At 33.9% G+C, this 288,358-nt stretch overlaps 1 pseudogene; it reads left to right on the top strand.

The window, feature by feature from the left end:
- The first annotated feature begins 71,220 nt into the window (after positions 1-71,220).
- LOC122103961 lies at positions 71,221-71,903 on the top strand (annotated as a pseudogene).
- Positions 71,904-288,358: the final 216,455 nt, after the last annotated feature.

Below are 288,358 nucleotides of genomic sequence, written 5' to 3'. Positions count from 1 at the left end.
TCAGGGGAAAGGGGAGGGTATAGAACTGGAGTGAAAAAAGGGGAAAAAGTGCAGCAATGAACACTGATGAAAGTGAAGTATACAACTTGTGGGTGAAGACAAGAGGGAAGGACTGTGAAAGAAAGAGGGACCAAAGACAGGATTCACGCCTGTAATCCTAGCTACTCAGGAGGCTGAGATCTGAGGATCAGGTTTCAAAGCTTCCCAGGTAGAAAATTCCCCCTGAGACTCTTAATTCTAATTAGCCACTAAAAAACTGGTAGTGGCACAATGACTCACAAAAAAAAGAAAAAGACACCATCTGAAAAATATATACATTACCTGACTCATGTGATTGCCATCCCTCATAGACCACCTCTAAAGTAACAATAAAGTAAATTTTAACAAAAATAATATTAAAACTGTTTTTCAGTACACATAATCAACCTGAGCTCATTAAACCAGTTTTGATTTAATAAAAATGTATTTCTATTATGGCATGAATTCTTCCTGTGACTGTATATATGTACATTTGAATATTACAACTTGCTCTTACTAGACAATTAAATTTTATGAGATAGTTGCAAATAAAACAGTGAATGCAATAGATGTACATTTTATTTTTCTTTAAAGTGTATTTCTTTTAAAAATAATTGAAGTGGAGCTGGGAATGTGGCTTAGTGGTGGAGTACTTTCCTAGCACGCATGAAGCCCTGGGTTCAATTCCTCAGTACTACATAAACAGAAAAAGGAGGAAGTGCCTTGTGGCTCAAGTGGTAGAGTACTAGCCTTGAGTAACAGAAGGTCAGAGACTGGGAACAAGCCCCGAGTTCAAGTCCCAAGACTGGCCAAAAAAAAACAGTGTGAAAAATACTGTATTCTTATGAAATAAGTACATACAGTATTTCCATGCCAGAAAAAACTACTAGAAAAGATTGTTCCAAGTAATACTTCCTTGCCAGAATGAATCACTTGCAAAGATTATAGATGATGTTTAGATCGGTAAAGTATTCATAGGAAATAAATCCTAATAAAATAACATACCAGAGTGAACACTTCTGCGAATATATGTGCAAGAAATATCCAGATAAATTTAGAAAATGTCCAAATAACATGTTAGATTATAGTTTGGTAAGTTCTTGCTTATGCTTTTGGCTATTCCTCAGGCTTGAACTTAGGGCCTGGGGCTGGAACTTAGCTATTGTGCTCAAGGCTCAGCATTCTACTATTTGAGCCACAGCTCTAATTTGGGTTTTTTATGGTATTTAATTGGGGATAAAAGTCTTGAAGATATTCTTGCCTGGGTTGGCTTTGAACAATAATCATGAGATTTCAGCCTCCTTTGTAGCTAGGATTTCATGTATGAGCAACTGGTGGATTCCTCCTAGGATTGTTACTAAAACTCACAACTGTCAAAGACAAAGACAAAACATAAATTCTTAAAAAAATTGGTTGTGTATGTATGAGTCAAGCAGAAAAGGTCAGATAGGGTGATGTTAGAAAAATGAACCCTAAGATAAGGATTTAAATGTTTTTTTTTTTTCTTTCATGCATTTGTTTCTAACGCATTTATAAGATTATTTCTTAGTTGCTTTGTATGTCCCTCCCCCACAATATAACCCCTGTTTTCACTGTATTTGATGTCGGTATAATTTGTGGAGGGGAAGGGGAAAAACAAGTCGTTTAAATAAGGATACAGGTGGACCCGTTGCAACAATGAGAAGTATATGTTGTCATGTCGAAAACTTTACAACTTTGGTGGGGGGGGAGGGGAGGATTAGGTGGGAGGGCAGGAGGAGGCTGGGAAGGGATGGGAAGGGGAAACAAAGGAGGAGGCTACAATGCTTGATAAGAAATTTACTCATTATCTTGCCCATGTAATTGTAACCCCTCTGTACAGTATTTTCACAATAAAAAAATTGTTGTGTAATTATTCACATTAGAAATTGTATTTGAGATTAGAGAACCAAATAGATTTGAATAAGACATTTTATTTTTACTTTGCCAATCCTGGGGCTTGAACTCGGGGCCTGGGCGCTGTCCCTGAGCTTCTTTTGCTCAAGGCTATCATTCTACTACTTGAGCCACAGCGCTCCTTCTGGCTTTTTCCTATGTATGTGGTACTAAGGAATTGAACCCAGGGCTTCTTGCATGCTAGGCAAGCACTTTATCACTAGGCCACATTCTCAGTCTCTGAATAAGACGTTTTATGATTGCTATGGATTTCCTTTTCTTATTTGGGTATTGACAATACTAGGTTTGAACTCTGGGCTTTGAACTGACTCAAATTGATGCCTCTGTTGGGGATCTACTATTTGAGCTGTACCTCCAGCTCTGATTTTTGGTAGTTTTTTTTTTTTTTTTTTAAATACTGGCTGACTTTGATACAGAATTTTCTAGATCTCACCCTCTTGAGTAGTTAGGATTATAGGCAGGAGCCACCAGTGGTCATCATGAAAAGAATGATTTTGAATCACTTAGTAAGAAGAGAAGCTATGTAATTTTATATGTTTTAGAAATGAGCAAAACATGTTAAAATATGAACAATGGTACAGGCAATATAGAAGTTAGCCTATCATAATATAGTCTTAGACAAAGCATCACATTATGTGCGTAGTATAGCAAACAAGCCTCTCCGACAAAGTGTATTTGTTAGGAAGTTATTACACACAAGACTGAAAGTGAAGAAAGAGAGATTATTGGGAACTCTCTAAGGTAGGTAGGTGCCTATCACAAAGCTAATTCTCAACAAGTAAAAGCAAGCAAAATAAACTTACTGCTGAGATAATGTTAAACATTTTTACTTTGCCAGTTCTTTTTTCCATTAACCAATTACTGATTCATAATAGAAAATATCAATGTTACTTTGACTTGACTTATATCTTGGGGGTATTTTTATTAAGATTTTCCAAACTACACATATTTTTTTCTCTATTTTGTAGGTTTGTCTGAGTGATTATTTTTTCAGGAGTATGCTAGTACTTAATGATGAACTCAAGAAAAGGTATGAGTTCACTGCCATTTTTCTATTACAAAGTATATGGAAGGCACAGTTTACAAATAATAATAAAAATAAAATACTCGATTGTAATTCCATATAGCCAATTGATTTTTACAGAATGTGCTTATTGATTTTTGCCTAACTCTTGTATCTTTTCTAAGCTTATGTTTGCAATTTAAGAGTGATTTGATAAAAATTGGACCAGAGTAAAGTCTGAATACCTTTTTAATTTGGCAAGAAGTCATTCATATCACTGATAAATGAGTGTTATTTTGACAGGGATACTCATTGATAATTTCATTTATGTAGCATAAAGATGAGAATGAAACATGAGCTATTTTCAAAATTAATTCATTTATAGATTACATGAAATTTTTATTTTTGTTGTTGTTGTTGCTGTTGTTGTTGTTTCCCAGAATCCAAGTTTGCCAATTTCTAGAAGAATATTTTCTTATCAGATAAGAATATTTTCTTATCACACACAGGTGTGTGTGTGTGTGTTGCTCAGAATTAAAATAGGCAGAGCAAACGTGTTATGTTTAGTCTTCATCATTAATACTTACCAATTGACAATGAATTTCTTCTGTTTAAACAATCCACAACATAATATATCAAGCAGATTTTTTCAGAAATTTTCTAATGCTTTGGTAAAAATAATTCTGTGTAACACACAATTCCAATACAACCTAGCATTCTGCATAGTATTACGGGCATGAGTCATCAGCATCTGACCTTTCAGTAATAATTTGTAATGTGGATGAAAATAATGAGTATATGTTGATTACTTTTACAATAGGTTTTATGTATCAAAATACAGTCTTTCAGTACATTTACATGCATGCACTACATACATCTGTGCATAAAAGTCTTTAAGCATGCAAAACTGAATAATAGTTGTAAGTTTCCTGGAGTTCCAGTGGATAGAGATATTTTCACCCATATCTCTTACTCTTTATAGATAACCAAGATCTAGATGTTGATACAAACTTTGTTAAAAAACAAAAACAAAAACAAAATCCCCATTAGCTAGGGTTCATTTTTCCAGGACCTTTGAAGAGAGGCAACTTTTTTTGCAAGTCACATTAGCACATGAATTGACCTTTGAGTACCTTTAGGTAGAGGAAGGGTGGGGTTCACCTGAAGCTAAACTCTTAGTCCAGTAGGTGGCCTTACACTGTCTTTTACCCTATTTTTGAATAGAGCACTTTACATAACAATTCAGATTGCAAAGAATAGTTAGGGGTCCAAACCAGGTCCATGGCCTCTTGCACCCCTCCTCTAACTGACCTCTAGTGCAGAGAAAACACAGTAGTCCCATGTTCCAAGCTGGACGGTCGAACTCTGATTCCCACATAGAGATGTCTAAATGAACAACTGCAAAGAAAACAGGGATCCACATTACAAATAGAATTAGACAAGACCAAGACAGAAACACAAAAAAGCACAGCTGGCGGGGGTAGGGCCTTTCCCACCATGTGTGGTTCTCTCCCACCTCAGCATACCAAAACTCTCTTCATTGTCACAGTCGTGAGGATCCTATGGCAAATCTGGAGCATTTCTTGGAAGAAACATCAAGCCACATCTTGAGAAATCTAATTGGAAGTCTTTATAATGAAATAAGGATACTGGATTTAAGTAACATGACTTGCCTTCACAGCCATCCTAGCACTTAGCTGGGCGATTGGGGGAGAAGGGGACTGTTCACCCAGCTCTGAAAGTCCTAGAGGTGTGACAAGCCATTCGTTGAACTGCAGATATCATGTTGTTTTGCTGAAGAAAAACTTTGCTGTTATTCACTAGATGGTTTGATTTGCTCAATCCTGACTGTTTATCTATATGGAAAGTAGCGAGTATCTCCCTAGATGGCAAGTTTTGCTTGTACCTGAGTATTTCCCTAGATGGTCTGCTTTTGATGAGCTTGGATCTCCACCCTAAACATGTGTTTTTTGTTTTTGAAAGCAAGTTTTGTTCTGGCTGCAGGTCTTTAAGACAGAGATTCAACTGTACTTGCTGGATCTGCAATAAAGACTCCCAGTTTGACCTCTCAAGATGTGGCTTCTCTGTTTCTAGTGACTGAATTCCAGTATAACATTAACAACTGTTATAATAAACCCAGTATTGATATATAAGTAATATACATATATAAATGTACATGAATATTTTTAATATGAAATTCCCTTTACGGTGACTCTGATAGATTGTATTACTCTAGTTAAAAACAATAATAAATAAAATACAACAAAAATAAATAAATAAAAACAATAGCTATTATATTAGTTATATTTGCAAAGTATTTAGGTTTCGCATATAACTTTATACTATGATACTTCATTCCTTCTAATTGGAACTCGGTAACTTTAGTTTTGTATTTGTTTTTTAATATGCTATTATTAGCAAATATTTAAACAAACAAAATTGTACCAATTTTTGTTTAAACTCGTATAAGCACATATTTATTATTGAAAGTGAAGCACTGTGAGCATTTGGCCTATTTAAAATGTAAATGTTAACAAAACCTAAAACTATTTGTAACAACTCTAACAATGTTTATTTTTCATTCGTAGCTTTTATTATTTCAAGCCTCATTTAGTATAAATTATTTAAACACATTCTCATTGCCTCAAGCAATACTTCCTAGTGAAATGTATTCAAGATTATTAACAGAAGAAATAACAACTAATTCATCAACATAAGGATGAAGCAGGTGTAGTTCAATGGTAGGGCATTGAAGATTTTAACCCGATTTTAATCCTCAGCACCACAAATAAGTAAATAGAAATAGGAATAGAAGAAATAGTCACAAAATGTTGTTGACTTTGCAGGGTGCTGGTGGCTCACGCCTGTAATCCTAGCTATTCAGGAGGCTGAGAACTGAGAATCACAGTTCAAAGCCAGCCCGGGCAGGAAAGTCTGTGACACTCTTGTCTCTAATAAACCACTAGAAAACCGGAAGTGGCGTTGTGTCTCAAGTGGTAGAGCGCTGTCCTTGAGCTGAAGCACTGAGTGACAGCACTCAAGCCCAGAGTTCAAGACCCAGAACTCACCCCCCCCCCAAAAAAAAAGATGGTTTACTTTTAGAAACTTCAAAAAGACAAGTTAAAAAAGTTAAGTTGCTAATCCAAAAACAATGTTTCATGACAGATTTTAAGAGAATTTAAAGTTACAGAAGGAAAGAAAATGGTGTCAAACTACAACATTGAATACCTTCACAGGAACAAAAGAAACTAGATGAGTGATCAAAATGTGGGTTCAATAGAGTAATAAGACAAATTGCATTAACAAAGACATAAAAGAGTTGTTTGTGTCATCCTTTCTTCAATTCCATTCTTTACAGCAGCAAAATATGGAAGGAAACATTATTTGCTTGGTCATAGAAGAAGGAGGGATATATAAGCCATTGCTCAGGAATCTAGAACAAGTGCCTATATTTTAAGGAATCATGCAGTCATTCTTGACTGCAGATAGGTGAGTTTTGTTTAGGAATTTGTGTCTCTTTTAGTACTAGATGGAGGTTTAGAGCAATGGACTAATCTTTTCAGATACTTTCCTATCTTTCACTTGGCATAATGCATTCCAAAAACATCAATCTTATAGAAAATGGTAGAATATCTACCCTAGTAATAAGGTTTGGAGAAGTAGAAAAAAATAGAATACATATAGAATAAACATAGAATAAATTCTGTATTTCACAGCCAGGGCTGATAAAAATTTCCAGTGGTCAATTATAAATAGAAATTTCTCTACAAAAACTTAGGTCACATATTCAAATGTTTTATATTGATATAAAAATTAAAATGCCACTGTTAGAATAATTATTGATAGGGCATGTTTAGGTTATTGCATAATATACACATATGTATGTATACATACATGTATATATGTATATACATGTGTGTATATACATGTATGTATACATACATAACTAAAATAATCAATAAGTGACTTGAGTTTGTGCTTCACTCATACATATTGTCACAAAAGAATATTGGAAACCAGGTGCTGGTGGCTTATGCCTATAATCCTAGCAAGACTGCTGAGATCTGAGGATCTTGGTTCAAAGCCCACCACCCTGGCAGGAAAAGATGGTGAGACTCTTATCTCCAATAAACCACCAGAAAACCAGAAGTGGCACTGTAGCTCGAATGGTAGAGTGCTAGCCTTGAGCTGAAATGATGAGGGATAGCGCTCAGGCCCAGAGTTCAAGCCCCATGACCACCACCACCACCACCACCAACGATATACATATACATATATATATACATATATATATATATAAGTATGTATGTATATGTATATATATGTATATATAATATATATATATATATCCTTGATACATTTATAACATATATATTTTATATATATATATAGGATAAGATTCATGTGGACTTAATGAGATGGAACAATTGCTTTGAAATTTCTGGTTCATCATTACTCATAAAATCAATGATTATTTTTCCATAAAAAGGAATAATATTCTATCACTAAACAATGTATCTGAAAAACGAGGCTTTTTTATTTTTTAATTAATTAATTAATTATTGTCAGATGTGAGGCATGAACTCTAGGCCTGAGCACTGTCCCTGACAGGGCTCTTCAGCTCAAGACTAGCAGTCTACAATTTGAGCCACAGAGCCACTTCTGGTTTTCTGGTGGTTAACAGATAAGAATCTCAAGGGGGTTGCTGATGGTCTGCCTTTGAACTGTAATCCTCATATCTTAGCCTTCTGAATAGTTAGGACCACAGGTGTGCACCACCTGGCTAGGCTTTTTAAAACCCACCTTTTGTTTTGGAATTAATTTTTCTAATGAGTTATACTTCATCTTATTTTCTCTTACCCATAAATCACCATTTCTGTGTCATGGAATCTGTGAGAATCTTTCTCTCTTTCTACTATTTAAGTGCTAGCTAATGAATCTCTGCTATATAATAAGCTATAATACTGAATTACTTAAATATTTTGATTTTTTTCATAATTAATTAAACTGATACTTGCAGCTAAAAACATTACAGCATTTTATAAAAAGTAAACTTATTTATGATTGAATGTTTAAACTATGAATAGCCTTACGGTTACTGAAAAGTTTATTAAAAGCTTAATTATATGTTTATAGATTAAATCAGAAGATATTTCTGGACCAACCAATATAGTATTACATTATGACAATTGATGACAACTGCAGATATTTATGGCTAAAAAGAAAATGCAAGTTTATGAAATAAGAACATTATATATTGGCAAGGTAGCATATTAATTTTCACTGACTTTACAGGAAAGAAAAGGAGGGGAAAATAATAATTGAGTGTCATGCATAATATGCCAAAGAAAATACGCATACACAAGATCACAGACAAGATATACTACTCATATACATCTGTGAACACAGGTTATGTAACTAGAGAGATTATTCTTACACTATCCAAGATGGAAACAACACCTAAGGACTGACTACCTAGTCACATTCTCTTGCCCTTTGTTCTTTGAACAAATTTTTTCTTATTGTTTTATTACATTTATACTTACTATGCAATGTTATAACTTATAGGACATTAGCATCTCACTTATTAACGTATTCAGTCTTCATTTCTTTTTATGGGTCTAAATTAAATTGACTGACAATTATGTTTAGTCTGAAGAACTTTTAATTTTTCTTATATGTTTAATCTTCATGTAATAAACTTTCTGATAATTTACTATTTAAGTAGGTAGTACAGTGTATGTGATTATGAAACATGTAAAACATTTTCTATAGCTTTATTACACATTTCCACCTGTGCATGTTGTATTGATACCAAGTTCTTACCAATATTTTAGATATAATGGTCATGCCAATATCTATTGGTGTTATTTTTAAGTGTAGATAAACTATATCTCCAGAAAGAAAATACATAATTGAGCATCTCCAAATATGTATTATGTTTCTTCATTATTCTTTCTTTTAAAAATAATTCTGCTTAGAGTGTTAAAACTCTTAAACAACCCTGCTTCCAGTGTTATAATATTAGAAATAGCAATAATGTAGTTAAAAGACTAACATGATAACCTTTCACTAGTGGCTCATGTCTGAATATCTACTGAGGAAACTACTGAAATTTCTGATATTACCCTGAAATGGCACAGAAAGCTGGGATCTGAGGATAATCATTTGAAGCCAGCTTGGGCAGAAACATCCTTGAGAGTCTTGTTTCCAATTAAACACCCAAAACCGGAAGTGGAGCTGTGGCTCCATGTGGTAGAGTATTAGCTTTGAGCACAAAAGACTCTGGGATAGCAGCCAAGCCCAGAGTTCAAGACCCTTGATCAACAACAACAACAAAAATAATTATTGGAGTAGTTTTTCGCTAACTCAAGGTTGTGATAGATAATTTTCTGGGTAAGTTATTTCTATGTAATCTTGGGACACAAATTGACATGTTAAATCTCTGACTTGGAAAAATTTATTGTAATATGTAGAACAGTAGAAGATATGTAAGTGTTTGGTTCAAGGAGAAGAAAAATTTAAGCATAAAGTTCAAGGTCCTAAGAGACAATAGTTAGAATTATACTGAGAAAGAAGATAGAAAGTTGCACATTTCCTGAAAGAACAGATAAAAGAGGGACTGAGGTTTTACACATGATTAGTGGATGCTTTAATTGCTGTTTAGAATGCTATGAGATTTAAAGTAATTATAGAAGGCTGTATGATAACTATGCTTGTCATCATTATCCCAGAAATTATGGCTTCTGGAAGATGTGAAGTAATATGTATGTAATCAGCACAGAATCTGTGCTTCTGAAAACAGAAACTCTCTCAAGCAGCAATTATTGAAAAGTATGGCTCAAAATCAGACATGTCATTGGGAATTACCAACCAAGAGCATTGTTTTTAATGAAATTATTTTGGTTTCTCTATCATATCAACTGGTAATTAAATAGCCACCAGAGATCTAAACAAGTATTCCTACTTGTGACTTATCTATAAGATCCCATTGTGGGAGTGAACTTCAAGGGTTAGCCTAAAACAAGGCTTCAAGGGAAAAAAAATAAAACACAGGAAGACAGGCTAATATTTTAGCATTGGGTTCTTACATATAAGCTAAGACATAAGTCTTTTGTTTCTCTGGGCCTGACTTAACTTCATTTAATATATATATATATATATATATATATATATATATATATATATATTCTTTCCATTTTGTTACAAAATGTACAATATTCTTTCTAATGGATAAGCAAACTTTCATTTTGCATATATACCATATTTTCTTGACCTATTTAGCTAACTAACTCATATGTACATACGTTGGATGGTATACAGGAATATACAAATGTATTAAAAGAAATACAGTAGATTCAAGGAAGATTTCAAATAGTATAATTTACTTAAAAGTCAAAGTCAAAGTTCAGCAAAATAGAACACCAGGACAAAGTTACTGTAAAGGTATAGGATGGGGTTGTAGAGAAAAGGGGGGAAAATCTGACAAAGTTCGGAAGAGTGAGGGAAGAGGTGGATGGAAAGAGATGGGTAAGAATTGAGACTTTGATCAAGATACCTTGTATTCATAAACTGCTTTGTTAAATGGACAGTCCTCTATACAAGTACTTATAGAAACTGATTAAAAATATAAAAAATGTTATAGTACTGGAAATTCCTAGGAAGAAGTTAGTATAAAACATTCCTGTAAATTACACACTGAGTGTATAAAACTAAGAAAGGGACCATGTGTCAGTTACTTTATTGGATCCAGGATGTTATCCAAACAATAACCCCGTAAAGAGTTTCAACTCCTGGCTTGTAGAAAGTATAAACAAATTCCAGGCGTCCATTCAGTGACTGTGAAGTGATTAGAGGGTGGGAGAGTCAGTGGCTTCAGCAGAGAGCATTCGTCTAGCTATCACATCTGCAAGTGGTGAAGAGAAGGAATTTGTATAAGATGACTGTGGATCAATCACTTTGAAAAATGAGTGAAGGAAGATTTAGAACAGGAAATAGTGTCTTGCATGAGGAAATCCAAGTTGCACTTAAAAGGGATGCTTACATTATGTACAATGACAAGAACTTTTTACAAAGCACATTGTCAAAATCGTGAGATTGTCTATCATGCCTCTCACCTTCTCATCTTAGAAGGAATGGTTTATTATATTGTTATACTCTATTCTACTCCCACTACAACTTTTGAGTCACTATTATTAGTCCCAATTTATTATTATTTTCTTCTTATTATTAACATGCTAATTATAGTAAAATGATACATATATACATTCTGCATTAATTATATCATTCAACATCTCCTGTAGAATTGCCTTTCTCCAGCCTCCTTCAAAGTCTCTTAATGTCCCTCTTAAGTTCTATCTCTCTTACTTGTCACTGTTTCCTGTTTCCAGAGACCATTGCTCAATTATGTACTTATAAGCTAGCATTATTGTTTCCTTAAATGAGTGAGAATCTGTGGTATTTATTCTGGTTCTCATTTGTTTCATTCACGATGATACCTCTAGTTGCATCTATTTACTGAAAATAACACAATGTTATTCATTTTCTGCATAAGTAATATTGTATGGTATAAAATGTTAAATCTTCTTTATATTTTGATCAATTTAAAGGCAAATGAGTTCACTTTTTGCTATTATGAACAGTGTGAGAATAAACATGAGGTTACAATCTGCATTTGGGTATAAATATCTCATCTCTTTGAAGTATGTACACAAGAATGTAGATGTTTGATCAAAAAATTAGTTTCTTGAGAAATTCAATATTACCTAATTAAATTTTTCTGTTATATATACAAATCATGTATTTTGAAGTTTTACTAAGTTCACTTATAAGTACAAATAATTTGATAGAATATTGATATTTTCATGTTTAGAATCATGATCTCTTGGATGATAGATCGATTTTTTTAGACCAAACTAGAGAGTTTTTTTAATTTGTCATATTATTTTGGATAACATTACTACACTATACTAATTCTAACCTTTATGGAAATCATTTGGTTTGACAAAGTTAAAATATACTCATGAGGTTTTAAATACATATTTTTAATTAATTTGATGTTTCTTCTATATATTGTTGATAGTTTGACAAATACTTTACAAATAATTTTGTTCATCTATAGAAATGATTCTATGTTTCATTGTCCTTCACTTTACTAATGAATTACATCATAATTTTGATACACAGGTGTTGAACCATCCTTGCCCCTCTAGAATCAATTCTATCTGATTAAGGTAAATAACTTTTTGTATAGGCTCATAGAGTATTGGCACCTATGTTTATCAAAGTTAATGGTTGGTAGTTGCCTTTTTTGGTCTTTGGATTTGATATTATATTAGCTGCTGGCCTCATAAGAAGTTTTCATAAACTTCCCTAAATTTGATTTTCATAACTTAAATATCATGAATATTGAATTATGTAACATGGTATGCAGGAATTTCTATCACAAGCTGACTTTGATCGTTTTGTTTATATATCCAGATGTGGTAGAGTTGAATCATATGGTATTTATAAAATTCTGAGGAACTTCCAAAATAACTACTAATTAGGAAGTCATTTGATGGGACTTATTTCAATTCCTATCAACATATCATGGAGCTTCATCAGTTTTGTCATTATTTTTTAGATGATAGCTATTCTTGTTCAGTGTGATGTTATCTCAGCATAATCTTGATTTACATTTACTTTATGACTAAAATGTTGAATTTTTTCAAGTTTTAGTGGAAATTTTAGTTTTTTTATTTAAAAGTTTTCCATTCAAACAATATGTATTGACTGGGCTTTTTTTCTATTTTGAGGCTTAATTTTTTCAGTTCGTTATATGAGTATTAACCATCTGTCAGAGTAATAGTTGTCAAAAATTGTTTTCCCATTCTGTAGCTGTATCTTCATTCTTGTCTCTTTTTCAGTGAAGGAGCACTTTAATTTGATCTGAAACTATTTTCAGTCCTTGCTCTCATTTGCTGAGCTACTACAAATTCTATTCAAGAAATCTTTTCGTATGTTTGTAATTGGAAATATTCTCTCTATATTTCCAAGTAGTTGGTCTTACATTCCTTTTGTTTGCTTGTTTTGCTCATCCTGGAGCAGGAACTCAGAGACTGTGTGGTGTATCTGACTTTATTTGCTGAAAGTTAGCACTCTGCGACTTGAGCTACAGCTCTACTTCTGGCTTTTTGGTTTATTGAAGATAGGACTCACAGACTTCTCTATCCATGCTGGCATTGAACCACAATGTTCAGATCTTAGCCTCCTGTGTAGCTAGGATTACAGGCATGAGCTACTGATGTCTGGTTTTATATTCTCTTTTAAACTGATTTTTTTTTTCCTTTCAAAATGAGAGATATGGGACAATTTGGTTTCAAGAATGCCAGTGTATCAATGGGTGTCTGAAATTCTGAAGCAACAGTTGCATATTCTTTAAACATATCTGAGTTTCTGAAATAAGAACAAGAACATAAAAAAAAACAACAACAACAATGCAGGCTGTGAGGAGGGAACTGAAGGGACTGAGTGATACCCTAACCTTTGACACTGGTATCTATCTCAGGTTCCATATGAAAATCACACACAGCTACTATTCCTACTCCTCACAGATATCGGCCACACCTTTTAATTAAACAAAATGGGATTCATTTTATGTGCTCTAGAATACATGAACTTCTGCCTAAGTGAGGGTTAATTTTAGCACACATACTAATTCTTAAGTGAGGTGGCTGGTCACTAAGCCAGTAAAGAGGAAAGGCCATTGTGATTTTGAGAAATCTCTAGATTTGTATTTCCATTGGCAGTAAGGCCTGACAGAAAGACCCTTCTTTATATATCTCCTCATTACAGCCATTTAAGAGTAAACTAGTATGTACAGGAAACACCTTCTTCCTGCCAGCTTTCTGTAGACACATGCTGATCCCCTGTCTTATACTATAGGTCCACAAAGGATTGAAATCTGTCTTTATATACTTCATTGAGACTTTTCTGTTACTGTTTTCACCAGACCATGAAGGAACAGAAAAGTGGCAGGTGTCTTTAATCTGCACTTTTTCTTTCTGGTGTTCATCTCGTAATAAGAGTTTATATCTATATTACAAAGCTAAGTAATAGACACCCCAAAGAAATTTATAGTTAAACTGGAAAAAAGCTACTCTGTACTTTCTCCAGTGCTTATGCAAACGAGTGCAAAGGAAAGGAGATGCTGAGACTTGTAGCTGTTCCTCCACTTACAATTTAAGATTCATCTTTTACAATTTCTGTTTCTCCTGACAATTCAAAAAGAGACATACAGCTAGTTAAAATATTTCCTTATATTATATGTTAGGTACACTCACTTGGTAAGAGCTGCTGAGGAAATTATAAGAGGAATAAAGTATACTTTAATTTTCAATATTAGTGGATAGCAGTAGCAGAGGCCTGCATAAACTTCCAAAATTCTGCTTATTCTAGCATCTTGGAAGTTTCTAGAGGTCTCATAGTTGTATGTTAGACAGGGAAGATGACTGGCATCAGGAGGTCATTTATTGAGCGTCTCTTCCTTTAGTCTTAACCACCACATCATCAAAGTGGGAACTTGTTAGAATCAACAGAAGATTCAGTGAAGCAGAGATTACATTAAGGATATTGGCATCTGAACGTATTAGTGACCCTTTGAGAAAATGTGTGTGGTTTATGGTAAATGGATCCAAATAATATGAATACATCATTAGGAAAGTTGTAAAATTAATTTACAAAAGTTCTTTCATTTGGTAAATGATATTTAGTTAGGCACATACAGGAGTATCTACAAAGCAGAAGCTAAGAAAATAAATAATAGAAATTATGAAACAGAACCACATTTATATTTGATTGATATGTAGAGATAGCTCATGCAAACATGAGTATATTTTCCAATTAATTTATGGCATTATTTTGGCTGGGAAGGTGGCTTAGTGGTAGAGCGCTTGCCTTGCATGCATGAGGCCCTGGGTTTGATTCCTCAGCACCACATAAGCAAAAAAGAAAAAAAGCCGGAAGTGGAGCTGTGGCTCAAGTGGTAGAGTGCTAGCCTTGAGCTGAAGAGCTGAGGGATAGCGCCCAGGCCCAGAGTTCAGGCCCCACAACCGGAACATCCCCCCCAAAAAATATATAAAATTTATGGCATTATTTTAACTATATCTATTTTTCCAAATTCAAGGAATATCTACATTTTTATCTTAACCTCTTTGTTAGCTTTTTCTTGTTATTAAGTTGAAATTCTAAAACAACAGGAATATTTTGATTACATGATTCATTTGTTATTCAGAGGTACTATTTCACATTGAAAATAATCACTCTTTATGGTGCTGGGAAGGTGGCTCAGTGGTAGAGTGCTTGCCTTGCATGCATGAGGCCCTGGGTTCGATTCCTCAGCACCACATAAGCAAAAAGAAAAAAGCCGGAAGTGGCACTGTGGCTCAAGTGGTAGAGCGCTAGCTTTGAGCTGAAGAGTTGAGGGACAGAGTTCAGGCCCCACGACCGGACCCAAAAAAAAAAAAAGGAAAAAGAAAATAATCACTCTTTAAACTATTTGTTTAGTAACTCCATAATTTAGTACTCAGAATTGTTTTCAATCAGCTCAGTTATAATCTGAATTAATTAGATAATTATACAAAATCTTTAAAAAATTTTTCTCCAGGTAATGGTGGACACTATTCATTTTTATGTTTTTGTTTGACTGAATGATCGATTTTGAATGGCTTTTCTTTTTAACTTCAAATATTTTCACATCAATAAAATTTCTCTAGAAGTACTGATCAACTGATTCCCATTTATTCACATACTGATAAATATATCAGTAAAGTACTAATTGCATTGCAAGAGCACCCAAAACAATTTTATGGCATACAGATGAATAGAAGAATAATATTTTTCTGGGTGCCAGTGGCTCAACCTAATAAACTCGCTTCTCAAGAGGCAGAGATCCAAGAATCACAGTTTGAAGCCAGGCAGAAAGTTGCTGAGGCTCTTATCTCCAAAAACCAAAATAGGGTCTTGGGGCTTGAACTCAGCACAAGGGTACTAACTCTGAGCATTTTTGCTCAAGGCCAGCCCAAATCCCTTAAGCCTCAACTCCACTTCTGGCTTTGTTTGTTTTTGGTAGTTAGTTAGAGATGAGTCTCTTGAGTATTCCTGTCCTGGTTGGCTTCAGACTGTGATCCTCAGATTTCAACCTCCTGACTACATAGGATAACAAGCATGAGACACACTAGCTATCTTTAGAAAAAAGAATATCTTATAGTAACCCTTGTCCTTGTTTTGTACTAGATATAAATTTGAAGAAACCAGTTTTATTCTTTTCCTGAAAAGCTTTAATGACCACAGGTCTACTAAAAAATAAATATTGTTATTCTGTTTCAATAAATTAAAAAAAACACCTATATTGGCTGGTAATTCCTTGGAATATAGCTTTTTGTTATTTATTTGTATAGATCATTTGATCTATATTGGTTATTTTGAAAGTCCTGTTCATGTATGTACTTATGTGTCTGTATGTCTGTAGCTCAACTCCTTTTCATATTTGGTCCCGATGTTCTCACCTATGCTCCATGATTCCATCAAAGAAATTATGTGACTTCATTGTGACATCGTTGTTCCTTCTTGGCAACTCTTATTTGGTCGGCTAGCCTGTCTGTCCTTCTATCATACTCAGAATTAGGAGCAGTTTTTATTCAGAGGAATTACAAATATATTTAAATTTAAACCATTCCTTGTTTGGGCATTTTAGAAAACTAACCTTTCTTGCTAATTTTCTTGAGAGACATCTCAAGAAAAGTAACAATCATAACATTTTAGTTTTGCCAAAATATAGATAACTAAATGTTTAACTACATATAAGCTGGGCACTGGTAGCTCATGCTTGTAAGCCTAGCTATTCAGTAAAGTTAGATCTGATGATTGCAGTTAGAAGTAAGCACAAGCAAAAAGGTCCATGAAACTTTTATCTTCAATTAACCACCAAAAAATCAGGGAGTAGAGGAATGGTTTAAGTGGCAGCCAACTTTCAATAGAATACTGACTTAGGTCTTGAGTTCAACCCCAGTATCAGCATAAACACACACAAAAACTGAATATTAAAACTGATAACATATAAAGTACTATAAGTCATATAGTTTTATTCTACATATGAATACTATAAATTCATTGCTATCCTCATTTTACACATAGGAAAAATGACCTACTAAATATTTAAGAAATACTTATAATTTATACAACTAGGAGTGAGCAAAATGATTTAAACTCAATTATTTAAGTACCTACACTCAATTTTTGTTGCATCTCTTTAAGTTTCTAAATCCTATTTTTCTTAGCTATCTAGAAAGTAAAACAACTTGTTCAGCAAGTCATCCAATCAATTAATCATCTAGGAAAATATTTAGGTGCTGCTCTGTTTTTCTTGACACTTGTGCAATTTGCACAAATCTAAGAAGAATTAAAAATAGCTTAATATTGTTAGTAATTGTTTATAATTTGACAATAAAACAAATAAAAATCATATAAATATGCTAATAAAACAATAAGCTATTTGCTATTACCCCTAAATTAAATTGATATATTATAAAACTTTCATGTAATTATTGTCTTTTCCCATGAAATATCAATCTATTAGCATAAATTATACATTTATAACTTAACACTTAACTCTAAGAAATTCAAACTGTTTAAAGTATAACAATATAAAAAAGTAATTGATATGGTAAAACAATACAGATGCATGTGTATACTGTCTATTAAGTAAATCATTAAATAAATTAGGACTGATATGTAGCTTAGTAATAAAATATATTATGTACATATACACTGACAATTCATAATACCTGGTAGGAGTTTTAGATAATTTTTAAAACTCCATTTAAACAGTGGGTATTCCAGCATCAAAAACTCCAGGGTGCCGGGCGCCGGTGGCTCACGCCTGTAATCCTAGTTACTCAGGAGGCTGAGATCTGAGGATCGCAGTTCAAAGCCAGCCCCGGCAGGAAAGACCGTGAGACTCTTATTTCCAATAAACCACTCAGAAAACCGGAAGTGGTAGTGTGGCTCAAATGGTAGAGTGCTCGCTTGAGCTGAAGAGCTCAGGGACAGCACCCAGGCCCAGAGTTCAAGCCCCACGACTGTCAAAAAAAAAAAAAAAACAAAAACTCCAGGGAGATTTTAGCTATTTTAGTTTTGAATTCAGTGTCATGAAGACAAATTTGCATAAAATATTAAGACCTTCATACATAACTTGTATTTCTTTAAGAAACAAAAATGTTCACCCTTGTTGATTATCATGCAATATTTTCAGAAGCAGCATCTAATATTGATGCTCTCTTAAATGTAAGCTATAATTTATATTTAACACATTACACATGTCCTCTGAATCAGTTACCATCTGATCAATGGTTGGAAATTTTCCATATGGAACATATCACTGAGATACTTTCAGAGAGACACATTTAATTGTCTGGGCTCAAGACCTGTAGATTTGTATCTCAGAGATTAATATACAAGCAGTCTTACATATTTAAACAGTACTCAGGGTTGACTACAGTTTCAATATTAGAAAATTCAAGGCAACTATACTGTGACCTGTATAACTGTTTTGCTTTACTGCAATTAATATTATTTTCTCCCACTTGGTTGACTGTTTAACATAAATGTGCTTCTGTTCCTGATTTCCTTTTAGGGACAGACTTTCATTTAACAAAATAAGGCAATTTAACCACAGACAGATTTTGAACTTAATTCTACAGTGCATGCTTCACATCAAATGTCTTTGTATTCACCGTAGGCCATTTCACATGTAGGTGGCAGAGCAAGTTTGAGGGCCATTGAGCACTGCTAATTTTGCTAATGCATCTCAATTACAGAAACACCTGTGCTAAATAACCTTGTCCTGTTCCCATGAAAACAAATAGTGTTCAATAACCCTCAAAATATTTTATGCCGATTCAGATTGTCTATAGCTATCTTTCTGTGACATTGCTTCTACAACCATATAGAGGGTTTTCCAAAAGATAGAGCTACTATTTCTGCATATTTTAACACATTCTTCTTCATTTTGCTCTTAAAGAAAAGCTCTTGGTAATGAGGCTATTATCATAAATATTTTATTTTTCCCAGTTCATCTCTAAAAGATATTATTTATTTTAAAATGTCACTGTATAGCAATTATGTGTTACATGTTGTACATGTTAAATGTCAGATATAGACTTACTGTAAGTAGGAATGATTGAAATACGGCATTTTTTTCTTTTTTCTTTTATTTTGGGGGGGAGGGCTAGTTGAACTAAGGACCTGAGCACTACCATTGAGCTTCCTTGAGCGTTTTCGCTCAGTTAGCACTCTATTACTTTGAACCACAGCATCACTTCAGGTATCTGGTGGCTAATTGGAGATAAGAGTCTCATGGACTTTCCTCCCCAAGCTGGCTTTGAACCACTGTCCTCAGCCTCCTGATTATCTAGGATTATAGACATGAGCTACTAGCTCCTAGGTGATAACATTCATATATATGTGTGTGTGTGTGTGTGTGTGTGTGTGTGTGTGTGTGTGAATGTCACTTTAATATTACTGAAGATGTGATGCACAGAGGTATTATAATTACACGAATCAGATGATGAGCATGTTTCCTTTCATACAGTCTCTCCTTCCTGTCTCCACATCCTCATGTAATATAGTTCACTTTCATCAATGTTCACTAAGTTCCAGTGCTGCATTCTTAACCCCTATTACCTTGAGTTCTGAACCCTCCCCCACCAACACTTTTGAAGATATACACTTGAATACACTATACATAAGGAAAAAAAGACAGAATCATAAAAATAGACTATAAACTAAAACAAAGAAAAAAAAGAGGTCAATAGACCAAACAAACTTGAGTTTGTTTCAGCATGTATATTATTTTTTATAACCATGAAAGAGGTACTTAGGTATTAGACCAAAGAATATCTTTTTTTGGTCTCACTGTGTATAGTGTCTAGAATCCTGTTTAGATAATCATATCCCAGTGTGTTTTAGATCTAATTTCTGCGTATCAGAAAATATGAGCCCTTTGTCTTGCTGAGATGGGCTTAACTCAATATCATTTCTTCTAGTTCCATCCATTTCCATGGAAATGATATAACTTTATTCTTTCTAATGTCGCTATAGGATTTCATTATTTTTTGGGATCCACTCTTCTATTGTGGGGCATCTGGGCTGTTTCTATATCTTTTCTATTGTGACTAGTGTGGCAATGAACATAGATGTCCAGATGTCTTTATCAGACCTTGTTATATATTCAATATGAGGCCTTTGTCTGATACATTGTTGGTAAAGATCTTCTCCCAGGCTTTTTGTTGTCTTTCTAGTCTAGCAATTATGTCTTTAGCTGCACAAACACTTGCAGTTATTTGACATCTGATAGAGGAGCCTGACATACAGTGAAAAAAAGTAATCTCTTCAATAGGTGATGTTTGAAAAACAGCATCAATATGCAGAAAACTAAAAGTGGACACCTGTTTGTCACCAGGACTAATATCAATTCTAAAGGGACTGAAAACCTCAACATTGGACCAGAAACTTCAAAATTACTTCAAGAGAGAGTAGGAGAAGCCTTAGAACTAATAGGTGTTGGTAGAAATTTCTTGAAAAGAGTCCTGGGGGTACAACAGTTAGGAGACAGATTTGAGAAGTTGGACTACATTAAAATAAAAGGTTTCATTGTATTATTTTTAAATGATTCAAAGTAACCCATACCTGAGATTTATTAAACACCAACAACTTGTAAATTGAGAAGTACTAATTATAGTGTCTTTACATTTCCCAGTGGTTGGGATGTTCATGAATGTTTTCTTAATCTTTATTCATTTGACTTCATAGGAAAAGAAAGAAAAAAATACAAATACTGAAACAAAACCCATCTGAGCTCCAGGAAGTTTTTCTTTAGAATCAAAGCTGCTATTTATTATATAATATTCAGCATTTTCTTATAAGCAGTAGAAAAGACTGGCAAATTTAATTGTGTCTGATGTGAATATTTTGTCTTGAGACAATCATAGTGATGAACTATAAAAATATTGAAGAGAAACCTTGACAATTACATGTGAGGATAGAATGATAACATTTAAGAACGAATTTGGAAAAGAAATGCACAAAATTATCTGTACAACTCTTCATAGTGGTTGTGAAAAACTTGAGCAATGCATCCAAGGCTCTCAGAGAAATTTAGACATTATTGCAGGAATAATGAATAAAGGTGTGCTGTAGGCAAACCCCTTTAAACATGAAGAAAATTATTTTCTCTGTGAGTCCCTCAAATCTTCATTTTGCTTGTGAAATATAAACAAACTTTTCAATTTGAGTAACATTATTTTTGATTAATTATGCTAATTATACATTAGCATGCAAATACAAAATTAGCTGAAGCTTTACCATCAGACAGTAAGTATAAAATATCAGTGTGTATAATTTGGAAGTAGAGTAACAAACAAGAAAAGACAAAACCTGCAATAGAATGTGGCATTAAAATACAGTATAACATGCTCATGTTCTTTATTTTTATTGCTATATATATTTATATCATCTACAATTGGTAATTTATGGAAAATTCATTTTAAATAAGTTGAAGTCTTTATGAAATTCTAATCCACCAAGATAAGAAGGTACTCCTTAGCTGTAATGAATAGAATTGCTTGGATTTATATAAAATTTATAACACAAAGATAGAGTTTCAAGTCTTATTCTCTACATCCTTAACTGGAAGAATGAAGCTACTGAAACACTAAGCAATAAAGACAATTATCTTGTTTCTTTATTGATACTTAAAGTTGAATTCATTTATCAATGTTTAAATAGAATTAAGTTTTTCTAGATATTTTACTTCATCATCTTTGTTAAAATAACCTGTGTTCCTTTATTAAAGAATACTATTCCCACAGCAATATTAATAATATGCTTCCCAACATCAAAAATTCATTTACCCTCAATCATGTATATAAAATGTATGGTATTTGTATGTACCCCATCCACAGTCTCATGTGTATTTTAAATGATCTTCAGATTACTTATAGTGCCTAATACAATGTAAGAGCTATGCAAATATTCATTTAGTAATTAAGGACCAGATACTTGTACATGTTAATTGAAGATTTAGGATATTTCACCTTGAGCATGAGAAACCCTCACATATGAATGAATCTTCAGAATTTTAGAAGTAAAACTCTCCCTCATTGCAGATGACATGATCTTGTATTTAAAGGATCCCATAGACTCCACTCCCAAATCACTCAAGCTGATTCAAAACTTTGGCAAAGTAGCAGGGTATAAAATTAACCCCCCAAAATCAATAGCTTTTCTGTATGCCAACAATGAGAAAAGTGTGGCTGAAATTAGGAAAGCAGCTCCATTCATAATAGCCCCACAAAAAATAAAATACCTAGGAATTAACTTAACCAAAGAAGGACCTCTATGATGAAAACTTTAAAAACTTGAAAAAGGAAATCAAAACAGAACTTAGAAAGTGGCAAAAACTCCCATGCTCCTGGATTGGAAAGATCAACATCGTGAAAATGGCAATACTTCCCAAGGCTATCTACAAATTCAATGTGATACCTATCAAAATTCCAACCTCATTTTTCAAGGAAATAGAAGAGGCAATCCAAAAATTCATATGGAACAATAAAAGACCCCGAATAGCAAAGAACCATCCTCAACAGAAAGAACAGTGCTGGAGGAATATCAATGCCAAATTTCAAACTCTACTATAAAGCCATAGTAATCAAAGCAACTTGGTACTGGCACAAGAACAGACCTCAGGACCAATGAAATAGAATTGAAAACCCAGAAGTGAACCTACAGACCTATAGCCATCTAATCTTCGATAAGGGAGCTAAAAAAAAAAAGAATGGAAGAAAGACAGCTTCTTCAGTAAATAGTGCTGGCAAAATTGGGTAACTACTTGTAGAAAACTAAAAATAGATCCTTATATATCACCCTGCACCAGAATCAACTCCAAATGGATCAAAGACCTCGGAGTCAAAGCAGACACTCTGAAAATATACTTATTTTGTTTTGTATGTGTAACATGTAGTCACCATTTCCATAAGTGTCTCTATTTACCTTTTCAAAATTAAGCATTTAAGTGTGATCAAATTGTACTTATCCTTTTCTCCCTGGTTAATTTTTACTTTACATAATGAACCTATATTATCATAATTTACAAGTTTTGTTTGTTTTTTGTTTGTTTTTAAGGTTGAAGCATCCTCTATTGTGCAAATATTCTGTGTTTATTTAAACAAGCAGCCTTTGTTGGATGCTTAAATTGATTCCATATGTTATCTTCACTTATTAATGCTTCAGTAAACATGAGATTGTAGGTAACTTTTTGATATTCAAATATAATTTTCTTTTAATCTATCCTTAATCTTGGGATAGTGGGATCATGTGGTAGTTGTAATTTTTGAGGAAACTTCATACAATTTTCTCCAATGGGTATAATTTACATTTCTACTATTATTTTGCAAGAATTCCATTTCACCACAATTTGGTTAACGTTTTTAATATTTTTGTCTTTTGATAATATTCATGCTTACTGAATGGAGGAATTCCTCAATTTCATTGTGGTCTTGCTTTGCATCTCCTTGTTGACAACTTACGTTGATTTTTTTTTTGTTTGATTTTGTTGTTGTTTTTTATTGCTAATTTTGAGAACTTCTATGCTGAAGTCCTATACTCATTCTTAAAGTCATTTTCTTGTTTTCTAACTGTTGTGTTTCTTTTCCATTATAGATGATGATGTTTATCACATGTGTGATTTTCAAATCTTTTCTACATTCTGTAGGTTATTATTTTTAACTTCTTTCTTGTCAGTAGCATGTTTTGAATTTAGAAAGCCACTCTTGTTCAGTCCTGCCATTGGTGGTTATCCTGGTGATGGAAGTCTCATGGAATTCTTTTTTTTTTTTTGGTCAGCCTTGGGGCTTGAACTCTAGGCCTTGGCACTGTCCCACAGCTCTTAATACTCTACCATTTGAGCTACAGCATCACTTTCGGTTTTCTGAGTGGTTTATTGGAGATAAGAGTCTAACCAATTTTTCCTGCCAGGGCTGGCTTTGAACCACCATCCTCAGATCTCAGCCCCCTGAGTAGGATTACAGGTGGGAGCCACTGCGTGTGCGGCTTCATGGAATTCTTTTACCTAGACTAACCTCAAACTGCAATCTCCCAGATGGTCAGCTTTCCTAAGGGGCTAGGATTTTAGGCATAAGCCACTGGTGCCAGTTTCTTCTTCTTTTTTCTCTTCTTCCTCTTCTTTGTCCTCTTCCTCTTCCTCTTTTTTGTGCTAATATTGGGGCTTGATGTGCCTACGAATGTGGCTTAGGAGTAGAATGCTTGCTTAGCATGCATGAAACTCTGGGTTTGATTCCACAGTACCACATAAACAGAAAAAGCTAGAGTGCTAGCCTTAAGTAAAAGAAGCTCAGGCACAATGCCCAGGCCCTGAGTTCAAGTCCCAGGACTGGACAATTAAAAAAAGAGGCTGAGACCACTATATGGCAATATGAATGGTTAGAAAACTAAGAAAAAATGGGTCTTGAACTCAAGCCCTTGAGTTCTTGCTGTGCTTTTCCCATTCTTTCCTGGTGCTCTACCACTAAAGCCTCACTTCCAGTTCCATCTTTTCTGATGGTTAATTGAAGATAAGATTCTAGTGGATTTGTCCCCTGGATCCATACTATGGGGATCAGATCTCAGCCTTCACAGTAGCTAGGTTGCAGGTGTGAGCTTTAGGCATCTGGATTAATTCTTGACTGTTGATTGTTGGTCTGGAGGAAGGTTTTAAATTTGTTATCATCTCTCTGCATTTGCTGCATATACTTTGGGATCATAACCAAAGCATTGACTGTTCATTCCAATACCTTGGATAATTTTCCTCTGGATTATTCTAGTCGTTGTAGGATTTACATTTAAATTTGTATCCAAATTGGTTGACTTTTGTATAGAGTGTGCGATAAGAATCTAATGATCATTCGTCTGCATATAAATATCCAGTTGCATCAGCACAGTGAGTCTGCAAATATTTTGTTGTTTATTCAGATGGTGATAGTCTCCCCAAGTTTTATAAAGATCGCTTCTAAGAAGATTAAGACATTGGTTCAGAAGCTTGGCTATCTGTGAAGTGTATATATTCTCTGCCAGGATGCCACGTTAGGATTGCAATAGGCCATCCAGGGCTGTCTACATCTGCTCACTGCCACAGAGCAAATAGCGACTTGAAACTTTTTTTAAGTCTTGAGGGAGGTCAAAAAAAGACAGTAAACACATTTGAAATAAAACAAATGGCTAACATGTAAACATCATTGAACTCTACTTTCCTCCTAATTTTCAACAAATAGAGGTGTTGAGTGCCTTTCTTACATATAGCAAAACTACTCTATTTCACTTCCTTAGTGAGAGAAACAGTCTAATCTGCTGCTGTTGGCAAGATTTCAAACAATAAGTAAATGGTGACTGAATATTTTATTGGCACAACTTATGAAAATATCATTGTGTTGTCAGACAATTGTGAACTACCTGCCACTTTCCTTTCTATATCATTATTTCTGAGATGTTATTCTTCAAATGCAGTTTTGTAATTTTACTTTACCTCGTATATGCTGTGAAGTGTGTGTATGTGTGTGCGTGTGTGTGTGTGTGTGTGTGTGTGTGTGTAAACCATCGCAAAAGCTAGGACTTTTTTACTCATTGCAAAAATGTGTAGATAACATTTATCCAAAAGTAAGTAAAACAACAAAAATAAGTGGGTCTGGGGGATTTATTCAAGTGATGGAATCCTTGCCTAGCTAGTGTGATTTCAAAACCCACAGAAAATATAGTTGTAGATTATTGACAGTTTCACATCCTAAATTCTACACACGTCTTCCTACCCTTGAAAAGGGTAAAAGCATAAGTAATTTTATCACATAATAACAAAACATCTATACATTCAGAAAGATGATTTTCAAATTTAAAACTAATCATCTCACAAATTTACTTACTCTTTTTTAAAATATAACTAAAAATACACTACAGTATGATACTTTATAAGGGAATCCATGGGACCTATGTTTCTTTGGGCCTGGCTTACTTCACTTAAATTTATATTTCCTTAATTCTAATTACAAAGTTCATGTGATTTAAATGATATTCAGCTTTTTACCTAAAAAAATAATTTTACCATCTGACATCAGATAACTTTTAAAAGCATTAACCTGATTGCCAGTGAAAATCAATTTAAGAAGTAAATACTTGAAGAATGATCAATAGTTGGCATTTTAACATAAATGCATAAAACTTTAAAGGAAAACCAACTTGCTAGAAATTCTCTAACTTTGTATTTGCTTGTGTTACTCAGTTTCTACATATCATATGTAAAACATTAAAGATAATCAGTTCACATTAAAGAATAATGCAATTGGTCTATAAAAATTATTCCTTATTACATAGATTGGATTGGATGGTAACATTATTTTTCAGAAGTTCAAAACTTACTACAAGTAATTCTTTGTAATTCTTTTTCTACCATCACCATGTGAAAAAACAAGAAACGATTAGCAAGTTAAATTTATATTTTAAGAGGTTACAGGATTTTGTTTTAATTAAACATTTAATAAAATAATAATGGTATGTCTATTGATCTCCCAATATCATGTTGTGTGTGCGTGTGTGTGTTTGTGTATGCATATATATGCATCTGAATTGATCTATTTATCCATCATTTCCTATCTTTTAAATCATCTTTGTACATATTCGTATTTGCCAAAATCCATTGGGTTTATCACAACTGACATGGAATTTAGTAACCTGATGTAAGCACTACCAATTTTAAGGTGTAATTACTAGATTCTTGTTGTAATTCCAAGTATGTATGCTTTTAATTTAGTTAAGGAAATGGAAGTTAAATTTAATTCTCCACATTTGAGATGGCTATATATAATTTAACTTTAGTAATGAAATTATTCTTTTGCATGGAGTCTGTATATATGATTTTCTATTCCAAGATTTCTAAATATTCTTAACATGTTTCTACTTTTAGTTTCTTCTTACCCAAGCATTTAAAAAGCTATAGTTTTTTTTCTGCTATAAATTTGGTACGCTCTATCATTAACTTCAAGGAAACAAAATTAACATGTGGTATAAAAAGAATATATCAGAAATTTCTAACTGATTTAGTTAGATATGATTTTTATTAGACTTAAAAAACACTGGTGGCCTGTATTTACAATTAGATTGTGAAACTATTCTAGGTTTACATCCCAAATATACTACATACAAATGATAATAACATTAAGAAAGCTACATTGCCTACATTGTGACAGTTAGATTTTATTAATAAAATATATGTTCATTCTTTTAATTGATAATTTCCTTAAAATACTTTGTGTATTAGATATTAAATATTAAGAATTTTGTAGATAATCTCTTTGAGTTTTTGCTGCATAGTGATATTCAGTAATGCTGTACTCAGTATTCTTGGCACTGAGATGGAGAAATACATTTGATCTTGGTCAGGACTCTTTCTGTTGAACCTAGAGTCAGGGATAAAGCATTAGAAATGCAGAACACGGACAGGTAGATTTTACATTTGTACCATCATGGGAAATTTTCATTAACATGTAAAGCAGTCAGAAGGCACTTTTCAGAATCTGTTGGAAGGAGACAAGCTTTCTGTAGAAGCTATTGATAAAGATGTACTTCTTAATGCAAACTGTGAGTGATTTCAAAGAAAATACTAATGACTTCCTGGAATTAGCCAAGGCTCTGAATCAAGCTGCAGGTGTTCCAGAAAGGTGTTTTGACACTTGCAGGTGATCAGTTAAACCTGGAATAAAAACTTGAAAAACTAATTTTTTCTTACTAAATGATTAATGTATTACTTAGGAACATGTCTGTATTTAGCTTTAGAAAATGAGTGAAATTATGAGAAAGATTAAATGCCTCAGAATTGTTACACATTTGTCAAAAGGTGGATTCCTACTATCTGTGTTACAGGAAAATGACCCCCCCCCCCCACACACACACACGTGTGTGTGTGTGACCTCTAGCCTGGAATTTAGAGCCTTATCCTTTGTAAATGATTCACCATTTGAACCATTCCCCAAAATGATTTGTTTTGCATTTTTTGAATGGGATGTCATTTCTATATCCAGACAAGCTTGCACAGTAATCATCATATATATTCTTTCCATGTTAGTACAGTGACAGGCACATACCACAAAACCTAGCTATTACTTGTTGAGATGTTGTTTTTAATGACTGGCTGCAAACTATGGTTTGCCAGCTCTCTGAGTAGCTTGGATTACCCCTGCGAGCAGTGATGAGGGAATCATCTCCAAAAGATACAGAGATAAAGCCTTACATTGTATTTACACTTCCTTATATGGCTTCATTTTCTTTCCTGCACAAAATGAAACTGTCAACTACATACTCTTTTGTTTCTGTGTGTAACAAAAATTTTTGGACATATTTCCTATAGAGTAAAAAAAATAGGTATGGTTTCCTTTATTTGTAATAACTAATACATATATAGGACAAACAGAAAAGGTCCAAGGCTGTGTGTATATGACCATATAAGATGATGTTAAGCGAAATGAACCCCAAGAGAGGGACACAATTTTTTTCTTTCTTGCTATTATTTTTAATGTACTTATAATACGCTATGTGATTTTTTTTGTTTCTTTTGTATGTTCTTCCCTCACAATATAACTCCTGTTTTCACTGTATTTGATTCCAGTGTCCTACATCTTGTATATACAGTTTTATAATTTGGGGAGGGGAAGGGAAATAACAAAATGCTGAAACAATGATACAGTTTGACCCATTGTAACAATGAGATGTACAAGACAATATGTTGAAAATGAACTTCACAACTTGGGTGAGGAGGGTGGGAGGAGTTGGGGAGGCAGGGAGGGAAGGGATGGTAGGGGAAAAACAAAGGAGGGGGTAACAATGCTTTATAGGAAATGTACTCATTACCTTACTCATGTAACTGTAACCCCTCTGTACAGTATTTTTATAACATATATATATATATATATATATATATATATATATATAACAAGGGGTTATCATTTTAGTAGTAAAATATTTAAAATGTTAGAATATTATACACACATATGGGGAATATACATTTCAATTCAAGTATATAGTGTATGCTGACCAAATTAGGATAATTACTGTTTCTATTGCTTATTACTACTTTATGCTTACAAAGTTAGAGCTCTTCTGATAACTATCATATATATAATATCTGATACATATAATGTTCTGATGAACTGTATTACCTCAATATAGCATTTTACAATATAAGGACTTGTCATTTCAGTCTAATTTTGTTTGAATACCTGTTCCCAATCTCTTTCTTGCTCCTCCTCTTTCTCTCTTGCAAGTATATAGGGACTTCTAGTATACATTCCCCTTCACCTTTCACATATGAAAAAGAACATATCATTAAAAAAATCCTGTCTCTCACTTGTTTTACTTAACACAATGACCTCCAATTCCACCCATTTTTTTCTGTGAAAGATGGGACTCCTAGATTTATATGGTAAATAATATTGCACTGTGAGGAGAAGGGAGAGGGCAGAAGAGAATCATGGAAAATAAATAAATGTTGAAATACATGGTGTCTATTCATGAAGATAGCATAAGGAAGACTCATAGAAACCAATTGAGGTGTAGGTGGATGGAAAAGGAATGAAAGAACAAATGAGGTTAATATAATGAGGTATATATAATAAAATATATACCTGTGTGAATTATCATCGTGTAACCTCTTTGTAAAATCAATATATTCCAAAACATATGAATCACAGGAAAGTAAAATAGGCTAAGTTTGGAGTTATGTATATATATGAAAGAGGAGATGATAGGAGAAGGGTAAATGAAGGTGAATATACTCAAAGTACTTTAACTGAATATATAATATAGTAAAATATATTTTTAATTGTCTAAAATGGGATAGGGAAGGGGATAAAGGAGACTAATTTAGAGGGATAGTTTGACTGCATAATTGTATGTATGCATGACAATGTCACAATTAGATATCACTTGTAAAACTAACAGATACATACTTAGAAGAAAGAAATGGAATGCACAGGGCTTGTTTCCTTCCTAGTAATCACAGCTACTCAGGAGGCTGAGTATGATAATGATAGTTGGAAACCAGCCCTGGCAGGTGAGTTCATGAGACTGTATATGTGTGTGTGTGTTTATGTGTGTGTGTGTGTGTGTGTGTGTTTGTGTGTGTGTGTGTGTGTGTGTGTGTGTGTGTGTGTGTGTGCAGTACAGCCCTTGTGCTTGAAATCGGCCTGGCTGCTGTCCCTGTACTTTCCCTACACCCCAACCCCCAAGACTAGCACTCTATCACTTTAACCACAACTCCACTTCTAGCTTTATTGTGTTTGATTGGAAATACGAGTCTCAAGGACTTTCCTGAGGAGCTGGCTTTGAACCATGACCCTCAGATCTCAGCCTTCGGTTTTGCTAGTATTATTGCCATAAGCCACTGACACTTGATAAGCATCATCTTTAACTAATCAGCAAAAAGTCAGAAATGAAGGTGTGATTCAAAAGATAGAGTCTCAGCCCGGAGCAAAAAGCTAAGGCCCTGAGTTGAGTTTTGGTAAAAAGCTACATGTACATGTGCATACACACTAACACACACACACACACAAAAGAAGAAGGAGGAGCAAGAGGAGGAGGAGGAAGAGGAAGGAGAAGCAGCAATAGTGGCAACTAAATGCTAAAAACAAAAAAGTACAAAAATCACAATAGTGGATGTGTTTAGAAAACCAAATGAAGGAAGTGGCGCTGTAGCTCAAGTGGTAGAGCGCTCGCCTTGAGCTGAAGAGCTGAGGGACAGCGCCCAGGCCCAGAGTTCAAGCCCCACGACCGACAAAAAAAAAAAAAAAAAAAAAGAAAACCAAATGAATTTGATAACACTTGTAAATATCCAAAAATAAGACATAAATAATTAAACAGGCAGAAATAAATACTTATTAAATCATCCCTTAGATGATGGATATTCATAGGAAAATACCAAACTGAGTCAATAAACACATAAGAAGAAAGAATAACTTGTATTAAAGACATATTTGAGTAGATAAAGATGAATATTTAACAACTAAATTAAACGCAGAAAACCTAAAAAATACCTAAACAAAATAGATCAAAGGGATCAAGGAAGTTAAATAAAAACAGTACACAGCTCAGTACACTATAATAAAAATGTGGAAAAATACATTGCTTTGGTCTATTTTGATACTGCAATAGAAAATCATAGACCAAGTAGTTAGAAATATATTTTTCAAGTTAAAAGATATAAAGAAGTTTAAGACTAAGCCAACAATGGACTTGGTGTCAATAGAGACTCTTTAAATGACACTGTTCTAAGAATGTAATCTATGCTGATCTCCCAAATGCCATCTCCAAAGCCTCATCTCCAATTACAGTCATATTAAAGACTGTACTTAAGCATAATGAATTTAGGATGTGCAGAAATGATCACTCTATATCGTGGGTACAAAGATTCTGCAGACAAGCAAAGAATGAGAAGCAGGTAGAGCATATTTATTTTTATTGCAGGGTATCAAATTGTCACACATTTAGGTGCTTAGAGCAACTGATTTATTAAAACAATGGAGACTGGAATGGCTTTTCAGTGTCAGCCTGAGAAGAATTTTTGACCTGGGATCCTTCTTCCATGCTAAACAATTCAAAACTTATAAATAGATTTGTGGTCTAGAGTAATATTTTGTTCTGTTATCGTTGTATATGCTTGTTAAATGCTTTTCCTAGAGCAGTTCTATAATTTGGTTTTATGCCAAGTTAGTGTTGTTTATCAAGATAAGGAGAAAGACTTTAAACTTCACCAGATCTTAATTATCTAATTTTATAGTGATCATATTTCCAATGAATGATCTTTCTCCATAAATAATGTAAAAAGCATTTGAGGTTTCATTTTTTTGCATACTATTTTTGACATTCCATTTTGGGATTTCAGATACAACAAATTATATCTTTTTGTTTTGTTTTGTTTTGTTTTTTGTCTTTAATTGTCTCTATTTCCCAGCAGTTCTGTTCCTGTTATGTTAGGTAGAGGGCAGTATTGGAGTTTTACCTTTAACAAAGTGGCTGATTTATGGCAACCAGAGGATGATTGACAGAATTGAGATCTAGTCTTACATCATTTTATTTGACATGATTCAGTGCACAGTTCATCTCTGTTCTTTATTGGCCACAGTAAATATTGTTACCCAAAATATTGTCAAGGCAGACATTCAATTTTAATTGAAACATTTCAAGCACATATGAAAGAAATGTCAAACCCTAGAAAACATACCTACATATTTTTGTGCAGCTATGAAAGTATAGGAATTGGTGACTATTTTATTACCAGAGAAGAGACATCAAACCATACACTGTCCACAAGGCTTTCACCAACTGTTCCTCACATCCCATAGAAACAGGAGAAGAAAAGAAAAACTAACTGTCCAATAATATTTTGAGTTGTATGTAGCTACAATTCTGAAGTTTTGTTTTTCAACTAATTTCTATTGTTTTGGGTAAGTTATTTCATTGTGCACAACTACTTTTACACAAATATTTTTGTGCCTATAAAATATACCCAATATTTTATATTTGTGTTTCATTTCTTGATTTGTATTCATATATTTTATTATTATTATTATATAAAAGTGATGTAAATAAGGGTTTCAATTACACAAGTCAAATAAGAGTATTTACCTTTTTTTTTTTTTTGAAGTTTTTTAAATTTTATTTGATTTTGTTATTAAGGTGATGTTGTATAGAGGGTTTACAGTTACATAAGTAAGGTAATGAGTACATTTCTTGTCCAACAGTGTTAACCCTCTCAATTTCTCCCACTTCCTCCTCCCCCCCCTCCGCAAGTTGTAAAGTTCATTTCTAATGTAGTATCTTATGAGGATCACTGTTCCATTGGTTCACAATTTGTCCTTGTCTCACCATTTTGTTATTCTCCTTCCCTTCACCAAATCAGATAAACGTATATACAAGACACAGGGTGCTAAAATTTAAAAAAAAAATGACAACAGGGATAAATCAAAGCAGGGAAAATCAAAAAAGTACATTAAAAACAAATTCTTGTTTCCATATCTTGGAATTCATTTCAATTAACGTCATTTAATATGGTCATACGTACATAGCTATTGTGACCCTCTGCTAGGACTTACCTAGACATATACTAATTATTGAAAATGAGGGAAACCAAGTCGGGCGCTGGTGGCTCACGCCTGTAATCCTAGCTACTCAGGAGGCTGAGATCTGAGGATCGCGGTTCAAAGCCAGCCCGGGCAGGAAAGACCGTGATACTCCTATCTCCAATAAACCACCAGAAAACCGGAAGTGGCGCTGTAGCTCAAGTGGTAGAGCGCTCGCCTTGAGCTGAAGAGCTGAGGGACAGCACCCAGGCCCAGAGTTCAAGCCCCATGACCGACCAAAAAAAAAAAAAAAAAAGAAAATGAGGGAAACCATGGAGACTATGTTTGAAAAGAATGATTTTTTGGGGGGGAGGGGGGTCCGGTCATGGGGCCTGAACTCTGGGCCTGGGTGCTGTCCCTCAGCTCTTCAGCTCAAGGCTAGCGCTCTACCACTTGAGCCACAGCGCCACTTCCGGCTATTTTCTTTTTGCTTATGTGGTGCTGAGGAATCGAACCCAGAGCCTCATGCATGCAAGGAAGAGTATTTACCTTTTGTTGCAGTATTATTAACAGAACAATGTTAAGCAAGTGATATTGAATGCATCTGAATAAAGTTATTTTTACAGTTACATTCATATCATTTTCAATAGCTAAAGATCCTTTCTATTGTCCCTGTAATCCAAGCTCAAAGCTAAAGTCTAAGTGTCTCTCAGATTTGTATTGGTTCCCTTGCAAAGGGATAATTAGACTAACAGAGTCATAATTTAATTCTTCACATACAATCCACCTTGACTTTTACCAAGAGGTCAAAAGTAAGGATGCAGTAAGATACCCATGTTCATTGGTGCAATATTCACCAAAGCCAACTTATGGAAGTATTCCAGATACCCTACAATGTATGATTGGATTAAGAAAATCTGGTATATATCTACAATTGAATTTCACTCATCCATCATAATGTGGTTAGCAGGGAAACAATGCTGTAACTCCTTTGAACAACTAATTAATATTTTAACTAGAAGAATCCAGGAAGTTGAAACATAAGTTGTCAGAATGGGCAATAGCATCAGTGGGGTCGAGCGGGCAAATAGAGAGATAAAGATTGAGTGCATATGGTCATAATATCTGATACACAGATGTGAAAATAGAACCAGATAAATTGAGGGCATGAGTGGGGTTAGAAGAAAGAGGGGAGATTGATGGAAGAGATGACATTCTTCAAGGTAAATTGTACCATAAACTGCCTTGTTGAATTGAATCACCTTTGTAGAAATGTTTACTGATAATAAGCAAAAATGCAAGAAAAATAGAATTAGAAAGTAGGAAAAAGAAAATGGAAAAATCTACCTCATATTTTCTGTTTTAATATTCAATAAAATTATTGTTTATGCCGTCATTAGTGGTCATATTCCCTAGAGCATGCTCTCTCTCTCTCTCTCTCTCTCTCTCTCTATATATATATATATACACACACATATATATGGTACTATACATTTAAATGAATGCATCTGACAAAGTAAAATATAATGTATAAATATAGGCATTTACTTATAACTATACAGCATGTTAAAAAATGTTATTTTCATTCATTTTTAAGAGTTTTGAGTTGGGCTCTTCTTGCTCATGCCTTTTATCCTAGCTATTCAGGAGTCTAAGGTCTATGAGACTCTTATATCCAATTAATCACCAAAATCTGGAAGTGGTTCTGTGGCTGAAAGTGGTACAATGCTAATCTTGAGTAAAAAGAGCTCAGTGACAATCCTCAGGCCCTAAGTTAAAGCCCCAAAGTCAACAAAATGAAAAAGTAAAAAAATAAAATAAAAAAAGAATTTTGGATTTATTAATCTAGGAAACAAAGAGATTTTTTTCTTTTTCTCTGGCCAAAATGATATGCTTATAAATAATATTTTCTTTACATGTTCTAAATTTGGTTTTTATAAGCAATGATGGTACTTATTTTCTTATATTTGGTCACTTGTGTTCTTTTATTAAGCCTCATTGTCCATCCTTTGTGTCTGCTTTATTATTCACTAAGGATTTATTATTTACCATTATTATTATTAGACTGTAGTTTCACAGAATATATCTAAAAGATTAGGAGAGACTGAGCTTAAGTTTTTTTCTCTCTCTTTTTTTTTTTTTATTGTGAAAATACCGTACAGAAGGATTACAATTATATGGGCAAGATAATGAGTACATTTCTTATCAAGCATTGTTGCCTCCTCGTTTGTTCCCCCTTCCTATCCCTTCCCATTTCCGCCCCCCCCCCCCCCCCCCCCCCGCCCCTCACACCCCTCCACGCTCCCCCAATGCCCCTCCCCCAGCCAAAGTTGTGGAGTTCGTTTTTCTACATAACGACTTGTACATCTCATTGTTGAATGGGTCCACCTGCATCCCTATTTAAACGATTGGTTTTTTCCCTTCCCCTCCACAAATTATACCAACAAGTCCAAAGTGCTGGCTGGATATTTTTCTGTAGAATCCCTTTCTCTGTCTTGTAAAACAATGCCTCTTCTTTCTTGTGTCATCACATAAAAGCAAGACAAGGAGGAACAGAATGAGAGAGAAAGGGAGAAGAATAGAGGTTGTAGATAAAGCACTCTCTCTTTTTTTTTCCAACAGGGACCACTAATCATAAGTACCCTCCTCCTTCCTCATGATTCCGATAAATGTAATTACTTCTAAAGACTACCCCCACCTCCAGGTGAAATACAGCTTGTGTAATTGAATTTTTAAATTTTATATCATATAAATTATTTAAATTCAATTAAATGCATTCTTTTTATATAACATGTTGTTTCTATTCTGTATCGATCTCCAGAGTGGTTTATTAAATATTCTTAGGCAGTTTTAATATTTTGGAGACATATACTAAGCACATCTGGCCCTTTATTAATTTTTAATAAAAAACCTGTTTAATAAGCAGCAAAACATGCTTATAAAGTAACTTATTAATTACATTTCAAACTATACATATCCTACATTTTAACATCTATCTTCAAAAAAAGACTTTGCAGATTGTATTACTAAGGCTTGTTTGATAAGCAGGTTAGCAATTAGTATTTTTTTCCATGTTCAACCCAAACAAAAGCTATGTTTCAGTCATACCTCACCAATAAAACAAGTTTGCAGCCAGAGATTGAACTTTCTGTTGCTTAATATTGAGAACATGTAGTCCAGCCTCAATTCTCATGCTATCAGGACAATGATAACATGGGTATTTGTCTAAGAACAAACCTGAGGATTAAATATTGCTATTATCTTCTTCTGGTTCAAACTCTTATGTGCTTAAGTGTCTAGACTAGTGCTTTCCAAGACAAATATTTCTAATGCTGAAAATATTATCTATTAGTGCTATGAAATACTGCATATGGTTTTTGAGGATTGAAAATGTGACTAGTGTAATTTTTTAAAAAACTTATATCATATAATTAATTTAAAATTAAATGATACAACTACGTGTGGCTAGAGTCATGCACATGGACCAGCATCTCTGATACCTAGTTATATCAAGGATTTTAAAGAAGCTCCAGACTATACTATTCTTCTTAATCAGTATCAATGAATAAAACTTGCTTCTTCATTTCTCTAAACTGTTGAGTTATCATGGATATCTTACTCTAACATAAATTGAAGGAAATAACATGTCAAAAAATGCATAAAACTAATGGCAAAATCACAGCAATTTAAGTTTTCGTTAAACCTTTTGACATCTTTCCATAAATAACTTTGCATATTTAGGGTAATCACTGTATATTGCTTTTATCATCGGCAGATAATAACACTAGAATGGCCTACTTCATACAGCTTTGAATTAGCTAAACAGAACAATGCATACATCATACCATATCATGCTTTACAAAGCATGAAGTCAGGATAATGAGGTGGCTCAATGCATGAGCTTGGAGGTCATATGAGTTGTGGTTCACCGAGAGCCCTGACATTTAATAATTGCATTTTACTGAACACACTATTTGACCACTCTGAATTTCCAATTCATCATCTGTAAAATATCAGTAATCATGTTTACCTCTAAGATGTTTGTGCAGATTAAGGAAGACAATGTTGATAAAGCCCTTGGCACAGGGTTACAAAGAGGTTGGCAAGAGGTAATAGCTCAGAGGAGTATTTGTGTTCAAGCTGTTACTGTTGTTGTTGTAACAACATTAAATGTAAGTCTTCTCTCCAAGGATTCTTATAAAGTTCCTATTGCCAAGTTAAAGGACAAATGCCTCTAACATATGAAAGAAAAACTATTTAGTTGAATATGCTTTGTTCTAATTAAAAAACAGCTATAAATCCCCCCAAACAATGGGGTATCAGAACTGAATGACTTCTGGCTGCATTTGGGCAGTGATGCAGTTTATTTGCAATCATCTGCAGGTTTAGTTTCCCATAGGTAGCATAAGGAAGGAATTCATTCTGTTGTTCTTAAAAATGATGATTAGTAGTCTGGCATCACAGTCATTATTGTGGCCTGACTCTTGTCCAAATTTGACTTGGCTAAGTTCCTAAAATAGAACGTTGATTAATTTCTTAATGGAAATTAACTAAGAGTTTGGCTGACACTTGTTTTTGTTTGTGCTTGTTTTTTTTTGTTTTGTTTTTTGTTTTTTGTTTGTCCATTGTAGGGCTTGTACTCTCGATCTGGGTGCTGTCCCTCAGCTCTTCAGCTCAAGGCAAGTGCTCTACCATTTGAGCCACAGTGCCATTTCCGGTTTTTTGGTGGTTAATTAGAGATAAAAGTCTCATGGACTTTGCTGCCTCGGCTGGCTTTGACCTTGATCCTTTTCTGAGTAGCTAGGATTACAGGCAAGAGCCAAAAAACACATATACAAGACTTTGGTTTTCAGATTGTGTAGAAACATACAGGAAAGCTAAAAGGCGGAAGCTTTCTCAATTGAAACTGTTTCAATCATTACTTAGGCACGCATGTTTTCAGGTTTTTGAAGGTTACTGAGAAAAAGAAAACAAGAAATGGGTAGCTGGGTATCACAGCAGAAAGCAGTCTTTGCCTCCTATAATGAAGGCAATTCATTCCCAGACACGTCAACATTTCTTCTATTCTGTTTTCTGGACTTGGGAGGGGTCATAGGTCCAAATACTATTCTTCTTTACACACATACAACCTTGAATCATCTGCTGGGTTTCCTCTAAGTAATTTAAACCCCCTGTGATCATTTTTTAAATAAATATTCTCTATGACAGTATTATAGTTTCCCTTTTTTTTTTTTTTGTGCGTCATGGGGCTTGAACTCTGGGCCTGGGCGCTGTCCCTCAGCTCTTCAGGTCAAGGCTAGCACTCTACCATTTGAGCCACAGAGCCACTTCTGGCTTTTTCTGCTTATGTGGTGCTGAGGAATTGAACCCAGGACCTCATGCATGCACGACAAGCACTCTACCATTGAGCCACCTTCCCAGCCCTACAGTTTCCATTTTAATCAAATCTATGTGATGTAATATAAAGGTTAAGCTGACACTTAGCTATAAATGGGCTGCTTTGGGACAATCATCAAGTCTTTCAGGACTAAGATATGGTTAGACTGGCAGGGTGGCATGATAGAACACTCAATTTATAAATAAATTTAAATATATATAAATATATAGTAAATATTATGTGTAATATGTATGTATATATATTTACACATTGCCAGGACAGTACACTTAGCAAGTATTGTTTTTGATGTTTCAGATTCAATATCTTTTTCATACTTTCAAAAAATGCTAATACATATTTTCTCGTACAGCTTGCTTAGAATGTCTTCAGAATATTTGTTCTTAGTTTCAAACTTTTTATCATATAAGCTTTTTCATATACGCTCCTTCATATGTTCATGACATGTTTATTGTTACCTATGATCCTATTTACTCTACTTTTTAATATTTAATGTTAAAATTTAAGGAAAGTGTGAATAATTTTTTTTAAAAGAAACATTTTAAAAGTAATTACTAGTACCTTTGGAAATACAGAATATTCAATAATGACTTGAATGTTTATTATATTGAGGGAGACATGGCAAGAATGAAAAAGCTATCTGTTTTTCTATAGTAACACTATTTCTCTTTCTGTAACTATATCATTCTCTAATGCTATCACTTACTATTACTACTTGTGACACTTTAATGACCCACACATAGTTAATTGAAGAGAAGTGTTCCTTCATGAAGTCTGGCACAACATAAGTGACTATTTAAAATATGTATTGAGACACAGTATTCCTCACTGGAATTCAATTGCAAATTAATATGCTATCTTTCCCTTATAATGGTCTTTACCATGTATGGTGAAAGGTAAAAGTGAGGATACGTGCTGTCTTCAAAGAACTGTTTTTTCTACATTTTTAAATACTTATCATTTCACTTGTCTATTGTAGCACTTGGGAACCACTTGACACAAAGCATTAAAAATAGACAGCATTCATTAAAATATACCACTATGCAAACATTTTCCCCTTTACTATTGCTTTCCTTAATCAAGGTCTAGACTAATTCAATTTCACTCCAAAGGATTAATAAAAGAAGATGAAGTACTTCTCCCAAGTACAGTTCAGAAAAAAAATAAAACCACATCCTGCTCTTGCTTTATCTATTATACAGCATTCCAAAATTTATAGCTAACTTTCACGAGTTATTACACATTCTCCCACTCATGGAAACTCCCAGCTTTTAAAAGAGCATAGCAATTTATTATAGCAATTTAGCAAAAGTATGTCTGCTTCCTGTCAGAATTTACTGGTATCTCTGCTCAGAAACTGGACATTATCTATGTCAATGTGACCCTTATCTATGTTTCTGTTGCATGACATTGATTGCATATCCTCTTTTTTTTCTAATTTTATGTCTATGTCTGGTAGTTCAGATAAACATTGAACACCTCTTTATTTCTGCAATGGAATTTTTATATTTAAAGAAAATAAATTGCTCTTAGCATAATAAAATTGGTAAACTCAAGAAAATTTAATGGGATAATTTATATAATCTGATAGTAAAGCTAATTATATACTTACTTTTAGTGAATAAACATGAACTGAATTCAATGCTTTAGTGTGACAATAGAAATACAAAACTGTTATTATGGGATGGATTCCTTAGTATGACTGGTGTTCTATTTTTCTATAGTCAACTTCATATTTTCCTGGGTAAATCTGAAATAATAATGAAAGTGCTTTCTATTTTTCACATTCAATGGTGTGATCCAAACAAGAGTTAATAATTAGAACCAACAATATTTTAATAGCTTATTATAACACTATAAATGAAATCTGTTCTTCAAATAACATCTGTGTCTAACACCATGGTACCATGTTTGTGTGATCCTATAAAATTTAGAAGACCCAAGAGCACGCTTTTGAAATTGTTCCTCTGCTCTGTCGGATCAGTTAACATTAGTGTAAAAGGACTTCACTGCTCACATAATGATGCATATTCTGTCAGGAAGTTTATTGCTTAACAGAATGCTGTTGTAGAAAAAAAATACTATGCAAAGAAAATACTTAAAGCTATTAGGAAGTTTTCTTTAATCCTTGATTTAAAATTAAAATCTTTTATACAATTTTATTATCCATTTATCCACTGAGGGGCATCTGGACTGAACCCATATATTGGCTGTGGGGAATAGTGCTAATTAACATGTCTGTGCTTGGTGCTTTAGTCTATTCTGCATTGTAATCTTTTGGGTAAATGCTCAGGAGCAGAATTGGTGGATCATGGGGTAATTTCTGTGTGCAATTTTTAGAGGAAATTCTACAAATATGGCATATATGTATAATGGAATTTTACTCATTCTTTATAAAGTATGATGTGCCATTAATAAAAATAAATAAATAAATAATAAATTGGAAAGGTCTGGGGGAAATATCTTAAGGTGAATAATTTAGGCCCAGACAGATGTAAAAGCTAGATTCAGCTTATAAACATAAAGAAGTGGTATCCAAGTGTATTAAAAAATATTAACTGAAATAAGATATCAAAGGAGAACTTATATAGTATAATTTCTTAGAAAGACAAACTCAAAGTTCAGCAAAGTAAAACACCAGGAAATGGGTACTCAAAATGTGTGAGTGGGGCCAAGGGAAAATAAGTAGGCAAATGAGATGAAAGGGAGAATGCTGTGGAGATTTTGATGTAGATCTTACCAAATTAAGAAGCTGAGGGAAGAATTGGGTAGGGGAAAACACTGACAGTTGCGATATTGTTAAAAATATATCAGCTTTTTTTTAAGTGGCAACTCCTTTGTGTAACCGCATAAAGATGATATTTTAAAGTTAAACTAAATTAATGTCATAATTGTTATTTCATGGTGCTTCAAAAGCAAAATATCTACAATTTTATACAGCAGGGTTAATTACAAAAATAGTTAGACTAGCTTAGCCAGGCACAGTTGGTTCACACCTGTAATCCTAGTTACTTAGAGTCTGAGATCTCAGGATCACACTTTGAAGCCAGCCCAGAAAAGAAAGTTCCCAACAACAAAAGACAGGATAGGGTAGCAATCCTTGACAAAAAAAAAAAAAAAAATGTACTCATTACCTTACTCAAGTAACTGTAACCCCTTTGTACAGTATCTTTACAATAAAATAAAATTATTTTTTCTTTCATGCATTTGTTTCTAATGCATTTATAAGATTAGTACTTTGTTGCTTTCTATGCCCCTCCCCCACAGTATAACCCCTGTTTTCACTATATTTGATGTCGGTATAATCTGTGGAGGAGAAGGGGAAAAACAAGTCGTTTAAGGATACAGGTGGACCCGTTGCAACAATGAAAAGTACAAGTTGTCATATCGAAAACGAACTTTACAACTTTGGTGGGGGTGGGGAGGATTGGGGGGGTGGGGGAGGAGGCTGGGAAGGGATGGGAAGGGTAAACAAAGGAGGAGGCTCCAATGCTTGATAAGAAATGTACTCATTATCTTGCCCATGTAATTGTAACCTCTCTGTACAGTATGTTCACAAAAAATAAATAAAATATAATAAAAAATTATACCATTAAAAAATAAAATAAAATTATATAAAAAGAAAGTTCCTAAGACTCTTATCTCCAATTAACCACCACAAAACTAGAAGTGATGCTGTGGTTCAAGAGATAGAACGTGAGCTTTATTCAAAGAATGCTCAGGGACAATGCCCAGGGTCTGAGTTTAATCCCCATGACCAACAAAAAAGGTTAGAATGCTATCTTTTCGGAGGGAAATATTAGTGAATACATAGATGTGTTTACTTACTGCAGAGACATGTTAGGCATAAAAATGTCTAGATATGTATAGATGTCTTTGCCCACTTGCTTATCATCTATCATCTATCACCTACTATCGTTCATTTATTATATAATTATACATAGGGTAATTTTGAATTTTAGTTTCTAATAAACATATACTACTACTTACAATGGTATATCTTATATTAGGTGCCTTATAAATGATAAATGTATTCCATATAATTTTGGGCACTATGGAATGCAATATGAAGGCATAGGTAGATTTGGTGCCTGGTGAAGATTGATTTAGTGGTTGATAAATGTTCCTTCTCCCTTTATCCTACCATGTAAGAATAGGGAAGGAATCCACTGAGGAATCTGTAAAAAGAGAAGTAATTTCACAAGGAATCCATGAAAGTACCCCCTGGATGCCTAACTAAATATAATGATAAGACATGCTAAGGTATGTCCTTAGCATACACATTTTCAGGACAAAAGTACTCAGTACTTAATAAACTTTTCTCAATAATGCAATTTTGAAGTTACTTTTGAGTCTACGCCTAATTTAACATTAAATCTATGAGCAAATATCTTGTCCCTGTCAATATGTTTTAAGTAAAACAATGGTATCTGCATTTTTAATTATTCTACCACTATATATGTAATTTAATTCAGTAAATTGGTTATAGTGTTTGCATAAAATTTGTTTATATATGTTACTTTTGTGCTTTAAACTTTATAATAATTTTTATCTTTTCATAGTCTGGCTCTGGATGTTCACTGTCTGAACACATGTTTCTCATTCTATCTCCTCCCTCTGTTCTTCCAAATTCTCTTGTCATTCTATTCCAGACCTGTGATTGACTTAACACTCCACTGAACTTATCAAACACACTCCATTCTCAAGACATTTACATTTGCCATCTCCTCTGCCAACAACTTCCTTCCTTCAAATACCATCGCCACCAACTGAAATGTCGCCTTCTAAGAAATGTCTTTCTTAACTATCTATAAAAAGCAATCATACTAGATCCTTAATCATTTTATTAGAAAGTGAGTATGTGATTTTTTAAATATTTTTATTGTAAAGATACTATACGGAAGGGTTACAACTACATGAGTAAGGTAATTAGTGCTTTTCCTATAGAGCATTGTTACCTCCTCCTTTGTTTTTGCCCCTACCATCCCCTCCCTCCCCACTTTTCCCATTCCTCCCTCCTCCCACTAAGTTGTACAGTTTGTTTTCAACATAGTGTCTTAAGTTTTTAAGTGATGTTTTAATTTACCACAATCTGTAAGCAGAAATGATGCTTTCTGTCACTTCTGCATAAAATACATAAATGTTGAGGGACAAATATTTAAAATATGTGTATAATTTTTTTTGAAAAATAAATAACTTAAAAAAGGTTTTAGCATCTATTTATAAACAGAACATCAACACAAAATGCAATGACTATATATATATATATATATATATATATATATGTTTGTTTTTTTTTTTTTTTGTCTGTTGTGGGGCTTTAACTCTGGGCCTGGGTGCTATGCTTGTGGTCTTCAGGTTCAAGGTGAGCACTCTACCACTTGAGCCACAGTTCCACTTCCAGTTTTCTGATAGTAATTGGAGATAAGAGTCTCATGGACTTTCCTACCCAGGCTGGCTTTGAACTGCAATCATCAGATCTCAGCATCCTGAGTAGCTAGGATTACAGGTTTAAGCCACCAGCAACCAGCTAATAATATTTATTACTTAGAAAAATTACTTCAATCTCACTTAGAAATTTTTCTGAATGTATGATTTATTGTCTTATACAATCTTATTTACACAGAAGCTTTACAGCTGATGTATGAATTTTTATGTGTAAATATTTTTGGTCTTCTTGGCATAGATTAACTATATAACCTTCAGATATTGAACACATTTTTTGAATATTGATCAATTATTCTTCTTAAATATTCCATTTGATGATTATTTAATTGGCTTATTTATATTCAATATTTTATTTTACTTATGTTCAGTTAAGCATATATTAATCAGGTTAATCCTTGATAGATAAAAAACTGACAATGATGTTCTCCTTTTCTGTGGGCTGTCTATTTTGCTAATTGATTTCTTTGCTGAAGGAAGACACAATGCCTATTTTCAACTATTGTTCATATTTACTGAGCTATGAAGTAATATACACAAAGTTTTTGCAAGTGATTTTTCTATGCTTTCCTCTAGGAGATTCAAAGTTTCTAGTCTTGCATTAAGATTTTTGGTTCATTTAAAATAATTTGTGTTGAAACTGAAATGACATTATCTAATTTTTATTTTATACATATAGACATTCATTTTTCTAACATCCTTTCTTGAAGAAGCTGTGTTTTCAAAAATATGTGTTTTGGGCCATCTTAAAGTGTTAAATGGGTTTATTTTTGCTCTTTTATTTGATTCCTTTACTCACTGTTGCTGTTGGTATGCCAATATCATGTGGTTTTTGTTATTATGGCTTTGTTGCATAATTTCAAGTCAAAGCTATATTTTCTCCAGCATTGTCCTTTCTGTTCAACGTTTATTTGATTGAGAGTTTTGTATTTCCATAGCATATAAGAACTTGATTTTTTGTGAAAAATGTTATTGGAATTTTGCTGTACATTATATTGGATCTAAACATTACTTTCGGCAATGTATTAATTTTCAAAAAATTAATCCTTCTGATCCATGGAATGGAAGACATTTTCATCTTCTAGTATCTTCATCCATGTCTATCTATAATATGTTGCAATTTTTACTATAGAAGGCCTCCCATTTACACTAGTCTTAAGTGTTTAATTCATTAATTAATTTACTCATTTATTTTATGTTTGTTTTAGTCTATTATGAATAGAATTGCTTTATTGATTTCTTTCTCATTATACTCATTGTTCATGTATAGAAAAGCTATCAAAGTTTCTATATTGATAATGTATTCTGCTATACTGCTGAATTCTTTGGACAGTTTAAATATAGGATTGTATTATCTACAAATAGCTTATTTCTGACTTTGTATTTTCTTAAATTTGTAACTCATTTCTTTTTTTAAAATTTTAGCATGTGTTTATTTATTTTTATGTGAGTTTTAATTTTTGGCAATTTCAAAATAGCTCAACTAGAGAAAAGTCAATATTTAAAAAACCACGGGAGAATGTTTACTAAAATATAACAATATTAAAATACAAGAAAATGCTATATTAAAATTATTGAATCACTGCATGGATCAAGCAGTAGATCACCATCATTGCAAGTGAAACGTTTAAGTAGCATCAAATAAAATTATGAGATATGCAAGATGGGTCCTTTAAGATGTACATTATTGTAAAAGGGTTAGATTTGAACGTTACCAAAGCTTACAGAAAGTATAGAAATTCAGAAACTGAGGGTTAAAGTAACTGTCACCCTTCTTGCTATGATAAACACTGTTGGGTCATTCTGCTCTTTTCTGACCTCTGTGGCCCTGTGGATAACTTGATCTTCACTTTGTGACTATTATACAGAACTGTGCATATACAATAGCATATTATGTTGTTCACCATCAAGTGGTTAAGAAATATATATCACATGAATTTAAAAAAAGAAGAGAGTTTTATATAAGGCATATTTTTCACTTCTCCTTTTATATATGAATGAATAACACCGAGTGAATCTACACAGTTTCCTTCAAGACGGCATCCTGTCCAATGTGATTAGCATTAATGTGATTCTAGGATTAAACTATAAGTGTTTATTGTGAAATGACCCCTCAAGGTGAAAACATACGTTTGATTTCCAAGTCAATTAACATTCATGTGTTCTAATGATAGGAAAACAACAGACATTAAAGAGATGATTATAAAATTATATGAAAGAAAGCATTTGAGTATTACCAATGTTACCATATGGACCACAATAATTATTTAAAGGAGATATTTGACATTTAAAATTTAAAGTTCATCAAATTATTTTAGAATGGATACTTTATATTTACTCATTTTATCAAATTTTAGATATGTATGTATGGATATTACTAATTTATTGAAAATACATTAAACTTCACTAGCTCTTATAGCTGATGAATATTTCATATTTCATAATGTTTTTTTTAAAGTAATAAACAAATGGCCCATTGTGGCTCACACCTGGAATCTTAACTAATCAGGTTTTTGATATCTGAGAATCATGGTTTGAAGACAGCTTTGACAGGAAAATCTATGAAACTTTTATCTTCAATTAACCACCTAAAACAAGTACAACTTATAGCTCAAGGGGTAGAGCACAAGCCTTGAGTAAAAAAAGTTCAGGCAGTTTCTAGGCTCTGAGTTTAATCCCCAGGTCTGGCAATAGTTATAACAATAGTAATAATAATAATAATAGCCATTGCATTTATGTCGAATACCTTTGCTGCTCCTATAAGATAGGTAAGCTAAGGAAAGAACATTAATTTATTAATTGTATGTCATTCAAATAATGTATTCACATTTTATTTGCCTTTAGGTATTACATAGTGAAAATATTATTTGTGACACATACATAAATAGAATACATTATAAAATAAATATTTCCATTAGTAAGGCCAGCTCAGGCAAAGATAACTGAGATTTCATGTAAAAAGAAAACACATAAAGGTTGAGCTTATGGCTCAAATGATAGAGTACTTACCAAAATGCATAGAGGCCTGAATTTTTTCTTCAGCACTGTTAAAGAAAACAAAACAAAATGAAATGAAGTAATGACTATAATTCTAAAAAAATAAATTATTTTATATAAATATTTAGTTTTAGGTATGAGAATGCATGTCTACAATTCTAGCTAGTGAGATGATATAAACTGAAGGACTGTGGTTTAAGGCTAACATAAGCAAAAGTTAAAAGGCTGGAGGCATGCCTCTAGTGGTAGAGTACCCATCTAGAAAAGGAGAGGCCCTGAATTTAAGCACCACTACCACTAATAATAATAATAATAATAACAATAAATTTAAATACCAGAGATTTTTTAGATGATCTTTCTAGAATTAGTAGCACTTTTTCCTTTTTTTGGTAAACCATATTTGAATCTTAAGAATACTAATTTTACAAGCAATACTAATTAACTTATGTAGTTCAATTCAAGTATTCTAATAGATTAAAATACAGATATCAAAAAAATGAAAGGAACAGCTACATAAAGTAGTATATACAAAGGTAAGAAAGCGATTGAGAGGGTTGAAGGACTATATAAACAAAGTATAATGGCTAGCATAAAAATTTTAGCTCTTCTCATTAAAATACAAACTTCACAAAAAAGAAAACACGTCATATTAGAGAATAATAAACATGACTTTTTCTCCTTGAGTTCTTATTTCTTCCTGCAAATGTTCTCCTTTTATATATATTTGGCCTTGCTAACTTCTTTTATAATTTTTTCTTTTGCTAAAATTGTTTACCTAGGGAAGCCCAGGGAGTTTCAATACATATATCATTAAATATCAAGTCAAGTTATGCCCAGTGATAGTTACACAGAAACTTGGTTTTAAGTTTCAAGAAATTAAATGTCAGGAACAAATGGTTCACATGTTTTGATCAATCTAAATCATTATTATTATTATTATTATTAGTCGGTTGTGGGTTCTGAACTCTAGGCCTGGGTGCTGTCCCTCAGTTCTTCAGCTGAAGACTAGCACTCTACCACTTGAGCCACAGTGCCACTTTCAGCTTTTTTCTACCTATGTGGTACTGAGGAATCAAACCTATGGCCTCATGCATGCAAGGCAAGCAATTTATCACTGAGCCACCTTCCCAGCCACCAAATCATTATTTTTTTTAATAATGTTAGTGGACAGGACTTTTCAGCAAAATAAAAGCCATTGTAGGGTAGCTACAAAAATATATTTAAGGAACATATCTGTACTTAAATTGTGGCTAAGAAAATGTACAATAATTTCTTCAGATTTCACTACGGTAAAAATCCTTAAAATTAGTGTTTTGCTAATCAACATAACCTGTGTGATTGTTATGGGCTCGTACACGTGACTATGGATAATAGAACACTGGTGAGAATCATCCTGAAGATTCATCTTCATGTTGAAGGAAAAAAGTAAATGTTTCTCCTCTGGCTCAGAGTAAATTATGAATTATATTAAGTGAAGTAAGCCAGGCCCAAAGAAACATAGGTTCCATGGTTTCGCTTATTTGCAATAACTAGTATATGTATAGGGTAAGCAAAATGGTCAAAATCTATGTACACATGATCATATAAGATTATATTAAGCTAAATGAACCCCAAGACAGGGACACACGTGGTTTTTTTCTTTCTTGCTATTGTTTTTAATGTACTTATAATGCACTACGTGATTCTTTTGTTTCTTTTGTATGTTCTTCCCCATGGTGTAACTCTTGTCTTCACTGTATTTGATTCTGGTGTCCTGCATCTTGTATATACATTTTTCTAATTTGGGGAGGGGAAGGGATATATAAATAAGGATAAATAAATAAGAATAAAATAAATAAGGATACAGGTTGTACCGTTGTAACAACAATGAGATGTACAAAACACTGTTGAAAACAAACTTTACAATTTCGAGATGGGGGAGAGAAGAGTTGGGGAGGGAAGGGATGGTAGGGGAAAAACAAAGGAGGAAGTAACAATGCTCAATAAGAAATGTACTCATCCTACTCATCTAACTATAACCCCTCTGTAAGTCTCTCTCTCTCTCTCTCTCTCTCTCTCTCTCTGTATATATATATATATATATATATGTATATATATATATATATATAAATGAAAACTAAAAATAAAAAAGAGCCTCAGGTGTCAGATGCCCATGATTTATGCCTATAATTCCAGCTAACCAGGAGGCTGAGAGCTAAAGATAGAAGTTGGAATAAAACCTTGACAGACAAAAATGAGAGACGCATCTTCAATTAACAAGAAAAATGAAAGAAGTGGAGCTATAGCTTACATGATACAGAGAACAGCATTAGTGAAAAAACTAAGCAAGAGCAAAAGACTCTGAATCCAAGTCCAAGTACTCATGCCTGCGCACTTATGCATGTGCGCATGTGCAAACACACACACACACACACACACACACACACACACACACACACGACACACGACACAGGCTTAGGCCATTGATCTATCAATAATATCTAGATTTATCAAATCTTTATTAAATGCTTGAAGACAATCTAATATTGACTCTAAAGTCCTAGTATTTTCAGCATGAACATTATAGAAAGTCATACATCAAATGGAACAATGATACTATATGCTAGTTGAAAATAAATTATACAACTTGGGGAAGGAGAGTCAGGAGGGAAAACCTGGGAGAAAATAAAGGAAGATGTGGCACTGTTTGAAAAGAAATGTACTCATTACCTGACTTACATAACTGTAACCCTTCTGTATATCTCCTTTACAATAACAATTTAAAAAATAAAAAGAAATAAAAAGAAACTCATACATGTTCCAGTTTTGTGTGTTAACTACACAGGAAAATTACTTTCAGGATTTTTAGGAGTCTACAAGAATGATTTGTAGAGCATAGTACGAAGAAACATTTAAATAAGAATCAGCACAAAAGGGTTGCCAAGTGTAAGGGCCACATTTTCATCAATTCTCAGTCTTCATTATGATCGATCATGTGTTTGCCTTCCAACATTCCAAAATCAACCTCTTGATTTTGGTTAGATCTTTTATTACACTCTATGCTATAAACTTAATGTTTATTTCATAAGGCTGGTTTTAGATCCTAGCCACTTTGTCTCTTCTTTCCCCAGTAAAAAATTTAATATTTAAATACCTAGTAATGTGTCCTTTTGACAAGGTTTCTGCACTGAAACAAAATCCCAGTTGATAGATTAAAATCTGACAGTATTTTCTACTGAATCTGAAAGTATGGGAATGTAGAAATAGTCACAGTAAGTGTAGACAGATTGATGTTGTTTCCAGATCCTTCAATAAATTGTAGTATCAACCTTATCTTTATAATTTAATCTTGTCAGACTAGAACTTTGAAGCTCTGAGGTTAAATAACAGGTGATTGTTTTTTTTTGTTTTGTTTTTTTTTTTTTTAGGGGGGGTAGGTGGGGAGGTTGTGGTTGTGGGTCCTGAACTCTGGGCCTGGGCGCTGTCCCTCAGCTCTTCAGCTCAAGGCTAGCGCTCTACCACTTGAACCATAGCACCACTTCCAGCTCTTTTTTTTTGCTTATGTGGTGCTGAGGAATTGAACCTAGGGCCTCAGGCATGCAAGGCAAGTGCTCTACCACTGAGCCACCTTCCCAGCCCCATGGTTGTTGGTTTGAAGGTTTAGTTGAGTTGATGTTAAATTCTGGAATCACTTAAATCCTTTTACATGCATTGTCTTGAGAAAGACACCAGAGGTGTTTAACTCTCTTATAAAAGTAGGTTATACAAGAAAAGTTTCTTCTATGTTTAGAGTATTTCTTTTGTAGAGAAAGTGACAATAGACAACAAGAAGCACTCATGAAGCAGTATTGGGTGTTGAGTAAAGAATTAAGAGTTCTATTGCAAAGAACACATAGATCATATTGGATAAGACTAGGGAAACAAGGTCTTAAGTCTTGTTGCCATTGACGAAAAGTCTATGTTCAGGCCTTCTAGTGTTGGTGTCATAATGGTAGAAGGACTTATCTGTACTCTGATTTCTCACTTACTTGGGACTAAAAATGAAATCACCAACAGTAAGTCACAGCAACATGTGCAAGAGAAAGGCCACTACCTCTTTACAGACAGACTTGGCAAAAAATAAATCTCTCAAAGTCAAAAACCTTTGCTTGTAAATCATTCACCAATTAGAATTTCATTTACTTTGTCAATGCTACATTCTTGCTCTCTTTTCAGTAAAATTGTTTCCTGTCAATACTGTTGATGTGTCCTTTTAATCATGATATGCCCCATTACTGTGGCTAACCGGCTTAGTCAATCACTTAACTTACTTAAATGTGTTTGTATGTATCATTTAATTCTGTAGGAGATTAGATCCAAAAGTGAGCAGGAAAGAAAAAGGTTTTTTTTAGCTTCAGGGAGCTTTCCTCCTCCAGGAGACAGGCATTAACAGAGAAGTAGAAAGCAACGAACATATATTTTATGTGGCATACTGTTGAAGTTGAATAAATTCATAAAATGGACAGAAGATTCAGTGGGAATGGAAGTTGTGCATATGGTACTCACAAAAGGCTTTATCAACAGAGGTGGAAAAACTTGACCAAGGACTTGACAAAAGTTAGTGTTTATAATAGAAGTACACACCAATATATTTATAGCAATGCATTCCATGCAGAAACAGAAAAAGAAGAAAAAAAAATGCTGGAGACAGTGTATTTGACTTGGCTGAAAAAAGGTCAGTGAGATGGTATGTAACAGGTAGTTGAGAAGAAATTAAGTCACATAAGTAATGGGGAAAGATTGACAGAACTATATGACTTCTAAGATTATATTTTCATTGAATTTCTCATGGATTTCTTTTCTACTTTGTGACCAGGGATTTCTGCTGTGGCTAGATCTTCACCTCAAAGAACTTTATGTTTTTATGCTTCTAAACCTAAATTCTCAAGTCTCTTCTTCTTTGTATTTAATTTATTTTGGTTTATTTTTACTCATGTATCTTAAAATTGTGCTAGAAAAAAAATGAAAATATTTTTTTGAAAGTGGAGAGAATTTGTTCATATAATGAAACATGGAAAAGTATAAAATAGCTAGTTAGTTGAGCTATTTTATTAATATTTTCATAAAATAGGAAGTGAAATTTCTGAATAAAAATAAATTAGAGCTAAAACAGCAAAATTGAAGAGTAAATTATAAATATTTAAATGATTCCTGTGGAATTATTCACTAAGAAATTATGGAAAAAACATAAATGAGCTATGATTCTTCTATTCTTCTTTTCTTGAAGACATTATCATAAGTGTTGAATATCCTCAAAGGATTTCTTGGCATCAAATGTGATAAGTATATAATTTTTGTCTTTATTTAAGCTTCTATGATTTATTACATTTATTACACCATTTCCACATCCCTGCAATGAAACCAACTTCATTCCAGTGTATGATCTTTATAATGTGTCATTGAATTCAATTTGCAAGTATTCCATTGCAAAGTTTCACATTTATGTTCATCAAAATGATTGGTATATACTCTGTGTGTGTGTGTGTGTGTGTGTGTGTGTGTGTGTGTGTGTGTGTATGTGTGTGTGTGGTGTGTGTTGTGTGTCTTCATCTGTGTTAATAACTTCATAGAATGAGTGTGGTGGTTTTCCTTCCCTGCTTCATGGGAAAGTTTTAGGAATATTGTTAGTTCACCTAATTATCTGAGTGAATCCACAGTGAACATATTGAGATCAGAGCTTTGATGGTTGGGTAATATTTAGGACGGCTTTAACCTCATTGCTTGTTGCATATATTCAAGACATTAATACCATCTTGTTACAATTTTGGCAGTTCAAATAAATCTAGAAATTTAACTATTACTTTTACATATTCTAATTTGTTTGCATATTGATTTTTCAAATTGTTCTCTAAAATCTTCTATATATTATTTCTTGTTCTTTTCTCATTTACATCTTTTGCTTCATTAATTTTTTGCCTCCCTTTTCCTTTCTGGTCAGATTGTTTACGGGTTGTCAATCTTATTTTTCTTTTTAAGGACTAATTTTAATTTTTAGAATTGTAGTTTAGACTCAAGGTTTCCTACTCAGTCAGCTTGCATGATTGGCTGGCATTCTACCACTTGAGTCCTACCTTAAGGACTTTACATCTCCTTCTGGCTTTGAATGGCAATCTTGGATATTAGTATTTAGCTTCAGAGAACCATCTTTTTGTTTCATTAATCCTTTGCACTGAGTAGACTTAATTTCCATGATTTCTGCCCTAATAACTGTTTCTTTCCACTGACATTTGATTTGTTTTGTTCTTGTTTTCCTACGAGCGTGAGAAGCATCATAGGGTATTTAAAATCTCTCTCTTCTTAAATGCAGATATTTATTGTTATAATATTTTTTACCATTTCTTTCAGTTTCTTATGTCTACACTGATAGATGTATATATATATATATATATATATATATATATATATATATATATGTATACATGTGTATGTATACAAATACAGGCAATATAATTCCTATCTCACCTCCTCTCATATTCTCATTGATGTTTCTTTTTTTTTTTTTTTTTTTAAATTTTATTTTATTTTATTTGAGAACATACTGTACAGAGGGGTTACAATTACATGGGCAGGATAATGCATACATTTCTTACCAAGCATTGCAGCCTCCTCCTTTGTTTACCCTTCACCTCCCTTCCCAGCCTCCCCCCTCCCTCCCACCCAATCATACCCCCCCTCCCCCCCCCCCACCTACATTGTAAAGCTGGTTTTGACATGACATTTTGTACTTCTCATTGTTGCAACAGGTCCACCTGAATCCTTAAACGACTTGTTTGTCCCCATCTCCTCCACATGTTATACTGACATCAAATATAGTGAAAGCGGGGGTTACACTGTGGGGGAGGGACATACAAAGCAACAAAGAAATAATCTTATAAATGCGTTAGAAACACATGCATGAAAGAAACAAAAACATTAAAATACATATTTGAGGTTTCGTTTTCCTAACATCACATTATCTGACTTTTTCCGCTTGACTCATACCTATACTAGATATTGCAAATAAGGGAAACCATGGGACCTATGTTTCTTTGGGCCTGGCTTACTTCACTTAATATAATTTTTTCCAAGCCTTTCCATTTCCTAACAAATGGGGAAATGTCATTCTTTCTGATGGAGGCATAGAATTCCATTGTGTATATATACCACATCTTCTTGATCCATTTCATTGATGTTTCTTGAAGGTTTCAAGTAATACACACCTTTTTGTGGGTTGTCTTTATTATTTTCCTTGTTTCTCAGTTCCTACTGAGATATACATACTAATATTCTATTGTGTTCATGAAAATATTCATCAAGACAAATTCACAGGATATCAGGACATATTCATAACAATCTTCCTGTCATCTTTGTGACAGATGAGCATTGTTTTATTTTTATTAAATTTAAAAGGCAAGTGCACTAATAACAATGAAACACAGATGAGAATAAAAAATTTCTCTTTTGTACAAATGTAGCAGGAAGCTCAGGACAAAGTTATGAGCCATAATATTATTTCAGAATTATATTTGAAGAAAAATCATTTCTGTTTTTCTGTCCAATTGTAAAGCTATCAATTTATAAATAAGAATAATATTTGTGGCTATTGGACAAAATGTACTACTCTTTTGGATATTTTGAACTTAAAGTTTATTTTATAACTTAAATAAAATTTCCTTTCACAGAAAACTAAAAAAAACAGTTCATTATGCTAGGTTTTTGTTTTTATATATGAAGTCTTAGATTAAGCCATGCATCCAGAATTAAGACAAATCTTTAAGATTAGAGATGTGAGATGTGGAGGAGTTCAAACAGTAATTCTGGAAATTTGAAGAGCATAATAAATAGAAAAACAAAAACAAAAAAACCAGTTGAGCAGCAGTATAGCGGGCCCTGAGTAAATCTTCCTGGTTACACGATGCTCTCTGGAAATGCTGATCCTCTTGATTCAGTTATGAAAGGCACTATTAGAGGGAACATAGGAACTATAAGGGTCATTTATATTGCTTATAACATAAGGCATAAAGGTAACACTTATGGTCATTTAATTCCTTATCATTGTCCCTAATGCAATTTTGCACTTGAATGATCTTGTAAGAATAGCTTCTCTTTCCACTAGAGTATGATGCTTTCCTAATGAACACCTGTGCATGATATAATGAATGACTCATTGAATTGCGACACTAGAAATCAAATTCTGATCTCTAAGACATATTTTGTGATCAAACAACCTCAACTAAAATATGTGTTGTTGCCTTTCTTGTGGAACAAACAAAAAATAAAAAAAGCAAGCAAACAAACAGAAACAAGACTTTTTTAGTGAATTAACTAAACATGGATATTTAATATAAATAAAATATTTAGCATTTTATTGCTTGTCCTTTACATGATTGTCTTTATGATCTGAGCAAATTTGGGATTCAAGAAAGCATATATATATATGTATATATATATATATATATACATATATATATATACATATATATACATATATATATATACATATATATATATACATGTATGTATTTTATACATACAAGTTATAAAAGGCAAAAAATGCCAAAAATAACAATGTTGGCTTTTACCGTTTTTTTTCACCCTGAAGAATCTTAATTCTCAATCTATGTAATCCTCTCATTCAGTTAAAAATGCAGTTTAAATTGGTTTTCTTGGAGAAGCAGAAACCTGTCCTGCCTTTTTTTGTACTGTGAGTGCCTTAGAAGCTAGACTTTCATAAAGAGCGCCAAGAAGTGACACTCTGGCTCAAGAGGTAGAGTCCTAGCCTTGAGCCGAAGAGCTGAAAGACAACACCAAGGCCCAGAGTTCAAGCCCCACAACCGACCAAAAAAAAAAGATTAAATTTAGGTGTGGGAAGTTAGCTAAGTGGTAGAAGGTTTGCTTCGCATGCATGAGGCCCTTGGCTCGCTTCTTCAGCACTACATATGCAGAAAAAGCCGCGAGTGGTTTTTTGGCTCAGGTGGTAGGGGTCTAGCCTTGAGCTGAAGAGCTAAGGGACAGCTCCCAGGCCCAGAGTTCAGGCCCCATGACCGAAAAAAAAAAGCGATATATGATGTTTTATTGTTTTTTTTTTTTATTGTCAAGATGATGTACAGAGGGGTTACAGTTAATAAGTAAGGTAATAACTACATTTCTTGTCAAACGAGTTAGTGCTTCCCTATTTTTCTCCTACTCCCCTCCCCCTCAGCCCCAAGTTGTAGAGATCATTTCCAACATACTGTCTTGTGAATATCGCTGTTGCGTTGGTTCCCCCTTGTCCTTAGTTTCACCATTCTGTTGTTCCCCTTCCCTAATTCAGATAAACGCATATACAATTCAGAGTACCAAAATCAAATACAGTGACAAGAGGTTATATTTTTAAAAGAAATATTTGGTTTATTTAATAAGATAAAACCTTCAGAAATCTTTATTCTTCCCTACACCGTTTAAAAACTTTGGAGATGTTCTTTAAAAACAAATGTTAATAATATAATTCATGCATTTTGATATTAATATCTCTACATATACATGTCAATTATATTTTGAAAAAAATACTTTCAAAATGAAAAAAAAAATAAGTGAAGTAAACCAGACTCAAGGAAACATAGGTCCCATGGTTTATGTGCAATAGCTAGTATATGTCTAGGACAAACAGAAGAGGTCAAAAGCTATGTACACATGACCATATAACCTGATGCTAAGTGGAATGAATTCCAGGATAGGTACACAAGAGATTTTACCTTTATTATTGTTCTTTTCAATGTACTTATAATGTAGTATGTCTTTTTTGTTTCTTTGTATGTTCTTCCCCTATGGTTAAACCCCTGTTCTCACTGTATTTGATTCTGGTGTCCTGCATCTTGTATATACATTTTTCTAATTTGGGGAGGGGAAGGGAAATAAAAAAAATGTTGAAATAAGGATACAGGATGACCCATTGTAATAATGAGATGTACAAGACCCTAGGTTGAAAACGAACTTTACAACTTTGTAGAGGGAGGAGGGAGGAGTTGGGGAGGTGGGGAGGAAAGGGATGCTAGGGGAAAAACAAAGGAAGGGGTGACAATGCTCAATGGGAAATGAACGCATTACCTTGTTCATGTAAATGTAACCCCTCTGTACAGTATCTTTACAATGAAATATATATTAAAAATGCATAACATAGAAAAAATGTTAGATCATGGGAAAACAAATAAAATATTAAATATTGACATGGATAAGACAAACCATAAACATCTATCAGATGGCTAACATAGAGACAGGTGGAAAGAAACAGAAAAAACAACACATAAATAGAAAACTGATTAGAGACTCAGAAACTTTTTCATTCATGGACATTTGGGAGAGAAGCGCAAAGACTAAAGGAGATCTACAACTACATCTCACCACATAGGGAAATAGAAGAAGCTTGACTGGTTGGAATGTATAATACTCAAAGGCAAATCACCTAAAGGCACAATATTCTGCACTTTCAAACATGAACTTAGTATACTATACAAATTTATTAGTACAGGCACAAAAGGGGAAAGGGTCTGTCTAGAAAAAACGTTTAGAATTAATTTTGGAAGGTAATTGCTGTAAATACAAGACCATAGTTTGAACATACAATAAAAACAGATCAAATTTGTCTAGAAAGAAGAATCTAGGATTATTATCTGAGGATAAATTAATCACTTGATTCTAACAGTGTGTACAAGACACATTGAGTTTTAAGGAGTAGATCATAGTTGAATTTCATATTTTTTATTGTGTAGAAAAAGAAATCATCAGATCTATCCTTAGAGATCAGCTACAGTGCTATGAGCAACAGAGTCAGATGACTAAAGTTCAAAGTCAGCCTGAACAAGTTATCAAAATTCTCTTGATTAAAAAGCCAACATAATTGTCTGCACCTGTAATTTTACATAATCAGGGGACTAAGATGATTATAGTCTGAGGCTGGTCACAAACAAAAACAGGGGACATTGCCTGAAAAATAACTAAAGCAAAAAAGGGAGAAAAGCATGGCTTAAATGTTAGCTCACCTGCCTTAGCATCTGCAAGGCCCCAGGATCACATCAGTAACACCAGGAAAGTTTTTATTTATTTTTTAACTATCCTATGAGTCATTAAATCAAGCCATAAAATGTGCTAGTTCAGAACATAAGAACGCTGTAGCTAATATTTTACACGAAAAATTGTTCTATGAAAAAGGGCATATCAGAAACAGAAAAATATAAAAATGATTAAATAATATGATGGTACAGGGAAAACATTAAGAAGAGGAAAATATTAAAGAGGACAAATATGAGAATAATAGTGAATACCATTACCATGAACTTAAAAAGAATGAAGCAGTGAATATGGAAAAAAATAAGCAAAGGAACACTAGCACTGAGGTAGAAAGCAAGGGAAATAGTATAAAAAAGGCAGATGTACCATATTCATGTGCATATGCTATGTATGTACATAAATGTAGTATAATTGTAATTTTTAAATTATCTGAAATCTTCATTGGTGATTAAATCAATGCTATCTCAAAAAAATGCTTCCTGTGTATGTAAGAAAATGACCTACATAATCAAGAATAAAGCAAAGTCAAGAAAAATTACTAATTAATAAACAGAAAAAAATACTAAAACATCTAAGCAGAAAGGCAACTTCATTTATAAAATAAATAAACCATGAATATTATTCAACACATTTTGTTGTGGTGTCTGCAAGTTTTTTAATATAGAAACCCATTGTCTCCGTTTTTATTTTCTAAATTTAATTTTATTTTGAAGGTGTTGTATAGAAGGTTACATTACATAGGTAAGGTGATGAAAACATTTCTTGTCCAATAGTGTTACCCCCTCTCTGATTTTCTCCCACTTTCCCTCCCCCCTGCCTCCCAAACCTCCCAAGATGTAAAATCATTTCCAAGGTAGTGTCTTGTGAGTATCACTCTTGCATTGGTTCAGCATTTCTCCTTGGCCCATTTTGTTATTCTCCTTCCTTTCTCCAAATCAGTTAAATGTATATACAAAACACAGGGTACCCAAATAAAAAACAGTGACTACAGGGGGTAAACCAAAGGAGAGAAAATGAAAGAAAAATGAAATAATTTCACCCATTAAAAAAAACCTTCTTGTTTCCATATCTTAGAGTTTATTCTGATTAGCATCATTTTACGTGGTCATACATACATAGCTAGTGAGCTACTGTGATCCTCTACTAGGAATAGCCCAGACATATACTAATTATTACAAATGAGGAAAACCATGGAGCTTCTGTTCTTTGGGTATAGCTTACTTCATTTAATATGATTTTTTTTCCAGTTCTTTCAATTTCCTTATGCATGGAGTGATGTCATTCTTTCTGATGGAATTATAGAATTCCATTGTATATATAGACCACTTTTTCTTGGTCCATTCATCTACTGAGGGCATCTGGGTTGGTTCCATATCTTAGCTCTGGTAAATAATACTGCAATGAACATACCTGTGCTGATAGTTTAAGCGTGGCCTAGTTTGTGATCATTTGGGTAAATGCCCAGGAGTGGGATTGTTAGATCATAGAGGAGCTCTATATGTAGTCTTCTGAGGAGCCTCCATACTGCTTTCCAGAGTGGTTGAAGTAGCTTACATTTCCACCAACACTGTAGTAACTTCACTTTTGGCCACATCTCTGCCAGCATCTGTTATTATTTGTTTTCTTGATAATGACTATTCTAACTTGGGGTGTGGTGGAGTCTCAATGTAGTTTTGATTCACATTTCTTTTATGGCCAGAGATGTGAGTAGACAAAGATTCTCTAAAATTGTTGCTAATTTAAAAAAGAAAAGTATTTTTATCTTCTCCCATTAAGTATACAGCTGGCTACTATTCTCCCAAGGATAACATATACTATTTTGAAATATGAGCTTTCTATAACTAGATATTTCAAGACTTTTTTTTTTCGGTTGTGGGGATTGAACTCTTGGCCTGTACGCTGTCCCTGCCCTCTTCAGCTAAAGGCGAGCACTCTACCGCTTGAGCCACAGTGCCACTTCCAGTTTTCTAGTGGTTTATTGGAGATAAGAGTCTCACATAGTTTCTTGCCTGGCCTGGCTTTGAACCGCGATCCTCAGAGCTCAGCCTTCTGAGTAGGATTACAGGCGTGAGCCACCGGTGCCCCACATTTCGAGACTTTTATAGGGAAAGGATATCAGATTTTACTGAGAGCTTCCCCTGAATTTTTGAGACAATAATGTAATTTTTTCTGAGCTTCTGCTTATGTAATGTATAAATTTACATGGGTCAAACCATAATGCATTTCTGAAATGAGGCCAACTTGATTATAGTGAATAATCTAACATGAGAGTGTTTTTATTTTTTAAATCAAAATGTGAATCCTGCTTATCATTGGCTTTAATTCTTGTCATTTTCTTCATTTGTAGCACTTTCTTATCTCTTAATGTTCATTTGATTATCTGTGTTTCTTCTTTTCTTTGTATGATTAGTTACTTAGTTAGTTAGTTAGTGTTAGTCTTAGGTCTTGAACTCAGGTCCTGGGATATATTCCTGAGATTCTTTTGCTTAAAGCTAGAAACTAACACTTAAGCCACAGTTATACTTTTGACATTTTCCCAGATTTTTGGAGAGAAGAATCCCATGGACCTCCCTGCCCTGGGAGGCTTGGAACCAGAATCCTTATATCTCAGCCTCCTGAGTTATTAGGGTTGCAGTTGTGAGTCACCGGTTACCGGCTGTAAGATTAATTTCAGTGCCTGCTGCATTGCTGGCTCAGTAGCCATGTATTTTTTTAGTTTTCATTGATCATAGAAAGGTTAATTATTTATCTTTATTTATGAAGTATAGCCTTTGTTTACTCTAATATGTTAGCAGTTAATTTCTTTCATGGATTGAAGTGTATTATGCCATATCATTGTGGCCTTTTCCATTTATTTTGAAAAATCTTCTATAATTCGGTTGTTTGCTATTAATGTGATTTGTTGCTAATCTATTGCTGTTTACAGTATCACATTCTTGTTTTGTATACTTTATTATTTTACTGTAATATTACTTGGAGAAATTATTTGCTACTCTGTCTGCTGGGTGTTTTGAAAGGTTTCTGCACCTGCATAAATATTTTCTAGATTGAAGGATTTTGTTATTAATGCACTGAATATATGTTATTAATTCCTTCATACCTCTTATCTGTGTCTGTACCTCAGAGACTAGGTTTTCTAATATTTCCTTAGATGTTTTATATGTTGTCTTCATTTTATTTTCAGTATCATTGTCATTATTATTATCTTTATACTGATCTGGATGTTCTAATTTGTATACTTGTCTTCCTCACCCTTACGTTCTGTATTATATTGGTACAAATTTCTGCTGTATTTCAAGTTAAGTTTTTGAGTTATTTTCATTTTGAAAATTTCAATTAGACTTGTTTTTCAGAATTTCTGATTATTGATACTCATTTTTAACCTTTATTTTTTCCCTTATTTCATTCTTGTATCTAACTACATTTTTATTTTTTGTATTTTTTAATTCATCAGTTTTCTATTCATGTCTCCTTTCATTAATTGGTGTTATTACCGTGAATTCTTTTGCTGGGGTTTCTACCACTTTACTATCAATAGTTTGATTTTTTTTTTACAAGTGTTCACTTTTGGAAGAATCACGGTGCTTTATTTGTCTCTCCCTTGGGATCTATACATCTAGGGAACAAGTCTTCACTGGAAGTTCCCTGACCTGTTACTTGAAATTTTTGCAATGTTCAGGCAGACTGAATAATGGCTGGGGTATGGTGGAATTAGTCACTAAACATTTTCTCTCTGTCCCCAGGACATTCATTCCAACCTCCTGTAGCACTCAGGAAGAATAAGAATAGCAGCCGTAGCAATCACACTAAGATAGAAATACCCATTATACTAGTGCAACAATGAGATGTACAAGTCATTATGTCGAAAAATGAACTTTACAACTTTGGTGGGGGGGTAAGTAGGGTGGGGAGACGGGGGATAGGAAGGGATGGGAAGGGGAAACAAAGGAGGAGGCAACAATGCTTGATAAGAAATGTATTCAATATCTTGCCCATGTAATTGTAACCCCTCTGTATGGTATTTTCACAATATAAAAAGAAATACCCATTATAAAAGTACAACACTATGAAAATGCACCTACTATGAAAACCATTAAGGTATGTACTTCATATTCTATGGATGCCATTTCATAATACTGTAGTGCAAATTCAGGTTATCAGGGTTTCATTTTTCATACTAAACAGATGGTAAATTGACAGCTGTGTGTTTGCTGGCCTTCTGTGTAATTCTGTATTTTCCCCAAGTAAATACATGGCCAGTTGTGCAATGAGAGGACTGGATGGCTTCACTTGTAATTGTCCATTGATGATTCCTAATATCTACACAATCCACTTTCTGGTCTGGCATGGGATAGCCCTACAGAATTGCATACTTTCAATAGAATATTCCAGTATACAGCCTTTATTCACCAATTCCTTCCTTCCTAGAGCACTGCCCTTTTGGAAAACAGACGCCACTACTGTGGCTTGGTGAATTCCTTTTTGCTACGCCTTACTTACTTTGTCTAGTTGTTTTTGTCAGTGTTCAGAGAGCTTGTGTCCAACACCTGCGTGTTTCCATAAGGGCTAGAAATAATTTAGCAACTAAGCAAACTGATCTCCTTATTTATGCAATAGGGTCTAACAAGTACACAGGACACAGAATGTCGGGAAAGAAGCAAATGTGGGCCAGAGATACTGCTGTGTGGTTGTAAACAGTGCTTATACTCCAACATCTGCCTCACTGGACTTCATTTGGCTTCCTAATTAGTCCAGTGTTTTTTGGGTTCTCAGAGTTGTATTATGTTAGTTTCATCTAAATTCCACTCTATTCCATACCACTTCTGTTCAGACATTTTGCTACAAGATTCTTTTTGCCCCCATTCTATCTGCAAAAGCTCCACTTGGGTTTGTTTAGTTTTAAATTTTTATATTTTTTAATGAAGAGATTATATACACAGCTGAAACCACAGTACTTATTTATTTTTGAAATATTTTTCTCTGTTCCCATCCTTTGAAGTTCCTTGAACTCTATCTTTGGTGCTGAGTTCCTTTGCCATTTTAAAAATAGATTAATCTACTTCCTTTATTTGAGACTGTTTCTTCATCTTCACTTCTGAATTCTCAGTGCTTTTCCATCTTGACTCACCTAAACAAAAGGGCTGACCCCAGCTGCCTTTCTTTATTTCCATGAAATGCTATAGTGTGTTTTCTTATTTGAGTTCTTTAACAATTTTAAACTATAAACATTTTTAACATGTAAATAACATTTAGATATAATCAGTTATTTATTTCAACGGTATGTGTTTGACAGAAAGACATAGGTGCAAAAATCTTTTCCTCCATGCTTCATTTTTCCCCTAAGTGTTTTGAAGTAATGTCATCATTATACAACATCTCATGAAATGTTTTGACATGATGAATACACATTTTCAAATATGCTATCAGACTTTAAATTAATATAATTAATAACTTTTTAAATTTAATTTTGCCAATGTCATTTCCAAGCATTTGCCATTAGGAAATCCTGTTGAGTATTACTCATTCATCCTTAGGGTATTACAAAAATACTGTTTAAAAATAGTAATGATATTTGATACAAATAACAATCAAAATATTTTACTACTCTTGTAATACTTAAACCTATTTTTGCTAAATTCAGTTTCTTAAGTTCGCTATATGAAAATTGAATAATTATTTCTTTTGCAGTAAAGAGATTTAACAGAGGTAGAATTAGACATTGTTTTAAAATTTCAAATCCATACTCATGTGGTTATCAGTGATGGGTAACACCTGTTGTTCTCAAGTCTATGGATATATTAAATCCGGTCTCCAGACCCTTTTAAATTCCAGTATTCACTAAGTTTCAAAATGAGTAAAAATAAAAAGTGATTGAACTAAAATCTGCATAAAATGGTAAATACCATAACATTACTTTCAAGTATATGAAACTGATTTGATAAAATTTAAATTTTCCCATGGGATTGTACAAGTGTGTTGTCAATGAACCCTTCTTTTGCCTTAGACAAAATTACAGAGTTACTTCAGTGTTTTACTGTGTAAATGCAAACAACTGAAGGAATGAACCACACTCCAATGTATTTGCCTCATAACACCTTCTGAAACATCATTTAACATGGTTTAATATGTCTTTGAGATAATTTTGTTTCAAGTATACTAATATTATATTCATTTTTCATGAGTACTTTTCTTGGTTGACTTACTTGATATAAAAATTAAATTCTATGGCAAAAATCAAGAACTCTAACAACAACAGATGCTGGAGGGGATGTGGACAGAAGGGAACCTTACTTCATTGTTGGTGGGAATGTAAACTTGTTCAACCACTTTGGAAAGCAGTATGGAGGTTCCTCAAAAGACTCCACATAGAGCTCCCCAATGACCCAGCAATCCCACTTTTGGGCATTTACCCAAATGATCACAAACAAGGCCACACTAAAGCTACCAGCACAACTATGTTTATTGCAGCATTATTTACCATAGCTAAGATATGGAACCAACCCAGATGCCCCTCAGTAGATGAATGGATCAAGAAGATGTGGTATATATACACAATGGAATTCTATGCCTCCATCAGAAAGAATGACATTTCCCCATTTGTTAGGAAATGGAAAGGCTTGGAAAAAATTATATTAAGTGAAGTAAGCCAGGCCCAAAGAAACATAGGTCCCATGGTTTCCCTTATTTGCAATATCTAGTATAGGTATGAGTCAAGCGGAAAAAGTCAGAGAATGTAATGTTAGGAAAACGAACCCTCAAATATGTATTTTAATGTTTTTGTTTCCATCATGCATGTGTTCTAACGCATTTATAAGATTATTTCTTGGTTGCTTTGTATGTCCCTCCCCCACAGTGTAACCCCCGCTTTCACTATATTTGATGTCAGTATAACATGTGGAGGAGACGGGGACAAACAAGTCGTTTAAGGATTCAGGTGGACCTGTTGCAACAATGAGAAGTACAAAATGTCATGTCAAAACCAGCTTTACAATGTCGGTGGGGGGGGGAGGGGGTATGATTGGGTGGGAGGGAGGGGGGAGGCTGGGAAGGGAGGTGAAGGGTAAACAAAGGAGGAGGCTGCAATGCTTGGTAAGAAATGTATGCATTATCCTGCCCATGTAATTGTAACCCCTCTGTACAGTATGTTCTCAAATAAAATAAAATAAAATTTAAAAAAACAAAAAAAACAAAACAAAAAACAAATTAAATTCTATGCTGTTATCTCTCATTCTACTAATTAAAATAAAACATATTCCATAGACATGAATTATAGTTGAGAAGGATGATAACAGTCTTTAAACTAATGAGAAGAGGAAACAAAACCTATACTATCAATGTAGAGAGAGGTTTATTAAAGCTTGGTAACAGGCATTCTTATATAGACTGGTAATCATTTATATTTGTTTAGATCTTGGTAAAATGACTGGCTTGGAAACTTATTTTATTCAGTAAATAATTTATGGAAATGGAACTTAAATCCGAAATATGGGAGCTTCCAATATGTAAAATGTATACAAATAAGTCATTTATTATAATAGTTTGTGATTTTAAAGATTCCTTATAATAAAAGCAAAAATATTGTATCGAATACTCACACATAGGAAAAATAGTTCAATATACTGAATTTAACTACTTATAAGGGAAGGAAGAAACTAAGAATGTGTAAGAGGAGAGAATGAGAGTAAGAGGAGAAGGGAAAAGAAAGAAGAAGGGAAGAAAGATAGGAAAGATGGAGAAAATGAAAGAAAAAGAGAGAAAGAAAGAAAGAGAGAGAGGGAGGGAAGGAGGGAGGGAGGAAGGAAGGAAGGAAGGAAAGAAGGAAGGAAGGAAGGAAGGAAAAATGATAGGAAGGAAAAATGATAGGAAGGAAAGAATTGCTAATAGTTAATGGTAGGTAGATTGTGATTGTATTGAGTCATATCTCATGTATATAAGCAAAGTTTGGCCTATCCTCCACATTGTACACGTTCCTGTGTTCACATCCTGAGCAAAAAAAGGTGTATTTTGATATGATATTATGATTTATCTTTAAAGAACTATTTTCTTTGATTAATAAGTTTAAGAATGGATCTAGGCATTGATTACTTGTTTAAACATACCCTCTTCAAAGCACACCTCAAATCCTGTCTTCCTTGAAGTCCCAAATATTTATATCAACTTTCCCCTTTCTGTTTTTATATCTTCGCAAGAAATCTCATATTTCAGCCAACTCTCCACTTTCTTGTCTTTAATTTATGCAAAGTTCCACATTCATTCCTGAAAATAATTTACTCTGTTACAATCAGCCAGATTTGCAAAACTCCGTAATCTCCTATGAATATCTGTCTAATCTGCTAAAAAAAAGATGTTCTCATATCTCCTTGATAAATACTTAATTTCTAATGTAACATATTAATCTTCTTTTCTACTCATTCTTGCTTTTCTATTGTTTTCTTAACTTAAAATATTACATATTTATATGTTAATCTTATTTATCCTATTTAATTATGTCTTGATGTTTCTATTATCAGCTAACCTGAGCATATATAACCCTCTTTATCAGTACATTAGGTTTTGTTTTATTCACATTCTTTCCATGGAGTCGTTTAATCACTGAGGTAATGTTGGGGGTTCTTTTTATAGCTATTGTTCACAACACACTGTCAACATGGCTCTCTTGGTTGAACGTTAGGAATGACCAGATGTCATTTCTTGTATCCCAATCTCTGAAAAATGATTCACAATTTTCCAGGAAATCTCCCTAGGTACAAGCTCACATACACTTTCATATTCTGAGTTTCATATTTATTAATATTGCCATATATTAACTCCCGTTTAATATTTTTAATCCTATGATTATCCAGATTAAACATTCAATTATTATAACTATTTTATTATAATTCCAATTCTTTTATTCTTTGTTACTTGTACATGCATGGGACAGACTAAATTCTACTATATAATTCTACTACATAACTATATAACAGATATATACTTTCTCAAGGTTAAATTGCTTCATTGTAAATCTAGAAAATTATACTGTGAATAGAGCTTATAATGTTTAGCCACAATCACAATCTAACTACCATTAACTATTAGCATTTCGTTCCTTCTTATCATTTTTCCTTCCTTCCTTCCTTCCTTCCTTCCTTCCTTCCTTCCTTCCTTCCTCCCTCCCTCCCTCTCTCTCTTTCTCTCTTTCTCTCTTTCTCTCTTTCTCTCTTTCTTTCTTTCTTTCTTTCTTTCTTTCTTTCTTTCTTTCTTTCTTTCTTTCTTTCTTTCTTTCTTTCTTTCTCTTTTTCTTTCATTTTCTCCAACTTTCCTATCTTTCTTCCCTTCTTCTTCCAAACAAAATATTTAAGTAATGTTTTGGTGCATTCATTTTTCAAACTTCTCTCATTTTCTGTTGAAAACCTTGAATTTTAAGGTATAGAAATGGAGTCATCAAAAAATTAGATAGAAGTGTGCATACCAACCTGGCCCTGGAGGCTCACACCTGTAATGCTAACTACTCAGGAGGCTGAGATCTGAGGTTTGCAGTTCAAAGCCAGCCTGGGCACGAAAGTCCGGGAGACTTTGATCTCCAATCAACCATCAGAAAACCGGGAGTGGCACTGTAGCTCAAGTGGTTGGGTGCTAGCCTTGAACTGAAGAGCTGAGGGACAGTGCCCAGGCCCAGAGTTCAAGCCCCATGACAGACCAAAAAAAAAAAAAAAAGTGTACATACGCTAACTTAGCTTAGATGAAAAAATCCATTAGTAATAGAAAATAGTGCAAAATGGTTCAGATAATTTTGTTTTGTGCTGGTAGAAGGCCTTCACCTCAGGGCCTAGGCACTCACTATTTCTAGCTTTGTCACTCAATGTTGGTGCTCCAACACCTTAGCGGTATCTCTACTTCTAGCTTTTGGCTGGTTAATTGGAGATAAGAATCTCATGCTTTTTCTACTTGGACTGGCCTTAAGCTGCAATCTTCACAATTTAGATTCCTCAGTAAGATTGTAGGTGTGAGCAAATACCCTGACAAGTTCAGGCATTTTGAGAGGCAGTTGTTACAAAGCTAAACAATCTTGTGAAATAAGATGACAGTGAAATGAGAAACATCATGAAATAAACAAATGCATAAATACCTATTAAAACTTCACTTATAATGACTTAAAATTGGAAGTAATTAAGACATTCCTCAATAGATTTAGCTATAAATTAACTACAACATATGTGTACAAAGGTAAAAATGGGATGGGGAATAAAACCATAGGATGATACAGATGAAAATACCTATTTCTAATAGAAAAAAAAAAAGCTAGTGTGTAAAGGCTTTGTCTTGGGAACATGAAATAGGTAAAACCACAGATAGTAAGAAGACCTTTGATTTCCAGGGCTCTGAGGGAATGAAAATAGGGATTAATTAATGAGTAGGGAAGAACAAAACAGGTTTACAAGTGCAGTATAATTGTATATGAAATTAGAGTGGTGGACACATTGCATATTGAAATTGTTAAAAACCCATAGCATACTAAAATCATCTTAATATAATCAAATAAAAATATCCCTCTTCCTCTTCACTAACTTGTTCATTTCAACATGCGTGGGGATCAGTGTTTTCAATGAGATCCTAAAAGAGAAAAAAATGTTAACATAAGTCAGGAATATGCGATAAATGCATTGTCTAAAAACCTGCCTCAGGAAAAAAACATAGATGACTATATGTATTTTTGTGTGTGTTTTGGGACTATTATGTATATGGGAAAGTTGAGAATTACTTATTTCATAATTTGATTACATTGAATAAATCAAGTAAAGGTTTGATCTTCTACCCATAGTAGATCAGTAGAAGAAAATTCCTTCATCTCTATTTTTTGAGACCAACTAATTGAAAATAGCTCATATGTTTTCCCTTTCTCTTCTGAAAAAGTACAAATTTAAGTCATGGAAGATGATCTTGATTTCTCCATTAAAATGCAAAACTCTCCAAATCATCTTGAAGTACCCATCTATTGAGCATTTCTCCCTGGGATTGTGGACTTCTTAACTGATTGTCCTTCTTCCCATACAAAAAAATGGAATACAATGCAGGAACTGTTAATGAGAACATCTCTTTGACATATACATTTTAAAATTTTATATATTACATAATATTCTCCTGTGTATTTAAATTTGAATGTTGATTAATTATATATTGTGATGCACAATTATGTATCAAATAATTTAAAAATTGTTTATATTATAAATAGGAATCACACAGTGTGTCAAATGCCACCCATATTTTTTGTATTATAATAATTGAACTATAATATTAGTGAAGATATAAAATGAGAATGAAGACTTCATACATGAGGAAAACTCAGCATTTGTGATATAATTAATTACCTCTCTTTTTTTCAGGTCATTTTTCTATACATTCTTAATTTTCTTGTAAAATAAGTAGCATCTTCATCAGTCAACTATATATTTCTTTTCAGGGCAACTCCTAAAAAGTGGGTACTAATATAACTCTCTAAAACCAGTGTATAAATTAAACATATGCAATGCCTTTCATAGTTGTATGAACCTGTGAATAATTTGTCCATAAGTGTAGACAGATGTTGAATTGCAAAAGCATTTAGAGTTGAAACAAAGCTACATTTCTGCGTAGAATTCTTAAAAATGAGTTTTTGTAATAAGGAAAATTTAACCCAGCTAGAGCTTGAAGACAGGGACAGAATTTAGAGAAGAAAAATATGGAAGCAAAGTAGTTTTACATTAAAGGGTAATGGTGTGACAAAGGAAAGTAGTGCAAAAATGCTATGAAAAATTTCCTTATAAAACAGTGCAGTTTCACAGAAACACATTTTCTATGTAGGAAAATAATGAAAGGTCAGAAAGCCAGTGAAGATGCTATTATTTAGTTCCTTGAACTCATAGATGTGATATTTGACATTTTACTTGTTAGAGAGGATCAATTGAAGATTTTGATAGTGTAAATGATAGAGACAGTGCACTTTTAGAACAAAAAAGAAATTGATGGCAGAGAGGTAGCTAAAAATGAAACCAAAAATATTATAATAGTTCAGCTCTGAGAGGATAAGTATAATGAATAAAAATGATTAGAATTGAGGTAAAATAAAATGAGGATTGATCACTATGAGTAAGTTTTGATTGCTTAGATAATATATGTGAGGTTTAGGGGCTGGGAAGGTGGCTCAGTGGTAGAGTGCTTGCTTGCATGCATGAGGCCCTGGGTTCAATTCCTCAGCACCACATAAGCAAAAAGAAAAAAAGCTGGAAGTGGTGCCGTGGCTCAAGTGGTAGAGCGCTAGGCTTGAGCTGAAGAGCTGAGGGACAGCGCCCGGGCCCAGAGTTCAGGCCCCACGACTGGACCCCCCTCCCAAAAAAATGTGTGAGGTTTTGACAGCAAGGAAATAATTTCCACAAAAACTTGTACTTTTAAGATATTACTTGCTGTGTTCCAGTGACTCTCACTCATAATCTTAGCTATATAGGGGTCTGAGATCTAAAGGTCTCTCTTCAAAACCAGCTGAAGCAGACAAATCCAATAGACTCCATTAACCAGAAGAAAAACAAAAATGTGAGGAAGGGATGGGTGGTTCAACTTGTAGAGCACAAGCTTTGCATGAAAAAGCCAAGCAAGCGTTTGTGGTCCTAAATTCAATCGCAGAACTGGCACATACACACACACACACACACACACACACCACATGATATTGCTTTAACACATAAAAACACCTCAATCATCTTTTTTTTTGTTTCTGCACTGTCAATACATTAAAATGAATTTATTTTAATAATTGTATACTTTACTAAGAGTAAGTATATTGTAAATAATATTTTGATGTTGGCTTGATAAAATAATTTTGAATAAATTTCATGTAATGACTATGATTTTCAATCTTTAAGGTCAGTTTGTCAGTTTTATAGTAAATTATTTCAATGAAATCACAAAACAAACGTTACGCAGTGAGGGGAATTCAGTAAATCATCTTTACCTCTTATCAAAAAAGTAATGAAACATATTGAAACTATTAAAATTCAATTTATGTAGTACAAACAACATTTTAAGATTGCTGTGTGTGACAGCACTTCCTGTTTCGGATTTTGCCTTCAATAAAGATGGTGCTTTTGGTACAGGTACCCTGGGTCACTGGGTTCTGGTTGTGGGTTTTTTGTTTGTGTTTTTGTTTTAGTTTTTTCCTATCCTACCGTGGTCACAGACAGAAAATGGAAGCCAGAGACAAGTCCTCTGTCACTTCTCCTGGAGCTGGGTGTAGAGGTGGAGGGACTGGTTCTTCAGTACATTTACCAGGAAGGAATCTAGACAGAAAATCATGTTTAAGAAATCAAATCTCAATCCACATGCCTCAGGAAAACAATGCTATTAGATATCCTGTGCTCCAGGAGGCCTAAACCATTCGATACCTTCCTAGATTCCCTTCAGGAATTTCCCTGGGTTAGGGAGAAGTTGGAGAAAGCAAGGGAGGAAAACAGAACTGAACTACCTGCAGGTGACCCAATGGCTGGGATTCATGCACACTCTCTCAACAGCTCCCCTTGAGACCTTCAGATTAACCAGCTGGGCCAGAGGCTAGGTCCAGAGTGGGAGCCGGTATTGCTGTCCCAGGAACAGACTCAGACCGGTATTGCTGTCCCTGGGAAGGACTCAGACCAGCACTTACCACTGTAAGGCCAACAACCCCACAACACGCAGTCGCAGGTAGTGGAGGGCTTTGTCCCCTGGAGGCAGTGCTTTGGGAAATAGGCTACGTTCCCGAGCTTGCACAAGGGTCTTGAAGCCATGGAGGTGGACCCCACTGTGCTCCAGCACATGCTGGAATGATGCCACCCAGCACCCACTGGGGAGCGGACCCCCAAGTTGCACAAGCTCAGTCCCAACGTTCACTCGGAGCAGGTGGTTTCTTGTCTGATTATTGCTTCCAATACCAAATAACATTATTAAAACAGATGGAAAGAGACAACAGGATTTCTCTTGATATTACAGATGGTAAGAGACAACAGGATTTCTCTTGATATTAGTTAAAGGGCCAGATTACTCAGTACAACACATTGGTGACACCATCCATTGCTTTGAATTACTTAAAGATCGCATTACTGTTATGTGCTTGTGGCTCACACTTGTAAGCCTAGCTGCTCAGGGGATTGAGATATGAGGATCGTGGTTGAAAGCCAGTCTGGGCAGAAAAGTCGGTGAGACTCTTATCTCCAATAAACCACTGAGAAAAAGGTAGAAGTGGCACCATGGCTCAAGTGGTAGAGTGCTAGTCTTGAGCAAAAGAAGCTCAGGGATAGCACCTTGACCCTGAGTTCAAGCCCCAGAACCACCACCAACAAAAGCTGAATTGTAATTGTGCAGTTTAAAACTGTGTTTTAGTAGATGGTAAGTCATAGTGGGTCCCTCAGAAAAGTACCTTGTAATGAAAAGAAAATAAATTAAACAAATAACCAAACTGAATCCCACCAACCACAACATTTTGCCACAGTGCATGCAAGTGTACTGTCTATAAAGACGTCTGCTTTTACATCACCTAGAAACTGAACTCTGGACTTTGTTATTCATAATGATGATGATAACAAAATGTGAATTATTAAAAAAATATTGTGTTGTCAAATGAGATACAGGAAATTCATATCAGATCACTTCAGAAACGATTAGTCAGTTTTGATTATCAACTTCTGAAGCATATGTAGTTAAGTATTAGTTATAATATCAAATGAGTAGTTTCAATAATAATGATTACATAACAAAAATGAATATAGCATTTGGTTAATTTTCATAGAGAAATAAGAATAAAGATTCATCATTTAATTGATACTGAATGATATTAAAAATATATGAAACCAATGTTTTCAGAGCCTGGAGTAATATTTTGATGCTACATTATAGTTGAATTACTCTGGAGGAAATAAGTATATAACATTGAAGAAAACAACACAATGTTGTTTTAATCTCTTGGATACCATCTACTGGGTTTTTGATATTTCAATATGTTATACCAATTGTGAACATATTCTTCTAAATTTTTATTCAAAACAAGTATATTCTGAAGGGAAATGTGTTACAACATCCATGTAATAATAAAAGGAAAATTTCATCACTAATACAATTTTGTGAAACAAAGATAATAGCATTACACAGTATACATATTTTTGCTTTCAAAGATCACACTATTTAAATACATGATGCATATTTTACATTTATATTTGCATTTATTCTCTATACTTATTTTACTATGTTTATGATGAAAATGAATACCTTGATAAGCTTTGTAATATATTTCCTTTTTTTGTATATACTATAATAATAAGATTACAATACCCCTCCTAAGCCATAGGAGGTACAAAGTTAGAGTTCAAATTTCCATCTTTCCAAATGGATGATATTAAGAAAGTTATTTAAAATATGAAAAGATCTTTTTTCTAAGTTTTCATTTAAAAATGAATTTTTTACATTCCACAAAATTAACAATTTATTTTCGAAAAATATATAAAATGCCTAGGACAGTATTGTATAATATGAAATGTTGAAATATGTTTTACTAAAAAATCTATTTGGCATTTATTAAACTTTACAAATAAATAGGAGTATTTCATGATTATAGCCACAGAACCTGCCAAAATAATTTTTGTTTTAAAGATAGCTTTGAGAAGTTATCATTTTCATAAACCATCATTATCATAAAATTTATTTTGCCTGCCTTAGTCACATACACAGAAAGTATTTATTCATATAGTTAAAATTGTAGACATTTTGAATAGCATCTCCCTACAGCCCTTTCTCATATTCACCCAACATCCTAGGAACCACCTTAACAAAAAGGACTTGTAATATATATATGAGAAGAATACGTAAAAATATTTTCTCCTAATCTGTATGTCTCTCTTCAGTTTTTTGATAGTTCTTTGTTTCTTTGCTGTGTGGAAACATTAGTGGTTCCTATAACCATTTGCCCATTTTTGTTTTTATTAGCATTGCTTTTGAGGGGAAAAAAAGTAAAAAAATATTTCTTGAGTTCAATGTTATGAAGTGCTTATCTGTGTTTCATTCCAGAAGATTCAAAGGTTGTAGTATTAAATTTAAGCTTTTAATAGATGCTGAGGTGATTTTTTAAATATTGAATTATGTATTTGTTAGGGAAAATAAAACACTTTAACCAAAAGTGGGGAAAATATATAAATTACTAAAAAGAGATAATGGTACTGCAATAGCTTAGTTTCATTAGCAATGAAACATCCTATTGCATTTCTTTTTTCATTTTTATTATAATTAACCATTAATGGTCTAATTTTTTTCTTTTACATGCGGATATATGATTTCCACAAACCAGTTATTGAAGACTTTCTTCACCCTGTCATATGAAAATCAAAATATGGGAAGTGGTGCTGTAGCTCAAGTGGTAGAGCGCTCGCCTTGAGTTGAAGAGCTGAGGGACAACGCCCAGGCCCAGAGTTCAAGCCCCACGACCGAAAAAAAAAAAAAAAGAAAATCAAAATATGTACTACACATACTTTAAATTAATAATTACATCTTAGGATAATTTACTTTAAATACAAATATATATATTTATATTTTATGGATGTGCACATTTATGCAATTAGGATGTAATGTTTAACAAATATTTATATTGATTCATAAAAATAATTATTTAAAATTATTGAAAAATAATAAAATTAAATAAAATCACTTATACTTAAGTGCTTAAATTCAATTATTTTTATAAACCTTATTTTATATATCTTATTCTTACTGAGATGGAAGAGAACACATTTATTTATTATTAAGTTAATTTGAATTCTGATATATATCAGATATAATAGAAATGTTTTATTTATTGATTGATGAGAAGAAAAGAAACCATAAATATATAGATAAGATGTTGGGAAATCTATTGAACTCTCCATAGTTACTATAACAATTCCTTTATTGAATTAGAAATATATTATTTGTTTTTAAGGTATTTTGTTAGAATAATGAGCTCATTTGACACATTTTACATGGTTTCATTTGTAAAAATCCAAAAGAATGAGAGAGTGATGTTCTAGAAAACACTTCTGTGTTGATGATATGGGATATATTGGTCTTCTCATGTATTCCAGTATATTTCATTTTTCCCTCTTCCCTCACCCTCTCCTTCAGTTTTACATCAACTGAAATAAGAAGCTGCTAGTATTTGAGAGTGAGAGGAAATGCTTTTCAACAGTAGCTGAATGTTCAAGTGGTAGTTTTAAAATTCAGGTTCTTATGTGTTTTATTTAGTTTTATTGTATCTTAAGATTTATTACTAATTACATATATTCCTTGTATGTGAACAATTAATTCACTATGTCAAACAGAACAAAGTTTTCTGTTTCGCATCGGTTTCACTGGACCACATTCTCTTCCACATGAGTTGATTTTGCTTTTGATGTATGGTCCACTCAACCACTCTTAGCCATGGGGAAAATTAGCATAGTGATGATGGATATTTTCTCAACATGAGATACCTGTTTTGCATATATTTCTGTTGTAGCTTCATAAAATTCTATAGAATTGTTCTAATTAGTTAACAAAGAAAGGTCCTGGACCTTCTCTATGTACTTTAAACAAGCTTATATTGACCACTTTCATCTCACATTTAGAAGTCTGTATTTTATATTGTGATACAGATACAGGGACGGTATTCTTGTAATTAAAAGGATTAAGTACCCTAAGTAAGATATGCAACCCTTTTGGTAAAGTGCCAGGAACATAAGTATTATGAAACAGTTTGCCATAATTATTCAGAGCTCACATTCTAAAATAATTTATATCGAGCAAACTATCTATCTGCACTTAATTTAATTGAGACAAAATAGAAAATGTGTCCTCTGTATTTGCAAATTAAAAACACATACATGTACTGGGCACTAGTGATTCATGCCTATAGTCCTAGCTACCCAGGAAGCTTAGATCCGAGGATCATGGTTCCAAGCTATCCAGGGCTGGAAAGTCCATGATGCTCTTATCTCCAATTAACCACCTAAAAACCAGAAGTGGAGCTATGGCTCAAAGGGGTAGAATAATAGCTTTGAGCACAGAAGCTCAGGGACAGTGCCAAGCCCTGGGTTTGTGACCTAAACAAACACACACACACACACACACACACACACACACACACACACACACACACACACCAGCAATTGATAAAAGCAATCTAATAAGAATAAAAATCGACTTAGCAATATGTTATACTAGGATTGCTATATAGAAACTAGTAATCTAGAAGCCATACTAAAAATATTATTTTTTTCTTAGCGAACACTTTCCATTGTGCCTGCACTTGTTGCTATTCCATCAGAGATCAGGATAGTGGTTTCAGAACAGTCTGAGCTGAAATTTATTGGAATCTCCATTTTACTAGTAAACCAAGCATAGTTGTGCATGCTTGTGATCCCTGGATCATAGGATACATAAGTAAATGTAGCTTGGTCTTCAAAGCAAGAGAGAGAGAGAGAGAGAGAGACTGAGAGAGGGAGGAAGCGAAGGGGAGGATAAGAGGGAGAGAGAAGGAGAAGGGGAGAGGGAGGGAGGGAGGGAGAAACAAAGAGGAAGAGAAGGAGAGAGGAAGAGAGAAAGTAAGAGAGAGGAGAGAGGAAAAGAGGGAAGCAGGGCTTTAGTAGCTCATGCCTCTAATCCAAGCTTTTCATTAGGCTGAAACCTGAGAATCATCGTTTGAAACCAACATGGGTAGAAAAGCCCATGATACTTTATCATTTGAGCCAGGCTTCTGGCTTAATTTTTTTCTATTTGTTTTGGAGATGTGTTTCATGGACTTTCTGCCCAAGCTGGCTTTGAACTGTAGTCCTCCAAATCTCAGCATCCTATGAGCCAAAATTAAATAGTCTTTGAGTAAATATCTGAATGCAAAATGACCCAACATGCTCATCTTTCACTGAAACATTTTGCTGATTTGTTAGAGAATCAGAACCTTGCAACATAGTGTCTATTTAAACCACTAAGTGCAAATTATAACATAATTTGTGGGATTTGTTAGTGTGTTAAAATACTGAGGCTCTGATGGCTCACACCTGTAACCCTAGCTACTCAGGAGGCTGAGATCTGAGGATTGAGGATCAAGGTTCAAAGCCAGCCTGGGCAGGAAAGACCATGAAACTCTCATCTCCAATAAACCACCAGAAAACCAGAAGTGGCACTGTAGCTCAGGTGGTAGAGCGCTAGCTTTGAGCTGAAATGCTGAGGGACAGTGCTCAGGCCCAGAGTTCAAGCCCTATGACTGATAGGAAATTCTGATAGGAAATATTGATTTTAGTCCTGAGAATATTTTTTTATTTTCAGTTAGTCAAAATCACTTATTGCTAACTTGGAACTGTGATATGATACACTTCAATTTCTCATACTTTTACCATTGAGACACTTTATTTTTTACTTTTTGTCTGTCATGGTCTTGAACTCATTGCCTGGTAACTGTCCTTGAGCTCTTTTGCCCAAGGTTATCACTCTACCATTTTGAGCCACAGAGACACTTCTGATTTTCTTGTGGTTAACTGGAGATAAGAGTCTCACCAACTTTCCTACCCCTGGCTTTGTATTGTGATTCTCAGATATCAGCCTCCTAAGTAACTAGGATTACAAGTATGTGCCACAAGCCTCTGATTCACAATATTATTATTATTATTATTAATTTCACGTTATTGCCCAAATACTCCATACTTTAGAAATACAATTTACTACACAAATGTCATTAAATGTTAATATATTTATCCTTTCTATCAAACCTGCTCTTCTTGCTAATTGTCTGTGTATACGACCAACTTCTCTGATTCTAATTCTCATGCCTGCTTATACTAAATTTTGATTTTAGTTTTCTTTCTCTCTGTTTTTCTTTTCTTTTCTTTCTTTCTTTCTTTTTTGTTTTTTGTTTTTTGTTTTTGTTTGTTGGTCGTGGGGCCTGAACTCTGGGCCTGGGAGGTATCCCTTAAACTTAAGGCTAGTGCTTTACCAGTTGAGCCAAAACACCATTTTCTCTGCTTATGTGGTGCTGAGGAGTCGAACCCAGGGCCTCTGTATGAAAGGCAAACACCCAACCACTGATCCACCTTCCCAGCCCAATTTAAGTTTTCAATGACTGTTTAGTTTTATCTTCCACCTACTTTACTTCCACTCTACATTTGGTGTAAAGTCTCTATGTAACCACGTGTATCAAAGCTCACTGCAGAATTTTCAGTAACTATGCTGATATATCACCTCATTCTTTAGTCCATTCATTTAGCACACTACAGTATTACTTACTTCAAATAGAATTATCAGCTGTGTTGCTTGACATGAAACCTCTATATGACTAAGTAAAATTATTTTCTCCAGGATGATTTTTTAAATAATAATCAATACTTTTTATAAAACTACATATTTCGATCCATTGTATATAGGGAACTCAAGAAACTTAACCCCTCCCAAATCTAACAAACCGATCATTAAATGGGCAAGTGAACTAAAGAGAGACTTCTCAGAAGAAGAGATAAAAATGTCAAAGAAACACATGAGGAAATGTTCATCATCCTTGACTGTAAAGGAAATGCAAATAAAAACAACACTGAGATACCGCTTTACTCCAGTCAGAATGGCATATATCTTAAATTCAGCCAACGACAAGTGCTGGAGGGGATGTGTAGAAAGAGGAACCTTACTGTATTGCTGGTGGGAATGTACACTAATGCAACCATTTTGGAAAGCAGTCTGGAGGTAACACAGAAATCTAAATATAGACCTCCCCTTCAGCCCAGCCTTATCACTACTAGGCATCTACCCTGAGCAACAGGAACCAAGATACAGATACAAGGACACATGCACCTCTATGTTCATCACAGCACTGTTCACAATAGCCAAGATATGGAAACAACCTAGATGCCCCACCACAGATGAATGGATCCAAAATTTGTGATACCTATGTACAATGGAATATTATACAGTCATTAGAAATGAAAAAAAAAAAAGGCATTTGCAGGGGAATTGAACTAGATGGAACTAGAGCAAAGCATGTTGAGTGAGGTAAGCCAAAAGCAGAGACACGGCACATGGTCTCCCTGACATGTGGATGCTAAAGCCAAAATGCAAGGAGATATAACAAAGTAAGCAGGACTAGAGAAACAAAGAACTTCCACTCAATTTGTCATATCATTGCTAAATGACTCCATGTTCTTGACCTGAGGAATACACACACATCTGAGGGAAGCTAGGGAGAGGACACAGAATCAGAGGGAAATGGGAAAACATACAATAAAAGGTCCAATTGGCTGCACTGGACATAGATGAAAATGAACCAAGCAACTCAAAGGCAACGATGGGAAGGAGGGAATGAGAGGGAACAGCTTACATGAAGCAAAGGAAAGAAGTGTAAATATCACCTGATGTGGAAGATATGGTTGTATTGTCAAAGCTCATAGAATTCAAAAACTTTATAGATCATGATAATGATAATTTGCCTTGTGAAGGTTAAAATGTGTTTGTTTTTTCCCTTCCCCTCCACAAATTATACCAACATCAAATACAGTGAAAGCAGGGGTTATACTGTGGGGGAGGGACATAAAAGCAACAAAGAAATCATCTTTTAATTTGTTAGAAACAATTTCATGAAAACAAAAACATTTGATTACTTATCTTGGAGTTCATTTCACCTAACATCAACTTATCTGACCTTTTCTGCTTGTCTCAGACATATACTAGTTATTGCAAATAAGGGAAACCATAGGACTTATGTTTCTTTTGGCCTGGCTTACGTCACTTAATAGAATTTTTTCCAAGTCTTTCCATTTCCTAACAAATGGGGCCAATGTCATTCTTTCTGATGGAAGCATAGAATTCCATCATGTATATCGTTTAAATAGAGATACAGGTGGACCTATTGCAACAATGAGATATACAAATTATTATGTTGTAAAATGAACTTTACAACTTTTGGGGGGCGGAGGGGATAGGGGTAGGAGGGGAGATGGGAAGGGATGGGAAGGGGAAACAAAGGAGGAGGCAACAATGCTTGATAAGAAATGTACTCATTATCTTGCCCATGTAATTGTAACCCCTCTGTATGGTATTTTTGCAATAAAAAAATGTGTTTGTGACTTTGACTAAGTATCACTATTCTACAATACTGTGAAATTTATGTTATCGCCTAATCTCAATAAAATTTTTTTAAACTATATATTTTGGTTTTGTACTTCTTCAGTAGTTTTTCAGTCAATATGCATTGTTAAAGATAATATTATTTTAAAAATTATGATGAATTTTCCTTGAGCAGAAATCTGAAAATGTCACCCTATTCACTTTATTGTTAACAAAGCTCTCCTATCTAGGCGAGGTGGATTTCCACTGCTAAGTGTCCCCTATAATGCAGCAAAAATAATAGAATAAATACATTCAAGTTCATTGCAGCAAGCTTTGTATAAGTTTATGTAGTTTTTATTTGCAAACATCCTGAAGTGAACTGAAAAAATTCAGTTAATTTGGTACATACTTCCAAGTCACATAATTGCTCTGATCATCGTTTAACTAGGGATACAGGTGGACCCATTGCAACAATGAGATGTACAAGTCGTTATGTCGAAAAAAAAACTTTACAACTTTGGTGGGGGGGGGATCTGTTGGGGAAAGGGGGGAATATGGGAAGGAGTGGGAAGGAGAAACAAAGATGAGGCAACAATACTTGATAAGAAATGTACTTGTTATCTTGCCTATGTAATTGTAATCCCTCTGTACAGTATTCTCATAATAAAAAATAATAAATAAAAAAAATAATAATTTTTCTGATCAGACAGCAGAGAGAGATATGCCAGAGAGATGGCATTTATCAACACCTTTTACTTTTTTGAGTTTTTAGAAAAGCTACAAATATGGAAAACTCTAAAAATTAAGTAAGAGGACATAGATTTTTGAATCATTGGCTTATTTCTCAAATAAGTGGATGCCCTGCTACTTTCCTTCTTCCAATGACAAATGGACCAGGGGCAACCACAGGCATTGTTATAAATTCTTATCGTCTGTAGATACTTGCATTAATATTTTTAAGGGCCTGAGAAGATGGCTCAGTGGTAGAGTGCTTGCCTTGCATGCATGAGGCCCTGGGTTCGATTCCCCAGCACCACATAAGCAAAAAGAAAAAAGCCGGAAGTGGCACTGTGGCTCAAGTGGTAGAGTGCTAGCCTTGAGCTGAAGAGCTGAGGGACAGCACCCAGGCCCAGAGTTCAGGCCCCACGATCGGACCCCCCCAAAAAAATTTTTTTTTAAAATAACTAACTTTAAATGTTTTAACATCTAACTTTGGAAAAAGAGTTACTTCAGATTTGAGAAGTAAATAATACAATTTTTCAAAGATGTTATCTTACATTAATTTCTTCCTGAGACTTAAAATCCTTTAGTGACATTTATTTTTCCTCCTCACAGTTCCTAAATTATAACTGGCATTTTCTATTCCTTTCTTCTACACTTTCACTTGTCTCTTCTCTTGTAGATTATGAATTCAGTGAGCTGTTCTCCCTCTTCTTAAGCAAGGTGGTATGCGAAGATAGGAAACGTATTTTTATTTCATCAACAAGAGGCTCAAAGTATTTCTGAAGCTTCAATTTGACATTTAGTAACTACTTTTTATATTTTATAATCATGGTAAATAACAATCTAAAATTATGCTCATTATAATGCAAAGTACAAGTTCTCTTGAATATAATGTCTTGGAAGCCAGTAGCAGGCTTTATGAAAATTTCATAACTGTCACTCAAGCATATACATCCATTAACTTTAACACATATATATGAATGAATGAATGTGTGTGTATAACCATTCCTTTGCTCTAGCTCACATGGTTATTTTTTAGATGTGGAAACTAAATTCATATAAACCAAAACAGAAAATCTCTACTGTAAAAAAGGGACTATACATTCCATAAGGTTATGACTATCACAATAACTCAACAACACAAAGACATATTGTATTTGGTGATCTCAGAAAAAGCCACTTGGAAGAATGAAGAATATGTTAAAAAAAGAAATGAAAAATCAGTTCTTCCTATAAGGAACTTTTTCTACCTTTAAAAAGCTATTCAGAGCATCTTACAAATGCATCTTAATTCATCATGATACCCTTTCGTTATTCTCCCCATCCCTCCCAACACCACCCCTTCCCTCAATTTTCTTAATATTTAAGATATGCACTAAACTATAGGACTGCATTCTCCCCTTTGTCTCTTCGTTATTCTAGCCCCCCTCCAATCAATCATATCCAAAAAAAATGAGTATCCATTTCTGGTGTTTATGTTGTTAGACTGTGATTTAATCTTTCTAAAAAATTATGTATGACATCTCCTCTGAATCTACCATATATCAGTTAATACATCTGTGTACATTTTCATAATGCCTTTAAGTATTCATTTATAGACTTATAAATTGTTTGCTTCTACATATGAGAGAAAACAGAAAACATGCATCCTTGATCTCTCTGTGACTTATTTATTTTACCATCTTTTTGCAATTCAAGCATATCCACTTGTTTGAAATTGGTGCAATCTCATTCCTCCTACTAGATGTGCAAAATTCCATTTTGCGTTTATAGTACATTTTTCTATCAAGACAAGTTCCATGAAGGATGTTGTCTATCTCCAACGGTCAAAGAGCTGATGGACACCAGAATCATAATTGGATGTCTTCATTAACTTTTCAATGAGAAGGACAAATCATGCCTTGCCAGTGCCTAGAAATTTAGACCATAGACAAAATCAGTATGTGAATTTGGCAAAGTCACTTATATCCCACAGAATTGTTTCTTCCTTGTATGATTTACATGTTTTTACAGCAATATATACAAGGTAATATATTGGAAAAGATCTGTACAACTTGGAGGGGGTTGTAGAGGATGGAAAGTATGAGAAAAATGAGTGAAGGGGTAACAGATTGACAATAAATGTACTTATTACCTTACTTATGCAACTGTACTCTCTACATCACCTTGACAATAAAAAAGAAGAAAAATAAAAGAGCTCAACAGATGAATTCGTTGAGAACACAGTCCCCTCCATACCGCCACATGAAAGGACTTTTCCAGACTTCCCATGATCAAGAAATAAACCTGTCAGGTCTTCCTCTGTCCCACGAAGGACAGACAGGGTCCAAGGAAAGGAAAGTGTGGCCAATCGCCCGTTCCCCAGCCTCCCTCAGCCCAGGAGACAATCAGACGCCCGGGAGTCAACTCAAACAGGAAAAAAACTCGTTTATTAACAGAGCAAGCCCTTTTTAAAGCAAAAAAAAGAGCGGGTGGCATGGCAGGGGAGGAAGAGGAACCAATCACTGTCAAGGTCACACTCTATCATACACCTAAGCTTCCACGGGCTGGATACACACTGAACATAAAGCAAATTGGGCTCTGCCCACTCAATTTCCTCTCAGCGCCATCTTTGCTGCCCATATGCCCTACATAAACCCCTGTTAAGTTAAAAAAAATGAGACATCTGAAATGACAATTGTTTTGGTAGTGTTATTTCATATACTTAATACAGCAATTGAATGTGCATATGGTATTAATGAGACATTAAGCTGCATCTTAATATTTAAGATACTCATGAAAGCTACTTAAATCTACATTCTGATGTTTTCAAAATATCATTGCAGTTTGGTTGTGTGAATGCTGATACTTAACATGTAAAACTTTCAAGCCTCTCTAGTTGAATAAATCACTTACTTAGCCATGCTCTTAATTTATGTTTTTCATGCAAGAAATACTTTTACCCCATTCACTTTGCAGATGCAATAGTGAAAAGGCAAAACTGTGATATGAATTTGAATTCATTTTTAACTTGACAGCATTTACCTCACTAGAAAGGAAGTAAAATTATTTACAGTTGCGGGACTTGCTACAGGGTTAACATAGACACGGAAGAAACCTACCCTTTGGCAAGTCTTCATTGGCAAGAGTGTTCCCATTGCATTGTAAATAATCCTGCCAGGATCAATTGTTAGGACCCCAAGGGAACTTGTTGTCTATAGTATCACAAAAAGTAGCAATGAGAGAAAAATATGTCTTGCTAGAACACAAGGCTTTTCTAAGCAGTATATTAAAAAGAAAAAAGAAAAAGCTTGAACTACTTGGCTCAGAAAGTACACTGTAGAAAATTCCACAGAAACTGCATGTCAGCAAAATATCTTGGCAGAAATGACTGGATATGTAAAAGGAAAATCACTGTCATATTTATTTGCCACTCTTGGGAACAGTAATATGAAGGTGACTAATATGGCATAATAGTTCCCAGAACCAATTAATTAATTGTAGCATGCCATTAATAGGTATCCTCCTTAAGGGGAATATTTCATACTTAGGGAAATTAAATCATTCTGTTATGATAAAGTTTTCTTAGTAAAAAGTGCTTTAACTTTACATTCATAATATTCACACTCTAATAAGTAAGAATGTACTTCTAAAAAGATAACATTATTTTTCTCTAGTCTATAAATACTCAAGTGAAAAAAAAAATGGGAGGTGTCCTGTCTGGTATTTCCTGCCCCTACAATTTGTTTTAAGTAAATGTTTAGTACAAAGATCTCAGTTACTGCACTAACAAAGTAAAATTCAGAAAACCTGAGTGCTAAGGTAAGTGTTGGTAGCTATTGTCTGTCTGTAATGCTAGATACTCAGGAATCTGAGGTTTGAGGATTATGTTTTCATACCAGTCTGGGCAGCGAAGTCTGTAAGACATATGTCTTCAATTAACCACAGAAAAGCCAGAAGTGAGGCTGAGACTCAACTGGAAAGCTAGCCTTGAGCAATAAAAGATCAAATCCCAGGGCTGACAAAAAAAAAAGAAAGGAAGAAAGAAAGAAAGATAGAAGGAAAGAAAGGAAAGAAAGAAAGAAAGAAAGAAAGAAAGAAAGAAAGAAAGAAAGAAAGAAAGAAAGAAAGAAAGAAAGAAAGAAAGAAGGAAAGAAAGAAAGAAAGAAAGAAAAGAAAGAAAGAAAGATAGAAAGAAAGAAAGAAAGAAAGAGAGGGAGGGAGGAAGGAAGGAAGGAAGAAAGAAAGAAAGAAAGAAAGAAAGAAAGAAAAGAAAGAAAGAAAGAAAGAAAGCAGGCAAAGAAATTCTGAGTAATTTCCAAGAGTAGAAGGATGCTGTTTTGGTTCTTAAGACTGTTACTAACAATTCCTTTGGCCTACACAGTTTGCTCTAGCATTGTAATTATGACTCTATTTAAAGCCTCATATTCTAAAATGACATTGACTGCATTTAGTTATATGATGGAGTACAATTAATAAGGACAGAGTTGACTGATGATATATTTCATCAGTCTAATTTTGATGAATACTTTATGAGCTATATGTGTTTGTGTCCATATTTTCAATAGAGTTCAGGTCTTCAATTACTGATTTTTTTTCCCCTTCAGGACCAGGAATCAAATTTAGTACTTGTAATGCTTTGCTCATTGGCTAGTGCTCTACCAAGGGAGCCACACCTCCAACTCCCTTACCCATCTTTCTTCTTAATCAACAGCATTCTGCATAGGCTGTAGATCTCACATCTGGCGTCTGTCAAGTTGATGGGTAGGATAGCTCCTGTGACGAGCAGCCACATATATTCACTAGTACAAGATCCAAGAAATTTTGAACACAGAAGGAGAGATTTAGAGAACAGATAAAAATCTGATTTAAAGTGCTGAACATGAGACAGATCTGGAGAAGCTAAAAATGATTATTTTCCCCAGTATATCTATTTTGGAATGTTGCTAGAGCATGTTGCTGGAATATGATAGAGCTATGACACAATTTATTGTCCTAACAGCAATTTTTTGAGACTTAATGACTTTTTGTTTCTATTTTGCATTTTGGAAGCAGAGATTACACTAATGAAATGAAGAAATAAAAACATATCTAATAATTTTTCCATCATTAATATCCAGCTTTTTATTTGGATTCATATTTTACATTTTTGTGATTTCAGTGTAGTATAATACTTCAGATTTTTACTATTTTGAATAGTTTATATGATAATCAACTTTCAAAATCCTCAAACAAAAAAAAATTGGAAAATTACATTGTATTAAAATTTCTGCCTAGAAGCAAACAAAACCAAAAATAAAACAAAAAATGCACAACACACACACAAAAACAAAAATTAATAAAGAAAAGTCCTAGATGGGGGCTGATAACTCATTGTAGTTATCCCAGCTGTTCATGAGGCTGAAATTGGAAGACAGAAGTTTAAAACAAGTTGGCAGGAAAGTCTGTGAGAGTCTTATATTTAATTAACCACCAGAAAAGTTGGAAATGAAGTTGTGGTTCAAGTGATAGAGTGCTAAACTTGAGCAAGAAAAGCTCAGGGACAGCACAGAGGTCCTGAGTTCTCAGGCCATGCACCAAAAATAAATAAATTTGCTCAATGTTGTATTAGAGAAATCAAGTTACATGGCGAGTGAAATTGTGCCTGTGAAATTAAACCATATACAATTGCAACAAGAGGAGAAACTATTTGTTTATGGAAGATAAGTCGATCTGATACATGTGAGAATGTTTAATGAAAACTTAAAGTTTTATCATATTTCTGCTTGTTCTTGTTGAACCTGTCAGTATTTCTCATTAGTTTTTTTTTCCATGCATATGCAGAATTATTGTTTCTTTTCATTCCCTGTTAGACAATAAATTTGAAAACATTGTTTATACTTCTTTATTTTCTCACTTCCTGCCTCTACATTTCAGTCTGTTTTTTTCCTAATTCTTATGGTGACCAGCAGCTGCTCATCCTTTGAATTTGACTGGAACTTTTCTAATAGTTAATTCTAAAAGCTATCTTAGACATTTTTCCTCTGTGGTGGAATTGGAACTGGAAGTACATATTGGCCCTACCAAGGAATTATATAGTCCTATCTGTCAGTTTAATTTTTTTCTGTTGTATATTTAATTGCTTTAACTATGTTGTAAACTATTCCATGCCCAATGACTATTACAGTGTCTAAGATATAAAATCTGCTTAAAATTTGAACTCAGTTCTGTTATTAAAAATATCTCTAATAATTGTTCATGATAATATTTTAGATAACTATTTCTGTGTTTTGCATGAATTTAACTGCTACATAATGACTGTCTTTTTCTAGAGGTCTAAAATTTACATATGCTTCAACATAATACATTTTACATATACTTTTAGATCCCAGCTTAGACTCCAGAAGTTCTATGTGTTTAATCCCAGAACCTCAGTACATCTTCAACTATATTTGGGGTAAAGACGTGAGGTTTACCTTAAATAGAAAGGGAATTAGGGACCAAAAGACAGGTATATGTAATTATTACACACTTCTGGTCAAAATATTTCCTGGCTGATCATTACATCAGTTTTTATTTTGTGAATGGCTACAGGAAAAAATGTTGTAACTATCATCTGGTCAGGATGAACAAGTTATTATCGCTTGGTGGGTAGTCTAACCTGAAGAGCCTCTATTATTCCTTAGGGTTAGTTTCAGGATTCCCATATGTGTATTATCCATCAGTAGCAAGTCCAGAATTCCAAGGTGATGCAAAGTGACTGCAGAAAGAATAACTTAAAGCACAGGCACATACAAAAATGGAGGCAGAGATGCCAAGCTTTTTTCCCTTAACTTTAGTTAATTTATGGACCCTGCAAGAGCAGCTTTTAAGGAAATTAAATATATTGTTACAAAATAGATTTTACCTATACTTATGGCATATGTTATTTATCAGAATGATTGCATAGTATTATTCATGATGTAATGTTAGGTGGTAGATTCTAAAATCTTAATTTTATGTATATAAAACAATAAAAACTTTTCTAAATTGGTTGGTTATGAAGTTTATGCATTCTGATAATTCAATTTATGTTACTTGGACATTGTTTTTCTTTGTGGAGAATTTATAGCATATGACCTTGAGGCAGTTTCTACTTTAGTACAATTCTGGTAGCTCACCTCTAGACTATCTTTCTCCCTGGATCCATTTTCCCCTGGCTTTTAATGGTCAAGAGGGCTTAGAGGAGCAATAAGCTCAAATCTAACTGTTGGAGCCTTGGTAAGGTCACTGGTTCTAGATATTTAACATCTGTTTACTCTGAATGTGAAATCTAGCTAGCTAGGCTAGAATGAGGATTAAATGTCTGTAATGTGTTTGGCATAAAGTCCAGCTCTGTGTAAGAAATGTGAGAGTAAAAAGCAGAGAAAACAGTCTGTCTCAAACTAACTTCATTCTTCATCCAAATGGTAACATTCAAAATATCTAAACATTGCTTTTAACAAGAATGAAGGAATGGGTTACAGAATGGGAGAAAATTATTGCCAGATTTTGATTTACACTTTCCATAGCTAATAATGTTGAACATTCCTGAAGTTATTGACTATTTGCATTTCTTTATTTAGAATTCTTTGTTCATTTGTACATTTGTGTATTTTTGTTCATTTGTTCATTTAAATATATTTTATATTTAACATCAAAAGGCTTATCCAAAAAACAAACAAGTAAATGAAACAAAGAATTCTAAATAAAGAAATGTAAATGGTCCATAACTTCAGGAATGTTCAACATTATTAGCTATGGAAAGTGTAAATCAACTTGCACTAAAATTCTTCTATATCTTATAAGAATCATAAAGGAAACAAATGAGACTAGAAACTGGTGGCTTGTGCAAGCTATCATAGCTACTCAGGAGGCTGAGATTTGAAAACTGTAGTTCCAAGTCAGCCTAGGCAGGGAAGTCTATGAGAATCTTATCACCCAAAATGTCAGAATAATCCAGTCACTATGACAATAATTAGGAGTTTTCTCAAAATATCAATGTGAGAACTAACATATTATTCACCTATGTACTTCTGAAGATATATTCAAAGTAATCACATAAGTACACAGCAGAGATTCCTTCACATCCAGGATTATTACAGTACTGTTCATAATAGCCAAGGTGCAGAATAAGCATATGTAGCCAGAAGTGGATAAGCCGAAATAGAGAAATATATATCATATATATTATAGACACACATACAAACAATTGAGCTTAATTAAGCATAAAAATGACATCATGTCATTCGTGAGAAAATGAATGGACCTGACAATCATCATGTTGTATGAAATAAACATAACCAGACAGAAAAGTATGCATTCTCTTGTATGTCTAATCTAAATAGAAAAATAGAGTTGAAAATAAAATTTCTCCTCTGATAAGAGATGCCTTTTCATGCAAAAATCACAGGTACTGGACATCCACAGACGAAAATATTCCAAAATATCTCACCAAAAAGAATTAATTTTAGTATAACACTATAAATGTAGGAAGAAATCAGAAAGGAAATGAGGAGGTTTTTTGCTTTCTATGCTGAAAATATGAGATACTGCTATCTTGAGCTAGATGCTCTCTTGTAACCTGTATTCCCTTCGACACCATAGTTCGGGGAGGCCATTTAAGGGTGTGATGATTAAAAAAAAAAAAACAGCATAATGATATAACCCAGGCCTATCTAGAGAGGACAACAAATAAATTTCAAGACTTTACTATTCACACTTTAAAAACAATTATTTCATTACCCAGTCTATGAATAACTGGAGCTTCCTAATATGTAAACTGGAAGAAAAGTATTATCCCCACCATCCATGTAATTTAACATCTAAAAAGACAATAGGAGGGATATTGCTGCTCTAGTGCTTCAGTTTACTTCCTGGATTTAACATCTTCCTCTGGCCAATTTAATATTTATTTCAATTCTCTCTCTCTCTCTCTCTCTCTCTCTCTCTCTCTCTCTCTCTATATATATATATATATATATATATATGCCTCTATCTTGCCTCAGAGCTACTTTGACAGTGGAAGAATTAAGAGACAAGAGACAGCAATTGAGGAGAGGAATACGCAATCACATTATATACTTGCATAAAAATGTCATAAGCTCAAGATTTTAAAAAACATGAACTAATAGAAAAAATTATATGTAATTCATAATAGTAATTATGGAAATTAGTTTTTAAGATATGATTCTTGGGTTTCTCTTTTGATCAATTGTGACCTCCTATTTCCTGTGCTATAATTGTTACAGACACTTTTATACACTAATCACACAAAATTCTAGCTCACCTATACCCCCTCTCCTCCAAGTCTTTTCATCTTATCTTTTCCACTAACATTCACTCAAGTATATCTGTTTTTTAAACCGTATTTTAACTTGATTTATTTGCCAAAGTGCTTTTGATCAATATGTTAACCAGCACTGTACTTCAAGAATGATATAGATCTATCCTCATTGATTAGCTGTGGTGGTTATAAAATGAAGTTTTTTTCTCCTATACACTCTTGTAAGGGATTGATAGATGTTTCAATTTATAAATGATTCAGTGTGTAGATACTTTATTGTTAATCAATGATGATTTTACATTCATGCTTATTATCCTTTGAGGAAGCCTGAATAAGTTAGCATATACCAAAATTTAAAAACTTATTGTCAGGGCACCAGTGGCTCACACCTTTAATCCTAGCTACTAAGGAGGCTGAGATCTCAGGATCAAAGCTCAAAACCAGACCAGGCAGGAAAGTCTGTGAGACTATTATTGCCAATTCACAACTAAAAAGCTAGAAATGGGGCTGTGGATCAAGTAGTAGAGTGCTAGCCTTGAGGACAAAAGCTAAGGAACAGCACTCAGGCACTGATTTCAAGCCCTACTATTACCACCTCCATCATTACCACCACCTACAACAATTAATTGAAGTGCTTCTTAGTTGTGGAGCAAATATCCCTTGGCTTATTATCTAAAAATATTTTGTAAATATTCCTTTTTGAATTTAGGTGCTGGTGACCCATGCCTGTAATCTTAACTACTTAAGAGGCTGAGATCTGAGGATCACAATTTGAAGCCAACCTGTACAGGAAAGTCTGTGAGATTCTTATATCCAATTAACCACCAAAATGGTGAAAATAGAGCTGCAATTCAAGTGAAAAAAATGCTATTCTTGGGAAAAACATAATCTCTGGGACAGTGTCCAGGCCCTGAATCCAAAACCCAGGACTGGAATACACACACACACACATACACACACACACACACACACACACACACTCCTTTTTTCGTTGTTTGTGAGACAATGTTTTGTCATGATTACATGCTAGCTTTGAGCTTTCAATTTTCCTCCTTCAGCCTTAGAAATGTTGAAATTACAGGCACATGTCACCATGATGGCTATGTGGTAACTGCTTTCTAATAATTAACAATAAACAAGCAAAAATTCATCTATTTCCAGACCATGGTTTATTAGTGTTTTGGGACAACATTTGAAATAAGAACGGGGAATTTTGACACAGAATGTCAAAATTTTAGTTGGAGCTCCTGTAATTGAAGAAGTTGCTTCCCATATATACTATTTTTTAATTGTAAAGTATTTTTTTAATAAAATGAATCCTGTAGTTCTAATAATCCACAGAAAACTTTTGAAATACAAATTAAGAATAACCTTCATTTGTTGCAGGCCCAGTCATTGACCTCAGATATCTTACTAGAGAGTTAATATTGTAGTAAAATAAATTCAGTTTCATGGCATTTATTTTTTAGTCAATGAAAAAGATGAAAAACTACACATTAGCAGAATACATAAAATGATCATTTGTTCTAAATGACAGTATGAAGAAGCTAGAAAGTCAATGTTTTGGTTAACCAAATTGTTTCAACAGATGATAAGGAAAAAACATGTATTAAAACTCAGAAATCTATAGAGAATTTAATGTTGACAACTTTAATTGATGAAGAAGAAAAATGGAAGGAGAAGGTATTATGATAGAAAAATTAGATCATTGTTTCTGATTGAGCTAACATTTAATTTCTCGACATACTGGTGGATGGATGGCAAATAAAGATACTGGTACAACAAAAATGACTGTTGTGAATATATTATTTAATATACTTAATAAAATTTGAAAATAAAGATTTTTTTCACTTCATATAAAAATTATAAAATGTAATTAAGTTGTAATTATGCCATATATAAAAATGATTTCACAATATTTTATGGATGTAGAAATTTATGAAGATTTATTTAATTATCATAACAAGAAGATTTTTGTGGTTGATGGAGAATGTACAAATGAGTAAAAAGAAATAACTTATTTTTCTCAGTTGCATAATTGATCATGGATTTTTCATAATCAGAAAAGTATTTGAAAAAAATGTCCAATAATTTGCAGGAACAAAACTTGAGACATGAAATATTCTGTGATATATTATCTCTTCCAAGTCATATTAAGGTCGATTTTCAAGCATGGCATTTTGTGAGGAATTCGCATTAGGATGCCAGTTTCCTCTGAAGAACAAGTTTGGTTCCCCAGAACAAAATCCTAACAAGAAATTTGTCTTATTTTCTTTCTTGTGTTCGTTTTTGTTTGCTTTGTTTGGATATTTTTGAGTCTCACTTTATAGTTCAGGCCGGCATAAAACTCAACCTCACCCCTTAGATTCCTGAAAAGGATGTGCCATGATACCCTATGAAGCACTTTTAAGCTTTTGGAGGATTATTAGGAAAAGATAAAGTGATTACATCTAATATAGATTCCTGTCTCCAAGGCAGCAGAATGTATATTTTTATCTTAATTAATGAATTTATTTTGGTGTTGATCCTCGGACTTGAACTCAGGGCTTCTTCCTTTCCGCTAAGCTTTTTTTCCATAAGATCAGTATTCTTTCACTAGAACCACAGCTCCAATTTCAGCTTTTTTCTTTTCTTTTTCCTATTCTTTTGCTGGTAGTTAATCTGAGTTATGCGTCCCACGGACTTTCCTGCCCAGATTGGCTTCAAATCAGAATCCTCAGATTTCAGCCTTCTGAGTAGCTAGGATTACAAGCATGAGCCACTGACACCCTTCAATTATTTTATAAATACACAAAATTATGAAATTGTAGACATTGCAGCTACTTAATTTGCATTGAAATACATGATCTTACTAATAAACTCACTTCATTTTGTTTATTATTGGCACATCTTTACTTATAGAACAGATTTGAATCTACTATTTGAAATCCAGGTCAGTTGGCCTTTTAATCAATCTTAATAATTAAAATACACAGTAATTATTTCACAAAGAACTTTTGGTTTAATGATATTCACAATAAAGCAATACATTTCCAGAACAGCCTGTTTCAATCAAATGCATCTAATTTTGTGCTTTTACATTTTTGAAAAAAATTAAAAAAGATGAAATTGTTTTGAAAAGGAATAATATATTTAAGACCAATGATAAATTAGACAATGGAAGTTCCTGCAGTTAATGGATGTGAATAAAGAGTAATACCCAGATTTGAGAACAAGAAAGAGATAGGAGTTGTGGGTCACATCACTCATTTACCACTGGCACTGGACATTATTCCAATAAGTGATCTCATGGCAAGTTCTTTGTGTGTGCTATTATTTACTCTCTGTTTGTATAGAAAGTTAATGGAATACTGGATTGAATGAATATATGATTCATTCAATCCAATATTCCAATATTATATTCCAATATTATATGTATATATATTTATATATATAATGGTAATTTTCCCTTTCATCCATGAACTTGAAAGGTATTAAGAAAAGAAAAGAAACTTCCCATACCACAATTTGCTATCTAATGGAGAAAAAAAAGCCAATTAGTAGAAAACACTTTCTTGGGGAAAAAGAAAAGCCTAATTTAGCTACTTTCAGAAGATGTTTTCAACAGGCTTCTAATTAATCACTGGAAACTTCTCATTAGTGAGCTCTTATTTTAGTTTAGGCGAGGTTGTAAAACCTATTTGGTCACAGAAATAATTATTGTTGGAAGTCTAAAATAGAACTTCTTTCAAATAGTTTTTGTTGTTATTATAATTGTGATCATGGTAAGCTGTTAATCATGACTAAGGAAATAATATTTAGTACATGATTTTATTTTTCTATTTAATCGCTAGGACAATGTTATTGAAATATGATAATACATCATTCACAAAATTTGCCAAACACTGTGTGTTCTCAGACATATTGTCTTCCACAGACAATATCTACAAGGATCCCCTAAAATTCTGAACTGAATAATGCCCAATGAACTTCAGCAAATATAACAAAGGATGTAAAATGACTATGGCACATATCTCCTAAACTTAGTTCAAAAATTGAGATACATTCTGTGTTTAATTATATCTTTTCAAAGCTATATCCCCATACATAGTTATCTAATTCTTAAAGACTCCAACGGATTATGTGGAAAATAAATATTTATCATTTGTAACTATTATTACTATTTTTCTATTTGTTTATTTTTAAGTACTGGTGTTTCAATTCAGATCCTTGAGTTTAAAGTAAATGGTTAGATTTTGCAGAAAACCATATAGATTAATCTTTAACATCAGTAAAGAAACTGATCATTTTCATTAATGGAGCATTACCAAGTGAGCTCTTTCATAAGTAATTGTGTTTTTGTGTTTTTACAAATCTGATATTTCTTTACAATTAACTGCAGAACTTGGGGATAATCGAAGTAGAAATGTCCTCAGAGATATGAGACCTAAGTTATTAATTTGAGATTCCATCCCTGCTTGAGTATGGAAGTATTTTTACATTTTTGTATCAGCTCAGTTATCTTTTTCTACCTTAAGGAAAATAATATACATTTTAACATTTGAATAATTCTATTCTTATTGTAAAGATGATGTACAGAGGGGTTACAACTACATAAGTAAGGTAATGGGCACATTTTTACCCTATCCCTCGTTTTCCTCCCCTTCCCCCCTCACTCCTCCTCCCCAAATTGTAAAGTTAATTTCCAACATAGTTGGTTCACCCTTTGTCCTTTGTATCACCATTTCTGTGATTCCCCTTCCAATCCTCAAAACAGATAAACATATATAATACAAAGAGCATCAAAATCAAAAACAGTGACACCAGAGAGTAAACCAAAGGAGGGTGAGATGAAAGAAAAAACTACACTGAAAAAAAAAAAAACCAACAAAAAAAACCTTGTTTCCATATTTTGTAGATCATTTCAATTAGCATCATTTCATAAGCTCATATGTGCATAGCTATTGAGCTATTGTGATTCTCTGCTAGAACCTTTCCTAGTAATACATTTTTAATGAATTAAATTTAATAAAACAGCTATATGATTCATAAGATAAAGTTCTTTAGAATGTTCAGTCCCAAATCAAAATTTCTATAGTTAACCACTTTTTTATTTTCACAAGGTTTTATAATGTTCAGAATAATGGCAAAAATTTCAAAACTTTGTTACAATCTTAGTTTTTCCTAAATTAAGAGTTTACTAATGGGGACTGAGAATGTGGCCTACTAGTAGAATGCTTGCCTAGCATGCACAAATCCCTGGTCTGATTCCTCAGCACCAAATATACAGAAAAAGCCAGAAGTGTTGCTGCGGCTCAAATGATAGAGTACTAGCCTTGAGCAAAAAAGTAGCTCAGGGACAGGTCTCAGGCTTTGATTTCAAGCCCTATGTCTGGCCAAAAAAAAAAAAAAAGTTTACCAATAAGCTATTTTTATAAGTACATATTAAATGATTTAAATGATTAAGTATTTATTTTTCCCCATGACTATATTTTTAATAAGTTTTTATTGTAAAATTACTGTACAGAGGGGTTACAGTTACATGAGCAAGGTAATACGTACATTTCCTATCAAGCATTGTTGCCTCCTCCTTTGATTTTCCTCTTCCATCCCTTCCCTCCCATCTCCACAACTACACTATCCCCCTCGCCTAAATTGTAAAGTTTGTTTTTCAACATAGGGTCTAGTACATCTCACTGTTACAATGGGTAAGTCTGTATTCCTATTTAAACATTTTGTTTTTCCCTTTCCCTCCCCAAATTGGACCGACATCAAGTACAGTGAAAACAGGGGTTATACCATGGGGGAGGAACATACGTAGCAACAAAAAAAAATTCACATGGTACATTATAAATACTAGATACATTAGCAAGAAAGAAAAGAAAGAACACTTGTGTCCCTATCACCCTGATGGCCCTCAGTAGATGAATGGATCAAGAAAATATGATATATATATATATATATATATATTCTTTCTGATGGAGTCATAGAATTCCTATATATATATATATATAGAGAGAGAGAGAGAGAGCGAATATATAGTCATAGAATTCATATATATGTATATATATATATATATATAGGAATTAGAAAGAATAACATCGCCCTATTTGTTAGGAAATGGAAAGACTTGGAAAAATATATATATAGTGAAGTAAGCCAGGCTCAAAGAAACATAGGTCCCATGGTTTCACTTCTTTGCAATAACTAGTTTATGTCTGGGACAAGAAGAAAATGTCAAAAGCTATATACATATGACGAGATAAGATGATGTTAAGTGAAGAGACTATATTTTTTGTATAATATGAAAAGTTCATAGATCGATCTGTTTTTTTGTTATGTTAGGTATGCTTAGAATGTTTTTCCAGAATTAACCACTCTCTTCCAGTTGTTTTACATTATTAACTTACAATTAAGTTACAGAAGCATAGAAGTAAAATGTAAGCAGGACATTGTCAGGATGATTGCAAAAATCATAATGCATCCTTTGAATTCAGCCCATCAGATTTTAAATAGCCTCGTTTAGAAGCTGATTAAACATTGGACTGTACCCACATATACAACTACAAAAATTGTTGATGTGGTAATGCAAAGTGCCTTCCTTTGAAAGGCCCCAATCAATCATGTCAATTATAACCTTACATAATCATAAGTAGAATTTATGTGTGATTGTAAAGGAGTATGTCAAATTGGCTCAAGTGATCAGAGGCTGGCTGAAGAACCAGGGAACCAGTGGCAGCCCACACCAAAAAGCTCTAAGTACAAAGAGAGTTATATGGTGCAGCTCCTTTTTACGTCTGAAATCACAGAAGCACCCTGGGGAACCTCTGGTACAAGTCCTCACTCAAAGGCTTAAGAATCCCAAGTCTTATGTCGACAGACCCTGACAATATAACAAAAAGTATATCCGTCAGTATTAAGGCATCTCTTAAACCAGGGAAGTCAACAACCAAGTGTACATACTATATGCTGTAATAAAGATCCTATGAAGTAATAGTGGTTTTTTTTCCCTTATTACAGTTGCTGATTCTTCAGCGAGACCTGGGAACAAAGTGCCTGGTAGGCAGAGAGTGAACCACACCATGACGGTATGGGCAAAGTTTAATAGGGAAAACTACCAACTTATATATGACATACACACAAAGAAAGTAAATCTTAGTCATGTGTAAATCTTGGGCATGTGACAGTATCACAGGGCCAAAAGTTTATAGGAGATATTTGGGCCAAAAGATTACGGGGGATATGGAAGGCCAAAAAGTTATAAGATATATATAAGGTCAAAAGATTATAAAAGATATACAAGGTACAAATGTTTTACCCAGAGGAGAGGCATCAAAGTGTTGTTTTATATGTTTACGACGCCATGAAGAGGGGGCACGAAGAATACATCCTGGCACCGGCCCTGAGGCCATGGCTGGGCATCTGAATTATCAGACTCAGAAAGAGTTTTCCCTTTCCCCACTTGAGGAGTGCGGCTAGGTGCTAGAGTTTTCATTCCTCATCTAGCACACATAACCTTATAAAGCACACAAATCCTCAGGAAGGGTCACGAGAGTCTGTGTCTCTGACAATTTCCCAACCAAACATTGAAAAATAGAGATGTCGTTTTATATAGTTAAATAGAGTAGATAATCATGAATAAGAAAACAATGAAAACCCTATACTTTTGGTTAGAAAGTACGTGAATTTAAGAGGATTATGCACATATATTTTAATACTGCAAAGGCTTCTGTGAGCTAAATGCTACATAGATATGGAATGAATGTAACATAAAATATTTGTAGAAATTATAGGGGCTGGGAATGTGGCTCAGTGGTAGAGTGCTTGCCTTGCATGCATAAGGCCCTGGGTTCAATTCCTCAGCACCACATAAGCAGAAAAAGCCAGAAGTGGTGCTGTGGCTCAAGTGGTAGAGTGCTAGCCTTGAGCTGAAGAGCTCAGGGACAGCACCCAGGCCCAGAGTTCAGGCGTCAGGCCCCACGACTCTGTGTGTGTGTGTGTGTGTGTGTATACACATACATATATATCTACATATATATATATGAAACTATATCTTATTAAATTATGTCCAAGTATCCTAGAGATTTTTATTGCTGGATAAGGAAAGTAATCCTGTGCACTTAGGATTTTACTAGGCAGAAGTGTAACATAGCAAGCACCTAATATAATTCACCTAAAGTGAAAAATACATATTTTTAATGCTGGGGACATTCTCAAGTGGTAGATTGGTTGGCTGGCAAGGGAAAAAGTTATGAGTACAATAAACAAGGAAATAAATAAAAGTATATTTTTTAGAAAATTAAAAATCTATGTGTGTGTGTGTGTGTGTGTGTGTTTGTGTGTGTGGCATCATATATGGTTACACACACACTGGTTGTTACTAAAACATTTACAGCTGATATTCTGAAATTAATAATGCAACAATTTGGAGAAATTGTGAAATACGCTTTATATCTTTCTATAACGTTGTATGTCCTTTACTATGAGCTAGAAAATATTTCATATAATAATACTAGATTATTATTTTGATTTAAATTTATACTTATTAAAGGAAGGCATGGAGCTGTATATCAGAATGTTAGTGTATTTACTAAGGTCTCTGAACCTATACTGCTATCATCTTGAGTTTCTCTTTGCCAATAAAAAGCATATACAGACATTGACTAATATTTTCAAGTCATTAAAATATTTTGCATGCATAAATCTTCCTGCATGTTCACATCATATTTTGCAGAGAACTAAATTATAGCTTTAAGGGCTGTTTTTCTTATCATCTATATGACACTAGTACCAATAAAGTTTTATGTTATAGGGACAGGAATCTGATGTAGCTGTTATTTCACCAACACACTTATTTTCATCTCTAGAATATTTGACCTTAGAAAAATTGTCAAATACTGAACTCTAGTCATTTCAGTGAAACTACCTGCAAGTTATACTTTAAAGCAAGTCTGAAAACTGTACCATTTACCACAATAAATTTATTTTCCTGTTTAAAAGAATAACACCAATATAATTCAACATACTGCATTCTACATTAAAGATAAACTACTGTAAAATAGAACTCAATTGGTTATGCGGTTTTGTTTTTAACTTCATGGAGGTCAAGAATGGCATGCTGTTGCTTGTGGTAAATGGATTATGGACTTCCAATACAATATTCTGAAGTAAGGAAAATCTCCACACTCGTCACTCCAGGGACCAAAATGCAGTGCTGCCATCTTGCTGACTTTTTGAAGACTATTGAAGTTTATTCGTCTGGCTTCATAAAGAAGCAAAAAGACAGTGTAAAATAAGAGCCTGGTGTTATCTGTCAGTGTTTCTCTAACAAGTGACCATAAAGAATAAAACAAATACTTCTTTAAGACATTAAAATGATTAACAGCCAGACAGGCACTGGTGCCTCACACCTGTAATCCTTGCTACTCATGCGGGTGAGAACTGAGGATGTAGGTTCAAAGCCAACCCAGGCAGGAAAGTCTAATATACTCTTATCTTCAGTTAAGCACCACAAAGCTGGAAGTAGAGTGATGGCTCAAGCTCTATAGTGCTAGTCTTGACCATAAAAAAAAGGCTCAGCAACCATGCTCAGACCATGAATTCAAGCCCCAGGACCAGCAACAAAGGAGGAATAGCATATAACACATTATAATAATAGTTTAAATGATTTAAATTTTTATCCAAAATATGTTCTTTGTAAGAGACATTTTAAACTGGGTAAATTTAAGATTTCTAAATGTTTTTCTTCTTTCATTTATTGATTTAATTCCATTTTTCTCATGACTTTATTAGATTGTAAAAGTTGCTGACGAAACACTTTACACGGAACCTTAAACAGGTATGTGGGAAAATCTCTCCAAAGTTTTTTCCTATTTTAATAGATCAGCTTATGATATTTTGACAAACTTAAAACATGCAACTGAGCTGGTTTTGAGATACTGTATTTTTTAAGGAAAAACATCTTTTAATAATGAAATACTTCCAATGAAACATGTGTTTTATCCAGATATGGATGGGAAAAGATCAGTCTTGATCAGGAAAGAGTAGAATCAATAGTTTAGCAAAATAAATCACTAAGAAGTAAGTATTAGAAAGGGGTGAAGGGGTGGCAAGGGGAAAGGTACAGACAAATGAACAGGATAAGCAGGTGAGAATGAAGTCAAGAATCCAATGTATATCCTACAAAATTCAGAAGAGAACTGGCAAGAGTGGGTAGGGTAGGGATGGATGAGAATACTGAAACAGGTGACATTGATCAAGGTACAGTGTATTCCTATACTTCCTTGTTAAATGGCAGTTCCTTTGTATAACTACTTAAAGACAATTTTCAAAATAATATAACCATAATAACATAGCAAGTCAATATTGAAATAAAGCCCATATAATTTACCTTCTTCTCTAGAAAATATTATATCAATTCTACATATTTCATAGACCTTAAGAATGCATTTATACTGCTGGTGGTTATTTAGTGTCAGATTGATAATGTTAGTGCTTTAAAATATGACCTTTTTAATCATTAATGAACAAAGTTTAAATAATGCACTAAATGTGTCATAAGTAGATTAATGACAATAATATTATTGACAGAGAATTAATGTTTTACCATTTGTATGAAGTAGGTGGTCATTTCAATAATAACGTATGTTACATCTCATAAGAATCACTATGAGTTGGGATATACTAAAACATAAAACTGTAAATTTTATGAGGTATGCCCTCATCGCACAAAACCTGACAAATATAGAAGAGAAAGTTTGTACAGACTTAGTATAAAATTCCATTACTTTGATGAGCTTTGTGATGATATTTTGATTGCAATATTCTTTTACCAGCATTTTATTTCCAGGCTTCTTGTCATAATGGAATTATATCCTGATTCTGCTAAAATGTTTATTGTCTATATTATGCATATAGTATTGATTATTTCTATCTGCACTTATAAGATACTATATAAATAAAATGATTTACATTTTAAAATGCACATTTATTGATGAAAATCAACGTACAATGTATATAATTTCCCTCAAATTTCCTCTTTTATTATCAAAGGTATCATTCAGAAATGTATGGAATAGCCAAGACCTTGATCATTTCCCTTTCCTTCTGCTGTTGATATTACATTTGTGACCAATGATAATATAGGAACAGTCTAATTGTATCAAGGAAGAAATAAGAGCATTGAAGAATATGTGTATGAAAAGAATATTGCAGATTATTTCAAGTATATTGCATATCTTTCTATATTTGAAAGATTTGAGATTTGATTCCGTGACTTTCTGAGTATTCAAACACATACACAAGTAAGAAGAGATTATTTACTAAATCAGTGATATGCTCATGTTTATTATTTATTTAGTATAGAAATAAATGTAGATTAATCAATAGGATCTTTTGAAATAAATCTCCCTGTGAACTTCTACAAAGTCACATTTTTCTTTTTACAATTTCACCTGTGAAGTCATATAGTGTTTGTCTTTCTGTGCCAGGCTTATTTCACTTGACATCAGAATCATCAAGTCCTTCCGTGTATTGTAAAATAAACAGTATTTCATTGTCTTTAGTTGATCCCATATTTTGCCTATTACTAAAAAAGAATTAAGCTTCAATAAACAAAACCCAGAAAAGTTATAATATCGTGTACATAAAGGTATTTTGAAGAATAATTTAAAATACTCATGAAAATTTCTTCAGTCTTGTTCCATTAGTTAATACTTAAATGTATTATGATCTAATCAATAACAATTATTTGTAATAGTTATTGCAACATTGAAATTATTGCTTTCAATTTCAATTTTGATAGAAATTCAATTTAATTTTTAAAAGGTTTTATCTATTTTTCTTTTGCTAAATTATTTCTAATATGTGTTCACCATTTGGAATATTTACTAAGTTAAATCATCGAGTTCATTTTTGTAATTTAAGAGCCATCTAAAAATTGTTATATTGTAATTTATTTCCAATATACCTCAAATAATGTCCAAGTTATGTAGACATAAAACGGATTTTCTAAAATGACATTGATAAGAATGAAAAGAATGATAGAAACTACAGTTTTAAATGTCCTTCTGAATGGATTTTTTTTCTGTCAGAGCTTCAAAGTGCTTTTATTACAAAAGTTAAAGCTTTTCTCTAACAACCAAGTAATAAGCATCCTCGATAGGGTAAAATAGCAAGATGTAAATAACCTTGTAAACAAGCCACTAAATTGGGTTAGTTTCTTTTATATATTTTTAACTATATTCTCCCTGATCTGTTTAATTTCACTTGAGTAAATTCAGCTTTTGTGATTATAATATCACTGAAAGCTACTGATCTTATTTTCATAAACTCACACTGGCTTGACAGACAAAACAGCAGGTTGGTTTTAAAGTATTTGAAATGTAAAATGTTTCCAAATTAATTTATGCATAACATGCTATAATTGCACTGTTGCTATTAAACATTTTAAAAGTGGGAAGCATCTCTGGCTCATAAATTAATAAACTTGTTGTAGATTAGCTTCAGAAAATCAACTTGTGAGTATACATAGAGTATAATACAGTAAAAATACCAAATCTCTGTAAATGAGGATTCCTATTTAGTAATAAATAGAAAAGGGCATAATAAAATAAAATAAATAGAAAAAAAAGGCTTTCTTATTTTTCTTTCAAATTCTTATCATTCCAAGGATATTACTATGAGTACAGTATCCAGCAAGATGTACAGATAATATACATTTTCAAAACTTCTCTCCTTTCTTCCTTCCTTTTTTCCTTCCTTCCTTCGTTCCCTCCTTCCTTCCTTCTTTCCTTCCTTTCTTCCCTTCTCTTCTTTCCTTGCTTTTTTCCCTTTTGAAATTTCCTTCCTTCTATCCTTTTTTTGTTTTCTTTTTTTGTACCATACTAGGAATTGAACTTGCCTTTGCACATGATATCATCTTATTGCTTAAGACTGGCACCCTGCTACTTGAGCTATGCCTCCATTTCTGGAGTTTTCTGAACAATTGGAGAGGAGTCTCAAAGATGTGTGCCAAAGCTGGTTGTAAACATCCATCCTCAGACATCACTCCCTTGAATGCCTAGGATTTTAGGTAAAAGCTACTGACATCTAGGTTCTTTATTCCTTCTTTACTTAAAGGGCTTTTAATATTATATTTGTTTGCTTATGTGGTACTGAAGAATTATTTTATTATTATTATTTTTTATGTGGTACTGAGGAATCAAACCCGAAGACTCATGTATGCTAGGCAAGCACTGTGCCACTAAGCCGCATTCTAAGCTCTACTTCAAGTGTATTTAAATGCAGTTTCAGGCTCACAAAGATTGGAATGAACACACAGAAATGTCCCTATACATCTGCACACACATAGAGCTTGCTTTATTAACAGCATTTCCTACTAAGGATGAGACAGAAATCACTCAGTCAACATCATATATCACAATTCAAGTCAAACTGAGTTTTTGCAAACTTTGAAGAGTATACTTCATTACAAAACCAAAACTTTCATAATTTCACTACATTTACCTTCTTTTTTTGTCGTGGGGCTTGAACTCTGGGCTTGGGCTGTGTCTGCACTCTTCAGCTCAAGGCTAGTGCTCTACCGCTTGAGCCACAGCACTACTTCCAGTTTTCTAGTGGTTTATTGGAGCTAGTCTCAGGGACTTTTCTGCCTGAGATGGCTTTGAACCATGATCCTCAGATCTCAGCCTCTTGAGTAGTTAGGATTACAGGTGTGAGCCATTGGCGCCTGGCTACCCTTATCTTCTGTATTCTCTTTCTTATTTGTTCTCCTATCCCATACTGTTTCACTTTCTAAAATGAAAAAAAGTTGTAACTGTACATTGTGTAATTCTTCAAAGCAGTCTTTTTACTTTGTGATGTATATATAAAATTCCTTCCTACCTTATTAGCAGTCATAAGTAATTTATTTTTATTGATAAAAATATTACATTGTGAGGTTTTAATAGTGTATTTATCTATTTTTTTGAATAACTTCTTGGTTGCTTCCATGTTTGTCATAACAAATGAACTCATATATAATACATATCGTGTTGAATATTTTTGTATAACATATGTTTTTAATTCCTTCTGGTAAATGGGAAAATAATACAATTGCTGAAGCAAGTGGTAAGTATATGTTTAATAGTACAAGAAATAGCCAAATCATCCTCCAGTGTTTTTCAAAATGACTGTAGTCCTTATGCATTCATCATAAGCACTGAAAAACCATTCTTCTTTTGCTACATTGTTACCAGCTCTTGGTTTTGATATTGGGAATGATAAATCTTCTATGTGTTGATTTCATTGAAGTTGAACTCAAGGCCTTGCATTTGCTAAGCAGATACTCTACACCTTAAACCACATTGCTACTGTTTTTAGCTTCTATTATTTTCAAATAGGGTCTTAGAATGTTTTTAACTCATAATCTTCAAATGTCATACCAAAACTGACATTCTTCTCTGAAATCTTGCAGGAGAAATGTAGCTCTGTATTCTTTTTCTAGTTCAGAAATATTGATGCAGTGAGAAGAATACAAAAAAATTAGTAGCAAAGAACCTTGTGATAATATGCATCTCTCTGTCTCTACAATTTCTTATACATTAAGTGCCATGAACACACAACATGGTTCATTTAGTCTCCAATTTTTCACTTGGATAAATTATCCAGATCTTCAAATTCATAAGCAATGGACGTAGGAAAGAAAGAACAAAGCTCATTTTAACCTTTCATGCATGTGTTTCTAACACATTTATAAGATTATCTCTTTGTTGCTTTGTATGTCCCTCCCCCACAGTATAACCCTTGCTTTCACTATATTTGATGTCAGTATAACTTGTGGAGGAGATGGGGAAAAAACAGTTGTTTAAGGATACAGGTGGACCTGTTGCAACAATGAGAAGTACAAGTTGTCATGTCCAAAACGAACTTTACAACGTTGGTGCGGGGGGGGGGGGGGGGGGGGGGGGGGGGGGGGGGGGGGGGCTGAGGTGGGGGGAGAAGAGAAGGATTGGGATTGGGGGAGAGGGGGGAGGCTGGGAAGGGATGTGAAGGGTAAACAAAGGAGGAGGCTGCAATGCTTGGTAAGAAATGTACACATTATCCTGCCCATGTAACTGTAACTCCTCTGTACAGTATGTTCACAAATAAAATTAAATTAAAATAAAAAAAAAAGAAAAAAGAAAAAAAGAAAGTAAACACTCTCTCAGATCTTATATCCAATTAACTTATTATTCCAAAATGCCTTTAATTATAGTATAATTTGTGAGTTATCACTTTGAAAATTTTGTCATTTAATGTAATATAAAAGATAATTATTTTATCGAAGTACTAGGATTTTATTTTTGTTTTGTTTTGTTTTGTTTTTTTTTGAATATTCTTTAGGGGTAAAAAAACATTTTATTACATTTGATCTTAGTCAAATACTGAGAAGCAATTAGGGTACTAAGGCATTTTATAGATATCTATTACACATAGTGTATAGCTACAATGATTATGCCTACATATTACGTGCTATATAATAAAATCATATGTTTATATTACAAAAGATACAGTACATCAGGACAATGATATAGAAATGTCCATAACTATTTAACATTTTGTGGATTTGATCAACAAATAAATTACTGTGTTAAATAAAGTATTTTATAACAGGAATATATCATTTTGTAATCAGGCTATCTATAAAGATTTTAGTAAGTTGTATAATTGTTGGCATGAGCTGTCATTCATGTATTATGAACTGGAAAGATAATTTGATGTACAATTACTGTACTATGCTAGTATATTTGTAATAATACACATGTACATACCTATATGTATATACACAATTTTTTTCCTGAAATCAAATTTAGAAGGATAAAAGAGAGTCCTTAATTATACAAGTCTTCTTTCTTTTTTGCATATGAAACTTTAGAAGTAACTGCTTGATAATAAAGCAGAAGCTTCGTGGTCACAAACACACATGCTTAAAAAATGGAATATATTTAGGATATTGGGGATATTACTTGGCTCAGAGAAAAGCAGACCTGAGCTACACATACTATGTGATAATTTGGTAAGAAAAGTTTCTTCTGGTTCACTTTTAGTCAGCTATTTGTAGTTACTGCACTTTTCAAAAATTAAAGACACTGACTTTTTACCCCTAAATCCCTAAGTAAAAGCTATAATTATATTACTTTCTGATATCAACTTTAGGAATAATACTTAATAGAAGTTCCCATATCAAGAGAAAATGCAGGAAATTACCATATAAAGAATTATATTCCCTTTACATTCAAACTTACTTGATTTCTTTACTATTTTGATGAGGTCAGAAGAACAGACACATAAACGCATTTTCCTATTCTGAATGGGTCAGAGGAAAAACCTGATTTTAATACTCACTACCATCTTATGCTATTCACTCATGAGATATGTATCCTCCCCTCCCCAAGAGGGAGAAAAGTTTCATATAATGTAGCCCAGTCTGACTTGAAACTCATAACCCACACCCCATACTTCCAAGTGCTGGGATATCAAGACCACAGCTGCCACCAAGCACAGCTCAAACAACTCATGAGAATAGACTGGAATCCACTGGAACCTTTCTGACATCATGAATAGAAATAAACCAACATGTGCTTTTAGACAAACTACCTATAATAAAACTTAAAATGCTCTACTGATCAATGTGACTGAAGAAATTTCTCATTTATGCATTCTGTGAAAATATATGGCCAACTAGATTTGGTTTAAATAAGCTGTAATGTCACATTTTATGAGATAATAGCACTCTTTCTAGATGCATTTACCAAAACAACAGTTCAGACAATCTCCATAACTTTAACTTGATAAATTATTCACTGAAAACCTGAGTATTTACTATATATATATATATATATATAGTATCATGTCCATGTATGAAACCTGACACTGAATTACTGAAAAGATTTATATTTTCTTTTCCTAATACTATCATTATCAGAATCAGAGGGAAGAGTATGGAGATCTAAATTACAATATAATAAAATAAGGAATATTTCAGACCATAAAGCAAGCAGAAAAGTACAGCAGTAGGACTGGTGTTTGCAGGTTCTAGGCACAGGCTGAGAATTGACATCTTAGTTTCTGTAGACCTCATCAATTTAGAATCAAGCTTATGTATTTTCAAAAGCTTGACAATCCAAAACATTTAGTTAATCCTTTTTTGTAAATCCTATAGGGCAAGTAATGTAAAACAATCAAAAAGTTGAAAATATTTTCTCATTACTTATTAGTAAATGCATGGGTAAGTAATCTTGTTTACATATGGGAAACCCTTAATCATCCAAAATATAAATAGTATTACAGATAATGATGTTTAGTTTTAAAGGTAAAAGTAAATATAGATTAAACATTTTATATAAATATTATTTACATATATGTGTATATGATAAATATATATGCATACATGCATGCATACACACAGTTTATATTCCTTATGTATTATAGGGAAATTAGTGACTATGATTACTAGAAAACTAATTTGTCTTTCTCACAGTTTATCTTACATATTATTTTTAAAGATACCAATAGGTTTGTAGTATAGATCTCTTTTAAAATAATATTCAAATTTCAGTTGAAAAAAAACTGTTGTGGATTTGTTTTCATTCAGTTTAAGCAGTATTTTCTAGAAAAAAAAAGATTTTCAGTTTGTAGCCCCTCTATTCGAAATATTTCTAATCCTAGCACAGTAAGAAACAAAGCCTCTAGTACATTTAGCAAATCAAAATATATATAAAGCTCTCACACTCCTCCTAATATTTCTAAAGATATTATATGTTATACACTTGTGTTTCTTTGACAAAACACCAGAAACTGAGTTTAGGTAATATGTCGTTGAGATACCCTGAGTTCATTTTGGCTCAGGCCTGCTAATAACACTGGGAACCTACCACTTCAAGAAAACAGGACAGAGTTTTTTTAACTTCCCTACTTCAACTACTCATTGTCTTCTCTTCTTCTAAATTTTTGTATAGCTTTAACAACGTTCTTTCCCACTATCCTTTCTCAATGTTGTTACAAGACACAGCCATTCAAGAACTTGGGCTCTTAATTCATCCAAGGGATTTTGCTTTCCAGAATCTGCTTCAAGTTGCACTTTAATTTCTAATACAGTTAGGAAAGCAGTTGTATTTGTCTTAAAAGCACTGGAATGTATTGAAAGGTGTAGCTTTTTCTATTAGCTTGTATCCTTTTTGTACTCTGATGGTTTTAAGTTGACACTATATTCTTCTTCTGGCACCTTCAAGGTTTTTTGTTTTGTTTTATTTTGTTTTTAATAGACTTCGATTTGGTATATATCTACAGTTGAAGTGTCCAGGCACATTTTCCCTATATTTTTGGTCTATCTGCAGTGAGCTGTAGCTCATTTTCTGAAAAGCTGTGTCATCAAAATTTATATCATCAAAAACAAAGCAAAACAAAATTTAAACATCTGTTTTATTTTTCTAGAGTTCCTTACTATAAATAATTCAGTCTACAGACATATCTCTAAGGGATAATTGTTCAGAATACAGCTTTGGTTTTGATATTGGCTCAGTCTGAAATTTTAAATCCAGAGAAACTTGTCCATTAATTTTGACTGTGGAAGTTGGCGAAGGAATAGGCTTTTCAGAACCCTTTCAGTATATTTTTCCAGGAGATTTTAATAAATTATTTGTGGAGCAGGCCTTTTGGGTGGGACTCGTAGCACAGTTCATTTAGAAGGTTTTTGATCCACAAGTAATTTTCCATCTTTTCTCTTCAGGAAAAACAAACAAACTTCTCTGCAGCTAACAGTCTGGTTTTGGAGCTGTACTGGACCTTTTGGACCCTTAGTATCAGATAGTGGTTTCTTTGGTTTTGGAAAATCTTCATCCAGCTCAGTTATCTGAATAGAGAAATTGTCTAGAAATGCTCCATTGCCATTAGGTTTTCCTTTCCATCAGCCATGGTCCCAGTCTCCCCAGAGAGAGCTAGAGAGGGGGAGGGAGAGAAGAGGGAAGGAGGGAGGAAAAAGAAATGCACTCATGCCTGTCTGACATGAAATGTTAACCCCACTATACAACATCTTAAACATAACAAAATTATTTAGATGAGTGTAAGCTCATCTTCACTAGCACCTTCATAGGCAACTACTGTTCTCCAGTACTCTTTATCTTTAATTTCACCTTCAGCGTCTGTTTTCTGTTGTTATTTCCATAGTTTGGGTTTTGTATTGTGAAAGATGTATGACCAAAGATAAATTTTCTGTTGTTTTCTTCTTGTCTGTTTTTGTTTTCTTTGTTTCTTTTACTACTGGATTTTCTTCTAAGTTTCACTGAGCCTTGTTAAAAGGAAACAAACAAAACAACAACAACAATCTCCAAATCCAATCCCTGGAATTTTCTTTGACTGGGTCACCTATCCAGTGCTGTGTCACTTCCATTTCCAGGAGGTGGTGATACTGCCTTGTCGGCTTGGCCACAGCAGTGCCTGGATGCTGCTGGGCTGAATGAGCTTCACGATCATCTGTTACTTTAACTCATACATTTAGGAGAAAACAGTCCCAACTTGTTCCAACTTGGTGTTCCATCCACCAGCCTTCTTCATTAACATAAATAATATCCACTACTTCAGCTCCAGCTTATCCTCATGTAGAAGAATATAGTCAAATTGAACTTTATATGAATGCTTCTTCACTGTCTTCTTAACATATTTGGGTTTGGGGATGTGGTTGAATTCACTGTACAAGACTTGCTACACCTCGGTGACTTTCCAGTTTAATGGGCAAATTGCCATCTGGGGATTCAGTCTCTCTTACAATTCCCTTTACAAAATAACCAAAGAGCATTCCTCTTCTCCCATTTAGTTCTCCTTCTAGTCATCCTTTGTCTTGGAACTTGTTCACATTCCTGATGATTTCCCCAAATCCAATAGCTACTTCATCATCATGTACAGCATCATAGCCTAATTCCACCATGGATGCTGATTGACCATGCCTGGGTCTCTGCAAGAAGCAGCTGGGAAGGTCCTTCCAAGGATTTTAATGAACAAAGCACTTAGGTTCTTTTACTGCTAAATTAAAGCATCTTGTACCATAGTGTTTTCTTTCTTTCGCTTTATAAACAAAGCACTTTCTAAATGATGCTCTTTGCTTTCTTTCTCACTTCCTTTCTTTCATATAGCATTTTGAATCTCAGCAAAGAACCCCCCATATTCCTGCTTTTCAAAGTTCATTAAGTGTGTCCTTTCTAAACCGAGTGCTTCTTTTCTTTCAGGTTTCAGAAATTCAAAACACCTTTCTTTCCTGGTAATTCAAAGTGCTATCTAAACATGGGGTTTTCTTTCTAAACAGCATGTCTTATAAATGAATCCTTTTCTTTCTCTTCCATCTTGTTTTTCATACATCACTTTGAATTTTAACAAAGTGCTTTCTTTTTTCTTATCAGCTTTCCAAAGTGCTTTCTTTGTCTCCTTATTAAGCAGAGCTCTTTCATTCTTTCTAGGCTTTCAAAGATCAAAACACTTCATTTTGTGTTCAGGTAAATCTGTAGTCCTTCCTTCCACCTTTCTGTCCTCCTACCCTTCTTTCCTTTCTTCTTTCTTTTTCTTTCATAGACCACTTTGAAAACCCTAGAAGAAAGGAAAAATAATTGCTTTTATGAGTGCTCTCTTTCTAAATAACGTGCGTTCTTCCTTCCTTCCTATGTTTTCAAAGTAATTCATTTTCTATGTCTTGTTAAAGCAAAGCACTTTGGCCTTTCTAGTGTTTCAAAACAAAGTGCTTTCTAAATGAAACATTTTCTTTCACTCCTCTTTTTCTTTTCTTTCTTTATTCCTACCTAGATTTTCAAAGCATTTCATCTCCTTTAAAATACCTGTTTTCTTCTTAGATTTTCAAAATTCAAGTCAATTAATATTCTTTCCTTGTAAGTCAAAGCATTTCCTAAACAAAGTGCTCTTTCTTTTTCTTTCTCTCATGCTTGCTTTCCTTCCTTCCTTCCTTCCTTCCTTCCTCCTTCCTTCCTTTCTCTTTCTTTCTTTTTTTCTTTCTTTCTTCCTTCCTTCCTTCCTTCCTTCCTTCCTTCCTTCCTTCCTTCCTTCCTTTCTTTCTTCCTTTCCTTCTTTTTCTTTCTTTTTCTTTCTTTCTCTTTCCTTTTTCATTTTTCTTTCCTTCTTTCTTGTTTCTTTTCTTCTTTCTTCCTTTTCTTCATTATTTCCTCTCTACCCCTTTACAATTTTTGCTAAATTTCATGCAACACAAAGAGAATGATAAATGAAACTAAAATAAAATAGAAAATTTAGAACTTCTACAAGTTCTCATGCCTATAGAAAATATAATGCTGACAAAGCTTGTACAATATGTACTTTCTATAAAATATGTCTGTCTATACAATATGTACTGTCATTTAGTTTTGGATATTATTGAATAATTAATGATTCACAAAATAGATAAAACTATTAGATTCAATTTCTAAAAGCAAACATTCTAATATACAGTTAAATCTGTATTCATTTGATCTTTCTCACTCTGTTGACCAGATTATCTCTTGGCCTGGTAGATACTGAATGTTGAGAGCCTATAAAGTATCAGTTGTGCCCTTGTCCATGATTTTAAAGTCTTCTTTATTTTGAAAATATTATCAAATTATCAAAATTTTCTGGGAATTTTTGAATTACATAAGCCCATATCCTGCACATTGCATCAAAAACCAAGAGAATTCTTGATGAGCAAATAGAGCTCTTGAATATCATAAAAATAAAAGAATATTTAAATAACACATAGATTAATATCAGATAGATTAACTTTAGGAACTTTCGCAAAAGTCTTTGCTTTCATTGACAAATGTTAAAAAGCATAGTGATTAATCTGATAATTACTTGAGATGAGATGATTTTGAACCATATAATCATCATTAACAATTAGTGCATAACTTAAATTTGACACATTAAATAGTAGATATTCCATTTTTCTGAATATCTGTTTTAATCCTTGTCAGACATGTAGGCTTCTGGAATTTGTTACATGTTCTGTTCTAAGACTCACCTCACAATCCATTTAACATAATATTACATAAAATTTGATTTAAATAGATATTTAAACTGATTTCCTAAGGCTAATTAACAATAGGATTTCTTTGATGAACTTTAAAAAATTTATTTTATTGCAAAGATGCTGTAGAGAGGAGTTACAGTTACATGAGTAAGGCAAGGAGTACTTCACTTGTAGATCATTGTTACCCTTTCCCTTGTTGTCCCACTAGGTCATTGCATTAAAAAAATATTCCTTGTGGTATTACCAGTCAGGTAATTGATGTTCAACTACTTGGAAAAAAAATATCATTAACAACTTAAGACATTAAAGTAGCCTATTTACTCTACAGTAATAGTAGTGAGAGGAAAATCTAGTTATCATCTGTTTCACTTTATGTCTTGCAATTTTCCTTTAGCTCAGCATGCTAAAATGATACTCCTTTTATTATGATTACAATAGAGTACTTCAAGAAATGCATTTTTAATGTGTAAGTGATCCAAGTTTCACTGATGCGAAGAATTTTGTAGTGATTTATGAAAAAGAATAGTGATTCCCACACATCTAATTATTCTTCAAAATATTGTGAATATCAATTACTTTTTTGCTGTGAAGCACCAACAACAATCTCCGTATAATAATATTAAAGCAAGTTTCTACGAAGATAGATTGCTATGCTTATTAATGTACCAATTGTTAATATATTTTACTGGAACATTTTCATTAAGTTATTATCAAAAACTTTTCTATTTAATTTATCAGTTGAAGACTATTATGTCTTTTGATCAATGTCATCCCTTACATAATTCTCACCATCTTTTCTAAACCCATGCAGTTTCATTTTTGCCCTTATACATTGAACATTATGATTGCATCCAGCTACTTTTTTTATATTGTCAAACCCCCTTTGATCTAAAGCCCTCTGACCTAACACTACAAGTTTCACTTTCCTGATACTCATTTTGTTATACTGTAAACTAGTTTTCAAACAATAAAAACTTGTCACTCCTTCCTTAGCACATATTTTATTTCAGTGTACATATATTTTAGTATACATAAAATATTCTATATTTAGTCATTTTATATGTATATACATCTATATTGTGTATATATATAGTAAAATACAACACACACATATACACAATATACAATGACACACATATATACAACTCTACCTGGTACAAAATACAAGGAAATCCTAATGAATGGAAAAGAATATTATACAAAGAAGTTCTAATATTGAAATGTGCTGTGTTTTATATGCACATATATAAAATGATTTCAAGTCAAAATTAAAAGTTGATAGGAAATGTGTAAATTATTTTCTAAAGTTTTTTTCCCACAAAAATATATTTGATTGCAGTTCATGTTCAAAATTTTACAGTCTTTAATTATGAGAGTTCAAATTAATCTCTCATCCTATTGACAAGAAAGATGATTAATAATATAAGGTTTTACAAAATATATGTAACAGAAACCTTGACTGAGAAAAACATAGTAGAAGATTAAAGTGCTGGACAATACTGCATAGATCTGGAGATCCCCATAAAGGATAAGTAGCAAAAATCAATCTGAAAAATAAATCTGAACATATATTAATAAATATGTAAATATTTCACTCTATATTTGCAAAGCATAACATAGTAAAAAGGGTAATCATAAACCCTCTTGTAATATATGACATGTTTTAAATAAGCACATTTTAATAAGAACCATCTGCAATGCAGACTACAATGTAAACCTCAAACTAAATATAATCTACACTTCCTGAAAAAAAAAAATCTAAGGATTATATTTGCAAAGGGAGTACTCCAAGGGCTTGAAGTAGAGAAAACAAATGTATCCCAAAGATATCACTTTATTAAAGGGAGAAGAGGTAGAGACACAGAGTATTCAAATGAGAAGGAGAAGGTAGTAGAAAGATAGAGTATTCAAATGAGGGAGAGATTTTAGTCATTCTTTATCCAATTATAGAGAAATATATATTGGATTTTAAACAAACTAAAATTATAACTGAAAGCATTGGAAAATTATTATGAATATAGCAATTAACAAGAGGAATATAGGAATGAATAATATCTCAGGTAATCAGATAAGGAAGAATAAAAATAAAATTTAAAAACTCTAAAATAAATAGTAGAAAGATCATAGAAATATATTCAACTGTAAACTAAAAATAAAGGTGAAAGAAAATTTCTTACAGCCACAAAATCTCCAATCACTACAAACACTGGGAATGTATTAAAAACAATTAGGTTGAGGTAGGCTAGGGAAGAGGAAGTGTGTTAGCTCAATAAATGGGTTATGTCTAACCATGTGAGTGTTCCATGCCCAGCACCAGATAATGAAGATTGGATGTGGAAATTAATTCACTTTCTAGAGGGACCATGAGAGGGTGGGAGTGGTTGAGAAGGAGAAAAATCAAAGAGATCAAGGAAAAGAGATCAAGGAAAAGAGTCAAGAATGAAGAACACAGAGGAATAGCACTAGAAAACACAAGGAAACACTGTAACCAAAAATATTGCAGTGGCCAGAATAGTGTAAGAGAGAGAGAGAGAGAGAGAGGAATGAACAGTAACATAAAAATGTAGGCAACTACTGCAAGTATAGAGTTGAGAAATGCATATGAGTCTTCATAAAGAAATTGCAGTGGAGAATTTTAATACACTTCCTCATTAGAAAGATTTCCTTGGTGGTAATATACCAGAAGCAAATATAGGGAAAAAATCTGATTTTATTATTTTATTCAGATACTTACAGTAAAAATTAGCAAAAACAAAAACAAAAGATATAAAAGGAAAACCCAAAAACATAAAACAGAAACTTGAATCAACAATCTGGTATGATGCAGATTTCAAATACCCAAACTTTAGGATGAACATTGGCTATCTCAATACAATTGAATAGGAAAGTAATTTTGTATATATATATATATACAAATTTTGTATATATATATATACATTTGTATATATATATACAAATTTTGTATATATATATATATATATATATATATATATATATATATATATATGTTTTTTCCTTCAGCTTCTATACTGGCCTCAAATTACTGATAAATAAATGAAAGCATTATTCATGCAAAAATCTTAATGTACTGATTTTGACTGTGACTTAAAATGTAAACTACAATCTTCATTAAATAAATACATTTCTATCAATATAGGACTTTTTTGTTGGGGGGCTTGAACTCTGGGCTTGGGTGCTGTCCCTGAGCTCTTCACCTCAAGGTGAGAGCTCTACCACTTGAGTCACAGTGCCACTTCTGGTTTTCTAGTGTTTTTTTTTTAATTGGATATAAGAGTCTTATGGACTTTCCTGCCTGGGCTGGCTTTGAATGGTGATCCTCAGATCTCAGCCTCCTGAGTAGCTAGTATTACATGCATGAGCCACAGGTACCCAGCAATATAAGAGTTTTGAAAGAAGCAAAATACCACAATTTTGATAATTGTGTTTTAAATTGAGATAAAATACCTCAGAATTAAATAAAATGAAATAAAACAAATTTCTATTGTTTTTATGAAGGTAAATGAAAATGTTTTAGGTAACTTCACAAACACTAAGTATTTCATGTTAAAAACTTATTTCCGATATACCTGACACACAGAGAGTCCGGGACAAAGGAGCCAGACGCAGCGGAGGAGCGGATTCTACTCAACACCAGCAAGAACCGACAAGGAGCAGACATCTTCATCCTGCAGTTTGCAGACCAGAGATGACCCAGGATCCAAAACTCAGCGTGAGTAGAAACCCGATGTCCTCACTCCTTCTCAGGGAGCAGAGGAGGGAAGGCCACCCCTCCCCCCCAGCACCTGTGATCTCCATCTTGGATACCGACAAAGCTCGGAGGAGCGGCTAGCTCCAGCTCAGGCCTTGGAATAAAACGAGTCATTTAGCAGGTCACAAGAACTTAATGGCGAAGTGACCTCACAGACTCAGTTCCATCCAGGGAAAAGTCACCCAGCTCAGGCGCCAGCCATTGGAGTGGCTCTCCTCACTGGGTAACCAGAGCCAGAGGCTGCCCTTCCCTCTAGCAGCCACCACAATCAATTGAAAAACAGAAACCCTGAGAATGGCTCCAGGCTGGGCTCTGTGAGTTTTGTCACAAAATAGTCCCAGGGAAAAGCTACTGTTTGTTGAAAGGCCTCAACTCTACCCAGATCCTAGCCTCATCACTGCATCCCCCTCTTTTGTGATTCTCAAAGCAGATCACCCTCCTAGTAAACTAACCTGGGAGGGGGATCTCAAAATCTTGGGTAAAGCAGAGCATTTTTCTGCCTGTTCCTACAAACTGACTTAAGAAACCAATCAAGCCACAGGACCTCAAGCTGACCAGAGACTCCAACAAGAGGCTGGTTACAGACAAAAGGGAGATACAGGATTCTTACCACCCCCCCCCCCAAAAAAAAAAATCAAAGAACTTTTTTTTTCTTCTTCTTCTTCTTTTTTTTTTGTTTTTTGTTTTTTGTTACCTTATATATATAAAAAAATTTTTTTCTTTTCTAAAACTTTTATTAATCTTTACTTTTTACCTCTTCTGAAAAAATAATTGTTTTCCAGTAACTTTTTTTTTCCCACTTATAATTTTTATTTTAGGAATACATGAATGTGCGTTTTCCTTTCTTTTCTTGTCTTCTTTCTCTTTTCCTTTCTTTCTTAATTATCTTTTTGTTTTTTGTCTAGCTCTACTGAACTTCTAACCTTTTCTTCTCACTTTCCTATCCTTTCCACCTTTTCCTCTCTTTTGTTCTTCTTTATGTGACTTAACTCTTGTCCTGCACATCCTCAGATAAACCTATAGTTAACTAGTAGACCCTATCCCCCATTGTGTACACACTTAATCCAAAAATTTATTACTCAATTCAAAACCTCTGAGACTTAAATTCATTAACAGCAGTACTACCTCTGTATACCTATATAATATTTTAAGCATTTTTTAAAGTTTTTCACATCTCCTCTATGTCCCTCCCTTTCTCTCAATATATTCACATTCCTCTCTAAATAGATGGTCTTTTAATCTCTATAATAACATTAATTTTTAAGTTTCTATTTTTTTTCTGGTCTCTTTTCATTCCCCTTTCCCTTTCTTCTTTTTCTCTCTCTCTCTACTTGCATCCTACCCAACCTATTTCCTGCATTGTGATTAGGACATACTTAACTCTCCCTGTGCCTCCCCACACCAATCTATTCCTATTTTTTACCAACATCTCTCCCTAACCCTAATAATTTCTGGTTTTCCAAATTCTTCTCTGCGGTTCGAAGTCCTTTAACATATAGTTGTTTGATGTCGAATAGATGTATCTGTTGAACTAGATTGTATCTGTAGACTATTGACTGTACAAATGCAAACTTTGGTTGATGGTTGCCTTAAGATAGTGTTCTATCACAAAACTGGTGCTATCTTCATCTCAAATGGGCAGAGTAAGCCGGAAAAACACAAGAAAAATGGCAAATTCGGGTATCTCAATTCCCAATCTTGATAATCAGGGGTTAGAACAGATAATGAATAATCCAGAGGAGAGTTCCCAAACAGCTCTACAAACACTGGTGGCAAACATGATAAATGAAAAGTTTCACAATGTACGAAGGACACTGTATGAGCGTGATAGGGAGAGAGAGGAGGCATCCCAGAAGTTTATACAGGAATATCATAAGCGTGAGGAAGCTACTCAAAAACTGATAAAGGATTTGCATGAACAACTTGAGAATACTCAAAGAGAAAGGGAGGAATGGCGTGAGCAGGCTGAGAACACTCAAAGAGATCTGCAGGAATCCCACGAACGGGAGGAAGCTAATCAAAGAGTAATACAGGAATTGAGAGACCAGGTAGAGAACACACAAAGATCACTAAAGGCATTCATGGAATCCATTAACAAAGAGCTGAAGGAAGTCAGGGAGACCACAAAGGGAATGCTGAATGGAACCCAACAGAAGGAATGGGAGCCCAAAGAAACCATAACCAATCAACTAAGCGATTTGAGGGCAAACACTGAACACCAAATTAAGGAAGTAAAGAAATTCATACAAGACCTAAAACAGAGCTTCAACAAAGAACTTGAAGCCATCAAAGCTGACCAACTAGAAGGAAAAGAGATAAAAAACAAAGTAGAGAGTCTTGACAGCAGGTTAGACCATGCAGAAGATCAAATCTCAGGGATTGAAGACAGCCTAGATATTATAGAGAAAGAACATACAACCATCCAAGACAAGTCCAAGAAATATGATAGATCTATCCAACACCTGGAAGACACCATCAGAAGGCCTAATCTAAGGATAATGGGTGTAGAGGAGCACCTAGAAACAGAAGTTAATGGTCTAGGAAATTTGTTTAACAGGATCCTAGCAGAGAACTTCCCAAACATGCAAAAAGATAGGCCTGTCCAGATACAAGAAGCCTTTAGAACCCCAAATAGACCAGACCAGAATAGGACATCCCACCGCCACATTATAATCCACACAGGATCAACTCAGAACAAGGAAAAGATCCTTAAAGCTGTCAAGGAGAAAAGGGTAATCACCTATAAAGGGAAACCAATTAGAATCACCTCAGATTTCTCAGCAGAGACAATCAAAGCAAGAAGAGCCTGGAATGATGTATGCCATGCCCTAAAAACAAACAACTATCAACCAAGAATACTGTACCCAGCTAAACTCTCCTTCATAACTGAAGGCCAAATAAAAACCTTCCATAGCAAAGAAAAATTGAAACAATACATCTCCACCAAACCAGCCCTACAAAAGATTCTTAAAGATGTCCTACACATAGAAAACCAACAAGACCGCAATAAAGGCCAAGAAACTGCACCCAAACTGAGAATCCAAGAACCATAGGAAGAACCCAGTTTTCGCAGCCCCCAAGAAGGTAGATAACATGGCAGGAACTCCCAAATACCTCTCAGTCCTATCTCTTAATGTTAACGGACTGAACTCTCCAATTAAACGACATAGACTGTCTAGTTGGATTAAAAAACAAGACCCTTCTATCTGCTGCCTGCAGGAGTCACATCTTGCCCGTAAAAACAAACACATATTCATTGTTAAAGGCTGGAACAAAATCTACCAAGCAAATGGACCGCATAAACAGGCGGGAGTTGCAATCCTAATATCAGATAAAATAGACTTCAAAATAAAATTCGTAAAAAGAGATAAAGAAGGTCGCTACATACTAATTAAAGGATCTCTCCTTCAGGAGGATATTATAATTCTAAATATCTATTCGCCAAACAATGGAGCACCCAAATTTATCAAAGAAACACTACTTTCCCTCAAATCCCATATAGATCCAAAGACATTAATTGTTGGGGATTTTAACACACCACTCTCCCCACTAGATAGATCAACTCGGCAAAAACTCAACAGAGAAACCGCAGATCTAAACAGCTGCATAGATCAACTAGACTTAAGAGACATCTACCGAACATTTCACCCAGCAGCATCAGAATACACGTTTTTCTCAGCACCACATGGAACTTTTTCTAAAATAGACCACATTTTAGGCCACAAAGAAAACTTGTCTAAATTCAGAAACATTGAAGTTATACCTTGCATTCTCTCTGACCACAAGGGAATAAAATTAGAACTCAACACTAAAAGCCACCAAAGAAAGTCCGGTATCACATGAAGGCTGAACAACACACTGCTGAATCATGAGTGGGTCATGGAAGAGATTAGAAAGGAAATACAAATGTTCATGCTATTCAACAAAAATGAACACACAAATTACCAGCTCCTCTGGGACACAGCAAAGGCAGTACTCAGAGGCAAGTTTATAGCTCTGAGCTCCTACATCAACAAATTGGAGAGATCTGAAATTAACAATTTAATGACACATCTAAACCTCCTTGAAAAAGAGCAGCAAGATAAACCCCAATCCAGTAGATGGAAAGAAATAATCAAAATTAAATCAGAATTAAATGAATTAGAATTCAAAAAAACCATAGAAAGAATCAACAAAACAAAGAGTTGGTTCTTCGAAAAACTTAACAATATTGACAGACCCTTAACAAATCTTCTCAGAAAAAGAAGAGAACACACCCAAATTAATAAACTCAGAGATGGGAATGGAAACATCACCACGGAAACAACCAAGATTCAGAACATTATAAGGGAATACTTCTCAAAACTTTATGCTAATAAGTTTGAGAACTTGACAGAAATGGACCTCTTCCTAGCAAATATTGACATGCCAAAACTAAACCAAGATGAGTTAAACTATCTTAACAGGCCCATATCAAGCATTGAAATAGAAACAGCAATAAGAGACCTCCCACCTAAGAAAAGTCCAGGGCCAGATGGTTTTACAGCGAAATTTTAGAAGGCCTTCAAAGCAGAGCTCACACCAATTCTACTCCAACTCTTCAATGAAATTGAAAGAGAAAGCTCACTACCGAACACATTCTATGAAGCCATCATAACCCTCATCCCAAAACCAGGCAGGGACTCATCAAAGAAAGAGAACTATAGACCCATTTCTTTGATGAACATTGATGCAAAACTTCTCAACAAAATTTTGGCCAACCGACTTCAACAATTCATCCAAAAAATCATACAACACGATCAAACAGGATTCATTTCAGGGATGCAAAGCTGGTTCAATATACGCAAATCAATTAATATTATTCATCACATCAACAGGAGCAAGAATAAGAACCACATGGTTATCTCAATAGACGCAGAAAAAGCATTCGACAAGATCCAACACCCCTTTATGATGAAGGTTTTGGAAAAATTAGGAATCCATGGAACATTCCTCAATACAATAAAGGCTGTATATGACAAACCTACAGCCAGCATTATACTCAATGGTGAAAAACTAAAGCCATTTCCTCTTAACTCAGGAACAAGACAAGGATGCCCACTCTCTCCACTTCTCTTCAATCTAGTATTAGAATGCCTAGCTACAGCAATAAGACAAGATGCAGACATAAAGGGGATCCAAATAGGGAAAGAAGAAATAAAACTCTCCCTCTTTGCAGATGACATGATCTTGTATTTAAAGAATCCCATAGACTCCACTCCCAAATTACTCAAGCTGATTCAAAACTTTGGCAAAGTAGCAGGTTATAAAATTAACCCCCCAAAATCAATGGCTTTTCTGTATGCCAACAATGAGAAAAGTGTGTCTGAAATTAGGAAAGCAACTCCATTTGTAATAGCCCCACAAAAAATAAAATACCTAGGAATTAACTTAACTAAAGAAGTGAAGGACCTCTATGATGAAAACTTTAAAATCTTGAAAAAGGAAATCAACACAGAACTTAAAAAATGGCAAAACCTCCCATGCTCCTGGATTGGAAAGATTAACATCGTGAAAATGGCAATACTTCCCAAGACTATCTACAAATTCAACGCAATACCTATCAAAATTCCACCCTCATTCTTCAAGGAAATAGAAGAGGCAATCCAAAAATTCATCTGGAACAATAAAAGACCCCGAATAGCAAAAACGCTCCTCAACGGAAAGAACAATGCTGGAGGAATATCAATACCAAATTTCAAACTCCACAATAAAGCCATAGTAATCAAAACAGCTTGGTATTGGCATAAGAACAGACCTCAGGACCAATGGAATAGAATTGAAAACCCAGAAATGAACCCACAGACCTATAGCCATCTAATCTTCGATAAGGGAGCTAAAACAATAGAATGGAAGAAAGACAGCCTCTTCAGTAAATGGTGCTGGCAAAATTGGTTAACTACATGTAGAAAACTAAAGCTAGATCCTTATATATCACCCTGCACCAGAATCAATTCCAAATGGAACAAAGACCTTGAACTCAAAGCAGACACTCTGAAAACTTTATAGGATGGAATAGGAGAAACCCTAGGTCTCCTTGGCTCAGGCCGAAATTTTCTGAATAGAGACCCGGAAACACAACAAATCAAAGAAAGGTTGGACAAATGGGATTGCATAAGGTTGCAGAACTTCTGCAGAGCAAATGACATAGCTAGCAAGATCAATAGAAAGCCCACGGATTGGGAGAAGGTCTTTACTAGCCATACAACGGACAAGGGTCTCATATCTAAAATATACTTGGAACTCAAAAAATTAAACCCCCCAACAACAAATCCTCAAAGAAACAACTGCCCAATAAATAAGTGGGCGAAAGACTTAAAGAGACGCTTCTCCGAAGAAGAAAGAAGGATGGCCAATAGACACATGAAGAAATGTTCAACATCCCTAGCCATAAAAGAAATGCAAATCAAAACAACATTGAGATATCACCTCACTCCAGTTAGAACAGCAAAAATCAAGAACTAACAACAACAGATGCTGGAGGGGATGTGGACAGAAAGGAACCTTACTTCATGTTGGTGGGAATGTAAACTTGTTCAACCAGTTTGGAAAGCAGTATTTATGTTCCTCAAAAGACATCATAGAACTCCCCTATGACCCAGCAATCCCACTTTTGGGCATTTACCCTAATGTTTACAAACAAGACCACACTAAAGCTACCAGCACAACTATGTTTATTGCAGCATTATTTACCATAGCTAAGATATGGAACCAACCCAGATGCCCCTCAGTAGATGAATGGATCAAGAAAATGTGGTATATATACACAATGGAATTCTATGCCTCCATCAGAAAGAATGACATTTCCCCATTTGTTAGGAAATGGAAAGGTTTGGAAAAAATTATATTAAGTGAAGTAAGCCAGGCCCAAAGAAACATAGGTCCCATGGTTTCCCTTATTTGCAATATCTAGTATAGGTATGAGTCAAGCGGAAAAGGTCAGATAATGTGATGTTAGGAAAACGAACCCTTAAATATGTATTTTAATGTTTTTGTTTCTTTCATGCATGTGTTTCTAACGCATTTATAGGCTTATTTCTTTGTTGCTTTGCATGTCCCTCCCCCACAGTGTAACCCCCGCTTTCACTATATTTGATGTCAGTATAACATGTGGAGGAGTTGGGGACAAACAAGTCGTTTAAGGATTCAGGTGGACCTGTTGCAACAATGAGAAGTACAAAATGTCATGTCAAAACCAGCTTTACAATGTCGGTGGGGGGGGCGGAGGGGGGTATGATTGGGTGGGGGGGAGATGGGAGGCTGGGAAGGGAGGTGAAGGGTAAACAAAGGAGGAGGCTGCAATGCTTGGTAAGAAATGTATGCATTATCCTGCCCATGCAATTGTAACCCCTCTGTACAGTATGTTCTCAAATAAAATAAAATTAAATTAAAAAAAAAAACTTATTCCCCCCTCACTTTTAAAGGTATAGCAGCAGACTGGGCATAGTTACTCACATTTTTAATTCCAGATACTCTAGAGGTGAAGATTCATATTACTGGGGAGACTTAAGGACAACCCTGACAAAAGCCAGTATGCAGGGAATGTGGGGAAACTCCTCTCATCCTAGCTAGGGCAGAAAATGAAAATAGGATGGTGGTAAGGCTGGCTGACCAAAAAAGTAAAATCTTACCTAAAAAGTAATTGAAACAGAGAATTATGGCATGTCTCAAGTTGTAGAGCACCTGCTTAACAAGTGTAAGGCCCTAAATTCAAAACCATAGTACAGAAAAAATAAAGTATAAAAAAAATACATATTGACATGCCAATTTTTATAATTAGTTATATTTACCTTGCAAAAATAAAACAACTCAGAAAGATCATTATCAAAGACATATTATCCTTTGTGCATTTTTTAAATTTTAGTGAGTGTGTATTTTTGTGTGTTAGTATATAACTATAGCTGCTTGTGTATGAAAAATGAGATTGGATTAAACTTATTTCACTCGCTTATATTGATTATAGAGAGAGGAATTCCATTGTTACATATCCAATGGATGAAGTTCTGTATGTGATCATACTTAGGGAAAAAGTAAATGTTATATTTTACATACTTTCTTATACTTGGCAAAAAATGTTCTTTATAGATTTCTATGGTTTTATAATAATGAATATCTCTTTGGCAGCTTTGTTGATATTTCCTCAGATTAGGCCTTGACCTCACTAATATACATACTGCCCATTCCTGAGTCCTTTCAGAAATCATAAAATCCTGAGAATTAAATCATTACTTCCAGTCAGAAGGCTAGGCAGTGACTTTATTGATCAAATAGATTGTTAAGGATGTAAGAGTCCACTTATCTGAAGTCAAATCTCCCACAAATTTGATAACCACCATAAATCTTGCCTTTCATAAATTTATATATACACACATACATATATAAAATCCAATGATCCCTTGCAAAGAAAAGAAATGAATAAACAGAAAAACTGGTACTTCCACTATGCTTACATTCATTCTACACATGCAGATTACTAAACTTTAAAAACGGCAGTATCCATGTGCTTTCTGCAGTTTCCAATGAGGTAGCTTGACTAGTCACTTTCCATTGATATTTCTAGGACCAAATGCAGCAAAAAACTATGTCAGAGTAGGCAGAAACTTTCTAACACTACAAGGAAAATTTGCACTTCTCTTTTACTAAATCTAAGGTTTTAGGAGGTTAGGCAATATGCAATATGCTTTTGTAAATACTTGGCAAAAGATATTCAGAGGTATACGCTAAGTATGCTTTTTAAAATCTGCCTCTCGTAAAGACACTTTAACTTAAGAGGATGAGTATTCTCTATCCTAGGGGTAACAACCTTATTAATAAATTAATGTAATATTTCAGAGATGTTTTGCAGAATGGAAAAAAAGAATAATATGTAAACATGATTTAAATCATAGAGTGATGATCCTATAGTTTTGAGGCTATTTTTATTTTCAGGTTATCATTATGGAATTATTTCCAGTCTTAATATATCTATTGAAGTTCTTTTTTTGTAAGACATACAAAGTATTCAATTACAAGAAAAGGAATGTGGTGAAAGGTAAGTTAAGCATGAAAACATTTTCATAAAGCTGATTTTAAGAATGATACAGCTTTTTCAGTTATATTTAATTTCAACAGAGGTCAGTCAATCTATGCCCCTCCAAAGATTAATATGAAATGCAACCTTGAGCATTTTTAATCACTGAAACCTAAATGACCTTTGAGCAAAAACTAAGTTTAGCTAGGAATTTTGCTACTCAGCATCAGCATTTTCATTAAAGTTCAGAAATGCTGAGCATACAAAGGCCATTCGCAAAGCATGTTTATACATTAATGAGAAATAAGCTATCAAGGGAATGTTTAAAATTAATAGTTAAAATTGATTTTTAAAGTATTTCCAAATAACTAATTTGACATTACTCACATACAGTCTGTGATTTCAAAGCAGAACATGAAAATGTCTATATATTTTTACAATAAAAATACTATCCAGGTGGTTTTGTTTGGTAGTGGGATGTCACCTTCAGAATCTGAAAGGAGAAAAAAGTCACCAATGTTTCTTCAGTGCTCAATACCAAAGGATAAATGATCTCAACTTACTTCCAAAGGAAGAGAAATAAACTGAGCATGCATATATATAGCAGTGTAAGAAAAGAAAGTGTACATACGGAGTGTTTGCGTTCATAAGGTTATTGTCATGTGCTTTTCCCCCAACTTAAGCTGTGAACTCCTTCATGAAAAGTCCCAGAACATTGTAGCATCTCTGTCTTTATCAATATTAAGTTCATAGCTAAACAGAGCAATCTCAGTATAGCAAAAGATCTAGGTTTAAAAAATTGAATACCCAGCTAGATGCCAGTGGCTCACGCCTGTAATCCTAACTACTCAAGAGGCTGAGATCTGAAAATTGTAGTCCAAAGCCAGCAGGGCAAAAAAGTCTGTGAGACTCTTATCTCCAATTAACTACCAGAAAAACAGAAGTGGATCTCTGGCTCAAGTGGTAGAGTGCTAGCCTTAAGATGAAGAGCTGAGAGACAGCACCCAGGCCTAGAGTTCAAACCCCATGAGCAAAAAAAAAAAAAAAAAGTTCTAGGAAACTTATTTAACAAGATTGATCCTAGCAAAGAACTTCCCAGACATGCAAAAAGATAAGCCTATTCAGAAGCTTTTAGAAACCCAAATAGACCAGACCAGAGCAGGACATCCCACTGTCACATAATAATCCTCACAGAATCAATTCAGACCTAGGAAAGGATCCTTAAAGCTGTCAAGGAGAAACGATGAATCACCTATAAATGGAAAACAATTAGAATCACCTCAGATTTATCAGCAGACACAATTAAAGCAAGAAAAGCCTGGAATGACATACGCCATGCCCTGAAGACAAAAAAACCTGTCAACCAAGATTACTGTACCCAGCTAAACTCTCCTTCATAACTAAAGGTCAAATAAAAACATTCCATAGCAAAGAAAACCTGAAACAATATATCCCCACCAAACCAGCCCTACAAAAGATACTTAAAGATATCCTACACGTAGAAAACCAGCAAGACCACAATAAAGGCTAAGAAACCGCACCCAAACTGAGAATCCAAGAACCATAAGAAGAACTGAGCTGTCGCAGTCCCCAAGAAGGTGGATAACATGGCAGAACTGCCACACACCTCTCAGTGTTAACTCTCAACATTAATGGACTCTCCAATTAAGTGATATAGACTGTCTAGTTGGATTAAAAAGCCTTCAAGAGTCACACCTTGCCCATAAAAACAAACATATTTTGAAAGTGAAAGGCTGGAATAAAATCTACCAAGCAAACGGCCCCCATAAACAGGCAGAAATTGCAATCCTAATATCAGAAAAAATAGACTTCAAATTAAAATTAGTGAGAAGAGATAAAGAAGGTTGCTACATACTAATTAAGGGATCTCGCCTTCAGGAGGATGTTACAATTCTAAATATCTATTCACCAAACCACGGAACTCCCAAATTTATCCAAGAAACACTACTTAACCTCAAATCTCACATAGATCCAAAGACATTAATTGTTGGGGACTTTAACACACCACTATCACCACTAGATAAATCAACTCGGCAAAATCACAACAGAGAAAATGCACTTCTAGACAACTGTGTAGATCAACGACACTTAACAGAAATCTACAGAATATTTCACCCAACAGCATCCAGATACACATTTTTCTCAGCAGCACACAGAACATTTTCCAAAATAGACCACATTTTAGGTCACAAAGCAAACTTGTCTAGATTCAGAAATATCGAAGTTATGCCATGCATTCTCTCAAAACACAAGGGAATAAAATTAGAACTCAACACCAAAAGCCAACATAGAAAGTTCTGTAACACATGGAGGCTGAACAACCCACTGTTGCATCACCAGTGGGTCATGGAAGAGATTAGAAAGGAAATCCAAATGTTCATGATATTCAACAAAAATGAACACACAAGTTACCAGCTCCTCTGGGACACAGCAAAGGCAGTACTCAGAGGCAAGTTTATAGCTCTGAGTTCCTACATCAACAAATTGGAGAGCAATTTAATGAGACATCTGAACCTTCTTGAAAAAGCAACAAGCTAAACCCCAATCCAGTAGACAGAAATAAATAATTAAAATTAAGTCAGAATTTAAAAAACATAGAATCCAAAAATAAAAACATAGAATCAACAAAACAAAGAGTTGGTTCTTTGAAAAAATTAGCAAAATTGACAGATCCTTAGCAAATTTTATCAGAAAAAAGAGAAACTACCCAAATAAACAAACTTTCTAGTTTGGACCTCTTTCTAGCAAATATCAACATGCTGAAACTAAACCGAAATGAGTTAAACCAATTTAACAGGCCCATAGAAAGCATTGAAATAGAGACAGCAGTAAGAGACTTCCCATCTATGAAAACCCAGGACTGTATGGATTTACAGTGGATTTCTAAAAGGCCTTCAAAGCAGAGTTCACACCTATACTCCTCCAACTCTTTAATGAAATCCAATGAGAAAATTCACTACTGAACTCATTTTATGAAGCCATCACAGCCCTCATCCCAAAACCAGGCAGGGACTCATCAAAAAAAGAGAACTCGAGACCCATTTCTTTGATGAACATTGATGCAAAACTACTAGCAAAATTAGCCAATCGACTCCAAGTATTCATCCAAAACTCATACACCATGATCAAACAGGATTCATTTCAGGGATACAAAGCTGGTTCAATATACACAAATCAATTACCATAATTCATTACATCAGTGAGAGCAAGGATAAGAACCACATGGTTATCTCAATAGATGCAGAAAAAGCATTTAACAAGATCCAACACCCCTTTGTGATGAAGCCTCTGGAAAAACTAGGAATCCATGAAACATTCCTCAATACAATAAAGGCTGTATATGACAAACCTACAGCCAGCATTATACTTAATGGTGAAAAACTAAAGCCATTTCCTCTTAACTCAGGAATAAGATAAGCCTAGCTACAGCAATAAGACAAGATGCAAACATAAAAGGGATCCAAATAGGAAAAGATGAAATAAAACTCTCCCTCTTTGCAGATGACATGATCTTGTATTTTAAAAATCCCAGAGACTCCACCCCCAAATTACTTGAGCTGATTTGAAACTTTGGCAAAGTAGCAGGGTATAAAATTAAACCTCAAAATTCAATGGCTTTTCTGTACGCCAACAATGAGAAGAGTGCAGCTGAAATCAGGAAAGCAACTCCATTTGTAATAGTCCCACAAAAAAATAAAATATCTAGGAATTAACTTAACCAAAGAAGTGAAGGACCTCTATGATGAAAACTTTAAAAACCTGGAAAAAGGAAATCAAAACAGAATTTAGAAAGTGGAAAAACCTCGCATGCTCCTGGATTGGAAGGATCAACATCATGAAAATGGCAATGTTTCCCAAGGCTATCTACAAATTCAAAACGATACCTATCAATATGCCAGCCTCATTCTTCAAGGAAATAGAAGACGCAATCCAAAAATTCATATGGAACAATAAATGACCCCAAATAGCAAAAATGATGCTTACCAGAGAAAACAGTGCTGGAGGAATATCAATACCAAATTTCAAACTTCAATACAAAGCCATAGTACTCAAAACAGCTTGGTACTGGCACAAGAAGAGACCTCTGGACCAAGAAATAAACCCACAGACCTATAGTCATCTAATCTTCTATAAGGGAGCTAAAAAAAATAGAATGGAAAAAAGACAGCCTCTTCAGTAAATGGTGCTGGCAAAATTGGTTAAAAACCAAAATTTTTGAAAACTAAAGCTAGATTCTTATATATCACCCTGTACCTGAATCAACCCCAAATGGATCAAAGACCTTGGAGTCAAAGCAGATACCCTGAAAATATTACAGGATGGAATAGGAGAAACCCTAGGTCTCCTTGGCACAGGCCGAAATTTTCTTAATAGAGACCCAGAAAAACAACAAATCAAAGCAAGGTTGGACAAATGGTATTGTATGAAATTTCAGAGCTTCTGCATGGCAAAGGATATAGCTAGCAAGATCAATAGAAAGCCCACGGATTGGGAGAAGATCTTCACTAGCCTTACAACAGATAAGGGTATCATATCTAAAATATACCTGGAACTCAAAAAATTAAATCCTCCAACAACAAATCCTCAAAAAACAACTGCCCAATAAATAAGTGGGCTAAAGACTTACAGAGAAACTTCTCTGAAGAGGAAAGAAGAATGGCCAATAGCCATAAAAGAAATGCAAATCAAAACAACATTGAGATACCACCTCACCCCAGTTAGAATGGCTACAATCAAGAACTCTAATAACAACGGATGCTGGAGGGGATGTGGACAGAAGAGAACCTTACTGGCTTGTTGGTGGGGGTGTAAACTTGTTCAACCACTTTGGAAAGTAGTATGGAGTTTTCTCAAAAGACTCCATATAGAGCTCCCCTATGACCCAGCAATCCCACTTTTGGGCATTTACCCAAAGGATCACAAACAAAACCATACTAAAGCTACCAGCAGCACTATTTTTATCACACCATTATTCACCATAGCTAAGATATAGACCCAACGCAGATGCTCCTCAGTAGATGAATGGAGCAAGAAAATGTGGTATATATACACAATGGAATTTTATGCCTCCATCAGAAAGAATGACATTGCTCCATTTGTTAGGAAATGGAAAGACTTGGAAAAAATTATATTAAGTGAAGTAAGCCAGGCCCAAAGAAACATAGGTCCCATGGTTTCCCTTATTTGCAATAACTAGTATATGTCTGAGAGAAGCAGAAACGGTCAGATAAGTTGATGTTAGGCGAAATGAACCCCAAGGTAAGTATTCATATTTTTTTCATTCTTGCAATTGTTTCTAACACATTTATAAGATGATTTCTTTGTTGCTTTGTATGTCCCTCTCCCCGGTAACCCCTGTTTTCACTGTATTTGATGTTGGTATACTTTGTGGAGAGGAAGGGAAAAAAACTATTGTTTAAATAGGGATACAGGTGGACCCATTGCAACAATGAGATGTACAAGGCGTTATGTCAAAAAACGAAGTTGACAACTTTGGGGGGGGGCGACGATATTCATGCAGATGGGAGGGCTGCAGGGATGGGAGGGGAAAACAAAGGAGGAGGAAACAATGCTCGATAAGAAATGTACTTATTACCTTGCTCATGTAATTGTACCGTGTTCCTCTCTACCATATTTTCACAATAAAAAAATTAAAAAAATTTAAAAAGCCAAAGAAAAAAATAAATCAATACCCCACTGAGTTCCAGATGTGTACTCATCACTTAGGTGTATTACATTTTTGATGTGGAATGATACTCAGAGGCCCATGTGGGAATCATTTTGTTCCCAGTTTGGGACTATTGGCAGGCAATGGGAGCGTTTGAGATATGGGTTGTAGTGTCAGGTTTTCTGTCGTTGTCAGTCCTGGGAGGGTAAAATGAGGCCCAGAACTTGATCTTCCTCTCTCCTGCTTAGCTATGGAATAAAATGACTCCTACATCTGACTCTTCTCTCTCAATGTAGGGTTCCATCACAGGCCAAAGCAACTAGCTCCATTATCTGTGGAACAAATCCCCTAAAACCACGAGCCACATCATGCCTTCTCCATTACAGATGAATAATTTTCAGGTACTTACCCTTACAATGAGAGAAAGCTGACTATAAAAGGTGTTAAATGTTAAGAAGCTGTTTGGTTAGAATTTTAAAAAAGGCACAGACTTAATTACTGTCCATATTATTCAAAAGGAGTATACAAAATGAAAAGGGATAAAAGAAAATTCAATTCAACACTATCACTTTTGAGAAAGGTCCACTTGAATACTTACAATTAAGTCAGAGGTGCAATTTTTGAGAAATAAAATGTCATATAAAACTAAAATTATCCTCAGTGTACCCCTAACTAGATACAACAGGCTGGTATGATTTGTTCAGAGTCCTGTTAGTCCCTCTGCTTTTACTGTACAATTTAGGAGAATCCATGCTCAGTCCAAAGAAACAATATCAGGTTATTTGACTCTCTGTTTTTTTCTTGCTTAATATTGTTCTGTTTTGTTTTTTTACAGATTTGATCAGGATTGACAAGGCAGGTTCAATGGACTCCTTCTGTGGTGCATTTTCAATCTCACTCTCCTTTTTCTTTATTGTCTGAGTAAGTTTTTGTTCTTTTAGTTTTCTTTGGCGAGCTTTCTTCTCCAGGATCTTTTCCATTGCTTTTGTTTTCTTGAAGTTAGGATCTGAGGGATCCACATTGAACAAGTGGGAAGTATACATTGCTTGAAACTGTGCATCACTAACATTTACCTCAAAGTCATCCTCTATTCTTTTTAATAAGCTGTTTTTTCTTCTTTTTCTCAGATTCTGGTGCTCCACAATCTTGCTGTAATTGAAGTGTTTCTTACTGTCTTCTTCCTCATCCATCACAAGTAAAGCCATTTCAGCCTTTTGCTTTTCTAATGCAGCTTCTTCTCAGGCAATGGGCCATCTTTTGAAGATTTCATTGATTTTTTTCTTCATACCTATTTTTTTAATCTCTTCGGCAAAGTATGGGTCATTCAAATCAACATCCGAAGGAAGCTCATCTTCGCTGGCTTCTCATTCTGTAGAAAATAGGTCATGTAATACATTAACTTCTCCAGAAATAATGTAGATACCAAGATAATTTATTTTTCTATCTATAAAGCTCAGAAGCTAAAACCTTTTTCTTGTCATGTGTTATCTTTAGTAGTTTTGTTTATGCATTTAATTTATTAAATTTATAAGACCACAAAATGCTATTTGGCATGGAATTATTTGTTTCATTTTATGAACTTGGAGTAAACTAGTCTCTGGAAAAATACCTGAAATGTGACACTGAGGATGACTCCACTCCATAAAAAGCAGCTCCAGGTTTATATGGCTTACAGTGCTTGAAATGTTCATGAGCTCTGCAGTGGTCTTGCTGTTTGTGGCAGCAGAACAATTCTGTCCTTCAGATTTTTAGAATGCTCTAAAAGGTTATCAACCTTCAAGAAAATGTTAATTCTTTTTAAAAATTAAAATGTACCTTCCAGCCCTTAAAAAAAAAACTAAAATTATCAATAAATCCCTAACATTTTCTTTAAGTGGGGTCCTATTTTAATTCAGATCCTTAAAATAAAATCTACAATATCCTAATTATATTCTAAAACATTCATATGAAAAATATTAATGGTTTATATCAAGTTATATCTTCTGGAAATGCAGCTATTTGTGTTATCATGGGAATAAGCCCATTATTTGGACATATATAATATAACAGTGTATTAAATTTGGTACCCAAAATTAAGATTAAAGACATATGTGCTTTTTAAAGGAGTTTAAAAAGTCTACCTATGTATCCTGATGAAATTATAAAATATATAGCTTCATTGAGGAGAAAGGAATTGAAACCATACTTTGATAAATCCATTTGTAACTGGTATATAAATGTTAAATTTGACATTCTCATGAAATCTTGCATTTTTTATTTGCAACATGTCACCTTGTATATATATATATATATTTTTTTAAATCCTGTGTCTCCATAATCGCCTCCCTCTTGCTGACAGTTTTACAGGGTAAGTAGGAATATATTTCAAATGATTTTTCACTTTAATAAGCAAAGCACGGTGGCTAGTCTATCAAGGCACAGATCTTTGCCCTCCAGTGAAATCTTGATGCTAGAAACTTTTAGTAATTCAATATATGATATTGATCTTCAGACAGACATTAATTCTCACATTATAATTATCATTAATATGAACATTTTGCCAGTCCTAGGCTTGAGTCCTGGTTGCTGTCCCTGAGCTTTTTTTTTTTTTTTTTTTTGGGTCCGGTTGTGCGGCCTGAACTCTGGGCCTGGGCGCTGTCCCTCAGCTCTTCAGCTCAAGGCTAGAGCTCTACCACTTGAGCCACAGCGCCACTTCCGGCTTTTTTTTTCTTTTTGCTTATGTGGTGCTGAGGAATTGAACCCAGGGCCTCAGGCATGCAAGGCAAGCGCTCTACACTGAGCCAGCTTCCCAGCCCCTGTCCCTGAGCTTTTGTGCTCTGGGGTAGAACACCTCTCCCCTTCTGGCTCTTTTGGTTAAATACAGAAAATTTGGTCTTTGTTTTATTTTCTACAGTATTTAAGTTAATTTAAAACTTTTGCAAAAAAGTTTTTTAAAGTTTTCTGGGAGGTATATAAGTGGCATTTAAATCTTTATCATAATATACCATTACATGACAACTCAGCATTTAAATGCCAAAACAAGGAACATTATATACTACTGATTTCTTTTGCAGTCATAGAACATTGTCTGCATGCCTATGGCTATCATTTCAGATATTTATCTGAGAGTTACAAGTGTCATCAATTCAGAACAAAACAAAATGTGTTACTGTGATAATCACACCATGGCTGTACTGCAGTTAGTGGTAAATTTAAGTGTTTCATTTACTCCTAAATTTGTGTACATGTTGTATATTTAAGTGTGTGTGTATCTAGTCATTTGAGCCTAGAACTTGTTGAGTTTTTTTGCTAACAGCTTCATAATCGGTTGGTAAAATGGACATGGAGTTTCACTTACATTTCTGCCTGAGTTGACTTTGAACTGAACATCATTATTGAAGTTTCATCCTTTTGAGTCACTATGATTACAGGATTGAGCCAATGCCCTGCATCCAACATAGTCATAGAAATTTTATTCACTGACTGGGAAAATAAGTTAAATTTAGGAATTGTAAGGGGGAACATCACAAACCAAATTTAGATATTCATTCTTAGTGTCATGCAAGGGAAGGGCAGGAAGTTTGCCCTGAACTGCTCAAGGTTAAGAGCAGTACTTTCTTGCATACATGTGTAGACATTTTCTAATTGTGAGATCAACATTAAGCTATTTAAGTTCTCTTCCACAACTTTTACTTGCAAAGTGAATTTATTTATAACATAACTTTTGGCATGGCATTAAAGAAAATTCAATAGCTAGAACATTATTTCATGTTTATATATATGTATATATATGTATTTGATTTTCATCTATTTGCATTCTTGTGATTAGAATATTATCATCCTTTAAATAAATTTATAGATCTCCCTAAAGACCCTCCTACCCCATAAACAAACACACATAGGATACTGGAAAGCAATGAGGAGGTGAAAGGGAAAAGAGAAAATAAACATCTTTAAAATTGCAGTGATTCACGTGTAGTATGTAATTAACTTATGCCTCTCCAATGAAGAAATAAATATATCAAGAAGGTGTATTCATGTTTCTGTACAAATAGAATCCCTAGACGAACCATATAAAATATAATATAAAAAGAAAAAAAAAGCTGGGTGCTAGTGTCCCATCTGTAATCCTAGCTACTCAGGAGGCTGAGATCTGTGAAACTCAATTCAAGCCAACTCAGACAAGAAATCCTGTGCAATTCTAACTCCAATTGAACACTAAAAAGATGTGCAGATGTGTTTCAAAGTGGTAGAATGCTAGCCTTGAGCAAAAAAGCTAAAGGACAGCTACCAGGCATTGAGTTCAAGCCCTAGGACTGATATAAAGAAAAAAGAGAAATTAGACCCTCTCAATAGTTTCAGAATTAGTCACACTAGTAGTAAAATAAATAAATAAATAAATAAAAACATACATTCACATATAATGCAAGCATAGATACACACACAATTGCAAATACTGAAATGCATGCGTATTTCCTTGCATGGACACATAAATAATATACACAATTTTATCAGAAGAGTATGTAATCCAGGAAGTTAATAGACTTTATCTAATATGCTATATATTGTATGCATATGTATATCTATATATCTACCCTTTCAAACAAGGATATATATTAACATGAAAGAGACAGTACCTGCATGTCGGTATGTTTCCTTAGTGCTCTTTTTAGCAGAAATTCTCCTTATCTAATTCCTGTAAATTACCTAATTTCTGTAAATTTTCTAATCTCTTTAAAATTAATTATAGAGAATTGTTTCTCAGTAGCCCCATCAAAAATGTTAGAGAAATTTTTTATTGATGCTGCTTTAGACTTACAATTTCTAATTCAATAGATACTAGACAAATAACACAGCTCATGTTCTAGAAAAATCTTTATTCTTCACACAAAGTTTTACCATTTAGGATATCAAGAGCATTCCACTTTTTTTTATCCGTAGAATAAAGTAGGTTAGTATCTAGACCTTTTTCTATCTGGTCTTTGTCAGAGATTGTAGAGTTCTTTGAGAAGAGATCATTGTATTTTTCTCATAGTTTGATACAAAGCCCCTAGATGTAGCTGCTCTGATCCAGGGAAGAATGAAATCCAGAAAGTTCCTAGGTTGAAAATCAGCTTATAGGTTCCTAGTTTTAAGCTTTTTAGTAAAATAAATAAGGTCTACATGGATTTTTCTCTGAAGTCTTTAAGTTCTAGAGAATATTTTTCAGCCCAAAGCAAACAGAACAGCAGGAGATCTATCTCCAAAAATTATCTGCATTCATTTTACCTTTTGTTATACTTCTCATTGTGAGTCCAATAGAGATCCACTTAGATATCATTCTTCACTGTGATAACCACACATCTATGGGAAAAGTACCATTACACTTTTTTATATGTTTTATGATAAATTTCATGTCTTGTCAAGAATTTCAAATCATTTTTCTCTTCTTAATAAATATGAATGTTTGTAAAACATCATTTAAGTAATGTCTAATTTTGAATACTAATTAAATAGTATATCACACATTTATCATACATCCTAAATAATCCAATCCAAGCTGTTTGCTTGTAGACCCATTAAAAATTGCTTTTGTAAGAACATTAATTTTAGAAAAGAAAACAATGTTAAAGTATTGTTAAATACACAATATTATATTTAGGACAGTCTTCTCTGTATAAACTGTGATTTAATTTTAATGCAATTGAAACTATTTATGAAATCATGTATCAAATAAAAGTAGAATCACAGTATAAGTAGAGCTACTCTGATGCGATATTTTGTAGAAAGAAGGGTTAAACATGATATGGATAGAAAATACTCAGCTATTAGAAGAATAGAAAAATAAAATAAACTTAGATCCCTATAAAAAAGTATGCGTTAACAATGGCAGAGTCATTGACTTGTCCATTACAGTGATAGTCATTTTCTTAGGCAATGTAATATAAAATATCCTTTTATATTCCTATTTTATATTAACAATGATAAACACTACAGCTGCTCTTTTACAGCTTAAACATTAAAAAAGAGGCTTAAACATTAAAGAAATTCAAATTCTCATTGCTTGAAAATAAAAGAACAAGGAAGAAAATGACAAGAAAATCTTTGACTTCTCTCTGCTGCTGCTCAGGCCTTTATAATGGTAAATTCTAGGTTATCAAAAATTAATTTAATTAGATGAGTTAGATATTAAAAAATGAAAAGAATCTAGATTTGCAGGAAGATGTACCCTTATCAGCACCTGTTTTGATGTTTTCTATTATTATTAATTGCTGAGTAAATGTGTTAATATTTGCAAAGATAAGCTGAGTTTGAGTGCTCATGTGTGCGGATAGGAAAATTGATTTAGAATTTTAAAATTAAGTCTTTAACCAGTACATCTTGAACCAGTTGTTATAACACACCTCTTTTAGCTTAATTCTAGATTAATTTAAAATATTAAAAATGAAAAGCTTTCCTGAAACTTACTTTAATAAGAACCTTAGTTTGCTTACTGATGATGACATTATAGAACAAGTAATTCATGTTAAATCTTCAATATTTGCTGCAAATTATTGTTGGGAAAACAATTGTCTTGGGGTTAGACTTTCAATGTACAAGAAGAGAGAACCCCAGGTAGACTTTAATGGACCAACCATGGATCATAGTCCAGTGTCTATAAATAAAGTAGTCATGAAAACAATCTTTGATTAGCTCAGGTCCGATGCAGAGCAAAATGTTCACGTTCATGTGGAGTTAGGTTCCCAAACTTTGTTTCTCAACCACCATATTGGTCTCCTTGCTTCAAACTCAGGCCCTAGTTCAAATGAGTTATAACTCATGGTGAGCTGAACAGAGTTCTGCCTAATGGAAGGGCTGAGGAACTCCATTTGTTCTCATATGGACATTTTACCTAAGAATTAAATGTCTTCTGAGAATTTGGATGGTATAATCAATAGAGGCACAACATATTCAAATATTATGAATATCACTGAAACTGAAACAGTAAAATAAATATATAAGAAAAATATATTAAGTAAAATAATATATAAGATTAAACATTGGTTTATCTTCTATGTGCTTTAAAAAGAAGTGAAAAACACTGAAGCCAAACAGCCTGAAGAAACAGCAATCAACATGTACAAAAATGTAGACAATATTTAGAAGTTCTCTCTTTGAGAAAACTATTCAGTATCATCTATAAATGTCTTTATTATACCAGCAATATATAGTGTGCTTAACACTTTAAGAATAATGTGAACATATTAACATGATAGGCATTATAAGTCTCTGTAGTCTAGAAAGTGAAAAAATAGATTGTTTCTAAATAATAGCTAGAAATATGTGCCTTATGCACATTTTCTGTGTTTTCTCTATAACATCAAAAAACTAATTAGAACATTGAAAGACGTTTCCAGAAATAAGAGAAACAGAGTAGTTGGCTTTAAGATATGACTTCAGGATAATGATAAGCAATTTTACAGTAGAATGTGTTAGTAAAATGGTCTCCAATGTGTTCAGAATATGAAAATAACAGAAATAGTAAATTATTTCAATCTGTGCCTCACAAACTCTCTTCCATATTAATTCTAATTTCTATAGTTAGGGATAGAGCATAAATATAATTTGGAATCTCTCTGGATGAAATCTACAATAACTGTAAAGCTTTTAGTTATGTATGATGATTATGATAATTCGCCTTGCAAAACAAATTCTGTGGTTTCTAGTAGTCTCTGTAACAACATTGTTAATAAATGAATATTTGGAAGTTACATATGAATACTAAAATCTAAATGTTATCAATTAAAACTGGATATTGGTCATTTTAAATTAAGTGTGAATTTCCTGATCTTAAATAAAGCTTTGAATTCACATTTGATCTTGGACATTTAACATCTTGGACATTTAATATTTTCTCTATGTATCTTCAACTCATCAAGATCGAGCTGGTGGCTTCTTTTTGTAGTTCTCTGCTACTCAGGCAGCAGAAATCTGGGTGAATCTCAGGACAAAGTCAGCCTGGGCATAAAAGCTCATGGAACCCCATCTCTAGCCAACTAACTAAATAGTAGACTGGGAGCACGGATCAACAGAAAAAATATGATTGAGATATAGTCTAGGGATGTAACTCAGCGCTAGCACAATTGTCTGACATGCATAATGTTGTGGGTTGGATTCCCACTACTGAAATTACAATGCTATGAGAGAGAAAAAAATCTACTTCCTGCAGCCAAGTCCCAGGAATAAATGTAGAGCTATAATTCAGAGAATATGGCAGTTGTTCTTGATTGAAAGGAAATGTGCCATTTTTCTGACATAGTAAAGATGAACTTCTAAAACATAGATTTTCATTTTTTTAATATTTTGAAGTAATTTCTTGATTTATATTTTCTTCTAAACTAGAAGATAAAACTGTTTCCTTGTAATGATATGAGAGCCAAAAATTTTTCAGGAATTGCTAAAACTAGAACCATATGGAGGATTGCCCTGATAGGCTTACCATACTAGATAAAATTGAGAATCACAAAATAATTTCAGGAAATTCCTGAATGGGTTATTATATAGAAGTTCATTCTAATCTAGGAATATGAAAAAAATAAGGAAACTTCTAGTATTGATTTGAAGGTTGAGATTCAGAGGACAATTATTGGAGAATGTTCAGTACAATATGAGGGTTGAAAGTACTGGAGAACCTAACGGGATTCATGTCACAGATTTCATTTAATCTGTGTTGGGCACAAGGGGAATTCTGTTGCTTAATTATACATTTTCTTCTTGACAGCAAAAATGAACAAACTTCCTTTCAAACTGCCTATGGTCCATACCTCATTATTTATAAACTCCTCTTTTGCTAACTGACTTTAACTTCCTATGAAAATTCTTACCCTGATGTCTGTATTTCAGATCTCAGAAATTTGTAGACAACTATTGCTCAAAATAGGGAAGTATTAGGGCATAAGATTGAATCTCATAAATTACAGTTACTATATGTCAATTTAAAATAAAATGCAACTTATAATATGTACTAGAACAACTGTAAACTTGTTGCCTTTACCTAACATAGAGAAACAAAAAACAATAATCTCTTCCCCTTCTATGAAAAGGCTCTTTATTTACAGAAACAACTTTAATTTCTTTGATAAATTAGTAAGCAACTCATTCAACTGTTACAGGAAGAAATTATTTTGGAATAAGCTCCTGTACAGAACAGACTAAAAATCAAAATGGAGTCACTCATGCTCAAGTTTCATGCCATCAAACTGAAACTAAGCTGTTTATCTGACATTCAGAAAAATCAAAATTAGAGAGCTAACAGACAAATTTCCTAAACAGGCCAATTTCAATTGGCATGACAATGCATTTGCTTGTGTTTCAATTTTCACAAAAAGATATAACCTGAAGTAACCTATGTAAACTCGTAAGTTACTGTCTCATTCTTTCAACTCTCCTTGACTCTGCTTTTATGAACACTATTTTTAAAATTATTTTTGGTTTTCTTCCTGATTTCAAGTCATTTTCTGCTTATTATACCACATATTTTGCTCATGTGTGTGAAATGTGTATATTTTATGGAAATAGTTGTCTGTATCTGCACCTGGACAGGTACCAACCTGAAATTTGATAGCAAATAAGCTGGCTGGAAATTATTGGAAAAATTCTTTAGTAGCATGAATCGGTTGTTATTTGAAAATTACAAAACACAAGTGTCAAAGCAGAAAGTTTGAGTTATTGGTTAAGAAACCACTCTGATAATTGGTGTAATATATTGCTGTCAAATTATAACAGAGGACATGGCATTCAACATATCTTTTCTAGTTGTTTACCTAGGAACTACCTGTGTGCTCCTGTTTTGGGTCAAATAAGAATCCTCTCCTCCATTTCCTCAAGCAAACATATAATACATAATGAGGCAAGCTATAATGAAAAGTGGTGAAATAACAGAGTGATTTATTCTGTAGATTATATACAATATGCTGAGAAACAGAAAATGTTTTAACCCATTATTTTTAACAATTACTATTTGTCCATCAACAATATGCCTTAATTACTTTAATTACGATTTATAATATTAGCCTTGAAGATGATAAATGACATTCATGGGAAAGTTATACTATGGACATACTGTATACATGTTTAGTAAATATTTTTGTTTCTTGAGATGCGTTAACAATTGTATTGGTAGCTGGGTGTGATGGCTCAGATCTGTAATTCTAGTGGTGATTAAGGGATCCTGAGCAGTCAGCATTCAGCCGGGACAAAATGTTCAGGAAACTTAATCTCAACCAATGGTTGGGTGTCTTGGCATATACGAGCTGTCCAAGGTTCCAGGAAGCACAAGGGCTGGTGCAGTGGCATTTACAAAGTAAAATGTCAGAGAATCATAGCCCAATCTGGCCCAGGCATAAAATGACACCTAATAGAAAAACAACTAATACAGTCGGGCCCTACTCATACCTGTAATCCTCAGGAGGCTAAGATCTGAGGACTGTGGTTTGAAGCCAGCCTAGGCAGGAAAGTCCATGAGACTCTTACCACTAATACACTACTCAGAAAAAGGCAAGAGTGGAGCTGTTTCTCAAATGGTAGAACAAGCCTTGAGCAAAAAGAAGTCCCAAGACAGTACCTAGGCCCTGATCAACCCCCAGGACCATCACACACCACACACACACGCACACACACACACACACACACACACACACACACACACACACACACACACACACACCAAAAAAATACTGTGCTTTTCTGAAATCACTTAGGATCTTTTAAATAATTGAGCCACCTGAAATTTTACTTATTTCCTATTTATGTATTTTTTTTCTAAAGACTGTTCTTTATCACTTGAGCCAGTGCTCCATTTTGGACTTTTTTTATATATATATGTGGTTAATGTATTGGAGATAAGAATCTCACAGACTTTTCTGCATGGGCTGGCTTTGAACTTAATCCTCATATGAAGGATCATTATGAGTAGCTATAATAACTGGCATGAGCCACTGATGTCTGGCAATATAAATTTTATTTATTGTGTATACATATTTTTTAGCTAAATATTTAAAGTGTATACTGAGTAAAGTAGTGAGAGTAGATTCCTTGTCACATTCCCATCTAAATGGAAATGCTTTCAGTTTTTCCTCTTTCAGTAAATAGAACAAAAACTAAAACGTGGTTTAGAGATTATTTTAATTGACCTCAAGGAGTCATAATCAAATTAATAAAAATCAGGAATTGAAATTTAAGGAAGCTTCAATTAGCTAGTCCATTGGAATTATTGTCATTAATGAAGCACACATATACACACACACAAATACACACACACACACACACACTTTGTTTGTTTGGTTGGTCCTGTTCAGGTCCTGAGGAACTTTCACTGAGCTTTCTTACTCAAGGTTAATGCTTTAACAAGTGAGTCACAGCTCCACTTCAGGCTTTTTGGTGCTTACTTGGAGATATGTCTCTCATGGACTTTTCTTCCTGCCTGGCTTTGATTTGCAATCCTCAGATCTCAGCCTTGTGTAACTGGGATTACAGGTCTGAGCCACCAATGTCCAGCCTGAAGAACAAACTTTTAATGACCTTTTTCTCTGTGTTGCTATCTAACTTCACTTATAATTACTTTATTCAATTTGATTTAATTTATAGTCTAAGGAGAGTTTAAAAATATTTATTTTGAACATTTTAAATGTATTAAATGGCTTTAGAACATTATGAAAGTGAAAACATTTCAATGTGAATATGAATAGTTACAATTGTTATTTTCATAACTGGGAAATAAAAAGAAACAATAATTATATAGTAATATAGAATAGTAGACTGTATTATGTATTTTTTGAAGTCTGTTAATTGATAAATAAGCTTTATCAGTCAAATAAACTATACAACTTCAGTATTTGGAGTTTATCTAAAGTTTTCAAGTCAAACCCTGCCATGTAAAAATGTTATTTGATAGTTTCACATAACAATAACTCACTGTGGTTCTTTCCTTTCTCAGTCAGCAGATTATCAGTCTGACATTTTTGTAATAAATGATAGCCACAAAAGATACCAGGCTTGTTAGACCTTTATAGATGTAATCACCACTTCTTAATTACCAGTGGATAATTTCTCTACATACTCTTATTATTACAGTTCATCCAATTACTTTCTTACTTTGTCTTACATGTTTATTATTTCTTAATGGTTGTCAGAGCAACCAAGGACAAAAGTTATTAGAGATAAGAAAATAAAAAAATCACTGAAACTTTGGATACTATAAGGAAATGAATAGTATACTATAAACCTACAAGGAAATTCCAAAACAGGGGTGAATGGAAGAGAATAAACACAATGAAAGATATTGGGGATAATACTGCTGTGATATTTGATACTCAAATGGTATGATGACTATTAGAAATACGAAGGCTATAATATGAAACTGTTTTTGGTTAAGTTGGGGCTAGTGAAAAATGTTTATATTATTTTCATATGTCTAATTGGTGAAATGTATTTGACAGTAATGTTTCTACATCTTTATAAGAATTACTCTAGTACTTGGTAGAAATAGTGACATACTGAGTTACTTGCTGTGAACACATAGATGTGAAGAAATACTAAAAGAGCTCAGTCCATCTTAGCCACTAATCAAAAACAAAGCAGTTGAAATTGTGACAGTGAAATGTAGTATCAGAGTACATCCATAATTCTATTACAATTAAGTTAAAGTCTATGATACTTTTACTAGGATATTATATAGGGTTGATTGATAATGCAATGAAAAGATGCTTTTCCTAGATATTTAGTTGAGGTATGGAGGTAAAGAAGCTAAAAATGAAGGTTATATAGAACTGAGCACCACAGATAGTTTACAGATTATTGAACCTTATGATGTCTGAGGGTGAAGATGCAAAGAAACTGAGTTAAATTCAAAGAATGTTGGAGGTGATGATTAAATAAAATCTTTCAATGTCAAAGTTTCAGTTGAATAAAAATACATTCTATAGAAGCAGATGTTTTGTGGAAAAATTGCACAGGCCTCTTTGACAAAATAGGAACAAGATATTTTTACCTATTTTGCTTTTAAAATATCTCCATTACAAATAATCACTGATGAAGCATAAAATTAGATTGTTCACATTTATTAATTTCTAATATTTGAGAAAATTCACAGAAATGGAATTAAGGATAGGAAAATCAGAACCCATTTTAATTTTATTTTAAGTAGTTTTCCTTCAAATATAGATAAGAACAAATACAAAAAATCAACTATGTCAAATGTGTCAATATTTGGTGTGTTTATCCTGCTTGAGATGTTCTACTCAGATAAATGAGGTTGATAAATCTATAATACTTGAATACTAATCAGTAGTCTGTGAAGAATGATCATAGATTATCTCTATGGGAAGATACTTTTCCATGGCCCTGGGATTTCTATGATGCTAGACAGTGAAGGACACAATTTGTGTCCCTGAGTAGATTCACATATTTACGCTCTGTGGCATAGTCCAAAAGAGATTCCAACTTCTACCTTGTAGGCTAGATGTGTGTAAATTTGTTTATAAGATTGGGATTTTCATAAACTGAGTGTTTCTCAATTGTGACATTGATAAACATGTATTCCTATATTCCACATACACTTAGACATAAAACTTTTCATGAAACACTGAGGCAATATGCACATGGAGCTCAAATTTTCTCCCAAGATCACTCTCTCATTAATTTTACACACATATGGACACAGTAAAATATTGCTATATACACACATTCATAGATATGTATATGTACATTCTGTTAACATTGTAATATTTTCAAATACCGCATAAATTGTCCAAAGAAAATACTCTAAAATTTAAAGATGTAGGATGGTCAGACTAAGTTCTTGAACAATGGTTCAACAAAGCCATCATACTGTCACACTCCAAAAGTAATAATCCCAAATTGCATGCCTTTGGAATTAGAGAAGGTAACTGTATTGCACAATCAATATAAAATGTAATCAGCTACCACTTAGAAAAGTAAATGGGGGCTGGTTAGGTGGCTCAGTGGTAGAGCACTTGCCTTGCATGCATGAGGCCCTGGGTTCAATTCCTCAGCACCACATAAGCAAAAAGAAAAAAGCCGCAAGTGGTGCTGTGGCTCAAGTGGTAGAGCGCTAACCTTGAGCTAAAGAGCTGAGGGACAATGCCCAGGTCCAAAGTTCAAGCCCTCTCCCACCAAAAAAATTGATTTGGATCTCATAGAACTCTATTTTCAGGAGAAAGTAAATCGCACTGCAAGTGTCAGAGATGTCTATCTTAACATGTTCAAGCTAAATCTTGTAAACACTGACAGTAAAACAAAAAGTAAATATGGATTTCTATAACTATCCAGATTCTAAATTGACATATTTAATGATTTTGGATGTTAGTATTTCAAGATACACATCACACTTTTAACTTTATCCAGTCCCAAATATTTTTCATTATATAAGGACTGAAAAACAATGAGGCTGCTTAAACAAACGTCTCTTTGGCCTCAGTGAAGTAAGTCCTTGAACCAAGTTTAACATTCAAGCAAGTAATCATACTACTGTACCATTTCTAGGAAATGGAATAAGATTCTGAAAGTGTTTAAGGTATTGAGATACTTGGCACTATCATTACCTGGTACTGAATTTATATAAGCCTTGTTTTTAAAAAAAGTATTTTACTCAAAATCCTCATGGATATGTATTATTGTAAAAAAAATCTCTGTAAATTTAGCATAATTCCACACTGAAATGTCATTTCATAAACATTAGTAATAATTTTTAAAGAGTTTGCTTTTCTTAGAAAGTGACTCATTAAAGTGATTTTTTATTTCTGAAGGTAAGAATCACCTTTTCCTGCTTGTTTTGTTTGCTTTTGCTGTTACCACTTGAAACACACTTGTAGCTCTTTTGGCACTTGTTATTTTTGAGAAAGGATCTGACAATTATGCCCAGATCTACTTGGATTTTGATACTATTTACCCTTCCCTCAAAACTTGGATGAAAATTGTTCTACCACACCCAGCTTTTATTGATTTAAATTGGGTCTTATTTAATAAATAAAAAAATGGATTAATTTGTTGACAGACATTTAACTTGGCTATTGTCAATAATGCTGTAAGATAATCAACACAAAGGTGCTTGATCATTCACTATTTATGGCTTACCAAGATGCTTGCATCCCATGAGAGACAATATACTGCACAGTATGTTATTCTAGTATGGTTTTTACCTGCAGAAAGGTAGACAAAGTAGAAATGGCACACAATTCAACAGTCTCAGTTCTGGATATGTATACAAAGGAAATGAGATCAATATACTAACTGAAAATCTGTACTCCCACAGCCATAACTTAGATATAGAAACCACTGAAATACTCACCAATGAGTCCAGTCCTGAAAGAAAAGTCTGAGAAGTACAGTTTACACTCAGACATATCCCCAACCCTGGTTGTGACCTAAAATCTGATAAAGACAAAATCTGAATGTAGGAGAGAAGCAAAACCAGGTGATATATTTTGCTAGTGTGTGATGTACGTATAACTATTGGGATCATGCTTTCTAACTCTATTGGTAAAGGAAATATTTGCTTTAGATTGAAGATAATCATTTAAGTTACCTTGATAATAGCATAACATCAGATTATAGTTCTATATTAAAAATTGTTTCCTCCAAGGCTGAAATTGTCTCAAAAATAAATGAAATATGAAAAAAGTCTTGATGATAGATGATTTTTCAGGGCGCCATCTGTTTAAATGCTTTTTATTTAATCCACAATGAGCATCTTTACTTGATTGATTCTAAGCAATTGCTTCATTTGGCTTTTCCCAACTAAAAGAGTTACTTTGCTAAATTGGGTAATTGTTTTGATTCCATACAGACAAAGGTATTATTCTGTTAAACAAAGTGAGAAATTGAGATATTCCCTTTACATTCAAACTCTGATGTTCAAGTTCCTTTAATTTGAAACCAAAATAACTATTGTAATTTGGAAATCAACTTGTGTGTGTGTGTGTGTGTGTGTGTGTGTGTGTGTGTAATATGCATAGATTTGAATAAAATGATATGCTGAATGTTCATTTATTTATAATTTTATTCAAATTGAATTTTCCTTCCTAAAACTAAAATATCCATTTCCAAGGAATATTTTATTCAGTTCTAGTCAGCATAAATACAGTGAAATTTTTTTCAGTCAAGAGAACCCAAAATTGCATAGAGAAAAGCAGGATCATGTATTAACTAGGTCATTATTAAAAACTCTGTAAACTAAAGAGGATGTAAATGTTTTCATAAAATATAAAAGAAAATAAAGAGCTAGAAATGATTGTTTCCATTACATACTTAGGAATTATTTTCAAGGGTATCTGTGTGGTTCACAGATTACCATAGCAGAAATAATCAAATAATGAAAAGAGTGAGCAATATATTTGTGTGTTGAAGGATATCTATAGTTTATGTAAAGAAATAGTGCAGGAGGTTGGCCACGATTAGAGGTTAGTCTTTTCTTTGTTTGACACCACTCTGATAAAATAATCAGAGGTCACTAATCAGAAACATAAAGGTATTCAAAGGAAGAAATTGATTCTCAACAGAAATTTACCCACACCTAATTCAAAGAGAATAATTATGGTAGACAAGAAGATAGTACACAGCATGCTGTTGTTGGTAGCCAATTACTATAGTTCACATCTTTACCTCAATCTCAATTGCTTTGAAGACTGAAGAAGTAGAAAATAAAATAAAAAAAATGAGGATGAGATCTGAGAATCATGATTCAAAGCCAGCCTGGACAAGAAATTGAGTGAGACTTACACTAAATCAACCCCCCAGGTAACTGGAAATGGAGCTATGGCTCAAATTGATAGGGCTTTAGCCTTGAGCAAAAAAGTTCAGGGACAGTGTCCAAACCCCATGGTCGAGAAATGAATAAGTAAATAAGTAAATAAATAATAAATATTTTAAAAATCCAGCATTTGGAGTTAAATTATTTGTGTACCATACAACTTGATAGCTATATAATTGGTAATTAATTATCTAAGTTTTGAGAAACATTTTTTTCTTTTTAAAATAATTTATTTTTATTACTGAATAGTTGTACAAAGGTGATATGATTCCTTAAGTCAGGTTATGAGTACAAGTTTTCCTGGTCAATTATCAGCACAGAGTTTGTTGTGTGTTAATATTTCCTTACATACTGGTTATTATTTTTAGTTCAATGTCATTTGCCAGCTTTCAATTCATATTTGAATAAAACTAATAACATGGCATTTAAAATTAAATATATTAGTGAAGCTGAAACAATTTTGGTTTCAACATTCTGCCTGGAGAGAGCTATAAATGTATGCATGACCTAGATTTGCTTTTGTGTTTATTTTATTTTGACTTTTTTATTATCTTTAAGTACAAAGGAGTTGCTATTTAATAAGCAGCTTATGAGTCCAGTATATCTTGATTAATGTCACTTCTTTCAGCATTATCATCAATCCCTCCCCTGATCACCTTTTCCTGTTTTTAATTTGTAGAATGTATTGAATTCTTGAGATCATTCTCCCCATCCTCTCCTCTTCTTTCATCTACCCTTTTCCCCTTGTTTCTGTTGCACCCCTTTTGACTACCAGTTTCCAGGTATACCCAATGGAATTTTACTCAGCCATTAGAAAATATCATATTTTGCCATTTGTAAAGAAATGTAAAGACCTGGGGAAAAAATATGCTAAGTGAAATAAGTCAGTCCTCAAAATAAAAGATTTCATGCTTTCCTCTATCTGTGAAAGCTAAATTTAGCTTAAAAACTTATAAGTAAACATGTTGGGTGGTATACAAGTTTATGCAAATATATTAACTGAGATACTGCCCATTTAATGGAGTACTGAAATAGTGAAATTCTTCAAAAAAGCAAATTCAAACTTGAGGAACTTTTTAAAAGGGAATCTTAACAAGCATTTTGGTGGGAATTTTAAAATGCATGAATTTTAGATTGGCATATTTTAAATATATAATATGTATGTATATATGTATATATATATACATACATACATATTATTTTGTTTGGGTTTAAATAACACTTGCCTTAAACAAACCATCTCCTCTTCTGAGAAAGATATGTTTTTATTTTATTTTATTGTGAAAATACTGTACAGAGGGGTTACAATTACATGGACAAGATAATGAGTACATTTCTTATCAAACATTGTAGCCTCCTCCTTTGGTGCCCCCCCCCCCCAACCAAAGTTGTAAAGTTCGTTTTCAACATAACGACTTGTACATCTCATTGTTGCAATGTGTCCACCTGTATCCTTATTTAAACGATTTGTTTTTCCCCTTCCCCTCCACAAATTATACCGACATCAAATACAGTGATAGCAGGGGTTATACTGTGGGGAGGGACATACAAAGCAACAAAGAAAATAATCTTATAAATGTGTTAGAAACAATCGCATGAAAGAAAAAAAACATTTGAATACATACCTTAGAAAGGTATGGGTTGTAATTAACTTGCCCTTTCTTAATGGACTAAGTCCAATTTGGAAATACTATTTCTGGAACAGTAGCTGTAGTATGAATTATCATATCTATTTTCTTCAGCACTAAATATATATTTGACCATAAGACCAACACTCATTGTTTGTGTTGACTACATGATAAACCATTGCCTTAACAAAATAGGTAAACTGATTTGAATGTCACATGATACAAGTAACCACACATACTACATGACTAGTATATTACCTGCACATTCTATCATTTTTCTGTGATGAAATATAACCAACACTAAGCTAATAGATTAATATAAATATTAAATATTTCCTATAATAAGTTAATACATGAATAGATAGTCATTTGAAAAGGTTTAGAATATGCTCTTTTGGCTGAATAAAAGGCAAACTACAATTAAAAAAATATCCATTGAACTTCAAAATGTCATTAAGTCTGAGTAATATTATCCTTTTCCCCAAAAATCTCTATGTTTTTTTCCCTTGAACTATGTCTCTTGCTTTTATTCTCACAATTGTGGCTGTGCTCCAATTACTAGCAAATAAGTGGGTTCTGCTGTATAATTGCATAACTCTGTGAAACTGGGGCACAAGTAATCCTTCAACTAAGGAAGAAATATGGAATTGACATTTTCAAGAGAAAATTAGGTCTTGATATTGTAGGAGAGGCCAAAGAGCTGTGACAAAATAAAAGCAATTTCCACATAAGGGTAGTGATGGTTATGATAGTAGAACCTGACATGTTTCACCTATATACCAATACTGTTAAGACAGAGTTGGTTTCTGCCATATCTTAGAAAATGTAATATATTCATCTAACAAATAATTTTGCTATTGGAAATATAACTGAATATAAAATATATTTTAGGGTAAGGCAGGCTAAAGTAACTGTCACTAACTAAAGAGTGACAGTGTGTAGACTTCATAAAAATGATGCCATTAGGAGATACACAAAGAATATTCACTGGGAACAATTTTAATTATGTATGAGCTTTTACTATTTATTTTTTACTATTATTCAGTATATTCACTAAAAACAATGAGAAGAAACTTCTAGCTTATTGCTATTTAATCAAGGATAATTGCATTTAATTTTGTATAAAGGACAAAGTTTAAATGGATTTCCACATCTAATATAGATAGTTCATTATAACAAGCCTTCCTACCCGGCTTACATATAAACTCCAACATCTATCCCTAGTTTACAATCATTTAAAATGTCTTACAAGTTATTGTAGTAAAGAAATAAATTTATAAAATATGATGACATTTTATGTGAATATTATATGTGTACTATATCAATATGTTTTATATTTTTATTAGTAAAAATCTGAAGTTACTTTGTTAATACATTCTAAAAATAATTGTGTTACATTATATAGTCTTAATACTTCTGAGAATAATTCATAAAATTCTACTGGACAGTGTTTTGCTTTTAAAATGCATGAAAAATAAATCTTTATATAAATAGTTCTACAGATAAAGTGGGGAAATAATATGAGTTTGCTTGTGTATCTGTTTAGAGATTTTTATATTCTTATATATGACTGAAGACAGTGACAGTGAACTTTCATTTATGTTTAGAATCTATTTAATTAGGAGTTTGATAGATAACTTCATCAGATTCATTACCAGGTATTAAGGAAAAAAAATACAATTCCAGGAACCAAGAGCCTGTGCTTAATACCTGAAACTAAATAATCCTGAGATTGGAATTCAGAGGACTGTGGTTCAAAGGCAGCCTAGGCCAATAAGGCTGAATATTTCATTTCCAAAATAATCAGCAAAAAGCTAGGGTACAGCAAGTAGCTCAAGTATGAGAGAGAGAGAGAGAGAGAGTAAAGCAAATGAGAGATCTTGAATTCAAAAGAAACCTAATACTACCAACAAATTACATGTATATGTATATGTATGTATATATATATGTATGTACACACACACACACACACACACACACACACACACATATAAATCCTGCTGTAACCCATTCATTGGAGTAATTTTAGTTGTGTGTGTGTGAGAAAAGTACTAAATTACAAGAGGTAACACAAGTCCTTAGAGAAAGCTTTGATAAAGAAGAAATCCTGAAACATTTAGCTTAGTAAAGTAAGGATACTAATCAAATCCAACAAATAATAGACACTAAAAACATCTAAAGAAAACAAAGAAGGTGGTAAATTCCTGTCACCCCAGATCCCTGAAGTAAATAAGGGAATTATGAGTTAGAGACCAGCCTAGGCTAAAAAGAGAGACTTTTTCAAAGAAGTGAGAAAATAAAAGGTGTAAGAAATGTATGTATTGCAAGAATGAGAAGGGAACTAATTGTTTGAAGGAGGCATACTACTCTTCAGCAAAGAAAAACGAAGATCAGTGGCCATGGAAGCAGAAATGTAGAGATTAGGTTGACGTTAACAAAAATCCATTGTAACACATTTTAATTTAACTAGAAGACAAATGAAAATAAGTTGAAATCAAAAGTATAGACACAATCGGTAGTATTTTGTAAAAGACATATAATACATGAGTGAAAACAAAAAATACCAATGTATGTACATAAGTAAGGGAAGAAAAACTGAAAACTAATACAACAGTGGTAGAATAAGTCAACATTTCATTTGGAATAAGCAAAGGAGAGAAATAGATGTCAATATGTAAACAATAAAGACAAAAGTGCATCTGGACATTTTAAAAAGAATAATAATGAGCAGGCAATGTGTTGACAGGGACGGATGTTGTGTCCAATTTAAAGAATGCAAAAAAAAAAAAAAAAGGTAAACACAGTTGATGAATCCCAGTACACTCTAGGCTAGGAAAGGATGGTGAATTCTAGAGCAGCCTGGGATAGATAGAAGATCTTGTATTAATTAAGAAGAAAAAATGATATATTAATAAGATCAAACAATTAAGAAAAATAATTTTTCTATTCATTGATTGGGAAAACAACAATTAAAGGAATAAAATTTACAAATAACTGCAAAACCAATTGTGCATAGCAGTAATCATTAACAAAAAATTTCAAATATTACAATTTTATATTTTTTATGTAAAGTAACTGTACAGAGGGGTTACAGTTAGATGAGTAAGGTGATTCATATATTTCCTATCCAACATTATTCGCCCCTCCTTTGTTTATACTCCTTCCTTCCACAAGTCCTGAGCCCCTCCTTCCCTCCTCTTGAAGTTGTAAAGTTCATTTTCAAAATAAGAGTAAAGAAAAGAAAGTCGTATTAGGAGGGAAAATGTGAGTTCATAAATACAAACAAATGAGTATTAACCATAAAAATGTATTTTAAAAATAATGCTAAATTTGAAATCTGTTATTGCAAAGCATTTGGTGTGTGTTTTCATTTATATGATTTGCAATCATCATGTTAGATACATATTTTTGGTCAAAGTAAAAAAATGAATTCAGAAGTTTTGATAGTCAAAATTATGACAAAATAAGATGTGTTTATAATTGCTAGTGTCTGCCAGTAACTCTCAGCATGTACATATTCTAATATTTGTCCTAGATCCTAGAAATTTATAGCATCTTTTAATTCTTGGAACAATAATTATAGTAATAAAACAACCAGAGAACAGTAGTATTAGTTTCCGTAATTTACAATTTATTTTTGTGCTACTGATATAAACAGCTATTCTGAGATTGCCCATCTGCATTTTCCATGGAGAACATTTTCATAAAGAATGAAAATAAAGATTCCAAACAGATCACCTTTCTATTTTAAGGTTACATTCTATGTTTCATAAAATGAGAAGAATGAAATTGTATAATTATATACACAAAGAATACAAAGAAAAATACAGAAAAAAATGAAAGAGAAAAAGGCTATCTACAAATATCTAAGCCCAAATGAGTTTATACACAAGAAAAAATAATTTGAAATTATTTTCAATGGATTTAAGTTTTAGAAAAGTCCTTTCCATACATTTTCTTATAAAAACATTGTGTGAAAATTTCTAATTAAAGTAGTTTATTTTTATAGAATGTTTTTGGGAGACGGAGTTTCACTGTAGTCTAAGCTGCCCTCCAACTTCTCATCCTCTGACCTCTACCTTCTCAATGCTTCGATTACAGGAATGATATATACTACTATGCCTAGAAGGAGCACTACATAATTTTACATTCTATTTTGATTTTAGTTAGTTTACAACATCTACTATTGTGTAATATTTTTGCATTCACTTATACAAATTTATCAGAAAAATTTAATGAGCACATATGAAAACTGTGATATATCACATTTGCCTAGACATTTTATCTAATACCTGTTCAAATGTTTGTCTGGATGCTGCAATAAATATAGTTGTGCTGGTAGCTTTAGTATGGTCTTGTTTGTGATCATTTGGGTAAATGCTCAAAAGTGGGATTGCTGGGTCATAGGGGAGTTCTATGTGGAGTCTTTTGAGGAATCTCCATACTACTTTCCAAAGTGATTGAACAAGTTTACACTCCCACCAACAATGAAGTAAGGTTCCCTTCTGGCCACATCCCCTCCAGCATCTGTTGTTATTAGAGTTCTTGATTATAGCCATTCTAACTGGGGTGAGGTGGTATCTCAATGTTGTTTTGATTTGCATTTCTTTTATGGCTAGAGAGATTGAGCGTTTCTTCATGTGTCTATTGGCCATCCTTCTTTCCTCTTCGGAGAAGTTTCTCTTAAGTCTTTAGCTCACTTATTTATCGGGCAGTTGTTTCTTTGAGGATTTTGTGTTGGGGGATTTAATTTTTTGTGTTCCAGGTATACTTTAGATATGAGACCCTTGTCTATTGTATGGCTAGTGAAGATCTTCTCCCAAGCCGTGGGCTTTGTATTGACTTGCTAGCTATGTCCTTTGACATGCAGAAGTTCTGCAATTTCATGCTATCCCATTTGCCCAACCTTGCTTTGATTTGTTGTTTTTCTGGGTCTCTATTAAGAAAATTTTGGCCTGTGCCAAAGAGAGCTAGGGTTTCTCCTATTCCATCTTGTAATGTTTTCAAGTGTCTGCTTTGACTTCATTTGGAGTTGATTCTGGTGCAGGGTGATATATAAGGATCTAGCTTTAGTTTTCTACAAGTAATTAACCAATTTTGCCAGCATCATTTACTGAAGAGGCTGTCTTTCTTCCATTCTATTTTCTTATCTCCCTTATCAAAGATTAGGTGGCTATAGTTCTGTGGGTGTATTTCTGGGTTTTCAATTCTATTCCATTGGTCCAGAGGTTTGTTCTTGTGCCAGTACCAAGTTGGTTTGATTACTATGGCTTTGTGAAGAGTTTGAAGTTTGGTATTGATATTCCTCCAGCATTGTTCTTTCTGTTAAAGATCGTTTTTGTTATTTGGTGTCTTTTATTGTTCCATATGAATTTTTGGATTGCCTCTTCTATTTTCTTGAAGAATGAGATTGGAATATTGATAGGTATCACATTGAATTTGTAGATAGCCTTGGGAAGTATTGCCATTTTCATGATGTTGATCCTTCCAATCCAGAAGCATGAGAGTTTTTTCCACTTTCTAAGTTCTGTTTTTATTTCCTTTTTCAGGTTTTTAAAGTTTTCATCATAGAGGTCCTTCACTTCTTTGGTTAAGTTAATTCCTAGGTATTTTATTTTTTTGTGGGGCCATTACGAATGGAGTTGCTTTCCTGATTTTAGCTGCACTCTTCTCATTGTTAGCATACAGAAAAGCCATTGATTTTTGAGGGTTAATTTTATGCCCTGCCAAAGTTCTGAATCAGCTAGAGTAATTTGGGAGTGGAGTCCATGGGGTTCTTTAAATACAAGATCATATCATCTGCAAAGAGGGAGAGTTTTACTTCGTCTTTCCCTATTTGGATCCCTTTTATGTTTGCATCTTGTCTTACTGCTGTAGCTAGGCATTCTAATTCTAGATTGAAGAGAAGTGGAGAAAGTGGACATCCTTGTCTCGTTACTGAGTTAAGAGGAAATGGCTTTAGTTTTTCACCATTAAGTATACTGCTGGTTGTAGGTTTGTCCTATACAGCCTTTACTGTATTGAGGAATGTTCCATGGATTCCAATTTTTCCAGAACCTTCATCATAAAAGCGTGTTGGATCTTTTCAAATGCTTTTTCTGCATCTATTGAGATAACCATGTGGTTCTTATCCTTGCTCTAGACCATACTAAAGCTACCAGCACAACTATGTTTATTGGAACATTATTTACCATAGCTAAGACAGGGAACCAACCCAGATGCCCCTCAGTAGATGAATGGAGCAAGAAAATGTAGTATATATACACAATGGAATTCTATGCTGCCATCAGAAAGAATGACCTTATACCATTTGTTAGGAATTGGAAAGACTTGGAAAAAATTTTATGAAGTGAAGTAAGCCAGGCCCAAAGATAAATAGGTCCCATGGTTTCCCTTATTTGCAATAACTAGTATATGCCTGAGACAAGCAGAAAAGGTCACATAAATTGATATTACGTCAAATTAACCCCAAGATAAGTATTCAAATGTTTTTTACTTTCATGCAATTGTTTCTAACATATTTATAAGGTGATTGTTTTGTTGCTTTGTATGTCCCTCCCCTACAGTATAACCCCTGCTTTCATTGTATTTGATGTTTGTATAATTTGTGAAGGGGAAGGGAAAAAACAAATCATTTAAATAGGGATCCAGGTGGACCCATTACAACTTTGTCAGGGGATTTGGGAGTGGGGGGAGATGGGAAGCGGTGGGAAGGGAATACAAAGGAGGAGGCAACAATGCTTGATAAGAAATGTACACATTATCTTGCCCATGTAGTTGTAACCCCTCTAATGGTATTTTCACAATAAAAAAGGATATATTTTAAAAGTGATAATCTCTTCAAACCAGTACAATAAGTAAAGCAGACTAACCTCTGTAATGTAGCTCAGGCCATACCCAATCCGTGAAGGCCTTTAGATAAATAACTATGTCTCAAACAATTGTATCTCCTAACAGATTAGAACCTGAAGCTGCATTATCTTTTAGATCTTCATTCTACCATCTTCCTCTGCTCTGCATAGTTCAGTTCTGCTATTCATAATAATTTTACAAACCCATTTTTTCCAATCTTAATCCAAATGAGTGATATTCCTTTGTATTTTTGTTCTTCATATATATGTGTATATATATGTTAAACAGAGATTTATCTCTATATAATATATAGATATAATGGATATGTATATACATATCTGTTTATTTAAATCCAAGAGAGTTCTATGTATTTTCAGGTTGGTCCTTTAGTAATGTCACTACTAAATCTTGTAATTTCTGTTTTTGGTGAAACTTTTTTGGTCACTTTCTGTTTTTAAAAATGTTGATTCACATCCCATGATGTTCATTTTCACCCCATGTCATGTTCCAAACAATGCTCATGTGAGTACCTATGGCTTTTGCTTATAATCTAGCTATTAAGGAGACTGAGACAAGGAGGATCAAAATACAAAGCCAATACAAATAGAAAGCATCAGATTCTTTTCTTAAGTTGAACAATAAAAAGCTGTGTTGGATGTGTGGTTCATGGTGTGTAGCATTAGCTATCAGCCAAGTAAGAGTGCACAGATGTAAATTCGATCCCCCAAACTGACCCACACACATACATAAAAACAATGCTCTTTCAATGTTACTTTATGACATCTTTTTTTATTTCAATAGGCTATTCTATACATTAGGCAGGCATTAATTTTAGTTTGCTGGAACTGTGGAACTGACCCTGCCCAACATTGGATGTGACTAAATGCCAATTTTAGATTGACCACTCTATTTAAAATGTTCTTATAACCAAAGCATGGTTATTTGAAGTGTTCTTTTAAATTATATGTTTATATACATAAAGATATTTCTTTCAAAAAGAATATTTTTTCCATGATGCATATGTGTATATATTGTTATGATAGTTATTCTACCATCCTTACACAGATGGCTCTGAAAGCACTAATTAAGACAAAAATAATGTATAAGTAGTTAAGTTCGCAGTTGCCTAACACAGTGGTTCAGCGTAGGAAAATTCTAAACTAACATTACAAAATAAAGTTTGCTGATTAGATAAACATAACCCTTTCAGTTTGTGAATTTTGTCATAATTTACTATTTAAGTGTTGGCGCATTAAATCTGTTTGCTTTAGGAAAGTAAATTTATTGGCAAGTTTATAGTTTGTATTGTTTAACCACACAGGATATATACCTCTATGTTTAAAGTGATATTAAACCATGTTTCTAAATAGAAAGAGGTATTGTTCTTTACAGGATATTTATAGCTTATGGAAACATTTTTGTTCATCTAGAATTGGAATTTGTCAACTGGCATCTAATAGTTGTGGGATAAGCATGCTGAAAATCCTACCAAGCACAGACCACTTTCACAGAACAAAACTATCAGGTACAACTGACAATATATCTATTATTACTGAGGGAGGTGTCACTGTTCAAAAGGAAATATATTCATTACTTGACTCATGTGACTGCAACCCACTGTACATCACCTTAACAATTAAATTTAAAAAAAGAAATATAACATTGCTGGGCATTGGTTGCCGAAACCTGTAATCCTAGCTATTTATGAGGCTGAGATATGTGAATTGAGATTCAAAGCTAGCCTGGGCAGAAACTTCGGGGAGACATTCCTCTGCAATTACCCATGAAATAAACAAGCAAACAACAACAACCAAACCGGAGAGTGGAGCTGTGGCTCAAGTAGTAGAGTCATCTTTTAGCAAATAAAGCTCAGAAAAGGGCCCAGACCCTGATATCAATCCCTAGGATGATCTCACACACACACACACACACACACACACACACACACACACACACACACACACACACTGGTTTTGAGACATAAAGTCTTCCTAGAGATGCTTTATATTGTGATGTATACTGTTTGCAATTTCTTTTTATATAAAACCATTTATCAAGACTTCCTTAATGGGATGCATTTCAAGTACTCACATTCTCACATTATGCCTAAGTTAGTAGCTCCCTTCTGAGAACTACACTGTTAATTGGATTTCTTTGACCAACCTGCCTTTTAATCATTTGCAAATTTAATAACTGAATCAAAGGTTTTACAATTATATGTCATGGTGAGATGCTCCTAACTTCAGTGACAAGAAAGAAATAATTGTATGTGGTATTTTACTTCCATGTTGATATATTCTCATCTTGGATCATTACTTGCTGCAACTGAAGACACTTTGACTTATCCATGCATCTCTAATGAAGATAATTAAACACTTGATATAGATTATATGGATGGAATCACTTTTAAATTGTTTATTGTTTGCTTTCATAGTGATCAGTTATACCAAATGAGCCTTGAATTTAAGGAGCAGCTTGATGTTCTGTTTCAAATTTATCTTTTCAGGTGGTATTCACTACTATTAAGGGTTCAGTAGAGTCACTGCATGATGAGTGATACTCAGTGAGCACCCTAACTAACAGAAGAATATAAGTAGCTTCTGAGAAAATTATACAAAAGGACCTACCAAGTAATCTGAGACATACAAGATTCTCTTTTTCAAATGTAAACTCATTTCAATATATTTCGTATTTTGTCTTACAGATAAGGTAGCATGCTGAAGTACTTACATAGATTGATTATTTAACCTAACAGGGTGAAACAACACATGCAAAAAATAAAGAAGTAAAGTGTTCTTACCTCAGTATAAATATCCATTAAGGTATAGTGAGGAGTTTGGCAAGTAGGAAAGAAAAGGACAATTTAAACAGTGAGTTAATTGCTTCTATTTATTTACATATTTTTTAAAAAGCAAGTTATTCTGATTTCTTCCTAATTTTTGTCTGGTTACCAATAATTATTCTGAAAATGTCTTATGAGTCAAAATTTAAAGATGATGCAATTCATAACAGCTATCTACATTTGACCAATGATTGGATTTTTTTATATTGTTTAACAAATTTCAGGAACAGTTCTAAATAACTCGGAGATCATATTTTGAAAATTTAAGATCTTGGTCAACACTGATTCAATACATCTGTTGGATTTATGTGTGCATACAAACATGCACATATTCTAGGTGGATAGGTGGATGAAGGTGGAAAAATTAACAAGGTATTCCTTGGTTACTATATGATGATCTTTAGAAATTTGGCTGGGGTTGGGGAGGAGAGGGAAGAGATAGTAGGAAAAATACAAAGGAGGGCATAACAATGTTCAACAACAAATGTACTAATTATCTTACTCTGTAAGGTAACTATAACCCTTCTCCACAGCATCTTTACAATATTTTTTAAGAGGATACTCATATAAGATTGCTTTAAATATGTTTCAAATCTTGTGGAATGTATACTCTTTTTTCCTCATCTACCTCTCCCTCTCTCAGTTTTCTTTTCCTTGTAATCACTAATACCTTGATTTGCAATGAGCACACTATAAGCAGCACACTATGCAAAAACCTGTTCTTCTAGAACATCAATAAGTTCTAAGTGCTGAAGATCTTAAAATGGAGTTCTGAAGACAAATTGCAGAACAGAAAATTAGTAAAAATGTAGCTAGAATATAACCATATATAGTTGTCTTCATTACAGAGGTATATATTTTGCAACTAGTAAATAATTTCAGTGTAGTACTTATGATGTTTTATAGTTTGATCATATATTCCTCAGGGTATGATTTATATTTCCATCCTCATGAGGCGATGATTTTTTTTCAATTCATCTTGGCAAATACAATAATTATATTGACATGTGTCATGGAATAATACATATTCTGGAATTATTTCCTGACTTCTACTGTGACACAGTTTCTCACTTCTTTTTGTTCTTTAGCAATAAGTTGTGATTGTATTTGTATTCTAATAAACTACCCTTACTGCCTCATTGTTTTTATGTTGGTATTGGGGCTTGAACTCAGGGTTTCCAGGTTTTCTGATTATCTTGTTATCTCAAGGTTGCTCTGTTACTTGAAACATGCTTCTGGCTTTGTTGCTGGATAGTTGTGGATAAGTCTCATAGAATTGAGTCTCTAATCTCAGCTGCCTGAATAACTAGGATTACAGGCATAAATCACCAGAACCCACTTGCCTCCTTGATTTTTATATGATTTATACAAATTTCCAAAAAATAACCTAAATTCCAATTATATTTTTTATTATTTTAAGTAGTTGTACAAGGAGTTGATTAAAAAAAGTTTATGAATACACTGAATTTTGATCAAAGTCAACGCCATTCCTACAATCTCACCATCCCTTCTTTACCCACACCATCCCTTGTTACCTATTTTTCTTTCGCCTGTACATGTCATTAGTTTTTAGATAGTGATATAGAATGAATGACCATGCCATCATCAATTACAAGGTTTTTGAGAGGAGAATCTTTTTATATTATGAACAATTTCTTCCACAATTCATTGTACAAGTTCATAAGATATGCTTATCGAATAGTTCTAAAATAAAACTATTCATTGAAAAAAATTACATAGAAATGCATCAGCATAAATTATACATCTTGCAGTAATTTTATTAATATCAAAGTTTTGCAAACTTAATGCATTTAATTCTTTGAAATTAAATTATCATAAGAAAAGTAAGTCTTCATACAACGGACAAGGGTCTCATATCTAAAATATACTTGGAACTCAAAAAATTAAACCCCCCAACAACAAATCCTCAAAGAAACAACTGCCCAATAAATAAGTGGGCGAAAGACTTAAAGAGAAACTTCTCTGAAGAAGAAAGAAGGATGGCCAATAGACACATGAAGAAATGTTCAACATCCCTAGCCATAAAAGAAATGCAAATCAAAACAACATTGAGATATCACCTCACTCCAGTTAGAACGGCAAAAATCAAGAACTCTAACAACAACAGATGCTGGAGGGGATGTGGACAGAAAGGAACCTTACTTCATTGTTGGTGGGAATGTAAACTTGTTCAACCACTTTGGAAAGCAGTATGGAGGTTCCTCAAAAGACTCCACATAGAGCTCCCCTATGACCCAGCAATCCCACTTTTGGGCATTTACCCTAATGTTTACAAACAAGACCACACTAAAGCTACCAGCACAACTATGTTTATTGCAGCATTATTTACCATAGCTAAGATATGGAACCAACCCAGATGCCCCTCAGTAGATGAATGGATCAAGAAAATGTGGTATATATACACAATGGAATTCTATGCCTCCATCAGAAAGAATGACATTGCCCCATTTGTTAGGAAATGGAAAAACTTGGAAAAAATTATATTAAGTGAAGTAAGCCAGGCACAAAGAAACGTAGGTCCCATGGTTTCCCTTATTTGTAATATCTAGTATTTGTATGAGTCAAGCGGAAAACGTCAGATAATGTGATGTCAGGAAAATGAACCCTTAGATGTGTATTTTAATGTTTTTTTCTTTCATGCATGTGTTTCTAACACATTTATAAGATTATCTCTTTGTTGCTTTGTATGTCCCTCCCCCACAGTATAACCCTTGCTTTCACTATATTTGATGTCAGTATAACTTGTGGAGGAGATGGGGAAAAACCAGTTGTTTAAGGATACAGGTGGACCTGTTGCAACAATGAGAAGTACAAGTTGTCATGTCCAAAACGAACTTTACAACGTTGCTGTGTGTGTGGGAGGGGGGGGCTGGGGGGGGGGGAGGAAGGAGAAGGATTGGGATTGGGGGGGAGGGGGGAGGCTGGGAAGGGATGTGAAGGGTAAACAAAGGAGGAGGCTGCAATGCTTGGTAAGAAATGTACACATTATCCTGCCCATGTAACTGTAACTCCTCTGTACAGTATGTTCACAAATAAAATTAAATTAAAATTAAAAAAAAAAAAAGAAAAGAAAAGTAAGTCTTTTTCACTTAATAATCAGTGTCAATTTCACAAATAGTTTGAAATTAGAAACACAATGTTTCCAACTATAGATTAAAATAAAATAGCATGTACAATAGGTAGACTATAACCCACTATAAAAACATAAAATATAATTTTAAGTTTAAATATTTACTATGATTAAAATATTAGGATGCTATGAAGATTGCTTTTATTTTTAATTTGTAGTTAGGTACAATTATAAAATATGTGTGCATTTTATCAATTATGTTATCAATTAGTTGCATTTTTAATGTAAATAAATTTTACTTGTTTTGCTTATTAAGGCTTAAACACAAGGCATTATATGTACAAAATAAATGCTGTCCCACTGAGTAGCATACTGAATGAAGCATTTTTCTTTCCTTTGTTATAAAGAGTAAGTCTTATATTTCTTTTTTTTTTAATTTAATTTAATTTTATTTGTGAACATACTGTACAGAGGGGTTACAATTACATGGGCAGGATAATGTGTACAGTCTTATATTTCTGTCCTGTTTGTTCTCTAATTTGTAATTCTCTTTCCTCAGTCTCCCAAGAAGATAGTATAATGAGTTGTACCACTACACCAGTAGCAGTGTTAGCATCCTCAATCTTCTTATTCGATAGTAATAGATCTTAAACTAACATACCTGGAATGTTATCACTGTTGAGTTTTCACCTTTTTATTTGTTTTAGCCAGGCACAGGTAGCTAATCACCATAAGCCTAACAACTTTGGAGGCTAAGATCTGGTTCAAAGCCAGCCCAGGTAGACAAATGAAGATTTTGTCTGTAACTAACCAGAAAAAAAAAAAAAAATCAACCCTTGATTGGGCTGTGATGTAGCTCAGTAGCAAAGCATTTGCCTAGCAAGTGCAATGGGTTCAATCACCAGTACACAAAAAAATATATTGTGGAATGGCTCAAGTTGTGAGTACCAGTTGTGCGTGTCAAAGCCTGTGATATCTCCGTGCCATAAGTTCAACCTCAGTTCTTGCTTATACAAACAAATGCTTGTTTTAATTGGTATATAGTAAGTTTATTCATCAGTGTGACACAGTAAATTTTAAATATTTACATATTAGAGTATGATTAAGTCAGAATAATTCACATGCATATCATTTAAAATTTTAATAATTCTTAATGGTAAAAACATTCAAACATTTCTGGCTAAATAAAAATATTTTATTCATTACTGATATTATACTCAGCTAGTGTAATATGGAAGAAAAATATGTCCTTTCTGTCCAACTGCCAGTTGGTACACACATAGAATAACATAATCCTCTTCCTCTGAACATGACACTTCCCAGCTTCTGCCTACAATGGATCTGCACTCTATTTGTCCAAGATTGGTTCCTTTACATTCCACTTGTGTGAGCAACTATGAGTATCACTCTGTTTTATCTCCTTCACCACAAGTAAAGGGCATACTTTATTTATTTTGTATAAAGCATGGGCAACAAAAGATACAGGTGACAAAAGAAGATTGAATGGAAGAAATACCCTTTTGCCCAGAAAGGAAAATTTATAAAGTGGAAAATAGTCTACAGAATGGGAGAAAATATCTGCAAATTGTACATCACTGCAAACTTAAATGCAAGGTATGTGAGGAATGTAGCATCAAAAATTCCAAATTCTTCAACAGTTTTCAAGAGAACATGTATAAATGGCCAACAGGTATATGAATATTTGGCGTTAATAATCACCAGGAAAACAAAGTTAGAAGCAATAATGTAAGGGTTGGAGGCATAGATCAGTTGCTAGTGGGCTAGCCAATGCACAGAAAACATCATGAACTAAGTCCAAATCCCAGGCACAGACCAAATGAAAACAAAATAAAACAAAACAACACAACTGAATACAAAAACAAAACATAATTCGCCATTAAATAACCATTAAGAAAAATACTTAAGTAATAAAATCCTTGTGAGGATATGGAGAAAAGGAAATAGACTATATTAGTGTGAATGTAAATTAATAGAAACATTATGAAAAACAGTATGCAGGTCTATTTTTAATAATTTAAAACTATGGCTGTGGGTATACCTCACTGAAGAACATGATTACCTTTTGAGTCTTTGGGTTGAATTATAGTAGAATGATGATGATAAATACCATTGATTAATAAAGTTATATGATCTAGCTGTCCTCAAAATATTGAGGAACCTATATTGAAGATCATCTTCATTGGTATGTTTATATAGGCATTATTAATAATACACAATAGCCAAGCACCAGTGGCTTATGCCTGTAATCCTCCAACTCAGAAGGCTGAGATCTGAGGATTGCGGTTCAAAGCCAGACAGGGCAGGAAAAGTCTGTGAGACTCTTATCTCCAATAAACCATGCAGAAAACTGGAAGTGGTGTTGTGGCTCAAGTGATAGAGGTCTAGCCTTGAGCTGAAATGCTGAGGGACAGCTCCCAGGCCCAGAGGTCAAGCCCCACGACTGACAAAAAACAAAAACAAAAAAAAACCCAAAAACCTAAGATAAAGTTTAAAAATCATTATTGAATTATCTTTGAAAAACTAATGATGATACCGTAAATCAAGGAAAACTAAAATTTTTACAAGCACATTAATTCATAGTTTATATCTCTGTAAATTAAGCCATGTAACCAATTTTCAAAGCATAAACTATTAGTTTGAGAAATTTAAACTTCAGGATTAAAGTTTCAGAAATTACTCATTTCACTGAGTAAGTAATCTTGTAGAAGGATTGCAGATTCCACACTATAATGATTAAATGAAAGCAATTTCCATAGTTCAGATTCTTGGGGAAAGTCACTTATCTTTCAAAGGTAATGATATTATAACTGACTAAAGCTTAAAGATGAAATGTTACCTTAAAATAATAAAATTATCAGTTATCTTTTCCAACGTTAACTAATAAAGCTAAAATAGTTTTAGTGCTAGAATGGCAAAGAGAAATACTTCGTTAATGTAAAATAGGAAAGATGCCATAAAAATTTGCTTGATGTTATTTAATATATTTTTTGAATTATATGAAGTGAAGTAAAAAAGTTGACCTTATTCTCCAACTCAATATTTCACAGGTACTTAACATATTGGGAATATATTTCTGTTTTTGATATTATTGAAGTTTATGCATTTTAGATATAGTGATATGTACAACAAAAATGATTTCTTCCTCTTTGTGTCCATTTACAAGTTAGCTTATGAATTAAAAGTACTAAACAAGAAGTAAGTTTTAGAAAACAAACATGCCATATCTTCCAGGGGATATATATTTCTAATAAACATAAGTCAAATGTAAATTTTTCCCCAGCAATTTTTAGGAAAAGTTCCATTAGGCTTGTATTTTAAAATTTACCAGTCTCTCCCACTTTACAAAGAACAAATCACACACTATTATAAAATATTTGTGATTCAAAACATGAATTACTAGTAGTAGTGATTAAGATCACTAGAGAATCACAGACAGACCAGCAAATTTACCTTTGCTATACAGTGGCATTTCACATAAGTACGAAAACTTCAAGAGAGCAAATCTACTGAGGGTATGAGCACCTTGAGAAGAAAGTCCAAGAAAGCTGCAATCTCTGTGATGATAATGTTTATTTAGCATACTGGTAAAGCCCTGGGATACTGGAAAATGTCTAGTAATTTAAAAATTACATGATTTGCTTAATTTTGAATAAATAAGATTTATCTACATACCAGCAATATTACATATCTATACTAGTTATTATATATTAAAATAAATGAACTATAAAAACAACTGTAAAAATTTCAAAATTCACAACATTAAAGAATAAAGGGAAGTTTCAAAAAAATCATACTGAAGATAATTTTATTCAGTAATGTATGAAATACAGATAGAATTAAATAGTAGAATTTTAGGTGTTTTATAATAAGTAATTTTTTTTAATCAGATAACTTGTTTTATAAAATACAAAATAAAAGTAAAACAGTTAGAGGATATAAAAATTGCAAACCTGGATGACAACAAAAAAAAAATCAAATAACGCTTTTTTCTATTTTTTTATTTTTTTATTATTTTTATCATTTTTATATTTTTTAATTCTCTTTTTACTTTTTTCCCTTCCGGGAATTTTTGGTTTATTTGCTTTATTTAATTGGTGTTCTGTTTATTCCCAGATATATACCCGTCTTCAATTATTAGACCTTATTCTTCACTGTGTGCATACTTAATTCAGATATCAATTACTCAAGTCAAAAATTCTCAGCCTTAACTACTTTAATTACAGTATGATTTCGTTACACTTATTTAATTTTTAAGTGTTTCATTTTTTTATTTATTTATTTTTCATTTTCCCTTTTTATGTATCTTTCTTCTTTCCTCCTATTCTTTTCCTCTTTCTGCATTTAGGTTTTGGTTAATCCTCTCTCTCCCTTTCCCTCCCCACATTCCTCTAATCTTATTTTCTACTCACAATTCTCCCTAAATATATTAGTTTCTGGTCTGCTCACTCATTCTTTGATTTTCTTAGTCATTGATCCCTAGTTGTTTGTTGTTGAACTACATTGTATCTGTTGAACCAGATTGTATATGTACTCATTTTAATGATGCCAAAAAAATCTGTGCAACTACAGAGCTCTGGTTGATGCATGCCTTAAAATAGTGTTCTACCACAGAATTGGTTTTGTTTTTATATTGAAATGGGCAGAACAAGCCACAGGAACACAAGAAAAATGGCAATTCCAGGTCTCAACTCCCATTCATGATAATCAAACAACAGAGCAGTTAATGCGTGATCCAGAAGAGAGTTCCCAAAATGCTCCACAAACACTACTGATAAACATGCAGAATGAAAAGATTGAACGCCTGAAAAGTACTCTGTGTGAGCATGATAGGGAAATGCATAAGCATGATGAAGCTAATCAAAGATTAAAAAATGAATTCTGTGAGTTGAGGAGGCTAATCAAACATTAATTGAAGTATCGCATGAGTGGGATGAGAATAACAAAGATTAATAGACACATTCATAGACTCCATAAACAGAAAGCTGGAGGGATCCTTGGAGGCCACAAAGAGAATGAAGCCCAACAAAAAGAAAGCGAGTCCAGAGCAACTACCACCAATCAACTAAAGGATTTGAGAATGAACACTGAAAACAAAACTAAGGCGATAAAGAAGTCCGTACAGGATCTAAAACAAAGCTCAAAGAATTTGAAGCCTTCCAATCTGACCAGTGAGAAGGAAAGGAAATAAAAAACTAACTAGAAAGTTTTGACAGTAGGTTAGATCATGCAGAAGAACAAATAAAAAACTAACTAGAAAGTTTTGACAGTAGGTTAGATCATGCAGAAGAACAAATCTCTAGGATTGAAGACAGCTTAAATAATATATGTACAGAAAAGACAAGTATTCAAGACAAATCCAAGAACTATGATAGATCTATTCAACATTTAGAAGACACCATCAGAATGTGTAAAATAAGGCTAATGGGTGCAGAGGAGGGCCTAGAGACAGAAGTAGAAGGTCTAGGAAATTTATTTAACAGGATCCTAGCAGAGAACTTCCCAAACATGCAAAAAGATAGGCCCAGTCAGATACAAGAAGCTTTTAGAACCCCAAACACCCTAGAACAGGACATCCCACCATCACATTGTATTCTGCACAGGGTCAACTGAGACCAAGGAAAGGATCCTTAAAGGTGTCAGGAAGAAATCATCAATCACCTATAAATGGAAACCAATAAGATTAACTTCAGAATTCTTAGCAGAGACAATTAAAGCAAGAAGAGCCTGGAATCATGTATGCCAGGTCCTAAAGACAACTATTAACCAAGAATACTGTACCTAGCTAAACTCTCCTTCATAATAAAGGGACAAAGAAAAACGTTCCACAGCAAAGAAAAATTAAAACAATATATCTTCACCATATCAGCCCTACAAAAGATACTTAAAGATGCCCTACACATAGAAAATCAACAAAAGCATAATAAAGGCCAAAAACAGCCCCAAACAGAGAATCCAACAATCATAGGAAGAACCTGGTTGACATACTCCCCTCAAAAAGGTAGATAACATGTCAGGAACTACCAAACACCTCTCAGTTCTAACTCTCAATATTAGTGGAAATAACTCTCCAGTTAAGTGATGTAGAATGTTTAGTTGGAGCAAAAAGCAAGATCCTTCTATCTACTGCCTTCAAGAGATACACCTTGTTCACAAAAACAAACATATTCTGAAAATGAAAGGCTGGAATAAAATCTACCAAGCAAAAGGCCTCCATAAACAGGAAAGAGTTGTAATCCTAACATGAGATAAAATATTCTTCAAATTAAGATTAGCAAGAAGAGATAAACAAGATCATTACATACTAATTAAGGGATCTCCCCTTCAGGAGGATATTGCAATTCTAAATCTATTCATCAAATAATGGAGGACCCAAATTTATCCAAGAACACTACTTGCCCTAAAATCTCACATAGCTCCGAAGACATTAATTGGATAGACTAACACAGAAAAAACTCAACAGAGAAACCTCAGCTCTAAACAACTGCATAGACAAACTAGACTTAACAGACATCGATTGAATATTTCATCCACTATCAAAATATATGTTCTTCTTAGAAGCACACAGAACTTTCTCCAAGATAAACTACATTTTAGTTATAAAACAAATGTGTCCAAATTAAGAAACACTGAAATTATGCCTTGCATTCTCTCAGACCACAAGGGAATAAAATTAGAATTCAACATCAAAAGCCACCAAAGAAAATCTTGTTACACCTGGCAGTTGAACAGCACACTGTGGACCAATGGGTCATGGAAGAGATCAGAAAGAAAATTTAAATGTTCTTGATATTGAAAGAAGAAAATGAACACACACATTACTAGCTCCTCAGGGACACAGCAAAAGCAGTACTCAGAGGAAAGATTATAGCTCTGAGTTCCTACATTAACACAATGGAGAAATCTGAAACCAACTATTTACCGAGACATCTGAAGCACCTTGAAAAAGAACAACAAGATAAACCCCAATCAGGTAGACAAAAAACAAATAATAAAATTAAATCAGAATTAAGGGAATTAGAGTAAAAAAACAAAAAACATAAAATATAGAATCAAAAAAACAAAGAGTTGGTTCTTCAAAAAAATTAACAAAATTGACAGACCCTTAGAAAATCTTACCAGATAAAGAAGAGAACACACCCAAATAAACAAACTCAGAGATGAGAATGAAAACATCACCTCTGAAAAAAACTAAGATTTAGAACATTATAAGGCAATACTTCTCAATCATTTATGCTAAAAAATGTTTGAGAATCTGGAAGAAATGGATGATTTTCTAACAAATATTGACATGCCCAAACTAACTTAAACCAACTTAACGGACCCATATCAAGCAAATACAAGCAGCAATTAGAGCCCTCCCATGAAGAAAAGCCCAGGATTGGATGGATTTACAGCTGAATTCTCCCAGTCCTTCAAAGCAGAACTCACACCAACACTCCTCCAACCCTTCAAGGAAATTGAAAGTGAAAGTTCACTACCAAACTCTTTCTATGAAGCCATCATAACCCTTATCCCAAAACCATGCAGGGCCTCATCAAAGAAAGAATTATAGACACATTTCTTTGATGAATATCGATGCAAAACTTCTCAACAAAATTTTGGCCAATCGACTTCAACAACTCATCAAAAGATAAATCATACACCATGACCAAAGATGATTGATTTCAAGGATTCAAAGCTGGTTCAATATATGGAAATCAATATAAATCATCGTATCAACAAGAGCAAGAATAAGAGCCACATGGTCATCTCAATAGATGCAGAAAAAGCATTTGATAAGATCCAACATCCCTTTATGATGAAAGCTCTGTAGAAACTAGGAATCCATGGAATATTGGTCAAAAAATAAAGGCTGTTTAGGACAAATCTACAGCCAGCATTATATTTAAGTGGAACAAGCTACAGCTATTTCCTCTAAACTCAAAAAAGAGACAAGGATGTCCACTCTCTCCACTTCTCTTCAATTTATCATTAGAATACCTACCTAGAGCAGTTACACAAGATGACAACATAAAGGGGATCCAAATAAGGAAAGATGAAGTAAAACTCTCCCTCTTTTCAGATGACATGATCTTGTATTTAAAGAAATGCTTGGATTCCTTTCCCAAGTTATCCTTGTTGATGGGAAACTTTGGCAAGGTAGCAGAGTATAAAAATTAATCCTCAAAAAACAGTGGCTTTTCTGTATGCCAATAATGAGAAGAGAGCAGCTGAAATCAGGAAAGCAACTCATTTTGTAATAGCACAACTAAAATAAAACACCTAGCAGTTGACTAAAGCAGCGAAAGATCTCTATGATGAAAACTTAAAAACCTAAAAAGAGAAAAGAACAGTGCTGGAGGAATATCAATACCAAATTTCAAATTCTACTACAAAGCCATAGTAATCAATACAGTTTGGTACCGAAACAAGAACAGACCTGATGACCAATGGAATAGAATTGAAAACCCAGAAATGAACCCTCAGACCTATAGCCAACTAATCTTTGAAAAGGGAGCTAAAAAAATAGAATGGAAGAAAGACAGCCTCTTCAGTAAATGGTGCTGGCAAAATTGGTTAAACATGTGTAGAAAACTAAAGCTAGATCAAAGAACTACACATAGAGCTCCCCTATGACCAAGCAATCCCACTTCTGGGCATTTACCTTTAAGATCACAAACAAGGCCATACTAAAGCCACAAGCACAACTATGTTTATTGCAGCATTATTCACATAGCCAAGATATAGATGCCCCTCAGTAGATGAATGGATTATGAAAATGTGGTACATGTGTACAATGGAAATCTATGCCTCCATCAGAAAGAATGACATTGCCCCATTTGTTAGGAAATGGAAAGGCTTGGAAAAAAAATATATTAAGTGAAGTTAGATAGGCCCAAAAAAGCATAGGTCCCATGGTTTCCTTTATTTGCAATAAGTAGTACATATTTAGAACATGCAGAAAAGGTCAAAAGCTATGCACATTGGACCATATAAGATGATGCGAAACATAATGAACCCCAAGATAGGGACAGAAGTTTTATATTTGTTGCTGTTGTTTTTAATGTACTTATAATGAACTAAGTGATTATTCTTTGTTTCTTTTGTATGGTCTTCCCCATGGTATAACCACTATTTTCACTGTATTTGATTCCAGTGTCCTGCATCTTGTATATACATTTTTCTAATTTGGTGAGGGGAAGGGAAATAAGGAAATGCTGAAATAAGAATCAAGGTTGACCCATTGTAGCTATGAGATGTACAAGATATAATGTTGCAAACAAATTTCACAGCTATGGGTGAGGGGGTGGGGGAGGGAGGAGTTGGGGAGGTATTAAGAGAAGGGATGGTAGGGGAAAAACAAAGGAGGGGGTAACAATGCTCGATAAGAAATGTACTCATTACCTGACTCATTACCTGTCCCTTGTACATTATCTTTACAATAAAATACATTTAATAAAATAAAAAATAGAATTAGGATTTGAAATACAATTAGATTGTGTGAAAGCCTGGATGAGATAAGAAAAGGAATTACACATTTAATGCTCCTTGTCTTCACTTTAGATTGTAGTTTTGTTTGGCACACACAAAGTGATTGATTTGTAAATGTTCTTTGACCATAAATAATGTGATTTAATTTAAATACTCTCCTTAAAATGCATCTTATCAAATGTAGACTCTAGGTGGGAGAAATTCATGTAGGAAATTTTCTTAATGATTATTTTAGTTTTATAAATAGATTTTGAAAGTCAAAAAGGTCAATATTAGAAAATAACTCAGATTGCTATATCCAGGGTTTGTTTAGGAAAAGTAGAATACAAATTTATCTTTGTTTTAGGGTAAAGAAACAAAAATAAGATTAATAGTCATTATTTAAGCAATCTTTAGTAATGAAAATGACTATATTAATCGTTTGGATAGTTTTGGAATTTATTTTACATTTTCTACCCACAAATTGTTTATAATATGTGACATTGGAAAAAAATAAATAATTATAAATTATTTTTACTTCCTACATAGTGATTCTTAAACTCTGAAATGAAGTAAAAATTCCTCTTCCCTTGTATGTTACCCAAATCTATGGTTCATAGAGGTACTTTTATTCTAAATTTATTAAAATTATCCATGTTGTAACTTATGAGTTTAAATATATTGATTCTATATTAGGGAAACTAAAACTAATTTATTCCTTGATTTGACAGGAATCACAATTACCAAATTGTACCTAAGTAGTATTCCTAATTTATCATTCAAGTTCATTTAAATTTATTGGTTGATTAATTTCCATAGCAACTCTAATCATATCATAGTTCTTTTTCCTGAATGAAATAGCTGGCATGTAAGTGTTCAGTGACCAACTTCTCTTTTAGATTTAGTAAATAAGTCTCCAATCCCATCAATTTGGTTGATAATCTTTCCCCTTCTTTTTATTTTATTTTATTTATTTGGAATTTGGGGTATTTTTCAATCCCACAATAGAGAGATAGAGTGAAAGTACCTATCTTTGATTGTGAACTTCCAAATTCTGCACAACGACAAGGTTCTGGGTTGGTCCTAGTTTTAAATTGTGTTCTGGTATGGAAGTGGATTTACTTTCATTTCCAAATAAAGAGTGATACAGTGAATTCACCTATCTTTAATTTTGAACCTCCAAAGTCTGTGCAACTACAGGACTCTGGGCTGTTGCTTGTCTTAATATTCTGTCCTGATGCAGAGCTAGAGGTACTTTCATTTCCAAAAAGGAGAGAGAGAGTAAAATTACCTACAAAGTCATTGCAACTCTGGGTTGATGCCTGCCTTAAAATTGTGTTCTGGTGTGGAATTGAATATGCTCTCATTCCCAAAAAGAAAAAGAAAAAGAAAAAAAATGGAGAGATAGAGTAAAAATACCTATTGTTGATTGTAAACCTCTAAAGTTCTTGCAACTACAGGGCTTCGGGTTGGTCCTTGCCTTAAAATAGAGTTGAAGCATAGTATCGGTTTTTCTTTCATTCCCAAATGGGCAGAACAAGCTATAGGAAAATGGCAAGTCAAGGAACCTCAACTCCCACTCATGATAAACAGGCAACAGAGCAGTTAATGAATAATCCAGAGGATATTTCTTAAAATGCTTTACAATTTCTAATGGTAAACATGCTGAATGAAAAGATTGTAAGTCAGCATAGGGCTCAGTATGAGTGCGATAGAGCTCTGCTTGAGCATGATGAGGGTAACTGAAAATTAATAGACAAATTCATGGAATCCACAAGCAGAAAGCTGAATGAATCCCAACAGAAGGAAAGGGCATCCAGTGAAAGTACAGCAACTCAGCAAAGGGATTTGAGAGAAAGCCAAATCAAGATGGAGAAGTCCATACAAGATCTAAGACAAAGAAATTGAAGCCATAAAAACAGAGCAATTAGAAGGAAGGAAATTTTTTTTTGGAGTTGTTTTTTTTTTAATTGTGAAAATACTGTACAGCGGGGTTGTTACAATTAGATGGGCAAGATGAGTACATTTCTTATCAAGCATTGGAGCCTCCTCCTTTGTTTCCCCTTCCCATCCCTTCTCAGGCTCCCCCGCTCCCCCACCCAATCCTCCCCCTCCCCCACCAAAGTTGTAAAGTTCGTTTTAGTAGAAAGTCTAGACAGTAGGCTAGATAATGTAGAAGATGAAATCTCTGGAATTGAAGATAGCCTGGCCTTTATAGAGATAGAACATACAAGTATTCAAAACAAATACAAGAAATATAATAGATACAGGAGGACCCATTGCACAATGACATGTACAGATCGTTATGTCGAAAAACGAACTTTACAACTTTGGTGGGAGGTGGTAAGGTGGGGGAATGGGGGGATGGGAAGGGATGCGAAGGGGAAACAAAGGAGGAGGCAACAATGCTTGATAAGAAATGTATTCATTATCTTGCCCATGTAATTGTAATCCCTTTGTATGGTATTTTCACAATAAAAAAATAAAAAAATGCAAATGTCACACTAAAAATTAAAGAAATATGATAGATCAACATATAGAAGAAACTGAGAGAAAGCTTAATTTAAGGCTAATGGATGTAGAAAAGGGACTAGGGACAGAAGCTAAAGGACTAGAAAATGTATTTAACAGAATTCTAGCAGAGAACTTTCCAAACATCCAAAAGGATAGGCCATCCCAGCTTCCCTCTTCTTTAAAAGCATATTAAAACATCTTTCCATTAGATGGAATCCTATATAAATTCCAACAGGATTGCCTCTTGTAATGATTAAAGCAGCAGAAGTAGAATAGGAGTGGTTTCTACTCTCCTTTTCACATTACCATGTAGTTTTGAATTCCAACAAATCAAGACTATATTGATTTTTATAATAATTATAAAATTGTAAGTTATAATACATACAATTATAAAAAACAGTATCTTGACATTATTCCATGGTATATAAAATCTAGACATTATAAGAGAAGATTAAAAAACCAGTTAGAATATTTGATTGAAGCAAAAAAACACTTCTTTGAAATTTAAATTTTTGTTTTTTCTGAAAGTCGTATTTTGAAAATAGAAATGCTAGACATAGTTGATAGCAACTCCAGCCTTCTTCCAAACACAAACTGACAAACACACACACACATTTCCATGCAATGTATATTTCATAGTACACTATTGTGTGGAAATAGAGCTTAAATAAAATGTCACATTTAGGCACATTAACCTTAATACTGGTTTCAGGACAATCTGTTCCAGGAATCACATCAAATAATAAAAATAAAAGTGCCATCTCACCATAGTCCATTTTCAGGATCTAGGTCTACTTAGTGCTTTATGCAGGGTAACATTTTTATGTGTTTGTGTTCTAAAGTTTCCCACCTTAGTTATATCTTAAGTTTTCTTTTTTTTTAATTTTAATTTTTATTTTTTGTGAACATACTGTACAGTGGGGTTACAATTATATGGGCAGGATAATGCGTACATTTCTTATCAAGCATTGCAGCTTCCTCCTTTGTTTACCCTTCACATCCCTTCCCAGCCTCCCCACCCCATCCCCCCACCCAGTACACCCACCCACCCCCCACACCAACGTTGTAAATAAAGCTCGTTTTCGACATGACAACTTGTACTTCTCATTGTTGCAACAGGTCCATCTGTATCCTTAAGCGACTTGTTTTTCCCCATCTCCTCCACAAATTATACCGACATCAAATACAGTGAAAGCAGGGGTTATACTGTGGGGGAGAGACAAAGAAATAATCTTATAAATGCGTTAGAAACAAATGCATGAAAGAAAAAAAACATTAAAATACATATCTAAGGGTTCATTTTCCTAACATCACATTATCTGACCTTTTCCCCTTGACTCATACATATACTAGATATTGCAAATAAGGGAAACCATGGGGCATATGTTTCCTTGGGCCTGGCTTACTTCACTTAATATAATTTTTTCCAAGTTTTTCCATTTCCTAACAAATGGGGAAATGTCATTCTTTCTGGTGGAGGCATAGAATTCCATTGTGTATATATACCACATTTTCTTGATCCACTCATCTACTGAGGGGCATCTGGGTTGGTTCCATAGCTTAGCTATGGTAAATAATGCTGCAATAAACATAGGTGTGCTGGTAGCTTTAGTGTGGTCTTGTTTGTAAATATTTGGGTAAATGTCCAAAAGTGGGATTGCTAGGTCATAGGGGAGCTCTATGTGAAGTCTTTTGAGGAAACTCCATACTGCTTTCCAAAGTGGTTGAACAAGTTTACACTCCCACCAACAATGAAGTAAGGTTCCTTTCTGTCCACATCCCCTCCAGCATCTGTTGTTGTTAGAGTTCTTGATTTTTGCCATTCTAACTAAGGTGAGGTGGTATCTCCATGTTGTTTTGATTTTCATTTCTTTTATGGCTAGGGAGGTTGAGCATTTCTTCATGTGTCTATTGGCCATCCTTCTTTCTTCTTCAGAGAAGTTTCTCTTTAAGTCTTTAGCCCACTTATTTATTGGGCAGTTGTTTCTTTGAGGATTTGTTGTTGGGGGATTTAATTTTTTGAGTTCCAAGTATATTTTAGATATGAGACCCTTGTCTGTTGTATGGCTAGTGAAGATCTTCTCCCAATCTGTGGACTTTCTATATCTTAAGTTTTCTTATTGGTCACATCTTCAGTTTTATTTTAGTTCAGCAGTTGCTTCAAGTTGTTGATTTTCAAATGCCTCAAAACATTTGGCTCATTCTCACATTATGATTTATGAATCTTCCACTTGAGCCTTATTGGATGTTTTTATAATCTCATTATAATGTCTTAATTAATATATGTAGTTGCCTCATTTGAATGAAGATGAAAGTTTATACCTATATAGTTGATTGCTTTATTACTTATGGTTGACTTATCATCCATCACAATGAGAACAAATTGTTTATTCTACACACTACCAATGGCTCATTCTAATTTTCCTAGCTACTCAAGAGGCTGAAATGAGAGGGCCAAGTTTTAAGCCAATCAAAGCATGAAAGACTATGAGTGTTTTTTCATAGTTATCCCAAAGAACTAAAATGGAGCTGTAACTCAAGTGGTATAGCATGAACCTTGAACTCAAAAGCTCAAAAAACACTGTTCCAACCCTCAATTCCAGCCCCAGTACTTGCACACACACAGATACATGCTTGCAGGCATGTATGCACACACATGTACATGTTTATTATAATAATCTGTGCTGTTGATTGTTGCTTTTTTCAAGCCTATTACTCTTTTATTAACTTGATCTAGTCATATACCTCTGAACACATGCTAATGGTAGTAAAACTTACATTTATGTTAGGTTTTTAAAAAGAGATAGCTGAGTAAGAACAGCACCACGCACGTGGTATTCAGGTAAGGGGTAGGTTTATTCATCATTCAGGCTGGCACCAGGCCATCTTGGTCCTCCACGCGGTGGGGAAAGGCCTGGGAAAGAGAGAGCTGGGAAAGAGAGAGAAAAAGAGAGAGCTGGGGAAAAGCGCAAAGAGAGAACTAGAAAAGAGAGAAAATAGCTAGAAAAGAGAAAAGCTAGAGAAGAGCTAGAAAAGAGAAGAGCAGAGAGAGAGGTGGTAAAACTTACATACCATCTACTCATATATTGATATCATTATAAATCACAATTGCTAAACTTAATTTATCATGTTTATTCTTACCCAGTGTGGAAATTACTAAGTGATATTTTAATGCTATCTTCAATATTTTGCATGCCTTGATTGAGCAGGAGTTAGAAAACATCTCTACCACCATGCTAACTGAACAATTTACATATTTCCTTTTTATGTTTGTAATATTGTAACTGCCATTCAAACATACATACTAGAATTTGATTCTAGTACAGATTTTATACATTAACCTTCATTTTCTATTACTTAAAGGCATCAATATAACTATATAGAATCTTTTTTAGTGAGTTTCTAAGAAACATGTTGAGAAATTTCTATGACTAAACATGAAGTCCCAATTTTTTTGTACCTCTTAGGACTAATTTCATTAACAGAACTGAAAAGCATTTTTAAAATTCTAATCCATAACTACTTAATCACTCTATTGATAACCACACTATTATTTTACCTCTTCATTTTTATAAGATGAAAATGTTTTGGTATATAAGTGCTTTAACAATGAACAATTGAGAAAAATAAAATAAACATGTACACATACAACACACATATTATGTGTGCTGGACAAATAGTTTTTTTTTTTTTTGTCGGTCGTGGGACTTGAACTCTGGGCCTGGGCGCTGTCCCTCAGCTCTTCAGCTCAAGGCGAGCGCTCTACCACTTGAGCTACAGCGCCACTTCCGACAAATAGTTTTTGTAAGACTAATATCCCAATAGGAAAATAAACAAATTGCACAGACAATTACTTAGTAATTTAACAGAGAAGAAAACAACAATTTGTGTCTGTTTTTTTATTGGTCTTAATATCACATAAACAAATGTAGTTGCAAGTATATTAAGTAGTATGAAATATTACATGGGTGTTTAGTTAATGACTCCCTCATAATGGGCTTTAGTTGAAATTGAAAATAAGTGGTTTGAAAATAAATTTCTTTTTGTTTTAATTTTATTTTCTTGTAAAGATGCTGTACAGAGAGGTTACAGTTACCTTGTTGTGGTATGAAAATAAAAGATACAGTATTTGATTGTAGAAGTTGGAAGCCTCTGCTTATTAATAGGGGATGATTCCGTAACTTTGTGCGGTTATAGAGTCAAACTGTAACTCTACTCCTGATACTAACTGAATGTGTCATTCCCATCTTTTGTTCCATTCTCCAAGCTTCCTGTCAACAGTCCCTAGGCGGAAGGCCCTGGCAAAAATTGTAAAAAACCCTCTGGAATGACCATTGGTCAAAATGGACAAGGAGCCCAACTGTGCAAGCTCAAGTCCTCCCACCCCACCCGTCCCCCTTCGCCCTCCTTGAAAGCTGCTGCTGGCTGGCACTCAGGGCCGTTCTCCCAGATCCCCACCTTGAGCCTGGTCCTGATGCGTCAATGCTTCATTCTTTCGCACAAATAAAATTCTGAAAAAAAAAAAGTTTATCAGTGGTGTGGGAGTCTTACTCTATTAATTCTTGGACGCCATTTCATCAGTAAGGTAATGAGTACATTTCTTAATTGTATGAGTTTAATAACAATTATTAAAGAAGAGATTTACAACTAATACATAGTGAAAACAAAGGATGTCATTTAGTTTGGGCAAAGGTTAACCTGGGACACTATATGAATTGATCCTATGTAGTTGCTACATAGGATCAGTGATGTTTGACACTTGTGATACTGAAATACCCCATGCTCACCTATTTTGATTATTTTACTGGACCACTTTTATATTTTATGTTACTATTGTCTGACCAATTTGTTTCTGAATTTTCCCTGGTTAACAAACAACTTCCATGCAACAAGATTTCTTTTTTTAAGTTTTATTTTATTGTAAGGATGCTGTACAGAGGGGTTACAGTCACATGAGTAAGGTACATTTCTTGTTGAACATGGTTACCCTCTCCATTGTTGTTCTCCCTCTATCCCTCCCCCGCCATGTTGTGAAGTTCATTATTGACATAGTGTCTTCTGATTATCATTGTTGCAATGACTCATTGTACTATTTAAGCATTTTGCTATTTCTCTTTCCTTCCCCAAATCAGATATATTTATGTATTTATATGTATATATACACACACACATATATATGTGTGTCTGTGTAGGTGTGTGTGTGTGTGTGTGTGTGTGTGTTTGTGTGTTTGGTGGAGGCTACCAGAGATTGCCAGGGATAAACCAGGGATAAACCAATGGACAAAGAAATAAAATGAAATATAATGAAAAAAATGAAAAGAAAATAAGATGAAAGAACTACATACAGTACATTGACAACAACAAGGTTGATGACTGAAAAAAGATCTGTTGTTTCTATGTCTTATAGTTCATTTCAATTAGCATCATTTTGTAATTATTACACAATAAACTTCTACTCATATCTCTAAAATATTTATATTATACAAATTCTTTCTTCATTTTAACACTTTAATAGGTATTTTTCACTCTATCTCAATTATTCATTGTTGTTTTTCTGATAGAATTGTTCCTTGAATAGAGGAGAAAGTAACAGAAAGACAAAAATACAAATTATAAATAAAGGAAGCATAAGATGAAGATGAACAAGAAGAGTAGATGTGAGAGAAAAGTGCAAAAGAATGTAGAATAATCAGGAAATGCTAGTTTGAAATTTTTGATGGAATACTTTGTTTTCTCATTGATTAATGCATTTTTAAAACAAGAATATTGCAATCAAGAATAAATAATAAAATCATCGACTAATATGCACCATTCTGTTTGACAATAACCCTGGGGTCATTAACTGTGATTTTTAACTCAACTTGTCAATTTAATTAGATTGAGAAGTTCCTTGAAGATGAGAGGTAATAAAAAAAAAAAAACCTGTTAAGTCTGCTTTTGAAGGTTTTTCCAATACAGACAGGATAAGGGGACAAAACCACCCTGAATGTGTGAATGTGGGAGGTCACCATTCCAGTCTTGATGGAACAAGAAGAAAAAAAAAAGAGAGTAGACAAATGAAGAGTGGAAGGGGAAAATACATTTATAAAATTCAACCAATTCTATAAAATTAAAAAAAATTGAAGGAAATTGAGGTTTGGTAGAGATGGGGAGAATGATGATTAATGTGCATTGTATTCATATACTAAAGATAAAGATAACATTTTTAAAAAGAATCAAAATGTTTAAATAAAAATCTATTTACAGAGCCAGGCGTGAGTGGCTCACACCTTTAATCCTAGCTACTCAGGAGGCTGAGATCTGAGGATCCTGGTTTAAAGCCAGACAGAGGAAGGAAAGTCTGTGAAATTTTTATCTCCAATAAACACTAGTAAACTGCAAGTGGCACTATGGCTCAAGTGCTTGAGCTGAAGAGCTGAGGAACAGCACCCAGGACCAGAGTTCAAGCTCCACGACCTTCAAAAAAACAATCTATTTACAAATGCAAACGTATCTTTCAAATAATTTAAAAAACAAAATATTGTCAATAATAATGTAAATAAGTAAATACTTAGGGTGCTTTTCAAGTGTACATAAAAGTATGAGCTAAAAATGAAGTGGATTCAAGGGAGAACTCAGTGTAATTCATTAGGAAGGCTAAACCAGAGTAAAACAAAATAATCACTGGGAAATGGGTACTTGAAAGGAATGGGGTGGAGTTAACAGGAGATGGATAAATGAATGAAAAGAAAAAATGGAAGGGAGAATGAAGAATACAGTCAAAATTTCACTACCTATGCCATGGAATGAAGAGAAAGTGGAGAAAAGTTATGGATTAGGAGGTATGCGTGGCAGTGATGAAAAGAGTTACATTGATTAAGCCTCATTGTATTTATAAACTATTTTGTTGAATGGCAACTCATACTTAATAGATAGATAGACAGACAAACGGATAGATAGATAGATAGATAGATAGATAGATTGATTGATTGAATGATTTTATCTGTCAGCTTCATTTGCTGGATATCTGGTCCCAAAATCCAAACACTTATAGTAAACTTCAATTTTCTCAACTAAAATAAAACATAATAAATTAAAAAGTAAAAGTCTGATATGATGTATTAACAGTTGAGAAAATGTAATATTTATGTGATGAAAGCACAGAAGGTGGAACCTTAAAGAAATTGTGATTTTAATCTCAATTATAATGTTTTAGATTAAGGTGCACATTGTAACCCTCAGTAAACCTCTAATATAATAACTCAATGTACCATGCAAATAACAACACCATAGTTAAAATAATTCAGAAAATATGTACTTAACCATAAATTGACTGTAATGGTGACAATGAAAAGAAAGGCATTAGAAAATGGTAAGTGTAAGAATAAATTCACTGTTAATTAAAATCCACTCTTACTTAAATGGATTTAAAATGCAAAACAGGAGTGATTAGCTGAATGGATAAAAATAATGCAAATGACACTAATTATATCCGTATATTTAAATGGAATAAAAGAATGGAAAGAAGTCAGGTCATGTGGCTCCCTATAGTTTCATCTTCAAAATGAGCCCAATAAAACAGGGCTGGAATTATGGATTAAATGGTAGAAGCCTGAGCAAACAAGGCCAGCAATTGCCCTGGATTCATGTACCAGGATCAACATAGAAAATAAAATGACAGGAAAAATATATGACACCATGCAACATCAGAGAAGACAGTCAACATATTGAAATGGATTTAAGCCAACAGAAAGCTACGGAACAGATCTTTTAAACACTTAATCAAGACATCAAACTTTTGAAAAGATTAGCGAAAGTGACAAATATATGGGTAGGCACATCCAATAAATGGAAAAGAAAGAAAGGTTGTATTTCAACAAACTTACCACATAGAAAACCCATGCTATATAATTACATAATGAATTCTCTTGTCAAAAAAAATCAAGTGTTCATCAAATTGTACACTGTAAAAGAAAAACATTTCCAGTTAATTTGTAAGACCAGTATTACCAAAAATCCAAAGCTCCAACAAGGGAATAAAATTACAGATCACATCCTGTACAAACATTAAAGAAAAAATATTCAACAGAATTCAAGCACGTTGAAAGCAACACCCTTGAAAGTAGATTATATTCTGTTTGAAGATTTGATTATTGGAAGAATGGAACATTGGTTTTTTATTTGCATATCAATCACTGTGAATGCCTCATTACTAAAATATCTATGTTTTTAACAAATGATATATCAGAGAAATGAAATACACTTTAAATTTTATTTTAGTGTAACTAGAGAGAAATGCAGGAAAAAAGACAGAAATAGCCCTGCTTACCATGCAGTAAATGTTACTAAAGACTTCAAAGAACATTTTGTTATTTCAAAGAAAATAAAGAAGCCATTTTTCTGAAACTAGTTGCTGCTATCTATAAAAATTCAAACCGGCACTCCTGGTAGACAAGAAGAAAAGACGAGAGGACCCCACATTTCAAACTGAGAAGCATTCAGTAACCTTTGCTAATAGTATGGAATGCATGGTTCTAAATAGTCAATGTAAACACAGAAGACATCCGTGATTGCAACAAATATTTTAGAAAGAAACCTATGCATCACTCTATTAGAAAACTTTAAGAGAGAAATAGAATGATATATGTTCTTTCAACTGACTAAAGTTTCTGCTGCAGAATGTAAAGAGAAACCTGGCATATTTGGCTCTTTCATTAAGTTTGTTGTCTGTCATGAGATAAAGGATAGAAATTAGGATTCTCTTCTGAAGTTCAGGTTAAATTGATGTCCTGAATTATGCCTGATATTTTTATTTTGTGGATTTATCTATTCATTATTTCTTTACATTGTGCATTACATTCATTACATTTATTTATTCATTTATTTATTTCCTTGCATTCCTTACAATTATTTGCTTATATTCATTACATATCTGGAGCTTGAACTCGGAGCCTGGGTGCTGTCCTTGAGCTTTTTTGCTCAAAGCTAGTTCTCCACCACTTTAGCACAGCTCCACTTGCAGCTTTTTATTTATTAACTGGAGAATAGAGACTCACATACTTTTCTGCCAAAACTAACTGGCTTTGAACCATGAATCTCAGATCTTAAGCCTCCTGAATTTACAGGCATGAACCACTTACACCTGGCTTCTACATAATTTTTGATATGAAGGTAATCTAACAAGAAACTTTGCAGGAAGTTAGTAGATTGTCGGGACTTTAAAAAGTATTTCAATAAATACAGGTGGCATTTATTATAGAGTGCTATCAAGTAGCATTATATGGAATATTATTAAGTGAGAGAATGTTGTTACAGAACATATTAAAAATTGTTTCACATGATCTGCAGAATTATTATACCCATAGTTCATCTAACATTTTATTTTTATTATCCAGTGTTATGAGCTGTACTCAATAAAGTTTATTTAGATATACATTTAGATTAAGCATAAATGGATTGTGTATTTTGTACCAGAATTGACTTCCTCAGTTCTGCCTTGTCAGCTAATTTTAGTAAATGACTTAACACTTATCTTCATTTGAAGGATAATATTTAATCTCCATTTTCTTATCAATAAGTATTTCTTTACCTACATTTTATTATAATCTGTTTTGGAGGACATTTATAATAAGTGTTCTTGTTGTTGAATATTTTAAATTGAGCATCTGTAATTAGTAAATATGGCAAAGCAAAAAATCTGAAAGAATTAGGATATGTCTTCACATTAATAGTGTACCTTTTGCTGCCAAGAGAGACCAATTTTCACATATAGATTATATGACATTTAGGCATGAAATCATATACAATTTCAACTCATACAGTAAATACCATAAGGATTAGTGTTAAATTGAGCTCTTATCAAATCTTTTTTTATTAAAATTGCTAATGATTTGTAAAGCCAAATGTGTAATTCTACATGTTCTCATTTTTTCCATTTCTATATTCTGTAAAAAAGTAAATATAAAAATAACTATGCTTTCTGCAATTCAATGAGAATTCTTGGTTTATAATCACAGCCCTATTGTTCAATTGTATAATAAATTTATATAGAATAAAACTATATGACAGTTTATAAAATTTTATATAATAAACTTTAAAGTATAAAACCACGGATTATAGTTTATAAAATTATATACAACTAAACTTTATATCCACAGCCATTGCTTAATCAAGTGACCGTACATGAATATCAAACTCAGAGTTTCTTTTTAAAACAACTCTCAACACGGAATATCTCAAAACACAAAATGAATAAGCACATGTCTGCAAAAAAACTATTAGGTATTTCGTATAAATGTTGTTGCATTAGGTCAAATTACATTATGCTAAAATTACAGAGTTTTACAGATTTTATAAATTCAGAGAATCAATATTATCAAGAAAGAATCAGGAGATGATCTTCAACATTTCTTTACACTGACCTCATTGTGCATAGATAGTTTCAGTCTGGCCTCTCAGTCAGAGTATCCCAAAGCTTCAATTTTTATTTATATTTATGTATGTACTTATTTATTTATTTTTATTTTTATTTCCAAAACTGAGGGCCAAACTCAGGGCGTTGTACTTGCCAGGCAAGTGCTGTTCCACTGAACTAAACCTCCCACCCCAAAACTTCAATTTTTGATAACCATAACATTTATATAAGACTGACCATTGGTATATGATGCCTTTTTATTTTGTGAATGTTCACAAAATAATACAAGATAATAATATTTCACTTTTGTTATATAATATTCTTTTAGTGGGTTCTCTTCTTTATTCTACTATTCATGAACTTTAATATTCCAACTCACAACTATCAGGAATAGTACTGATATCAATATTCTTGCATCATATTATTATTGCTATTCATGTACTCTAATTATTATCTACTTTTAGGAGTTTAATTGTTGAGTTGTAAGACATGCATACATTGAGTTTTAGGAGCTACTACACCTCATTTTGGAAATGGTCTTCTTTACATTACCAGCAGGAAAGTATGAATGATATGATTATTTATCAGTATGTATATATATATGTGTGTGCATATACATACATATACATATATATAAAATATGTATGTATCTGTGTGCATATATAATAAAAATCATATATGAATAGGTAACATATTTCACATTTTGACCAGTAGCTGTATAAATCTTTTTTATTAAGAAAATAGAATGCTTGCCTTAGAATACTTTTAGATGCCTCATTTATATCATATTGCCAATAGCAATCACAAGTATAATTTGTTTTTTACTATTTTTCTTGTTATTTTTGTTGTTTGCAGAAACTTGTTCTAGAACTCAGGGCCTCCTCTTCTTACTTGGCTTTTTTACTTACAGCTCATGTCTACCAAATGAGCCACATGTGATCCACAAACCTCAAGTCCCTGATTAGATAGTATTAAAAGGATCAGCCACTAGTTCCCAGCCCAATGATCACTTTCTGACAAAGAGTCTTTTTGAAATAATGAATGATTGGTTTGGTGTCAACTCAAGCTCTGGTTACTAAAACACCCTTCCTCTGTTATTCTTCTGGAGAGAATTTTGCAAGAGTTCACATAATTGGGCTAATAATCAGAAAAAGTTATTTGCACAGACCATACAGTACAAAAACACCTTGATGATGAAGTTTAAAGAAAATGTAAGCCAATTCCTTACTTAAAATATATGGTCATTGTCTGTGCTTAGAGCTATGTCACTAAGTGATAAGACAATAATCCAACATCAATCCTTTGTACATATTTGAAGCCATAGTTTATGGCAAGAATGCAAAGGCAAACTTAGTAACTGAATGCCAACTAACAGTTATAAAATACATGATTCAAATAGATGAGCAGTTGTGATTTCACACTGTAATTTTAGCTACTCTTGGCAAATGTCTGCCAATATACGCAGACATTCCAAAGGATTCTAATGTCAATTAACCAGCAAAAACTGAATCTGGATGCACACTTCAAGTGGTAGAATGCCAGCCTTGAAGCCCCAAGTTCAAGGCCTATACTTGTGCAAAAAGGTGGAAAATATAAGAATACCATTTTGTATTTTTTTGCATCACTACAAAATCAGTAATATCTCCATTACATTAAACACAGAATAACAAGAAAACTGTGAAATGGCAGATACCATTGTAGATTACCACCATAACATTTTTGTGGGATAAAGTTCATCCACAAATCCTTGAGTGATGGTTAGTATATTAACCAGGAGATTGCTTCTGCATCAAAATCCTAGAAAGTGTTGTGCATAACCACATTTGTATTGGATAAGATAAGCAGTGCTGTACCTCTCAGGATCTCGTGTACAATATTTAATTTAAATTTAATCAATTTATTAGAAATGCTTTGAGAAACTCCAAGTGTTGGAAAGTCCATTTAAAAAAAACTAGCTTGATTTCTTCTAACAGTTAATGTAATGGAAATATAAAACAAAATGGTGGGACTATTAGTTCAATAACTTAATAATAAACAAAATCTGTGAAATTTATGTGTATTTAAAGCTGGTATTAAGCTCCAAAAATGAACTCACTAAAAACAAGTTGACTAAGGTCTGCTGTTGCCACCATTTTTACTGAATTCATGACTTGCTCATTTCTGAAGGAAAGCACCAAAGGGAACAATGAAAATTAAAATTTTAGTGTTTACTGATTTAATGGCATTGTAAGGATTTAAATAAGCTTTACAATGGTGCCAAGCATCTTTAAGTTTAACTTTGGTAAAGAAATTGCACTTCATGATTCTGTGGGCTGACTAATCCATAAGTTTCCCAGCATTGGTATAATTATTAGGATCAGTTAATTTTGTTCATATATTCATATATATGCACATACACATAATATACTGTATATATGGTTAAAGCTAGTGTACTGGAACTTGTAACTTATACAGTACATATAATGACTGAGAAAAAGTATGCATTATTATAGATTTGGATAAGGATAAATTTTATTTCTTATATTTTATTAAAATAATTGCTTAGGACTAAGCATATATTAATATATTGATATTTGATTATTTATATAGTTTTATATTAAGTTATTCTCAAGATATTTTGTTTAAGAGAGACACACAGAGAGAAACCAAGATGGAGACAGAGACAGAGAGAATGTGTGGCCTGTCAGTACTGGACTTTGAACTCAGGGTTTGGACATTGTCCCTTGGATATGTCTCTCAAGGATAGCACTCTACTACTTCAGTCACAACTTTAGTCAAGGTTTTTGGCAATTAATTAGACAGGTAAGAATCTTACAGACTTTTTGGCACATGCTGGATTCAAACCATGATTCTCAAATCCCTGCCTTCTACCAAGGATGACAGGTATGAGCCACCAGTGCCAGGGTATTCTTAGGATACATTTAAAGCCTTTAAAAAAATTCATTGTAATTCTTACCTGTCTACGTTGTTTTAATTACTTTTCTATTTTTGTTATTCTCTGCTCTAATTTCTGGATTTGATCTAGTCTGTAGAATTTGAATAATTTTGGTAACATAATAATTTGGAGAAATTATTTTGTGGGGAATTATAATAGACTCAGTATTACTGCATGAAAGCATCTAAGTCTTGTATTTTTTTCAGAGAGGTGGATATACCAAATGGGCTCTATCCAAGTTTACACTCTTCTAATCTTTGGTCCACAGAGAAAACAGGAGGAGAAATCCTTGTACTTCCTGGATTCTATGCAAGCATTCAGCAGTCCTCTCTAAGAAGATACACATTTAAAATGTTTCCTGCTTCATGTGTATCTTTCAGTTCCAATGAGTTTAAGAAATATACAGGGTAATGATACTAACGAGTTTATGATCAATCCTGAATATCCATAGGATTCTCAGGCAATTAATTTTTTCTACTACACATGGAGCCATTATTAAATCATCTGTTTTTACTTTAAATTGTGTAAACTATGTAATATTTTTGGATTGTAATGTTCTTGTTTTTCTAGTAGTTTTTTCAAAGGTTCTTATAATGACAAATTTTGATTTAGACTCTAATGCTAACTCCTCCTTGGGTTGGTCTCTTCTGGGGTCTTCCTGCTCTCCCTGCTCTCTCTCTTTTGTTTTTAATTAACTTTTGTTTTTATTAATTTAAAAACAAGTACAGGAGTTGTCCACTACATTGGAAAAAAAAGAAGTGAAGCTGAATTTTTGTTTGTTATTGTTGTTTGTGGAGGTAGTGTTTATTTTTGCTTTTATTTTTTTCTTTTGGGGGAATGAAGAGGGACACAGAAAGGGAGAGAGGAAGGATGAACAAATGCAATCATGTTATTCACTATAAACGGTGTGGAAAATGACCAATGTAATTAACTTATGAGCAAGGATAAGAAGGGGAACATGGGGAAAAACTGAAAAAAAAAGTGACTGTTGAAGAAGAAGTGTACTCAATACCTGACCACTCTATACAACACATGGTTACCACTCTACACAACACATAAAAAATCACAAAAAAATATATATGTCTTAAACTGTGAAACTTCTCTATTTCCCTTTTCTGTGATGACTTCTCATGATAGGCAATATTAATTAGTAATTCTATCTGATATATAGTATGTGTTATCCATGACCTCTAGTACATTAATATACCAATATGTTGATCTTCTGTTATTTTTCATTGTCAGGCCATTGCTCAAGTCCATAGACAACCTCACTTTTAACAAAGGCAGAGTTTCTGTCATATCCATTCAGACTTCAAATCTCATAGTCTTACTAATGAATTTATATTTAAAAATTTCCTAAAACTCTTGAAATCTATCACACAATGTGTTCCATAATATTAAGAAAGTATAGGAAAACATGAGACAAGTTATTTGAAGAACAAAAATTTGCATAGAAGAATGCAGACATTTAGAGGTGCTGGCTATCTTCCTGAAGCAACTAGGGAATGTGAAAATGTCTCAAGGTTGATGTATGATATGTAAATTCTGAAGAAGAGTAAGCCAATAGAAAAGGGTTCTGACTAAAGTATAACTTGAATTGTATGTTATTAGTACTCTGTTGAGTAGGTGTGACATTAATGATGATGGATGACAGACAGAAAATAGTTTAAGTATGTAAATGCTGAGTTGAAAGTACAATTCTAGTGGCAATAAAAGGATGAAGAAAATATGTTAGGTGCAATTGAGATTAGAATTCAGAATAAACTACTTATGAGATTGAGAAAGTTGTGAAATAGTCTGTGAAATTAAGTTAGAAACGGAAAGTATTGTTCTAATTATTTGCATTTTTACCACTTTTAGAGATAAAAATATTTTAACAACCTTTGGATGATAGAACTAGTTAAAAAAATGGGTAGACAGGACAATTTAATTGAGCGTTTATCTGTGAAAGCAGCCTATTTTTACTCAGACTATTGCTTCATATTTTCATACACCTGCAGGTTTTCTGGCTGTATCTGTGATTCACATTTTTAATAATTATCATAATGACATCTAGTTTGCAGAAATTAAAGACAATATTTAAAGAATATGATAATTGAAGAAAAAAACTACATGATTTTACTTTCCAGTAACACAAAACAGATTGACTGTCCGGGAATAAAAGTCTTACTTCCCATGCTTTTATTTTCTCCAGTTTTCTGCTTTGTGAATTTTTACTCAATGTTCAAATATAATATCACATTTTTCATCTTTAAAGAAATCCTTGATTATTCCCATATATTTCACTGGCTGCAACTCATATGAATTTATGTCTTGATGCTATTTTCTAATAAAAATACTTGACATCCTGGGACTGTATATTACTGTCATGTAATTCTTCTTCAGTAGTTTATTTTATGTGTTTTATTTTCAGTTAGTTAATACTTTAATGCCAATCATGGTAGCTTATTTTTATATGTGTCTTTTGCATACCTTAAGCACCAATTAACATTTATTTAACAGCACAATTTAACACAAGCAGACAAATAATAAGAAGGGAAATGGTAATCTTCCTTGGTATAAAAGTAACCTCTTCTCATAAATCCAGGCACTGTGTTGTTTAACAAAGCTGATATATTAGAACTCACAGGCAGAAGGGGAGTAAGTCTGTCTCCTGTTTGACTGATTTGTTTCATGCTTCCAGGCTGGGGCTTTTTATCTGCCTTCCTTCCTTCTTTCTTTCCTTCCTTCCTTCCTTCTTTCCTACCTGCCTTCCTTCCTTCCTTCCTTCCTTCCTTCCTTCCTTCCTTCCTTCCTTCCTTCCATCTGTTTCCAACTACTTCTCATCTATCTAACGGTCTACATTTATTTTACTTTATTTGCTATGAATTGTAGGATTCTTCACGATTATATAAAGAGGTAAGTATACATTACTTCTTAACTTTTATATTAAAATTAGTAAACTGGTTTTGACATATATATATTCATTTTGATTTTTTACAGTGACTCCTTTTCTTCTATTAAGTATATATATGTATATATATGTCTACATATATATATATATATATATGGTGATTGTTTTTACTATTAAAAATAATGGAGCACTGCTAGGCAGAAAAGTACCCAAGAGACTCTTATCTCCAATTAAACACTCAAAAATTGGAATTAGAACTGTTGCTCAAAGTTGTGCAGTGCTAGCCTTGAACAAAAGCATTCAGGGACAGTACACAGGCCCCGAGTTCAAGCCCTCCAGCCAAAAATTAATAATAATAATGCATGTGTATATGTGTATATATACACATGTATATAAAAGCAATGCATATATATGAATATCTTTTAAGAAAGATATCCTAATTAATAAATCAAAAAATCTATCTATCTATCTCTAAGAATAGCAGAAAGTGAGGCCTCTAAATAAATTACCAGTCTCATTATCTCACTAGGAATTTCTCTTCGTTGAAACATCGTACAGAAGTCAATCCAATGTGATTTGTAGTATTTTCATTGCTTTTGATTTTGTCATAATTTTTGATAGTTTACTTATAAGATTGAATGGTAATTTCTGTTTATACCAGTAATAATAATTATTATATTATAACAAATAATTATAATAATAAAGTAATCATGCATATGAGTATGTACACATATGTGAGTATACTTGTATATCTAATGAACACATGGAGAAAGAGGTGTTGCTATTATACAAAGCACAATTTTAGTTACAATTTATTTGTTAGTAGAGAATCATGGTTACTTAACATAATTTTTGCCTTTTATTTTTTTCTCCATAAACAATATGAACACAAAGTTGAACTATATTGAACCTCACAGATTACTGGTAGTAGATTTAAACTTTTAAGTTATTAGGTTTACTTTGGAGCCTTTCTTTTTGGTCATATAAATGAAAACTCAATATTTTTCCTTGTGTTTGGAAAGAGCCCCTGGTGCTGGTGGCTCAACCTGTAATGCTAGCTACTCAGCAGGCTGATTTTTGAAGACCATGGTTCTTAGCCAACTGGGACAGGAGAGTCTGGGACATTTATCTCTAATTAACTATCAAGAGGCCTGAAGTGGAGCTGTTGCTCAAGTGTGAGAGCACTAGACTCGAGCACCAAAATTCAGGGCCAGGCCCTGAGTTCAAATCTCAGAACTGATACAACCTAAAACAGAAACAATAAAAAGCATAAAAGACTGTGAGTTGTGGTGTACATCTTCAGTTCCATCTGGTCAAGCAATGGACAGGAAGAAGCTTGTGGTTCAAGACTAGCTTAAGTAAAAATGATAATCAAATTCTCACTCCACAAATAAGGTGGGTGTGGAGTTCTTGCCTGTATGAAAAGATAGGAGCATCAGGATTTAGGCACAAGACCAAAACTAAAATTAAAATTGCTCACGGAAGGTTTATGTTGTAAAGCATGTATCCAAACCATAGTACTACCAAAAAAGTAAAAAAAAAAACAAAATACAAACTAGGTTGTTTTCAGTGTTTATCAAAGACAATTTTTATTCATATGTATACCTGTTAGTGCCAGTGCTGTTAAAATATAAATAAGCCTCCAAGATTCAGAAGAAATAGGTAATATAAACCAATTTTAAGTGTTTCAATATACTTTCAAAATATTTTTACTAATAAAATTCCAATATAATTACCTTGGAAAAGGTGCTCATTAGGAAATGAGAAGTATTCATGAGCTATGAAGCCATCAAAGTAATAAAAAAAATACTAGAAAAGGGTTATTTTATTGAGCTTAATTTAAGTGTGGAATTGAGCATAGCCACCTGCAAACTACAAAAATGTTATACCACTCTCATTTGAGAAATCATATCAAAATATAGAAAAAGCACAATGTCATGGTGAAACCTTTTAAATTTACTACTGCGATCTCTAAAATCCTTATGTATACATGATGTTTAAAATTATATGCAAACCAACAGTTGATCATTACATTAAGATTTTACTGCAGTGCTGACTCTCAGCTGCTTTAAAATTTTAATTGCAAAGGAATTTACACCTTTATAAGCTCCTAGTGTTTGGGAAAAGACTTTTGAAGGTAAATTAGAAGCTCTATTATGCTTGCAATGATTATGACAATAATAAGATTTCACCATTATGAGTATTTCCGCCATCCTCCTAACTCCTGAGAACTTGAGCTGGTTGTGCTGTATTGTCTTGAATCCCAAAGGTCATGGTGACTTTGGAGAAGTCAGGGTCAAGAAATTATAGCAGTGCAGAGGAGATATTTCTCAATGACAATACAGTTTTATTCATAGACAGCTGATTTTGTACTGTGAAAGATTCTAAAATCTCTTACAGGTTCTATTAATCCCTGCCCTTGAATTCTCACTGAATCTGACCTGACCAAAACTTCCTCAGAAGAGGAGAAAGCAACAAGGAATTAAAAATCTTCTTTCTAGAAAACAAATTTATTTAAAGATGATTTATTAAATATCATATTCCCACTTAACGAATGAAGAAAAAAATAAATATTCCCGGAAAATGTTATGTTATTTGATATTTTTATTAAATCTATATTTTAAAAATGTGTGTTTTATTTCTTATTTACTTTTTGTTGTTGTTGTTGTTGGTCGTGGAGCCTGAACTCTGGGCCTGGGCACTGTCCCTCAGCTCTGCAGCTCAAGGCTAGTGCTCTACCACTTGAGCCACAGCACCACTTCCAGCTTTTTCTGCTTAGGTGGTGCTGAGGAATCGAACCCAGGTCCTCATGAATGCAAGACAAGCACTCTACTACTGAGCCACTTTCCCAGCCTTCTTATTTACTTTTTTTTAAATGAAAGCAATTTTATCAGCTGTCTAAAAGTGGGTTATATTTCTAGAGTATATTTGATTCTTTAAAATTATGCACAAATAGAAATTCCATTATATATTTTATAATGTTTTTGAAAGAAAATGTGCTTTAAATTCTTCTTATTGTGGTGGGATTTTCTCTGGTAAAGATAGTTGCACTTTCAAAATCTTAAACTATCATTATCTTAAATTTTTATGTTTGACATCCTAATTTTACATGAGGCAAAATATTTTTTTTAAAAATGCCACTCTGGAAAGTTTTACCAAATATTACCAATCTGAATTTCACCTAAGCAATGAAAACAGCAAAAATTCAAGAAATAAAGTTTATTATATAGTGAAATACAATGAGAGTACAATTAGAGCTATAATTTCAAAAACTATAATTTCAAGAGCTATAATTTCAGAAACTATCCTGATCTTGTTGCTACTGTGATGTCTTGTGATGAGCTAGTTAGTCAAAATAGCTGCCAAGATAAATATTAGTTCAGTGTAACAATTATTCAACTTAGCTTTTCTTTATGTTTGCATTATGTATTTTATTGGGGTCCAGTGTTGTGTTCCAATACATTTAGTATATTTTGATTAAATTCAGCCTTCCTATAACTATCAATCTCATCTTCTTTCTTATCTCTAGTATTCATAGATAATGAATACTAAGGCCACTAGCTTTTTCTTTTCTGTCTTTCCTTCCTTCTTTCTGTCTTTCCTTCTTTTTCTTCTTTCCTTCCTTTTTCCTTCCTTTCTCTTCCTTTACTTTCTCCTTCCTTCCTCTTTCTCTCTTTTCTTTCCTTCCTTCCTTCCTTCCTTCCTTCCTTCCTTCCTTCCTTCCTTCCTTCCTTCCTTCCTTCCTTCCTTCCTTCCTTCCTCTCTCTCTCTCTCTTTCTTTCTTTCTTTCTCTCTCCCTTTTTCCCTCCCTCCCTCCCTCCCTCTCTCTCTCCCTCCCTCCCTCTCTCCCTCCCTCCCTCCCTCCCTCCCTCCCTCCTTCCTTTCTCTCTCTCTGTCTGTTTCTCTGTCTCTCTCTGTCTCTGTCTCTGTCTCTCTCTCTCTTTCTTTTCTGGCATCTTCTGGCTTAAAAATAGGGCCTCAGCAATGTTCCTCAGATTTTTGGCTCAAGGTTAACTGTAATATTACAGCTCTACTTCCAGCTGTTTGTAGTGCTTAATTGGAGACAAGAATATCATGAACTTTCCTTTCCAGGCAGGGTTCAATCCTCAATCCTCAGATCTCAGTCCCATGAGTAGGTAGAATTACAGGCATTGCCCACTGGCTTCCTTAAAAACTAATGTTTTTACCACCACTCACATATGAGAGAGAACATGTGTTTGTTCATGTTGATTTAGCTAATAAATCTCAGTTAATGTTATCACAAAGTTTTGATGTTTTCTTCATCCAACAATAATTTATTAAGCATTTTTGAACATTTCTTCTTGCATCAGAATGATAGATTACCTCCATGTATCTGCATCTTGCTTTCTAGTAATAGCAATTAACAAATAACTGTTCTGTAGTATCATTTATATAATGACAATTACTGTAAGAAAAATGTTTCATTAAATTTTCTATCATATACTCTATACTTATTCATATCATAAAGCATTGAGCAAATCTTTTAAATAACAAATTACTTAGACAAATGCTATTAGGTATTAAGAATTACTATATTCAGTATGATAAGGCAGAATGGGAAATGATAAATCTTCATAAATAGATATTAAATAATGGTTGATTAACACATTACAACATTATAGCAACATGAAATAAAAAGTTTTAAATGATTTAAAGTCTGAAGTGTATAGTCTTTGACACTTGGATATCTTTCTCCTTCTTAAACCATCTTATTTTTTTTCACTAAACAACACTTCTGTGAGTCCCAATCTCCTTATTTCTCTAATTAAAATCATGTCATCTTTTGTTCAGATTACCAGAGTTTCCAATTAGTCTTCTTGAATATATTCATGTTTTTCCAATGTGAACTTCAGATACAAATATGAGTTATGTTTTTCTCCATATTCAAAACTAATCAATCAACTTCTTCCCTTTGTACAGATTTTCATGTAAATTTTTCTGATATTCCTTCAATTTCCACAAAACTTTGTCCATGTTTCTCAAAATAATTGGCAAGATCTCTGACAACTATAATGTGCTACAACAAAAATCTTCACTTGTAATGATGAATTTGGATAGGCGTCTTCCTTTCTTGTTCACTGTGTCAATAATGCCCACATGTAGTCACTTTCATTTTCTCCAAATTCCTACACTTTCTTAGTTATAATAACTTCAATTACCCCTCTTTCACTGGGTGCATACAGAGAAGATGTTACACTTTATTTTTTTATTTTATTTTTTGTCTGTGATGGGGCTTGAACTTTGGGCCTGGGCATTGTCCCTCAGCACTTCAGCACTCTACCACTTGAGCCACAGCGCCACTTCCGGTTTTATGGTGGTTAATTAGAGATAAGAATCTCACTGACTTTCCTGCCCAGGGTGACGGTGAACTGTGATCCTCAGATCTCAGCCTCCTTAGTAGCTAGGATTACAGGCTTGAACCACCAGTGCCCCGCTACACTTTATTTCTTTATTTTTTATTTTTTACGTCATCAATCGTCCCTGGAAATTATCTCTGAGCCTAGGGAAGTTGTTCTTTTTCATCTGCCCAGATTAACCTTATTTAGGATAAAATGTTTTGATTCAGGGAACACATGAGCTTCAGCAACTTATCTGAACTCTTCAGACGGTGAGATACTCAGAAAACTATCACTTCTTTAAACTCTTTCAACATATACATTTGTATATGAATATTTTATATTTAATTTATTACCCATTGTAATAATTTTCAGATTAATTTCTATTACTTTTTTTTTCTTCTAAAATTGGCCTTTACTACAATTAGAGATCTAACATCTAAATGGTGTACAAAAAAGCCTGGCCATAAATTAATCAAACTTTAATTTGAGTTTGAGGGAACTGGAGAGGAGATGATATTTGACAGTGGTTACAAAAACAAAACAACAATAACAAAAGAAAACCCTCCATTAGTATGCTTGCCAATCATGCCTTTCCTGTGTGTGTCTATAAGAGGCAAATATGTATGATAAGCAAGACAAAAGGACAGTGAATGTGCTACTCTATTATAAATTCATTTTATTTATTTTTAATTATGTTTTTTATTGTGAAAATACTGTACAGAGGGGTTACAGTTACATGAGCAAGGTAATGTGTACATTTCTTATCCAGCATTGTTGCCTCCTCCTCTGTTTTTTCCCCTACCATCCCTTCCCTCCCACCTCCTCAGCTACATCCTCCTATCCCCCACCCCCCATCCACCTCACCACTCCAACCCCCCCTCCACTCCTTCCCCCTGCCTAAATTGTAAAGTTTGTTTTATGACATAGCATCTTATACATCTCCTTGTTGCAAATGGGGCAATCTGTATCTCTATTTAAACAATATAAATTCATTTTAAAATGCTGAAAAATTGTGAGATGATATTTATGCCATTATTAGAGTTTAAAAGGTGTGTGGGTAGTTGTGATTAAGCATGGATCTAAACCTTTTGATTTTGTTATTTTCCTGCTGTGTTTTTTAGGTGTGTATTCAGACCAGAAGTAATGCATAAAATTCAAGTCTGTACTTCATGTAATAGACAGAATCATGAGGAATGGAAACAAAAGAGAACAGAATGGAAGACTTGGAAAAATTAGAGTCAGATAATTTGTTTCAACATTAAGAGAAAAGTTAGTAGTAACTTAGAAAGGTAAGTACTACTATTTCCATGTTAGAGATAATAATCTAAACTTCCACAAAGCATATAAAGTAGCTATAACTTCAGACCCAGGTCTATCAGATTCCAAATCTAATCAAATCTTAACATTTTCTATTTGACACATTACTACCATGAACAAGTTCAAATAATTTGATGACTTTCATCTGTGTTCTTTAACAATTGTTTTATTTATTTAATATATTAATTTGTAATTATGGAGACTTGAACCCAGGGCCTTGTACTTGAAGACACTCTACTGCTTAAACTGTGGCTCCATATTCCAACTATTCAGTATTTTATAGTTGTTTATTTAATTTGTTTATATGTATTTGAAAATTAATTTAATTTGAGTACAACAGATTACCCATGAACTCTAGATACTTACATCTCTGATTTCTTAGGATGGGATTACAGGCATGACCTACAGCACCCAGAAAACTATTTTATAATTTTCTACATACATCATCTGTTAAAACATAGTCATCTGGGAAAAAAAAACAAATATAAATAAAATAAAATAAAATTTCATCAGATTTCCCCCAACTCAAAATCAACCTGGTAATATTATTGTAGATTATAGAAATCTTGAAAACAGTGGCATTTTTTAAAAAGCCACCATTTATTTTGTTTGTGACCATTTAGCTATTAATAATGCTGGAGGAAACATTGCCAAGAAATTCTAATTACCTTAGCTTCTAGTCTGTGTTTTGGTAAAGGGACATTTAAAACTTGTGGGGTAAAATGTGGGCATCTGGAGTGTTGGAATGCAGAGAGAGTTGAAAGCAACAGAGGACATTGTAAAACTACATCTCACTATTTTCTTTCCCCACCAAAAAAAAAAATCTTATCTTTATATCTTGACTGAAATATTTCAGAGTACTACAGAAACTCTAGGTTAAATGTGCATGAAACACTTGATATTTTAATTCTGTCACGACTCCAAACAGCTCTTTAGCTACACTCTTGGGAATCTAGTTATTACTAGCATGTTATTAGTAATATTGTTTTTAATTAGCAAGAAAATCTTGAATTAGAGCTTCAGAGAATTGCTACTGAAATTTGGCAAGGAATGTATGTTTGGATAATGTCAGAATGAGGAATGTGGAAAAGAGTGCATTATGAGATAAATGAAGGTTGTTTGCATGTAAGCATACCTTGGAACAAGAATTGTCCCTTCTTATTTTCTATACAAGAAATAATTATCTAGAAATAGGCGCTTTACCTGTATAATCTTAGCTACCCAAGGAACTGAGGATTTGGAGAAACAGTTCAAAGAAAGATTGCATAGTAAAGTCTGGGAGACGCTTATCTCTAATATATACAGTGAAAAGCATAATTAAAAGTGTGATTCAAATAATAGAGTGCAAGATAAGCAAGTGTAGAACTGAGTTCCTCCTCACTGCTAGGAAAAAATGAGGCACCTTAACTATTAAAGATACATACAAGCCGGGCGTTGGTGGCTCACGCCTGTAATCCTAGCTACTCAGGAGGCTGAGATCTAAGGATGGAGGTTCAAAGCCAGCCCTGGCAGGAAAGTCCATGAGACTCTTATTTCGAAAATCGGAAGTGGCACTGTGGCTCAAGTGGTAGAGTGCTCGCCTTGAACTGAAGAGTGCAGGGACAGCACCCAAGCCCAGAGTTCAAGCCCCATGACCGGAGTTCAAGCACCATACATACAATGTCTCAAATACTGTATAACTTAAATATCATATATGGTATATAAGACAGTGTTGTAAAAGTTTAAAAGTTTCAAATACTTAATAGTAGTACAAATAACATTGATCTAAAATGACAACATAATGATTGTTTTAACTTATGAAACATTCATACTTGATGTCTAACACAATTATATTACATTGAGAAAGCCAGAAAATAAATCCTTGTATAAAAATAGACATTACTGGGCTGAGAAGGTGGCTCAGTGGTAGAGCCTTGCATGCCTGAGGCCCTGGGTTCAATTCCTCAGCACCACATAAGCAAAACCAAAAAAGCCGGAAGTGGCGCTATGGCTCAGGAGGTAGAGTGCTAGCCTTGAGCTGAAGAGCTGAGGGACAGCGCCTAGGCCCAGAGTTCAGGCCCCACAACCGGATCCCTCCCAAAAAAAATAGACATTATTCATGTCTCTGTACTATTTTGTGTTTATGATAAAAACTTAACCCAAGCAGCCTATTTTTAAATATAATTTCTTCTTATAATCTTATATTTGAGAATTTTGATGATTGTATAATTGAAGCCATTAATAACTCATATTAATGATAATAAATTCAACCTTTTACCATCTAAGAATATTCTGCTTTTTGACATTTATCAATACTTAAAATGATTTAAATATGAGCATGCAGATGTTGGTATTTGATTAATAATTTTTCTTCTTGGTTTCCAGGGAGTAGGTATTTAAATATGGAAATAATTATGGTTGATTCTTTAGATATGCAAACATGTAGTGACTGTGTATTTATGTGTTGATTCTACATGGTATTCAACAACCTTACAGATGAAAGTACAGAAAATATTTATGTTATTGTATGTTTTCTTTACTATGTAAACTCAAAGTAGTTAATGAGAACTGCTTTAAAAATTAAAACTTTAATGTGCAGATTGACCATTTACAACTAAGCAGAGTAGCTGGGCACTGGTGGTGTCAGCCTGTAATTCCCTAGTTACAAAGGAAGCAGAGATCTGAAAATTGCAGTTCAATGCTAAAGCCAGCCCTGGCAAGAAAGTCTGAAATTCTTAACTCCAAAAGGCTAATCAGAAAAAAGCAGAAAGTGGCTCTGTGTCTCAAGTGATAAAGTGCTAGCCTTGAGGAAAAAAAAAAAAAATATATATATATATATATATATATATACATATATATATATATATTCTGGTGACAACACCCAAGCTCTGAGCTCAGTACCCAGAACCAGTAAGAATTTTATGCTTTGCAAAATGAATTTAAATACATCAAATGAGTTATTTTATCTATTTTTTAGTTTTGATGATATATTAATATTACAAACATTTCTGCAAAATCTTTAGTTCTGTGTATTTCATGTATGATATATTGCATATTTATTTTAACATTTGGTATATACAGAATCATTTTCTATTGAATAACAAAAGAAACAACAAATCTAAACCACTTTAGTCAAGTTAATAAGATGTATATAGTGCTAATTTTAGTAAGCCAAGTTTTAAATCTCTTTTATTTCCTATTATTCAAGCTTCATTCAAATGATACAAATTTTAGTTTTACAAAGATTACATTCAACTTTTCATTGTAAAACTAAGCAACTGATTAATTTGAATGAAAGCAAAAAGCGATTATATAGAATACTGAAACGGTTTAACAGCATTATGAGGGGGAAAATGATATATGAATAATTATAAAATCATCACATATGTAGTTGTCAAGGTGAGAACGTAAGCTTTCAGTCATGAAATAAATCCATTACCGCTAAAATCTTCCAACCATTTTTGTAGTGAGAAAATTTAACTTTTGAACTGCTTTTCTTTATTATTTTCATTTTCTATGTTTACAAATTTTCAATGTAGAATAGATTTTTTTTTTTTTATTTTTTGTCAGTTGTGGGGCTTGAACTCTGGGCCTGGGTGCTGTCCTTCAGCTCTTCAGCTCAAAGCTAGCACTCTACCACTTGAGCTACAACACCACTTCCGATTTTCTAGTGGTTTACTGGAGATAGGAGTCTCACGGTCTTTCCTGCCCAGGCTTGCTTTGAACCTCTATCCTCAGATCTCAGCCTCCTGAGTAGCTAGGATTACAGGCATGGGTTTAGATTATTGGTAAGTATGAATAGTACATTGTGTATTAGATTTGTAAAATGTATTTACCGTATTTTACTTTTTGTGTCCTTTTTTAATACTTCATCTTATGTAAGGTGCATTATTCCAGAAGCCACATTTTGGAAGATGGAATATTGGAGATTTATTATACAGTTAGCAGGCTGCAGACAGCCAGTTGTTACAAAGGCTTGCATTCCCCAAATACACATAAAGTGATTGGGAAATAGGCTAGAGAGGAAAGACAGAACAAAAACAACAAACAATACCAACAAATAAATGAAAAGCTGAATTGGGAAACCATGATGACTGGAGACAAGCCAGGAGAAAAAACACAGGACAGGATCATGGAGACACATGTGGCCTGGAGTAACAGTTGCTTGGCTGGCCTTGGCCTAAATAGGGTCTGAGCAGGGGGCAGGTCCACAGGAAATTCCCAGTCCCAGGCACTGGACTGACAGATTCAGTAACCAATCAGCCAAGTGCCCACCCTTGCCTCCAGGGATCTGGGCATGCTCAACACCTGGGAGTTGGGGGCATTTCTTTCCCCCAGCAAGAAGACAAGATGCCAAACCCTACCATCCACCATGTGGCCAATATGGCACCGAGCAGACCTGACCTTCTTACTTCACACACACCCCCTTTTTTTTTCTTATGTACATAAAGTCAAATCATTGATTTCTCTATTTGAGGGCTGGATTTTTGCCTGAGATGTTTATTCCTGTAACTTAAGGAGTCTCCAGAAGTTAAAGTTGGCACCCATATAGTTTTTGGTTTTGGTACCCATATAGTCAGGGGACCTTGAACTTTCTTCTCCAGGTCAGGCAGGATATGATTTACAATTTTATGTCCCACAAAAAGAATATCCTGCAACCAAAGTCTTAGATTCAAAGCAGTCTTTCACCAGGAATCAGCTGCAGGTAATGGAGTCAGGCAAGAGTCCAGTCCACTTCGGCCATGGTGGAAGTGGTCAGGATGATGGAGTTTCCGCCAAGTAGTGCCAGGCTGTCCTTGAACTTTATCCAAACAGGCATCTGCGGATTAGAAGAGATGGGCAGGACAGAAACAGCAGTGTCTCCCAGCAGCTCCGATGGATTGTCATACTTGCTGAGTTACCTGCAAATTTCTACATAAACTGATTAAAGATGTTTTACTTAGGGCCTGACTTTTGTGAAATCTCCCAATATTTTCCTGGTTGTACACTGGCTTTTGTAGTTTGGTGTGCCACTGGTTTTTAAGGCTACATTTTAGTCAGTGGCCCCTGGGTAATTTACCAGGGTGGCAACTTTTTACTAACCAGATTTCTTTGAAAACAAGGCTAGGATTTCCTAAGTAGACATAAAAGGCTTGGGTTTACAAGTACAGCCACCACATTTGATGCTTGTTATCACTGTTTTCCAGGTCCCCACCCCTTTTTTTTAAAATCCTGCCTCATTTTTTGAAAAAAAATGACTCTGGTCCCTTGACCCTGGGGGGTTGATGTCAAAGATTCATCTTCTGTAACTTGAAGTTGACCTAGGGGTGGTGTCCCTATCTAGTTAGAAACTTATAATAACCTAAGCCTATTTGACTAAGAGATTGCCCAGGATTAGATGCCGTTAAGAATAATATTTTAAGCCAGGGATTGGTGGCTCATGTCTGTAATCCTAGCTACTAGGAGGCTGAAATCTGAAGACAGAGGTTCAGAACTAGCAGGGACAGGAAAGTCCATGAGAGTTTTATCTCCAATTAACCACTAGAAAACTGGAAATGGTATTGTGGCCTAAGTGGTAGAGCACTCACCTTGAGCTGAAAAGCTGAGGAACACTGCCCAAGCCCAGAGTTCAAGCCTCCTGACCGACATTTTTTTTTCCTCTAGGAAATTAGTCTGGGAAGCCAGCCACTCCCCACATCTTCCCATCTTCTCACATTTTTACAAAAGGGACAGTGTTTTTAATCCCTTTTCCTAAAGTCACTTTAATTTGCATTTAAATGCCCCCTTTGAAATGCCCCTTTGAAATACTGGGCAATACTGATTACCTCTAGGCCAAAGGTTTAAAATGACCGTTTTTTTTTTTTTTTTGGTCTGAGTTACCTTTAGGAAATTTTGAATTAAAATAGCAGTTTTTGTTTTGTTTTGTTTTTTTAATGCAAGAATCATAAGCACCAACACTCTACCAAGAATCTAGACTTAACGTCTTTTTGCTTTATAAAAGTTCATCCAGTTGCAAAATACACAGAAATCAAATTATGTCACATAGATAAACTCTTTTAAACTCTCCTTTAAAACTTTTTCAAATTAAATATATCCTAAGGGGCACTATTTCAAATATCAATTACAACACCACTTTTTACCCTCAGGTTTCCAGTGTCCATCTGCAATGAAAAGAGACAGAACAAAGATAGTCCACTTGGCTCATCCTACAGAATGGGCATGCACCCAGTCCAACGCTTTAGGGTTCGATGAACTGCCTTTGTGCCAACTTTCCCTCTTCCACCTCATGTGGAAGATGCACTAGGGCCTGTCCCACCATGCATGGACAGGCTGAGCTGTATATTTGCCAATTCACCTCTGTGACAAACATATATATACATGTATATATATATATATATATATATATATATACACATGTATGCATATATCACATCATTCTTAGACTAATAAGTTTCACTCAGTTTATTCAAACACTTCAAATGCAATCCATACCAATAACTAAATCTTATGCCTAATTCCACTAAGTGTGTCCCGAACCAAGGGAGCTCACATGGCATATTACTTGGTCTAGAGGTCAAGGGGAGTCCAACAAGGGTGTCATCTGGGCTGCTCTGAGTTGCTCAAAGGGAAAAGCTTCTGCCTTGCTGGGTTGCTCCAGTAGAAGGTGGGTCCAACATGGAGTCACCTTGCTCTGGGAGACTGTCTTACTGGGTCTCTGCTGCCCTGGATTTTTATATGCTTTAGACTGGACTTCTTCCCTTCTGGCTAAATCTGATTATCATGATGGTCTGATGGTCTTGGTGATGGCTCTGTAGGCTCCCTGGGTGTGTCTTGATCTTTATATTCCATAGTTCTAACTTCTATCTCCTAAGTTTACAGCTTAATATTTCATACTATTTCACAGTACATGTACATTCAACATGTCAGTATTCAATAACACACTATGTCAGTATTCAATAGCAGACTATTTCATAACATTCACTACAACCCTTCACCCCCGAACATATGCACACAGGCCTACCCTAATGATTTTTCTGTGCTATTTTGTTCCCTGACTGAGAAACCAAGCAGTTAAGACAGCCAGAATGGACCATATCTTGGCAAGGGTAAGCAAACCTTTATATCCAAATTTCTAACACTTAGTCCCAAATTTTAGCAGTGGTAGGAAATAAGTTTCCAATGTGTTTCTGCTAAGTCAGATAAGTTAATTACAATGCAAACAACCTTATGCATCAAAACTCCAGCATTTTTTGATTTCCAAATTAAAGAATCCTTACAGAATTTTTTACCTAAAGTTCCTTTAAAACATTGCACTAATCTTTTTAGACTTTTGAAAATGTCCAAACTTGCTGACTTTTCTTGGAGTTTAAACTTAACTCATCCATTACATTGTGATGACACTTTATTTATTTATTTTTATTGTGAAAATGCCTTACAGAGGGGTTACAATTACATGGGCAAGATAATGAGTACATTTTTTATCAAGCATTGTAGCCTCCTCCTTTGTTTCCCCTTACCATCCCTTCCCATCCTCCTCCTGCCCCCCCCCCCACGCAATCCTCCCCGTCCCCCACCCCTAAAGTTGTAAAGTTCATTTTCTTTCTTTTTTTTTTTTTTTGGGTCCGGTCGTGGGGCCTGAACTCTGGGCCTGGGTGCTGTCCCTCAGCTCTTCAGCTCAAGGCTAGCACTCTACCACTTGAGCCAGAGCACCACTTCCGGCTTTCTTTTTCTTTTTGCTTATGTGGTACTGAGGAATCGAACCCAGGGCCTCAGGCATGCAAGGCAAGCACTCTACCACTGAGCCACCTTCCCAGCCCCGTAAAGTTCATTTTCGACATAACAACTTGTACTTCTCATTGTTGCAACGGGTCCACCTGTATCCTTATTTAAACGACTTGTTTTTCCCCTTCCCCTCCACAAATTATACCGACATCAAATACAGTGAACGCAGGGGTTATACTGTGGGGGAGGGACATACAAAGCAACAAAGAAATTATCTTATAAACGCGTTAGAAACAATCGCATGAACGAAAAACAAAACATTTGAATACATATCTTAGGGTTAATTTCCCTAACATCACCTTCTCTGACCTTTTCTGCTTGACTCAGACATATGCTAGATATTGCAAATAAGGGAAACCATGGGACCTGTTTCTTTGGCCTTGGCTTACTTCACTTAATAAAATTTTTCCAAGTCTTTCCATTTCCTAACAAATGGGGCAATGTCATTCTTTGTGATGGAGGCATAGAATTCCATTGTGTATATATACCACATTTTCTTGATCCATTCATTTACTGAGGGGCATCTGGGTTGGTTCCATATCCTAGCTAAGGTAAATAATGCTGCAATAAACATAGTTGTGCTGGTAGCTTTAGTGTGGTCTTGTTTGTAAACAATTGGGTAAATGCCCAAAAGTGGGATTGCTGGGTCATAGGGGAGCTCTATGTGGAGTCTTTTGAGGATCCTCCATACTACTTTCCAAAGTGGTTGAACAAGTTTACACTCCCACCAACTATGCAGTAAGGTTCCCTTCTGTCCACCTCCTCTACAGCACCTGTTGTTATTAGAGTTCTTGATTTTTGCCATTCTAACTGGGGTGAGGTGGTATCTTATTGTTGTTTTGATTTGTATTTCTTTTATGGCTAAGGAGGTTGAGCATTTCTTCATGTGTCTATTGGCCATCCTTCTTCTTCAGAGAAGTTTCTCTTTAAGTCTTTAACCCACTTATTTATTGGGCAGTTGTTTCATTGAGGATTTGTTGTTGGGGGATTTAATTTTTTGAGTTCGAAGAATATTTTTGATATGAGACCCTTGTCCGTTGTATGGCTAGGGAAGCTCTTCTCCCAATCCATGAGCTTTCTATTGATCTTGCTAGCTAAGTCCTTTGCCATGCAGAAGCTCTGCAATTTCATGCAATCCCATTTGTCCAGCCTTTCTTTGATTTGTTGTGTTTCTGGATAATGAGTGCATTTCTTATCAAGCATTGTAGCCTCCTCCTTTGTTTCCCCTTCCCATCTTCCCCTTCGCCCCCCCACCCTATCTTCCCCGCCCCCACCAAAGTTGTAAACTTGGTTTTCGACATAACGAATTGTACAGCTCATTGTTGCAATGGGTCCACCTGTATCCCTATTTAAACGATTTGTTTTTCACCTTCCCCTCCACAAATTATACCGACATCAAATACAGTGAAAGCAGGGGTGGGTTATACTGTGGGGGAGGGACATACAAAGGAACAAAGAAATAATCTTATAAATGTGTTAGAAACAATCGCATGAAAGAAAAAAACATTTGAATACTTATCTTAGGGTTCATTTCCCTAACATCACCTATCTGACCTTTTCTGCTTGACTCAGACATAATTAGATATTGCAAATAAGGGAAACCATGGGACCTATATTTCTTTGGGCCTGGCTTACTTCACTTAATATTTTTTCCAAGCCTTTTCATTTCCTAACAAATGGGACAAGAAAATGTGGTATATATACACAGCAGAAAGAATGAGGGCATTTCTTATCAAGCATTGTTGCCTCCTCCTTTGTTTCCCCTTCCCATCCCTTTCCATCTCCCCCTCCCCAGCCATCCGCCCCTGGCAGCAAAGTTGTGAAGTTTGTTTTATACATAACATCTTGTACATCTCATAGTTGCAATGGGTCCACCTATATACCTATTTAAACAATTTGTTTTTGCCCTTCCCCTCCACAAATTATGCCAACATCAAATACAGTGAAAATAGGGATATACCATGGGAGAGGGACGTACAAAGCAACAACAACAAAAAAATCACTTTATAGATATGTTAGAAACAATAGCAAGAAAGAAAAAGACATTTGGGCTTGGCTTATTTCACTTAAAATTATTTTTTCCAAGTCTTTCCATTTCTTAACAAATGGGGCAATGTCATTCTTTCTGATGGCAGCATAGAATTCCATTGTGTATATATACCACATTTTTTTGATCCATTCATCTACTGAGGGGCATCTGGATTGGTTCCATGTCTTAGCTACGGTAAATAATGCTGCAATAAACATAGTTGTGCTGGTAGCTTTAGTGTGATCTTGTTTGTGATCATTCGGGTAAATGCCCGAAAGTGGGATTGCTGGGTCATAGGGGACCTCTATGTGGAGTCATTATATTATGGCTCTATCACTTGAGCCATGGTATTATCTGTTTTGCTTTCATATTTTATTGAGGTTATTTTTATCACATAGAGATGGGATGTCGGACATGCACTCTTACACTCAGTTTTTGATTGGTTGTAATGGAATCTTGCTAAATTCTTGCTGGTAGTGGGCTAAAAACTTGATATACCCAAACTTAGCCCCTGAACAGATGGGATGACAGGGGTGAGCCAACATACCTGGAACTGAATTAGCAATTTCTTTTCCATTTCAATCCTATTTTATGATTCAAAGTTCTCTCTTTTGATAAAAAGTCAGACCAGCTACTGGAATTTCATGCCTGTAGTCCTAGTTACTCAACAGACTGAAATCTGGGGTAACAGTTCAAATGTCAAGTAAGAAAGTCTGTGAGACTATTATCAATTAAGCACCCAAATGTTGGAAATGAGCTATGGTTCAAGTGGTAGAATATCCTTGACAAATAAAGCTCAGAAACATTATCTAGGTCCCAAGTTTAAGTCCCAGGACCTGACAAAACAATGTCAGGACAAAATAACTTGTATATTAATGTTCATCATACCTTTAAAAACAATACCCTCCAACTAAACAGAATTGATAGTTATGTTTGTAATAAAAGTCAAATAGATAAGCAATTCATACTTTCACATTTTCTGTTTCTTGATGTAGATGATTATATAAAGTTGCTGAAACCCACTGAAGTACACATCATAAAAATGAAAACATTTCAATAAAAGTATGAAAAGCTATTCTAGTAACTCCAAATTAGAAACCTTATTAAAACACATATCTTATATACTTTCTTTTAACTTTTGTCAAAATCTTAGAGGTTTTAATTTAAGCCCCAGTACAAGAAGATACACACACACACACACACACACACAGACACACACACACACACACCCTCACTCACCCTACTCAATTGAGGAACACAGTATCACATAGTAAGTATGTATTCAAATTCTATTAATATGTGACTTTTAAATAACATTTTATGTGCATTACATGAAATGAAGAATGTCCATGAAATAAGTCAGAAAAAAACATGTTATTATAGTTAAGCTATAGTCTATTTATAAAGTTGATCATTTTACTTTGTGTGGATTCTAAGCAAGTTAAATGTCTAGAAGCAAATAGACAAATGGAGGATATCTGTAGTAATCATTTGGGAGAAACAGGTATCCATTTGTATAAAGGAAAAATTTTGCAATCATTTAGGATGAATAAGTAAAGAAATCTACTGTAGAGCATAATCTGTCGATAATTAGTCATATTGTAGACTAGAAATTTACCAAAAACTTTCAGATGCTCAGATCCTCTCACTTGAACTATGTGAGAAAGTGAATATGTAAATCAGCATGACCAATTCCACATATATATAAAATCATTACATTTTATACCATGTACATATGCATACTAAATATATATATGTGTATGTGTGTTGTCTATTTGTATATATGCATATATACACATATACACATAAAGAATTTTTACTAAAAGTTATAACATGAAACAGAAAAATACACTTTCATATTGTACTCACTTGCTTATGAAAGTTGATGATAACCAGTGACTTTGGTCTTTTTTTTGGGGGGGGGGTACAGTCGTGGGTCCTGAACTCTGGGCCTGGGTGCTGTCCCTCAGCTCTTCAGCTCAAGGCTAGCGCTCTACCACTTGAGCCACAGCGCCACTTCCGGCTTTTTTCATTTTGCTTTATGTGGTACTGAGGAATCAAACCCAGGGCCTCAGGCATGCAAGGCAAGCGCTCTTCCACTGAGCCATCTTCCTAGGCCCAAGGTCATTTATGTTTTATATTTATAGTTTTTCTCTCATATGTGTGTTTTAGATTCAAAATATACAACTTATTTAACAGATATGCAATGAATCTAAACGATAAGAATCCTTAAGATATTTTAGAAATAAAAATGTTGTAAACTTTTCATATTAATAGCTATGCTTGCAAGGTCTTTAATATATGTACTTGTTTATATTCCCTTGAGAAATATCATTTTCTCTCAGTCACCAACATCCATTGCTCCCCTCAATTTTTTTGTTTTTTATTGTTATTGTAAAGGTGATGTACAGAGGAGTTACAGTTACGTAAGTCAGGTAATGAGTACATTTCTTTTTGAATAGTGTCACCCTTTCCCTCATTTTCCATTTTTTTCTCTTGACCATCTTCCCCCACAAGTTGTATGGTTGATTTTCAATATAGTATCTATTATCATTGTGGCATTTGTTTACCCTTTGTCCCACCATTTCTGTACTTTCCCTTCTCTTCCCCCAAACAGATAAACTTGCATATAAGACAAAGGTATAGAAGTGAGAAAAGAACCTCAAGGAGAAAAAAAATAACAAAAAATATTGCTTTTATTTCTTGACCTTCATTTTAATAGACATCATTTTATATGTTCATAACTACATAGCTATTCAGCTGCTGTGATCCTCTTCTAAGAATATCTTCTTTTGGTCTCACTGTGTCCTGGGATTGCATCAATCTGAAGAGTTTCTGCATGGCAAAGACATAGCTAGCAAGATTAAAAGAAAGTCCACCGAATGGGAGAAGATTTGTATTAGCTATTTATCAGACAAGGGATTCATATATAATATAGAGTTCAAAAAATTAAACCAACCAAAAATAAACCATCAAGGATATAGCCACCCAAATAATTAATGGGCTGAAGACTTAAAGAGATACTTTGCAGAAGAATGCCTTATTTTTCATATATATTCTCACTATAAGAAATGTGACAATGAAAGCTGGGCACTGGTGGCTTACACCTGTAATCCTGGCTACTCAGGAGGCTGAGATCTGAGGATCCAGGTTCAAAGCCAGCCTGGGAAAGAAAGTCTGTGAGACTCTTAATTCCAATAAATCATCAGAAAAATGGATTGGCACGGTGGCCCAAGTAGTAGAGCACCTTAACCTTGACTAAAGAAATGACAAACAGTGCCCAGGCCCAGAGTTCAAACCCCATGACCAACCAAAAAAAAAAAAAAAAAGAAAGAAAGAAATGTGACAATGAACATGTCTGCACATATCACCTTGAGCAATTAGGCACACTTCTCAGAGAGCTTTAAATTCCCAGAATTGGAACTGCTGATACAAAGTAAATGAACATGTTAAAATATGATCATTCTAAGCTGCCCTCAGATACACTGTTATACATTAATTTTATTTAATAGTACCAGTAGCAGATTTTGCACATCTCACACTATAGTTGGACATAATTCAGTTCACTCTCTTCCATCTAAAAGGTAATTAAGAGAATCTAATGTCTGCTTCATTTTTTTAAGATTCCTGACATTCCTATTTTTCCTGTCATATATTTATCTTCACATTCCTTTTTTATTCTATTTAAATGTTATTTAACCCCTTTACAATTTAAATGGAATTTATATAACAAATTTGCTTTGTACCTACATATATTTACTTATGTATAATCCACTGGAATTAGAGAAAAGTAAATCACAGATTAACCCAAAACAGTAGTGTCTTTTTTGCAGTGTGATGTGACTGGAATCACACTCATAAATATTTCCCATGACAAAACAAACACCTTATGTACAACACTCATTCATTTTGCATTGACAAATCTTTTTTTAACAGCTACATATGGTCAATTTCTCTTTTCTGTGTTATATCTTTTTCAATTGCACCTAGGAGTCATTTTAATATAGATAATTGAATTGTAGTTAATTCTCCATCTGGTGCTCCAGATTGGTTACTTATGACTGCTGATTCAAGGTTGATATTTTTCATTTATATTACTTGATCATTTTATTTACTGTCACATATCTAACAGTATATGACATTTATACAGCATTGCACAAAAATATAGTCCAAAATTCTGAAAGTGTAATTCTATATAAAGTACTTGGTTGTATTACATAAGTCCTTATGGATTTAAATTTACTATCAATTATGCATTTGTTTGTGAGGTAAAACCCTAACAGACTGTATGAGAATGATGCTGATAAGGTATCATGTAGTGTAGTGTATTAGTTTTAGTATATCATTTAATAGGCAAAGTACACTGATAAAATAAATGATAAATGCTGATAAATGTATTATCACTTTAAGTATTGTGGAAACCTGACATTATTTTATCAGAGTAGTGTAGGTTGAAAATATTGTACCACTAAAAATAGACATAATGATATGGATTCTGTTTTGTATGTTCAAATAACTTTAATAGATTAATGGTAGATTATAGTGATAAAATGCTCTTACCTCATTTGGTCCTGTTAGGCAATGAAAATCTTTTACAGATTGTTGAGAGAATTGCTTTAAGCCCATGAAGGTGGTTAACTCATTATGGAAACATTCAACTAATAGGAAATTTAGATACTGATTTCAATTTTCAGTTTCAAAGATGTATGGGTAGTAATTCTGCTTTAAGGTTTCTGTGAAAACTGAATGTCATATTTGGCTAAGAATAAATTAAATTTAACCTGTGTATATTTCATCTCCTACATTATTACCATTGTAGATTTTATAAATGAGTTTTCAAAGATGTTTAAATTACTTCTCCAGTTGAATTTATTTCCGAAAAAATGTGCTCCCCTATCTAAAAAATACTCCAGTAAATATTGTGTGGATTATAGACAAGAGGCACAATCCAGTTTTATCTTCTTATTACATCAAAGACATGTAAAATACAACAAACTTCAGGTGTTGAGCAGGTCAAAATCACGATGGTACTTAGATAGGTATTCTTATATACACTGCCATTACCAGAACAGAGAGGACTTTTGAGAATTATTGGATATGTTTTATTCATTGATACATGGAATTTTGAAACAGAGAAGAATGATATTAATTTGATTTCTTTGTTTTAATTTATTCATATGAAGAATAGTCTTTTTTTCATGTATATATGTGTGTGTTCTTCCACTATCTTTACTTGATTAGCCAGCTTCCACCTGCCTGCCTGTTGCTCTGAATTTATAGGAAAACAAATGTTTGACTGTGTCCATATTGTGTGTTCTTTAATGTCAAGCATCTCTAAACTGGTAATACATCAACTCTTTTAACTTATTGAAACTTTTTGTGAACAAATAGATGTTAAATATGAATCATAGATTACAAATGACAGAAAAATATGTAGTAGATACAGTTACACAGAAGGTAAAATACACTAAGATAAATTTGTATGTGTGTGGGAGTAAGAGAGAGTGAGCAGGGGAAAAGAGAAAGAGAAAGAGATACAGGTAGACTCATTAATCTTGCCCATTAACTTCGTGGGTTCCACTTAAGTATCCCATGTATCTTGTCCTATTACATAGTTCATTTTAGAAAAATCACAAAATATAACAGACAATAAAAAGGATTTCCTATATCATATTGATTTTTAAAAATCTGATTTTTATTTAAATAAAGTAGATGCAGAGTAAAATTGTATGTTTAGGAATCTTAGAAATGAATCTCATTAATGACCAGTATTTCTTTTCAACATATCTTTAAATTCATGTATATTTAAAAATAGATAAAAGTATAGAAGTACTTCTTATGGAAAACAAAGCAGTAATTACAAGTCATGAGGCTTTCAATATAACGTTTTGTAATTAGTAACAGTTAATAGTAAAAGGTTTAATTTCATAAAACCAAAACAAATAATCATCTACATAAGACTAAGAAGTCAAGATTTTTTAATATTTAAAAAATTATTTGAGTAATGTAATATCTTGAAAAAAACTTTCCATGCATGAATGCCATAAAAAGTCAAGTGTAATTTAATACTATTTCTTTTTTAGAAAACTCTTTTTTTTTAAGATTTTTTTTTTTTTATTGTGAAAATACTGTACAGAAGGGTTACAATTACATGGGCAAGATAATGAGTACATTTCTTATCAAGCATTGTAGCCTCCTCTTTTGTTTCCCCTTCCCATCCCTTCCCATCCTCCCCCCATCCCGCCACCCAACCCTCCCCCCACCAAAGTTTTAAAGTTCATTTCCGACATATAATTCTATTTAAGTAATTGCACAAAGATGTTTAAACCTTCAATTCAGCAATTGGTGAATTTCAACATTATTGTGTTATCACAATTAATCAAAAATGTGTAAACATACACTTTTTTGAATATGCTATTATAATTTTAATTTGGTAAATTAATATTGCAAGATATTCAGATTTTTCTAAAAGAGAAATGTTTTATTATGGAACATGATACTATATAATATTAACTTTAAAACATATCATATGGATACTGTATTAAGCTAAAGCCAATTATTGGAACTATATTTTCATCTAAAGATATTAGGAAAACAGGGTATTAACATGAAGAAAACTGAAGCTAGATATTTGTCTCTCATTCTGTATAAAAGTCAGTTAAATTGGATCTAGTATCTTTTTACTACTATGTGAAATCATATAGAAAGTAACAGAAAATATAGGTGTAAGCAGCAACTTCCTGACTATGCCTTCACAAACTCAGCAAATAAGAACAGGAATTGACAAAAGGGACTGTAACAAATTAAAAAGTTCCAGTACATAAACAGTTTCAAAAACAACACACAGAATGGGAGAAATATCTTTGGCAGCTATTTAAGAAGTAATTAAGATACAGAATATACAAAAATGTCAAAGACATTAAAGACTGGAAGTACAAATAATCTAATCAATAAATAAGTGGGAAAAATGGACAGTTCTCCAAAGAACAAATAGAAATGGATGACAGATGCATGAAGAACATGGCACACCTTTAGTCATAAATATAATGCAAACCCAGATGTCACTGACATTCAATCTCATCCCAATTGGAACTATAAGGAGGAAAGAAAAGAAAATGCTGGTCAAGCTGCAGTGAATAAGTAATCCCCTTACATTGCTGGAAGTCAGTAAGGAGCTTCTTCAAAAATCTTCCTCAATTAGAGCTAAAATTGAAACTGATCCAATACAGGTTCAATACAGGTACTTACATATCTATTGTATTGTAACACTATTCACAGTGTCTAAGCTATGGTAAACAGATTCCCTACAATGGATGAATAGATTAAGAAAATGTCCCACACAAACTCACAGACATACACACATACATACTGGATTATTTTTCAGCAATAAATAATGCAATTATGTCATTTGCAGGAAAATGAATGAGTGGTTATCCTATTAAGTGTTCTAAGCCAAGCTCAGATAGGCAAACCAGATTTTCACTTTATTATAAACATTTTTATTAATGTTGATAATATGGCATAAATATCAAAGGTGAATTGTTGGAGAAAGAACCAGTAGGAGGATGAATGAAGAACAAAGAGTGAAGAATAAAGAAAGTGTGATGGATTAGTGAATATTCTAGAAATATTATATCTGTCTATCTAGCTATGTATGTATGTTATTTTCATTAAATATACATACTCCTTGACTATGAATATTCTTAATGTTTTGGAAATAATTAGAATAATGAAGCACACTAAAAACATTTTAAAGGATGAGCAGAAGGGAGAGAGTTCAGAAAGAATGACATAGAGGGCTGAATTGTATTCAAGTACATTCTATTACTTGTTCAATAAAACTCATCCCAATAAAATAGAAAGAAATGTCTCATCTATTTTCCTTTATTTATTTTTCTTTCAATATCTCTGAACTTGAAATGATTCTGAAGTCTCAATAGGACAGGATAAAAACTGAAGTAATTGTTTTTACGTACTCTATAGTACAGCATACCAGAGACTGAATTCCAGAATGTTAACCTTGGATGAATAGAATTCCCTTTGTTGATAGATAAATTGGCAAAAAGTCGTTTTTTTAAAAAAAATTATGTTGATGTGTGATGAGTTCTACTGATGTACTACCCAGGTATTTCTACACTTTCTGTTCACTGACACCTGACCTGTGCTGCATTTTATATATGAATTCCTGAATTGCTTGACTTCAGGGTACAGAGATGAAATTGTCCAGGGTCTTATGAAATCCAGCTCTCTTGTCCCAAATAAGTCAAATTTGGAGCAGTAATTAATGCACAGCATGCTGCAGTGCATCACTCCAGGCCATCAATTTGTAGACAGGTCTTTGCCTGAATTTGTGCTCAGGCTTTCCTCTGTCCTGGAGCCAATACTTATTTACTAATTAGTTAGAGATATTTATATCTTACATTAATTAGTTTTACATGAGTTCTCATTTCTAGATCAGATTTGGGGAAATCTATTTATATCATGAAATAAAACAAGATAATCTGGTTTCATTCCATTCTTAAAATTGAAAAAAAATTCAAGAAGTCACTGAAAAATAATGACTGAATCCATGTTTAATGAGTTTCTATCAACTCACTTACAAGAACTCAGCCAAGGTATGTGCTCTTTTATTATTGATTGATCTTTGCAGGTCCTGGGGCTTGAAATCAGGTCCTGGGCACTGTCTCTGAGCCTCTTGGTGCTCAAGGTTAGCACTCTACTATTTGAATAATGTCACTACTTCTGGCTTTTTTCTGAATGATATGTTCAAGATAAGATTCTCAAGCACATTTCTTCCCAGGCTGACTTCGAACCAGTTTCTTCAGATTTCTGAGTAGCTAAGATTACAGGTGTGAGCCAGAGGCACCCAGCTTCTTTTATTATTTTTATTTTTTCTTATCTTTATTTTGACTCTTGCTCTACCATGTGAGCCATGCACACAGCATGGTTTCTTGATGGTTAATTTTAGATGAAGTCTCATGTACTTCTCTGCTTCTTTGTGCTGAGTTTTAAACATAATTCTCTGGACACTCTGGATACCAACTGAGGGAAATTTTTTCTTCTTTTTCTTTCTTTCTCCCTTTCTTTTCTTTTTTCTTTTTTTCCTTCCTCCCTTCCTCCCTCCCTACATTCTTTCCTCCCTTCCTCCTGTGTTCCTTTCTTTTTGTTTTCATGGGAGTAGTACCGGGACTGGAACTCAGGGCCTGAACTTTGCTTTTCCACTGTTTGCTCTTTTTCAATCAAGACTGGCACTCTGCTGCTTGAATCACACATCCATATGCCTCTTTGGTACCGAATTGGAGCTAAGTCTCTCACTAACTTTTCTGCCTAAGTTGGTTTTGAACCATGATTCTCAGATTATAGCCTTCTGAGTTTCTATGATTATAGATATGACCCATTGACACTGAACTAGAAATTATTCTTTTTAAGAAAATAATTTTATTGTTCATTTGAAAACCAAATGAAATGTAATCCAAAAAAATCTAAGAACTCAATAGTGTTTAATTTTTTTCACTATAACACATTACCCCAAACATATTACTCTATTTAAACTTATAGACAAGTTTTAGTCAAGAACAATTATTTTCTGTGACTGTCACATGTAAAAATGTATGGACATTTAGGTGGAATATAACTACAGCTTACAATACTTTTTCACACAGTGAATTTTCCTAATATGTAAAGTGTACTTTTAACTTGCCAATATGAAACTCACCTTGTAATCAAATACTAAATCTATAGAGAAGTCTTTGTAATGTCTTCCCAGTCATTGGTTCTATACTTTGATAAGGATAATGGCTTCATTCACCCCGGCATCCTTGAGTTTATAAGATTCCATATATGTTCATTACTGGGTCCTTGAGTTTCTTGGTTAAATGTAATAATTCCCTCTAAGTATATTTTAAATTTTTATTAATATGTGGATGGACCTATTATTAATACATTATTAATACTTTTTTGTATTGAATAGATTTCTTAAAAACCCTTTTACTACATAACCACTTTGGACAGCATAGCTTATTTGAATTGCGAACATTATTAAGTGCTTCATAGGACAAAGAGATGAGATGATAGATAATCAATAACTGACTGTGTCCTTATATTGCTTAACTGTCAAAGATAAAACATGTCAATCAGTGTGACTAAATCACAATTATTTATAATTACCTCAGCATAAAAGTCACAGGTGTCTTATCAACTCAGTTAAAGTACAAACTAGCAGTATTGATGTTCCATTTCATTGTCCTATATTTTACTTTAATTAGCAAAGAGAAATATTGAGTTCATTTTTAACTTTCAGAACTATGTATTGATTTTTATATGAGCGTTTTTTTGTCCTTGACTTACTACACAAGAAAATTTTAGCCTTTACTAATAGCCAATCTAATTAATGGAATGATGTGAATTTGAATGGTCATGCAGCTTAGAATCCAAAAATAGTCATTTACTACTTATAGGGCTCTGGACAGGTTATTTAAGTTGTATAAACCTGATTTCACATTTCCACATTGATGATTCATATTTCAGAAGATGCTTAGCTATTCAAGAGAAGAAGCATCTAACCCAGGTACTACTTATTCAGAGAAAACAAAACCAGTGGTTTAGTGTATACATACGTGCATAAGCCAATGTTGAAAAGAGAGACCTTAAAAAGCTGTATAGAGTTCAATTTAATCTATCTTTTCAATATAATTATTAATTCTTATACACATTTTTGTAAGTAAATGGCAAGTAAAATATGTCTACCTTGCACTACATACTTAAGATTAGCTATACATACTCATATACTAACACAGAGGAACATGAATTGAATAGATAATGGGATAGCAGATCAGTATTCTTCTGAAAATTACATGAAATCCATTATTATTATAACTATAATCCACCATTATTATGACTATTATGCCTCATAATCTTTAAGTATTTTAGATTTTCATTTAACTAACTCATGTGTGATTATTTAATTTTTCCTTACTAACAGACATTTAAAATAATTTAAATAAGATCTTCTTACAAAAGATTCTGAGGTGACCCGTTAATCCTGTACAAATACAAACTTTTCAGATGTAACTTCTTAAGGTAACTCATTGAGACATTTGCAACCTTGAAGTGTGTAATTCATCATGTCAAAATGGGCTGAGCTGTTCTCCTTTGGGCTTGTAGTACAGGTTGCAAGGATGTGAGCTTTGTGTCTCATGGAGCCAGAGGATTACAGGCACATCGGGACTCTATCTTTGTTGTGGAGAGTGAACACATATGGTTCCTGTCACCAAATATATTTTAGTGAACATTAAAGCTTTTCGTATGGAAATACAGTAACCTTGAACACAGGAAATCTGGCAACATCAATACTTGTTTAAAAAGATTTTCGAGTCATTTAGAAGTGGCTCAAAGCATTATAAGTTCAGGAGAATTTTCAACCATGGACTAAAGAAGCCAGATTTAAATACTAATAAAAGGAAATTACTTACTAGTCATAGAGGGACATTGGAAAAACAAAACTTTTTGAGGCACAGGAAAGTCAATATTGGGCTGTGGTTGTAGGTCAGTGTTAGAGTATATGACATAAACAAAACAATGAATTGACATAATTAAAATAAAAAATAACCATTTAAAAATATTAACAAAATAGTACCTCAGCAACTTTTCTGCCCTCACTGGCTTGGAACAGGATCCTTACCTCATACTCTCCTAAGTAGCTAGGACCACAGGTTTAAGCCAACAGTACCTGGCTTTAGTGAGAAATGATTGTACTTAGCATTGCATCTTTATGTAGATTTCTTGAGTCAATTTGTGGAGTTGCAGCTCATAAGTATTGGACAATTCATGAATAAAATACATTCATACCTCACATTCAGTTTGCTAAGTGATAGAGTTTAGATAGTATAATTGTTACTCTATCAGTAGTCATGAAAAGGAAAGCATAGCATTTAATGATTGTATATAGAATATGGAAATGATAAGAAGTTCTTCAGTAGTGTCTTCTATCTGAAAAGTTGCATAATACATTGAAATATCTATAGATTAATATTAACCCTTTCCAAAACTATCTAAAGAATATAAAGAAATAGAAAATGGTTAAACATATCATATGGGTTCATATCTCTATACATAAATTAATATCTAATTGGTTTTCCTAATTAAATGTCTCTCAAATTTGGAATGCATAATAAGTTAGAAGAACAGTGCAAGACTTGTTCTTCTTGCCTCATAAAAACCCTTATGTTCCTTGAATCTGAAAAAGAAGAGGGTAATGTTCTGGGTCACAATCAGTAATATTTTACTTTTATGGTTAAAAAACACAGTTGTAGAATTCTGTTGAGCAAGTATAATTTCATTTTATGAAGCTACAAATTATAAATTTCCATCTTGCTACAAATGAGATATGATTGCTTGAATAAACAATAAAACGATATTATACCATATAAGCCATTATATTTTTCTTGGAGATACAATTTAATAAATGTCCTATCAGCTATATACTTACTACACACATGTTAGCTAAATATGCTTCAAAATTGGTGCTTAGTAAGCATTACAGCATCTTCTATATTGCCATTATTGAAAATTCATTCTTGCAGTACACTACTTACACCAATGTAATCACTAGAATAATTGCTACATACTCTTACAGTATTCTTTTTTATATGAGTTCTCATAGGATCAACTGATAATTTACAGCTGGTGGGTACACAGAACATTCCTTTTTCTGAGAAAAGACCAATGTAGAATTATCAGGGAAAAAGTAGGAACCCAATTCATCTTCCCAGGAAATGTACTCTTGAAGGAAATAACATTTAAAATCAGATGCCCCTCAGTAGATGAATGGATCAAGAAAATGTGGTATATATACACAATGGAATTCTATGCCTCCATCAGAAAGAATGACATTGCCCCATTTGTTAGGAAATGGAAAGGCTTGGAAAAAATTATATTAAGTGAAGTAAGCCAGGCCCAAAGAAACATAGGTCCCATGGTTTCCCTTATTTGCAATATCTAGTATAGGTATGAGTCAAGCGGAAAAAGTCAGAGAATGTGATGTTAGGAAAACGAACCCTCAAATATGTATTTTAATGTTTTTGTTTCTTTCATGTATGTGTTTCTAACGCATTTATAAGATTATTTCTTGGTTGCTTTGTATGTCCCTCCCCCACAGTGTAACCCCTGCTTTCACTATATTTGATGTCAGTATAACATGTGGAGGAGATGGGGACAAACAAGTCGTTTAAGGATTCAGGTGGACCTGTTGCAACAATGAGAAGTACAAAATGTCATGTCAAAACCAGCTTTACAATGTCGGAGGGGGGGGGGTATGATTGGGTGGGGGGAAGGGGGGAGGGCGGGAAGGGAGGTGAAGGGTAAACAAAGGAGGAGGCTGCAATGCTTGGTAAGAAATGTATGCATTATCCTGCCCATGTAATTGTAACCCCTCTGTACAGTATGTTCTCAAATAAAATAAAATAAAATTTAAAAAAAAAATAAAAATAAAAAAAAAATAAAAACAGAAAAAAAAATTTTTTAAAAAAGTATCTTTAGCCTTTAAATCCTATATCTATAACAATAAAATGAGTTGAATTTTTTCCTTATAACAAATGAAGAAGTATTATTTTTATGATTATAAAAACATCTTAATTAAGTTCATTGTCAATTATGAATTGAAATGTGCATTTTACTTATCAAATCTTGCCTTATATCTTAATACCTCTGAATTTCCTTTGCTACAAGTTAAACAAAAATGGGGGAAAAAACCTTATACAAGCCATAACAGTTCTAAAAAGACATTTCATAACTCTCATGGGGAGATTTTTAAATTAATTTGAAAATACTATTAAAATACACACATATAAATTTCACTGTCTTGATCATTTCAAGAACACAATCCATTAATGGCAAATATGTTCATATTGTAGGTAAGTAATCTCAGGAACTTTCATCTTGAAAACCTGTAAGTTCCATTAAACTATTGTGCATTCAATTCCTAGTGAGCACTATTTTGTTTCTGGCTATTCTGAAATTGACTCTCGGTACCTCATGAGAAGACTCAGAAAATATATGTAGAATAAAGTCTTGTGTACTGCTGTGTCTGATTGTCATCATTTGTATTGCCTCTTCTTTTTGGTCAGTTGTGGGTCTTGAACTCTGGGCTTGGGCACTGTCCTGTAACTCTTCAGCTCAAGGTGAGCACTCTACCACTTGAACCACAGTGCCATTTCTGGTTTTCTAGTGGTTTATTGGAGATAAGAGTCTCAAGTCTTTCCTGCCCAGGCTGGCTTTGAGCCTCGATCCTCAGATCTCAGCCTCCTGAACAGGTAGGATTACAGGCATGAGACACCAACGCCCGACTGACAATTATTTTTAACTGATACATTAAAATGGATATTTTATGGATACCCCATGAATTTTCAAAACACATATACACTGTGTGCTGTTAAAATCAAGGCTGCATTTGTGTTGCCTCAAACAATAATCACTGCTTTATGAAAAAATATCATTTTTTCTTCTAACATTCTTGAAATATAATAAACATTAGTGTTATCTTGAGTTATTCTACCTGGTAGTGATGTGTATGTTGTAGTATCTACTGGTCCAGACTTCTCCATTCTGACCCCTACTCTAGCTCCCAAGCCTTTGCTAACCAAAATTTTGTTATTGTGTTAAATATGTACCCATCAGAAGGCTGTATTTTATTAACTTCTAAATAATACTAGGTCTTACAATCTACAAATCCAAGTTGTCTTTCCACTTTACCCCCTTTAATTTTTACAGCAATAATTTTCAGTTTATAAAACTTTTACTATCTTATATAGGTCTGTTATTCCTTTTCATGTTGTTGAAAGATCACTTTGCCACATTATGCCCTAGTAACGACACTACCATTAATTAGGAAAGTGAAAACAGGAGTGTAATTAAAGAGAGTTGAATACAACTGCATTGTTCCCAAATGAAACTTGATGTGCAAATAAACTTCTATGATTCTCAGTGTGTCAGAATGAGGGATGTTACTATAATGAAATTATATCAATATCATGATGTCTTCAAGTAAGAAGACTAATTTTCCGTCTTCTGCCATGATTATGTGTCAGCTGGGGCTGTGGCCCCTGTGGTATGAGTTGGAGATGAAATCTTAGAGAAGCTCCAATCTCTAGATCTCACCTATGCTGGCTAAAGCAGTGGGTAAAGTTGACTGTATATGAGCTTTTTCTTAATTAAGCAAGAGGTGAGATGGTGTCTTCTGTGTCTGGATAAAATAATGTCTACGAGGCCTCAAATATTATGAAGTCTAGTACTTGATAGGTTAGCATGATGTTTAAAAAAGTTAATTAATTCATATTACTATCAATATGTTAAAGGTATATTTGACTCAATTTAGTAAAATTACATTTCCCTTTTTATATTCTTAGAACATTTTTATTGAGGAAACACTGATCATAATTTTTTTCTCCATTTCTCTGCTGTTTTAGGAATTCTTTCTGAAAGCTAAACAAGATTTAAACACCAGAAAATATAGCAACTCTATAATGTAACTACCTGCTTGTCATAAAAATGTGAGAATTTTTTTTCCCTTTTCATAGAAGCAATTAACAAACACAGATGGCCAGCCCAATTACCAGGTGAAATTCAGATGGCCTACACATAGCAAATGGTGCTGTCAAGTCCTGTCACATGAAGACAGTTATAATTTATCTCCAGAACACACACAAAATATATGGTGTCTCCTGGCTGTAAAGGAGTGGGATTTCATCCGTCTGCACAATCTCATTAGTGTATCCTGTGCAATGTGCAGAACAGACTAGATAGGGTTTACTCTATAATAAAACTGTTTATTCTCTCTTTTAAATTTATTTTTTTCCTAATTTGGATTCCAATTTACCAACTGGAATAAATCTGCACCCCATCTACTTAGACATACACAGTGATGATTCACAATTATACGTCCTATGATTTCTGACTACTGTATAAACTAAGTGCTAACAGTTTTGAAGTCACAATATATATGAATGGCCAGTAAAATGTGAAATATTTATTCTCAATATCAATCCTCTCAATATCAGTTGGGTAATGTGGTACATAAATATAGTACTAGAAGAAACTAGGTAAAGGAAGAAAAATCCCAATAACCAAAAGCCAGTAGCAATAAGCAGCAACATCCTAACACCTCTCTCTTTCTCTTTCTCTCTCTCCATTCCTCTATAATTCTATCTATGCATGTACTCTCTTTGTTGACACAATTTTCTCACTATACTTACAAAATCATATAATACAAAATGTGTAAGATAAATTTTTTAAAAACCTGTAATTATATTAGTGCAGCTTAGTATGTATGTATCAGCAATGAAATAAGAATGTCAAGACTGTTGCCCGTGGATCACAAGTCTAATCCTAGCTACTCAGGAGGCTGAGATCCGAGTATCACAGTTCAAAGCCAGCCTAGGCAGGAAACTCCCATGAGACTCAATCTCCAATAAATTACCCAGGCAAAGTCAGAAGTGGTACTGTGACTCAAGTGGTAGAGCATTAGGTTTGAGCAAAAACAGCTCAGAAACAGCACCTGGCCTTGAATCCAAGCTTCAGGAAAGGCACAATATCAGTAATATTCATAATGATAGTAGTTTAGCACATCATTTTTGCCATTAAAATTCAAGTGGAAAGACAAAGAAACCATGTGCTATTAAAACTATATGTATGTTTATATACTGCATATATGTATACACGTAAGATCTATCTTTTAGATGCATATTTTATGCAATAACACATATTATCATTTGTTAATTATCACTATAATTGTTGTCATTATTATTTTTTACTTATGACTACATGCTTAACCTATATATGTTCATATTTGCATTGAAATATGTGTAGATATTATTTATATATATCTATACCTATTTGCATATTTATACCTATTTCTACCTTTAATATGTACCTGAATAGTTTAACTTGCACCAAAATTAAAAATGCATTTATTTTGTTATGATCTGTTAAGCTCTATTATCTGTTTCTTTGATTCCAGACTTACCTATTTTTTCTTTAAGATCCAGCATATTACAAGAACATGTATTTACATTATCAAATGAATGCACTATGCAGAATAATACCTTCCTTAAAAGTTGCCAACATCCAAATTTCCACAAACTGTAAACAGGTTATACTATAAATCAAAATGTATTTTGCATACATGAACAAAATGAGTGTCATGAGATGACAATCTTATCTTTATCTGCATTATTCAGATGGGTGCAATACTCTTTTATGAGAGTATAAGAGAATTAAATTTTAGATGACAGTGTTACTAGGTCATATTGGTGGGAAAAGTTTGGAGATCTTTTTCTGAAAATTCTTATGTCTTTATGAAGATGGAGATGTGACAACAAGCCAATGAAAGGAGGTGTCCTGTAACAACTGGAAAAGCAAGGTCTTAAACGGTACTGTTAGCGTACCATCTGGACTGCGAGACATTGCCATTTCGATTTTAGCTCAGTGCAAGATATTCACTGAAAATTTTGACCTGCAGATCCATATAATAAAATTTTAATCCACTGCACTTATGATACTTTGTGAAACAATAAATAGAAAGTTATGTTATAAAGTGTGTATTTAATTGTGCCAATGAATTCCTATCATTACCAATGTCCTCTTTGTTCTGTAAGAGTGTAACTGGAAATCGAAACTTCATTTTGCCATAAGCTTCTCTTTGGCTTTTTAAATTGGAAAGCACAGCAGCAGCTACTGAATGTGATAGGACAGAAAGAGTTAAATGGCATTTCTGTTACTTTCCACTGGATACTTTATCAAACACAGGACACTCTCTTCTGGTCAAATCCAAATCTTTTCTCAAGTAGAATCTCACACTTTGAATTTTGTCTCCTAAAATATGATCATTGTAGTGAAGGTATACAAAGAACCTTCAGGTGCAAAGAGTCTATAATGTTCATTATTCTTATGTAGTTCATGTATATTTTTCTTGAATCATTTTGAACATCCTTCTTGATAAAACAGAGTGGTCTATTAGTGTTGCTGGCCGTTGGCAAAGATCTAGCAAGGTGTGTGACTTTCTTGTCTTGTTGGTTATGTGGTTAAAAATACATGTAGAAGATCAGAATGCAGGGCAACAATAAAATTTCTAACATTAAAATTCCATGTTTCTTTAGAATCATCAAAAATTACTGAGAACGAAACTCATTATCTCTTTAAGAGTTACATTTATTTGGAAGTAATAAAAAATAAAGATATTTTTGTAAGTAGCCATTAAGTATGCTGTAAGTTTTACCTTAAATGTACTTGATAATTATTAATCAAAAATTTCTGATAGATATAGGGAAACACTCTTAAACTTACAAGAAATTTGATTTGTAGTAATAATTATAACCTCAAACAAAATTTTCAGTGTGGTCTTTTTTTGTCTATAATTCATTATGATATAAGCTTGAAATTCATTAGACCTCACCACGTTCATGGTAGAAAACAGAAAACACAATACAAAAGTAGCATGAATATATAAATAAATGCCTACACAATGATTGAAATGACTACATTTTTAATTTTTAAGCTTCCCTGTATTTCTAGTACATGGACATCAGGGATAGAACTTCTTGACAGGTTGTCATGAAACTCAGAAACTATAACTAGACCACGAAGTGTGTCCCTGACCGCTAGGCATGTCAGCTTGATCTTGCTTGCTAGCCATTACAGCCCTTGAAAAACACTTTCACCTAATTTGTTCTTTCAAAATGTGCTGTGGAGCAGAGATTAACTTTTTATGTAAATGCACACATTTTAAATCACTTCAGTTTGTGATCCACTGGGGCTTGCTGACAACTATTCAAGACTTTATGTACAGCAAATTCAGTCACACAAAGTACACCCATGAGTGGGCATGAGTGGGTTCAAATGAGATTTTGTTTATAAACACAGGTGCTGAATGAGATTTGAACTATAGTTTCTCAGCTCTGTTCTAGAGTACTCAGTTTACATTCCAAATTATGGCAGCCAGGGAATCTCACAAAAATCTCACTTTTCATTTTCTAAATGTTCTGAAAAGTAGGTGAGAGAAAATATAAAACACTACCATAGCACTTTTACTTAGTTCTTTTACTTCCTCAGTAAATAATTTGAAATAGGTGATCAAAACTAGGAATGATAGAGTTTTAGAAATGTAATGGCATCATGACTCACTCTCTAGATTCAAGGAATGCATGCTGGCTTTGGATATTACAGGATACAAGTTATGAAAAGATAATTTGGTTAACTAACTGGATATTTAGCAAGTTAATTTGATTATATTTGAAAATGTGAAATTTAACAAATGTGAGAACATTTTATCTACATTCAGGGTGAAATAATTAGATTAATCACATTTTGTGTTATAAAAAATATAAGCCAAAGAAAAGATGCATAATTTGCAAACATATCTATATGGAAAATATTCCTCTTAGTTATATAGTAAGTTAATTTTCTAGACAAAAATAATTGCAATACTTGTCCAAAGAGCTCAAACCAGTCATACATATTAGGAAATGGACTGGGAATGAGGAAATAAAAGGCAAATATAAAATTAGTAGGTTCCATCCAAAACTGTATTATTTATTTCTTACTATCCTCACTATAATATAGTCTACAATAGCAAAGCAAGTGATTTAAAAGAAACAGTTAGCTAAACAGTTAAATATTTCTCCAATCTAATAACATTCCAAGCCAAAGATAGTTAAGTTAATGGAAATTTAAAAATTATACCTTACACACAGTTAAAAATATTTCTGACCAATGTACAGTCTAAACAATTAAAATAAGGACAACGTTAAAATACAATGTTTATTTTACATAATTATAGTATATAAAATATAGCTCAAAAGAGGAAATTTTGAAGATTCCATCTACTTTAGATAACTTATTTCAAAACAAAACTTTATATGTTTATGTTTCTTCATGTTAATACTACATTTCTATATAATGTGGACTTGATATTTGGTTTAAATCCCCAGTTTCATGTTTTAATAAGTATACCAAAAATAAAATAGCAATATTCCATTATTAAATTAGTATTAATCATTAATGAACTCATCTCATTATTCCATATGGAATTTGTTTTTCAATATTAACAAATAAATGTTTGTTCCTTATTTTTATAATGAACTACATTTAATAGAAGACACTTTCTACTGAATAGAAACTTCACCAAGTACAATTGAATTTTATTTTTCCTATGATTCTAGCATATTGAGATTGTTTTTTGTTCTCAAATAGCTAATATTCTTCTATTTCTTATATCCAGTGTACATATTTCTTCTGATTTGAATTTGCTTTTCTGTTTCTGAGATAATCTGTCCCAGCTAGTTTTGCTAATTTACATTAGTAAAGTAACTATTTTATTTAATCTCAAGTTGGGTTTTCATCATAGTACAGAAGAAACAGAGGGGGTAAAATTAATAGTTATCCTCTCTCTACAAACAAACTATTCCTGTTTCAAGCAGGATTTTTATTTTCCACTTGCTTTATGCCAAATGAAGTTCTTGGGCTAGTTTATGAGCTTCTTTTCTCTACACTCAGCCAAGTAATGAGACTCAAATAACTATGTAAATTCATTAATCCTGTAAAGCAATTAGTGTAAAAACCAATGACTGTTAAATTATTTTCAAATGAATTAGTTACAACATAGCATTTAATTTCCACGATAACCCTCATTTATTTACACAATATGATAATTCCAATTAAATAAGTGCAGAGATGTAATATATTAAACTGAACAGCCAAATGCTTGTTCATCTCTTATAAAAGTGCTTCCTATGACCTATGGCAAAGTGAATAAATGTATATTATAGATTTAGTACACTAGCCAATAATAAGAAATCAAGACTTTTTTTTTCTCCTCACTCCCTCGCATGCTGAAAGTTGGTGACACAGCTTGTTAGGAAAAATAGTAATGTGCTCTGGAGGAGATTCATTTCAAGAAACACTTGAGGAGAAAATCTAAGAAATCCCTCCTGAATTTGTTTTGGTTTGTGTCCTTTTATAACATTTAAACAAATCTAAGATTTAAAATGACATTTAGAGCGAAAGGAAAGCAGTGATGTTTGGATATATAAGTTAATAAACAGTAGATATACAACTTCTTTCATAAGGTGAAACAATCTTCCAATATTTCACTCAGTTGAAATATTCATTAAGCAAAATGAACCCCAAGAGAGGGAAACCATTGGCTTTTTCTTTCTTGCTATTGTTCCTTGCTAACGTATTTATAAGGTACCATGTGATTTTTTTTTATTGCGTTGTAGGTTCCTCCCCGACGGTATAACCCTGTTTTCACTGTATTTGATGTTGGTATAGTTTGGGGAGGGGAGGAGAAAAAACAAATTGCTTAAACAGGGATACAGATTGACCCATTGAACTTTACAATTTAGGCAGGGTGGGGGTGGGGCTGGAGGGGTGTAGCTGAGGAGGTGGGAGGGAAGGGATGGTAGGGAAAAAACAAAAGAGGAGGCAACAATGCGGGATAAAAAATGTACTCATTACCTTGCTCATGTAACTGTAACCACTTTGCACAGTGTTTTCCCGATTAAAAAAAAAAAAACTTAATTAAAAAAAAAAACAACCAAGAACTGTCCATTGTACAATGTGGGAGAAAAGAAAAGGAAAAAAAAAGTTCTGGATGAATCTTTATAGCAGTTTACTATATGAACAGCAGATCACATATGCACAGGTCTATGATTCCATGCTAAAAAAAATGGTACTACAGTCTGAGCTCATTGGAGAGATGACAGAATTCAAAATGATCTCTTCAAGGGACCAGAATTTAAATTCAGATATATAATAGTCAATTACCTGAGACATAAGCTTTTAGTATTTGTACAGTAGTTATTAAAAATGGGTAATTATGTTTCTGATGAAACATTTATAAATGTCTAAAAAAAGCCAAAACATTGAGAACAAGGAGATGGAGGCCTAGAATGTTGCTGTATATTTGACAATCAGGAGACTATCCACTAAAACAAGAAATATCCTAGAATGAAATTAATTGTGAGTTTGAATAACATTTTCCTAGTAAGAAAAGTCCTTTCAAAACACCCAATGATAAAGAAAAAAGAAAAAAAAAACACCCAGTGAAGAAACCTATAATATTAGCTACTAAGGAGATTGAGATCTAAGGATCATAATTCAAAGCCAGCTTGGGCAGACAAATCTGAGAATCTCTTAATGAATTCATCATCAAAAAGCTGAATCAAATGCAGGACTGTAAGGATTCTAGAACTATGTAACATGTAATTCCTGCATGCACTAAAATACACACCCTAAGGACAGGAAAATAACATCTATCTACTTAAAGACACTCAATAGGAGCAGACAGATTAAATAAAGAAAGTTAGCATATAAACCTGTTAAAATTTCTGGTACAAATATGTTGAAATATTAAAGGCAAATATTACGATCATAAAAAGATAGTTGAGAAAACTCAGAAGGGAAATGAATGAAGCTATGAGGCATGGTTCAAGTGGTACAATAAATCATAGTAAGAAAATTAATAAAGCCATCAAGAAAAATGAATATTAGAATTGATAAATCCTGTAAAATTTCAGGAAAGAAAATAAACATCAACATACAAACTCAGTAGCAGCTGGGCGTCAGTGGCTTGTGCTAGTAATCCTACTTGGCAGGCTGGGATCTGAGGATATTGGTAGCACAGAGAGGCTCGGGGGCAGTGACCAGGCCCTAAATTTAAGCCCCACAACCAAACAAAAACCCAATAGCCCTTTTATTTATCAATAAAAAGATTACTAGAAAAAAACACTGTGAAAAATGTTCACAAAGAAAATTATAAAACACTAATAAAAATAATTGAAGACAGACAAAATAAAAATAAAACACATGTTCACAGGAGAGTTATATTTTTAAAAGGCCATGCTTCCCAGAGCTTTATACACAATTAATGCAACCATTACCAAGATGTCATGGACATAGTTTATAAAACTAGGAAAAACAATCATAAAGCTCATATGCTAACACAAGAAGAACTCCAATAGGAAAACTATTGCTATACACAGTAACAGTGATTGAAGCAATACAGAATTTGAAATATATGAACACACACACACACACACACACACACACACACACACACACACATATGTTATGCGAGTGAGTATGTAGACTGCTTATAAAGACCCCAAAAACTAAACTGCAAATCTACAATCAACTTGTTCTCAAAGTTGGACCCCAGAATATAAGCATTCCATTAGAAAAAGAATAGGCCTTTGAATGATGCTAGAAAATTTGGTTATTGACATATAAGTATTGACATATATGGTATTGACATATTTAAAATTGAAGACTATATATTACTGGAAATAATTTCAAAATGAAACAAAAGCCTGAGTAGAAGAAATGGAGCTATAAAACTGCTAGAAAGAGAACATGGTGAAACATGTACATACAAAAATACATTTTTATGGCTGTGATCCCAAAAGATAATTACTATGGACAAAACAAAACAAAAAAGATTACATCACTCTAGCAAGCTTTCTGACAAAATAATATTAGAAAAAGTAACCTCAGAATGGGTGAATATATTTCAAATCATTTACTGGATTGGAGATTCTTGTCTGGAATATATAGAGAACTCATCAAAAAGCAATCAATTTAAGAATTGATCAATTACTGGTTTAGAATCTTTCCATAAAAGAAATAAAAATATTCAATCATATGAAAAATATTCAGTATCATTAACAGGGTAAAGTAATCTCAGATACTAATATATAATCTCTGAATAATATTTTCCTTATAGTCTCATATATGTATATGCACATGAATCATATAAAAACATAGCATACTCATTTAAAAAATAGAGATTTAGAGATTACAGGGACATTCCTCTAAAGAAACTGAATGAAAATTCTGTTTCCTACAAATATGGAATGTATGAAAATATATTGTCAGTTACTTAATCTAGTATCTACTGCCATAGAGTCATATGCTTAAAGAGAATTGTAATAACATTATTCCAGCTTACTATTATCTTTATGAATGTAATTTTGGCTTCTCAACGCCTCCCTGTCTGCCTTGATAACTGATACCCACAAATATGTTTTTTCTTAGCCATTGGTGCCCGTTTATTAATATATGTTTTTAATGACCTATTTTTGTATAATAAGGACCATTCATTACTTAAAGTTTAAATCCCAAATTTATAATTCCCATCAATACAAATTCCTGTCCCCTACAACAAGTTGCATAGTTCACTTTCAACACAGTTTCTACTGAGTATCACTGCTGCATTTATTCACCCTATGTCCCTCTGGTTCTGAGCTCCCCAGAGCAGACAAGACAAAAGGTACAAACAAGACAAAAGGTACAGAAAACAAAAACAGCAACAAAGGCAGAAAAAGCAAAAACAAAACCAAACAAAAATCCTTCTTTTTTTTTTCCATTTCTTGGAGTTCATTTCAATAAATAAAATTTTATATGATCACATGCATACTGATATTGAGCCTTTGTGATCCTCTCCTAAAAATAACCTCCTTTGATCACTCTGTATGAATGTCTAGAGTCCTGTATAATTTATCATGTCTGAGTGTATTTTTTCTCTTTTTTTCCATCTGGTGTGTTTACCTTCATATTTATCATCACATTCTAGTTATGACAAATAAGAGAAACATGCAACCTACGTTTCTTTGTATTTGATTTCTCTTATTATAATTTTTCCAAGTATTTCCCTTTCCTCACAAATGGTACAATATATTTCTATTTTAATAGTTTTGAATATAATTCCAATATAAAAATTCAAAATAATGCTAACAAAATATTATTACCGTGTTGCACATTAAATTCTTAAACTGTCCTATGTAATAATGTATGTTGATTTGTTGTAAATTTCTTCATTTCTAAACAGATAGAGCTGGCAATTCTTTCAATTAATTACTTAATAGATTTTCTTCAGAGTTGAAAATATTATGATGAAATAATAAACCATTGGAGAAAATGAAATTTGTCTCTGTTTTTCAATTCTTAGAAAATTATTCCAAAGCCGGGCATTGGTGGCTCATGCCTATCCTCCTAGGTTACTCAGGAGGCTGAGATCTGAGGATCACGGTTCAAAGCCAGCCAGGGCAGGAAAGTCTGTGAGACTCTTATCTCCAATAAACCACTAGAAAACCAGAAGTGCCGCTGTGGCTTAAGCAGCAGAGAGCTCACCTTGAGCTGAAGAGTGTAAGGACAGCGCCCAAGCCCAGAGTTCAAGCCCCACGCCCGACCAAAAAAAAAAAAAAAAAAATCCAACCAATGTAATATTAAAACTCCAAGTGTCATATACTGGTGATAAAATATCAGTGAGTAAACTAAAGTTGTCAGCTATAGTTGTCTATAATTAATTTTACAGATAATTTTTTTTTTTTTAAATTTTATTTTATTTTATTTGAGAACATACTGTACAGAGGGGTTACAATTACATGGGCAGGATAATGCATACATTTCTTACCAAGCATTGCATCCTCCTCCTTTGTTTACCCTTCACCTCCCTTCCCAGCCTCCCCCCTCCCTCCCACCCAATCATACCCTCCCTCCCCCCCCCCCCACCGACATTGTAAAGCTGGTTTTGACATGACATTTTGTACTTCTCATTGTTGCAACAGGTCCACCTGAATCCTTAAACGACTTGTTTGTCCCCGTCTCCTCCACATGTTATACTGACATCAAATATAGTGAAAGCAGGGGTTACACTGTGGGGGAGGGACACACAAAGCAACAAAGAAATAATCTTATAAATGCATTAGAAACACATGCATGAAAGAAACAAAAACATTAAAATACATATTTGAGGTTTTGTTTTCCTAACATCACATTATCTGACTTTTTCCGCTTGACTCATACCTATACTAGATATTGCAAATAAGGGAAACCATGGGACCTATGTTTCTTTGGGCCTGGCTTACTTCACTTAATATAATTTTTTCCAAGCCTTTCCATTTCCTAACAAATGGGGCAATGTCATTCTTTCTGATGGAGGCATAGAATTCCATTGTGTATATATACCACATCTTCTTGATCCATTCATCTACTGAGGGGCATCTGGGTTGGTTCCATGTCTTAGCTATGGTAAATAATGCTGCAATAAACATAGTTGTGCTGGTAGCTTTAGTGTGGCCTTGTTTGTGATCATTTGGGTAAATGCCCAAAAGTGGGATTGCTGGGTCGTTGGGGAGCTCTATGTGGAGTCTTTTGAGGAACCTCCATACTGCTTTCCAAAGTGGTTGAACAAGTTTACATTCCCACCAACAATGAAGTAAGGTTCCTTTCTGTCCACATCCCCTCCAGCATCTGTTGTTGTTAGAGTTCTTGATTTTTGCTGTTCTAACTGGAGTGAGGTGATATCTCAATGTTGTTTTGATTTGCATTTCTTTTATGGCTAGGGATGTTGAACATTTCTTCATGTGTCTATTGGCCATCCTTCTTTCTTCTTCAGAGAAGCTTCTCTTTAAGTCTTTCGCCCACTTACTTATTGGGCAGTTGTTTCTTTGAGGATTTGTTGTTGGGTGGTTTAATTTTTTGAGTTCCAAGTATATTTTAGATATGAGACCCTTGTCCGTTGTATGGCTAGTAAAGATCTTCTCCCAGTCCGTGGGCTTTGTATTTATCTTGCTAGCTATGTCATTTGCCCTGCAGAAGCTCTGCAACCTTATACAATCCCATTTGTCCAGCCTTTCTTTGATTTGTTGTGTTTCCGGGTCTCTATTCAGAAAATTTCGGCCTGAGCCAAGGAGACCCAGGGTTTCTCCTATTCCATCCTGTAATGTTTTCAGAGTGTCTGCTTTGAGTTCAAGGTCTTTGATCCATTTGGAGTTGATTATGGTGCAGGGTGATATATAAGGATCTAGCTTTAGTTTTCTACATGTAGTTAACCAGTTTTGCCAGCACCATTTACTGAAGAGGCTGTCTGTCTTCCATTCTATTGTTTTAGCTCCCTTATCGAAGATTAGATGGCTATAGGTCTGTAGGTTCATTTCTGGGTTTTCAATTCTATTCCATTGGTCCTGAGGTCTGTTCTTATGCCAATACCAAGCTGTTTTGATTACTATGGCTTTATAGTAGAGTTTGAAATTTGGTATTGATATTCCTCCAGCAGTATTCTTTCCGTTGAGGAGCGTTTTTGCTATTCGGGGTCTTTTATTGTTCCATATGAATTTTTGGATTGCCTCTTCTATTTCCTTGAAGAATGAGGGTGGAATTTTGATAGGTATTGCGTTGAATTTGTAAATAGCCTTGGGCAGTATTGCCATTTTCACGATGTTAATCTTTCCAATCCAGGAGCATGGGAGGTTTTGCCATTTTTTAAGTTCTGTGTTGATTTCCTTTTTCAAGATTTTAAAGTTTTCATCATAGAGGTCCTTCACTTCTTTAGTTAAGTTAATTCCTAGGTATTTTATTTTTTGTGAGGCTATTACAAATGGAGTTGCTTTCCTAATTTCAGCCACACTTTTCTCATTGTTGGCATACAGAAAAGCCATTGATTTTGGGGGGGTTAATTTTATAACCTGCTACTTTGCCAAAGTTTTGAATCAGCTTGAGTAATTTGGGAGTGGAGTCTATGGGATTCTTTAAATACAAGATCATGTCATCTGCAAAGAGGGAGAGTTTTATTTCTTCTTTCCCTATTTGGATCCCCTTTATGTCTGCATCTTGTCTTATTGCTGTAGCTAGGCATTCTAATACTAGATTGAAGAGAAGTGGAGAGAGTGGGCATCCTTGTCTTGTTCCTGAGTTAAGAGGAAATGGCTTTAGTTTTTCACCATTGAGTATAATGCTGGCTGTAGGTTTGTCATATACAGCCTTTATTGTATTGAGGAATGTTCCATGGATTCCTAATTTTTCCAAAACCTTCATCATAAAGGGGTGTTGGATCTTGTCAAATGCTTTTTCTGCGTCTATTGAAATAACCATGTGGTTCTTATTCTTGCTCCTGTTGATGTGATGAATAATATTAATTGATTTGCGTATATTGAACCAGCTTTGCATCCCTGAAATGAATCCTGTTTGATCGTGGTGTATGATTTTTTGGATGAATTGTTGAAGTCGATTGGCCAAAATTTTGTTGAGAAGTTTCGCATCAATGTTCATCAAAGAAATGGGTCTATAGTTCTCTTTCTTTGATGAGTCCCTACCTGGTTTTGGGATGAGGGTTATGATGGCTTCATAGAATGTGTTCGGTAGTGAGCTTTCTCTTTCAATTTCATTGAAGAGTTGGAGGAGAATTGGTGTGAGCTCTGCTTTGAAGGCCTTGTAAAATTCCGCTGTAAAACCATCTGGTCCTGGACTTTTCTTAGCTGGGAGGTCTCTTATTGCTGTTTCTATTTCAATGCTTGATATGGGCCTGTTAAGATAGTTTAACTCATCTTGGTTTAGTTTTGGCATGTCAATATTTGCTAGGAAGAGGTCCATTTCTGTCAAGTTCTCAAACTTATTAGCATAAAGTTTTGAGAAGTATTCCCTTATAATGTTCTGAATCTTGCTTGTTTCCGTGGTGATGTTTCCATTCTCATCTCTGAGTTTATTAATTTGGGTGTGTTCTCTTCTTTTTCTGATAAGATTTGCTAAGGGTCTGTCAATTTTGTTAAGTTTTTCGAAGAACCAACTCTTTGTTTTGTTGATTCTTTCTATAGTTTTTTTGGATTCTAATTCATTTAATTCTGATTTAATTTTGATTATTTCTTTCCGTCTACTGGATTGGGGTTTATCTTGCTGCTCTTTTTCAAGGAGGTTTAGATGTGTCATTAAATTGTTAGTTTCAGATCTCTCCAATTTGTTGATGTAGGAGCTCAGAGCTATAAACTTGCATCTGAGTACTGCCTTTGCTGTGTCCCAGAGGAGCTGGTATTTTGTGTGTTCATTTTTGTTGAATAGCATGAACATTTGAATTTCCTTTCTAATCTCTTCCATGACCCACTCATGATTCAGCAGTGTGTTGTTCAGCCTCCATGTGATACCGGACTTTCTTTGGTGGCTTTTGGTGTTGAGTTCTAACTTTATTCCCTTGTGGTCAGAGAGAATGCAAGGTATAACTTCAATGTTTCTGAATTTAGACAAGTTAGCTTTGTGGCCTAAAATGTGGTCTATTTTAGAAAACGTTCCATGTGCTGCTGAGAAAAACGTGTATTCTGATGCTGCTGGGTGAAATGTTCGGTAAATGTCTGTTAAGTCTAGTTGATCTATGCAGCTGTTTAGATCTGCGGTTTCTCTGTTGAGTTTTTGCCGAGTTGATCTATCTAGTGGGGAGAGTGGTGTGTTAAAATCCCCAACGATTAATGTCTTTGGATCTATATGGGATTTGAGGGAAAGTAGTGTTTCTTTGATAAATTTGGGTGCTCCATTGTTTGGCGAATAGATATTTAGAATTGTAATATCCTCCTGAAGGAGAGATCCTTTAATTAGTATGTAGCGACCTTCTTTATCTCTTTTCATGAATTTTAATTTGAAGTCTATTTTATCTGATATTAGGATTGCAACTCCCGCCTGTTTATGCGGTCCGTTTGCTTGGTAGATTTTGTTCCAGCCTTTAACATTGAAAATGTGTTTGTTTTTATGGGCAAGATGTGACTCCTGCAGGCAGCAGATAGAAGGGTCTTGTTTTTTAATCCAACTAGACAGTCTATGTCGCTTAATTGGAGAGTTCAGTCCGTTAACATTAAGAGATAGGACTGAGAGGTATTTGGGAGTTCCTGCCATGTTATCTACCTTCTTGGGGGCTGCGAAAACTGGGTTCTTCCTATGGTTCTTGGATTCTCAGTTTGGGTGCAGTTTCTTGGCCTTTATTGCGGTCTTGTTGGTTTTCTATGTGTAGGACATCTTTAAGAATCTTTTGTAGGGCTGGTTTGGTGGAGATGTATTTTTTCAATTTTTCTTTGCTATGGAAGGTTTTTATTTGGCCTTCAGTTCAGTTATGAAGGAGAGTTTAGCTGGGTACAGTATTCTTGGTTGATAGTTGTTTGTTTTTAGGGCATGGCATACATCATTCCAGGCTCTTCTTGCTTTGATTGTCTCTGCTGAGAAATCTGAGGTGATTCTAATTGGTTTCCCTTTATAAGTGATTACCCTTTTCTCCCTGACAGCTTTAAGGATCTTTTCCTTGTTCTGAGTTGATCCTGTGTGGATTATAATGTGGCGGTGGGATGTCCTATTCTGGTCTGGTCTATTTGGGGTTCTAAAGGCTTCTTGTATCTGGACAGGCCTATCTTTTTGCATGTTTGGGAAGTTCTCTGCTAGGATCCTGTTAAACAGATTTCCTAGACCATTAACTTCTGTTTCTAGGTGTTCCTCTACACCCATTATCCTTAGATTAGGCCTTCTGATGGTGTCTTCCAGGTGTTGGATAGATCTATCATATTTCTTGGACTTGTCTTGGATGGTTGTATGTTCTTTCTCTATAATATCTAGGCTGTCTTCAATCCCTGAGATTCGATCTTCTGCATGGTCTAACCTGCTGTCAAGACTCTCTACTTTGTTTTTTATCTCTTTTCCTTCTAGTTGGTCAGCTTTGATGGCTTCAAGTTCTTTGTTGAAGCTCTGTTTTAGGTCTTGTATGAATTTCTTTACTTCCTTAATTTGGTGTTCAGTGTTTGTCCTCAAATCACTTAGTTGATTGGTTATGGTTTCTTTGGGCTCCCATTCCTTCTGTTGGGTTCCATTCAGCATTCCCTTTGTGGTCTCCCTGACTTCCTTCAGCTCTTTGTTAATGGATTCCATGAATGCCTTTAGTGATCTTTGTGTGTTCTCTACCTGGTCTCTCAATTCCTGTATTACTCTTTGATTAGCTTCCTCCCGTTCGTGGGATTCCTGCAGATCTCTTTGAGTGTTCTCAGCCTGCTCACGCCATTCCTCCCTTTCTCTTTGAGTATTCTCAAGTTGTTCACGCAAATCCTGTATCAGTTTTTGAGTAGCTTCCTCACGCTTATGATATTCCTGTATAAACTTCTGGGATGCCTCCTCTCTCTCCCTATCACGCTCATACAGAGTCCTTTGTACGTTGTCAAACTTTTCATTTATCATGTTGCCAGCAGTGTTTGTAGAGCTGTTTGGGAACTCTCCTCTGGATTATTCATTATCTCTTCTAACCCCTGATTATCAGGATTGGGAATTGAGATACCCGAATTTGCCATTTTTCTTGTGTTTTTCCGGCTTACTCTGCCCATTTGAGATGAAGATAGCACCAGTTTTGTGCTAGAACACTATCTTAAGGCAACCATCAACCAAAGTTTGCATTTGTACAGTCAATAGTCTACAGATACAATCTAGTTCAACAGATACATCTATTCGACATCAAACAACTATATGTTAAAGAACTTCGAACCGCAGAGAAGAATTTGGAAAGCCAGAAATTATTAGGGTTAGGAAGAGATGTGGGTAAAAAATAGGAATAGATTGGTGTGGGGAGGCACAGGGAGAGTTAACTATGTCCTAATCACAATGCAGGAAATAGGTTGGGTAGGATGTAAGTAGAGAGAGAGAGAAAAAGAAGAAAGGGAAAGGGGAATGAAAAGAGACCAGAAAAAAAATAGAAACGTAAAAATTAATGTTATTTTAGAGATTAAAAGACCATCTATTCATAGAGGAATATGAATATGTTGAGAGAAAGGGAGGGACATAGAGGAGATGAGAAAAACTTTAAAAAAATGCTTAAAATATTGTATAGGTATAAAGTACTGCTATTAGTGAATTTAAGTCTCAGAGGTTTTGAATTGAGTAATAAGTTTGTGGATTAAGTGTGTACACAATGGGGGATAGGGTCTACTGGTTAACTACGGGTTTATCTGAGGATGTGCAGGACAAGAGTTAAGTCACATAAAGATGAACAAAGAGGAAAAGATGGAAAGGATAGGAAAGTGAGAAGAAAAGATCAGAAGTTCAGTAGAGCTAGAAAAAAAACAAAAAGATAATTAAGAATGAAAGAAAAAGAGAAAGAAGACAAGAAAAGAAAAGAAAACACACATTCACGTATTCCTAAAATAAAAATTATAAGAGGAGAAAAAAAAAAAGTTAATGGAAAACAATTATTTTTTCAGAAGAGGCAAAAATTAAAGATTAATAAAAGTTTTAGAAAAGCAAAAAAAATTTTTTATATATATATAAGGTAACAAAAAACGAAAAAAAACAAAACAAGAAAAAGAAAAAAAGAAAAGAAGAAGAAGAAAAAAAAAAGTTCTTTGATTTTTTTTTTTTTTTTTTGGGAGGGGTGGAAAGAGTCCTGTATCTCCCTTTTGTCTGTAACCAGAGTCTGGTTGGAGTCTCTGGTCAGCTTGAGGTCCTGTGGCTTGATTGGTTTCTTAAGTCAGTTTGTTGGAACAGGCAGGAAAATGCTCTGCTTTACCCAAGATTTTGAGATCCCCCTCCCAGGTTAGTTTACTGGGAGGGTGATCTGCTTTGAGAATCACAAAAGAGGGGGATGCAGTGATGAGGCTAGGTTCTGGGTAGAGTTGAGGCCTTTCAACGAACAGTAGCTTTTCCCTGGGGCTATTTTGTGAAAAAAAACTCACAGCACCCAGCCTGGAGCCATTCTCAGGGTTTCTGTTTTTCAATTGATTGTGGTGGCTGCTAGAGGGAGGGGCAGCCTCTGGCTCTGGCCACCCAGCGAGGAGAGCCACTCCAGTGGCTGGTGCCTGAGCTGGGCGACCCCTCCCTGGATGGAACTGAGTCTGTGAGGTCACCTCGCCGCCAAGTTCCTGTGACCTGCCAAATGACTAGCTCTATTCCAAGGCCTGAGCTGGAGCTAGCCGCTCCTCCGAGCTTTGTCGGTATCCAAGATGGAGATCACCGGTGCTGGGGGGGGAGGGGTGGCCTTCCCTCCTCTGCTCCCAGAGGAGTGAGGAAGTGGGGCTTCTACTCACGCGGAGTCTTGGATCTCGGGTCGTCTCTGGTCTGCAAAGTGCAGGATGAAGTTGTCCGCTCCTTGTCGGTTCTTGCTGGTGTTGAGTAGAATCCGCTCGTCCGCTGCGTCTGGCTCTTTCATCCCGGACTGCGTCTCAGGTATGCCTCCGCGGCGGTGGTCGCCGCTGCGACCCCGCCGCCGCAGCGGCAGCTGCTCAGATGTGTCTGCTTGGCTTCCCCTCTCTTGACTAACTCTCTGTCCTGTGATGGCACACTTGGTGTGATTCTCTGGCTTGGGACTGTTAACTGGAACTCTGAAACTGTTTTCTATGCAAGAGCTTGTTCAGATTCCAGCTTCTCCTCCGCCATCTTCCCGGAACTCCCAGATAATTTTAATTTAAACTCCTTTGGTAAAAAAATAACTACACAGGCGTATGTGTAGATTAATATCATAATGGGCACATAACCATAGGTTTAAATATGCGTTTAGAACACTTATATACACTGATTGCTTCATTACTCAAAAATGTAGTACCTGCTCTTTCATTGCAAAACATCTCACTTATTTAATGCTATAGTATGAGGAAAGCCTTTCTCAATAACAGTCTTACTTCCTCCTTCACACATGTGAGCCTATTTTTAGGTAGATTAAAATAATTTTGAAGTGTGAAGACAAAACTTCAAAATTAAAACAAAAGAAAACAAAAAACAAGTATGTTACAAGTTTCCAGAATTCATAATGAATATATTAAAATAAATAAATTGACAAATTAACTCCAAATACCTCTTTTTATTTCAGATCAGCAATGCAATTAAAATATTAAACCTGCATGATTCATTTAGGTATAAAACAATCACAGATACCATTTAACATAACCTACATAGGTACATATTTAATTTGAATACCTTATTTTATACATCATTCCTAAAATATTATTGCAGCAAACATGGAAAAATTGCACTCAACTTGAGTGCCAACACAGTTGCTGTCACTCTGCCAGAGGCATAAATTTATAAGGGCTGAGCTACATGGCCACATAATTGAGAGTTTCTGTCAAATTCCTGCAGAGGCTTGAGAATAAATAATGCATTAATTAATTTAATCCCTTTCGATTTCAAGTGCAGATTAGTTACACACATTTAGAGGCATACTATCTTGTTGTGAAGCATATGATACTGGGGTTGGGAATTAACCAAAGGTCAATGAGATAATGGAACTGTATCTGTCTCACTAGTTTTACAACTGTATGAGATTTTTATTTGACTGAGGAAACTTATTCTCATTTTAAGAAGTAGTAGATATAGAACTACTTAATCAAGTCTTCCTTGTCAGCACAGAGAAAAGCTAGCATTTTAGAAGGCCAAAGCAAGTTCTAAGAGTCTGTCAGACAAAATAAAGAAGAATCATGCAATTTCCCAAAGTGGCTCTCACTTAGCTCGGTTGGGCTTAGTAGTTTGCATTGCTGTATATGCAAAGTTTGTAAGACTGACATAATGCATTTATAATTTCTAGATATAAATCTGCCTAATTATGCAAACCAGCAAACCTAAACTCTGTTTTTTTTTTTTTTGGTTGGCAGTGGGGCTTGAACTCTGGGCCTGGGGCTTGAAATCTGGGCCTGGGCGCTGTCCCTCAGCTCTTCAGGTCCAGGTGAGCGCTCTACCACTTGAGCTACAGCGCCACTTCCAGTTTTCTGTTGGTTTTTTATTGGAGATAGGAGTCTCATGATCTCTCCTGCCCGGGCTGGCTTTGAACTGCGATCCTCAGATCTCAGCCTCCTGAGTAGCTAGGGTTACGGGTGTGAGCCACCAGCGTCCAGCTAAACCTAAACTCTTTACCTGATTGCTTTTCTATTGAAGCCTCTAGTTTTGTCTTTCCTCCTTGTCCTGCTGTTTGCCTCCTGATACACTGAACCTTCTCCATGTGGTCTCTCCAGACAAGGGACACCTTGTGTTTCTAAAATATAAGCATTCATTTTCTTGGGCCTCTAAGGGGCTGTCTGAGATAGTTCTCCCTGCATGACAGTTACATAATGGAGCACATTGGACTGATTTGCTTACCAACACATTGTTCAGAGGAAAAGAAAAGGCTAAACAGGTGATTCTCATTAATGTTGCAAAGACTGTAGTCAGTGTGTTTTTTATTAGAAACCAAAGAAGGAAGCCCAAAGAAACAAAAGGAACAGTTAAAATCAAGAATCCTAATTTAATGAAATCTGTAATTTATGTGGAGAAAAAGCATTCTGGTTTCAAATGGAAAGGCTGATCGGAGTCCTATGAGAATTTCTTTTTTTATTTTTATTTTTATTTTTTTATTGTGAAAATACTGTACAGAGGGGTTACAATTACATGGGCAAGATAATGAGTACATTTCTTATCAAGCATTGTAGCCTCCTCCTTGTTTCCTCTTCCCATCCCTTCCCATGCTCCCCCCGCCTCCCACCGGATCCTCCCCGCTACCCCCCTCCCCACCAAAGTTGTAAAGTTCATTTTTCAACATAACGACTTATACATCTCATTGTTGCAATGAGTCAACCTGTATTCCTATTTAAACAATTTGTTTTTCCCCTTCCCCTCCACAAATTATACTGACATCAAATGCAGTGAAAGCAGGGGTTATACTGTGGGGGAGGGACATACAAGGCAACAAAGAAATAATCTTATAAATGTGTTAGAAACAATCGCATGAAAGAAAAAAAAAACATTTGAATACATATCTTAGGGTTCATTTCCCCGATTGTTATAAACACTTACATAAACCCTAAAGAAATGGAGCAGGTATTGATCAGGTCATATGCAGTCTTGTGTGTTATAATGAATGGGTTAGATTCTATGTTCAAAGGAAACAGAAATCATTGAAATTATTAGCCATAGATGTGTGTGTGTGTGTTTGTGCGTTCGTGTGTGCATGCACATAATAGATTAAACGGGGAGAAAAATCACTTCATTTATTATTTTAAAAATATTACATATCTCTTAAAATAATTTTTTTGGTCGGTCATGGGGCTTGCACTCTGGGCCTGGGCGCTGTCCCTCAGCTCTTCAACTCAAGGCTAGAACTCCACAGCTTGAGCTACAAGGTCACTTCTGGTTTTCTGTGGTTTTATTGCAGATAAGAGTTTCACGGACTTTCCTGCCCAGGCTGGCTATGAACCATGATCCTCAGATCTCAGCCTGCTGAGTAGCTAGGATTACAGGCGTGAGCCACCAGTGTCCGACAAATAAAATTAAATTAAAGTTAAAGACATATCTTTCCCCAAACTAATTTTCAATTGGATCTCTTCTAATTGACAAAGGAAGCAACTACTATTACAGCACTGAGGTGTATAGAAGGAAGGAAATTGGTTTGCCAACTCTACAAGTCACGTGCTCAGGAAGCTCTTGATTGAATGTTAAAGGTAACATAAGAGCTGTGATAAGAGAGGCATCTTGGTAAGCTTAAGAGCACAGTCAATATATCTATAGAGACAGCGGTCTATGAAAAACAGCAGAAGAAACATGAATAGAAGGCAGAAACCATATATCTTTGATATAACAAGCAGAATTGATACATGTTATCTCAGATGACTATAATAAAGAGAAGATATGAATGATGAGTCTTTTCTTGCTTGGTGAATAGAAATTGTATTAGTTTCTAATTAATTTGAAACATCTTGGCCATCCATACATTTTACAACCCTGAAATGGTATTTTCTATATCCCATGACCTTGAGAAATTCATACAGTTTAAATACATTCCCTCATAAAGCGAGTACTTTGTTTCATATGTACAGGCATAGTACTTTGAGTATATTTCAGTTGCTAGATGGATGCCCAAGATGAAAATGGGCAACAACTTCACTGATAAACATAACACTAGATCACAATAGCATAAGTTCTAAGTGTTTTGACACCAGAGTGAGATTTCCATTATTTCCCTTTGCTGTTGGCACAGCTGGAGCCTGTCATTGCTTTCCTTGGCCCCCTGCCTGCACAGTTATCCCACATGCTGACTCAGTCAGCAAGTAACAGCTACCTGGGTGGGGAACTGACATACCTCAGGGAGACTTTCACAGCTTCTCCTCCACTATATAGAAAAAAAAAAATTAAAATAAGCATGTGTTATTTTGAATGTGGAGTCTTTTCCATAGGAAGCATTATGCTGATTCAAAAATTATTTGAACTCTATCTGCTTGACAAAAGTATTAGAAAAGTATTTGACAAGCAAATACCTTTTCAAGAAGGAGTTACAGGTCACTCTAAATTATTAATAACAAGAGCAGACTACTCATATTTCTTAGAAGGGTTAACATGTGGTTCAGAATCCAAGATTCATCTATAATGACTCATAATTTTTCTGAACATATAAAGACTAAATACAGGTGAAAACTAATTTTTATCATTAAGTTTAAATACCAAGTTTTGTTATATTCATTTGTAGTTCTGCTTTGCTATTTTCTTATCGTTTAGAGAAGTAGGTAAATGCTATTTAAATACAACTTTAAATATTTTTGAAGAGGTGACATTGATCATTATATCTATAAGGTGATATTTTGAAAGAAAACCAATTTGTTTATATGTGAAAAATAACATAAATGTATATATGTATGTATAGGTTATTAAAATACATTCATTTTCATATTGCTTTATATATTTTAAATTTCCTGCTGTGTATTTTTAATAGAAAGCATGAGATAATTTTCATAAGAAAGATTTAAACAACATTCCAAGTAGCAATGGTTGGTGAATAAGCATTTATTATGATCAAGTAAGGGTAATAAATATTTAATTTTAATCTATTCTTTAGTTTAGTATTGTTTAAAACAACCATAAAAATATAAATGGCATAAAGAAGTTATACCTTAAATGATTTCATTAACATAAATGAAAATATAATCACCTAATTTTTTATGTAATATAAAATTTTTTCACTCTCATCTTCTTATTTTTATATTTTATTTTATTGTAAAGATGCTGTGCTGAGAGGTTACAGTTATATGAATAAGGCATTGAGTATATTTCTTTTCCAGAATTGTTACTCCTTTCTTCATTGTTCTCCCACTATCCTTTCTTTCCCTTCTCATTTTCTTGTGTTGACTTAATGCTTTTTCTAATAGACTTCCATTTCTAGTCAGAAGCTTCTTTAAGAACATGAATTGGATTTCATCTTTTGCTCTCTATATTATGATGATATTTTACATAGTGAAATTCCAGCAGCCTGAGACTCAGAGGAGAATACTGATTAATACCACTCTCCAAGTTCCCATTCAAAATTAAATGTGGATGTGTGGTGTGCACAAAAAGTTTTAAACCATGCTGATTTTTCAGTTGTACATAATCAATAATGTTTGCCTAAAAGCAAATGCAAACATTTGCATTTAATAAACTGTTTATTTTGAAGTTATTTAATCATTTATATTTTACTAATACATCTCCACAGTAAGCTTGATCTAATAAAGTATTAATTTATTTACCACAAAATGTTAAAGAAGCCTGTTTTTTTTCTTTTTTTTTAATTTAATTTTATTTTATTTGTGAACATACTGTACAGAGGGGTTACAATTACATGGGCAGGATAATGCGTACATTTCTTACCAAGCATTGCAGCCTCCTCCTTTGGTTTACCCTTCACATCCCTTCCCAGCCTCCCCCCTCCCCCCCAATCCCAATCCTTCTCCTTCCCCCCCTTCCCCCCCCCCCCACTGACGTTGTAAAGCTCGTTTTGGACATGACAACTTGTACTTCTCATTGTTGCAACAGGTTATGCCAAGTATTCTTAAAAGTCACTGGACTACAGTAAGCTGCAAGAATACCTAGCATACAAAATTCAAAACACACATATATGTGTGTATATATATATGTATATACATATTCATATACACATATATGTATATGAGGCTAATAGTAAAAATGCCAAACAACTTTATTTCCACAGAACATATTAGTGAAAGGAGAAAACAATTAGCAACAAGCCCAATGCATACTTTAATAATCATATGCATCTCATATATACTAAAGAGTAAAATGATATCATGGCCTGTTTGATTGGTTTCAACTTACAAATTAAGTGAAAATAATAGTGGAGAGAAGAATATATTCCAATGGGAAAAGGTTGGGATAACAAAGAGGAAAAGAAGGGGGTGGGGCTGAATAAGTGAAAATATTTCTTTGAAACTTTCAAAATGGAACAAAAATATCCATTGAAATTGTAGGGGAAAGTGAAAAAGGATAAATGGAATGTGTTTGTTTGAAATGTTTGAAAACACACATAGAAAGTTTTTTTAATAAAATCCCTGAAGCAAATATAACAATTATAAGTTAATAAAAAGACAAAAGATAAGGAATATAATTGGACTTGAGGTTTGAGAATTAACGATAAAACATAAGGGAGTTATAGTGTCTACAACTACAAGCAGTTGCCTACCACACATGAAGCCCTGAGTTCGATTCCTCAGTACCACATAAACAGAAAAGGCCAGAAGTGGTGCTGTGGCTCAAGTGGTAGAGCACTAGCATTGAGGACAGACAGGCTCAGAGACAGCGCTGAAGTCTCAGAGTTCAAGCCCCAGGAAGAACAAAAAACAAACAAACAAGCAAAAAACCACAAGCAGGATTCTGTGTTTTATTATGCATAATTCAGATTGTTATCTTGGTTTTATACAAAAAGTGTTATAATTGACTTCTCTATTTATTTTGTATGTGTTATCTCAAAAAAGGGTAAATGGAGAGAGATTGGAGGAACAAGAACGCTGCAAAACAAAGACTTACTCTAGATAAACACATGGAAAAATCATGTTTACTGCAACATTATTAACAATAACCAAGTTATGAAATCTACCTAGGTGCCCATTGATGTAAAACTAATTAAAACAAATGTGGCATATCCTACACTGATGATTTATTTATTCATAAAAATATCTTTTGAAGTAAAATTGAAGTCATTTTAGATTACAATATTCAAAATCAGTCATTCTCAGAAAGACAATTGTTACAGCATCTGTTTATAGATTATATAAAACAATATATAGGGATAAACTAGAAAAGGAAATGTGTGCCACTAAAATAAAATCCTTATACACTTGAAGGCTTATAATGTTGATAAAATGGCTAATGCATGCATAAGTGGATTATATACACATACATAGATGTGTATATATACATAATAATGTGCAATATAATTATTAATTTAAACACACTAGAATAGCCTTGAACTTCCACCTTATTGTTATCAGGTAATGTCATCAGCTAATGAGTACAAAGAAAAAATACTAATTCTACTGACTACTGGCCAGAAGTAGAAATGAAAAGTTTTAGACTTGCCTAATAAACCTGATATGGACAATAACACGAGTATTTGTTTTATCTCTCCAGTGCTGTGTCCCAGCCACAGTCTTTTGAAATCAAGTTTATTAGGTTAAATGATCTTTTCTTGCATAAGGGAATTGTACACAACAAGAAGTTGTGCAGCATTGCTAGGGGCTTTCCCAGTTAGGTGCAACTAACTCCGATCCACATTTTAAACACCCTAAAATAAGGATAGATATTGCCAGGCAGCCATCTCCAGCATCTGAAAAGTAATCTTCCATCTGAAAAATAATCCTTTTGGGAACCTTCTACTTGTGTGTATCTGAATAAATGCTTAGCATTGTCATGATCCCCTCAGCCTTATTTGCAGTTGTAAAACCTGAAAAGCACTAAATGCGGCTTTAGTATATAAATCATGCTAAGTTAAAATTATCAAGTCACAAATATGAATTGTTAAAAAGTAAACACAAGTAAATTTTAAAGTACGCATCTGAGTAAGAGCCATTCTCAAGGGAAATTCATGGTATTTGGAAAATGTATAGAAGAAACACAGAGACTTAACATATTTAAAAATTATTAGGTGTCAATTGTAATATGTTGACAATCATTTGCTAATTGTCAACATATTAAAGAAAAAATATAGCAATAAAACAAGAAAGCAGCAAGTGTATAAGCCTGGAAGAAGATGTAAAAGGCACCATATATGGTGATCTAAAAAATGGTTTCATTTATTTCCTGGACAGAATTACTTTTTATTAAAAATTCTACATATTGGTGGCATTATGATGTATAATTTACTGAATATCAATTGCAAAAATCAACAAAATACTCATTAAATACAGAGTCCATTGTAAGCAAAGTAAAAAATAGAGTAAAAAATAGTACATTGTAAGTAAAAAGCAAAATGAGAAAAACTTAAAATTTGGTGCTATTAAACACAAAAGCAAATGCTTCTTACAAATTATACAAAGTTCAAGAATGGTGGTACATGCCTGTAATTCTGTTGATTCACAGTGAGGAGATTACAGGATCTTAGTATGAGGAGAGCCATGTAAAATGGTAGTCAAATTTTATCTCAACAATCAAACTGAGACTGATTGTAATGGTAATGATCTGGGAGTAGGTGTTTTCTTGTGTCCACTCTTTAGTCAAGTATTATTTAGTCTTTATTCTATTCACATACAAACATAATATTGTCAACAATTTTAACATGATTCTAAGTAGTAGTTTCCATCCTTTCACCTGAGAGATATACTTCTTTTGTTCCATGTATTTCCCTATAATTTCTGCTTTAATCTCTTCATTAGGCTAAGGTTTTGAATCTTAAAGTTTAATTGAAATAAATATGTGAAAGATTCTGGGATCTTCCCTATCCCCTCTCCTAAGAATATTTCTCAAACTGTTACATTAGATGCACTTAATTAATTGATATGATGAGAGGTCATACATAAATAGTTACTGCAAAGAATCCAAAATGCTAATGTAATTCAGCCTCTGTATGTAATTCGATTTAACATCAGTCAAATCCCGGCTCATAGGCTTTTTGGATTATTAAGCCTGTTGTCTGTCACTGAGGAGTATCATCGAGATAGGAATAGAGAGAGTATTTCATATGACCATTAATAAACTATAAAAGGAAAAGCATGTCTGCTGTTCATTGGGTCCTACATTACTTGTATAAGCTTTGAGACTGCGACTGACTGAAGGAATCTTGGAATAGAGTTTGTTTTATGATTAATTATATGCCACATTTAAAAATTCTTAATGAGAAGATATCTCCTTAGAAAGGAATGACCAAACCTTTATGGGAGAGTAATAGGAAGTTTAGTTAATGCCAAGTGTTTCCAGGTGAGATCTGGAGCTACTATTGCAAATTTATCATACAGGTGGTATGGAACCATCCATGGAGTAGTCTCTTTTAAGATGCCATTGCTCTTGTAATTCCTTCATATTTTATATCTCTTAGAGAATGGCAGCGGGGAAGAACAGGAGAGAACATGGTTATATACCAGTGCTTATGAAACCTGACTACATTTTTATGTGTAGATTGTCTCTGCAGAAATCTGTGGAGTAATCTTCAGATAAAGACAGAGTTCTAGACTCACTTATAAATCTTCCCTGTCTCTACACTCCAACAATTGTGAATTCTCCATAGGAGATCAAATGAATTTTCACTTTTCACTCTAGCACAGAGTAGTTATACCACTCTCCTCAGACTGCTACAACAAAGTGTCATAAAGGAATGAAGGAAGGAAGGAAGGAACGGATAGAAGGAAGGAAGAAAGAGAGGGAGAAAGACAGAGAGAAAGAAGGAGAAAGAAAGAAGAGAAAGAAAGAAAAGTAAAGAAATGTATTTATTTCCCAAAGTTAGAATTTGAAAATGAAATTAAAACAGGTTTTGGACTTCTTTAAAACACTCTGGAAGCAGAAAAAAAAATCATCCTTGGTAATATTACAATACAATTTACAATGTTATATATAATTTGATTGATTTTTTTCCTCTGCTTTTTCATACAGTCTCATCTGTATATTTTCTTCTATGCATTAAAAAACTACTTATTGGATGTGGGGTTAATGTTTATTCATGGAGAACTCCCCTTAAATTCCCTACTCATATCTGGAAACTTCCAAATTAATCAATATTCTTAAGTTCTAGATGAACATCAGTTTGGGGACTACTCTCAACCTGTTATAGAAGCTAAAAGCACAGTTTAAAGAATCCGATATACATACTTTTTACAACCATATAATTTATATAAGAGGTTAAAACAAATGTTTTGTCTACCCATATACTGAAATATAATTAATATAAAGAATGAAATATTAATTCATTTTTAACATGAATAATCTCAGAAATCCTTATGCCATAATATGCAATATGTTGCATGAGTGAAATGCTCAGAATGTGTACATCTGTATAGGTGTAGATTCACAGTTGCTTAGGATTGTAGAAATCAAGGGAAAGGGAGGAGTGGCAGACAAACAATGTATGGATTCTCTTGAGAACGGTAAAAACATTTAAAATTGATTGTGATTCTTTTTTTTCTGAATGCCATAGAATTGGACAAAATAGCAGAGTAAATTTTAGGGAAGGTTCATTATCCATCAGTAAAGTGATCAACCCACTTTTCTTTTGACCTAAAAGAAAGGAAAAGGAACTGGAACTCTATTCACTTCTTAAGATCACTATAACCATGGTCCCAACATAAATATATTTACAGAGTCACTATCACTTTGAGTTCTGGTTTTTATGATGAACTGATGCCCATTTCCTATCATATTGTGATATCCTGTACGTGGATTATAGCACTGAACCTCTGTTTCCCCATTTGTACAACAATTTGTTATCTACATGTATAACAGTATAGCCCACAATGCTGTGAACTATAATGCAAGTAACAGTACAATCCACAAATGCTGTGTTTTAGAACGTGTAAAATCTCATGGAGATGCTCATATGATTCACTACAGTTGGAGACATTAACTTAAATTTGTAAAAAGTTGAAACAAGTATGAATAGTGAGATGCCCCAAATTAGGGTCAAGCAAAACCAAATCCCCAAGTTCCATGGTTAGCTCACAAACAAAGAGGCTCCAATCATTCAAATGTATGCAAAATACTTGGAACAATAAAGGAAAACAATAAATAAAAGAATCCCACCAGAAAAAAAATCTTTTGAAATGTAACAAATTTAAAAGTGGTTAAGTCAGATCTTCACTCATGTGATTTTTAAAGCCGTTCAAAAAAATCTTGATTTTTAAAGCAGTTCTCAAAATCATGGTATTACATGTCCATCCATAAATATTTTTGAATCTTAACATCTAGAATATGAGTTTTCATACCAACTCATGGTTTGGACATGAAATGTTCCCCATATAGCTATGAGTTGAAGTCTTGGCTCCTAGCTGGTGATGCTATTGAGGGATAATTGGATTATGAGACCTCTGATTTCATTATTCACTTAAAGCATTAGTCAGTTCATAGCTTGAGGGAGTAGAAGCTAAGTAAGTCCCAGAAGGTGACTTGGAAGGGTATACCTTGTCCTTGGACATGTCCTTTCTGATTCCTGGCAGCTATAAAATGAGAATGTTTGCTTCACAAGGCCTATGACGTATCACTTCAGTCCAGGCCCATAAAAAATTGGGCCAACTGGACTGAAACAAAATTTGAATCTGTGAACCAAAATAATTCTTTTTTTTTTTTTGTTAGTTTTTCTCAACTGCTGTGCCCCAATGAACAAAATCTAACACAACAGGTTTTCTTATCTATGTCACCTTACCAAAGAAAATTATGCCAAAGTAGCTCATAAAGAATCATTTTATTCTCATCTTTTTTTTCTGTTCATTAAAATGTTTCTGAAAATAATATTGAGTTCTACTCACACCCCAACGCTTCTGAAGGATGTTGGAAAACATCTTTGATGTATGTTGCTTATATGTCTGCAAGTGCAAAGAAATGAGACTACCTCTTCAAGTTATAACAGCAGTAAGTCCTTAAAAAGAAAGTGAAAATAAGAAAAAAGAAAGCCAAGAACAGCCCTACTCTCATGGATTCGTAGAAGAGTGAGAAATATGGGTGCCTCAAAGGGTCAATGAGAATGAGAGCAGAAGATGAGAAAAAGTGACTTTTTTGAGCCATCAGTGCCGAGTAGGAGGCAACTTGATAGTTGATAGTTATTGGGGGCAGGTATGGAATGAGTCAGAACTTCCCCTGAAAGCAAGACAATGATCAGAAGGACCTTGCAGATATGGTAGTATGAAACCCAATGAGCTGTTTAGCTGTGGGAGTAAGAGATGTTTCAGGGATGAGCATCTATAGAATGCTGTGGCTGAGAGAAAGATTATGAAAACCTTCAAAATATATGTGCTAACTTTTGTGTCTACTGATTTTGCCAATCTAGTGCTTTTTTTTCTTTTCTTTCTTCTCCCCCAACCCCCTCAGTTGTGGTGCCTTAACTCTGGCCCTTGGTGCTGTCCCTGATCTCTTTAGCTCTTAGCAAGAGCACTCTACTGCTTGAGACAGCCACTTCCAGTTTGCTGGCAATTAATTGGAGATAAGAGTCTCAGGACTTTCCTGTCAGGGCTGGCTTCGAAGGGTGATCCTCAGATCTCATCCTCCTGAGTAGTTAGGAGTAGTGTGAGCCACTGTGTCCAGCTAATCTGGTGCCTCTTTACATACTAACTGGTCTCTCTGAACCACAGCTTTCTAAATGAGGCCACAGTTAACAGGTATGTAAATTCTACATACAAGTGGTTTTATGAGGCAGGTCATTGGTGGCAGATATATGCTTTCCTTTTGCTCAAATTTAACAGATAAGGAGGATTATTGAAAGTAGATTTCTCCACATGTTGTGACAAAACTAAGATTCTCTTGCACAATCTGTACTGTATCTTTTGTTTTACTATTGAGTGAACATTGCCAGTAGAGGTGGTGGTTGTACTCGAGATGCTATAGAGATTGGCATCCATCTCAATAAATTCCAAGGTAGGCAGTTCTTCCAAGAAGGACTGTGGCAAATAATACCTAGTCCCACATTGGCTATAAGGGATGTTCTCTTCCACTTCTGTTACTGACACATCAATAACCTTTTTTGGCCTCATACCCTGGCCTCCGTTGGCATTCAAGAGCCACCATGTGGAGAGCCACAGTGGTGCATTAAATCTTCTTCAGAAAACTTCATCAAGTCAGCACCAGAGTTTCTGGCAAAGAGCTGACAGAACTTCAAGGTAGCACCTTTACCTAAGGGCTATTTCTTCCACCAAGGCTGGAGCTGTTTTCAGCACCATTTAAGCTTATGAACACAGTACTGCACAGTGTGAAACTACTTCACACCAGAGAGCTCTGTGAGATCATGGCTTCATAACCTATTCAGAGTGTATTTCTTTTCTTGTATGAGTTTTATCTACATTCCCCTTATAGGCATCATGTTTCTATTCAGTGCCCTTTGGCTTAAACACTAGGTCCAGCAACTAGAATTGCCAGTGCTACATATATTTTTCAGATGTGTTCTTTAATGAGTTGATGTGGAAATTATACTCTCTTCCAAATCTGGTGATTCTTCATGATGATTCTCTGCTGATGAAGACACCAGAAAAAATACAGATGTTTCCATTTCAGGTTCACAAAACAACCTGCAGGCATTCTATGCTTGTGACTTGATTCCTGGGTTGGTTCTACCACCAACTACTGATGGCTCACACACTGCAGATGATGCTCAGAGGAAATAACAGCAGATGTTACTCTGGACACATTTTGTTTTCAGATCTTGACAATCTTCCAGCTTCACCCTTCATCTGAGACTTGGTAGAACTGTGATGTTTCTAAACACAAGGCATTGTTTGAGGATTATTTGTTTTCACTTAACTATCAAAGAAACCTACAAAATGGACTCTCATAACTTCACAGATAAGAACATGAAGCTGTATTCTAAATATGAAATGATTTTTCCTCGAACAGAATTGGTTGACAAAAAGCACTGCTACAACTTTGTTACAGTTTCAGGAACAGAGGAAAGAAATTCCATTGCAATTAGTTCTTTATAACTTTGTTATGTTTATGTTATATTTAAGGATTCCTCACTTTTAGAGCAAAATTTTAATAGAATTCAGAATAATTGCAATATTACAAGTTTTTTTGGCTGCCCCTTACATTTGATCCTAGGATAATGTGGAATTCTAATAAATATCCTCGTGTACTTTCTCTCTGGTTACTTCTGACATTCCATTACCATAAAAATTTATTTAGATAACCAACTTATAAAATGGATATAATTTTAGTTCACCATTTCAAGGTTTCACCTTTCAATTGTTTTCACCAATTGCACCTCTTGTTTTTGTGAAGCTTCAAACAATGCAGGGTAGAGAATAGCAGAATAAAGCCTTATAGTAGGAATGTCAAAAGAATGAAAGATCCTAAATCCTTTTTGTAGAACACAGCCAATTATCTATATCCTTCCACTCTGCTCCAACTCATAAGCTTCCACCACAACCAAAAAGAACCAAGGAAATCAATGATTTAACACATGGGATGCTTGGGACCACTCACAATTAAGAGTAATGATATAAGCTCCTCCAGCCTATCATGAGAATGTGTGCTCTGTACAATCTTGTCTAGAAAGATTGAAGAGAAATAATATAATGAAAGGAACTTATCAGACAGTTAGTAGAATATATACAAAATCAGACAGAATGCTGAAATAACTCAGATATTAGCAAACACTGTATGTTACTGGTTGCTACTTGGATAGGAATAAATGACACTTCCACAGACTACAGTATAAGCTGATCTTGTGAAAACTAGTTCTGTTGGAATCATGGTAGGAGGAATTGTTTCTAGGAGACTTGAATCCAGAAAGAAGCATTCATTACTGGAATGGGCCAGAGGGAAAAAATGAGAATAGTAAAGCGCACAGTATCACCAGGATATAGAGATATGTCTGGGGTCTAAAGAGAAATTTTCATTAAAAACATTAGCAAGAAAGATTAATAACACTTGTGTCCCTATCTTGGAGTTCATTTCCCTTAGCATTAACTTATATGATCATATGTACATAGCTTTTGAACTTTTCTGCTTGTCCTAGACATATACTTATTGAAAATAAGGGAAACCATGGGATGGACATATGTTTCTTCAGGCCTGGCTTACTTCACTTAGGAAAGGGATGGTAGGTGAAAAACAAAGGAGAAGGTAACAATGCTTCATAGGAAGTTTACTCATTACCTTACTCATGTAACCCCTCTGTACAGTATTTTTACAATAAAATATATAAAAATACAGAGCAATTTTCTGTGGGCTAAATCTACCTGAAACGATTTAATCTGGGATTCTGGTAAAATGGTCACAAGAAAACAAAACGAGCAATAGATGACTGTGGCAGGTATATAATGCTTGATATCTATCTAAATATAACAATACACTAGATGGTGTAAGAGAAATTGTATGAATGAATACAAAAGTTTATACACTGCATAGAACTGATTGGCTTAATAATGGAATTACTATTTTTTCTTTTGTGGTCATCATGGGGCTTGAACTCTGGGCTTGGGTGCTGTCACTGCACTCTGCAGCTCAAGGTGAGCACTCTACCACTTGAGCCAGAGAGCTACTTTCAGTTTTCTAGTGGTTTATTGACAATAAGAGTCTCACAGACTTTCCAACCCAGGCTGGCTTTGAACTGCAATCCTCAGATCTCAGCCTTCTGAGTAGCTAGGATTACAGGCGTGAGCCACCAGCCCCCAGCTTACTATTTTATTTTTTAAAAGAAATTGTCCTCTTTAGAAATTAAAAAAAAAATCGCCAGAAAAAAACAATTCATATAACACCTATTATTTTTAATATAAATTAGATTTTCAATTTTAAATAATTTTCAAGCTTGTAAACTGGAAAATTACATTCAGTCAGTCTAGAATTTTTATGGAATGAATTGTATAAGCCTTGATAAACTCAGGTTGTTAGAGGAATTTGAGGTTTATTTTTAAGTAATGAAAGCCTTAGAAGTTGATACACATGACTAACTTTCCAGTTAAGACTAGCTCCGACAAAGACTGAATTGTATGTCAGACGTCACAGTCTCCCCTGAGGAAATCAGCTTTATAAAGCCATGTGCAAATAAACAAGCACATTTCTTATCCTAAAATAAACAGCTGTGTATCAGTTAGTAGAACTTAGTAAAGTAACTAAAATGTTTAAATCACTAACAAAGTATGATTAAAAAGAAAAAAAAACTAAATATTTATTTGCGAAAAAAATTGAGGGACTCAGTCCTGTAATCCCAGGTACTCAGGAGGCTGAGATTTGAGGACCAGGATACAAAACCAGCCTGGGCAGGAAAGTTCAAGAGACTCTTATCTCCAATTAACCCCCAGAAAACCTGAAGTGGTGCTGTGTCTCAAAATGGTAAAGCACTTCCCTTGAGCAAAAGAGCTCAGGGGCAGTCAGACCCTGAGTTCAAGCTCCACAACTGGTTAAAAAAATAAAAATAAATTTCACCCATCACTGGTGCACTTGAGACATATGCAAGCACATTGTCTCCCTGAATTAAAGCCATATCCAGTGATAATGATAGAAATCACTATAGCAATAACTACATTTATTGAAATAATCTGGATTATGTTTTTTCAATTCCTAATGAGTTTTCCAATTTTGACAATATATCCATAACTTTATGAGTTTGCATGTGCAAGCTATGCTATTTTATCTATATATCATTATTTTGTATAAAAAAAACTGGAGCATATAATTCTTATTCTTCTTAAGTAACTTAATTTCTTCATTGTTGTTGCTGTTGTTGCCAGTCTTGGGGCCTGAACTCTGGGCCTGGGCACTGTCCCTCAACTCTTCAGTTCAAGGCTAATGCTCTACCATTTGAACCACAGCATCATTTCCAGCTCTTCTGCTTATGTGGTGCTGAGGAATTGAACTTAGGGATTCATGCATGCTAGACAAGCACTCTACCACTTCCTAGCCTCAAGTAATTTAATTTTTCTAATAATGTTCCATTAAAAAAAGAAGTCATATCCCTTATAAAAGAATGAATTTAGTTTTTTGAGGCTTCTTGTGACTAATACAGAAAAATGTCATGCATGTAGAAAAGAACAAACCAACAGCATCTCATCAAAGTGAAACCTTCAAAACTACAATCCCTTCTGAGCTTAAAATTATTTATATGTAAATTAAAATATCCAGAAACAATAAGATATATGGCTTAATGAAGATAGGTAGATAGTTATAAAACTGCATACAGTTTTGTATATATGAATATATCCATCAATCAATCTATCTATCTATCTAGAGAGAAACAGATATGGAAACAAAAAGACAGAGACATAGTTATATAGTCAATACAATACAATTACTTTTGTTACTTCTAAAACCCTCTTTATGAATTACATTTTTAATTATTAATTTTTTAATTGTAAAAATGTTGTACAGAGAGGTTACAGTGACACGCGTAGGGTAATGAATGCATTTCATAGCGAGCATTGTTACCTCCTCCTTTACTTTCCCCCTACCATCACTTCCCTCCCCACCTTCCCAACTCCTCCTGCCCCCCCATTCCGACATTGTAAAGTTCTTTTTTTTTTTTTTTCTTTTTTAATATAATATTCTGTACATCTCATCGTCATAATGGATCAGCCTGCATCCTCATTTAAGCGTTCTGCAATATCCTTTCCCCTCCGCAATTATAAAAATATATATACAAGGTGCAGAACACCAGCATCAAATCCAGTGAAAACAGGGGTTGTACCATGGGGGAAGCACATACAACAGAAACAAAAGAATCACATAGTGTATTGTAAATACATTAAAAACACTAGCAAGCAAGAAAGAAAAAAGTTCTTGTGTCCTTGTCTAGGGATACATTTCCGCTTAACCTTGTCTCATGTGTTTGTTTGTACATAGCCTTTGACCTACTCTGTTTGTCCTAAACATTTACTAGTCACTGCAAACAAGGGAAATCATGGGACCTGTTTCTTTGGGCCCAGCTTACTTCACTCAATGTGATTTTTTTCCAAGTCTTTCCATTTTCTAACAAAAGAGGCTGTCATTTTTTTTCTGAGGTATATAAATACCACATTTTCTTGATCCATTCATCTACTGAGGGGCATCTAGGTTAGCTCCATATCTTAGCTATGTGGGAAAAGACATGGTTGTACTGGTAGCTTTGGTATGACCTTGTTTGTGATCCTTTGGGTAAATGCCCAAAAGTAGGATTTCTAGGTCATGTGGAGCTCTACATGGAGTCTTTTGAGGAATCTCCATACTGCTTTCCAAAGTGTTTGAACAAGTCTACACTTCCACCATCAATGCATTAGGGTTCCCTTTTGACACATCCCCTCCAGCAACTGTTGTTATTAGATTTCTTGATTATGGCCATTCTAGCTGGGGTGAGGTGGAGTCTCAACTTGTCTTGATTTGCATGTCTTTTATGGCTAGAAAGATTGAGCATTTCTTCATTTGTCTATTGGCCATTCTTATTTCCTCTTCAGAGAAGTCTCTCTTTATGTTTTTAGTCCATTTGTTAATTGGGCAATTGTTTCTTTGCGGATTTGTTGTTGGGGGATTGAGTTTTTTGAGTTATAAGTATATTTTAGATATCAGACCCTTGTCTGTTGAATGGCTAGTAAACATCTTCTTCCAGTTGGTGGGCTATCTGTTGATCTTGCTAGCTATGTCCTTTGCCTTGCAAAAGCTCTGCAGCTTCATGCAGTCCCATTTATCCAACCTTTCTTTGATTTGTTGTGTTTCTGGGTCTCTATTAAGAAAATTTCAGCCTGTGTCAAGGAGACCTAGGGTTTCTCCTATTCTTTCCTGTAATTTTTTCATGGAGTCTGCTTTTATTTCGAGGTGTTTGATCCATTTGGAGGTGATTCTGGTGCAGGGTGACATATAAGGATCTAGTTTTAGTTTTCTACAAGTCGTTAACCAATTTTGCCAGCACCATTTTACTGAAAAGGCTGTCTTTCTTCCATTCTATTTCTTTAGCTCCCTTGCCATAGATTAGGTGGCTATAGGTCTGTGGGTTCATTTCTGGGTCTTCGGTTCTATTCCATTGGTCCTCAGGTCTTTCTTGTGCCAGTACTAAGCTTTTTTTTTTTTTTTTTTGATTACTTATGGCTTTGTAGTTGAGTTTGAAGTTTGGAATTGATATTCCTCCAGTGCTGTTCTTTCTACTAATGATTGTTTTTGCTATTCAGGGTCTTTTATTGTTCCATATGAATTTTTGGATTGCTTCTTCTATTTCATTGAAGAATGAGGATGGAATGTTGATAGATTATCACAGTGAATTTGTAGATAGCCTTTGCAGTATTGCCATTTTCACGATGTTAATCCTCCTAATCCAGGATCATGGGAGGTTTTTCTCATTTGTAATAATTAGAATATGCCTATAAATATACAAGTGAACCCAATGCATAGTTAAAGACAAAAACCCAGACTTGGACATCTCTATACAAATTTTTTTTTAATTTAATTTTATTTTATTTGAGAACATACTGTACAGAGGGGTTACAATTACATGGGCAGGATAATGCATACATTTCTTACCAAGCATTGCAGCCTCCTCCTTTGTTTACCCTTCACCTCCCTTCCCAGCCTCCCCCCTCCCCCCCACCCAATCATACCCCCCCTCCACCCCCACACCGACATTGTAAAGCTGGTTTTGACATGACATTTTGTACTTCTCATTGTTGCAACAGGTCCACCTGAATCCTTAAACGACTTGTTTGTCCCCATCTCCTCCACATGTTATACTGACATCAAATATAGTGAAAGCGGGGGTTACACTGTGGGGGAGGGACATACAAAACAACAAAGAAATAATCTTATAAATGCATTAGAAACACATGCATGAAAGAAACAAAAACATTAAAATACATATTTGAGGGTTCGTTTTCCTAACATCACATTCTCTGACTTTTTCCGCTTGACTCATACCTATACTAGATATTGCAAATAAGGGAAACCATGGGACCTATGTTTCTTTGGGCCTGGCTTACTTCACTTAATATAATTTTTTCCAAGCCTTTCCATTTCCTAACAAATGGGGAAATGTCATTCTTTCTGATGGAGGCATAGAATTCCATTGTGTCTATACAAATTTTTAAGAAAAATAACCTAATCTATTGATAGATCAATATGACATTAAACAATTATCGTAAAATAAGCAAGACCATGTGAGCTGGCATTTTTGGGGTCACTGGTTCCACCTATTGAACTATGCATGTGTAGATTATGTGCTAACTACTAACTTTCATTTTCTCATTTCTCTGTCTCCAAACTAACTTGCAATGCAAATTTGGAAGCATGTCATTTTTGTTGTTCCTCGGGTTCCTTCTGATTTCTTTTCTTCCATGCCATCCTTTTCTATTTTCATTTTTAGTTAATTAAAAACAAATATTTTCTTTAATTAGCTCATTTCTCCTGGTGATTTGGGATCATTCCTCCAACATACAAAAATTAAATATAAAAAATACTTTGATGAAAAATTTGTTACTAAGAAGTAATTAATTAATGAAGCTAAACAATTATTCCTTTCAATTTTATTTATTTATTTTTGTGGTTGTTGTTGTTCTTTGCTATGAGGCTTGAACTCAGGACCTGGGCTATGTCCCTCAACCTCTTTAGTTTTAGGGCTTGTGTTCTACCTCTTGAGCCACAGCTCAACTTCCAGTTTTTTCTGAATAATTTATTGGAGATAAAAGTCTCACAGGACTTCCTGTCCATGATGTCATTGAATCATGATCCTCTGCCTCCTGAGTAGCTAGGATTACAGGTGTGAGCCGCCTTAGCCCTGCTTGACAATTTTAAAATAGTATAACCAATTTTTCAGTGGTGAAGGTAGCCCAGCCTGCTTCTGAAATTCCCAGTTCTTCATTTTATAGACACTGTAAAACAAAACAAAACAAAACAAAAACAAAACTTTTTTTAGCACAAAATAAAATAATGGCCTCAAACTAAAAGAACTTAGCACTGAGGAACACATATAGAAAATAGAACAAAACAAAATCTCTTTTGTTTTTCCATGTGCTATTATGAATTGAACCAAAGAAGAAAAGCACAGAAAAATGATTTTTAACCAAGGTTGGTTAATTTTAAAGATAATATTTCTCATTCTACTGTTCTGTAAGTATGATCCAAATGTTGTGCACCTAATCCTTCTGACATTGCTGAGATAAGTGTTTTGTGGAAGAGAGGAGAATTCACAGTCAGCAGTTTGTGAAGGCATACACTAGATCATATGATGTTCCAAGTCTGCAGGTGATTTTAATAGCTGTAGCCTGCCAAAGATATTTTCAGATTTAGGCAACTTGAATTTTAAAACTTGACAAAAAGTTCAGCCTATACTAGGTGAGCATCTGTTTCTATGTGGCAGAGATTTATTAAAGCTAAAAGAGATATATTAAAACAAAAAAAATATCTGTAGAAAGAAGCAGTGTCTGGGCCATCCAACCAACAGATGAAAGGACAGAAGTGTGCTATAATGAAATGGATAAAAGTTGGGAACACTCGAATATGTGTTCTAAGGGCTATTCAAAAGTAGAACAGATTCATCAGAAAAATTTGGATCCTATATACATGCAAAAAAATGGGACCCACACTAGACAATAATCAAACTTGAAAACTGTTGTTTATTTCATCAAATTAATTTCAGTTCACCAGTTTTATGTAGAGGCAACTTCTAAATACATCTTGCTACAAGGCGGTCTGGTATTGTTCAGTTTGGACATTTCCTGCGGACTAGGGATGTGTGAGATCTTGTACATTTAAGTGGATTACTATAGAGTGGCTTTTGCCACAAACAGGACTGAGGTAAAATAACAATCAAAAAAAGACCATTTCCACAGAGAGAGGTTTTTGTTTTGTTTTGTTTGTTTTTAATGAAGACCATATATTGATGTTATAATCCTATCCAAGTGTTTAAATTTCAGTTTTCACCATGTTGGAGGATGTGACTAGGCACAAAGAGAAAGATAGAAAAAGAAAGAGAAACACTTCAGAGAGCAGAAAGACAGTGATTCCAAGCCCTAATATCACCACACACACACACATACACACACACACACACACACACACACACACACACACACACACACACACACACACAGTGAAATTTTGTAAGTACTACAGTAAGGAGTAGGAGATCCATTAGAACTTATTAGTGGAGGTAGAACCTTCTTGAATAAGATTAAAAGGTCTGACCAGAAATAGAGTTGACAAATGTGATTATATCATGTTAAAAATCTTCACAGCAAAGTATATTATAACTAAACTGACAAGATAGCCTACAAAGTGGAGATGTTTTCCAAATATGCATCTGACAAGATCTTAATGTCCAAAATATTCAAGAGCTTAAAAACCTAAACCCCATAGGAAATCAATAAATGAGTCAAAGAGTTAAGTGAAAACTTCTTAGAAGTCAGGGCCAGTGGCTCACATTTGTAATCCTAGTTACTTCGGAGGCAGCAATCAGAGGATACCAGCTGGAAGTCAGCCCAGCCAGGAAAATCCATGAGATTCTTATGTCCTACTATCCACCAGAAAACCAAAAGTGGCTCAACGTGGTAGAGCTAGATAGAGCCTTGAGTACAAAAGCTCAGTGACAGAGCCCAGACCCTGAGTTCAAGCCCTATGACTGAAAAAAAATAAAGCAAAAACAAACAAAAACTTCATAGAAGGGTATTTATAACATTCATGTTTGCATGAAATTGTTAGAATAAATGTTCTGATTGCATTTTTCTTATTTATTAGGTCATAATTATTATAATAGAAACAATTATTTATAAACAAATACAAACAAAATCCTGGACTATATGCCCATCATTCACACACACACACACACACACACACACACACACACATTATAATAGTTCTAGAAATTCATACTTCTGGATTTGTGTTGATACATTTATATATTACTGAATTATCTTGAATACAGTAGGAAATTTAAAACTGATAGCAAGTCAGGGAACATCAAAACATTTTCCTTATCTCATATCAAATCTTGGACATACACTCTGCCTCTTGGTTCGAACACAGAACATTATATGTTAATTCATCAAACTAAGTCTCATAGAGTTTTAAATATGTACTTTTACTTAGGTGTACCATCCCTAGTTCTGGGGCTTGACTTTTGCGCCATGGCTGTTCCTTAGTTTTCTCACTCAAGGCATAGCTAAAATTGCAGACATGAGCCACCAGGACCCAGATTCTAGCATTTTTTTAATCAAATTGAGTTATTTCCTACTGTGGTTCCTTTAGATTAATTAAATATAATAGTATTTAAAGGAAGCACTTCTGAGCTATTTTCTGATTGGCATTTAATGTTAATTATCCAAAATCTTAGTTCTATAGATAACAAAAAGACATAAGTAAAGATATATTTCTAAATGAAATGGCCTGGAAGTAAGCACTCCCATGATAAATTTATGTCTCATATGGTAATACTGAAAACAATTTGGAAGGGCCTACATGGAAGGTGCAAGCCTACTCTCCATCAGTATTAACCTGCATGCTTAGTCTTCTGTTGGCAGGATGTTGATGTCAGGAAAACATGATTGTGCAATACAGCACAATTTTATTCTCATCTAACCAAAGCAGACAATGAAACTGTCTTTACCACAGAAATGCTATCTTGAGGTTTTCTTTTGGAAATTATTATTTATCCTTTTATTTGGCTATTTCTGCTCCTCTTTATTGGTGCTTACAGATTTATATAGATGTTTTCTTAATTTGGTGATATTTATGCAGTGCTTTTACTATGCAAACAGAAATATCCTCCCAGGTATATACACCTTCTACTCAGTTCATGTGAAGGGAAATAGTTCACTTAATAACCTCAAAATGAAGCAGAATATAAATTGCTTTCTCTTCTGAGTTTCTCTGATGAATGACACCAGGTCTACCACAGTTCTTTGAATGATAATTTCATGCTACAAAGAAAAGAAACAAGGGTCATGTCTGCATGAAGCATCATTAGGTATTGGGTTCTGCAATTATCTCACTACTCAGGTTTTCCTGAAGATACAGACAAGAGATGAAACAATTTTTAAGGTTTCCAGGAGCCAACAGTGTTTCTAAATTGGTATTCCTATATTATTACAGCTTGTATTATAAACAAAAATCATAAAATTAAAGGATATTTAATATTTACAAATAAGATTTTTTCAATTAGACTACTTTTTCTTTTTTGTCAGTCCTGGGGCCAGGGTGCTGTCCCTAAGCTCATTTTGCTCAAGGCTGCTCTACCACTTGAGGCACTTCCAGCTTTTTATAAGTGTGTCAGAGACTTTCTTGCTTGGACTTGTTTCAAACCATGGTCCTCAGATCCCAACCTCCTGAGTAGGAAGGATTATAGGCAGGAGCCACCAGTGCCTGACTTTGACAACTTTTGTTTTTGACAATATATTGCGGGGTTTAAAAAAATATTCTAATAATAACTTTGACCAACTCAGTTAATAAATGAAACACAATAAATAATAGTAAAATTAATTAAAAGGGAAAATAAAGTGATATTAGCAATATGAAACTTTGGCAATATGCCTAGTTTTAATTATATATATATATATAAAATAAATGAAAAATGAAAAGAAACTGATTTTTAAAATATCTAATTGAATAATTATCTAATGTAAATCACAATATAAGAATTTTAGGAGAAATCATAGAAAGGTGGTGGCTGCTTAAAATTATTAATTTTGCAAAGTTGATGTACAGAGACTAAGTTACAGTTATATAAGTCAGATAAAGTGTACATTTCTTTTTGAAAAAATGTCCCCTCTCCCCATGCCCTCTCCCAGTTTTTCCCTCCTGTACTCACCTACAATTTTTATGGCTCATTTTCAACATAATGTCTAGTGAATCACTGATGCCTTTGTTCATACTTTGCCCCTACTTCCCTTGCTGCCCTTACTCTCCCAAAGACAGCTAAACTGTGGCAAAGATATCAGTAACAGCAATAAAGGAAACAAACAAGCTATTGTTTCATTTCTTGGTGTTCATTTCAATGTCCATTACCAAGAACACTAACAATAACAGGAGTTGCCAATGATGTGGCCCAAAGTTATACTGATGGTGGAAATGTAAACTTGATGAACCACTCTGGAAATCAGTATGTGTGTTCCTCAAAAATCTAAACCCAGCCATCCCACTCCTGGGCATTTTTCCAATAAAACACAAACAAGGTCACACTAAATATACCAGCATAATGTAGCATTGTTTACCATAGCCAAGGTATGGAATCAACCCAAATGACCATCAGTGGAAGTGTGGATCAGGAAATGTGCTTTATTAAGACAGTGGAATTCTACTCTTCCATCAGAATGATATTGAACCATTCATAAGGAAAGTTAAAGAACTGCAGGGTAGTTTTCTTTATCAGTTATTTCTGCCCACTCACTCACCAAACTACTTTCTAAATGCTAAAATACCTAGGTTACAAAAACATATTAAACACACTCAGTAGCACAAGAGAAAAGAAATAAATTGAACAGCAATGAAGAAAGATAACAGGAACTTTAGGAAAGCTTTGAAACAGCAAATATTTGAGATTGGTGACTTCTGAAGGTTTGGGCGTGCCACTAATGTAGATAGCTTATTTAAAAGCATAACTGAAAACTTCTCAAATATAGAGAAGGAGGCAAGTACATTAAAGTCAAAATTCACTAACTAAATTAAACTCAACAAAACCTTCTTTAAGACTTATCAGATTGGGTAGGAGGGCGGGAGGAGGGGGAGGATGGGAAGGGATGGGAAGGGGAAACAAAGGAGGAGGCTACAATGCTTGGTAAGAAATGTACTCATTATCTTGCCCATGTAATTGTAACCCCTCTGTACAGTATTTTCACAAGAAAAATAAAAAAAAAAGACTTATCATCAAGATCTCAATGGAAAATATAAAGAGAAGATTTCTAAAGAGGCCACAGAAAAGAATCACATAATATACAAAAGGGTCCTAATTTGCCTCAAAGCAAGTATCAGCAGAAACTCTATAAGCCAGTAGTCAGTACCATAAGATGTTCTCATTACTAAAGGGAAATAACCAACAGAACAAAAAACAAGCAAAAAAAAAACTTGCCAACAGAGACTACTGTACACTTCAAAATCTATTTAAAACCTAGATACATGTGACCATATAAGGTGATGTTAAGCAAAATGAGCCCCATCACTGCATTTGATATAGGGGGCCCTGCATTTGTATATATACGTCTCTAATTTGGCGAGGGGAAGGGAAAAACAAAATGCTTAAATAGGGATACATGTTGACCCATTGTAACAATGAGATGTACAAAACACTTGTTGAAAACGCACTTTACAACTTTGTAGGGGGAAAAGGGAGCGTAGTTGTGGAGGTGGGAGGGAAGGGAAGGGATGGAAGGGAAAAACAAAGGAGGAGACAACAATGCTGAATAGGATATGTACTCATTACCTTGGTCATGTAACTGTAACCCCTCTGTACAGTATTTTTACAATAAAAAGTACAAGAAAAGAAAAGAAAAAGAGATATTTCCAAGCAAAAGCTGAGACCATCAACCTTGTCCATAAAAAACACTAAAAATAATTTCATATATATTATATATAATTAAGAACAAAAATTTAGGAATGTATAAAGTTCACTGGAAAGTAAACAATTACCCAAAAATTATAGTAAGGAGGTTAAAATCTGACACCACTGAAAACAAAAAAAAAACAATAATTGTCTTAATATATTGAGATAGCAAGTATGTAAAGATGAGATATAAACCATCAAAAATTCTAAATTTGTGGAAAGCAACTATAGGATTTTTTGTTAATACATTTCTCCTCTCTTTATTACCCCTTTATTTGTATGTTTGCTTGTTTGCTTGTTTTTTGCTTGCTTTTGTGTCAATACTGCCACTGGGGCCTAGTGTCTCTATCTCGTAGTTTTCTTACTTCTGACTGGAGTGCTCCCATTTAAGCTACTCCTTCACTCCTGGTTCTTTCGCTGCTTAATTGAAGAAGAGCATCTCTTGATGTTTCCTTTTCTACCTAATGGAACTTGATCACACTGATTCCAGTTCTCAAACTTTAGCTCTCATCTTCAAACATTTGTCCTCCAGTCATAATAAAACTTCTTGGCATTCCAAATGAGCCTGATTTTCTTTTGCTTCCAAAATACTACATATTAATCCATTTCCACTGAATATCTTTTTTTTCCCAAAATGGCTTCCCTATAAACTTTTGACATCATATATTCACAATCATGTACTCTTTCTATGTATGGCCTGATCTCTAAGCTATCCATTTTGGCAGCATACCATCCATGACTTTTTTCATCAGTCCAATTTATATTTGTGATTGCTTTTCCATTGTTCCACATGGTAAGTTACTTGAAAACCAGGAACTATTTTGTTTATATTGTGTACATCTAGTTTCTCTTTAATTGTTAGAGAAGAATAGCAAAGGTTAAATATAAATTATTGTCTTTATACCTGCAAGGAAATCCTGGTCATTTAAAATTCTGTTCAATAATAGTAATGCATATAATATTTTACTATTTTATGACTATTTAACAAAGATAGATGCTCTATGTTCAACCAAAGGATTATATTAAAATTATAAAAATGTGGTTTACTCAGTATCAACAATAAAATGGATCATTTTCTTATCATAAAATATCCTTTTGAATTGTGTGTCTCCTATTTCCTGTCAGTTCAAAAGAATCCCTTAACAGCAGAAAACATGTGTAGAAATATTATATGATATGCACAGTAAGTCTTTGCATGGAGATATCATCAGTTTTATAGTCTTGTCTTTGAAGCAAATGTTAGCTGATTAAATACTATTGAGTACATTTCCAAAAAGGGATAAATGTAGCCTCAGTCATTTTTTAGTAAGTAACCTAGAGTAAGTGTTTTCAGTACTCTCAGCTCTACTTTACTTATCTCAAAATAAGGATACATGATACAAAGTTTTAGTGGGGATTTAAACAGGAAATGAAAATAGCATGTTGAAATGTAGCAATTGTGTTTTCTCAGTAAATACAATTAGATTATACTTATTTCCTTTCAACCACCCCCCATCTATTGATTTCCTCTCCTCCATTCTCCAGTTAAAATGTCAACACATTCCCCTAAACTTGTTCAGTTAAAGTGAATCAACTTAGAATAATGTCTGAACAATGTAATTTTAAAATATAAACTTAAAAATAGTGTCTTTATTAAATTATAAACATGCTAAATTTGTTTATGATTTGAATTCGAACAACTAATATTTTGAACGTTGAGTCTTAATTTTAAGATGTCATGTTCTTAATTTTGGTAGAACTTAAGGCATTCTCCTGGCTGATCTTACATGAGTTGCTTATTTCTTAGTGTAACTGTTTCTGTTTTCAGTATAACGATTTAAATTTGACATTTTTTTTCTGCAGCAGCAAATCAAAATAGTTTTCTGCTGTGGACAGTGAAAAAAAATCTTTTTTGGTATTGTCAAATAGTTTACTAGTGAAGAAAATATGGAAAAAACTATAACCTTTAAAACAACTTGTATTTTTTATAAAGTATTTAATAGTTATTCAAGATAGTATCTGGTACTGAACTGCAGAGAAGTTAAAACTGATATTCTGATGTTATTTAAGTCATTCCATGACTTTTCACTATTTTAATCAAAAACAAAACAAAACAAAACAACTTTTGTACCCTATCTGTTCCTAGTTGGTAGTTTTGTATTTTAACTGGTATCTGGAAGTCACATTAGGAACACAACATGCAGATAATTTGCCAATGTTAATGTCAACTGATAAACAAGTAGCTTTCTTTATTGCTTACATTTTTGATGCTATTAACACATCTAATTTGGTTTTATATAACTAGTTTAGAAGGCTTCGTTCTGCCAATTACGGTATTACAATTCTGCTTCCCTTATCTCTGTATTGTTCACTGTAAATTTGTCTAGGACCAAAAACTATATCCAGCCAATGTAGCTACTCAAAAAACAGTTTTCCTTAGGGACTCACTGTATTATTCAGACACCCTGCTCCCTTTAGGAATTTTACATGTTTCATACATAAGGCAGTTTTGAACTTTCTTTCCATGTTATCTTTTTCTTGTATATTTATTATTTGGATTATTTCTATTTCATTATCACATTTTAATAGTAATAATCTATAGCATCCATCTTCGCTCTTCCTTAACTAATTCCTTTAGAAAAGGCTTTTATTGAAAAGGAAATGTATAGAGGGCTTACATAAGTTACATAAGTCGGGTCATGAGTACATTTCTTTTTGAGCAGTGCCACCTCTTCCCTCATTGCAGCTGTCATTTTTTTTTAAAAAAGGAAAGTATAAGTAAACTTACAGAACTACGATTAAATCAAAATGAATCCTCAGTCATTGATAATCTGGACATCATATTTCATTATTTTTCATTAACTTTAAATTCTCAGAAAACATTACACACTAAAAGCTGGTGTTTTGATATAAGAAAAATGTTAAGACATATAAAATATTATTCTATAGATTATGACACACACACCAGGTTTTCATTCATTTTAAATTCACATTTTATGTTCTATCATTAAGTTTTTACAAGTAATAGGAAAGACAACAAGCATGTAAAGACATGGTACTTGACACAAAGTTTTTAGTCATTGTTAGAAATATAGTAGAAGGCAATTTGGTAGTCATATATAGGTGGAAAATTCATTTAAAGATAAGTCTGTCTGTTTAGTCAGAAGTCCATCTTCTGGTGTCACAACAGGCATGAATTTTCAGATCCATTTACTGTCAATCATAAAGAATTTATCTGTTTGGCCTTCAGTGGTGAAAATGCCTAGATAGACCCCAAGAACAGCCAGTGGAATATTCAGGACATGTGATATAAGTTAAATAATTTCTAAATATGAATTTTCATCTTCAGCTTTATTAGTGTAAAGACTTGAGGTTATGTGAATGTCACCTTTTTATGAAGTACTACAATCAAGTTTTATTACTAATTCCCCTCTGTATGTAATCAAATGCCATATATGGTTATACATTCATTTCTTAACTTCATGAAAATTACTCTATGAACAGCTGATTTTGAACAAATGAGTATGTCAATGGCTGATTACAGATTAATGAAACAACTATTCTTTAAAGCTGGAACAAATCACATTTAAACTTTGCCTCAAAGGATTTTAGAGTGCTTGGTTAAAATAAAATCTCCTTATCTTATATTCTAAGTAATTTAGAGTTATAAAATTATATGTAGATATAGCATACACAGTTCAGAAGAAATAAGAAAGACTGAAATTTATATTTGGGATCCTTAAAAACCACATTTCTTCTGAAAGCAATGATTTACCAAATTATCATGAGCAAGCTGCTAATGAAATTAGTTCAACGACATCAGATAACACTAAGCTACCAGAGAAGTTAATTTATGATCAGTTTTAAATCATTTACTCAACCAGCACATGGTTGTATGTTCAGGTTGAAAATCAGAATAGGTATATAATTTTGTTTGACAAGACATGAAAAATGGTATGCTCTCATTAATTTAAAATGCAATATATCTATCATAATAGAACATTTTCTTATACATTTGGGAAACTATACTCATATTATTATGCTACAGCAATTTCTGATCTTCAGCTTACATTCACCTCTTTAATTGTCTGCTTATCAATGGCTGTCATAAATTGTATTACTCCATCATTTATACATTTGCAGTATGTATTTTATGCTGGATTCCAGTGGTAATGTATATAATGAGGAAAAGAGTAGAGAGACTGTTTTTAACAAGTACGTCTGTTCCCACTTCTGATATATAATAATGGCTCTTTCAATCCTAAAATGTTTTGTTATTCTGAATTACTCTGGTTAATATTGATGACTGAGGTCCATTTTCACCTTTATATCACCTGATATTAGAATTACAGAGCACTTTATTGATACTAAATATATATTTAAACATATGGATAAATACAAGATCCACATAACTGAAAACTCTCTTACAAATGCAGATTGTCGGAAACACAGAATTCGTGTGTGTGTGTGTGTGTGTGTGTGTGTGTGTGTGTGTGTGTGTGTGTATACATATCATATTATCTTTCTGTCCACTCATCGGCATCTGGGTTGTTGTACCTTTTGTAAGGAAGTGGAAAGACCTGGTAAAACTTATATTGCATAAAGTAAACTAGATCCAAAGAAAGAAACATAGATTGCATGGATTCCCTCATTTGTAGTAACTACAATGTGCCTGAAAATCTACAAGTAAACATAGTGGATGGTAAAAGACAAAAAATTACAGTTGGACATGATAAATTATACAGGTCCTAAACATTCACATAGTGTGACCAAAGAATACTCTTATAAGAGGATCACTAAGGCTCAATATATATGTGAATATGACCATATAAAATGATGTTTATTTACATGAACTCCAAGAAATGGAAGCAAGAGGCTTTTTGTTATTTTGCTTTTTTTAAAAAAATGGTGTTTTTATTGTTTTCTCTTTTGTCATTGTTTTTGATTTCTATACATGTTGTCTTGTATATAATTTTTAAATGTACAAATATAATTAGTAGCATGGACTAGGTTAATGGCACACAGTAATTCTGTCCTAAAACATGTATATTTTTCAGATTAGTAAAAAATGTATAGCGCTTCAGTAAGAATCATTCTGATACTGGGAAACATATTCTGATAAACAAAATTTATAAATTATTGGGAGAAAAATAAGAATATGAAAGTCATATTGATTTGGAAAAGTTTCAGGAGAGTTGGCATATTTAGAAAACTGAGGAGCTAAAAATGGGAGTTTAAAACTAAATATTATCTCATATTTACATGTCATTTTTTTCTTTCTAATTATGTTATAGTTGTTGGTAGCAAGGCTTAAACTCAGACCTCTTTCTCATCTGGCTTGCTTGCTCATGGCTGGGAGGGGGGAGGGGGGGGAGGGGGGAGGGGGGAGGGGGGAGAGGGGGGAGGGGGGAGGGGGGAGGGGGGAAGGGGGGGAGGGGGGAGGGGGGGAAGGGATGGGAAGGGTAAACAAAGGAGGAGTCTACAATGCTTGATAAGAAGTGTACTCACTATCTTGCCCATGTAATTGTAACTCCTCTTACAGTATTTTCACAATTAAAAAAAATTATAAAAGAAAAATCTTACAGTGAAACAGGCTAACAAGCTAGAGATATTGTGGAATTTTTTCTTAATTATGTGGTAAGATAATATATCCACAACAATTCAAATTGAGGGTGGAATTGTATCAATTTATTTATTTATTATTTATTCTTTTGGGGGGAGGGGGGATTCCGGTCGTGGGGCCTGAACTCTGGGCTTGAGCTCTGTCCCTCAACTCTTCAGCTCAAGGCTAGCACTCTACCACTTGAGTCACAGCACCACTTCCGGCTTTTTTCTTTTTTCTTATGTGGTGCTGAGGAATCGAATACAGGCATTCAAGGCAAGCACTCTACCACTGAGCCACCTTCCCAGCCCTCAATTTATTTTTTTAAGAATTAATGAATATATGTGTTTTGCTGTTACTTTTGTATTGTAAGAAATAGAGAGAATTGATCCATTTAATGAATTGTAGATAAAAGAACAAGAGGCAGAGGTACAAGTTAGGTGTGAGTTATTATCTCTTTGAGCTGATGTATTACCTAAGTGTGAGTGAATGAGAAACTGAGCAAGGTAGATGACTGGGGATGGAGAAAAGAAGCCAGATATAAGAAAAAATGTAAATATGGAGCCCTGCAACCTAGAGATGGAAAAGAAGGACATCAAGCATGATCAGAATTTGGAAAATGCAAAGTAAACAAAACAGAAAGTCTTTGTTCATGAGACATTAAATCCACACAAAATGTACAATTGTTTAACGATTAAATATGACATTCAGCACTATAATAATCTATAAAGTCTAAAGTAAAACAGAGAACCTGATGCATTATTTTCAGTGATAATAAAACCATACTCTTCAGTGTCTGCTATGAAATTAACTTTAAAAAACATTCATTACATGAATGGACCAGCTTAAGTAGTTCTTGAAGAATTCTTATATTATTTAGAAAGCTCTATTGACTTTTTAAAACATCAACAGTGCAAAATTAGTTAAGACACTATTTCTCAAGGATTTATGTCAAATGAATTATTTAATCTTGGTCATCAATTCAGTTAACAATTATTGTCTATTGATAATCTGTTCTCAAGATATATGGAAATGATTTGAACTTCTGTGTAGGTGAGTTACTTTAGTATGAGAATATAAATAATTTTATTTCTCTTACCATCTGTAGTCTTTGAAAATTTGAAGAAGCCAGAAAAATATATTTTCTCAATCCAGGCACATGATTTATCAAAATTGATTGGTGTGGAAAATATACAACTCCACATATTGTAGAAGTTTACATTTGTCAATTATAATAGTGCTTGTGATATAAATGGCTTGGTATTTCTACAGGAACACACACACACACACACACACACACACACACACACACACCCTCACACACACACTCAAATACAGAATTATTGTGGGGCTTGCTGAAGAGAATGCTCAGTTGTTACAGTTTTTTTAATTGGATTCAATGAAAGCAAAGTGGATTTGATTATGGAACATCATTTAATAATAATGTCAGTTGTCAATGTTGATAACTGTTTGTATTCTAATCATGATTTCTGAAACACAGATTATTTTTGCATTAGTAAAAATCTACTCAGAGTGCACACAATTACCCATGGTACTAAGACATTTTCTCAAGCTACTTATTGGTTCTCCTCCAAGTAGACATTCTAAGTAAAGTATTCAACATAAAACAAGAAAATAAATTTCCCATCAATTTCTTGCAATGTTTAAATATATTACATTAAACCTCATAATCATTAATATGAATGCAATACATAAAATATATGACTTAAACCATAATAAATTTCCTGAAGAAATGGAAATAATATTTTAGCAAAATAATTAGCAAGGTTTCATTATAAGTATTCTTACATTATTACAAACATAATGCTGGTAAGTTTATCAGCAGACTACCAAAGCATATATCATATTTGTTACATTCAGTCATCAGATATTCTATACACTTTTCATTTTATGATATCAAAGATTGAATGATGTTTGGTTTGGTTGAAAGCTAATGTTTGACATTTTGTTTAACTGGAAATATAATTGTGAAAATAGAAGTAAAGAGCCTATTTAAAATTCTTATTGGCATTTCTTATTACTCTAAAAACCTTAGACATATGTAGTTTCCTTATATATATGCCTCCATTTCTTCTCTTTTATTGCATAAGAAATATGAGAATATATATAAATAGCACTCATTCTAGTTCTTGAGCCTAAATAATTTAATGTGTGTCTTTTGACGTTATTTTCAATGTAGCTAAACAATATCAGGCTTCACCATATCTAAGAAAAAGGTTTACAGGGGAAATAAATTTATAAAGATACAAATAAGAAAACAGAAATTCAGTACCTAAGAATGAAACAAGTAAAACAAAATGGAAGAATATATGTAATATAAAAGAAATTTAAATTCACCAACACCAGATTCTACCCAATGGTGGCAAAGTATATTTTGGAAGATTAAGAGAATTTGTTGAACACTACAGGAGAAACGTAAGAACTTAAGCCAACATTCCACAGAAAAAATGCTAGAATTCAAATGGAATTCAGTAAAAAATATGCTTTCCATTATACTTCCTTTTTATCGTAATGGGAAAATAGTTGAGACACAGCATATTTCTTAATGCTATTCATTAAACAAGTTGCATTTTCTATCAGTCTAAGTTAAAGGCAATGTCTGCAAAGAATGAATCAATGCGACACCTTTATCTGTGCCATCCAGTCAGTCAGTTTAAAGCTTGATTCTATAGTTCTCATCACACTTTTCTGATTACTATAATTATCAACTTGGTACCAATGGTTGCAGATATAATCTAGGTGCAGGATTCTTTTTAAATTTTAATAAGGAAGGATTGCTATAGAAATTACACATTTTAGAGTTCAAGGAGGCAAAACTTTCATTCTCACATGTTCAGAGAACCTTTAGTATGATCATCTTTGAGTCGGGTGTGTTCATCTTTGAGTATCAGTAATTAGGGTTTGCATTAATTGATTCTATTAAATACCTGCACATATTATTTGAAAAATACTATTTTCCTTGGAATTTTAATCAACCAGTGATAAAACAATAGAACTGCACATGCTGATATATTTTAATTTTAGGTCATATAAAAGAAGGAGTGTTTAATGTTATTTCTTGATGAGATTGTGAATATCAAAGAGTGTTTCCAACTATTGTGGAAATAAAATACTATATGTCCTTCACCTTTATCTCTTATGAAGATTCAGTTGTTGTCAGTATCTGAGTGAAATCATATACTTCATTTACCAAACAAAATGGTACTGTTCTTGGTAACTTATTTTTGATCTTGGAAGGCAAAGTTCAATGCTTTGTAAGATACAAAATTATAAATAAGAAGAGAGTAACACACAGCATTCTATCACCTTGTGAACTTATGCTCTAGAAAAATAAATGCAAAAAAAGAAAAAAAAGAAAAAGAAATGCAAAAAATATTAACTCAACATAAAAGCTTTTCATTTCAACATACTTATCCAAGCAATAAGTGCAACAAAAATGTAAATACAAAACTATCATAGATTTCTTGGGAAAAAGTGATCCATATAATTAAGATGTATTTGGAAATTACTAACATATTTTCTTATTTTCACCTCTAACATATTAACATACATATACAAAAAATGTGGAGGACTTTTGGATGATTTAGCTTGCCTGTAAGTATATTTAAAAATAAAGAATGTGTGAAATTGAATTTTCTTAGTATCTAATTCTTTAAAATATAATAATTGTATAAAAATGACAATAAATTTAATTTTCCAAGTTAATTTAATTTGGTGAATCAAATATGTTCTTATTAAAAATTTGGAGTGTACTAGCACCCAGGAAACATATGTACATGGATTATTTATAACATCTCCCAGAAATATAGCTTCTCAAAACTCTACAAAAGATAATCAAATAAAATATGTGTCATTGCTAGTAAGTGAAATTTTCGAGAACTTATCTGCTTGTAACCAGCATATAGTCCTTATGAACTGTACAGCGATAAAACTTAAAAAAAGATACCTAGGAGTTTGTATTGGTATAAATATATAAAAATTCTGAAGCTGGGCACCTGTGGCCCATGCCTGTAATCCTAGCTACTCAGAAGGCTGAGATCTGAGGATCACAGTTCAAAGCCAGCCTGGTCAGGAAACTCAGTGAGATTCTTATCTCCAATAAAGCACTAGAAAAATGGAAGTGTCGCTGTGCGTCAAGCGGTAGAGTGCTCGCCTTGAGCTGAAGAGCGCAGGGACAGAGCGCCCAAGCCCCATGATGACCTACCAAAAAAAAAAAAAAAAAAAAAAAAAATCCGGATTCACTATGAATTTAATAGCACAGAAAATGTCCGAATATATTATTTTCCATCTCTGGAAATCAAGGAAAGATCATCCTTTACATGGAATTCCCTTTGATGTTATCAAGGGTGGGCCTTATTTTATTTAAAAATATCTATTTATCCCTAAAATATACGATGTGGAATCAAAACAAACATAGGAGCTCATTTAAAAGCAGAAAAGAGTCGAAATTTTTAGATTTAAAAAAATTTTAATTTAATATTTGAAAACTGTACTAATTTTAAATATATTTTTGCTATAACACATTACTCTAAAATAATTTAACCTTATATGCTATAAATAAATATTTAATGCTATTTTTTTCTTTTTGAACTGTTCCTAAATAGCAATCTGCCTTACATACACCAAATTGCTTATATCTGTCTTTAAATAGATATTCACAGGTAGGGAGTTTGAGTGAATAACATTTTTGTAAGTGCAGGTCAATTTTCAGAACTCCTTGCAATATATCCATTGTTTTTCACCAAAATAATTTACATTTTGGGGATGTTGTAGATATTTCTTTAAAAAATATTACTACATCACTAAAAAGATAAAATCAAATAATGTCACAAAAAGCAACTAAGAATTTTCCCTCTCTTGAGATCAACATCTTAAAATGTGACAGTATATTCATTGCTCCCACATCTGCGCTCTTACAATATGGACTTTAAATACCTGAGTTACAGAGTTGTACACCTAAGACATTGAATCACAGATAAAGGAGGACTTACACATGGATTAGGACAATGCTCATGACCAGATTAAAATCAGTTTTGTTATCATGAATTCAAAACCTATTTTGGAATAATTATAAATGATAAAAAAGCTTATTCTTTTTCTAGTTGGTCGTCGATGTAAATAAAAAGAAAATATACAGTGATGTTATTCTAAGTTTGTATCAATACAAGAGTCAATGTCTGCAGAAAAGAAGAATAAATGTATAATTAATTTAAATGAAAGAAAATACATAAATATTCTCCATCATGTACAAAAAGTTTCAATATTGCTGGGTTATGTGTTATCTAGGTTAAAAATGTTGACTAAATATTTATTCATAAAATGAAGACTAGGTCAGTTGCACACTAAATATCAAGTAATCCCATATTTTAAACTGTTCTGTCAAGAACAACAGTGTTAAGTAACTTGTTGAAACTCTTAAAGAATCTTTTAATTATATTTAGTCATTAGAAAAATAATCATTCTGGATTGCCGGTGATCAGATAGAAATACAGTAAACTCAAGGGAGTAATTTAAAATGTACCATGAGAAAATTACATGGCTATTGATCTAGAAGTAACAACTTTTCCCTCAACTATCTTCCTGTCATTAACAATTGTTCCAGTAATCTTGGCAACTGAGTAGATACTCTCAACTCAACTACTCTAATTCCCAGGGGCAGAAATGATCTCCTAAATGGATTTACTTCCACTGGACATAATTTTTTAATGTCATATCTCAGGTTCTACAGTATAATAGCTATTATGACCAAATCAAAATTTCACTTAGGAATAGATCAGACCTGAAAAAAATGATAATTATAAAATTTGCAGATAGATTAATAAGAACTACTCCATCTGAAAAGAAGAAAGTTAAAAATGAGTAAATAAAAAGAGCTTAAGAGAAATGGAGTCAAAATTAAATTAACCAATATATTCGTAACACAAAAAAATAAAAATAAGAAAAGCATAAATAAGGAGGGTTCCGGGAAGATGGCGGAGGAGAAGCTGGAATCTGAACAAGCTCTTGCATAGAAAACAGTTTCAGAGTTCCAGTGAACAGTCCCAAGCCAGAGGATCACACCAAGTGTGCCATCACAGGACAGAGAGTTAGTCAAGAGAGGGGAAGCCAAGCAGACACAGCTGAGCGCCTGCCAGCAAGTGCTGCTGCGGCGGCAGGGTCGCGGCAGCGACCACCGCCGCCGCGGGGGCACACCTGAGACACAGTCCGGGACGAAGGAGCCAGACGCAGCGGACGAGCGGATTCTACTCAACACCAGCAAGAACCAACAAGGAGCGGACAACTTCATCCTGCACTTTGCAGACCAGAGACAACCCAGGATACAAGACTCGGCGTGAGTAGAAGCCCGACTTCCTCACTCCTTCTCTGGGAGCAGAGGAGAGAAGGCCACCCCTCCCCCCCAGCACGGTGTTCTCCATCTTGGATACCGACAAAGCTCGGAGGAGCAGCTAGCTCCAGCTCAGGCCTTGGAATAAAACGAGTCATTTAGCAGGTCACAAGAACTTAACGGCGAAGTGACCTCACAGACTCAGTTCCATCCAGGGAAAAGTCACCCAGCTCAGGCGCTAGCCATTGGAGTGGCTCTCCTCACCGGGTAACCAGAGCCAGAGGCTGCCCCTCCCTCTAGCAGCCACCACAATCAATTGAAAAACAGAAACCCTGAGAATGGCTCCAGGCTGGGTGCTGTGAGTTTTTTTCACAAAATAGCCCCAGGGAAAAGCTACTGTTTGTAGAAAGGCCTCAACTCTACCCAGAACCTAGCCTCATCACTGCATCCCCCCTCTTTTGTGATTCTCAAAGCAGATCACCCTCCCAGTAAACTAACCTGGGAGGGGGATCTCAAAATCTTGGGTAAAGCAGAGCATTTTTCTGCCTGTTCCAACAAACTGACTTAAGAAACCAATCAAGCCACAGGACCTCAAGCTGACCAGAGACTCCAACCACACTCTGGTTACAGACAAAAGGGAGATACAGGACTCTTCCCACCCCTCCCCCCCCAAAAAAAATTCAAAGAACTTTTTTTTTTTCTTCTTCTTCTTTTCTTTTTTCTTTTTTTGTTTTGTTTTTTTTTCGTCTTATGTTACCTTATATATATAAAAAAAATTTTTTTGCTTTTCTAAAACTTTTATTAATCTTTAATTTTTGCCTCTTCTGAAAAAATAATTGTTTTCCATTAACTTTTTTTTTTCTTTCTCCTCTTATAATTTTTATTTTAGGAATACGTGAATGTGTGTTTTCCTTTCTTTTCTTGTCTTCTTTCTCTTTTTCTTTCATTCTTAATTATCTTTTTGTTTTTTGTCTAGCTCTACTGAATTTCTGATCTTTTCTTCTCACTCTCCTATCCTTTCCATCTTTTCCTCTTTGTTCTTCTTTATATGACTTAACGCTTGTCCTGCACATCCTCAGATAAACCCGTAGTTAACCAGTAGACCCTATCCCCCATTGTGTACACACTTAATCCACAAACTTATTACTCAATTCAAAACCTCTGAGACTTAAATTCATTAATAGCAGTACTACCTCTTTATACCTATATAATATTTTAAGCATTTTTTTAAAGTTTTTCACATCTCCTCTATGTCCCTCCCTTTCTCTCAACATATTCATATTCCTCTATAAATAGATGGTCCTTTAATCTCTAAAATAACATTAATTTTTACATTTCTTTTTTTTTTTCTGGTCTCTTTTCATTCCCCTTTCCCTTTCTTCTTTTTCACTCTCTCTCTACTTGCATCCTACCCAACCTATTTCCTGCATTGTGATTAGGACATAGTTAACTCTCCCTGTGCCTCCCCACACCAATCTATTCATATTTTTTACCCACATCTCTCCCTAACCCTAATAATTTCTGGTTTTCCAAATTCTTCTCTGCGGTTCGAAGCCCTTTAACATATAGTTGTTTGATGTCGAATAGATGTATCTGTTGAACTAGATTGTATCTTTAGACTATTGACTGTACAAATGCAAACTTTGGTTGATGGTTGCCTTAAGATAGTGTTCTAGCACAAAACTGGTGCTATCTTCATCTCAAATGGGCAGAGTAAGCCAGAAAAACACAAGAAAAATGGCAAATTCGGGTATCTCAATTCCCAATCTTGATAATCAGGGGTTAGAAGAGATAATGAATAATCCAGAGGAGAGTTCCCAAACAGCTCTACAAACACTTCTGGCAAACATGATAAATGAAAAGTTTGACAACGTACAAAGGACTCTGTATGAGTGTGATAGGGAGAGAGAGGAGGCATCCCAGAAGTTTATACAGGAATATCATAAGCGTGAGGAAGCTACCCAAAAACTGATACAGGATTTGCGTGAACAACTTGAGAATACTCAAAGAGAAAGGGAGGAATGGCGTGAGCAGGCTGAGAACACTCAAAGAGATCTGCAGGAATCCCACGAATGGGAGGAAGCTAATCAAAGAGTAATACAGGAATTGAGAGACCAGGTAGAGAACACACAAAGATCACTAAAGGCATTCATGGAATCCATTAACAAAGAGCTGAAGGAAGTCAGGGAGACCACAAAGGGAATGCTGAATGGAACCCAACAGAAGGAATGGGAGCCCAAAGAAACCATAACCAATCAACTAAGCGATTTGAGGACAAACACTGAACACCAAATTAAGGAAGTAAAGAAATTCATACAAGACCTAAAACAGAGCTTCAACAAAGAACTTGAAGCCATCAAAGCTGACCAACTAGAAGGAAAAGAGATAAAAAACAAAGTAGAGAGTCTTGACAGCAGGTTAGACCATGCAGAAGATCGAATCTCAGGGATTGAAGACAGCCTAGATATTATAGAGAAAGAACATACAACCATCCAAGACAAGTCCAAGAAATAGGATAGATCTATCCAACACCTGGAAGACACCATCAGAAGGCCTAATCTAAGGATAATGGGTGTAGAGGAGCACCTAGAAACAGAAGTTAATGGTCTAGGAAATCTGTTTAACAGGATCCTAGCAGAGAACTTCCCAAACATGCAAAAAGATAGGCCTGTCCAGATATAAGAAGCCTTTAGAACCCCAAATAGACCAGACCAGAATAGGACATCCCACCGCCACATTATAATCCACACAGGATCAACTCAGAACAAGGAAAAGATCCTTAAAGCTGTCAGATAGAAAAGGGTAATCACTTATAAAGGGAAACCAATTAGAATCACCTCAGATTTCTCAGCAGAGACAATCAAAGCAAGAAGAGCCTGGAATGATGTATGCCATGCCCTAAAAACAAACAACTATCAACCAAGAATACTGTACCCAGCTAAACTCTCCTTCATAACTGAAGGCCAAATAAAAACCTTCCATAGCAAAGAAAAATTGAAACAATACATCTCCACCAAACCAGCCCTACAAAAGATTCTTAAAGATGTCCTACACATAGAAAACCAACAAGACCGCAATAAAGGCCAAGAAACTGCACCCAAACTGAGAATCCAAGAACCATAGGAAGAACCCAGTTTTCGCAGCCCCCAAGAAGGTAGATAACATGGCAGGAACTCCCAAATACCTCTCAGTCCTATCTCTTAATGTTAACGGACTGAACTCTCCAATTAAACGACATAGACTGTCTAGTTGGATTAAAAAACAAGACCCTTCTATCTGCTGCCTGCAGGAGTCACATCTTGCCCGTAAAAACAAACACATTTTCAATGTTAAAGGCTGGAACAAAATCTACCAAGCAAATGGACCGCATAAACAGGCGGGGGTTGCAATCTTAATATCAGATAAAATAGACTTCAAATTAAAATTCGTGAAAAGAGATAAAGAAGGTCGCTACATACTAATTAAAGGATCTCTCCTTCAGGGGGATATTACAATTCTAAATATCTATTCGCCAAACAATGGAGCACCCAAATTTATCAAAGAAACACTACTTTCCCTCAAATCCCATATAGATCCAAAGACATTAATTGTTGGGGATTTTAACACACCACTCTCCCCACTAGATAGATCAACTCGGCAAAAACTCAACAGAGAAACCGCAGATCTAAACAGCTGCATAGATCAACTAGACTTAACAGACATCTACCGAACATTTCACCCAGCAGCATCAGAATACACGTTTTTCTCAGCAGCACATGGAACGTTTTCTAAAATAGACCACATTTTAGGCCACAAAGCAAACTTGTCTAAATTCAGAAACATTGAAATTATACCTTGCATTCTCTCTGACCACAAGGGAATAAAATTAGAACTCAACACCAAAAGCCACCAAAGAAAGTCCGGTATCACATGGAGGCTGAAAAACACACTGCTGAATCATGAATGGGTCATGGAAGAGATTAGAAAGGAAATTCAAATGTTCATGCTATTCAACAAAAATGAACACACAAAATACCAGCTCCTCTGGGACACAGCAAAGGCAGTACTCAGAGGCAAGTTTATAGCTCTGAGCTCCTACATCAACAAATTGGAGAGATCCGAAACTAACAATTTAATGACACATCTAAACCTCCTTGAAAAAGAGCAGCAAGATAAACCCCAATCCAGTAGACGGAAAGAAATAATCAAAATTAAATCAGAATTAAATGAATTAGAATTCAAAAAAACTATAGAAAGAATCAACAAAACAAAGAGTTGGTTCTTCGAAAAACTTAACAAAATTGACAGACCCTTAGCAAATCTTCTCAGAAAAAGAAGAGAACACACCCAAATTAATAAACTCAGAGATGAGAATGGAAACATCACCACGGAAACAACCAAGATTCAGAACATTATAAGGGAATACTTCTCAAAACTTTATGCTAATAAGTTTGAGAACTTGACAGAAATGGACCTCTTCCTAGCAAATATTGACATGCCAAAACTAAACCAAGATGAGTTAAACTATCTTAACAGGCCCATATCAAGCATTGAAATAGAAACAGCAATAAGAGACCTCCCAGTGAAGAAAAGTCCAGGACCAGATGGTTTTACAGCGGAATTTTACAAGGCCTTCAAATCAGAGCTCACACCAATTCTCCTCCAACTCTTCAATGAAATTGAAAGAGAAAGCTCACTACCGAACACATTCTATGAAGCCATCATAACCCTCATCCCAAAACCAGGCAGGGACTCATCAAAGAAAGAGAACTATAGACCCATTTCTTTGATGAACATCGATGCAAAACTTCTCAACAAAATTTTGGCCAATCGACTTCAACAATTCATCCAAAAAATCATACACCATGATCAAACAGGATTCATTTCAGGGATGCAAAGCTGGTTCAATATACGCAAATCAATTAATATTATTCATCACATCAACAGGAGCAAGAATAAGAACCACATGGTTATCTCAATAGACACAGAAAAAGCATTCGACAAGATCCAACACCCCTTTATGATGAAGGTTTTGGAAAAATTAGGAATCCATGGAACATTCCTCAATACTATAAAGGCTGTATATGACAAACCTACAGCCAGCATTATACTCAATGGTGAAAAACTAAAGCCATTTCCTCTTAACTCAGGAACAAGACAAGGATGCCCACTCTCTCCACTTCTCTTCAATCTAGTATTAGAATGCCTAGCTACAGCAATAAGACAAGATGCAGACATAAAGGGGATCCAAATAGGGAAAGAAGAAATAAAACTCTCCCTCTTTGCAGATGACATGATCTTGTATTTAAAGAATCCCATAGACTCCACTCCCAAATTACTCAAGCTGATTCAAAACTTTGGCAAAGTAGCAGGTTATCAAATTAACCCCCCAAAATCCATGGCTTTTCTGTATGCCAACAATGAGAAAAGTGTGGCTGAAATTAGGAAAGCAACTCCATTTGGAATAGCCCCACAAAAAATAAAATACCTAGGAATTAACTAAAGAAGTGAAGGACCTCTATGATGAAAACTTTAAAATCTTGAAAAAGGAAATCAACACAGAACTTAAAGAATGGCAAATCCTCCCATGCTCCTGGATTGGAAAGATTAACATTGTGAAAATGGCAATACTTCCCAAGGCTATCTACAAATTCAACGCAATACCTATCAAAATTCCACCCTCATTCTTCAAGGAAATAGAAGAGGCAATCCAAAAATTCATATGGAACAATAAAAGACCCCGAACAGCAAAAACGCTCCTCAACGGAAAGAACACTGCTGGAGGAATATCAATACCAAATTTCAAACTCTACTATAAAGCCATAGTAATCAAAACAGCTTGGTATTGGCATAAGAACAGACCTCAGGTCCAATGGAATAGAATTGAAAACCCAGAAATGAACCTACAGACCTATAGCCATCTAATCTTCGATAAGGGAGCTAAAACAATAGAATGGAAGACAGACAGCCTCTTCAGTAAATGGTGCTGGCAAAACTGGTTAACTACATGTAGAAAACTAAAGCTAGATCCTTATATATCACCCTGCACCAGAATCAACTCCAAATGGATCAAAGACCTTGAACTCAAAGCAGACACTCTGAAAACATTACAGGATGGAATAGGAGAAACCCTGGGTCTCCTTGGCTCAGGCCGAAATTTTCTGAATAGAGACCCGGAAACACAACAAATCAAAGAAAGGTTGGACAAATGGGATTGTATAAGGTTGCAGAGCTTCTGCAGGGCAAATGACATAGCTAGCAAGATCAATAGAAAGCCAACGGACTGGGAGAAGATCTTTACTAGCCATACAACGGACAAGGGTCTCATATCTAAAATATACTTGGAACTCAAAAAATTAAACCACCCAACAACAAATTCTCAAAGAAACAACTGCCCAATAAGTAAGTGGGCGAAAGACTTAAAGAGAAGCTTCTCTGAAGAAGAAAGAAGGATGGCCAATAGACACATGAAGAAATGTTCAACATTCCTAGCCATAAAAGAAATGCAAATCAAAACAACATTGAGATATCACCTCACTCCAGTTAGAACAGCAAAAATCAAGAACTCTAACAACAACAGCTGCTGGAGGGGATGTGGACAGAAAGGAACCTTACTTCATTGTTGGTGGGAATGTAAACTTGTTCAACCACTTTGGAAAGCAGTATGGAGGTTCCTCAAAAGACTTCACATAGAGCTCCCCTATGACCCAGCAATCCCACTTTTGGGCATTTACCCTAATGTTTACAAAAAAGACCACACTAAAGCTACCAGCACAACTATGTTTATTGCAGCATTATTTACCATAGCTAAGATATGGAACCAACCCAGATGCCCCTCAATACATGAATGGATCAAGAAAATGTGGTATATATACACAATGGAATTCTATGCCTCCATCAGAAAGAATGACATTGCCCCATTTGTTAGGAAATGGAAAGGCTTGGGAAAAATTATATTAAGTGAAGTAAGCCAGGCCCAAAGAAACATAGGTCCCATGGTTTCCCTTATTTGCAATATCTAGTATAGGTATGAGTCAAGCGGAAAAAGTCAGAGAATGTGATGTTAGGAAAACGAATCCTCAAATATGTATTTTAATGTTTTTGTTTCTTTCATGCATGTGTTTCTAACGCATTTATAAGATTATTTCTTGGTTGCTTTGTATGTCCCTCCCCCACAGTGTAACCCCTGCTTTCACTATATTTGATGTCAGTATAACATGTGGAGGAGATGGGGACAAACAAGTCGTTTAAGGATTCAGGTGGACCTGTTGCAACAATGAGAAGTACAAAATGTCATGTCAAAACCAGCTTTACAATGTGGGGGGGGGGGGGGAGGGGGGGTATGATTGGGTGGGGGGGAGGAGGGAGGGTGGGAAGGGAGGTGAAGGGTAAACAAAGGAGGAGGCTGCAATGCTTGGTAAGAAATGTATGCATTATCCTGACCATGTAATTGTAACCCCTATGTACAGTATGTTCTCAAATAAAATAAATAAAATTTAAAAAAAAAAAAGAAAAAGAAAAGCATAAATTGAACCATTAGCCACAGTATAGTGCATATTTTTGATATACAGGTAAAGAAAGAATTGGACACCTATAAAGGAATAACAAATTGTTGTACATAATGTATTTTGTCAATATTAATATTTAATTATCATAAGTAAGAAAATATTTGCAAATCATGATAGATATGTTTCTGACTATGTTCTTTTCCACTGACAATGCTATTTTAGTTATGAAATCAAAAGTAAAAAATGATAAATTAATATAAAAAATATTTTATGGTTAAGACTGTTGAATTCTAACTTCAACATGATGGCACATAATTGTAATTTGGGAAGTAGTTATAGGAGGATCAATGTCTGAAGGCACCATGGCAATGTTAGTGTGACACCTTATATGAAAAAAACAAAAAAAAAGAACATTTTTTTAAAAAAAGACTCACCTCAGGTCTATAGAGGTAGAACACATTATGAGACTTCATATTCAATTGTCTCTACCAAAAATTAATAATTATTCAGCTGCAATGCATATCATAAATAAAGAGATAACTAGACAAAAGGGGTTGGAGAAATATTTGAAAATCATATATGTGACAAGAATTTCTATCAAAATATTTTTTACATTCTTATTGTAAAAATGCTGTACAGAATTTTTATAGAATTCTTATAGCAATATCAAAATGAGAGATAAACTAATTAGAATTTTGACAATGTAACTGAATGTTTCTGGAAAGAAAACACAAGACTTGGAAAAAATTATACTAAGTGAAGTAAGCCAGGCCCAAAGAAACATAAGCCCCATGGTTTCCCTTATTTGCAATAACTAGTATATGTCTGAGTCAAGCAGAAAAGGTCAGATAAGTTGATGTTAGGGAAATGTACCCTAAGATATGTATTTATTTTTTTTCTTTCATGTGATTGTTTCTAACACATTTATAAGATTATTTCTTTGCTGCTTTGTATGTCCCACCCCCACGGTATAACCCCTGATTTCACTATATTTGATGTCGGTATAATTTGTGGAGGGGAAGGGAAAAAGCAAATTGTTTAAATAGGGATAAAGATGGATCCATTCCAACAATGAGATGTTCCAGATGGTATGTCGAAAAACAAACTTTATGACTTTGGCAGGGGTGGAGGTTTGGGGGGAGTATAATCAAGGAGATGAGAGGGCAGGGATGGTAGGGGAAAAACAAAGGAGGAGGCAATGATGCTTGATAAGAAAAGTACTCATTACCTTGCTCATGTAATTGTAACCCCTCTGTACGCTATTTTCTCAATAAAAAAAACTTATTAAAATAAAAAAAGAATGTGTTGACTAGTGGAGTAAGTGAAACCCAAAGTATGTGTACTACAGCCTACACTGCTACTAGGAAGTAATGGATCCTTTAAAGGTAAAGCATTGAGAAAAATAATTAAGTCAATAGGTGCAAGCACTTGACATAGGTATTGTGGTATGGACCGTGTCCCTTTGATTCCTGGTTCTGAAGGCGCAAGCAGCATGTTCCACCGTGTACCTGCTGTAGTGTATTTTCTTTTGTCACAAGCCAAAAACAATGGGTCCAACCGACCATGGATTAAAGCCCCCAGAAATATATCCCAGATTTATTTATTTATTTATTGCTATAGTAATGGAAAACTTAGTAATAACAAGTGGCTAATTATCCATAATGATCACCATCGCTGGTCATTAAGCAAAAGACAATCAAAACTATATCATATCACTTCTTCCAAATTAAATATATGAAAAAGCACAGAGAATGACAGATGTTGATGTGGTATAGAGAATACGGTCACCCATGGACGATCCAGAGAGCTAGTATATGGTTTAGCTGTTTTGGATAACAGGCATTTCCACCAACTGCTATTCAGAGTCCTAAGATGAACCAGAAATTCCATTCTGGGATATATTCCAAAAAGGAAAGGAATAAACACTTGTTCACAGAACATGTGCATAAATTCCATGTCATTATTCATAATTGCTTAAATCAAACACCCAAATATCCATCCACTGCTGAATGAGTAAACAGAATGTAACGTAGTTATACACTGAAGTAGATTTGCCAATAAAAAAATAAATGAAACATTGATGCATATTGCAACATGGATGAGCCTAAAAAATGTTACAAACTGTCACTTCAAGTGTCAACAAAGGTCAACAAAGGTCACACATTATATGACTTAATTACTAATGAAATATCCCTGATTAAAAATTACAAGATTAAAAGTTAAGTAATGATTGATTGGTGCTTAAGTGTCAGTTTAAGGCAGAATGTGGAATGACTCCTAATGAATAATGGCTTTTTGAAGGAAAATTAAGAAAAGGGGATAAATATTATTATGGTAATTATTACAAACAAAAACCAAATTGCACAGCTTAAACAAATGAACTTCTTGATGTACAAATTATATATCAGCTATGCCTCTGTGCAATATTCTGTAAGCATAAAACAAATTTTATAAATCATTTGAATTTGAAAATGTCCCATACAATTCAAGTTGAGAATACAATAAGCATAAAATAAATGTTTTAATGAATGAGCCCTAAAAGAGGCTGTTTAATTGTGTCTATTTGTCACTACAAAAGAGAAAATTAGTGTAATCAGTAGGCCAGTTATTTAAAATAGAGCAATTAAATAGGAATACAATGTACAAAAGGATATTCAAATGTACCATTTGCTTAACTGATGCAATTTATAATACATAGCCACAACAAAACAGCAAAACTACTTAGAGAAGTGGGTGCAGTATTCTAATTGCCTTCATGGCATACTACATGGGGTCTATATAGTGTTTGACTAAATATGGAAAAAGGCATGCCAGTATTTGAGACAACTGTTTTCATATTTTCATTGGAGTGAAATAATTTAAAAACTTATTGTCTCAAGGACTGATTTTTCTGATAAATGACAACATAAACAACATAAAAAAGTTACTCTTTTTAAAGATGTGAAACTAAGTACACATCACATTGCACATCTGATATTGTCAATAAAATTATTAACAGCATCAAAGCCATGAGTCAAGTTCAATTACTTACACATATCATCTCTCTCTCTTTATTTATTTATATATATGTATATATGTGCATATGTGTATGTATATATATATGTCAGTGCATATAAATATATATGTGTGTGTATATATCTATCTGACTCTGTAGAAACTTAAATTTTACTATGGATTATAGACCTGTACTGTGATTCCCAAGTTGTTAGTTGAAATGAAGTCTAATTATCATTTTGTCTTTGCTGGCTTTCAATTTTTTCACTCTTAATCTCTACATTTTGAGGAGCTGAGACAATAGACATAAGATACTGTTCCTGGCACAAATAGCAGTGTGTAGGTGACATAATTTAATGATTTTCAGTTATATATCTAGTTTAATCATGTTTG

Source organism: Dipodomys spectabilis, unplaced genomic scaffold (genome assembly GCF_019054845.1).
Source record: "Dipodomys spectabilis isolate Male_0828 unplaced genomic scaffold, ASM1905484v1 ptg000019l, whole genome shotgun sequence".
NCBI classification, from domain to species: domain Eukaryota; kingdom Metazoa; phylum Chordata; class Mammalia; order Rodentia; family Heteromyidae; genus Dipodomys; species Dipodomys spectabilis.
This window is presented reverse-complemented; position numbering and strand designations above follow the sequence as displayed.